The following is a 288,358-nucleotide window of genomic DNA, read 5'->3' as shown; positions in this document are numbered from 1 at the left end:
TGTAGTTTCTGGGATGCTTTGTGTGAATTGGCAATACTAAATCAACTGGTAACTAAGTCAGACTGACTTATTTTCTTTCACATGAATGGATTTTAATTAAACTCCTACTTAGACAGCAAATCAGGAAACAAATACGTTTGCATATTGTAATGACAAAGATATTACTGTTTTCACACTTTGTGAAGAAATAGCTGTAAAAAAAAAAAAGAACAACCAAGTGACCTTGTTTCTTACTTCAGTGCTAGAATTTAGGCCAAGATCAAAATCATTCTTGAAGAGTTTTATTTTTAAATTTAGAGCAATTTGAATGTATAATTTGAAGCAATGCCTTTATTTCATTTACAAGTCTCGATTTCCCCACCCACCCCCCAGCAACTGGCATTATTTACAGCCAAGGATATAGACGCTGCTTATACAGACACTGTCTGATGGAAACAGGACCTCTGGTAGCTACAGAAAGTGTAAAGGTTGGAAGGGTGATGCTGAAGACAATGCAGATTTAATTAAAGCATTCCTGGTTGCTCAGTCAGAGTACCAGTATTTTTCTGCTCTGAAGCGCTCTGTCTCCATTGCTTAAAGGGAGTCATAGTAGGATTGCATGAAACAATTTTTATCTCAAATACCTCTTTTGGGCAGAGAAGCTGTACCAAAGCATATCCTGAACCACCACCAAAACGGACAGTGGCTACAGCAGCTCCAACAACACAGAGCTCTTTGTTCTCACCACTTCAAACCTGTGAGTATTTCTTGTGCTCCTTACTGAGCTCCAGGCTCCAAGCGCTTTGTCACACACATGAAGGAATCAAATCCCATCACTCTGTCAGACACTTCCAGTGATACATTTCAAGATCAGCTTCAAAACCTGCCCTGAAATTATTTCAGTCTGACCCTTAAGTTCTTTGTTACATATATTTCTCTCAGCAGTCCCACTACCATCTAGCAAGGATATCCCTGGTTTCTTGTACAAATTCAGTATTGATTGAAAGAGCCTGCTCCTCTGTATTCTGCCTCCTGCCTCAGTAAGTGTCTCTTCTGATTTCTTACATGCTTTAGAAATCACTTTTGGAAGAAAAACAGGGACCAAAATGAAACTTCCACTAAGTTATTTTTCAGCTCAGATTTCCACTTACAAAATCTGAACTTCATTTTCTGATCCATACAGTAAAAACCTCAGCCTCAGGTGTCCTATTTTAATTGCCTGCTATTTTCATTACTGGCCATGATGGCAGCAAATGCTTTTCAGGAGATACTTGTATTTTAAATTATCTGCAAGCATAAATCACACATTATAGCACTTTTTTCCCTCTAGGTTAATTGAATCAATTCTCTAAATGTCTCTAAGCCTGATCACTTGAAAGAGGCTCACTGTTTGAAATCTCTTAAGAATTATGGCCCTTGATTTGGGTGTTGCATGGCATCAGTCCTTGCTCCAGGCAAAGGTATTTTATACATATAGGATAAAAATATTGTTAGACACATAAATTATATTATCTGTAAAGCAACAATCACAATACTGTATATTCCTATAAAATGTTAGTTTAGACTTTTCTCAAATATCCCAGTGAATTAGTTATCTTAATATTCTAAATCTTTCCAATAATTCTTTAAGAATGAGTCTGGATATAACTTAATTTTTAAAGGAACAAAATTAAATTTACCTTTATTTTCCTTTTTTGTTACATTTTTTAACACTTTGTTCTTACATCTTTCCTACATTACCTTGAATATAAAAATTAAAATAAATGTTAAGATCAACAACTGTCTTTATTACTGATAATTCAAGAATGGCTAATGAAGAAAATTTAACATGATTTTTATTAAAAATTAGTCAAGCAGATCAGTTTTCTCACGTGTGATATTGGCCATTTTATACCCAGCAGAACTGTAAATTGCTGCTGTGATGAATTCAGTCCTAAATTGAAACTCAAGTTTAAGGATTTAAGTCATCCACAAATAATTCAGTGGCAGTGCTGAGGCAGAATGTGCTTGGGTAGAATGTCAGTATTTGACACACAAAGTTTTCCTGTGGAGCACACATGGCAGTGAGCGGCAGCACTGTAAAAACATGTGCCATTAACTGTGAAGGTATAAGAAACGTGCTTTTTGTTATACGGATTCTCTTCTGAATTTAATACATAAAACCCCTTTCTACTTTGAATTTCTCTTCAATTTACCTGTTTGAATTTATTATTTGCAAAACACACCAAGCCTCAAATGGATTCACCTTCTGCTAATGCGTATCACCTAATGAATGAATGCAATTAACTAATTCATACTGGAATATCACACTTTCCAGATCACATTTATCATCACTAAATGTGATATCTAGTCTGCAAGTTTAAATTTTTTATTATTACCCTTTAAACTAAAGAAATAAGTCTTATATTTAATTACCTGAACTTACATATTCAATTAATAGCTTCATTACCTTAATGAACATAGATACCGCACAGAAGTAACAAAAGATTGCTGCCTGGGTCTGCTCCTAAGCACCTCCTATAAAGGGTCTGCTATGAACCTCAGAATAATTTCTTTCGATTAAAAACCTTGACTGGGGAGTTCCAAATGAAATGGAATCCAATATTCTTATACAGTGAACCAAGATAAATTTATCATCTATATTGTTAATATTTAATATGTAAAAGGAATCCCAGAAGCAAAGCTTATGTTTCTGGAAAGACAGGCTTTAAATATCCAAATATGAATCATTATGAATGCAAGGGAATTAAAAGAATAAGATGCAGGCAGATTGGCACTGAACATCCTAAAGGACAAGGAATGACTGGAGCATGGAGGCAAAGCAAACCAATGCTCTTCTTAGAATCATAGAATCATAGAATCACCAGGTTGGAAGAGACCCACCGGATCATCGAGTCCAACCATTCCCACCAATCTCTACACCATGCCCCTCAGTACCTCATCCACCCGCATCTTGAACACCTCCAGGGAAGGTGAGTCAAGCACCTCCCTGGGCAGACTGTTCCATTGCCTAATGACCCTTTCAGTGAAGAATTTTTTCCTTATGTCGAGCCTGAACCTCCTCTGGCGGAGCTTGAGGCCATTCCCTCTTGTCCTGTCCCCTGTCGCTTGGGAGAAGAGGCCAGCACCCTCCTCTCCACAACCTCCTTTCAGGTAGTTGTAGAGAGCAATGAGGTCTCCCCTCAGCCTCCTCTTCTCCAGGCTAAACAACCCCAGCTCTCTCAGCTGTTCCTCATAAGGCCTGTTCTCCAGCCCCTTCACCAGCTTTGTTGCTCTTCTCTGGACTCACTCCAGAGCCTCAACATCCTTCTTGTGGTGAGGGGCCCAGAACCGAACACAGGATTTGAGGAGTGGTCTCCCCAGTGCCGAGTACAGAGGGAGAATAAACTCCCTGGACCTGCTGGTCACGCCATTTCTGATACATGCCCAGATGCCATTGGCCTTCTTGGCCACCTGGGCCACTGCTGGCTCATGTTCAGTCGGCTGTTGACCAACACTCCCAGGTCCTCCTCCTGGCAGCTTTCTAGACAGACTTCTCCTAGTCTGTAGCACTGCATAGGGTTGTTGTGCCCCAAGTGCAGGACGCGGCATTTGGCCTTGTTAAACCTCATGCCATTGGACTCTTCCCAGCAGTCCAGCCTGTTCAGATCCCTTTGCAGAGCCTCCCTACCCTCCAGCAGATCCACACTTCCGCCCAGCTTAGTGTCATCTGCAAACTTGCTAAGGGTGCACTCAGTGCCTTCATCCAGGTCATTGATAAGATCATTCTATTGGAGAGAAGGGACAAAACATGAGGAACAACGGCTCTTACAGAAAATACTTCAAGAAAGAGTCAAAATGTGGCTGGTTGGTATCTTTAGGGGCCACGTTGAGTGTTAGGCTGCTGGAGGTAGGTGGGCTGGCGAGTCAGATGCAGGAAACATTGTCACTTTCCTGATGGTAACTGGGCTTCTAAACCATGGATGAGCTGTCCTGCTTAGCTATTATTGATCTGTTTGTCAAACATGCAAATTGACCCTACTGTTGCAGTGGACTCAAATCTGTCATTATCTTTGGCTTTCGTGTTAAATCTCTTTTATTAATTATGCAGGATCAGATCTGCTCTTCACGACCCTACAGGTGAGCTGTAAGTCTCAGGGTGTCTATTGCTGCAGGGAACCTGTGCCCTGTACAAAGATGAAAGGTTTTGACAATGTATCCCATTCGGATTTAAGAAAACACAGGGCTTAGATAACTGCAAAGCCCATTCTTGGATATGTTTCATGCTGCATGGGTATATTTACCAAGATATCTTTTGCTTTTAATAGCAAAGCTGAATTTAAAAATTTTGTCACCATTTTGAGGGCATAAAGGATTTCTAAAAGGAAAGAGTTATTTTGAAAAGAACATGTTGTCAATAAACTTCCCTTACATTCACTTCTCGTGTATATGAACTGCTTGAGAAAAGGGAATATGCAGGGAGAAAAGAGCAGGGAATTGGCTGCAACAAAGCATTTGTCTACTAAATTGATCTTTTCCTTAAATGCAAAGTTCTTCTTGTACCGAAACAGCCTTTTTCTGAATGATTTCACAAAGTCAGACCTGCCCATACTGTAACCTACCAGATAAGCTTATAGTAGAACTGGATCCAGTACATTCAGAAGGAAGCACAGCCAAGCACACTAGATAACACTGGTGCACATAACCATCTGTACAACATTTCCCAAACACTTTCACAGTTTGCCAGCACGGACAGTCCTGTCACAGAGCCCTTTGGTGTGGAATGTTATCTGTGCTCCACTATGCCAGCGCAGCTATCGTGGAGATTAAACCTGCTTGGAAACTCTCAGAGGCTGTGCTATACACAGACATATCTGTACAACGAATATTAAGATTTACTATCATCAATTATATGACTATGTATAATATATATGTGTTGTAACATCAGCTATGCACCGAGGCATGATGGTGTGCCAGTCAAGAACAAAGATAAGGTTTGGGTCCTGCTTTAGGGAATCATAGAATCATTAGGTTGGAAAAGACCTTAGAGATCATCAAGTCCAACCGTACCTGTCCACTATTAAATCATATCCCTAAGCACTTCATCTCCCCTCCTTTTAAACACCTCCAGGGATGGGGACTCCACTACCTCCCTGGGCAGCCTGTTCCAGTGCTCGAGAACCCTTTCAGTGAAGAAATTTTTCCTAATGTCCAATCTAAACTTCACCTGGTGGAGCTTGAGGCCATTCCCCCTTGTCCTATCACTTGGAGGAAGAGACCAACACCCATCTCTCTGCAACCACCTTATAGGTAGTTGTAGAGAGCAATAAGGTATCCCTTCAGCCTCCTCTTCTCCAGGCTAAACAACCCCAGCACCCTCAGCTGCTCCTCATAAGACTTATTCTCCAGACCCTTCCCCAGTTTCATCGCTCTTCTCTGAACACGCTCCAAGACCTCAATGTCTTTCTTATAGTGAGGGGCTCAAAATTTAACACAGTATTCAAGGTGCGACCTATAGAAAGTCCAATTTAATTTTCCCTGTAATCTGTCACCAACAGTGGACTTCAACAAGCTTTGAATTGGATCTTATAGATTACTGGCAAAGAGCTTCAAACACACCTATGTGGTGTGTTTCTGACCTGCTATTTATGATCTGCGCTGATATGTTTTATCTCAACACTGAGATCATAGAAACAGAGAAGAAAGGACATAGACATTCTCAAGGGGTCACCTCATGCACCCTTCCCCTCCTCCAGGGTGGGTTCAGCTTAACCTGAGCTGCACATCGCAGATGTTTGCCCCTGTGAGCAGTTTTTCACCAGGGAAAACAGCAGAGAGAGAGGTATGATCAGAAAGCACAAGAACTAAATAAATAGATGTTTTAATACACTCAAAAATCTTAGAATGCTAAATTACAGTGTGTTCAGACATCCCTCACCTGAATTTTTTCCTTTGAGGTCCCCAGCAGCAGGGTCAGTCCATAAAATAGAGAATATCCTTTAAGGACTATGCAGAAGTTTCTTTATGAAAACATAAACATAAATTAGGAAAAGGCACTTGACCAGGGAACATGAATTATAGTAGATGTACACATTCAGATTTTGTCTACTTCAACTAAAATCAGCAGATTTAGACTTGAAAATAATTTGGCCCATATTATTACAATACAAAAAAATATATGGTGTATTTATAGCCTTGGTCTCTCCAGCTGTGTTGGTTTAGATTTTATTACATCAGTAATAACAATTTATGTGATACTCTGAATAATGCACTATTAAAAATTCAGTACAGTGTATACTGTTACCCATGGGATTTAAACTGTGGGAGCTATGTGTATTATTCTCTACTTTGCTATTTCTCTAGGAGTGAAGATTACTATAAAAGTGGTTAGGTTATGTGCACCGTGTGAATTCCTGCTCTGCTTAATTCCAGGTGAAGAGAAGAAATAGTTCAGTCCAGACTGCCTTGGGGAACGGGTCCCAGGGCTCTTAGTCTTGCAATTTAAGGTTACATCGATCACACGTTCAGGCATAAACAATAATATCATCGTGCTTTTTGTTGTCTTTAAAGAATGCCAATAGATTTGTGAGGCATAAACTCCCTTAAAAATCCATGTGATGCTACTACAGAGCATCAGCCTTATCTGTGTCTCTATTGATTTTATTCTTTACAAAAGTTCCCCTGTTTTTCCTGGCACAGATGTCATATGGATGGTTTGTAGTTCCTATGATCACTCTATAAGGACACTTTTGAAAGGCCAGAAGATCAGGGATACATTTCCTATATTCTGTTTTGCTGGCATTATATCAGTCAAAACCCGACTTATACTTCACTTATACTTCTGCAGCTGAACAGTTGAAACCCTTGGCAGAAATACTGCACAACTCCAGCAATTAGTTACTGTTTAACTTACCAATTTCTTTTGAAGTCTTTCTGACTGACAATTAATTTTAGGACAGTTCCTCACACTCAGCCCACCTAACATTTGATTCTATAGCAAGGAAAATAATTATTTTAGCTTTTTAGCCATGGAGTTAGCCACTTGGAACATTTCTTCTACAATTTCATCCTCTATAGCTTTATTTACTCTCTTGCAGGACACATCTGCTGATGGAATGTCAAGAAATTTATATTATTGCGTCCATATTCTTGGCAAAATCTTAAAATCTTTTTGGTCATCTCTCTTGTGGCTCTACATTTAATATGATGGGGTTCATACTCTTTCTATCCTCCTTGCTTATATACAACTTCCTTTTTGAAGGATGTCTGCATTTCCTTCCTTCAGATGCCACAGCTGATGATATTTGTGGATGGCACTACCAATATCCTTACCATTGTTGCTCTGGGAGCAGGGCCCATGTGAGGGAGGTCAATAGAAAACAGGAATCACTGTATTTTCTTTCGATTGTTGAACCAGGTGGTCTATTGCATGTGATTAAAAGACGATGACACAGAACAGGAATCACATGAGTAAGTAATTAAGGTCAAAGCTTTCACAGTGTTTATCTCTACATTCCACTTGTCTTTCTTTTTATGCTACCTACATATTGGTTAGATGGGGGAAATCTCTTTAGAACTTCTGAACATAATAAAAGGAGACACTTAATTCAAATTTTCTGTGTTGCCGCCTTTTCTATTTGAAAATGATTCAGAACAGAATCACAGAATAGAACAGTTTAGGTTGGAAGAGGACTTTAAGATCACTGAGTCCAACCATAAACCTCATACTGCCAACTCCACTACTAAACCACACCCCTGAGCACCACATCCACACAGATTTTAAATCCCTCCAGGGATAGCGACTCCACCATTGCCCTGGGTAGCCTCTGCCAGTGTGTGACATCCCTTTCTCTGGAGGAATTTTTCCTGTTATCTGACCCAAATCACCTTTGAGGCCATTTCCCTTCACACCCCAAAAGAGCACACGCCACCCTTGGGTGAAAAAGTCTCACACAAGTACACTGATCTCACTCAGTGTACTTTTGATTCACTCACTTTTTGATTCCAAAGTGCAGCAGTGACTTTAAACTGCCAATTGTCAAAAGCTGGAAGGTTTTACCAAAGGAGTAATCCTCTCCTGTGTACTCTGTTCTACACTTTCTTAGAGCACCCACTTGAATCAGGTTATGGAGCTGAGGCAGACCTTCAGTCTAACTTAGAATCACAGTTCTTATTAATGGAGTTAAATCATGTGAGTTCTATGAAGTATTGAAGAAAATCTGAAGGAAGCAAATGTAAAATATAAATATCAGTGTCAGTTCTCCACCCCATAAAGACAGAAAATTGTTATAAGGAAGGCAAGGTGATCTGCACAAATAAGTAAGGGCTTCTGTCTCTGAGAGATTATTGCTTTATTGTTAGCTGAAAAATAATGTTAATGCCTTCACACTTGTTTGAGATTAAAATAAGAATATCTGCATACTACTTTGAGAGGGAGGCCTGCATCTGCATAACAGAAAAAAACTGTTATGGGCAAACAAATAAATATTGCTTTCATAAATGCATTTATTTATTTCTCATTTTCCTAGAAGAGAGGAAGTGGTTTATCTCATTCCTGCTGTCTGAAAAACTTCTCTCACAGTCATAACAAACATATACTTTAGCATGCTGTGACAATTAAAGTCCTGAATATTATCTTTGTTTTGCAGTGGTGTAGGGTAAGGGTTTTTCAAACAGCTGGACACAGACTGTTTTCAGGGGCTCCCAGAGGCAGCTCCCAGCTGTCTGTGCAGGCGTGGACCTCCACAACAGGCAGGTCGTGGTGGATCTGTAGCCCCCCTGCAACAGAGCATGAGTTCTGCTGCCCTAGTGCTCACCCTGACTCGTGCAGCACCAGCGCACATGCAGTCATCTCATAATTCATCAGCTACTTGGCTTTCCAGAGGCCAGCAATCCCTGAATCTGCTAAAGGCAGAGTGGTGTTTGAACGCAGAGGGAGGCAAAGGTAGACAAGGACACAGAAAGCAGTTAAGGATTGATATTGGGTGCTGGGGGTGAACTGGGTGGTTAAGGGATGAAACTGGTGGTGGTGTGGTGACTACAGCAGCAGAGAACAGGCATCAGGCACTGATGGGATAATGAAGTGGCCCATTTGCCCAGTCCTGTAAAGCTCAGTCCTGGTCACAACAGACAACAGAACTCACAGATCGAAAGATATTTACCACCAAGGTGAAAAAGGTTTAGAAGAGCTGCAAACCAAGGCACTGAGCATCTGCAACGCATGTCAAAATAAGCTACCTGAACTGGGCTAAGGGTTTGTTAAGATACTTGTAAATCAACCAGACAGTTTGTTAGTCAAGTCAGTGTCACATCTTATAAAACCATTCAAAATGCTTAAGAGATTAAAAGCGTAATATTTTTATCTAGGAGGCCTAATTCTTTGAGATATTCAGCAACTTCATGTTGCTGAAAAATAATTCATGTTGCATGGAAAATAATATTATCATGCTTCATATTTTAGCACCTACACACTTTCAAGCTAAACATATCGGAGACATATAGTCACTCAGTGCCTTACTTACCCAGGCTGGATTATAAGGAGCCACTGGGCCGAAGCAGATTTCATTAAATGCTCCTAATTTTTTCTGCCTCGTTGCTCTGTTGTGAACAGGGTGGGTCACTAGAGAGCAAGGCATTTAGTCCAAAAAGAGTACTGTGAGTGAATACAAATTCGACATACGACATCAATGTAAGATTCCTTATTAGCCACTGAAATCCCTCCGAAGTGACGAGATTGGAGCTCTTGATTTACAGGGTAGAGCACAGCATTCTCACAAGCATTCACTCTCTCTAACAACCTTCCCTTAAAAAGTTTTTGGACAGGCAATAGTAGCATGATTTAAATCCCAGTGTAAGTCAGAGAGAAATTTTTAAGCATATTTTGGTTCCTTACTTTCTAGTTTCTCTTTTTGCCTTTCTTTTTGATCAGAGTGACAGGAACATTTTATCCATTTTTACCAGAAAGGGGAAAAAAAAAGGTAACATAGCAGAAAAGGTAATGATTAATCCATTCTGCAAGAAAAAAGAAGAGTTCTGATTGTGAACTTACTGGTATTATCTAACCAGTATAAATAGAAGTGTACTCAGAGAAGGCACAGGATGGAAAACTCATGATGAATTGTTAGGGCATGTTGCGTTGGTTCTGTCAATGCCTGCAGTCAGATGATTTCACTGGCTGTACAAGATGAAATCTCATATTTCAATGTATAAGTAAAAGTGTCAAAGTTCAGCTGAAGCAGGGACGAATACAGAACAAATTTTGTCTGTATTTGAAACTAGGGCACCAGAGCAACAGAGGAAGCCAAAATGAGCCAGAAGAGCAAAAGGAGTTTAAAGGAGAAATTTGCCTTGAAGAACAGCTTGGTTAAAGAAGCCCTCTCAGAATTCCTGGGAACTTTTATATTAATAGTAAGTGTCAGTGAGTGCTTTCCTTTCTTCTAATGTTGGATAGTGCCTGTAAGGAGACACATAGGCTTTTTCTTGTACTATATCAGCAGCGCGGTCGCTGCCTAACAACCACTGTACAGCCTTGAATGCATTGCTTCTATTTATGGTAAGTTTGTAATTCCTTTCTTCACCTGATGTAATTATCACTGGCTATTAAAACCAGATAGCTCTATATATCACAATTGTCTGATAAGCTTTTGATTTCATATCGGAGCAGAATTTCAGTGAATTACCACGTTCTGAAAAATCCAGATATGCACAATCAATGTTAATAATGCCCTTGCTTTTGTTTTTAAAAACTCAGCAGTTTATTCTACTTTCACTTCCATACACAACTTCCTTTTGCTTTGACAAACATACTGTAGTGCATATTAAGAGAATTTTAGCTGAGTTGTTTGCCTGTGCTATATAGAAATATAGCTGTGTGATTTGTTGTGAATTTATTGGGAGTTGCATTGCTGAACCCATCGAGCTTTTGTAAGTTAACTAATTTTTTTGTTTTGTTTTTAACTGTGCTATATCAATTACATGATTGCTTGGTCCTGTAGTGCTGCTTTGATTTAGTTAAGTACCAAAAATCCCCATTTTCCTATCCTCTGATTTTTTTTTTTACTTAATTCCTTGCTCAACTCTTCTGTGCATTTTGCACTGGGACACAGAGCTCTACCCTGTGATTTACCAGGCTAGAGAGCAGGCTCAGTAGCAGAGCTGGAAGTGAAGCAGCTGGAGTATTTATGCCAAATTCTTTCTTCCTCCTTTTGGTCTGAACGAGACAGTCTTACTTATTGCTAAATATTTCATCATAGAGAAAGGACAGACAAAAAAGAAAAAAGAAGCAGGCATAGTACTGAGATATTTTATAACTGTATTAGCTAAATTTCAAGTAAATATTCTAAAACATTCCAGTAGCTCATAAAATATATGAAAATAATGGTCTTTGCTACACTCCAGCCAGCTGAAGTGCAGGGAGCTGGAGTAATATTACTCTCAAATTTAACACCATCTGTAAGACATTATTACAGTAAGGAGAACATTTAGAAGCAAGGAGCATGAAGCACTTTACAAACATTAATGAATTAAATGTCACAACACCCTGGTAAGGAGGGGAAATGTCATTATCTTCATTTTATATATCAGCAAATCTGATTACAGCAGGCTGCACAGGAAGCCTGTGGCAGAAGTCAGATCACCTGACTTTCAGTACTCTGTCCTCACCACAAGATCACCCTCCTTTTTCCATTAATACAATTAAGCAAGTGAAGAAAACATATTAAAGTGCAGATTAGACCGCAAATGCTATTGTTAATGTCCTGCTGCACAAAACTAGAAGGAAATGGAAACCCAGAGCCCATTTTCTAGTATAGTCACCATATGAACATAGCAGAAAATGAAGCTACAAAATTGCTGTTAATAATCTGCCTGAGTTTCTCGGTTCTGTCTCTCAATTCTAGTTTCAACTTTGGCTTAAAGCAGGGAAGAGTCTCATGTGGATTAAACTGCAGCTTTCTCAGTGCTTGGATACCATGATCTGTGTTTATACTGTGCAACTTAGCAGCAGTACGAAGTATTTATTGTGAAGGAACTGACTCTACTTCTGTTATGTATTGCTATTTATTTTGGGCTCTGTCAGCTAGGAAGCAGTTTCTCTTTAAGAGCAGATAAATATTAAACCCTTAAATTAGAGTTAATGACAAGGAAACCTTGGTAAATCAGAGGGCAGAAATCCTTGAAAACCAGATAATCTGTATGCAAAAGAACTAACAGCTTTCTTCCACAATCCTGTTAATGAGTCTTAATCCTTATGCAGTGAAAGTGAGACAAGAGTTCATGGCCTACAGCACAGCTGATTAAGATCTTTGCTGAAAGCCATTTCATGTCACTGTGATGTGTTTCACAGCCCGTGGGGAGCACCTGCACCAAGAGAGCAAGGCAGGCACAAACCTTTCTATTACCCACAGAGCCTCCCTGGAAGTCCGTCCTAACTGGCCATACCTAAATCTGGAACCAAGCTAGCACCTCTGGAAGTTGGATGGGTGAAATTCTGGCCCTCCAAAGCACCTATTTCTATTTTTTTCTGCAGAACATCACAGACCACATACTATTAAGAGCTTAAACTACTGTCTTTGGTAACTCTAAAACCTTGCAACATTTTGGGATGTCTAGAAAGTGAAATCACTCATCAGGCAAAATTCAAGCCTTCACCTGGGAGTGAGAAGGGCTCTGCCTGCAATGTTGGTCAGATTTGAGACAAGCCTTGAGGAACTTACTGGGCATACAGTTTAGACAACATCTCTTAGTCATGCCTATTTAATATGCTATGGTTTGCTCTGCTGCATGGTCTCATGTAAATTGAATTCTTTTAAGATGAAACTGAAGTGGAAGGTGTGCTGACCCTTAATGGATGCTCAGTTCAGTGAATCAGACTGGAGACACTCCTAAATAATCCCTCCTGAGAAGTCCATTGTCAGGTTCTCTGATGCAGCTGCTTGCACTGCATGACTCAATAGTACAGACACAGCCTGTGTGAGCCTCTCTCTGCCTACTAAAGCACCTGATTTTAGCCTCTGAGGTTTCAGAGAGAATATCCTCTAGGAACCTGGAAGCACCCTGCTGGACAGGCAGAACCAATGGTATCCAGAACAGCTGCCATTATTGCCTGTCTGGGTAATCCCACTGCTGCTTAGGCTATTTTCCCCTTTAGACCTATTCTGCTGGGGAAACAAGTATTTCTTTCAGTATCAAGCCTTTTCCCAAGCCACAGCACAGCTTCCTAATTACACTCTGGGACAAGAGTTTGGGGCAGTAAACCCAAAATGTACAGTCCACAGCCAAATGCAATTTGCATTGTGGTTTTCGTTACACTAAGCTTTTGGTTACTGTCTTGAAGTATATTATATTCACTTTATAAGGTTCCATCAAGCTAAGAAAATGTTGTACTTCAACTCTTATGCAATTTCTATAAAAGGAATGGAGTGATGTGATTTTAGATGTAATTAAGTTACATGTGCAATAAAGGCAATGAGGAACATGTATTATGCTGGGAATTTATATTTGCAGATTATTTGTAAACTCCTGTCTCTTTCTTGCATTTACCTTGGTGCTGTCATGTGGTAAAGCCCAGTCTGCAAAGTTTAACTGTGGCATTCATAATTTAGACTAAATATCCACAAAAACCACAATCTACCCATAAAGTTTTCAAAGACTTGAAAAGGATACAACTGTTTTCCAGGAAATGGATACTGAGTAACCTGGGTTTTACACAGCCTGTTTGGAACCAACCTGTGGGGTTAGTCCCTCCAGCCTATAACAGGTCCCTGAGGTGGGAGAACCCCCACCCGCTGGTACCCAGGCCAGCGTGCACACACATTTCCCAGGCTCTGACACAGCCTCAACCTTCCATGGCTGGGGCTGTCCCCAAGGCCTTCCTTGAGAAAGAGTTCTCTGGGAAGCTTTTTGGTCTCCAAGATGTCTCCTGGTTCAGTACTTCACCTCTTGGGGGTCCTGTGGGTTGCTCTGGGGAACAATACCTGAGTGCCAGCACAAAAGAGTCGAGAAGCAACACTGCGTCAGACAGATAGTCTATACAAGTTTTCAGTGAGTCTGTCTGGAACTCACCTACCCAACTGCCTCTCTGCTTTTCATTGTCCCTCTCTCTATATTTGCCCTTTGGAACTTGGCTGCATTGCTCTCAAAGAAAAATGAGATTTACTCTGGCTTACGCCATTAAGTAGATACGAATTGGAATATTTCCAAAAAGAGACGCTAAATGGTCCATGTGTCTTCCTTTACCGGCTGCTGCTGAGCTAACATAGTTGGTACTTCATTTTGACTCGCAAGAGCATCTTACTATACACAGTTTCCCCAAAAGGAGCTGTGCAGGAGCCAATATCTCCTGTATTTGGAGGACTGTACGCTTCCTCGCGGAAACAGAACACAGGCTTCCATTTAGCGCAGAAAGACAAATGGGGAGCCTCTTGCAAAACTCTCACTGAGACTAATGTTTTTCTGTGTGCAGAGGATGCAGTGCACCAGCATGAACTGAATGTGTGACACCCCACACTGCAAACAGTCCAGTTATTAAGGAAGAAGACTATTTTTTGCTCATTAAAATCTCTGTCTTGTTATCATATTTGTTATGTAAGTCATCACTCCTGTTTTGTTATGGAGTTTGGCCTTACCTGAAAATTCTTTGAGTAAGACATTCCATGGATTTGCTCAGTCCAGAAGATTAATTTTTAAACAACTGTATGTATCCTTTCATGGCCCTATATTCCAGAGCACATGAATTACAATCCTGTACAATAATATATACCTATATATCCTGTACAATAATATATATACCTAATATGCATTAGAATCCTCATTACATGATGTAATTACATGAAAGCAAGTGTATCATTAAATAGGTGTTTAGCCTTTAATTAAAAATCACTACTTAGAAATTTTAAACAAATATAAATTCTGTGTTCTAACTTTTTTCTGAAGGGGAGATTCTTTCTTTGTATAGGATGAAATTGCTTACAGTGAGTTTTGTTTAATACAGAAAATGAAACAGCTGTAGCTCCTAACTGCTAACTTGTTTGCCATCAGCAATGAATTTCCTAGAATACAGAATCTTGTACAATTATCTCTTAGACACTGAACTTACGTTCTTCAAAGCTAGATAATAATGTTATTAAAATGTGTTTATAATTGGTATTCTGATATGTCACTCGAGATTTTTAAATATTATATAATGCTGCAAATACCACGGGCCTTAGCAATGTTTGCACTCTGAAAAGTAGCACTTGTGTCTCAGAGGTCAGTATATTAATGTTTCTAGCAGCAATACTATAGCACAAGCAATAAATAATAGGAGTCACTAATGAATCCAATGTTACAGAATCCAATTCTGCATGTCTGGACCCAAACTGCTCCCTTTATGGGAATAAGATGCTTCCTTTCCCTGTGATCACCAACTCAGAGTCCTTTCTGTTTCTGCAACTGTACCAGGTGCATATATTTTGACAGCATGAAATTTTACCAGTGAATCTACTGAAGATGCGGAAACTCTTCCTTTTCTTGTACCTGTATTAAATCAATATTTCAAATGGAAGTCAAAGTGCTAATGAAGACCCTTAGCTGTCTTGAGGATAAGGAGATATTCTTGCTCACAGATACTGCTTCTATAATTTTACTATTACCAAAATGAATTAAGTTATTTTTCCCTTGGATAACACTTGGGTTTCCCTGAAGTCATTCTTTGATTCAGCTGAATAGTTAGCAGCGTGAAAGAACTGAAAGGAAGGTTAACCGATCGTTCTTTTACCTTGAAATATTTATTGCAGCAAATAATTCTGAAAAGTCATAGGAAATCTTTTGTTTTCAGTACAAACTTAAGTTTTCCAGTATATGACATTTTAAACTTTCAGGTGACTCATATGTTCTGTGTTGTATGAAAGTTTTATAAGAGAATTATCTTCATCTCTGCAACATCAACCCCAACACATAGATCAGCTCTCATTTTTAACCAAGAGGTTCCAGTAAGTTGAATATAATTTTTCAAGACCTTTTTCTGTAGATGCATTTGTTTTCCAGAAAATTTGCCTCTAGAGGATGGAAGTGTCAGCGCTCTCCCTGTGCCTCACAGGAGACTTACATCCTTCCAACATTCAACTGCGAGTGCAAAACCTGAATTTGTATTTTTATGGATGGAAATTTATAGGCTGTTTTTTAAAAAGATTTGCCAAATAAAAAAAGCTAATAACTTTTAAAAACTGTCATAAACCGTTGGAGAACAGAATAAAAGCCAATAAATGCAGTTCATGCCATACAATGAGTTTATAACTTTGCGATCTCAAGGCTTCAATGAACCATTCTGGCTAAAAGTGAATTCTAGTGAGCTCTCCAACCCACAGTCTGGTTTGAAGGCAAACTTGACTCAATTCCTCTAGTCCATTACTCAAAGGTTTCTGTACTATTAGAAGTATTCAATTTTTTTTTTCCCAACACAAGACAGCTTAGGAACAGAATATGTAGAGGCTTTAATTATGCATAACCATGCACCTCCAGTCATGAGGGCACAGCAAAGATTCAGCTGCTCTGTTCTTGCACCCGAAGAGAAGAATAAAAGAAAAGATGTGTGTACCCTTGTACTCCTAGGAGAGGACAGAAAACTTCTTTTCTCATAAGCTGCAATGCTCACTCCTGCTCTCTCTGAATGGTACAATTCCCTGAGCACTGTTGTCATGTTAAGAGTTTAGAAAGATTTTAATCTTCTCAGTTCGTGTAGGAGCCAAGTGCACATCTCGGCTCAAGAAAAAATGAGTGACCTGGGAGAGAAGGAGCACTTGAATAGGCTCTTCTTCTCCCCAGGAAGCTACTAGGTAAGATTTTCTTCCCTCACCTAACCTTCTCTTCCTAGCTCCTTTGCAAAGGGGCCATGTTTCATTCCTGGAAGTTTGTATCTGGATATGAAACATTTCTTTTCCTTTCTTCCCTGAATTTCTAAAACTTAGCAAGAAAATAAAAATAATCTTCACCGAAGAACCTGATTCAAGCCAGTTGCCCTACATCATTCAGGAAAGAGAAGCATTTTAGCCTTTCAGGATGAAGACTGCATCACTAATCATAACAAAATATGAGAGAATGTAGACCTTTGCATTCTCTCTAGGTGATTTCAAGCTTTTATTTGTCTCCAATTGCATGTGCAAAAGCAATAACAAAAAATTAAAAGCATCAGTTTATATAACACAGTGTAGCCTGTCTCCCAATATTTTCCCTGTAGTTTTTCCAGAGAGCAATTTGAAACAGAACTTTATATGTTTTAAAAGCTTTATATAGACAATGCATACAAAGCCTTATTAAATTTACATTCATGTCTCCAAGAAGGAATGCTTTCTGTCATTAAAAAATGGTTTTGAAATGGCAATAATTTTAAGGCACATGTCTATACTATTTAATTAACTAAATAATAAGGTTTTTTTTAAAAATCTTATTTTATTAGACAGCAAGTCTGAAAAAATAAAAGGAAATCCATTTGACCTCAAGAGGATATTGGTTGTGTCCCAGGAGATCATCAGGAGAATGGATATAGCTTTTTTTTGTAACTCCAAGTTTGATTAAATTGTAACGTACAGAAATCCTTCCTGACCCAATCAAAATATTTAATTAATGCTAAAATAAGAACCGTGCAGTTTTAAAGTATTTTAAAATTACTCACAACCTGTATTTTTATCTCACCTTAAAAATGTTAAGTACCAACTGATTTAACAAGTTACTAAGTATTAAATATGACATTAAATGAAGATTGCTTTTTCCTAGAAGAACAGGGGTCTCAACTTGAATTATTGTAGAGTTAATGCCCTGAATTTTAGTTGATGTAATATGTCTCTGGTTTTGTTGCTGTTACCATTACCATCCCTATTGAAAAGATCCTTAGCAGCCCAGTCTGAATGAAGGCCCTACCATAATACACAAATGTAGCAAAAACATGTTTCTGTGTGTAAAGTGTTTCTAATCCATTGTAAAACACCTTATTATGGAAGGCAACAGAAAAATGCTTAAGCAGACTTGCTTTGTAAATAAAGCTATTGGAAATGAAACCGAATTTTAAAATACACTCCAGATTAAAGAACTTTAGAACACCAATAATTTAGTAATCAGCTTCTTAACCTGAAAACTTTATTTACGACTTTTATTAGCAATACCCAATGTGACTGTATGTGGAAATATTAACAGAGGGCAGGGGGAAGTGTGCAAGACTACAATAAACCACAAACAACCCTCTAACATTTTCATGGGCAAAAAGATCCCTCCCTGTGATGGAGGGTAAAGGCAACCACTTCTCCCAACTCTCAAAGCACTCTCTGACTCTTCCTACCTGCTTCCAAGGGTCTCAACATGCATTGCTAAGACTGGCTGCTTGGAGAAGCTGTGGAAGTTTCCCTAGGAAGTCAAATACTAGGGCTTGTTTTCATGCCCTTGAGTGTCCCAGAAATATCACTCTGCTCCTACAGGCTTGCAAGGGGGAACTTTAGGATAGCAGGACACTCAGCTCAAGCACCCAGTTTGAGCCTAATGCGTTGCAGTGCCTTGAGAGCCCCTCCCCAGCCCTGTGCAAGAACGTACGCATGTGTGGTGGAACCCAGAGCAGGACGGCAGGTCCGTCCAGTCTGGAAAAGGGGAGCAAACAAGCCACAGGGTTGTAGGAAATGTCTGTCTGGGGAACAGTAGAAGAACATGGTGTGGGAAAGGGACAGGTTTGCTGTCTTCCTTGAATAAGGAGATCCTTACGGAAAATTGTGATTTTGTGGAGGGATCCTTGAAGATTCTTCATAATTAGCTGTGGTTGTTCAGTTGTGTGCTGAAAGCTGACTAAGATAGAAAATCTGTTCTATTTTTCTGTCTTGTCATGACTGCAAGTGTACAGCTTCTAATTAAAATATGATTCTTTTGTAACTGCAGACTCTGTATTCCTCATAGCACACTGAATTCTTGTATTTGTGCAGAGCATCATCAGCTGTGGTGATGCTGGTTATTGTTATTATTATTATTATTATTATAGTAATTATTTTTCCAACCTGGTTATTCTATGATTCTATACCTCATTGTGGGTATGGAAGTCACCACAACTTGGCAACTGGAGGTGTACAAGATGTAACAAAACACACATCATTGTCTCCACACTGCTGGAAAACAGGAGATATAGCTGCTTCTTTAGTGTAAAAGTGAGAGTGAATGGCTATGCATGCACAGTACCACCAGGTCTGTTAGATAAGAAGGAACGGTTCTGCTTCAAGCATTCTACTTTAAGATATCTAAATCTTTCCAGGCTATGTAGAAAAAGAGATTCCCTGAAATTCTGGATTCAGATCTTGCAGGAAGTCTTATTGACACTGAAAAATGCTATTATAAGCATTTGCGAAAGTCCTGAAAATAGCACAGATGGAGGCAAAATGATCTTTAATCTCTCAAATGAGTGGGATACAGATGAAGTTCTGAAAGCTTCCAGGGAACAACTGGACATTATGCTCACTGGAGACCAGTTGTTTTCCTTTCCTAACATTAGCCTTGTTGCCTAAGACAAAGAGAAGGATCTAATATCTATGAAGCAAGGCTTTTTTGGCAGAGAATGTGCAGACAGCTGTTCCACTCCCGAACATGTTATTTATGACAGTAATCAAATTGCTCTGTAAACAACAAGTCAGTACTGAAGCTGCTCCAGTAAATTCAAGCAGATCAGGCTATAGACGACTGCTAAGATGAAAACCTGGTAACATAAGATAAGACAAGATAAGATAAAGAGATCTGGCTATAATCTGCTGCAAACTAAACTCCTATTGACTCCATATGCTTCAGTCAATGGGTTTGTGTGGGTGCAGCTGATGGCTGAGCTTTGCATAGAAACTTAGAATATTTAGTTACAACTTGAAAATCTTGTTGGTCTTAACTCAGCCAAGCAAAGATTCACAGGGTATTAACTTGCTGCTCATGATTAGGTGATAGTTTCCAGTTATGTCAGCCTAGCTATAGTATGTATGAGGATTTTTTTTTCCTCTCCTCCTTAAAATGACAGCATATGGAGAAAATTTTACTGTGACAAGGTTCAGATTCGCAGGTTCAGTTCCCAGTTTCCCCATTCCAGAATGGGCACACATGGACTGTAGTTCATTTCTCATACACGAGCAGGCAGGCATTTACCAACATCCACCAAGCAAGAAGCCGGTGCAGCTGTGTTCGAGTTGGCTTGTATGCCTTCTTGTTTGCAGCCTGAGTTTTCTGGTACTGGTTGGGACAAAAATGGAATGTCTGGAGTAGTGTACTTCCCTATGACGTGTAGGGCTGGTGCTATTATGCAAGAGGACTACCCAGCTGTTTCTGTATGGTTCTCCTCAGTCAGGTAATCAGGGAAAGGAGGCCTGTCTCTGTTACTTCCTTCCCTCTTGTTGTGAATTTGTAGTTGATACACACAGTTGTGGTTATTGTTCCTTATCCTTTTCTATACCAATCTCCCCCACTTCTGTTCTTTGTTTTCCTCATTGCTACAGGAAGGGGCAATATTTTCAAAAGAATGGCCTTTTCTTCCTATCTGCAAAACTTTGTCTATGGTATTTCAGAGCACAAGTACATGCTTGTAGATCTAACTGCCTGTTTAAATGCAAACTGCACCCCATTGCACACAGATCCCCAGACCAGACTACTGAGCTTGTTCACGTCTGAGCCATGTCTTTCACTAAACCTTGCTTGGAGCAATTTCTGAATAATAAATAAGGCCAACGCATGCTAATTCCATCTCATCTAAATTTGCGCCCTAACCTTAAACTTTATAAATTCCAGCATACTAATTCATTCCATATTAATTAAACATATAAAGATGTGATGAGTAGAATTGTCTCGTGAAGTTTTAAGAAAACCCTGTAATTTCAGCTGCGAACAAATGCAACGTATTTTGTTTTGGTTTTCTATCTGTATGTGCATTTATGCTTACCATTTGATTTGCTAGGCATGAGATACTGATAGCAGCAAGAGAATGCCTGGTGTAAGCATGTGTCACTCATTGCGCGGCAGCTGAATCAGCTCGGAATATGTCGTGTAACTCTCAATTATACAGTCCAACAAACAACTGTAATCTAACACCACCCTACCCTTACGTAAGGTGACATCCATAACACTTTGGCATCAGTTTGCTTGCATGATTGTATTCTCAAGGTGAGAACTGTACTGGGGGGATACGACAGTCTAGGGTCACTTTTAGAACAGAAACTTTGTCTGCAGTGCAAAGCTGGTTAAGAGTGGAATTTTATTGAGAGCATTTTGGTTACATTTTGATATTAGTTAAAACCCTCCAGGAAATAATGGAAGAAGAAGGATGATTTTGCCTGTTTAAATTGCACCTATTCTAGTAGGACTTGCTTGTTAAACCTCAGTTGCCAAATCTTTTTGATATAGTCTATTTCTAAGCTAGGAGAAGTTTTTCCCGTTACTTTACAATTCCGGAATGCAGCTGCTTTGCAACTGAAAATAAGCATTTTGAAAAGAACTGAGTTTTATGTATTCAAATATGCATAGTTATGAAGAATATTTGCAATACATTGCAATACATTAGCAATGTATTGCACAGTAATGGCAGAAGACTAAAGCAAAGCAAGGAGTCACCAAAGCAATGCATTGGTAAGATGGAATGATTTTATAGGAAGAAAAAAATCAGATTCCTATGTACCATCAAAGCAGGAGTATATATAATACATATATATATCCAATTTAACATCAAAGTAATTAAGGTTGCTCAAGATAAATGCAGTCACACCCCAGAAATGGTATGAGAGAGAAGTAAAAGTTTTTGAACTGTGGATATTATTTGATACTTTCCATAGTGTGTTGGGTCTTTATTCAGCAAAGCACTTAGACTTCTATTCTAAAAGGAGATTTTCAAAGACACAAATTGATTTCTGGCAGAAATGGATCAGTTAGTCTATCTTAAACTAAGGGCCTTTTGTACCTCTTTCCTACAAGCTTTAATAGGACCTAGACATGTGCTTGAAGCTAAGGAGAAGCTTTAGAACTGAATAAACATGATATTAAGTGTACATTTAAATATGTTGTTGAACATCATGGTGAAGGAAACCAATATACAATGGAAGCTAATTTAAATCCATTGAGAATACTGCAGTGTGAATTATTCAGGTATCCCCACTTCAGTGAACTGTTCAAGCTGCAGAGCCAGTGAAATATTTGATAGAGCAGTATGCGCAATTAAGGCACCATAACAGCAACACACACTGCAACCTCCAGAAAGCTGTCTCGTTCCAGAGTTTCAGCATTAAACATTAAAATATTTTTTAACGATCTTTCATAGCTTTTACTTTTTTTATTGCCTATAAAAACAATCTGGAACCAAAAACTTACTACACAGATTAATTCCCTCTTCACTTTCAGATGCAGAGATTTGTTGTGCATGTTGTGAGACCTTGTTTAGACTCTGAGTTCTGATCCATATCCCGTCACTGTATTTGAAAACTGTTTTCTGAGGAGAGAGGTCCTTGTTAGAACCTGATCACTCTTCCTGATCACAGAACAGAGGAAAACAAATAACAAACATAGAGGCAAAGGCAACAATGGCACACATGCCACTAGTCTCAAATCATAGCATTGTTTCAATATTTAACAGCGTTATCATCCATACCTGGACAGGAGTTGAAAACTAACTAATGACATTTGACAGGCATGCTCATGGTTTAACATTTCTCTTTTGAAATACAGGCACTCGGATGTGGGTGCGTAGGACAGGCTGTCCTGAGCCGAGGAGCCCATGGGGGGCCCATGACTGTATCGGTTGGATTTGCGATGGCAGTCACCATAGCAGTGTATGTGTCAGGGGGTGTTTCTGGTAAGTGATTTTTTTTTTCTTATATAGCTCTCCTTGCCATGGTTTTGAGGCTACCTTATCAAATTACTTCCATTTAATTGTATAAACCGTTATGTATCTAGCAACAGCAGGCACCATCACAGCAGAGTTTGCATCAAAGCTTTGCTAGTAAATCTTATATTCTTCTGGTTTCCTTCTGTTCTTTGTGTTTGATAATATCTCCCACCAAATTCTGACCTGAACTACAGTGTGCAAACCTTGTTACACCTCTGGTCTCTATGGAAAGTGAACTGTGCAAACCAGAAGTCCCCTTACTCTTGCTTTGAAAATTCTGTCAATAGAGATGATCCTGGACAGCACAGGCACTGTGTTTAAGGAAATAACCATGAAAAGCTTAGAGAATCCAGCAGTTGCCAGCTAAAATGATTGCCAGCTAGGCAGAAGGTCGAATGACCCCCTAAGGGGCATAACGAGCAGGGTCCCTTCTGAGTGTGAGTCTGTTCCTCTCCACGTCCTTATTCACAGAAGCAGCAGATCATAGAAAGCAGAAACTGCAAAAATGTTCAGTGCTAGGGATACATTCTGTGAAACTCTGCCCATGGACTGTTATTGCCCCTATTGTTATTTTGGTCAGGAAATGGTCACGCACTGTATTTGATGGGGCTTGGTTTCATATTTCCATCATTCAGTCTGGCCAAATTGATGTTGGAAGCAGTAATCCAACTGCTTTTAACATTTAAATTCTCCCTTTAAAATAGGAAATGATGAGTTGTAATAATAGACAGTGTTGTGTATTATAATGCACAATACTCTGTGTTGTATTTGGAGTTTATATTGCCCTCTTAAAGCAAACGGTGCCATTGTACTCCAGTTCTCATAAAGGCATTTCATACCCTTCTTAAAGAGGGTAAAGCAAATCTGGGCAAATATCTCCAGGTATAACAAGGTCTTTATAAGTTGCTACAGCAGAAATTACTGCGGCCATTTCTCTTTGGTTTTGTAATTTTTTTACAGACACACCATGCACAAGGAGTTTCTAAGTTGACTTCAGAAAGTATTCGAGGTACTGCAAAACAGGCAGTCATGTTACTGCCACAGAAACAGAGCAGAATGGTTCCTTAATACCACACAAAGTGAATTCAGCAGTACATTCCTATTATCTGAACAGCTTTAAACTACAGCTTTTTCTTTACATGTAGGCAGATAAACTCACCTAATGCAGTATCGTGAAAATAAACCTGTGAAGGCACTGAACGGTCCTACGTTATAATACATTATATCCATCTCTACCATATAGAAAATTAGAGTTCAATCCCAGCAGGGCAGAGCAGTTGTAGATGCTGCATTATTGTGCTTCCTGTGTTCTCCCTCAATGTCTAGAAAATTTCCCACCATTTTTCCAACTTAACATTTCAAACAAACACACGGCTGTTATCACCGCAACTACAAAAGAATGGGGAACGCATTGTCCAAAGCAGACTTTTCTTTTTAAACCAGGTAACTACCACATGGCAGGGGAGCTAAGAATCCTTTAACTCCCCTATGTCACCATAAAACCCTTAAACTAGACTTTTCCTTTCCAGTTTTAATGTTAATTAGACATTTCTAATATTATTATGACTTGTCCTGGCCATCATAACCACCCTGTATTATTCATTCCAGCCAGAGTAAAGAACAAAAGACAACAATTTATCAAAATTCACAAGAAAGCCTGCTAAATAATGTACCATCTATCTATTTTCTCTGTGCTGAAGAATTTGAAACACAAAATTAATTCAAGACTGGTGCTACTAGGTCAGAGTTTTGGAAATGATACAAAGAAGCTCCTTTCCAGCTTGTTATCTGTGTTTGTCAATTCATTGTGTATCAAAGGTGCCTGGATTTCATAAGATAATGATTCACTGACCTGAAGTACAAACAAACACAGCAACTGTACATAGAAGGCCTTTCTCCATCACTAGCCTTTGATATACAAAGGTCATACTCTTTTAGATATTTTTATTAAAGACAAAGACCTTTTTTTTTTCTGATAACCATCCGGGCTGAAATGAGACTTTACCTGGTAGGAAAGCAATGGATCTGCCATGTCCTTGCAAAACTTGGGGTTTACTGTATTTTTACTGTGGAGTAGTTTTTCAACTGTCCATTTATTTGGCAAGTTGTATTTCTTAATTATCAACTATAGATTTGTAAAATAATAAGTTTTCCAAAAGCATTCAACACTTCTTTTTTTTTCATGTTGATAAAAGACATTGAGGGAAGTGAGTAGCCTGTGACATACTAATAAATATATTTTAAAAACTAAAATTGTGACAAAGAATTCCAATTTTGCTGAAATCTTTGGCATGTGTGGGTTTAGGTGTAGCTACTCGTATATACAAAGGAAGTAAATTCCACAGGAAGCAGAACTCTGTTTCAGCATAGCTACTTTATCAGTTTCCTTATCATGGACCTTTCTGGAGAGTGTAAGGGCCCGGTGAAAATGTGTGATGAAGAACCACGCGCTGCTGTCCACAGATCTCCTCTAGGCATAGCTCACCAACAGTCAGCATGAAGCTGGACAGCCCTAACGTCATTTTATTTTACGTTTATGAAAACTGAGTTCCTAAGGAACCCCCGGCTGACAATGGGGAGGTAAATGTAACTTAAAGCCAGAGTTGTCTAGGTTTGCCTCAAGACACATATTAAGTGAATAAAAGTCCTTAATCCTAATAACATGCTTGCTAAACTGAATGGATGTTCTTCTGCCCCAATCCTTCCTTAAAAATTAAAAGCCAAGGCCTTTGAGGAGGGAGAATATGTGCGGAATGATGCCCCTCTCATCACAACTGATAGGGTAGACTCAGACTTTTCCTAGAAGTCTGATAAATAGCACAGTCTGCAAGCATCAAGAGGGAAGCTGCATCTTGTTTGCTTTGCCCCTACATCCTCTAGTTTCATTGAACATGTTTCAGTTCAATTGCACGCAGCATTTAATTGCAAAATAACGTCTAGAAAAGCATATATTAGTCTCGTGCTCAGTAGAGCCCACGCTTTTACAAATCCTATTCTCATGTATCCAAGTCATCCATATGAGTTATTTCATGATTTATTTTTCAGGTGGTCACGTAAACCCAGCAGTTTCATTAGCCATGTGCGTGACTGGAAGATTAAAATGGACCAAATTACCAATTTACATTCTAGCACAACTCCTGGGAGCATTTGTTGGAGCAGCGGCTGTCTTTGGGATTTATTATGGTGAGTACACCTTAGACATGCTCACAGGACACACTAGAGGTCAGGCAGTCTCTAAGGCCCCAATTTTTCAATGAATGCCAAGCAGGCAGAGCACTGTTCACACAGGGCTACTGGCAGGACTGAAGCTAAAGCTGTTAAGAAAGGAAGAAGCATAAAGAGTTTGAATGAGAAAAAAATGCTCAACCATTCCAAGTATCCTACAACTTATCTGAAACACTAATACTCCAGGAAATGCTCAAAAATTTAGAAAAATTATTCATGGGAAATCAGATACTCTGAGATCATGTATTTCTCAGTAAGGATTTTAAACTGCTTAATAGCCAGGATATAGGGCTATTCATCTTTCAAGCAAATTAGAACCATTAAAGACCTGATCCAAGTGCCTGTAGGCAAATATCACCGACGTCGTTCATTGAGGTTACAGGATATGAGATCGAGTCTCTCCTGACTAAACTTCAGACCACCTTAGAGAGGTAGCTCTCCAAGGCAATGAACTCCACGTAGAGTGATAAAGGGGTCACATATTAGAAGAGAAAAAAGGAAGACAAAATTACCCCTCTCCCTAAGGCACATTTCTTTTACACAGTGTGCCACCAAGGGAAAAAACAGAGTCCCTCACTTGATGAATCCACTCAGTTGGATCAGTTGCTTCCATAACCTACATCTACTCTGCTTTTAGTAACCCAGCCCATCTCCTCCAAAGCTTCTCTCCTATGGGTATTATGTCTTCAGACAATGCTGGGTCTAGGTGCAACAGAGAAAAAATGGAAATGGCTCAGTACCTGTAGCAATCATGAACAGAAAAGTCTCTAGGAACTGTGGTAAATGTTTTGGTCTCAGTGGGGTCTTTTTGTTTCTTTGTTTAGGTTTTGGGGTGCTGTGGGGGGAATTGTTTGGGTTTTTTAAGGTTGTGTTAGAATTTCAAAACTGTGGGATTCCACAACACAATTTCCAACTGAATCAAAGTCCTCCTCAAACCAGACACCCAGGATTAGGATTATGGCCAAAATGCAGCAATTCGTCAACATGCTCATGGGGCTGGGGGTGGATTCACTGTGCTCTACCAAAGGTAGCAGTAGGACAGGGAACCAAAACAGGGAACTTGGGGTTAGAGACTTCTTCCTGTTATTCAGGAGGGCAGGATTTTCTCATATCCTTATCTCTGCTCAAGTACTTTGCCTTCCTTTTATTTTTGTTAATTCCTAGACCTCTTTTGTACTTTTTCCTTCCTGGAACTTGCAGGAGTGTCATGTTCTCATTGAGGTCCACTGAAAACTCACTGGTAGAAAAGCAGACATAGGAGCTCAATACGTCTATCTTCCCCATACCCATATTTGAACTAGGTGCTTTGATTTTCAACCATGTCCCTGAAAGAAGGATATATGAGCTAGGCTGCTGAATGTGAGGCATTTCTAAAGGCATGCAAAGTAATTCTCAGCTGAGAAATCTTCTTTACCTTATCCTTTTTTTTTTTTCCCTAAAAGTTAGGTGCAACAAAATAATCTGACACCGCAAATGAGAGAGCTTGACTAAAGTAAACAACTAAATGTTCTCTGCACTCATGTCACAGCCTTAAGCAAAGCTAGGAAAATACAGGGGCAAGGAGAAAAAGATTTGCCTGCTAGCTTCAGGAGAAGCCAACTGTCCAGACCATGACCTCCATGGGACATGGAACTGCTGCTTTAATCACAAATATCACTTCATCACTGGATCAACTAGTGAAATAAAGGCACAGCATTTGTTATTCATGTCTATCTATACAGATTTTTTCTTAGCATCTTACTATTTCTAACAACTCAAGGCTTGCCAAGGCAGCAAATTATTCCAACAAAGAAGTCATATTACACTATCTAAAATAAGCTTAAAATACACCAATATAAACATACATGTATTTACAATAGACATAAATCTTTACAACGTGTATAAAAATACACTGAGTTAAATATACTAACAACTGAAGTTTTGGGGCTAGCCTCTCCCCTCACAACTTGGATGACCAGCATAGCCATTGGGTGTAAAGCCCATGCAGAGTGCAAAATCCAAACTCTTTTAGAAGAGGAGGACTTTTGCGCCAGTTTATTCCCAGAAGAAGTCATTGCACAACAATCAAAATAGAATAGCAGTAACTCATAGTGGCTGGGAATCCACAACAGTACAATCAGGACTCTATGCATTTTCCAGGGCAAAATATAGCACCTCTTATAGGATAATGCAACTGTGTTCAGAATCAGAAAGTGCTCCCTGGCACTGTGTTTGGACCAATGGCCACTGATCAGGAGAAAAACCAGCACCATTTTGAAAGCTGTGATATGTAAACCAAGTATTTCAAGGTGCAAGAGGAGAGGTGATTAGTCCAGCACCTCAAATTCCTTAACTATCTTCCCAGAAAAAAACAACCACTTTCAATTGAGAATGTGAGTGCACAGACCCATCACATATATTCTAGTCCTAGAAAACCCAGTGTTCATGGAGAGGTTCAACCAAGTCACGGCTGTTTTCTCTAGATGCTTTCATGGAATTCAGCAATGGAACACTTGAAGTCACAGGACCTAATGCAACAGCGCATATATTTGCAACATATCCAGCTCCATATCTGTCCTTCATAAATGGATTTGCAGATCAGGTAAGTCATTTTACGAGTTAAACATACTGAAATCTATAAAACTATTCAGTAAAAACAACACATAGATCACTAATGGGTATGATGAATCTCAGTGTTTTGGTCATATTCCACTGTGTACACCATGAACGAGAATGCAATGCTGTTTGCACAGGGGAGAGTTTAGTTGTATTTTGCATGCAAAGTAATTTCAAGTTGGTTTTTTCACATCCATCACATCAAATGTTGCATTCTACATGTCATTACTGCAATGTATGTAAGAGGTTTTCCCAGCGTGTATTAATGTTTCTCCATATACTTCAGCAGAGCTATCTGTTTACATCAAAATCCAACCCATTTGTGGAGCTATTATTCCTAAAGTAAGGCTTAAGCAGACAGTTTAACATACCTTGCATAACTTTCTTTGCTACCACAAGCCACTTTTCCAGCCTTCTCTTGGCAAATAAATTTGTATTATTCGTTACTTTTCAAATAACAGAACTGCAAAAAAAAAAATCTCCATTTCAAATCCGTATCCTTCAATCCCACTTATCTAACAGTGAAAATTGAAGTTTTATGTCTTTTATCCACTTCTAATTAATTTACCAGTCTTTCTCAGGCATACATGAAATAAAAACTGCGTAAGTTAGCTATGAAAACTGGGGATTGCTGGAGCACACAAATCCTTATGTAAAGGACTTGCAGATTGTGAAATCTGTCTTTAAAAAAAAATCTAAACATAAGTTTGAAATTTTGTTAAAAAGAGAATTCTGATCTTTAGATCAGCATTGAGTGCACCCTTTGCAGACGACACTAAGCTGGGTGGAAGTGTCGATCTGCTGGAGGGCAGGGAGGCTCCAAAGGGATCTCAACAGGCTGGACCACTGGGCTGAGTCCAATGGCATGAGGTTTAACAAGGCCAAATGCCGGGTCCTGCACTTGGGGCACAACAACCCTATGCAGAGCTACAGACTAGGAGAAGTCTGGCTGCAAAGCTGCCTGGAGGAGAAAGACCTGGGAGTGTTGGTTGACAGTGACTGAACATGAGCCAGCAGTGGCCCAGGTGGCCAAGAAGGCCAATGGCATCTTGGCTTGGATCAGAAACAGAGTGGCCAGCAGGTCCAGGGAGGTTATTCTCCCTCTGTACTCGGCACTGGTGAGACCGCTCCTCGAATACTGTGTTCAGTTCTGGGCCCCTCACCACAAGAAGGATGTTGAAGCTGGTGAAGGGTCTGGAGAACAGGCCTTATGAGGAACAGCTGAGAGAGCTGGGGTTGTTTAGCCTGGAGAAGAGGAGGCTGAGGGGAGACCTCATTGCTCTCTATAACTACCTGAAAGGAGGTTGTGGAGAGGAGGGTGCTGGCCTCTTCTCCCAAGTGACAGGGGACAGGACAAGAGGCAATGGCCTCAAGCTCCACCAGGGGAGGTTTAGGCTGGATATTAGGAAAAAAATTTTGATGGAAAGGGTCATTGGGCACTGGAAAAGGCTGCCCAGGGAGGTGGTTGAGTCACCTGCCCTGGAGTTGTTTAAGGGACAGGTAGATGAGGTGTTGAGGGGCATGGTTTAGTGTTTGATAGGAATGGTTGGAGTTGATGATCCAGTGGGTGTCTTCCAACCTGCTGATTCTATGATTCTATGAACAGACTTCCATAAGAAACTTTTACCCATCAATGTTTTGAATCAAAACTAAAAAGAAATGAAATAAAAATAATTTATAAACCCGTCTGAACTTTAACTTCTGTAAATCATATAGAAGTATATAGAAGTATAGAAATTGAATGTTTTGACGTTGCTGAAACTTTTGTCTTTTTTTCCCCCTGAAGTTAATTATTAGCAAAATCAACATTTACAAAACATTTCATTTCAGCAGAGCAGCACTTCCAGCAAAGCAATACCAAGAAAATCTCCTCTGTCAACTCAATATGCAATACAGAGTTCATATTACAATTACACATGCAACCTTAATTTAGGTATTTCCTAATTTTTCAGCTGTTCTAGTTTTGACTTTGTAGACTTCACTTCTTTTCTCTACCGTATGCAATGCCTGAGTAAAGAGGTGCGTATTTAGTCTAATTTATCAGCATAACTTACAGTCACATAAAATACTTTCGTAACAATGGAACTACTAAAACTAGAGAAAATGGAACTGGGAAATTGGTAGGAACAAATGTGGAAACAAAGCATCAGACCTCACACAGGAGATGCCTTTTAAATCCTCTATTCTTTCCACACCAGGCTTTTGCCCCTGAAGGGGCTACAAGAAAGCTGGGGAGGGACTTTTCACAAAGGCTTGGAGTGATAGGACAAAGGGGAATGACTATAAACTGGAGAGGAGCAGATTCAGACTAGATATAAGGAGGAATTTCTTCACAATGAGAGTGGGGAAGCTCTGACCCAGGTTGCCCTGGGAAGCTGTGGCTGCCCCATCCCTGGAGGTGTTCAAGGCCAGGTTGGATGGGGCTCTGAGCCCCTGATCCAGTGGGAGGTGTCCCTGCCCATGGCAGGGGGTGTTGAAACTGGATGATCTTTAAGGTCCCTTCCAACCCAAACCATTCCATGATCCTATATTTTTTTTCAAATGTTGTCAGCACATTTCTTGTCTTTTTCTTTTAGCACAGATCAAAACTCCTCATTACTGTGAAGTAAAGAGGCACTGGGTTCCAAACTTTGTTACTCTGTATAGTGGGATAAATCTAAATACCAGCTCTAAGCCAACACAACCCACAGAGTTGCCATAGCCTCTCTTTTCATTATGGGAAGGAATCAACACTTATTTATTCAATCTTCTTTTCTTTGCATTGGCCAGGTGATGTCAACAGCTGTTCTTCTTCTGGCTATATTTGCTATTTTTGACACAAGAAATAACAGCGTGCCAAAGGGACTGGAGCCAGTCGTAGTAGGACTTCTTATAATTGTTCTTACTTGCTCTTTGGGAATGAACAGTGGCTGTGCCATGAATCCAGCCAGGGATCTGGGCCCAAGGCTCTTCACAGCCATTGCAGGATGGGGGATGGAAGTATTCACGTAAGTATGCCTGGATATGAAATAAAATGCTCTCGGCTAGAATTGCTTCCTAGCAAAGTAAGATCCTAATTCAACATGGTACCGAGTCATGCTTTCTATGCATATAGGTAATTATTTGCATACCAGAAGAAGCCATTCATGCACTTTAAGCTAGACGTGCTGTAGGAACTGGGCTTTAAAAAGGATTTCCTGCTCCTAGGGCAAATCAAACATGCATTATCTCTAATATCAATCATTTTCTCAAGCAGACCCTTCCCAAAATATTAGATTATTAGAGGTCACTGAAAATATGAGAGTGCTTACTTCTCTCGCCCCGCAGCTTTCAGGAAAAAAAATGAAATAGTGAGAGAGTTAGGTGGGAATATTTATTGAGTTCTGTAAAAACCACAGATATATCAGATTGATTTAGCTTATTATTACTTTTGAGTTATTGCAGAAATATACAACAATCTAAAAGCCTGACTTCCTGCCTGGAAGTGAAGGAGTGAATGAAAACAAACTCCCTTCATTTTCCCACATTTTGGAGCACTCTCTCAAATCCCTGTGCATGCGTGTGTGCACGCACACACATGCTCTTTGACTGCCAAATGCACAGCTAATTAGTTGCACATATCCACAGCTTACGCATATCCAGTGCAAGAGGCACTCTAGAACATCCAAGTAAGAGTAACCTGTCATCAGGAGGTAGACTTTTTCGTTTATTTTTGTATAGTTTGTTTTTCCAGTACTTACAAGTACAGTAGACCACCCGAGAGCTCTGCTTAATAGAGATTTCTCTTTCTTTTTTTTCACTTTTTGCCAAAACAGCAGCACACAAATGACATCCCACACTTAGGATGCTCCTCTTGCATCTATTTAGTTATAAGTTGTTGTTGATTATGATAGCGTTGTGCTATAACCTGTAATATATTATGAAGCTGGCTAGTACATTGCTGAAAATCTTTGGAAGCCTGTTTGTACTGTAGCCTAGTCACAGAATACTTGTGAACTCCCCTTCTCTTCAAAAGTAAGATCTTACCCATTTACACTTAAGAAATCGTAAGAAAACTGCATCTGTACCAATATGAGCTCTTCCCTAATTTAGTTTTAGGATTTACATACAGAAAAAGAAAGGCAGCCTCAGCGTACAGACCATATTAAGAAACTTAAAAATGGGAACTTAAGAGAGATATGAGATCTCTAGTCATTGCCAGAATAAACTTACAGCAGTCTCAGGGATGTATAAACTGAGGAAGAAGTCTTCCTCTCTGCTTTCAATTATAAGGCTACAGCTGTAACCGAATTCAGGGGAATGGTAGAACAGAAATACATTCTCACCTATTTACAGGACAGATCCAGGTGGACCTTAGGAAGAACTTGAGCTTGTTAGGTAGCTGGAAGCTTTGGATCAGTTGCAGGCTGAGGGACAAGTCTGAATGACCTGGGATCCTGAACTGCCTGATGCGCTGCTGACATCACATGTGCATGAGAGGCTTCAGTGATGCAGCAACAGTTGGGAGCTAAACCTTGGATGTCTGAACTTAACTGGAATTCACAGCCTTGAGACAGATGCTTAAGGTCTCTAGGAAAAGGCACGCCCAGGAACTGGGACCTAAGCATGAAACCTCCTCGGTGACATGAGGGGACTGTCACACAAACCGAGCAATGGGAAATTCTGAAGAGACATTGAACATGAATTGGGGTGAAAATGAAAGCATTTCACCAGATGTCTCAGTCACTCTTTGTCCGGGACAATGAGTGTTTGAGTGCTGCCTATAGCACAGCCAGAGATTGCCAGGAAAGCCTGACTTTGGAACAGATCAGATACAGAAGGATGAGGCTCTCTACCACCCAACCCAAACCAAATGCTCTAAACATTAAGATAATCAGTTCACAAGGGGAAAATACTCTTCTTCGTGCTTGCAGGTCCAGAGAATTCTGGTTTCATCACTTTCTCAGGCAAGGAAGAGCTCTTTTGCTGGACCATGGAGTTGTCCAGAGAACAGGGAGGCAGTTGAGCAGCAGTTTTTTAACTGTTGCTGTTACTACGTTTTGCACAAAGGCATCTGAAGGAACAATTTCACCGAGAACCAAGCCAGGGGACACAGGCTATGGCATGACTTCCCTAGCCAGTGCAGTCCACGTCATTAGAGACAACTGCTGACTTTAGAGACATAAATGTTTCTAATTACTTGTCCTAAAACCATGGAGATAACCAGAAGTCTTCCTTAAGCACGTGCTTAATACACTAACAAACTTAAGAAAAGTTTTGGGTTGTGCAGTTTTGTCTGTACAGAGAAAACAACCAGAGCTTTGAGCACAAACCCTGGACCGTGGATTTTGACAAGCGTAACGGAGCATCAAATGGCAATGAGAAAGCGAGAAACAGCTCTGCAGAACAGCATTGCACATTAGCATTTGAATCAAGGCACAGACAGGGACACCCTTGGTTTACTATGGGTTCCCCGAGGCTGGGCAGGGCTGGCAGCGGCAGCAGTGGTGATTCTACGTGCCTCGCTCAGTCAGAGGAGGGCTGAGAGAGGCTGAGTGATAACACTGACAGCCCGCGGCTACCGGGCCCCCAAGGAAAGGCAGCTGCCGTGCGAGTGAGGCTTGAGTCGCCCCTCTGGTCTGCACAGGGATGGTGATGCCACAATGGCCTCTGAATCTTTTTTGCATTCTTCCTGGAGTGTAGAACAGTGGCCAGGCACATCCTGCAGTGCTGAATGCTTAAATTAGCCTGATTTTTCTTACAGCAAACAGCATTATCACCCTCCTGCAGCACTTGGCTAGGTGAGAAATGTATTTGCAAGTGCAAAATGGGACAAAGTTCTCCATGTGTGGAGCTAATATGCTGTAGTTTCCTGGACGTGGTTGCAGTTAATCAGTGCTGCTCATCAGGTTGGGCACTGCTTCTTTGCTTCACAGCTGGATCCCTTTCACTCCACCCAGCAGCACATCCACCTGATGTTGACAAAGGCATAGCTGGAGGTTTTCCCACTAACTTGGCAGCGAAGCTGGAAGCAAGGGTAAAGCTAGGGTATAAGGGAACTAATGTTACTTGGGTGAAGCTGTCTGTGCTTGTCACAAAGAGTCTTGCTCCTGTGTCAATGAAGGAGGATCAAGTGTCACGGAAACTTGTAACTCGGCTGTGTCCTGATCTCATTTCAGCTTTGACATCACCCTCAATAAGAGTTCACACTCATCTTCCTAGCCTCTCTCAAGCGCAGCTGCTGTGTAAATAGATGGTTTGGAGAAGGTCATGCAGGAGCCAGCGAGGCACATGTCAGTTCATGGAACAAACAGAGAGAAACCTGCCAAGAAACACCTTCATTATATGCCTGTCTACACAGGCACACACGGAGATGTACATGCAAGTACTTGATAGACATTGTGTTGTGAGGATTAATTCAATAAAACCTTAGTCCATGCTTGTTCCAGAAACTCAGGGGATCAACAGGCATTCATAACTCAACAACAAACAATCTATGAACTCAGTAGGAACAATATCAGGAGTTATTTTATATTCTCAGGGCAAAACATGAATAATTCCAAATGCAAAACATACACATCCAAGGCATTTATGAACAAGGAATAAAATTACCATCCATACGACACTGAGATTGGCCCTGTTCTGTTCTCGAGTTGAGACTCAGCCACAAGTTCACTTCTTCATAAATCCATGTGAGTGAATACTGAATAATTATCCTTACAGTTTAAATATTCCCCTGGCAGCTTCCTGTAAAGTTCCTCTCACTGATGCATTTGTCCCTTTGTATACAGAGAAAAATAAGTGTTATTTCTTCGCTTTCAATATGCACGAAATTGAGGTGCCTCGGTTTTCATTGAAGATTCACATATTCAATTAATACAGCACATTATTGATTCAGAACACCTTCATGCACCGGTACAGCTAAGGAAGCCTGTGCTCTAAAACCAGTATTCAGTAATTTACTGTCTGAATGTGTACCTCCACACAATTCTACAGGCTCAAGTCTCCTACCTAAAGAGTTTGTTATTCATTTTTTCTATACTGCTTAAGGGTGGATTGTTTCTTTAAAAATGTCCATAAATCTGCACATTTAAAATTAAATCCCAGTAACTGTGCAAAGTGAATGTAAACATTTCACTGGAGTCAATATTAAGATTTTCTTAATGAACACAGCAATTCTGAAAAGGGTCAAGTTGTAGGTGTATTAAAACACTTATTTGCCTCTAACTGAAATAAAACACATTTTAAACACAGAGATAAGACACTACATCATGAAATCTGAATCTCGACCACTCTAGTCAAGCATAATCCACTTTTTTACATGTGTTTTGTTACATCGCTTAAGGCAAATATACTCAAAATCAAGTACAATCTACTGTGCTTGTCAAGAGTAACACAGAATACACTATTGCAAATCTCCATGCAGATGAGATAACCCATTTCTGCAATATACATTTGCATTAATCACTCCTGAAAACCTGTTCATAGGCATCTGACAACAGCATCAATCAAGATTGCTGTGCAATAAATATGTCCCTGCTGATTTCATTGTATGTCATCGAAATCCATCTTCCGCCAGGGAGATATTATCCTGTCCACAAGCCAGACATGCAGTAAAGACGCTTTATTTTCTAAGGTGCAAATACAGCACACAGATAACATGCCTGGTAGTTGTTACTTAGCATTTCAGTCACAATATGGACAGGACAGACAGTGGTATCATCCATTCACAGAATTGTGAGACAAAATAGAAAGGTTTATGGCACACTGAGCATCACACCACTGCCACATATGAGGTAGGGTGTTCGCTAAAGTAAGAAATAATGATATTTCTCGTTCTTTGCTTTTTGTCTTACAGGGCTGGAAATAATTGGTGGTGGGTCCCTATAGTTGCACCTATGCTGGGAGGTGTACTTGGAGCAATGATCTATGTTGTTTTTATTGAAATTCATCACTCAGATACTCAGCCAGGAGAAGAAAATGACATGTACGATAAATATGAACTGACCAATATGGAGTAAAAAGTAAAGAATTTTTGTCATGCATTTTTTATGCAAATGATTGTTTGGACCATTTTATAAAACCTGTATGCCTCAATTAGTTTTTCTGCTTTGAAATGTGGATTTCTATATAGAAGACAAGTTCAAACTGACCTCTCATCATGAAAGATCAGTCTGATCAGATTTGCAATTGGGAACTTGGGGGTGGGAAGGGTAAATTGTTGTTTTCATATGGTTTTCACATCAAGTTATCTTCTAGATGAAATTGCAATGAGATGATGACCTGACCTGTTAATTTAATACATATGATCTTAATCATGTTGCCTAATTAACTGAAAATAGATGAGATATAGTTATGAAAATACATGTATAGGCAGTTATTTGGTTCAGTGCTGAATTAATGTGCAAGAGCATTACTCACTTCTTATAGCTATTATTTAAGAATGGCTTGACTGAAAATTAAAAATGATACCTGAACTGCCTAAATGTCAATTGAAGTTCGAAATAACTTACTCAATTGTTATGGAGCCACTAATTGAACAGTAAGGAATCAATTAATCAGTGATGAGGTTTAGTAATTCATACTATGATCACAAAATGCAAGAACTGTGTGTTGTAAGATCAACACCACAAAGACAAAGCTGTACTTCTGCACGGGTTCTTCATAGCAATGATGTTCAGTTATTTTTGAACTATTTACTGGACCTTTATGCTGCCCAATATCAAAAGCCTAACCCAGAATATTAATCTGAACTTCTTCTGCTGTGCTTTCTGGATAAAATTCATTCCTGCGGAGAAGGGCCAGCAACAGAGGCTTGTGCTGTGCAGAGACCAGCAGAAGGCCTATGTCTGTATAAGCTTTAAAGAGGCCTTCTGCTGATGATCTGCATAGGGGATCTGATCTGCTTTGTGGGAGTAATTTTTATTTTGGTAGCAATATTAAAAAAAAAAGGAATTGGTCTCAGATCTAGTCCTAGATCTGAACTCCCCAGGGAGGGCCAGCTCCGTGTCAGGGTTTTTTCTCTCACTGAAGAGAAGTGGTGGTACCTACACCATTTCCTAAAAATCCAGCCTTGAAAAATGAAATCATTTCTGCTTAATCACTGTGAATTGAATGTATCCAATAAAGTTCTTTTCTAATATGTATAAATATATATGATTGTTGGTGGTGGTCATGAATAAATAGATACCTTGTTCAGTGATGCTCCTGAGCTATTTTCATGGCAAAATTTCAGAGCACCTGTTTGATGCACTTTAGCATGCTCTTCCCCTTGGATGCCCACAGTTCTGCTCCCTAGAATCCCACACTACTTTGTGTTTTCACTCCTGAAGGGAGGAACCCTTCCCATTGCCAGCAGAGCCTGTGAACATTGCTGGGGCATCCACAAAAGTGGTCTGGAAAATATTGTGGTCAGAATCTGCCTTGGCATTTAGGCAGATCAAGCCTGTGTCACTGCATGTCTGTGGCACGCTCCCTGGAATGCCACACCGAATTCACGGCAGGAAAGGGATAGAACTAACAGGCCAAGCAAAGCTTTGTCTGCTGCAGCTGTTAAGTCAGAGGATGCTGTATACTTAAGGGAGTACAATTCTGATTTTTATTACATTTTTGAAGAAAACTTACAGAACTATAACGAACTCGGGTTGCCCAGAGACCGTATCAACCCTGGGCAAGATGATATTTGCATCAGCATTTCTCTGCTGTGGGTTAAAAATTGACATAGCTGTACTCATCCACATTTGACTGTGTTGTTCTGTTACCTAGAGAGCTTCAAAAACCAGGAGGAAGTGTTTACAGAATCAGTCCTCAATCTGACCAGAGACAGATACAGGAGAAGCAAGAGTATGACGTGAAATTTATTCCTAATGGTAGCCCTTCTATTGGCAGCACAGACAAGGCAGTTCACCTGTCCTGTGTATTGATAAATTGCACTGCATAAAACAAGATGGTGCGTAAAAGCAATTACAGACTGAGCCACTTCTCCCTGCAAGGATTGCTCTGTCTTGCCCCTTGGTGATACCTGGCAGGAGCACTCGTAGTTGGCTGCCAACCATCTGTGTCTTGAGAGGGATTACATAGTTAGGAACTGTTCATGTCTGAAGGGCACTCAAGCCAACATCTAACATGAAATATCTGTGCAGAAAATAAAATTAGACAGCTAGTTGAAAAGAAGTGACTGATTTTGTCCAAAACGGTAGCGGCAAGTTATTGCATATTGTACTAGAATTTTACATAGTCAATATGCTTCACGTGCCTCACAATATTGCTTCCTTTGACACACCATGGAAAACGGAGGAAAGCAGAATAGAGGTAGGAATGAGAAAAGCACAGTTTAGTTACACAACCTACTGAGTGACCAGCCCACACTTGCTGTGTGCAGCGGCCAAGGTATGTGAAGTTGTACATTTTCTCAAAATCCTTCTGATCACAACAGATTCTGCCTGTAAATCAACATGAAATCTCCTTATGCCATTCCTACACACTGTATTTCTGTATAAGTCATATTCACTTGCCTGAAGTTATCAATATGCAAATTGTAAGCAGCGACACTGCAGTGTGATAGCAGAACATTATCTAAAATAAACAGTTGCAGTCAATTCTGTATCTGCTTGAAGAATTTATTTTCCACCTTCAATTAATCATTAAATATGTTTGTAAATTCTTTGGAGAAACATGGTATTAATATCACAGTTCACACTAACTTTACCAAAACCAGTATTTCATTCAGGAATGCAGACCTGTCTCGGATTTGGCATGATTTACATGGTTAGGAATAACAAATTCCTGCTTTAGGGGCACAACTCAGTTGAGTCTTAACTACAGAACCATGACCAGTACCTCCATAATATATGGGAACAATAATAATCATCCCATGCCACAAGCTTACACAGACACGATCTGTATTGTGCAAAACAAAAATAAGTATTTTTACTTGGCATAAACTATGCAGTTTTCTTATATAAGTTGATATTCAGTGGTCACACTCCCATTAATTTAATATAATACAGTTGGTAGCCAGAAAGCTTTTTCCAGCTGTTAGACATTTTGATCATGAATTAATAGTAAACAGGCTTGATCATTTTAATATCAGGACAAAAAAAATCAGTTTCATAGCATTGTTCAACTTTCAGTCCAGGTTTGTTCTTTTTCTTTTTTTAAGGCAATTTGTTTGCTCTTTAGAGCTAAACTTAGTACTGAATTAATTTGGAAAGTGATCCTGAAAATAGTACTGGGTTAAAGGTTGGCTACTGCATTTTATTTCAAAGGAGTCAGTGGAATTATTCACAGCGGAAAGCAAGTCAGGCAAGGATAAGAGCTCAGAGAATCAGCCTCAGAGTATAGTGGAAACTAGACTTTCTTGTAGTTTGACTGTGGATCTGAATGAATGCATTGTGGTTCAAAATAAATACAGTCAATCCCTAATAAATGCATTCCAGTGCTATTTTTATTTTTATAAAAAAAACAAAACAAAACTCTCCTCTGGCACCTAAGAACATATTAAGAAATAAATAGCTGCCTATTATGACCTACAATGTTTTACAGCCTTGTGCTGGAAGAACACGTTGACTAACAAGCAGTATTCCCAGGGCACAGACCTCGTGGCAGATTTCATGGGTCAGAAGCGGTGCCAAAGCACAGAAACGCTCCCACATGAGTAACGGCCACTGCCACGTCAGGAGGCACCATGCAACAGTGAGAGAGCCAAGCCCCTTGCCTCTGGACCTTCTCCTATTCCTGTCCACAACTCGCCTAGGGATGCTTTGTGCCATGACTTTCCCACCCCTCTAATGATAGCCAGAACTGAACTGGAATATTTTGCATAAGTCCCTCTGCATAGATTGCTTTTAGGGCATGTAGTATCACATCAGATTTGGCTCACGGTGCTTGCAAAACACCCCAAGCTGATTTATCTGTCTTCTACAGTTTTGTAACAGGGACATGCTTTATTCGTTTCTTTTTAAAAGCACGTGAAAACCTATTTTGTGGGGGCAGGAGAAGAGGGTAAGAGTAGGACCTTCCAATTTACTCAGGAAGCCACAAAAGAAAAAAACACCCAAACAGTTTGAAGTGGGAGCAGGCATTTTATCCTCCATCCATCCAAATGACCTTCACCTCCCCATCAGTCTTCTGATTTTCTGTTCTTCTTTCTTTCTCCTGACAACACTGTGTACTGTGCTTTCTCTATACAGTGCAAGACATCTCCAGAGATTTAAATACAGCATGCTTTTCTCAGTTACTAATGAATCTTAGAATGTTCTCATGAGAACAAATACAAGTTTCACCTAATGCTCGTTTTTTGGCAGTTGCTTGCATATTTTCCTCACTGTTCCCACCAAACAACCTTGCGCTGGAAAATACAACAATTAACTATAACTTCCAGTAACAGCTGTTCTTTTTCTGTTTGGTACAATTGCTATTGCATAACGGATTACTTCTTTCAAAAATGTAAAATTTTTAATGCCTTTCTTTTTCAAACGACTATTAAAAATAATTCAAGGTCATCTAGAAAAAAAATATTCTGTGCACATCTGTGTACAGAAATATTGTACCCAGAAATATTCTGTGTACAAACTGTACATCAGTTTGTAGTTTGGATTGTTATCTTCTATTTTGCACTTAAAACTTGGTAAAAACACATAGAATCATAGAATGGGTTGAGTTGGAAGGGACCTTAAAGATCATTTAATTCCAGCCCCCCTGCCATGGGCAGGGACACCTCCCACTGGATCAGGCTGCTATACTTATTGTACTATGAGTATTAGTGTCTTTCTGCTTATCTGCACACTCTAATGGCATAGTTTAAAAGGTAAATGTTTTTAGCCACTGGTGTTTCTTTGTATATTAGAATCAAACAGTAGAAATCCAGACAGTGTGAAGCCAGACATGACACACACATAATTTCTCTCTCTTTGCTGACCACAACTTCTTTCAAAAGATATTACTAAGATAGGGATTACGAATATTGCAACACCTTAAATCAGTTACGATCAGGCTTTCTGGCCAGATAACTCAGCTCCTTTTCCATGATGGAGGAGGACAGACTAATACAGTCCTTCTCTGACCTGCTGAGGATCTGAGCAGTTTGAATTATTAGAAACCAAGGTTCTCTTGCATGCTCCAAACATTGCTCCAGCCCTCCAGAAATTGAGAGTAAGGATACTACTGCAGGCTACACTGACAAATAAAGTGATAATAAAGAAGAGAAAACTTCAAAAACTGTTAAAACAAAGCAAGGACCTTTGGACCAGAGGTCAGCCAAAAGGCAGATTGATAAATGCAAATTCAATTATTCTCAGTATCACCAAGAGGACCCGTTCAGACATATTAATACCATCATTTCCTCAGCATTAGGCACATAATAGGTATAATAGGTGAAGAATACTTTTCACGCCCTCAGAAATCACAGTACTTTCACTGCACAACTCATCTCGAGAAACCTTGCCTACCTTCCAGTTATTAACAGGGCTGTGAATGAAAAAGCAACAAAGCAAACGATATGTTAAGACTTGAAAAGTTCATGCCTGAATAGAAGGAAATGAACAATCACAACCAGAACTGAACAGATGCAACACTATTGTAACAAATGTGAAGCCAAAGAAACAGTGCTAAATTGCAGTGGTGTTGTTTTCCATAATAAAGGAGAAAAAATTGAGGATCTGAAAAGTTCAGATTGTTGGAACAAAGTAAAACAAAGAAAGGGGGAGCGGGGAAGGGGGAAATGCAAATCTTGGTGGGAAAAGGGGAAAGCACAGTAGTAACTTTCTTGAATTAACTTCCAGCCCTATGAACCCTGATGCAGTCCCTCACAAGAGGCAGTAAGGACCTTTTCATTAAAAATGCACAGTACCAAATACCAGAATTGTTTTATCTCCATTTCCATCTCAGATGTTCAAGACATCAGCAACTGATGGCTACACACTACAACCAGTCTGCCGTCTAAGGAAGAAAGTCTGTTTGGCTTCCGTACAGAGAGAATTTCATCTCATACACGTGTAATCCCCAGTGGATTTGTGTCTTTCAGGCTATAGAAACAACACATGTGTTGACGATGCTAACACTGAAGAACAGCTATCAGATACACAAAGACAGACGTGAATCCAGCTGCCAGATTACCATGGAATCCCAAGGCATAAAGCAAGTGCAAAGGCAAGTCTTGGGGGAGTAAATCAAGACGAGACAAACCTTGTCTCAAAACCACATTGTCTGCGCACCTACGAGTAGTCTCCACAGAGGAATACTCCAAAGACTGGACATTTGCAAACGTAATATATATGCAAACACTACTAGCACTTCTGAGGCTTCTGATCCAAGAAAATATGATGGCTGAATAGAATATGAATATAAACACACACAGTCCAACCTGCTCTGTCACAATAAGATAAAGTACTAAAAGCTGTAGTATTCTGCAGAATACTGGAAGCCATTAAAAGCCCCATTTGCTGTCAACGGGTGGTTCTTTGAAATTAGAGAATCACAAGAAACAACAGTACAGCTTTAAAACAAAGGGCAAAAATCTACCTAAAATCTACATACCAAGTGGATCTTATCCTTTTACCTGGTTCTCTCTCAGGCTCCTATCTTGACAGTGCGACACTAATCTTTCATATCCATTGAGCACCAGGCCCCATCCAAAATATTCCATTTCTTTGAGGTGAAAAAAGCAATGCCATGACATATTTCAAAAGAATTCCATAGGAAAGAGTTTCATAGAATTTCCAAATGTAAGCTGGACTTCCAAGAATTCATCTGGCAATTACACTCCTTGCTTTTCATTAGATGTGTTGCTTACAGCAACCTAGCAGGACAATAATTATCTCACTAAGGGAGATCTACATTGCATGGAATTTAGATTTCCCTTGGGGAACAAAATACAAAGCTCAGGCATTGGTGGATTTTATTTGTTATACAAGACAAGCCCTGAGAAATTGGGTAGTCAGCTATTCTCTGTTATGGGATATGATGCAGAAATCAGTAAGAGTCAGCCTGTTTCCGTGATTCTGGATGGGAAGTGCTTAAGGTTAACAGAGTTTTTATTTGTACATCTGGTTTCAGGTAATTTCATTAGAAATTATAAAGAAACAAACATATATCTCTAGGAAATATTAAGTAAATACTAAGTGAATTTCAGAGCACAGCTATCCTTAAAAATACCAGAAAAAACCCTATTCAGATGTAGAAAACTCACTTCATTCCCAAATATAAAAATGAAAATTGTAAAAGAATTCCCGCGATCTGTATTTTTTTATTTTTTAGTGTTATCATGTCTGAGATAACCATGCTCAAAAATAATTAATTTGCTTTACTTTCAAAGATTTTTTTCTTAATAGATTTGTAAGTTCATAGGCTCTGGCTATTGTGCTTAGCTGCTATTATTGTTTTTCCTCATGCTCCTGAAGATGTTTTGCTCTTTTCAAATTCTTCCAAACTTCTTAATATTTGTTGAGGGGCTTCTTCTTTGTTTTTTTTTTAAACAGAAATGTAGTCCTTTCTTGTGTGCTTTTATCTGGTCTAAAAATAAATGTGTTCTCCTTTGTGATCATTGCACTCAGTTTTAGTAGACATAGTGAAACTCTCTGACTCCACACACATGGAGTGTCTGACTGTAGAAGAACAATGCGTTACTTTTAACGTGCTTCCCAAAATCTGCATCTGTTCAGTCAGTCCTCCATCCCATGAACATTGTGAGAACCTTGTGAGGTTCAACAAGGCCAGGTGCAAGGTCCTACACCTGCGTATGCCCGACATATGCCAGCAGTGTGTGCTCACAGCCCAGAAGGCCAATCATGTCCTGGGCTGCATCAAAAGAAGTCTGGCCAGGAGGGTAAGAGAGGGGATTCTGCCCCTCTGTTCCACTCTTGTGAGACCTCATCTGGAGTACAGTGTCCATTTCTGGAATCCTCAACATAAGAAGGAGATGGAGCTGTTGGAATGGGTCCAGAGGAGGCTACAAAGTTGATCTGGGGGGAGGTGTCCCTGCCCATGGCAGGTGGTTTGGAACGAGATGATCTTTAAAGTCCCTTCCAGCCCAAACTATTCTATGATTCTATGATTTCTCCTACCCCGTCTTTGAGAGGATTTTCACTGTTAGATGAGTCTTTCATTCTGTAGGAGAGCTTTGTCTAAAGCAACCTCTAGCACAAAGGCCACAGTGCTCAGCTTCACCTTTACAAGATGAAGAGGATGCCAGCCTAGCTCAGAGGGGCACAGTGCTGACTAAAGATGTCCAGGTGTTATGCAATAAGGGTCAGAGAAAAGCTTAGACAGAAAGGAAAATCCATTGTAGCAAATGCAGCACTGAAGCATAAGGAGGTTCTTCATGTACGCGATTCCTCTAGGCATCTTTGACCAAGGGGTGTTACAACTACATACAGAAGAGGTGAACATAAATTGATGTGGCTGCTTTACCTGGCAAAGAGATCCTGGCAGAAGGTGACGCTTTAAAGAACACATTATTTTCAGAACATTAACACTGCAATCCCACCTTGAATGCTTTGTCAGTTATGTATCAAAAGCCATAGAACTTGTCAGTTTCAATAATCAGCCCTAAACTTACCAGCAGGTTTTGTGTTTTCTTATTTTTTTTTTAAAAAAAGTCTATTTTTTTAAGTTTCCTTGGGGCAGAATGCTGTTTATCACCATTACTTACTACATTCTTGTTTGACGATTGTGATGCAGCGATACAAATGCTACAGAAACATCTTATTTTGATGTAAAGTATACATAGTAAATGTGATCGGTAAGGCAAGATAACATTAATTAAAAAAGAATTTTTCATTCACAGTCTCAAAAGACTATGTCTGTACTTTATTACGCAGTTTGCTCATTTAGATGTCTTAATTAGAACATTTTTAGCACCTTGTTCAAATTTAATTTGTAAGAGCAAGGTCTTTTGATCTTAATGTTTTTACAGAAGTGGCCTCTGTAGTCAGCAGCATCATAAGGCTGTGGAGTGAGCAACTGTCATGAAGATAGGAGATGCCATACTTTGGTAACTCAGGTCCTCTGTGCCCAGATGGGAAGACACTTTAAGGTCTGAGTGCAGACAGTTTTTTTTACACATTTGTATGATGCTAAGCGCAATGATTAGATGCTGTAGTATCAGAGAGGATATGATATGCATGTTCTCTGTGCCATCCCCCAATAATCCTTGACCCTGCACTCAGCCCCTTATTGTAGGGGAGATATATTAGCCGTACACCATTTGTGCAGTCCTTGACCTCTGCTGAGATGGCTAATAACAGTTTCCAATAAGGACTGAGAATGATGGCTATTTTTTATGACTGGAGAGGTTTCCAGTAAGCTGAGAGCCATGCACAGAGTTTCAAAGGCAGATTCTGGTTCCCTGCTACCCAGAGAAGCATTTAGCATAAGCTTACCAAGAAAAGAAATTGATTCTTCATATTTAACAATGAAAGCACAAAACTTACTTAGATCCAGAGATATAAAACTCTTGTGATAATTGCACCTATAATTGTAAAATTTGACAACTGTAGTATGCTTAGAAAGATGGTTTGAGCAGGATAACTATGTTCATATCCCATTATGAGGCTCAGAGTGCCCTTACTGATATTGTTCCTATGAGACAACTGATTTATGTTGCTTTTGGACAGTATGACTAGCATCTCCTGGGAGTATCTTAAAAGGTCAAGTGTATCTCACAAGACTATCCAAAATCCCAAGATTTTTAATAAAGACATTAATCCATGCTAAGTAGCTCACATTCCAGTTACAGTTCTATTTTTAGGTTATTTGTTGTGCATATATATATATATACACAAACAATTAAAAAAAAAAGGGTGCTGCCAGTTTTGAAGTACTTTTAAAGAAAGAAAAAAACAGCTACCTTTGCTGTTGGGATAATGGACTGCATCCACTACATCACTGGCTACCAGGTAATGGAGCTGCAGGGAAGGAACCAGAATGTGGTAAAGTGATCCACACAAAAAACATGAACTCTATGCTCTGGCGCGAGCTGGAGAGCTCATCATGAAGCCAATTAGTTGGTTTGGCCTCCTGGGAACCTTAATAAAAATCATGAAAGTAAACCAAGTGCTCATTATTGAAACAGAACATTGGAATATCTCATGCCAGCAACAATCTGATCTAATGGTTTACTCCTTAGTCAATATCTGAGATTTCCTAAGGGATAACTACTCTTTCCAGTGTTGAAGGGCCAAAGAATAAGAGAGAGATTCGCCCATGAAAAACAGAATAGCACCTTAAAATGATATTCATGTTCTCAATATTGCAAAAGTAAGCTCTCTGCAGAAGGGTGGAGAAAGGCACCAGCCATAGCTATGACAGACAGGGCTGTGCAATCTGGAAACAACTTTAGACAAATTGCAAAAGCATTCTGAACTTACCATCCAAGTCACAGAAACCTATACACGACCCTATTCCTCAAGATCTGTACCAGAGAAAAGCATCTTCCTATGAACCCTGAGTGCTGCTGCTCCGTGTACCCACATTCAGAACAGACTATCTATAAAACAGCAATAGACCTTTGCAGGTACGAAGCAGGATTCTGGCATTGATTATGCTTCCATATACTTCACTATTTAAATGCCAGCTAAGCCAAAATGTAGGGGTCTGCTAAATGTGCATGAAAATTCAGTCTTTACCCAAAATTATTAGAAAGCTCCAAAACGTTTTCTTGTTCAACTTTTCAAAGAGAGAATATTTTAACTGTAATAAATTTCACTTTTCCTCTTTTCAGCCTCTGAAAATAACAGAATTAAAGGCACACATCAGGATATTTTAAGCTTTCCCCCTATTAATTTTATTTTTACTCCTTTGCAAATTCTGTATCTTCTCAGCATTGAAGAAGGTTTAAAACAGCAGAGAAAAACAGCATAAGAAGGATATGGAGCTGCTGGAATGGGTCCAGAGGAGGCTACAAGCATTATCAGAGGGCTGGAACACCTCCCATATGAGGACAGGTTGAGAGAGTTGGTCTTGTTCAGCCTCGAGAAGAGAAGGATCCAAGGAGACCTTAGAGTAGCTTCCAGCACCTGAAGGGGCTGCAAGAAAGCTGTGGAGGGACTGTTCAGAAAGGCATGGAGTGATAGGACAAGGAGGAGAGGAGAGGATTTAGACTAGACATAAGGAGGAAATTCTTCATGGTGAGGGTGGTGAGGCCCTGGCCCAGGTTTCCCAGGGAAGCTGTGGCTGCCCCATCCCAGGAGGTGTTCAAGGCCAGGTTGGATGGGCCTTGGACAGCCCAATCCAGTGGGAGGTGTCCCTGCCCATGGCAGAGGGGGTTGGAAGTAGATGATCTTTAAGGTCCCTTCCAACTCAAACTATTCTATGATTCTAGGATTCTGTATAAAAATAACACTACATCACAGAGGACAAAAAGTTTTAAAGATGTCGATGTATTGAAATTTTCCAGTTTATAGACAGTTATCGGTGTTACAACAAGCAAATTTGGGAGGCCAGGAACTGAAACTCTAGTCCAGATGAAAGTCACTGGATTAAACAATAACATGTGTCCAGAAAAAAAATATTGCAGAGACCAAATAGAAGAAAAATTATGTAAAGCAAGCAATGAGATCACTTGGTCTGTATGTTCTTCACCCTTGCCAAATTAGGAGCACTATGAAAGTGAAATGTTATCAAAAGATTTGATTATACTACAAGAAATGAGAAGCGAACTGTGTGAGCTAATATTGGAAAGCAATGTGTAGCACATAGTCTTCGTACATTGCCCAGTGTTGATATGAAATAGCATTTGATCTTGTGGGACCACAAATTTCTTGTCTCTCTAATTTCCTTCTTATCAACTTATTGTTTTTTAATCAGAGCAATGTTTCCACAGTATCATTTACAATAGAGAATTATATATACTTAGGCATATTATTATGAGAAACAGGATAGCAAGTTCATTACTTAATTACTTAATAGAAAATTACATTTAGACCAAAGATATGAGAAGCTAATGAGTCCCCAGGATAGCTGAAAACAAAGTTCCAATGCAACCTGCATATTTATGTTCCAGAAGTTCTTTTTGTTTTGCATAATGTTCAGAGAAAGACTTAAAACCCAAATGAAATTATCTTCTCACAAATTTGCCTCAGCTTTAATAACAGTGATTAAAAGGAAACTTATTCATGGTTTGAAGCACACATAAAAGTATGAAAACATACTCCAAAATTCTGAAAGTTCTGTAAATAATTAAACCTCTCCATGGTTTGAAGTTCACATAAGAAAATGAAAACATAGTTCAATATGCTCTAAAACCCGAGTCATACCAAATGGACTGAGCATATCTCCAAATCCGAGACATGCATTAGAATTCTGAGTTCCTGAAAAATCTCCCTGACCATTTGGAGCTCACTGGAGTTGTCATGGTTTTGAACCACAGTCATAATTAATTGAGTAGGGCTGTATTTGCTATAGGGGTTATGCAGTCCATTAAATTAGGACTTCATTCCCACTGAATGCAAGCCCACTGATTTTCGCTAGTTTCGAATCAGGTTCTCCATAGGCACGTTTAAATTTTCTGCTTTATCTCAATACTTTTCAGGATAAAACTGCATTTTCTGATGGATTCACACATTTCATGGATAATTCATCACTCCTTTCATACTAGATTCTTTTGATCTAGACTTACAAGATATTCTTGCACACTTTAGTAGTTGCGTACTTACAATCACAGCAACTAAAATTATGTAGGCGATATTTAACCTGTTTATCTCATAATAATAATCAGAACTGTTAGCAGTAAATAGAATCACAGAATAGTTTGGACTTTCATTTGAACTAGATTTTTTATTCCCAGGCTCCTGAATTTGCTGGTTATAACACCTATATATAAACTGTCTGGAAACAAGAAAATTTCAATATATCGACATCTTTAAAACTTTTTGTCCTCTGTGATGTAGTGTTATTTTTTATATAGAATCATAGAACAGTTAGGGATTAAAGGACCTTAAAGATCATCTACTTCCAACCCCCTCTGCCATGGACAGGGACACCTCCCACTAGATCAGGCTGCCCAAGCCCCACACAACCTGGCCTTGAACACCCCCAGGGATGGGGCAGCCACAACTTCCCTGGGTAACCTGGGCCTCACCACCCTCACCATGAAGAAATTCCTCCTTATGTCTGGTCAAAAAATTTGCCCCTCTCTAGTTTATACCCGTTCCCCCTTGTCCTATCACTCCATGCCTTTCTGAACAGTCCCTCCACAGCTTTCTTGTAGCCCCTTTCAAGTACTGTAACGTCGCTCTGAGATCTCCTGAATCTTTCTCTTCTCGAGGCTGAACAAGCCCAACTCTCTCAGCCTGTCCTCATATGGGAGGTGTTCCAGCCCTCTGATCATCCTTGTAGCCTCCTCTGGACCCGTTCCAACAGTTCCACATCCTTCTTAATTTGAGGATTCCAGAACTGGACACAATGCTTCAGTTGAGGTCTTGGCCTCCATTAGGGTAGTGTTCTTCAGTCAAACTCTTTGGAAATGTGTAATATTTAAAGGAGTTGTCTGCACTTCCATTAACAATCCAGATTTAGGAAACAGAGAGTAAATATTTGATGTTAAAACAGAGAGGTAAAAATTTTATGTTAAATAAAAAGAGAGGTAAATATTTTTAACAGCTAACCTTCAGCAGATGGCCTCATTTGAAAGTCAGTTATACTTTCTATCAATGTTAGCCCATAAAGGCCTGATGACATGTTATATTTAGTCTCAGTGAAACACGATGCAAAAAATCTTGACAGTTCACTTAATCCCTCTTACATATGTACACCGTATTTGACCTTCTCCAAGACATTTTCAAATATCATATTCATCTTCCCCATCTGGAAAAAAAACCCAGTACTCTCAGGATTGTAATTAAATGATAATGTTCAGGTTCTTATGAGTACAAAACCAGAAGATGCACATACCTCAGCAAATTTAGTCTATTCAGTTCTGAAATGTAAGTGCTACAAATTTTTATCTCCTCTCACAGTCTGAACTTGATTTTTAAAAAACAGCCAGTAGTTCACTCTCAAATTCCTCCAAAGTCCAGGCCACCAAACAACCTCTCCCTGTTCTATGTGAAATGAAAAACTTATCAAAAGCTGGGACTGAGTCATTAGATAACAATGAAATTCTCCAAGCACTGAGTACTTTTTAAAAGGCATACCTCTTACCTGAGAAGAAAACATAGATACATCTCCTTGATATTGTGGCTGCATATATTAGTCATGGAATCATAGAATGGTTTGGGTTGCAATGGACCTTAAAGATCATCCAGTTCCAGCTCCCCTGCCATTGGCAGGGGCACCTCAACCAGCCCCATCCAAGCCTGGCCCTGGGAGAAAACAATATGACTTGGAACAAAAATTCTCAAAAGCAGAAGCACTAAAGTCTTTGCCTGAACACACAAACCTGTGTTCGGGGGTAGCTGAGCAGGGTTTGTTATCCAAAAAAGCTGCAGTTTTGCAAAGACAGTACCACACTTTTTGCATGCCTGGCTGAAGATACTAGCCTGGGTCCCAGGAGCTACATAGGTTTCAGCTGAGGCTAATTAGCCCAAGTGTTCCTGAGGTTAATTGGCCAACATGGAATGTGCTGCTGACACCATCATTTTGTCTCATGATGGGAGCAGTGAGGCACTGGAATGGATTGCCCAGGGAAGTTGTGGCTGCCCCATCATCCCTGGAGGTGTTCAAGGCCAGGTTGGATGGGGCTTTGAGCAACCTGATCCAGTGTGAGGCATTCGTGCCCATGGCAGGGGGTTGGATCTAGGTGATATTTAAGGTCCCTTCCAACCTAAACTACCCTATGATTCTATTAAGCAACTGAGGGCTGAACCCTGATCACCCTGCTTTGGCATGTGGCACTTCTCAGCCCTTCACTGGTTTCAAAAGCAATATTGCAGAACAAAAGCCCCTCTCTGTAAATACACCTGATTTCCATGAAAGCTCTTCCTGACATCTGCGAACTGCCATGACAATGCCTGCAATCAAAGAATGAGCTTCTCCCCGCGCTGTCATCACTGTGGCCTACTTAAGGGAAACTTTATGATACAAACACTCACTTTCGATCTCAGGTTTGGCTATCATAGATAATCTTGTGATTCTTAAGCATTTCTGCTGGTTTAGTGGCACGTGACATGTGGTGATCTCAGTCCCTATGGTATGTTCTTCTGCCTGAACTTCAATTGATTAAAATATCATGCTAAGTATCACAGTCTCACAGAATCACCGAATCACTAGGTTGGAAAAGACTCCCAGGATCATTGAGTCCAACCATTCCTATCAACCACTAAACCATACCCCTCATCACCTCATCCCCCCATCTTTTAAACACCTACAGGGAAGGTGACTCAACCACCTCCCTGGGCAGCCTCCTGCCAGTGCCGAATGACCCTTTCTGTGAAAAATTTTTTCCTGATGTCAAGCCTGAACCTCCCCTGGTGGAGCTTGAGGCCATTCCCTCTAGTCCTGTCCCCTTGTCCGTCTCACCATGGAGTTGGATAACTTTCTGTTTGAGGTGCACATACATTAGGTTTTGCTGGCCTGACTATGCTGGTAGGTAATGTGTGGTTTGTTAAACTTAATAGAATGAGGCTGGCAAGAGAATTTCAGTGTAGAATAACCCTTCATTCAAAGAGACTGAGGAGGGAAAACCACAGCTGAGTGACAGTTCCTAAATTCTCTGTATCCTCAGCCATGGTTACTTTCTGCTGATGCTGCTGTGCTGTTTCCTAGGCAAACACGATGGGCTGCAGTTTGCTGAAAGAAAGTGTTTCAGCCAGGCAGAGAAACATTTTGTCAAAACTATGCAAATCTGCGGGGGGGGGGGTGTGGAAATAGTCTCATGGAACAGAGATCTGTTCTATTACAGAACCTGGGAGCAGTCTACAAAGCCTTATTTCAGTATAAAATGCCACTGAAACATCACAGAGAGGCAGCAGATCTGCTCACTGGGCTGTCATTCCTTCAGAGAGTCACATTCCTTTAGAGAGTCGTGTTCCACATGCCGTAGACAAGTGAGTCGGCACAGCATCTGTGGCCTTAGACGTGGACTCTGACCTCTGAATCTCCCCAAGCCTTGCAAACGCAGGCCAAAGCCCTCAGTCAACAGAGCAGATATTTAGCTTTACATCCACCTGACTTACAATGTTTACCTAAAATGATTTGCTGAATAGGAATATCCTTCAGAAAAGTGATGAGATTTGGTATAAAAAACAGTGCCTTCACCTGGCATCTGAAGGCTTCACAGTGTGGAAATCTGGAGAATATCTTAGAAGAATAATAAATATTAGCTGTTCAGCATCAGACACAGGACAATCTGCTGGGGCTGTGCACACATCTGTTGCTCTGTGTTTCCAATTAACTTGATTTTGGAGCAATGCATGCTGTCTGAAGTTTTACATACATAACAAATACAGTGAAAAGTACAGGTTTCCTAGCGTGTTTTAATTTAACATTAACCAGATGCATTTGCAATAAAGTCTGAATTAAAAGTATGGTGCCGTAAAGCAGGGAAAATATTTACAATGGGGAACTTCCTATCTAGAAGCAATATGCCCCAAGAGATAACTATGTTGGCTTGTAACTATTCAGCATGGCCAATATTTTAAGTGCCTTTAGCCAGGTTAGGCCCTATGGTGCATTCATAAGTCACTGGTATGCAAATCTGGTTACTAGGTTCCCCAAAGAATGTGTATTTATTAAATGTGCACATATTAGTGTAACCTGAGGGGCCTGCTCAGTCACCAAGAACACCACAATGAACAGAATTCTTCCTGAAGAAGGTATCTTCTATTCGGTTAGCCACCAAGTACTCTGATTCTTTTAGCATCACAAATATCACAGTGCTCCACAGTACCTGGGGAGCTCAGTTTAAATGGGAAAGTAGACACAGAGAGAAACTAAGCTAGTGAAATTCATGCTTGGAATGAATTTTTATACAATAGGTGCAAATAGTTGGGCCTAGGCAAGTACTGCTTTGGAGATTCATCTTTCCTGTCACATCTCTACATGTGATTATTGCTTTGACACCCTCCTAAATAAATTCAAACCAGACTAGCTCATGTATTTTGCACAGAAAGCTGGGATATTATATGGTGAAAAAGGCACAGTATATTTTAATATATTCACCAGTCATTAAGAACCAGCAACTCTCAACCTCACTGAGTCTACTGAGTGTCTATATTCTTTTTTCCTGCTTACAACAGCAAGTTTCACTTCCTTGAAGCTCATCAGTTCCAATTCCTTCTCCGTCATCTGAAAAAAACAGCTGCTGACTGTGAAATAGCAATTCCTCACGATGAAAGAGAGGATATTAGCAATAAAATACTTGAAGGGAAGAATGTCTTAGGCCAGAAATAAAGCATCAAGTTTACAAACAAAACAAGATAGGTATAAAATTTTTATTTTCTGAAGATTTATAAAGATAACAGGATCTTTAACCAATTCTGGTATTTTCTAGCACTTCCAAGGATTTTTCTGCAGCTTACTGGGAAATCCTTACTCTGGAAATTTTCAAGAGATCTCTTAGATACTGCTTTCTAGGAATTACCCTAGTCCATTTCAGCCATCTTGCTGATGCTTCCTAGGAATTAATCTTCTGCTTTCTAGCAATTCATTCACTGCTTTCTAGGAATTACCCCACCGCTTTTAGGGTTTCCTATTTACACTCTAGAAATCCTGGTACTTTCTAGGAACTGTTTTCTAGGATTTTTTTCATATGCTTTCTTTGAATTTTGACAGTGTTCTAGGAATTCACATGGTTTGAACAGGGCTTGAAGCAGGCAGACCTACTCAATGAAACTCACCCAGGCACATTAAGGATTAGAAAGCACTCTCATTGAATAATTTCTGCATTCAAAGCTTTGTAAAATAACCGAATTAGAAGCTCTATATTCTCTGTCAAATTATGAATTGCCATGAATTTAACACGAGAAATTCTGAAATACTAATTTCAGAATTTTCCATTTATAATCCATTATAGAATTTCTTTAATAATTGGATAGAGGAAAACTGTTTCTTCTCCCCTCTGGAAATGCATGAGAAATTATTCTGATACAAAATTATTTCATCACAAACTTAATTTAAGGGTATATTTTCTCAGCCTGTACTTTCCTCTGTTTAGTACATTACCTACATATCTTACCGGTCCTACAATAGCTGAACCATGCACTGCAACTTATTTTCATCATTCTTTTGTAGTCCATGTGGTAGAAAACAATTACTAAAGGTTACACTACAGGATTCTCATACTTGCTGAGGTTTAAAGTTGGTTAGTACAAATATTTGATAGGGTTTTTCATTTCTACTGATACGTTATTCAGATTCTTTGCTAACTATAGACAGTTGGTCAGCTAATGTTCATCAAAATGTTTGAGTGACCTTGGATTCACACAAAATCCAAGTTAATGTCTAGTGTGGGAGTGAAGATTAAATTTTAAGTCCTGACTTGACATTTTTGGTGTATGCTCATTGCATAATGAAATATGAGACATATATTACATAAAAGCACATTTTTTTCTAAGAGCTTTTACTACTTGAAATTTCATTATTTAGTATTTTATGTTTAAAGGCGGGGACCAGTAGGTATTTAGTATGTACACAGACAAGAGAACGAGCCTTCTTCCTACACATAATTTACCAGCTGTTACACAAGCTGTTGAAATACTCGTGCAGATAATTTTCATTGCTCTGTGTTGGATACTAAAGGTTGGACATTCCTTACCATAAAATCAATACCAAAGGAATGTAGAGATATTCTGCCATGAACAACAGAATTATTAACTGCCTCTCTGTATGAAATACACTGCAAATATTGGTGAAAGCAGAAACTGGGACTGCAGAAACTTACTGTTCCCTTCATCTGTGTTAGTTGTAATACTTTATGCACTAACTCCATCTTAAAAGGGTACTTCTCAGCATTTTTAGCCTTCAGACTCTGTGAACCAGCTAACCTACATCTGAGGTCCCCTAAACAATACTAAGATGTGAAATGTAAGCATTCTAATGAAGGATTTTTTCCTGCAGTTTTTCACTGATTGCAAAGAAACCGTAAGTTATTACCTTCAGCCTTCAACATGATATGAATTTGGGGGTTCTTTTCAGGGTATGTCATACATGTAAGAACATAAAAATGAGAAGTAATACATGCAAAGTGCTGATACTTAAAAAATACCCGTTCTAATAATTTTAATGTCATGTTCCTGGAGACACTTTTTCATGCAATGTATGAGAAGGTATATAAAGCTGTTTAATTAGACATGGCTTCCAAGTTATTCACACTAAGGTTTGCTAGAGGTGCTCTAGGAGAGAAAATATCCAAGAGACAAAAGACTTTTGACTCAGCATATGTTTACAGCCAGCTAGAAAACTACGGCATGGCTCAGTTTTACTATTGCAAGGTTCTTGGTGTATTTGCAAAGGTTTTGATAATGATCATTTGATTAGTATTCTTCTGAGATTATGGCTCTCCAACTAAATAGGCAACCTACCAACCACCAGTGAAAGTCTACAAAAGCATGTAGACCTGATTCTGTTTGCATTCATGATGTAGCAAACCAGAAATAAGCCCAATGAAGCATTAAGATTGCACGAATATAAAACTCATCTAGTGAGTGGAAAATACAGGCAATATGTCTACAGAACTGAGAATTTTTCTCTTCAGAATGCATACTGAGAAAACTTAAATTTCTGACATGTACTTGTGAAATAACTATGATACCAAATTTTTCAATCCTCAGATTTTATGTTCACATGGTGAACCTATGTTCTCCCAATAGAATAAACGTCCACAAATATATGTGTGGCTGTTTTCTAATGTCTACAGAACTCAGAAAAGTTAAAAGTAGACAAAACAGCCTTTTTTGGCATATGAGCATGCTTGCCAGGATTTAGAACAAAACATTTCCTTGCCAAGCTCTCCTCCTTCCCCCAGTCAGAAACAAATATAATATAAAATAGGTTACATAATTGCCAGCCAGATTTTCTTTTAAAATATAATTCAATGTTTGTGTTATAGTAACCACCTTTCTGTTTAACATGTATCTTCTCATCATCTCTCCATGTTTGATTACACAACAAGCTGCTAATTTTAAGACCATTGAGATCAATGGAAATATTCATGTTCATTACAAATGAAATGTTTATGATTTGAAATACAGAGATGGAGTAAGAAAATCTGTGTAGCCTTCTGTGGATTATCAGTGCACCCAGTGACAAAGCTGTGAAGGATTCAGAGCTACTTACGTCTCCCTAGGTGACACAGAATCATAGAAAGGTTTGAATTGGAAGGGACCTTGAAGAACATCAAATTCCAACCCTTCTGCCATGGGCAGGGACACCTCCCACTGGATCAGGCTGCCCAAGGCCCATCCAACCTGGCCTTGAACACCTCAAGGGATGGGGCAGCCACCACTTCCCTTGGCAACCTGGGCCAGGGCCTCACCGCTCTCACTGTGAAGAATTTCCTCCTTATGCCTAGTCTAAACCTGCCCCTCTCCCCCCTACACTTATCACTCCAAGCCTTTATAAAAAGTCCCTCCCCAGCTTTCTTGTAGCTCCTTCAGGTACTGGAACCTCGCTATAGGTTCTCCTTGGAGCCCTCTCCTCTCCAGGCTGAACAACCCCAACTCTCTCAGCCTGTCCTCGTATGAGAGGTGCTCCAGCCCTCGGATCATCCTTGTAGCCTCCTCTGGACCCATTCCAACAGCTCCATATCCTTCTTATACTGAGGATTCCAGAACTGGATACAATACTCCATATGAGGTCTCACACAAGAGGAATAGAGGGGCAGAATCCACTCCCTCGCCCTGCTGGCCACGTTTCTTTTGTTGCAGCCCAGGGTGAAGTTGGCCTTCTGGGCTACGAGTTTGCATTGCCGGCTGGCTGTCTCCTATTGCAACAAGTACTGCATATATTTAAAGAGTCAAAGGTACTTGTTATTTGTGCTTTCTGTTTGTTCTGTAACACACATAGAGGATGGAAGATGGAGAAGTTTCTGTTGGCATTGCGAAATAACATGAGCTACAGTAGTCTAAGTGCTCGCTTCCTGCACAGAATTCCATTCACTTCAATAAAATCGCACATTCCTAACGGTGCACAAACTGAGCCTTCAGCTGCACCTTTCTAAATTAAACCCTTCTTCCCACACAGTATCAACCAGCTGTATAGTCATGCAAAGAACTTTCCAGGAGAGCTTAGTTTAAAAGAATAACTGTTCCCTCTGGCTTGCTTTTTTTTCCTTTACAGAATGAAGTATTTGAAATTCTGCCCACTGAAATGCATTCTGCTGTTCCTAAATATTAAGACAGTTGTGTAATCATTTTACTACAATAAATGGATTTCTCAACAGCCAGCTAGGAAACCTCACAGTCCATTATTCATTTGCAAGAAAGTATCTTATGTAGAACCTTAATTATCTGGAGCATCAGGTACTGATTTAAAAAATAAAACCATCATAGTACTTATTATTTCAAATTTTGCAAGGCAGAGTTATAGCTCCAAAACTGTCAGAGCCACTTTTCAAAGGTAGTCTCAAAGAGGCAACCCTGCTCACCAGAATGGGAAATACATGCCCTGTATTTCAGAGGAAGTGCGTACCTTGTGTGCTGAAAAGACGAGATTAAAAAAAAAGTGTTCAAAAAGAACTTTTTATAAAGAGGTTAAGACAAGCGTATGGCTGGCAGTGGGGCTTTGGCCAATTCCACTTTACAGAGCAGGCTCTGATCTGCGCTTCACAGAACAAAGGTATAAGTGAAAAAAATTACCTCACTGAAATTACCTCTGATGGTTATAAAGCCCTGACAAATCAAACAAGATGGAGTTTTTTATTTTAAAAAACCTAAACTTCTCCACAAGAGCCATTAAACCACTGTGATCAGTAATGAGGCCTTTTACGGTTGAATTTGCCTCATAAGAATTGTTCAGCTATCTAGAAATTCTCATTTCTTTCTTTTTTTGAAAGGAAACAAGACAGCTTTACACACTTAAAGATAATTCAAGGGCAAGGGAAAGAATTATGAGACAGACATTACATAGAAAGGACAGCGCACTTTAAAATTATGGTCAATTTGCTAGACCTCCTGTCCCTGTCTCCCAGAGATTCCTAAAAAGCAGGCTGTGATGCAGCACTAACACTTAGGAAGGGTAGGTGCTCCTTCTGGGTTCCTCTGCAGTGCCAACAAGACGTGTGATCAGCAGATGAAATCTGGGTTTTATATCAGCTCTTAGGGAAACTACTACAAGTGGTTAACCTGCATAAAAGCCTCTGGCCTCCTGAGTTTGCTATACTGAAAGCTTGTGTGAGCTGCAGTTAAAGCTCCTGCCTGCAACATAACTCATCATTTGTGCTGCACGTTACCTTGATCCCGGCGCAGAATGAGTCTGGGAGGACCCCTGAGAGCTCCTAAATTTATCTCTTCCTTGGGCTCAACTTCCATGTAAGTGAGCTGGTGCCACTAAAAATTAAGAAAACAACTTGAACATTGACTGTCAGTATCAGTTAACATAAACTGAAACATATACAGCTTACCTGCATATCTAAAATTTAATCCCTTCCAGTGAGTTTGTGACTGATGTGACAACCTGAATAACACACGGGACAATTTCTGCCTGAAGAGTATTTGCAGCTGGGCCAACTAGTGTCTTGAACCTTTTATTACACAGAGCTTTTCTCTCTATGAAAGTCATAGAATCATAGAATTATAGAATAGTTTGGGTTAGAAGGGACTGTAAAGAACATCAAATTCCACCCCCCCTGCCATGGGCAGGGACACCTCCCAATGCATCAGGCTTCCCAAGGCCCATCCAACCTGGCTTTGAACACCCCCAGGGATGGGGCAGCCACAGATTCCCTGGGAAACCTGGGCCAGGGCCTCACCACCCTCACCATGAAGAAATTCCTCCTTATGTCTGGTCTAAAAATTTGCCCCTCTCTAGTTTATACCCATTGCTCCTCGTCCAATCACTCCAAGCCTTTGTAAAATGTCCCTCCCCAGCTTTCTTGCAGCCCCTTTCAAGTACTGGAAGGACACTCTAACGCCTCCTAGGAGCCTATTCTTCTCGAGGCTGAACAACCCAAACTCTCTCAGCCTCTCCTCATATGGGAGGTGCTCCAGCCCTCGGATCATCCTTGTAGCCTCCTCTGGACCTGTTCCAACAGTTCCACATCCTTCTTAATTTGAGGATTCCAGAACTGGACATAATACTCCATATGAGGTCTAACAATAGAGGAATAGAGGGGCAGATTCCCCTCCCTTGACCTGCTGGCCATGCTTCTTTTGATGCAGCCCAGGACACAGTTGGCCTTTTGGGCTGCGAGCACACATTGCCGGCTCGTGTTGAGCTTCTCCTCAATGAGCACCCAAGTCCTCCACAGGGCTGCTCTCAATCACATCATCCCCCATTCTTTATCAAGTCACTGGATAATACTTACCCCTTGGTGAAGCATGTTCTAGCGTACCATTTTGCCAGTGAATGGAGAAGTGTTTTGTCCTGCCTCACTTGTTCTGAAGAAAAAACACTCCAACAGAAACCAGGAGCACATTCTCCTGAGAACAGTAACTTTCTGACAATTGCATTAATTATACTGACAGTGAAGGTTATGCTTTCTACTGATTCATAATTGGTATCAATAATTTAATTAGTATCCTATGCAAAATCCAGGAAATTCACTCTCACAGGAGACAGCAGAAATGAAAAAGCCTTTTAATGGGATGGCAAACACTCTGTAAAGTCAGACTATGTTTATCTATTTGCCTTAAACATTTTGTCTGAGGCCTCCAGATCGCCACACAGACAAACAAATCCACTTTCCCCCCCCCGTCAGGGCTGGACATGAGCATGCTCGTGGGTCCAGGTTGTGACATTTTTGGTGCAGTTGGCAAGATCTGTCTGTTTGTAACAGCAATCCGGAGGCCAATAAGGTCACTCCCAGGGTGAATATCAAAACAGGATCTATTTCTGGCTCTGGGAAGCATAAACACAGCAAGATACTGGGGTGCACAACAAAGACACAGGAGGTGCAACCACCCAAAGTTACAGAAATGAATCCCCGAAAACAACCCAGGTCCCTCGCGTCCGAGTCATCACACACACCATAAGGTAATGGGGGAGAGAGAGAAAGAGAGAGAAGGAAAGAAATCACCACATTGAAGGCAGCAGATGATCTCGGGAACACGTGGTCCAGGCCGCATGGTCCAGGCTGGTCTGATCGAACTGTGTGAGTGAGAGTGAGCATGGAGGTGAGAGCGCGACTCCACCTCTGCTTCCTTGAGAGTCCTTTATAAAGCCAGCTCTGGGGCCCGACTTCACCCCAGCAAGGGAGAGCAGGGCCTGCGCGTGCACTGCCCCCCCTGAACCTCAGCACCACAGACAAGCTGGTGCCACAAGTGGGGAGTCCTCAGACAAAATGTTTAAGGCAAATAGATAAACATAGCCTGACCTTACATTCCACTCCGTGACTTAAACATTTGTCACAGAAGTCAGATCGAAAACTCAGGTCCATGCTGTCCATAGTGGTGAAACTTGAGGGTGCAACTTGCTCAGTCGAACCCGCCACTGCATTACCCCCACCCAACCGCAGCCAGCTCTGGGTCCAGAGTCCAGCCAAGCAAGAGACAGCGGTGCCCACTCCTATGTTGTCCTTCAGTTGAGCCTGACACACAAGCAGGCAGTCTTCAGGCAAAATGGTTAAGGCAAAGAGAGCTGACTTCACACACTCTTTCTGCCCTAATGAATGAGATGCAGTTAAAAAAGAACAGAAGCAACAGAAAAGTAAAGAGATAGCGGAAGAGTCATTGTCCTCAGAGAAAGTTTTAAAAACAGAGTGGTTTCTGCAAAAGAAGGTCTGGAAGCATAAACAAGGCATCTGCCTACTGTGTTGAGGGGAACTGTGTTTTGCGTACAATTTTTTGGTAAATAAAAAGGGTTTAACCAATTAACTATCTGGCTTCAGCATCAATGTCTTCCTGTAATGGAAACAGCTTGTAAAACACTGAGCATATGGAGAGTGCAGGCTGATGTCTACAAGTTTCAATAAAATATTCAGTACTGTTACATCTGAGAACTGAATATTTGTCTGATGACAGAATGCAATTAATTACTTCTCCCTCTTGATTGAGAAGGATTGTGAAGACTGGATTGTGATATGTCCTTATTTGCCCCGTAAGGCAATTTGCCAATATTCGAGCAAATACTTCAAGTCCTTAACACAGTAGTCATTGGCTTTCTGCTTCATAGAAACATGTAAAAGACTTGGTGAATTAGGAAGTAACTTCTCTGTGTTTCCCACCATTAGGTAATTCTCTGGCCACCACTAGAAAATATTCTCTAGGTAGTCCTTACAAACTGATCCCACTGCTCTGTTTTTATAACACTAGTTAGAAGTGAATGACTCGCCTAGGACCCCAACATATCAAGCACTAGGCCAGAATCAAGAAGTAAACTCCTGACCCAGACTTCTTGAAGAACTAGAACTGAAGCATTTGCTTAGACCCAGCATGAAGCTTTTGTTTCCATTTATAATCTGATATTGGATGAAGAGGGAGAAGGAGGAGGAGCTGGGGAGGGATGGGGGCATGAAAACTGATGTCTCTCTTGGACTTACCCTTGAAGACAAAACTCCACACAGGTTGGATTCTCATTTCTGTAAAGTGGGTGATTCCAGCCTTTCTAAATTTCCTGATTCCTACAATCTTACCTCTAAAACCCTATGGATTCACAGTTGCAGAAAACACTTCAATCTCACTCAACATCTGAATTTAATTATGTGGTTCAACATAGATTAATTCTGAGTAAACACAACCCCATCTGTCAGTTTTAAAGTGTCATCAGATGGTTTTTGCCTATCAGGAAATCAGTTGTCTGTCCATGTGAAGTTACATTTCTATTTTCTGTCATTAAAACCTACTTACTGTCAAATGTTATGGATTATCATTGAAACTTACTACAGAAATAACAATGTCTTAAAATAAGAGATGTACCACATAAATCACCGGAAATTATGATCCAGTCCTTAGTGTGTAAGGTTGTTTAACAATATTCTTGCTTTCTAGGAAGAGATGCATATGATTTCTTCTAGAAACTATCTCCAAGACAAAAATTGCTATGTTACACGTGAACACCAAATTTAGTAATATATAATCATATTTTTAGTTGTTTATATTTGAGAGCCTGGGTATATCCATTGTCTTTGTAAAACTGCTCTTGGCAACGTTAAAAACTTCAGTGCTACTGGCAAATGTGGCTTATTAATATTAATTTGCCATTCTTGAAGAGACTTAGAGCTGATCAATGTGCATGGAATGAAATAAAATCTAATAAAGATACTATATATTTGAACTAAAGAGCATCAGACATTTCAGATATTGCTGAAGATTGTAATATTTCAGCACTTCATGCCACCAAGTTCTACTCTTCTTACATTCCCTCAAGCTGGAATTATATTCAAAAAACTGTTAACTTTCAAGAAAATATAAAACACAAAATAAAGAGAGTAGGGAAACTTTTGATACACACAGAAAATGCCAAGAGCAGCTCGCATAAAATAGCCTTTGGCCATAGTCACTGTCCGAAACACAGGACAGCTCTGTCGCACTGGTACCCAGTGCATTAAATATTTTCACTCCTGCATGCTGGTGTCCTTTAGTGAAGCTATGGAGAAAGACATTTGGTTATGCTGATTTAGCATGCCCATGTCAGCTTTTGAAAGGCAAAACACATTGGCTAATATCGTTTGTGCACATGAGGCAGTGGTGAAATCAGAGTTGTCTTCTCCATAGTCTTCCAAAAGCACCATGTCTGAGAGAGAAAGACTAAATTTAGCAATATTTGTCTTCACCTTCTCTCCCTTTAGTCTGAGCGGCGCATCAGCTTCTCCATTGCCTGTGCATGATCAGTTCAACTACCTGTCATTAGAAGGCTGTCTTTAGAACTCCTCACAATATCAAGCCCTTTACTGGCATTTTCCCTCTATAAATGGCAAACATTTTGTAAGAACTGACCTAATATAGCACTGCTGGGAAGTCATGCTGAAACAAAAGTTTTCCCTGCGTTGTCTCATATTTGAAGATAGAGCAACTCAAGACAAGAGGAATTATGTTCACAGGGCTGGTCAGTATTAAACATTGAATTAAAATTTAGGATCAGAAATACAGAATAGAGGATGATGTGATTGGGAGCAGTCCTGCGGAGAAGGACTTGGGGGTGCTGGTTGATAAGAAGCTCAACATGAGCCAGCAATGCGTGCTCGCAGCCCAGAAGGCCAACCATGTCCTCGGCTGCATCAAAAGAAGCATGGCCAGCAGAGAAGGGATGGGATTCTGCCCCTCTGTTCCTCTCTGTTGAGATCTCACCTAGAGGATTGTGTCCAGTTCTGGAATCCTCAACATAAGAAGGATATGCAGCTGTTGGAATGGGTCCAGAGGAGGCTACAAGGATGATCTGAGGGCTGGAGCAGCTCCCATATGAGAACGGGATGAAAGAGTTGGGATCATTCAGCCTGGAGAAGAGAAGGCTCTGAGGAGACCCTATAGCGATGCTCCAGTACCTGAAGGAGCTACAAGAAACCTGGAGAGAGACTGTTCACAATGGCACGGGGTGATTGGTTGAGGGGCAATGGGTGTAAACTGGAGGGGGGCAGATTTAGACTGGACGTAAGGAGGAATTTCTTCATGGTGAGGGTGGTGAGGCCCTGGCCCAGGTTGCCCAGGGAAGTTGCCCAGGTTGGATGGAGCTTGGGCAGTCTGATCTATTGGGAGCTGTCCCTGCCCATGGCAGAGGGAATAGGATTAGATGATCTTTAAGGTCCCTTCCAACCCAAATTATTCTATGATTCTATGGTTCTACACTTGGCCCACCAAAGTAAACTGTAATGTTTCCCATACTGCAGTGGGGTTCCCTTCTCATGGTAGAACATGACTTATCCTGTGTTCCAGGGATGCGCTGTGCTCCGAGAGTCAAGTGCCAGCTAACAGCAGAGTTTCTAAAAAAGCCATATTTTCCCTTGAAAAATTACATAATGTTTGCTTTTATTGCTGCACCTGTGTTGACTCGAACTTCACAGGCTGCACACAGTCTTCCTCTGAGATCACCTTCTCTCAGAGTTCCAGTCATATCTCTGTGTAGCCGCCAGATGTCACTTCATTAAGATCTTTTTCCTAGTCTGTGAGTTTGTTCCTGTCAGCAGGAAACTTCTTGATTTTGTTCTCGTGTTAAATCATTTTAAATGAGAACTGGTGATGCTGATGAATATTTTATTTAAATTAATGGTGATGATTACTCCATACTCCAAAATCTGAGCTGTTAAAACATCGTGGCAAAGATTAAATCAGACCTTTTATTCAGAGAGTGTAAATGACATCTAAATCTACCATATCTGTAATTTCGGATCCGAATTTTAACTTCACAAAATCACTCTTTTCTTTGCTTTGTCATTCGGTTGCAACTTATGGAACTAAAGGACTGGGAAGCACTTGGCCCTTGGTGCTCAGGGGCAGCATGGCTGATGAAGGAGAGCGCATGGTGAGTTTGGAAGAAAAACCTGATGCCTCGGCCACCACTTCCCATTGTTCTTTTGGTCAGTTCATACAATGAGTCAGAAATGAGGCACAGGAGAAAGAAAAGCAGAGAAATTAATACACTGAGAAGAAAAGCAGTGCCACTTGCAGAGCAAGCAGTGTCGTTCTGTAAGTTGACAGGGATCTTGTCAAGCACAGTCTTTATGGTTTAAAAGCTCCCTATATTTTATCCTCAAGGTGATAACTCTGAACTTTCTGATGCTTTTCACTTTGTACTCAGACTAAAATTTCTCTCTTGAAGAGGGTGACCCAGTCTGAAAAGCATTCTTAACTACAGACAGACAGAAAGATGAAACCAAACTACAATTCTAATTCAATATAAATCAAACTAATTGAGGGAAAAGTGAGTCCGTCTTACAAAAGGAGATTCTAACAGCTTCTTTGTTTATCCTAATAGTACAAAGAGTAGACTTGTTTTCTTTAACTACGTCAGGCCAAGGAGTATAAACCAGAGCAGAGAAGAAGCTATAAATAATTTCCCCAACCAGAAGTCAGGAACAGTTGGGAAAAGGTTTCTGCCTGGTAGGCCAGTGAAATGCTCCCCAGGAGAGTGCAAGATGCAAGAAACTTTACTCATTATTAAGCAGATGTAGGTAGTTGTAGATAGGAGAGGGATAACATAGCGCAAACGCCTGCAGTGATCCAGGGGTACCATCTAGTCTGTAATTCCACCGCTATGGAGAAGAGCAGGCACGGAGATTTATTACTGCGCCCTGGGGCTGGCACACAACAGAAACATGAAATATTGAGAGAAATTCTAAGGGCTGTAGAATATTCAAAAGACATGCAGAACGAAGAGATCTTATGTTGCTTTTATGGTCTATTCTCAAACATTGTCTACTTCAAAGTAGTGGCTATGCCAGCTCTCTTAGGATGTTAGTTCCACCCTAGCAGCTGTAAACTCCTTTCTAAAGAGTTAATTGCCTTGTCTGCCTCAGTTCAGCTGATTATTATAGTTTCCAGTAATCAAGATTGCATTTCATGATTCTCAGCCTTACTGAATTAATGTTTACAGTTCTGTATGCTACAAAAATAATACTTGTCATTACTTTAATTAAATTATGCATAAATGGCATTGGTTCTGCTTCAGATGTATATATAAGGAGAACAGGACCAAGCAAACATACCATTCATCATGAATTTTGATGTATTTTGTCTGTTAATTGGAGATACATGGAACCATTCACATTAGATGCAAATCTTTCTGGTTTATCTTTCTGCTTTTTGAATAAAAAATCAACAACATTCTTCTTCAAGCTAAAACAATGAATTCCTTCTTTATTCATTTTACACCTCATCTCAGGCAATTTTTTCCAGCCCTGCCACGGTTCTAAAAGTCTCCTTGCCCAAGTGCCTTGGTGTGCTGCAAAATGCACTGAGAATAATGAGGAGGCTGCTTTTTTTCTCCAGTGCTGCCACACATCCGTTGTCAGCACTGTAGTACAAAACAAGATTAAGTCTGATATTCTATCCCACTATAATGTTATCCAGAGCACCTCCCAACATATGTGAATTTAAATTTTTTTATATTATTCATTGCAGCTAGAAGATTGACTGTTTTAATAACACAGTTGTAAAGCAATTGTCCAAATTCAGTCACCCCACTGAGGCCAATAGGACTTATCCAATTTATGTTGTTGTAACTGAGCCATTTCTGACCGGCACCAGGGAAATCAAGCAAAATTTGGCCCACGGGCCAAAAGGTAAAATGTTTTGGGAAATTTTCTGTCCTGCAAATTCATCATCTTACTGGTGGAGAATAAGTTAGTGAGATCCTGTGCTTGGCTGCACAAATATCCACCCCACAACAGAGTGCTCTGAGGGACTGGAAATGAATCATAGAGTCACCAGGTTGGAAGAGACCCACCAAACCTGCAGCTAAGTGAGTTTGTGCCCCCGCTCATTGATTAGTTGTAGGACTGAGACAGAGCATCAGAAAAGTTTCCCCCTCACACAGTCAGAATGTGATGTGGTCATTTACTGTTCCATTAAAAGTAGGGGTTGGACTGCCCTAGAAATACAATGAGGTATAATCCAAATTTAAAATAACATGGAAAGCTACATCTTGAAAGGCTGGATTTAAAATTGTTCCCTTTTCTTCCTGAGCACACAATAAAATGCCTTCTGTTAAAGAGAGCTTTGTTGTGGATATAGCCAAAAGCTTTACCGTCAGTGTTCTTAGAGCACAAAATACAGTGTCCAGATCCAATAAAGATGAGCTTTAGCATGATGTCAATATGCACAGGGGAATTTAACTTGCCAGTGTATCTGAGGTGCCATCTAAAATTAACACTTGGTAGTTGAATTCTTTCATTAGAGTCGATCATTTTCATTGATGGTGTCTTGTGGGAAGGAGGAGAGGGGCAAGAATAATGGCCACCTCTAAGCAATAAAGGTACATACACATTTACATGCATCATCTATGAAATTGCAACATAAAGCAAACCCAATCCAGAATTATCTATAAATTCTAGGTAAGACCAAAATGTATGGCAGACTCTTCATCTTCCTGCTTCCAGATCATTTCCACAAGCGATGACTGAAATGCACCTGCTATAATGATAACTTATTCATTGCATAGTGTAGCTGCAGAACCCCATGCAGCTGTTCATACATCTTTGACTGAGCAGGGCAGCTATCCTGCTACCAGCTCTCTCCATGTTTCTGCGTTCAGTTAATTGTTAACCTTTGAAAACCCACTTTTGCATTTCTTGATAATCACTCTGATCAAGATGCTAGAAGTACCTGTGGCAATCTGCATGTAATTTAGCATAGAAGGAGACAATAAGGAACATCTGAGAACACTGGTGGGAAAGCGGACACGGACCAACAGTGAGGAACACTGGTTTGAACATGGGAAATCTGCAGATATCAGGGAGAAAAAAATAGAAGAGCTGTAAAATTTCTGTCTTCACAGCCGTGTATTTCAGATGCCTTCATTTCTGATACAATTGGGAAGTACAGACCATTGCTATTTGCAAATCACATTCTCTCCAGGTCGGAATTCTCTTTGGAGGGGGTTGCCAAAATCCAGCTGTCTTTCCACAAACTGATCATTATCAGATCACCTTCAAATAATCCTAACTTCATTTTTATGACTGTTGAAATGTTTCCTCAGTGATCGAATACATACTGACAATCAGGGCATGCTGGGTAGTACTTAATTCTCTAATGGAAGCACTGTTGAGAAGTCATGACTCGTAACTGAAAAGGTTTTTTTTTTCACATTCTGTTACTAATTTCTAAGGGTTCTCATATATTCAACCAGCACCCTTTGCCTTCTTTTACATGTGGAAGTCAGAGCATGGGCTATGATGACACAAAACCACAATGCCTTTTCCCGCTTGTAAAGCTGTAAGAACTCTGCCTACCAGCTGAGGCGTTAGCCATTGTGTTCCAAGAGTTGCTACAGCCTGTTAAAGATCAGACTGTGGTTTCTCATGGAAAAGTTGCTCTGCTCTTTCTGCTTTCTTTGTTGTCTCCCTTAGACCTGCTATTTGTTTGCCCAAACAGAAGAGTGCCTGAACCGAAGGAAAGGGGCATTCACTAACAAGCAGAAAAGGATTCAAGGAGACAGACAAGGTCATGTAGCCCAACAGGCCTCAACATATTCAGTGTCACAATTCTTTCTTTTATTCATGTCTTCTCATGAGGTTTTCCTTCAAACAACACAGAAATGAACTTCCCCTAGTTCACCACTCCTAGGAGGGGTTGGTGTCAAATGGTTGCTAAGACCTGGTCTTGTCTAGATCTGTTCTCTCCTGTTCTGTTTTGATGGTGGGACAAAAGCCTTCAGTTAGATTTGACATGAGCAGTTTTTGTAGTCCTTGCTCTGCTGCAGCTGCTGGTTAAATTATTTCTTCAGACAGGCTTATGGCAATTTGATGACATACGAGTGCGTGAAAAGGTCAAAATTTGGTTCCCCAAGGTCTACAGTAATAACAGTTAATTCTTACATTGTGGGTTGTAGCCATGTAAGCACTTTACAAGGGAATTTCAGTATTACTATTCCCATCTGACAGCAAAATAGTTGGAGTGAGTCCATGGCCGAGCTAGGAAGAGAACCCAGAGCTCTGGCTGAGTGCCCTCTCTGTGCTGCATTTTAGTACCAGTTAGGCAGCAGTTGAAGTAAAACACCGCCCAGCAAATCACTGGTGTAGAAATATTCACAGGCCACAACGCAGCTTAAGCCAGTGCATTGCCACTGGCTTTATTAGTGTTACAGTTGCCTGTACTGCAGACGGTGTGAGCCCTTGATCCTTGGAGAACGTCAATCTTACTTCAGTAGCCGCTGGGTGCAGTGCAGTAAAGAGCAGGTGACTTTGAGAGTCAAGCAATTCTATCTTTTTAAGACATGAAAATAACCTGCAATGCTACATGCAGCCAGTTGGCTCCAACTGGTTCTGTTCAGACATTGCTGGAGGTGAAAGTGAACACAAAATCACCCTTTAGTGAGTGATGGGCTATAGAATCAGAATCATAGAATCACTAGGTTGGAAAGGACCCACTGGATCATCGAGTCCAATCATTCCTATCAAATTCCTACTGAAGCCATGCTGCAATAAACAGTCGCCACTGGCCAGTCTCATGGAATTTCCTTTATGCTTCTAGACAGTTTAGAGTCATGAAAGGACATGAGCGTTAGGGACCCAAACTCTTCTGTAGATCAGTGAACCGTTTCATCACATGCAAGAGTTAAGGGGGTTTTTAACTTCATTAACTAAAAACTCAGGTGTACGAGTCACGTCTGAGAGAAAGCAGCACAGCCCCACTACCCCTAAAGCCTTCACCTCTCTGCTTCAGAGACCTTGATTGTGCTAATCATGTAGTTTGCTTGGAGATAGTGATTTCATGACTTAACCCATCATCTGCGTCTGGGACTGGACCCACCAACTCATTTCACACAAGCTGTACAAAAGCAGCCAGGAGACATAAACCCAGTGGCTAAAACAGGGCAAGGAACTGGCCTCCTCTCAGAGCACAGGGGCTAACAATCAGATTAAGAACCATTGTTCTAATCAGATGACAACAGATTCTAATCTTCACTGTGAGATTTAAGCCCAGAACAAAAGGAACGGTTAAAATATCCTGAATTAAGCACCAGAATCAGGTCCAAACTCTGACGCAACTGGCTCCACACTACTCCAAAAGCCCAAGTGTCATTTTCTGTGCTTCTAGCATATTTTTTTTTGTGCTGTAACTACGACCACACGAGGGCAGTGTAGGGGGGGAGTAAAATGCGAAGATACAATTTAAACCATGAACCAAGTTTCCTGCCACTTCATGAAATCTGGAGAGGAAGAGCTGTGTCTACTGAGTAGAGTGGACTCTATTTATCCCACAAACTAGAGATGAAAGTTTAATGCTGCTGTTCAGCCTCCTCTTTCATCTGTCTTTTCTCCCTCCTCACATTTTATTTCTTTCTCACCTGTTGTGAATATTCTCTTCGCTAGAGACTTGTGGCTCTGATGTGCCTCAGAGATTGAAACTTCGGTGCACGTTGCTCTGCAAACATGCAGTGATGAGGCTCCTAACAGGAGGGAAACTGTAAGAGGAAGCCATGTGCCAGGCCTGCAGTTTGGAGAGGTGAACATTTTGTGCTGGAGCAAAGTCTCCAGAATGATGGTTAAACACCCATGGATTCCCTTCTCTAAACCCAAAGGCAAATTCCCCAGGAAAGCAACAACGTCCTTGTCTTAGCCAAACATCATTTTCATATTATTTCCCTAGGCTAGGAAATATATTCTTCAGAATCTCTCAGCTAAGCTCCTTTTCCCCTCAAACCCTTTGCAGGGTTCATCTCGCTAACTCACTGGGACAGCTGTTCAAATGGTTTTTTTTCAAGATGAAAGCAGCCCGAATTCTTTAAAAATCCTCAAGCTCAGTTTTACCGCTCTTAGTACAGGCAGTATCTACTTTTGTAAACTTCAGAGCATCAATTTAAGTCTGCATTGTACCGGACTGATCATTTAGCTCTGTTATAATCTTAAACAGATTATCTTCTAGGACATAGTTGCACTGTTCTGCAATTTCTTTACCTTCAGTTTTGGTTTCTTAAGCAATAAATTCTTAAAAAAAAATTGATATTGCCATTATGTAGTTAGATGCAGTAATAAGAGGTCTCTCGCAAGTCGTTAAAGAAACTTACAATTTTCTAATAATCACACTCGCTATTCCATTCGAAGATGGATTTTTAACTATTACATGCTTTTTCTCCTGCTCTGCAATTCTCACTAAAGCACAGAATCATCTTCTGTTTCAACATAGACTGCATTACATCCCCCCTATCATCCACGCCAGCCACAGCTGTGACGCTGTATCCTTGAAGAAAGCAAGAAAATCAATGAGGCAGAACCTCTCTCTCTCAAACCCAGGTTGATTGGCTTCCACAAAGTCATGCTTTTCGGAGTATTCCTTCATGAAATCTGACAAAATAGATTTAAAATATTCTCAGTCACAACTGATGGTAAGCTAACAAGCTCACTAACTGCTTCTGTGTATCATATAAATCTTTCCTTGGACAGCGGTTTTGTATGTGTCCCTGCATCCGATCAATTAAATCCCATGCTAGGGCTTCATTTTTATTTCTATTTCTTTCATACTCACATCTCATTACATGGACATGCTTTCCTTTATGAGATCCAGCACACAGAAGATTACTGTGCACATTTTTATCTGCACACCAGCTTATGCATCCTTGGCCCTAGCAGGAAATCTGATCTCTCTAATCCATAAATCTTTCGTCTTTCATTCAGCCATAAAGCCAGCTTCAAAATAACAGTTCATTATAGGCAAAATACTGGATTTTGTTAGGAAATGACAGATCAGCCCTTGACTTACAAATGGCCAGGATCTGTCTTTCTGTCTTTCTCTTCTGTCTCTGACAGTTTGCTATAAATTGAGAGAAGCGGTTCTGCTGAGTTTGGGTAGATAAATGTTATGGTTGTCTCTCAGAGAGAATAGTATTTAGCTCACAATAGAGGCTTGTTATTTTATGGTTACAGAATCACAGAATAACCAGGTTGGAAGAGACCCACCGGATCATCGAGTCCAACCGTTCCCATCAAACACTAAACCATATCACTCAGCACCTCATCCACCCGTGCCTTAAACACCTCCAGGGAAGGTGACTCAACCACCTCCCTGGGCAGCCTGTTCCAGTGCCCAATGACCCTTTCTGTAAAGAATTTTTTCCTAACGTCTAGCCTAAACCTCCCCTGGCGGAGCTTGAGGCCATTCCCTCTTGTCCTGTCCCCTGTCACTTGGGAGAAGAGGCCAGCACCCTCCTCTCTACAACCTCCTTTCAGGTAGTTGTAGAGAGCAATGAGGTCTCCCCTCTGCCTCCTCTTCTCCAGGCTAAACAACCCCAGCTCTCTCAGCCGCTCCTCATAAGACCTGTTCTCCAGCCCTTTCACCAGCTTTGTTGCTCTTCTCTTGACTCTCTCCAGAGCCTCAACATCCTTCTTATGGTGAGGGGCCCAGAACTGAACACAGGATTCGAGGAGCGGTCTCACCAGTGCCGAGTACAGAGGGAGAATAACCTCCCTGGACCTGCTGCTCATGCCGTTTCTGATACAAGCCAAGATGCCATTGGCCTTCTTGGCCACCTGGGCACACTGCTGGCTCATATTCAGTCGGCTGTCAACCAACACCCCCAGGTCCCTCTCCTCCAGGCAGCTTTCTAGACAGACTTCTCCTAGTCTGTAGCACTGCATAGGGTTGTTGTGCCCCAAGTGCAGGACCCGGCATTTGGCCTTGTTAAACCTCATGCCATTGGACTCAGCCCAGCGGTCCAGCCTGTTCAGATCCCTTTGCAGAGCCTCCCGACCCTCCAGCAGATCGACACTTCCACCCAGCTTAGTGTCATCCGCAAACTTGCTCAGGGTGCACTCGATGCCTTCATCCAGATCATTGATGAAGACACTGAACAGGGCTGGACCCAGCACTGAGCCCTGGGGAACCCCACTTGTCACTGGCCTCCAGCTGGATTTCACACCATTTCCCACCACTCTCTGGGCCCGGCCATCCAACCAGTTTTCCACCCAGGAGAGTGTGCGCCTGTCCAGGCCAGAGGCTGACAGTTTCTCAAGCAGAATGCTGTGAGAAACTGTGTCAAAGGCTTTGCTGAAGTCCAGGAAGACCACATCCACAGCCTTTCCCTCATCCAGCAGCCGAGTCACTTTGTCATAGAAGGCGATCAGGTTAGTCTGGCAAGACCTGCCTTTTGTGAACCCATGTTGACTGGGCCTGATCACCCGGTTCTCTTGCATGTGCTTCATGATAGCACTCAAGATCACCTGCTCCATGACTTTCCCTGGCACTGAGGTCAGACTGACAGGCCTGTAGTTTCCTGGGTCCTCCCTGCGGCACTTTTTGTAGATGGGCACAACATCAGCCAGCCTCCCGTCCAGTGGGACTTCCCCAGTCTTCCAGGACTGTTGGAAGATGATGGAAAGGGGTTTGGCCAGCACATCCACCGGCTCCTTCAGTACCCTAGGGTGAATCCCGTCCGGCCCCATAGACTTGTAGCTGTCCAGTCGGGCTAGCAAGGCTCTGACCACCTCCTCTTGGATCACGGGAGCCTTATTATGCTCCTCTAGTTCCTGGGTTAGTACACAGACGGAACGACCATCCTTACGACTAAAGACTGAGGCAAAGAAGGCATTAAGTACCTCAGCCTTTTCCTCATCCCCTGTTACTGTTGTTCCTTCTGTGTCCAATAGGGACTGTATGGTCTCCCTAGTCCGCCTTTTATTATTTATATATTTGTAGAAAGATTTTTTGTTATCTTTCACTGACTTGGCCAATCCAATTTCTAGCTGAGCCTTAGCCCTTCTGATTTTTTCCCTACACAATCTCACTTCCCTCCTGTAGTCCACACAAGAGGCCTGTCCCTTCTTCCAGAGCCCATAAACATTTCTCTTCTTCTTGATATCCCTCAAGATCTCTCTATTCAACCAAGCTGGCTTTCTCCCCTGCCGGCTTTTTTTCCGGACCACGGGGATGGCTTTCTCCTGAGCTGCTAGGACCACCCTTTTGAAGAGCTCCCTGCCCTCCTGGGCTCCCTTGCCCTTGAGTACTGTCTCCCATGAGACTTCACCAACCAGCCTTCTGAAGAGATCAAAGTCTGCCCTCTGGAAATTTAATGCTACAGTCTTGCTAACCACCCTCTTCACTTCACCTAGAACAGAAAATTTTATCATCTCATGGTCGCTTAGTCCTAGGCGTCCACCTACCGCCACATCCCCTACAAGGCCTTCTCTGTTCACCAACAGCAGGTCAAGGAGGGCACCCTCCCTTGTTGGTTCATTCACCAGCTGTGCGAGGAAGTTGTCTCCCACGCACTCCAGGAACCTCCTAGACTGCTTCCTTTCTGCTGTGTTGTACACCCAGCAGATATCAGGCAGATTGAAGTCTCCCACCAGAACGAGAGGCATCGATCTAGAGATTGACCGCAGCTGTTCATGGAAGAGCTCATCAGCTGCTTCTCCTTGGTTGGGTGGTCTGTAACAGACTCCCATCACAAAATCTACCTTCTGGTGGGCTCCTCTGATTTTGACCCACAGGCACTCAACCGCCTGATGGTCACAATCCATCTCAATGGAGTCCAAGTCCTCCCTTACAAAGAGGACTACCCCTCCTCCTCTCCTACCCTTCCTGTCCCGCCTGAAAAGCTTATACCCCACCATAGCCGTACTCCAGTTATATGAGTCATCCCACCACGTTTCCGTGATGGCAACGACATCATAGGCCCCTTGCCCTATGACAGCTTCCAGCTCTTCCTTCTTATTTCCCATGCTGCGTGCATTGGTGTAAATGCACTTCAGCTGAGCTGCCGAGCCTTCAGCCCTCCTAGAGGGAACACGGTTCATTCCCAACTGCCTGGTAACTGGAGTAGTTGACACCAGAGTGCCTGCATCTCCCTTAGCACCCCGAGGTGTGTTCTCCCCCACTTTTTGTGCGGTGAGGTACTGGTGGTCCTCACCCGCGCACCCTCTCCCAATCACCAATTCCCCACGTCCAGGCTCGTTCCTGTCTAGCCTGGGCTCAACCCCTTCCCCCTTCACATCTAGTTTAAAGCTCGATTTATGAGCTTGGCTAGGTTTCTAGCAAGGGCTTTAGCCCCCCTAGGAGACCCATGTTTCCCGCCCTTAGCGAGAAAGCCTGGGGGTGCGTGAGCCCCCCATGATCAAAAAAGCCAAAGCCCCTCTCCTCGCACCAGGCTCGGAGCCAGGTATTAATCGAATTCTTCATCCTGGCTTCCCGCTCCTCTCTATTTAGCATTGGGATGGAGCAGAATACTACTTGTGCCCCAGAGCCCTCCATCATTCTCCCAATTGCCCTGAAGCCATTCTTGATGGCTTTGGCCTTTTTGTTTGTTAGGTCGTCATTACCAGTTTGGACTACTATCAGAGGATAGTAGTCTGTCTCGTGGACCAGGGAAGGAAGTTTTCTAGCTACCTCCTTCCCTGATGCACCCGGCAAGCAGCAGACCTCTCTGTGGAGCGGGTCCGGTCTGCAAATGGGTCCCTCTGTTCCTTTTAGGAGGGAGTCCCCTACAACAATCACCCTCCTCTTCTTCTTGATGGAGGATGTTTTTATCTTTCTCTGAGAATGGTGCAGCCTAGGGAAGGATTCTAGGCTGTGGGAGGCACCATCCTCATCCTCAGGGCTGGATTCCACCTGCAGCACCTGGTACTTGTTCGCCAGGGGGATCTGGGGCTTTGCTGTCTGGGTGAGGGGAGCAGGTTTCCTTCCTCTGGCAGGAACTTGCTGCCACTTCCCATCTCTTGTTCCCCCAACCGTGCAGTTTGCAGGTGGATGATGTTCGGACACACTAGCTCGAGCAGGCTGCTGAGTTAGTGAGAGGGCCCTGCTCCACTGGTCAATCTCCCTCTCACACTCCCTGATGGTCCTCAGCCTCTTCACCTCCTCTCTTAGGTCCTTCACCATGTGAAGGAGTTCCCCCACTCGAGCGCAGCTTTCACAAGTGGGGCCAGTACCAGAGGCACGAGCCGGTGTGGGAGGGGGGCACTGCCTGCAGCCCAGGGTCTGGGTATCTGCCTGCACCCACTGTGGCTCCGTCTGGGTGGCAGCATCCACCCTGCCTACTGCAGCACACGGAGCAGCTTTAACCTTCTGCCGGGTGGCCACCATGGTCTTCGGTGTCTTCTGTCTAGTCCCTAGGTCCTCTCTGCGCCCTGCCCACTCAAACTGCCACGCTCCTCTTTGCCACGCTCCAGGTCGCGGTGCTCCCAGGGGCGTAGTTTAAATCTCCCGCGGTAGCTGCCGGGACCGCCCCCTCCCGTCAGGCACCGCGCGGGACCGGCGTGTTGGGGCTGTCAGGACCCCTGCCTGGGTTTTTTTTTTCTGGGATTTTCCCGGCTCCGGGAAGCTCCCACCGCCTCAAAAAGTCCACCCCACCACAGAACTCACCGTCCTGCTGCAAGTGCTGCCGAAAGAAGCCAAAAAAAAAAAAGTCAATTCTGAGATCCTGTCCTGGATGCCTAAATGCATGTGTGAGTTACTTATATAGTGTATTCTGTGTATTTTGGCACAAGAATGTGGTACACAATGATCTTATTTAGCAATATATCAAAGCACGTGCCAATTTTGAAAAACCATCCATTCAAATACGTAGCAGAGTTGTGCCTTCTGTTGAAGAGGATATAAAATTGAGATATTTTTGCTTGTGATATTTATCCGTGGTTTCTAGGGAGAGAATCTTCATTAATGTCTTTTTCAATTTTCATTTTATAAAATAGTTTGTGCCAAACTGGAACATATCATCAAGGGAGGCGAAGCTGGGTAAGCACATGTTTTTTGTATATAATAAGAAGTGCATTGTGGTCCAAATTCTGTTCAGACTGAAGTCATTTTACTAAGCTGTTTTTTTAGAGAGATGTTAAAAGGAAGGCTTAAAAGCAGCATAAGATCACTTGTCTCTTATGAATGAGGATATTAGTGAAAAGACTAATTGGTTCATGTAAGAATTTTAAGAATCTACTACTATTCCTAATGTCCACTGCTGGTCCTTCAAGTCAAAATGAATTGACTGATCCTGGGACCTAAATATTGCAGTGTAAAGTCTCCATTATTTGCCACATCAGAATGGGAATAGCTGACATGGCAAATTCACTTAGGTTTTAAGAGGCTTTCCAATATAATTTAACATCAGTGAATTGAACTGGTACTGAAAGGAAGGAAAAGGCTGTGGATTTTTCTGTTTGGATTAAAAACATTCTGATTTTCCAAAGTGATAGAGATGTCTATATTCTACTGAAATCCAAATAGGAATCTGTATTTCTGCTGAAATTGTTAATGATGTACTTGTTGTGTTTCCCTTTTTCCTTTTACTAATGCATTTCTTGTAAAATTCTCTACATGATAAAAAAAATGCAAAATGAGAGAGAGCTAAATGATATTCAGGCACCAACCTAAAGCTGGTTTGTAATTTGAAATATTTAATGTTATAACATCAGTGAACGGATACTTGGCAAGATTGACTAAAACAGATGTTGAAAGAGGAAAGCTACTAACAGTTTAACAGTGCAAAAGGACATAATTCAGAACCTGTGGGAAATGTAATATGGTTGGTTATTGTTGTGTCTGCCAATTAAATAAACTCATCAAATTATTCATAGCAAATAAAGTCAAAATGCAAGTCAAAATGAACCCATTTTACTTGTAGCAGACTGTTCAAAGATGCTCTAAATGCATTTTTCTTGGTCTGGTAGAGATTAGGAGACCATTCACAATGGTCAGCAGTCCCTGTGACTGGTAATGTACACAAAACCATCTGATTTGGTTTTGCCCTTCACAACAAAATTTGACATTTTTCAGGAAACTGATTCCTTCCTATTTGTAAAGAACACTGTATTTTCAGTAGTTTCATAAGAGAGAAAACAAAAAAGAAAGAGCACCAATCCAGCTTCCAGTGGATCAGGAGCTCCAAGCCCCATCCAACCTGGCCTTGAACACCTTTAGGGATGGTGGCTCCACAATTTCCCTGAGTAACCTGTTCCAGGGCCTCACCACTCTCACAGTGAAGAAAATCCTCCTTATGTCTAGTCTAAATCTGCCCCTCCCCAGTTTATAGCCATTGTCATACAACAATTGACAGATACTGAAGAGTCATAGCCATGAACACCTCTGCAGAGCACACCAAACATAGCATCTTTATTCCAAAGCATGTGATACTTTAAAATCCCAGTTTTGTTTTTCTTTGGATACTGCACATCCCCACAGGCTTATGCTATGCTTTACAAATCCACAGCTGAAGGCTAACGCTCAAACCAGTAGCTGCAGTTTGGAGATGGCAGCCTCCTTTACTGAGGGAGAAAAACTGGAGAGCTCAAACCACCACAGTACAACTGCTGATACACATTTGCATGCACCTGGGTCTTGAATAAGTCAGCAGTTCTCCTCAGAACAGACATCCCACAGCCACTCGCTCAGAGCATCCGGTGCCCAGATTGTGCCACTGGACAACATCACTGAGTCAAGGCTGCATCAGCTCTCTGTAGAAGGTTGCATCTTCTTGGTTTTGCCAACTACTGATCTGAATTCTAAGCACTTAAAAATATATTTTAGTAATAACTTCGGTGCTGGAAATAAATTTCTGATTTTTCCTGAATATGAATATGCTAACCAGTGAAGGAGAAAGAAGCTGCTTACACTTAGGAGAATGAGAAAACGGGAGCGTAGGTCTGCTTTGTACTTGCTAAACCCAAGTTCTCTACAGAAAGAAAATTCCCTAGGTCTACAATGTAGTCTGCTTTCAGACCGTATGATAAGATCAGACAGTGCTTCTACACACCACACAGAGACAAAGGTTAATGAAAGCCAAGGCCTTTGGGTCAGAATCTGCTCCTTGCTGCCACTGTAACTGTTCTGGAGATTAGGTAAGAGTGCTTTCCTGCCACATGGCTCTCCCACAATTAGAATAAGTTCACATAAATAACTAATTTCACTATTTTAGAATATTTTGGGGCTTTTTAGAAACACCTGTGCAGCTTTAAGTTTAAAAACACTCCAGGCAACTAGTTGAGGTGCTATACAATGACCTGAGCACTGGAAACCAAGGATGGTGCTGTAGCTAAACAGCACAGTAGAAAGATAAAGCCTGCAAAAGCCTCATATCTTACACTGTTTCAGGCTTCCCCTCACCTTTCAGGCAGAGTATGGACCATTTCTAAATGGAGCTATAACGTAATTAGAACAACATATAGAATCCTAAGAAACCATGCGAAGAATTTCTGGAATAGTTTATCAGACTGCTCAACAATTTTATCTCATTAACTTCTGAAAAAAAACCCAAGTGCATCCTGCTGGCTAGCCTCATACAGTAACAGGGACCCTCAAAGCACTGAGCCTCCTATTACTTCTAAATCTCCACTCTCCCTTTGCTTCCCGTTTTGCTCCGTAATTTTGTAATGCTTCACAGTGAAAGTACCTTTTCCATAATAATCAGCAGCCACCAGCTTCTCAACCCATGAGCATATACCCTTTATTCCCAAATAGGCTCTGTCTTTCATCCAGCTACATCACCAAATGCCTACCGTTTCCCCTGTTCAGAGAGCAGACTTCAATGCCCGCACATTGGGGGTCAAAAATGATTTCTATGATATCATTTATACATACAGCACCTTTTGTCCTAAAGCCTTTTAAACAAGCTGAAGATATATATGCTTTGTCCAGAGGTCATTTAATCCACCATGGAAATGCAGCCAGCCACGATTGGAAATGCAGCAACCGTTAATAGTGCGTAGCAACATAAGAGCACTTTAGGTCAGCAAACTAAGAATGCACTTGTTCCCAATGAATCTATCACTGTAATATTGGAAAGGAGTAAGCAGAATAATTATTCAGTTTCGAGTTTGGCCAAGAGACCAAAATTAACAGCATTCTGACTTCAGTAAAAACATTCAAGTGTTTAAAACAGCCACAAATGATGTAGACCTAAGTTTTACATTTCATTTGAAGGATGGATGAGCAGGTTATTTTGCTATCAGTGAGTCTCTAACTGGTTTGCCTCAGACCATTTTTTGATCAATACTTTCTACTTCTTCATGTCACAAAGGTTCTGCATTCATCATCTCTCAAGCCTTCTACATTCAATGCCTTGCAATCCCCTAGTTATAAACCCTGGGCTCTAGTAGGGCAAAAATTAAGAAACTGGAATATTGTAGTATGTACACTGAAAAGCTTTAATTTTTATTAAACTTATAATTCTGTCTTATATCCATGAGGAAGACCAAGAACTTTCCATCCAATGGTTATAGGGCAAATTAGGTTTCTGCTAGGAGTTACTTTTTCTACTTGTTTACCAAAATGAATATCAGAAAGAAAAGTGGACTTAGCAATTTTAATTTGATGACTGACTGGGGATTTGGATGCCCTAGGACTATTTGGAGTTGTCCCACTTGAGTAATTGCTTATGTTCCTGCCCTGTGTGGCACAGAGAATCTTATGGATGCTCAGCCCCTTCACCTTGGCACAGAGCAGGGCTCAGCTTAGCCCTGTTAGTCGTTTATGGTTTCTGTGACTGTGACTCAGAACTGGCAAATACTCTTGACATGAACATGGAGCAAATTGACATGGGACTGTTTGCATAATCAAAAGCCATGGAGCAGAGACAGTTATATGGACAACATTTGTTTGAGGGAGCATCCATCCCTCATAGCTATCTGGACTATGCTGCATCCACATTATAAAGATGCTCTTTGCTAGGGTAGCGCATCAAGACTGCCACACCAGCAAAGCTGCACGAGTGCAGATTTAGTGAGACCTGTAATCTACTTTTGATCTTGGCAGTAGCCTCCCACTGACATAATTGATAGGTCTGGTTTTAGTTGTGGAGTTCGCAGAGCCTCACATTTATGCTCTGACCCATAATTATGTTGAGAATATACACACATTTCTTCCTGCACAGAGAATAAAAAGCTGCACAGTACGTCCTTCAGGAAGATCATAAAGGTTCCGCTCATCCATCCCTGAAGACAAAATTCCTTTTCAAAGCGTTCCCTCACACTGTGCAGCCCTTGCTAATATATTGCCAACCTCCTATATGCATCATACAACAAAGACCAGGGAAAGAACTAGGATATCATTTCATCATCCAGGTAAAAAATATCCTTCCTTACAACAATCCAGTTGAGGAAGTACTATGCATTATGAGATATGATCAAGATATTTCTTTCAACAAACATAATGAAGCTGGAGCAAGCAATGTGAGACTTAATATCTTTGTGACTTTCTACCGCAGGAGGCCAACACAAAGCAGAAGTTATTTTATTACAAAAGGGAGTGAGTGATATGCATGCTTAAAACATGCACCAAGGGAATGAGAGGCTGCAAACACATTAGCATAGCTTTGATTTGCAAGAACTGTACTGGCAATAAACTTTAGCTTTGTACTGATTTTTTTAAACTTCACCATAGTTTCTTGTAATATCCTTTGTTATGTCAAATGTTAACTTCAAATTCAGCATGCAAATTGCCCCATGTGTTTGATCTGGTCCTGATTTATACAAGAAAACACATTCCATTTCTTCAAAGGTTGACTGAACAAAGTCCAAGAGCTGTAGTCAAAGGATGCTTTTTTGGTTTCAAGTTAGCAGTTGAAGTTAAAAAATGTGAGGCTTATGTTGCCTATACTTCAAACTGTTTTACCATAGTAATCCAGAAAGCTCACTGAAAAAAAAAAATCTAACAGCTCTGTAATAAAGATATTATTTGAGGGTAATTTTTAAAGACTATCTGATTTGTGATCACCAGAGGAGGAGGATCAGTATTCCTTCAGCTGACCAGGGTGCTCGACCAGGGGAAAGAACATACTTTTGAAATGTACTGTTTTCTATAGATCCAAGTTTCTGTCACTCAAAACGGTACAACGTTTCTTAAAAGAAATGGAAAAATGAAACCTATTTCCAGAAGGCATCACAGTAACCACTGCAGCTCATGCACTTTTAATATATTTATGGCTGATATGTATTGTAGCAGTTCCTCCTTTGGAAACCCAGGTTTGTGAGGAAATTTGTTCTCTTTCTTCTGGTACTGAAAGTTATTCTCCTCATGAATCTGTCTGTTCCAGAGGATGGTCACAATGGCATTTTGCTGTTGCTTGGAACGGAGGTGGCCAGAGCTCCACAGCCCTGACTAACTTGGAAAGTTAGGCATGAAAGTCATGCTAGTCCAAATATTTAAGAACTGTTCTTAGAGTGGCAGTATTTCTTTAAATGTTTGGGATTTTTGCGACTGTGAAATTCTCTAAGATTAAGTCATAACAAGAGTTATCATCACCTCTCTGGGATCCCAAGGGACACTCCTAAAAGCTTTTCTGTAGGCTTTCCTCTTCTTTTCATTAAGAAGTATTATGGAAAATTCCTGAACCTATCTCAAAATTTGCATTGCTATGTGATCTATAAAAATATAACTGCATCCTGAGTTCTTGATTTGAATTTCTTATTACTGCAGCAAAAAGGAGTGGGAAAATGTGACATTAAATGTTCTGTTCAATACTCAGCCATAAATTTTGAGTAAATGACTCATTCCAATTTTTATGTTAACGTTAACTTATCTCTTGACGAATACCATACAGAATGGACAGGCAAAATAGAGGTAGCATTCTGAGGCATTTGTTTGCTGCCATTTGGAGACTGTAATTTAAAAGCAAATGGAATTTCTCTTTTGCATTAACAAAACCTGATGTATTTAAAGTGTAATAACTGTTGTAGACTTTCACATGGTAATTTCACTAACCTGGAACAAACAGACTGGAAGACATTTCTTTAAGAATCAATATGGCATGTGGTTGTCAGAAAGAAAATAACTGCTTTTTCTAAAAAAAATTAAGAGGATTAAACTGGTCCTGTAGGTAAAGAAAGAAAATTCCAAATTTCCAGTTACAAATTACATTTAAAATGTGTTTCAGATATATAATTCATCGTAAATATGCACAAAGGTGCATATTTATTAGGCTTTCTGTAGCAAGGCGAAATTACTGTAGTCATAATAAATTATGCATTTGTGCAATACACAAGTAACATAAAAAATCCTCTTTTCACAATGAGAGTTCCTAAAATTAATTACAAGAAACATATATATGTAATTTAGTGATATTTTAGAAGTAGTACATCAGAGTAAGGTGATTTAACCAGACAGAGTGCAGAATTTGACAAAACAAATAGACAGTATAAATCATTTATCCAGTGTTTCATTGAGTGCTATGTTTTTCAACCTTTTGACTCCGACTTTCCTTTCTTGTTTCCTAGGGAAGGTGAAAGTCCATGAATAGCAAATTTTGACCTACCATGAATGGGCTTGCTTTTCTCAGTCCCCTTATGTAACTCTGTAGGAAATTGCCCTGAGCCACTGGTGCAAGTCTGAAAGTATCGTGTTAGCGAACTGCAACAAACCAAACATTTCTAGTTACATATAGATGTTAGACAATTGTCTTTACAATGTACCTTAGCTGAAAACCACTAATCTTTACTGGGTGATCAGGCCCAGTCAACATGGGTTCACAAAAGGCAGGTCTTGCCAAACTAACCTGATCGCCTTCTATGATAAAGTGACTCGACTGCTGGATGACGGAAGGGCTGTGGATGTATCTTCCTGGACTTCAGTAAAGCCTTTGACACAGTTTCTCACAGCATTCTGCTTGAGAAACTGTCACCTCTGGCCTGGACAGGCGCACACTCTCCTGGGTGGAAAACTGGTTGGATGGCCGGGCCCAGAGAGTGGTGGGAAATGGTGTGAAATCCAGCTGGAGGCCAGTGACAAGTGGGGTTCCCCAGGGCTCAGTGCTGGGTCCAGCCCTGTTCAATGTCTTTATCAATGAACAATGTGGATGACACTAAGCTGGGTGAAAGTGTCGATCTGCTGGAGGGTAGGGAGGCTCCAAAGGGATCTGAACAGGCTGGACTGCTGGGCTGAGACCAATGGCATGAGGTTCAACAAGGCCAAATGCCGGGTCCTGCACTTGGGGCACAACAACCCTATGCAGTGCAACAGACTAGGAGAAGTCTGTCTAGAAAGCTGTCTGGAGGAGAGGGACCTGGGGGTGTTGACTGATAGCTGACTGAAGTGAGCCCAAGCAGCCAAGAAGGCCAATGGCATCTGGGCTTCTATCAGAAACAGCATGACCAGCAGGTTCAGGGAGGTTCTTCTCCCTCTGTACTCGGCACTGGTGAGACCGCTCCTCGAATCCTGTGTTCGGTTCTGGGCGCCTTGCTACGAGAAGGATGTTGAGGCTCTGGAGTGTGTCCAGAGAAGAGCAGCAAAGCTGGTGAGGGGGCTGGAGAACAGGCCTTATGAGGAACGGCTGAGAGAGCTGGGGGTGTTTAGCCTGGAGAAGAGGAGGCTGAGGGGAGACCTTATTGCTCTCCACAACTACCTGAAAGGAGGTTGTAGAGAGGAGGGAGCTGGCCTCTTCTCCCAAGTGACAGGGGACAGAGCAAGAGGGATTAGCCTCAAGCTACGCTAAGGGAGGTTCAGACCTCTAGATCTTTCTGATCTCTACATCAGAAAGAAATTTTTCACGGAAAGGGTCATTGGGCACTGGAACAGGCTGCGCAGGGAGGTGGTGGACTCACCATCCCTGGAGGTATTTAAAATATGGGTAATCAAGCTGCTCTGGGATGTGGTTTAGTGTTTGATAGGAATGGTTGGACTCGATGATCCAAGAGGTCTTTTCCAACCTGGTGATTCTATGATTCTATGGTTCACATTTTTAAGAGGGACAGGAACTGAATTCTTCAGTGTCTCCAAGAAGCAAAAATACAAATTACAAGAGAGAAAGGGGAAGCCAAGAACAGTTTGATGACATTGACTAGAAAAAGTATGAAATCCTAAGGGCTTATCCAACCACTTTCATGTAAAAAAATGGGGAATTGATATTGACAGTTAATCATTGCTCATATATAGGTGACTCCTAGAGGGTCTGATCCACCATGCTAGACACTACACAAATATATTGTAAAAATGGTCCTTTTGTCCAAAAACGTTTTTAGTTAATACCAAGTTAAAACATAAGCTTCTAAACTGTATCTTTAAAGGGGCACCATGACAGACCAGGTTGGGATCTATAAGACTTCTAGTCACCTTTCAGCTGATTTGGATACAAGTTCTGACACCAAACTGCCAACCCGGCAGGCCTCACTCCAAGCTGGATTCCTGGATTAAACAATGAGCAATAACACTGCCAAAAATTTCACAGCACTGAATGAATGTGACCGAACCCTGTGTATTTCCCTCCAGTCCTCAAAGCCTCTTACCTGAGGCTGTATTCACAGTGGGATGCACAGGAGGACTTTGTGAACATTTAGGACTGCACCCCTTTTATGCTGCTTATTGCTTTTATCCCGAGATGGAAGAAGATGAGATGTAGCTGGAGTCCCACACACTCAGTGGCGAGGCCGTCTCTCTTCAGACACCTGACTTCTTTGGAAAACATCTCCCTGGAGCCAGGTGGGGTGGTTAGACTCTAAAGGCAAACCTGGACCAGCACAGCTAATTCTGTAGGGCTCTCCAATGCCTTGATCTGGGCTACACAGCCCAGGCTACTGCAGATAAGACAACTGATTGTGGCAATCTACCTTAACACTAGATGAGGTGCAGCTATGCTCTATTTCTGTGTAAACCACCACCCACTAAATTGTTCCCCTCCCATGAACAAAGGAAATCAAATCTTCTCTGTTGATTTGAAGCAATAAAATAAACCAAAACACTGACTAATACATTTTCCTTATCCACTGTGTTTAGAAGAGAATGCAATGCGTCTGTCTTAATTAATTGGGACTGCCATGGCCAAACTTCGCAGATACCTTAGCTTGAAAAAGCAGACACTTCACACGTGTCTTTGCATACGTACCTCTTTCCAAAAGAACAAGTAAGTGACAGTAGCAGGATCTTTGTGTCACTGCAAACCCACAAATCCAGGGTACAGAATACAGTTGAGGTGCTTACCTGAGGCTGATCCAGAACTTGCGTTTTTAAGTGTCTGTTCCTGCACTGCCAGATTAACTAGCTGTCAGGTGTGAACTACAAAGCAGATTGGACCATCTGTGAGGGAATGAGACAGGAAGGGTTCCATCCAACAGTCTGAATTCATTCTCTGCGGGAAATTTTGGTACGAGACGCTAAATGGAATTTGGAAAAATCTAAAAAATATATTCAATTCCAAAGTTATAATTAGAACACAGAAGAGAAAAGAATACATAGCATGACGCTGAGCCCTGCTTGAATCAAGCTAATAAAAATGCCAGGGGAAAGGGTAGCTACCTGGATTTGTGCTCTTTGAAAGGTTGGTGGGAGGGCATTGCAGGCCAGCAGTGGCTGCCCTGGATCTTATGCCACAGCATAGAGTGAGGAGACACACAGACCTGAAGTCTGTGGTGCCACAGCAAGTAAGGGCTTAGAAAGATTTGCATCCCGTAGATGAGACCTTTGCAATGGGCATCTTCTCCACAGTAAATGCATTTATAGACTGCTTACTTATTCTCTGATCATCATAAACCTTCTAGCTTGAAAATCACAAGATCAAGCACCTGTGCATAACCCTCCAAGTTATTCAACAAATAATGTGTCACCTCTTAAGGTTTTGGGAAAGACAACTATCAGGCTTCTCAGTAGTCAGAAGCCCTAGAAAAAGAAGCACAGGTGGAAACTGTTGGAACAGGTCCAGAGGAGGCTACAAAGATGATCAGAGGACTGGAGCACCTTCCACATGAGGACAGGCTGAGAGAGTTGGGGTTGTTCAGCCTGGAGAAGAGAAGGCTCCGAGGAGAATTTATAGCAACCTTCCAGTACCTGAAGGAACTACAAGAAATCTGGGGAGGGACTGTTTATAAAGTATTGTAGTGATAGGATGAGGGGGAAAGGCTATAAACTGGAGAGGGGCAGTTTTAGCCTAGACATAAGGAGGAATTTCTTCACCATGAGAGTGGTGAGACACTGGAACACGCTGCCCAGAGAGGCTGTGGCTGCCCCATCCCTGGAGGTGTTCAAGGCCAGGTTGGATGGGCCCTTGGGCAGCCTGATCCAGTGGGAGGTGTCCCTGCCCATGGCAGGGGGGGTGGTACTAGATGATCTTTAAGGTCACTTCCAACCCAAACCATTCTATGACTGTATGATTCTAAACTGCTATCGAGGCCAGGGTAGAAGCAAGAACTCAAGCAAATGCGGGAACTGGAGCAGAAGCAGGGAGCCTGTGTGCGAGGAAATCCAATTCTGTTGTTGGCTGTAGCAGCAAAAAGCCTGAAGTTATCTACTGCAGCAGCTGATGGGGAGACAACCCTCCTTGGTGGGTGTCACTGTCTTGCTGTGAATGGAGCCTTGGCAGACCACACCCTTTGCCAAACCAACATTTACTCAAAACTCACAGAAAGTTGACAAGCCCATGCAAATATAACAAAAAAAAATAGGGCAGCCAGCAACTTTTTGGAGCTGTTACTTTCATTAGAAAGAAAATATCTACCCCGCTGCATGTGCAGGATCCTGATAGGTGTGGGCAGCTGGTGGGAGGAAGCAGTGCCCCACTGCAGAGGAGCAAAGCTGAGCTGTAGCCAAACGTCACATGGAACGGCTTTTTGCCTCCCTGCATTTACAGTCTGCCCTGGTAATGAGTGTGGTCTGAAAACAATAAATATGAAGTTCAAGTTTTTGATGTGGGGTGTTTTGATGTTATAACTGCGTGAGGGAAAATGTATTCTGTTAACATTTGTGTTCGTTTAGCAGGCGTTCATTTCAAAGTGAGTTCTGAGATGTAAAAATAGGAAAAATTTGCAAGGGGAAGAAAATTCAACATTTTTCTTAAGCTTTGCTTCCATCTGTTAGATTGAAGTATTCAATTTTATACAAAACTATTACTCTGACTTATACAGCACCTTTCCTCCAGAAAATACAATGTCATTTACAGAGGATTCATTCAGCCTCACCACACTCCAGAAAAGTAAGTACTATTAAACTCCCTGTAGCAAATGGGACATCTGAGCCACGGGGAAGTTGAGTGAATTACAAATGACCTAACAGGAAGCTAGGGATGCAGAAAGAAACAAAACCCAAGCACCTGGTTCCTCACGTGATATTTTAAATACTAGGTACTATCACAGAATCACAGAATAACCAGGTTGGAAGAGACCCACCGGATCATCGAGTCCTGCTTACGCTTTTAAGCTGAATGTTGTGGAATTGTTTAAGAAGTTTCTAAACAGACAACGAAACTGCTCAGAAAAAAAACAGTTTGAGAAAGAAAAAGTTCACTTTTCCTCACATTTTAGCTTTCTAGTCTGTAAACGTTATTAATGCTGGCATTAAATATACCAGCTTTGGGTTTATTTTTTACCAATTTTGCCTGATGCTGCACAGGACTTGGTACATTATTTTTCTAAGCAAACTCCTTTTAACAGTAACCAATCCTATGGTTAATGGCAAACACATTGAGATTTCTTGAAAACCTCACAGTCAATTGAGTTAGAACCTCAGCTTACCAGAGTCAGGGTGGAAGTAAAGAATAAGGGAGAGAATTGCCAATAGATAAAAACACTGAAAGGCAGACAGAATTAATTCTCAGCAGCATGGAGTATTGGAGACAGAACAAAAGCAAAGACAAACCAGCTGTAAACTACAATACTCACTGCCATGATATTAGAATTAGTTATTAATACCTTTTAAAAAAATGCATAGCAACAGTCCTTGATGACCTACTGTAGCTGGGCTGAATTTTTAAGCCATGTTTCTATAGAACAGGTGAAATTTGTCTTTCCTTTTGCTATTTACAAGAAAGGCAATGGCAGCAGAATCTTACCGTACCTTGCAGCAATGACTTTGCTCCAGAATAGAATCATCCCATACCAGGAAAGTTTGTCCATCACTAGCCACAACAGCTTTCTGACAACATTGTGCAAGCTGACCAGATGGAAGGAGATGAAGGGAATCCTCTCGGTATTAGATCATAGTCTGGGACAACCTCAGCATTGTGAATACAAATCCAACTACCATGGTGAAAGAGATCTGAGTTGCACCACTCTACCTGACTGCAGAATCTATGTCTCAAAAATGGACCTAAATAATTTAGAAATCCCAAACTAGCAGGTTTTAAGCATGCACCTACTCTTGAGAAAAAAAAAAAAATCATTGAACTTTTTAGAATGGATATATTAAATCCCTGAAGATCAAAAATAGGACTGCAAGCTAAATGTCTCTATCCTTATCCTTCTTCCAGCATCAGCCACAGTGATACGGCCATGGACATAACCAGGAATGCTTTCTAGTGTTCAGAAAAGAAACATCTAGATGACACTCTAGTAGAAAAACAAACCCTTCAAAATAAAAATAAAATAGTAATTTTCCAATTAAATCATGTCCTAGAACTTTTTAAGTACCTCTCAGCCTTCAAGAATACAAAATGAATTGTATGAATGCACTTTAACAATTCAAAGACTGAAAGGATAGGTGAACTGCAGCTTGCATTAGGGATACACGTTGTGACTACATCCTGCTCTGTCTCTGAAAGATGGTTGACTTGCTCAGGATGGGATGAACTGTTACCACAGCCCATACGAATCCTGTATAAGCTCTTAGCACTTGAGCCAACAAGGAGGTACTTGAGGGTAGCAAGGCCATTACCACAGCAGATGACAGAATCCTGCTATTCCTCATGTAAAAGTGTGCAATTGTAGCTTCAGAAATATACTCTTAGCATGATACTTGTAATTCTTGATCAGGGCTTTACAATTCTTTTCAGTATCTCTGTAGGCCAAATTCTTAAGTATCTCTCTTACCTTAAAGAAAGTTTCTGAGCTCTCAAGTCACTTTTACAGGACACCGTATCCCTGTCTTTTAATATTGTACTGGATATCATTGTTCTGTCTCAGAAGGCATTGGGGATTTCTGCAAACAGAATTTCCTTTTCTGGTGCAAATTCATATTGGATATAGAAGAAAATAAAAGAAAATAAAAATTGAAGTGATCCCCAAATTGCAGGTCTTTAATGTCATATATCCAATACCTGTATGTATGTGAGTGAGAAATGAAGGCTGACATTCAACCCTGAATAAATAGACATGAAGGAAATGTGAGAGGTTGCTTTACACAGCAAACTGCATACGCGTTTGCAATGTGTATCATGGTCAGAGTCACTGTTACACTTGCTTCCTTCTCGTCTGTTATCTCCCAACAAAGTTACTGGAAGAAAAGCTTTCCCATCATTTTATTTGAGTGGGTCTGTGGCAAATCTCTTGGTTATCAACCTTATTTCTCCTGCAGTGCTTGCCCAGTCGCTCAGTTTCAGCCCTTTGCTCAGCTTCCTTGGGTGCTGCATTGAACCAGAGCTACTTAAAATCCACAAGCACAAAATGGTCATTTGGCAAAGAATATTATTGTTATGCGTCAGACTTTCTCAATTACCACTTGTGTATGTAGCATATGCTCAAGAGTTTGTTTGCAATGCACTTGGCTGCAATAAGTGTGACTATGGAGAAATAGCTTTGTTTAATCCATGTTGCCCCTCCTAAAATGTTTCCACATACAAATGAAGGGACACAGTGCAAAAAAAATAAAAGAAAGTGGAGCTAGAGAAAACACCCTGTTGGGGGTTCTTTTTAATTATGTGCCTGGTCTTTTGGCCTATTGCATGATGGTAAAAAGGAATACCACATATAGAGGGTGAGTGTTAAAGGCCCATTGAATACTGGACTTTTACTCATCTGTTATAACCAGAAACATTTGTGCTAAATTCTGTGTGTAATAGCTCTTCTCATTTCTTTTTTCAGAACAACAGCATTTACAGGACATCACCAAGAAATTCTTTGAATTCTTGGTCACAGTCACTTCAAGCCTAATACAGATTTTGTTACAGTGAATAATATCAATAACTGTTGATTTTGGAATGTCAATATATTTTATCACTTATCCCATTTAATCCAGAAATCAAAGATTTGCAGTTCCAGAACTAACAGAGAAATAAGTATTTCAATTATTTCTAGTAGACTGCATTAATTTCTATTTATGTGAACAAAGTCAACTATTCTACCATTCTGTGGCAACACAGCTCAACTTCCCCATTGCTTGAATTATCTCCTGACGAAGCTGATTTCCAATATCTAATTCTCATGAAATAAACAATGGATCATTCAGCACCGAATTTTATGTGGTACAACATACAGGGGAATTCCTCTAAGAGGAATAGCCTTCTCTAAGAAACCTGTCTCTCAAATGAGCTCAGTTAAATATCTACCATACCTTTCCAAAGAACCCCTTCTGACCTTCTTCTGCCCATCCAAGAACAACAATGAGGTGTGTATTTTCCATATGTAGTCCTCTCTTTTATTAGATGAAATCTGATTTTGGTAATAAAGAAAATCGTGGGACTGAAGGGAACAGCATCCCCCCAGTAGCCAGGAGGGAGGGAATGGGAGTGCAAAAGGCAATTTGACTGCACAAACTAGCTAGAAACTCTTCCTTTGGAAGAGTCTTCCAATGGAAGCATCTTCCATTGCCTGAGGGGGTTCTGCCAAAGTCTTGGTCCAAGGACTTCTCTGCCTTTTGTGCTGGTTTTTTGTGAATTGAATTGGGATTATCCAGTCAGGGAATACACAGGAGATACTGCCAGGCCATCCTCCTCCAGCTTAATTTGTGACATTATACTCGCCATTTGAGCATATGCATTACTCAGCCAGCCATGCAAAAATGTAGTTAATCATTCCTACCTACAGGCACATTTGGTCTTTTAATTTTAAGATATCAACTTGTATTTTAAGTGCCTGGGTGGTACAACATTTACAATTTGAAATAAGTTTGGTGCTCGTGAAGGAGTCCAAGACTCTTCAATGTCAAGGAATGACAAGTGATCCATAGCTTACACCTGGCAAAAGCTTTTCCTACACATTCCCTCAGGGGCCTAAAACATAATCTGCAGATAAAACACTGCTTATTACAAACTATAATCCAATAGTCATATTCTTTAATGGTGTCAATTTGCAGAACACTTTCAGTCACTTGGGATAAAAAGTAATTCCATGCTAGTCCTATAGCCCTACCCTCAGAAATAAACCAGAAAATTTTAGATTTGTTCATCCTAGCATGGTAAGTACACATAAGTTTGTGCATTTTCCAGAAAAACTTGCAACCAGCATAATCCTGATAAAATCCAATCCCAAGGACCACATCTCCCATCACTGCAGCAGGAAGGCTAAGAAGCTACACTGAACTTTGAAATGCTCTTGTTGCACCTGCAGAATTGCCAAGGAATAAAAGGAGGCAGCTGATTACAAAATCTGCTGATATAAATCCTATTAAAAAGATCACATTGCTTGTCACAAATCCATTAAGATTAGTCAAACTGATTCAAATCTATATGTCAAACAGAATATGAACCTAAGTTGAAATGTTAAGGTTCAAAAAGGTTAAACACTTGCAATATTGTTTTACTGCTCCTTTCTTCTGCCTATCTCCAGGCATTTTTGAAAGGCAAAGCTCCTCAAAACAATTTCAGGCAGTTTTTCAGACCAGATTTTCAGAAAGTTTGGAGAAGGTTTTAAATGTATGTTTACCCTAACTGATGCTCAAAGTATTTAAGGCTTCTTCATCCCTCAAGTAAGCCAATTTTCTACCCTATAATCGTCTCTAATCTTGTAGAAATGTAGGAACCGCCACAATACATCAGATCTAAAGGTCTACCCAAGCCAGTATCTAAGTTCTACTAAGACTAGCAAGAGCTGTTTCAGGCCCTGGAACAAACAAAGCATTTGGGGTCGATAATTAACCACTTCAAGCAGCCTGCTTCCCCCACCATACTCGCGCATATTCCCATTCTTTACACTCACTAATACTAACTACAATATTGCAATGCAGAAAGCCAGGATGTGCTAGCTCCCAAGTCAGAGCAAGAAGACACCAGGGTGAGGTGATGCCTTTTTTTGGGTGAGTTTGGGTTTTTTGAGCCTAGATCTTCAGTCTTGCTCCTGAAAGTGCCTCCTGGCTCTGGTGGCCAGAACCGCTTGTTTCAAACTCAGGTATTGAAAATCATGCAGTCATTGGGTACATAAGAAATGATTTTACTCCTGATGAGTCTGGCTGTGCTGTGAAGACTTTTGTCTATTCAGATAATGGGTTTGTGCTTCTAATTTATTTTCCTTATTATCAAAGAGATTTTTGTTTCATTGTTCAGAGCTATTTGTTTGTATCTACTCTGTGTATTTTAATCCTATTCTTCTTCCTTCAGCTTTCTTGTCTGTTTTTCCTTCCCTTTTCATAGAGACTCAATTTCAGTGACAGCAGCTCCACAGAGATTCAGGTTTTGCTCTGGGGAGCATGTTAACTCGTAAGAGTCATCATCAATCAGCACTTGAATGTTTAGTGTCTTTCAAGTTTCTTTACTTTGGCATGGTTCTTTGCCTTTTGTTGTAAGTGCTTTCAAGCATATCCTCTTCAAATACATTGCCTACAATAAGCCTTAGTTGTCTTGTTCTTGCTGTCTTCTTTATCCATAAGAACCATCAATCAATATTTGAAGAAAGCATGTTTTCTATTTGTTGTTAAGAAGTCTCCCCTCCTAAGTACAGTAGGGAAGGGGAAGGGAGAGAGCCTTGTTTGGTTTACAATGTATTCACCTCTTTCAGATGTGCTTCTGTTTGATGTGAGGGAGGTGAACAAGCAAGGCAGCTTCAAAAGGCATTGCATTTGTGTTGTTTTTGTTAAACAAGCTCAGTCGCTAGGGGGAGGGAAGGAGAAGGAGCTTGTATTGGGTCCCAGCCTTCCAATGAGGTTCATTGCACGTGTTTAGCTGTTTCTTACACAGCCACAGGAAGGAAAGGCACTCTGGTTTCCAAAAGCACATCTATTCTTTATAGTATTGACACCGCAGTGCCGATTCACAGAAGCTTTCTTACTTGTTATAATCACAGCTCTGTGAATGAAATTGCTTTAATGATGATAAATCCAACGCAAAATTTTACAGGTCACACAATCACCCCTGAAATAGGGCACTGACAACAGTCAAAATCCAAACCAATACAGAACACTGGTGGAAAAAACTCTGCAGTTGTACTACCCTTTCCAGTCGTGTATAACCATGCAGAAATTCAGCCCGGTCTATTGAAGAATAGAACTAATTTTTATGAAAGTCAGGGAGCAGACCAGCCCCACACCTATTTAAAGGCAGAAGTAATGTGCAAACACACAATTTTCTGCACATAATGCAAGTGCACAGGCAGCCCAGATTTGTTGGGATTTATTCTTTCCTTTTATTTGTTTCACCTATTCTGCACTTTTCTGATTTGTCAAGCTTTCAGACATATCCCAGATGAACACAGTGTACCCATAAGGAAGACAGACAGACACATAAGCCGAGAAAAATGAGAAATTTAGGAGATGGAGGGGAATAGCAGCAGGTTCCTACCCAGCGCAGCAGGTGTGCCTCCCCTGTTTAACCTCAGCCTCACAGGTTCCCTTGTAGAATAAAATGGAATGGAATGGACTGGAATAGACTAGACTAGACTAGAACAGAATAGAATAGAATAGCTTGCTTGGTTGGAAAAGACCTTTGAGTCCAACCATACCTGTCCACTACTAGATCATGTCCCTGAGCGCTTCATCTCCCTGTGCGCTTCTTCTCCCTGTCTTTTAGATACCTTCAGGGATGGGACCTCAACCACCTCCCTGGGCAGCTGCTTCAGTGCTTGATAACTGGGCAGTTCCAATGTCTCTTCTCCCAAGTGATGGGTGACAGGACAAGAGGGAAATGGCCTCAAGTTGCACCAGGGGAGGTTCAGATTGGACATTAGGAAAAAATTCTTCACCAAAAGGGTTCTCAGGCACTGGAACTGGCTGCCCAGGGAGGTGGTGGAGTCACCAGCCCTGGAGGTGTTTAAAGGATTGGTAGATGAAATGCTCAGGGATATGGTTTAGTAGAGGACAGGTACAGTTGCACTCGATGATCTCAAAGGTCTTTTCCAACCAAGTGATTCTATGAAGAAATAGCATTCCTTTAAGGCAACTTAACAAAACTTAAGTAATGCATTGCTACAAAAAGCAATAAGCTAACATTGAAGGAAACAAGCTAAAAAAAAGCCTTTTTAAAAAAGTTGGAAGTAGAAGTAGATGACCCACTTATTGTACAATTATATTTATGCTTGGCAGTTGTATTTGGCCTCTCTTCTTTATTTACAGCTGTGTATAATACAAATTATTCAGTGGAGTGTATTTTTAAAATTATTAAAAGGCACACATATACAGAATCCATTACACTTGGAAGTAAATTTAAAATTGCAAGAATGCAATGCATAGTAAAAACTGCACATCCAAGGAAAGCCAGATGACATTCTGGATGATGAGTCCAGGAACAAGACTTACTGCATCAGGGGCTACAGGGTATGAAATGCATCTTGCAGATGAAACTCGTATTTCACAAGCCTATGCTTATGCAAATACATGGTTTTCTTTCATATCACAAAATAAAGTTTTCTGGTGAAATATTTAATTGTGAATTTAATGCTGAAAAGTCTGATGGTTCTATACCCGTTTCTAAAAGGAAGTTTCAGTTTCAGTTGCAGCTGCTGTATGTTCGACACAGTCCATGAATCCACACACAAATGTCCATCTAAAAATGTCTCCTCAGAGTTATTTGATACTAAAAAAAATCCTAGGAAAGAGTAAACGAGCAGAATAAACTCTGGATTAAAAAAAAAACATTAAAAATTCAACCACATAAAAATTTTATTGTTCTATAATCTCAGATGTGTTAGCATATCTATCATGTGAATCTTTTTTTCAGATGCCAGTGGGTAATCATAGGAGCACAGGGTGGATCCTCAGCTAGTGAAAATCATTATAGCTGCACAGAAGCCAATTTATGCCAGCTGAAGCTCTGGCCCATAAAATCACTTCTAAACCTGAAAGAACATCTTGTACTACAGTATTATTGGTCTTCAGGTGATTGAAACCATCTTGATGTGCAGTATGGTCTCAGGAAAAAGAAAAAGACTGTATGCCTGACAGATTTCTGCTCTGTGTTCCTTTATTTAACTTGAGTAGAACTATGCATTGAAGCAAAAGCTTGTGTGGTACAATGCACCATTAGTCACATGCTGCCTCTCAGTAGTGAAACCATTGATTTTATTACAGATGTGAATATGTGCAAGAGGTCTAACTATAATTGGAACATTAGCCAAGAAGCAGATGGAGTTTCTGATTAAGAGTATACCTCCTGGATATATGGTGTACAAGTAGTATCTCTAGCAGAAGAGACAAGGTTATCAAGCTCTTTTACCGTATATGCAAACTAGATATAAACACAGCAACATAAGCTAGAAGTTCGGGTTCAGACACTTTGTATTTAAGATTCTATTTCATGCAAAGTATGAAACATTAGGCAAAGCACCAGTTTCCATGCAATACAAAATATGTGTTCTGTCTGTTCCACGGAAGAGCAGTTTGGATTATCTATTTTTTAATGTAATATTAAAAATAAAATCCGTATCAGTACAGTAGGTGATTTCAATGTGGGAAACGAGGTAATATGCAAATACCAGGTGTTACAGAAAAGAGCGATCAGATCTACTTACTTGGTAGAAGAAAAAGTTCTTTTTAATGGATCCTTTAAATTTTATGGTTAATATATTTAAATCTTAAATTTAAGAAGCTAATTTCAGACTTCTATTAAGAATCAATGTTTTTCCAAATACCAAACTATCCATCTGCATTATCCAGAGCACAAGTAACAAACATACCAAACTCTGAACATTCCACTTACTCTTGAAAGTTGCATCAGCACACCATGTAGTTTCCATATTCCAGGTTTCATTTTCCTACATCAATTAACCAGCTTTCTTTATAGTCCCCGAGGTTTCTGGCCCCTGATTTTCCAGTTGCCTTCAGGTCCTGGAAATTTGGTCATTGCTAGTGGTCCAGAACAGTAGCAGAGCAGTCTCAGAGTTCACATTGACCTGGGGAAGCAGCATATATCTCTCAGTATCTCTGAAATAACCAGTTTAACTCAGCATTCTCTGTGATCAACCAGGAGACTAATATGAAGCCTCAGTGCATCCTCTTCTTTTTTCCAGAGGATCCTTTTATTTCTACAGTGATTTTCACCCAGAATATTTCAGCTTCCCCTCACTTCACCTCATACAGATTTAAATGTGGCTAAAAAAAAGCCCTTTCAGTACATGATGCAACCTGCAGCAGGTAACTCTGAGTAGCTACTGCACAGTCCCTTCTGACAAATACCTTTCTCCATTCTTTCCCTTCCTATAGTGTACCAGACTCTTTCTTGTATACTTTTTATGTAAGGAATTAATTCCTAAACCAATTTAGGTTATATAGTCACAAACTGTATATGCTAAACAAACTTAACGATTAAACAAGCTGAGAGAGAGCTGCTGAAGCAAAATAGGTAACTTCAGCTTGCAGCTGGTGAAGGGGCTGGAGAACAAGTCCTACGAGGAGCAGGTGAGGGAGCTGGGGTTGTTTAACCTGGAGAAGAGGAGAGTGAGGGGAGACCTCGTCACTGTCTACAGCTCCCTGAAAAGCGGTTGTAATGAGGGGGGTGTTGGTCTCTTCTCCCAAGTGAGAGGATGAGGGGGAATGGCCTCAAGTTGTGCCAGAGGAGGTTGAGATTGGACATTAGGAGAGATTCCTTCACTTGAAAGGGTTATCAAGCACTGGAACAGGCTGCCCAGGGAGGTGATTGAGATAATGGAGATATTTAACAGATGGGGAGATGAAGTGCTTAGGGATATGATCTCAAAAGTGTTTTCCAACCTAGGGATTCTATGATTCTATCATCATATGATCAGATAAACATGTTGAAGATGGCAAAGGTTATGATTTCAATATTTGGATTCACACAAAAATTATTTATCAGGAGTCTTCTAACTCTAATATCCATTAGATTGCAGGAGAGCCATTCTTTTCTTTACGAGTAGATAATAAAAGTAATTGGAGTTACTCAAGTAAATGAAATGGAGAAGAGACCTAGGGACCCAAACCCACACACTGAAAACACATTGTGTCCCAATGCTCTAGAGACCACTGCGAGCAGACCCTCCCTCCAGAACACAATCTGCTCTCTGTGGACTAATGTGCCATAGCATGCAATTTTGTGCTACATAAACTCATCTTGAATACACACTGTGGAATCACTTATTTGCATGCTGTACAATTATTCCCACAACATTGCTCAGTGCTCTCACCATTATTGCCAATGTTCTGTCAACATTGAAAAAACAAATTAATAATAGCAATGACTGATGCAGGATTGTCAAATGAAGTCATGTAGATAGCAGGGAGGAAGGCAGGTTCCTCCTCGTTTTGCAACTCCTTTTCCCAGTTTTCCTTTCACCACTTTAAGCAATTCTTCATAAGATGCTTATAATGCCATTCTGGTTTACTACATGTGTTCTCTAGTGAGAAGTAAATCCACAGACTGATCCCTGTAGTCTTTATTTCCAAACAATCTCCTTACAAAGACCTAACAGTCTGTTCTGTACATACCACCCTGTTCCAGAACAATTCCTGTCTGCAGAAAACAGGCCTTATACTCTTTCTCCCTTAAATGCTCTCTACTTTCTTGATGACCGTGGCTAGCACCGTCATTCAACCTGTCAGTCAGTTCCGTAATCTTTACATTGTCATCAACTTACATTTTTCTAAGCTCACAGCAAGGCTATGCTAAATCACACCAGTTTCCACTAGTGTTAACTTCGCTAAAATACAGCATTTCCTGTTCACCACCACAGTCTGAATTATTGTCCACCTTCTGTCTCCTGTCTCAATTACTGCAAATCCTTTTCTTGCTCACATCCATAAAAAATACTGCTGTGAAGGGTATTTATCATCACCATTATGATGGTATCACCTCAGTTTCTGTGTTCCCTCTTTATTAATATACCTTCACACACAGACACACTGATCAGTCTTGAAAACGCTTTAGATGTTGGTGTGCCAATATCACTGCCAACTGTGGTGACTGGTATGAACTTACAGATTGCTTATGGAGTGTTCTAGCTACCTGCTGTATCCTAAACTTGAGGCTCTTTGGAGTGAGCATGGAAAGGAGATGTTCTATGCTTTTCTCCTTTATTTGTGCAACATCCGACACCATGGCCCATTCTCCACCAAGCATGCTCTTGTATGCCAAAACAATGCATTGAGCACAACAGCAGAGTTTCCTTGCTGAGAATACCTTTTTTTGTAGTCTAACATACCAGTCCTGCTATGGCTTATGGATCCCACGAGACTTACTGTCCTCTAAAAGAGAGAAAAAACTTTTAGCTGGGACACTTTAAAATAGCTTTTAATTATAAAGACAATAGAACAATGAAAAATTCCTCAGGCTGGAATGGTATGGCTACCACTTCACACAGTCTAGATTTAGTAAGTATGATGATAGACTTTAAAAAAAATGTAGGGGTCACTGAATATTCACAATATGTTTTTTCAAGTTTACAAGCTCTGTTTCGGTCATTTTGTCTTACACAGATAGTTCTAGAGTTCTTAAAATATCGTCTCCATCTGATATTACCTACAGCAAATCCTTAACAAACTAAGCTAACCAAAGAATTTACACTATTACCCACTTTTGAGCACTGGAGGTTGTCTTAATCATTCAGAACCTGGGAGAAAGTTTACTGTGCCAGAGACCTACGACTAAGGAAAATGCGGCAACGCTGTCAAAGCACACAAGTGACACATAGTATAGACCCATCTGGCTAATTATACACTAGCTCAGGTATGCAGGTAGAGAAGGAGGTTGGCAACTTTAACCCACATAAGCTGACAATCCAATGATTAGTGGAATGCAGGTCCATTTGCAGCCTGTGCTGCCACGGCTACATCATAATTGGCACTTAATTCCTTTTAAATGAGCTAGAATGTGTCTCAAGAACATCGACTGATGTGAGAAAACGATCATGCTCCAAACTAATGCTAATAAGGCCTAGAGGACAGCATTGCTCCTACATTTATTACATACTCTTCCTTATGATTGTTTTACCAGAAGTGGAGAAAAATCTTGGTCAATTGGGCTTCATTAATGAATTTCTTATGTGATAAAAACTGTTCAGTCAATATCAAAGGAAGCATTTTGCTGTTATCCAAAATCTGGTACCAATTTTATCGCTGAAATAAGAGAAATGTTTATTATGTAGAGAATTTTGATGTTTCCCTTACTGGGATTTGTCTGTGTTAATGAAATATTTAGACTGAGCTTCAGTGCTTAAGGTTATTTTGCAATGTGTTCAGACTGAGCTGCTGACCAACGAAACCCAAGCTGGCTGCCCATGGCCCTTAGCAGAGAACAAATGCCATCAATTCCGCTGTGTTCAGAGCTGAGCACTGTTGAGCAAGGTAGGGGGATCCAGTTCTAAATCATTTCTGCCACAAGTGACATCAAATAAAACTGAAGAGGTTGGAACCAGGCAAATTCTCTTTTCACTCCATAAAAGGAAAGACCGGAGCTGTGGACAGGAGAATTCAAGGTTAATGATTAATAGGCAAAGAATTTCTTGCAAAGCACTGATAACTCTTTCTTTTCCCATCTCTTGGCAGAATTTAGCAGTGCATTCCCCAACTCTCATTCAGAGAAAGAAGAAATGAAAAGTTTGCAACTTCTCTTATTTTTGTTGCTTTCTTTTATTGCCACCCCAGGAAATGCATATGGAGGAAAGGAAAAAGGTAATATATTCTCAAACATAAATAGTGATCATGAACATTTAAAAAAAATGCTTATGCTAAAAAAATTAAGTAACATTAACTGTCTGATCATCAACATGTTGGGGTTTGAGGGTTTTTTGTGTGTTATATTCCTTTAAAATATGGCATTAATAACTGCCTATTTATCGGAAAATGTAGTTGTTTGTAATTACAACAAACACTTCTCACTAGAAATCTATATGTTCTTAGAACACGGACTTAAAGTTACCTGACCTTTAACAAATCTTCTGCTGAAGCTAAAAATGGATTAGTCTGAAAATATACACTAGATTGATACCAGTTATAATCTTCTTGGGCTAGAGGTATTCTATAAAATAGATTAAATCTACTATGAGCAAAAATTTCTAGCTATCTGACAGTGTTTAAGCTTTTGTTTTCTGAGTTCTCTAACATAGCCTGCCTTTCTCCTCAAGCGTGATGAATGTCTTTTAGTGAAAAAGATACATCTGCAGTGTGTTTTGGAGAGTACTGTGGAAGACCTGTATTTTTACACGGTTGTACAGTCATTTCCTATGCCTTTGTGACACTGTTTATTATGTCAGAATCCTTGTGACTATGAAGTAAGACAGTGCATCACACACCTGCATTTCTTAAATTCTCCCTAATGTGACTGACAATTTTTTGTCTGCTATCATTGTTGAGCCACGCATAGCAAGCATCAGTTTTCCTTCTTATCAATATTGCCTTTGCAATATCATAAGTCTGGAGGGGATAAATGTAGTTTTCTCCTTAGCTTGAAATAAAGGAAGTTGTGCACATTCACAGAAGTCTGGCTGCTTTCAGTAGCTGTGGTTTGTATTTATGTTAATTTGTATTACAGTTTTAGAAACCATTTGCTGTGAAAATGCTTTGTATGTAATAGGCACAGTGATACCAATTTGCAGGTGGGAGGACCACCTTTCTTTGATTCTGCACGTTAAACTTCTCCTTGGGTTCCATTCTGAACAACATAAAATCCTTGAATTAAAACACATTGAGAACTGTAAATTTCTATGAATGCCATAACTTGGCCTGACTTTACAGGCAAGGCTTGCACACCCTTAAGAGTAGCTGAACCTTAGCAAGCTGTTTAGAAACCTTGATAAAATTCTGTACGTTTGAAAGAACCAAAACCCAAGCTCTAACTTTAGTTTGAAGCATCTTGCATCATCTTTGCCTGGAGCTATTGAGACTCCACTATGTGCTTAGAGTTTAGTTCACCTTAGATGCAAACACAGCAGAAGAAGTCACTGCACTCCCGTTCTTTTACAGTCATGGGTCTTGCCTTATGCCAGCTCACATCCTCCTGCCCTGACTGGCTGTGGCACCATTTATAGCAAGGTCAGTTTCTTCACTTTCTCCATCCCCCTTTCCCCTCATGACCTAGTACTCCTGTGTCAATGGACTTCACTTGTTTGCTCATTGCTTCTGCAGCTTAAAACCTTGCTTGTGGGCCAGTAAAGACAGGTCATATGTCATATTAGTACTAGCAGATATGCCTAGTTCATTGTATGGGGAAGAGAGCAGAGCAGTGTCTCTAAAAAGCTGACAATTTAGTGTTTCTAAAAATGAAAAAAATCTACAGTGTTTTCTTCTAGAGGCTATTCTCAGCCTAACTAGAATCATAGAATCATTAGGTTGGAAAAGACCTTAGAGGTCATCAGCTCCAATCATACCTGTCCACTACTAAATCATGTCCCCAAGCACGTACTCTACCCATCTTTTAAATACCTCCAGGGATGGGCACTCCACCACTTCCCAGGGCAGCCTCTGCCAGTGCCTGAAAACCCTGTCTGTGAAGGAATTTTTCCTAATGTCCAATCTAAACTTCCCCTGACACTGCTTGAGGCCATTCCATCTTGTCCTATCATCTGTCACTTGGGAGAAGAGACCAACACCCCCCTCTCTGCAGCCTCCTTTCAGGTAGTTGTAGAGAGCAATAAGGTCTCCCCTCAGCCTCCTCTTCTCCAGGCTAAACAACCCCAGCTCCCTCAACTGCTCCTTGTAAGACCTATTCACCTGTTCACCATTTTCATTGCTCTTCTCTGGACGCGCTCCAGGACCTCAAGGGCTTTCTTATAGCGAGGGGCCCAAAACTAAACATAATACTCAAGGTGCTCCCTCACCAGTGCAGAGTATGGGGGGAGAATCGCTTCCCTGGTCCTGCTGGCCACACTGTTTTTAACCCAAGCCAAGATGCTGTTGACCTTCTTGACCACCTGCGCACACTGTTGGCTAGATCTGCTGCAGAGTAGTTACAAGGTCAAATGCCTTCCTATATGCTGAACTCAGCCCCTCATGTCCTATCAGTCTTTTATCTGTGCAACTTTAATTCCAGTTCTCCATTCACATTAACATGTATTTCTGCACCTTTTGCTCCCTTGTTCTCCTTCCCCAATCCAACCTCAGCCACAGCAACTTTGTCCAGAAGATAACATAATTCCTTGTTCTTGAAACTTTGCCTTATTTCTTTTACTTCATTTGATTCAGTATTGCTCAGCTAGTTCTCTCCTTCCCCAAACCAGCTCCAGTGTGTTGGCCACACCTAGTGACATCACGGAGTCTTTCTCCTCATTTCACTTCTCGATGATACAAATGTTTGCTGCAATAATGTATGCAAATGGCAATAAAGCATTAATTCTCACAAACTGAATTTAAGCTTTTAGTCCTGCATGAGAGACACTGCCAAGTGGAGACAGCTTTCAGTAAGCATAGAATATATTTTACTTATGCCTTGGAGCTTGTTTGTTCTTGCTTTAGCAGGAACCGCGGCAATCAATAGTGCAACTATAAGGAGCTACAAAGCCTTCTCAAAGGTTGCAGCAGATGAAGGAGATGCAGACCTTGCAGTATTCTTTAACTATATTCCTTTAAACAGCACGGCATATGGAAGTCAACTTAGGAAAGTCTTACTATTGCTTCTACTACTACTGGCTTCTCTCATTCAGCAGATTTTTATATAGTTCCTCGGTTTTCCAACCTTCAGACAAACAGGATGATTTTGGTTTTGTCTATTCTCTCATGACTGTTCTCAGCCATATCTCCAATTCACTTATTCCCGGCCTGGCCTTCTCACACATTCAAGATTCGTCATCCTGTGTGCCAAGCTTGGAACAACCTGTCTTTTTAACAATTTTTATTCTAATATGCTTGATACAAGCTTCTTGCATTATCTTAGTCCCAATTAATCTTCCATACACTTGGTGTTGCTCCCACAAAGTTAGGTGGCTGGCACATAATTTTAGCACAAGGAATTACCTGTAAGGCAACCATCCTCTAAAAGAGCAATTGCTGTGTAAAAGTCCTTCCCTTTTATTTGTACCTGGCAAATAAAAAACCCCTTCTGCTTCAATTTTCCCTGTATCATTCTATCAATCTACATAGTAAAAGAAATCACATCACAAAAAAAAATAATTTCTCAGAATTAGACTGCAAGTAACTCACTGCAGTCAGGTATATGTAAATTCTTTTTTTCAAGCTATGTAGATAAATATATTTTATAGATTCTTATTTTATACTTAATTACATAGAATAAGTAGGACTGCAATACTAGGCAAATACATCATCACATTTAAAACACACACAGAGGTTATTCTTAAAAAGCCACAGGGTGTTTCTGAAATGCCACGGTTTTCTCGTATTTTTATATACCAGGAAGGCATTTTTTGGCAGAAGTTCATTATCTAAAAGCAGCATCTCAGAAAAAGACCAGAAATAAGCACCTAAAAATAAAGCCCCTGAAGCTGAGCCAAGATGATTCTTTCTAAAAACATGTGAAAAATATTTTAACAGAATCTCTTATTTATTTTGATTCTTCTCCTGGAAATACAAAACTAGGTGGGAATATATTTCATAATTCCACTACATTGTGTACAGCAGATTTATACAGTAGTTGCTAGAACACATGCTGTTGAGCTAGCACGTTTTATTTGACAGTCTCACAGCTGGCAGTTGAGTGGGACTTTTTTTGCCCAAAAGGGAAGGTGGCATCTTAGTTGTTGCCCAACTCTGCTATATTTTAAGTCTTAGAGTGTTAACACTTTAAGATTATAACATAGACCAATGAATCATACAGAAACTTGAATAGCTGTTACGGGTTGTTTCTTCCCCGGTCATCTTATGGAGACATAAATGATATGTTTGGTATACCAAATCCTCCCAAGCCTGGATAAAAGGCAGTGTACGTAGAGTATACTATGTCAGATATGAATAACTACAAAAATAATAATTCCTACCTGAAGCTGAAAAACTATTGCAAATGAAAGAAACATGGAAGATTTAAAAGCCATTTAAACTGCAGCGAGAGAACTGAAGTCTGATGAGATGGTTATCTTTGACATTGAAGGTGAATATCACTTCTACTAACTAATTATTTAAAATCTACAATAAATACTAAAAATGTAGGGAACACCTTCCTTTTAATTCCTGAAGCATATTCAGTGGAATAATGACCTGTGCCTTAACTTTCCATTAGTTCTGTGTGAATTTGGTTTATAATAAACGACTGAAAAACAGGGACTAAAGCCAATAAGCTCACAGGATACCTCTAGTCTTGCTTCTAGTTTGTGAGAAAATTATAATTTTCCAGCAAAGGCAAAAAGCTAAGATAGCAAACACAATTCTTTTCATGGGACAGAATGTCACAGTAACCTGTTCCTCTCACTGAAACTCCGTGGCTAAAATGTCCAGCTACAAGTTCCAACTCAACTAGAATGCACTAAGCCTTCCACTCTCCTCAGGTAGACAAATTAATTATCTGATAAGTTGTGCACTATGGACAAACCATGGTTTGAATTTAAGATGAGCATTTCCATGAGAAGTAGCACTAAGTAAGCTTGGATTCCAGATCCTGTGTATCCTAAACTCCTCATGTCCTAAACTTCAGCTGTGTTTCCATGACATTCCTGTCCCAAGATCCTTCTTCCTATCTCTACAATATGTCTATATTCCTGAATTACTCCATGACTTAGCGCCCCCATGGTACCCACGGGTGTTCCAGCACGCTCAGGCTTCCTCATGGACCTTACGTAAACCTTGCTAGCACCGTCCTCAGTCTGAGATCCACTCCATGGTTTCTCTCCCCAGCCCTGCACTACTGTCACCACCTCCCATCTGCTACCTAGCCTTTTTTTGCCTTGCTCCTCACACACGCTGTGACTGTTTGGGGGGTGTGCTTGTGTCCATGGACTAGCTAGGCTCATGGATCAGGTAGTGACTGGCCCAAGGCTGCTCTCTGCGCCATGTAGGAAGCTGGTATTCTCCTGTGTTTGGCATCAGTGCTCAAACAAGATCAAATTTCAGGGAAAAAGTGTTCCAATTGCATCCAAAAGGCCTGCATGTGTTGAACAAGCCAGTCGCCTCCGAGTCTCCCTGTCTGGTTAGCAGTTGGCTGTCTCCAAATGACACAGCTAAGCTTTATGGATCAGCGAGATGCTGGAGTTAAACATTTACTTGAACCTACGCTAATGCAATATCAAAGGGTCTCCTCTATGCAGCTGCTGATTTGCAGAAAACATGGGAATTTAATATTTTATACCTCTTTCTCTATAAAGCTGGATTTAAATTGGGTCAAAAAATTACTGAAGAGAATGATTCTCTTTCTCTCACTCTTCTTTGTATGCACAAACATACCACGATTAAAACAGCCTATGGAAACAAGACTAAAAAACATTAACAGTTCTAATTTACTAGAATACAGTTTGTGCATCACCACTGACTTTGAAATTCACCTCACTTCTAGTTAGATCATTTAAACAGGGACTCAGGAGCTATATTTTATGACTCAGTAAAACATTGGTCCAAGAAGTCCTGACAGCTGAAAGTTCAGGTGTTAGGGTACCAACCAGTTACACTAGTGATCTACATTATGCCATTATTAGGAAAAGTTCTACCAACATATTTGCTGCCATTTTCTGAGTGGATATGTCTCATAAATACAGTATGTGTACACAGCATTTGCAATGATCTCGAGACTTAGAATTCCACCAGAATTTCCATCATCTAAACCAGCTATTCATCCTTTCAGCACCTGGAAAAATCTACAAATAAAATTTCAGACAAATTTTCATCACAGAGTACAAAACAGAACTGAAGTCTAACCAACTAAAGACCTTTACTTTTTCCCATGAAAAGAGACAATAATGGGAACTCAATCAACAAAGGAGCTATCCATGCATGAAACAAGTTTCAACATTTCTACTAATGCAAATGACTGAACATGTTTATGAGGAGCTTAAGTTCATCAGAGGATTGTAATTCACTTGACTCCCACATTACATTCTTCCAACTACTATTGCATGAATAGCAGTTGGACTCATAGACACTTGAGAAATTTGAACATACAGAACATTTCTTGATAAGCAACTAGACTGCACTGTCACATTAACTGATTTTCTTCCTTTTTCTGTCAAACTAGAGAAGGTTATAGTTGTTTTCTTAAAATCTATATAGTTTTAACAGAAAACAGCTATCAATAACATTCATTAATAAAGAGAATATTTTTCTTTTCTGCTTATTTTGTAGTTTACTCTAGGTTTATATTGCACATTTCATTTTGGAAAACATAGTTATGCCCAATACATGTGGAGCTCCAGGGTTAGTATTAGGGTTGCATCAACAGCAGTGCAATATTGATGATGCAGCTTGTAACACCATATGGTCCTCTAGGGTGGCCTTAGCACAGTGACCTTTTCTCCTCTATGTTAGCTAGAGCTAAGAGACTGTTTTCTGAAGCTAAGTTGGATTCCTTTTTCAGTGGAATAGCTTGGCAGCAGGTGGATGGGCCAGCAGACACTTCCAAGCAGCATGATTAAGATTTCCTAGCAATATAAGCTATAAATGGCAAAAGAGACAGAAGGGGCCATCTATCTGCACATGCCAAGAGTGGGTGATAAAGTTCACTACTTTGGCAACAGGCCAAATGCAAATTACAGTTCTTGCAAAAAAAAAAAAAAATTAACATCAATGTTAATAAAAAGTTAATCCAAGTATAAAAATTACCATTTTCACACTTTGTAGCCTTTCTTCCAGAAAAGTGTAGTGGTTTTTAAGTAATATTATTATGATATCTTACTTGCTTGCTCCTCTAATTTTTAAAAAATTATTACAGGCGCTAATATTCCCCAGAAGCATTAACTGTGCAGGACTGCACTCTTTCACACATACCCAGGATAATCAGCCAACAAAAGTTTTTGCTGGTGCTGAAATGCTTCTAAGTCAACATGGTTGCTTTCTGGATGTGGAAATAGGAAGTGTTGCCTAAAAATCATCTAACAGTTTGGGCTGGAAGGGACCTCAAAGCCCATCCAGTTCCAACCCCCCTGCCATGGGCAGGGACACCTCCCGTTGGATCAGGGGCTCCAAGCCCCATCCAACTTGGCCTGGAACACCTCCAGGGATGGGGCAGCCACCACTGCTCTGGGCAACCTGGGACAGGGCCTTCCCACCCTCACAGGAAAACATTTCTTCTTAATATTTAATCTAATTCCCTCTTACAGATTAAAACTCTTGCCCCATGTCCTACCCTTGCACTCCCTGATCAAGAGCCCCTTCCCAGCTTTCCCGTAGGCCCCCTTTAAGTAGTGGAAGCTGCTCTAAGGTCTCCCCAGAGCCTTCTCTTCTCCACGGTGAACAGCCTCGACTCTCCCAGCCTATCCTTGAATGGGGGATGCTCCAGCCCTTGGATAATCTTCATGGATTTCTCGGGACCCACTCCAACAGGTCCATGTCTTTCCTGTGCTCAGGACTCCAGAACTGAACACAGAATTGACCTTTCAATGGAATTTCAGGATTGTTATAAAAATACTAATAATTAAATTCTAAAATTTTTTGTCTGAAAGCACATAAGAAATTACATTTATGATTTAATAGTGTAGCATTTTGATTAGTTATATTTCCAGATGATTATTTTCTTTGTTTTGGTGATGTAGAATAGCTAGTTTTCATATTTATGTCACTTTGTAATTTTAACTTCAAATGATAGTGCTAATGCCTCCAAAGTTTCCTTTTTTAGGATCTGGTAATATGAAGAGAAGGAACAAGGGAGAAACTCTGATCTTATTTTTCAAGGGGGATTTGTTTGGACAATTTTTATTCACTACAGACAAAATACTTTTTTTATGCTTTCACTCCAGTGAGAGGAACTTCTTCATGATGAGGACAGTGAGGCCCTGGCCCAGGTTGCCCAGAGCAGTGGTGGCTGCCCCATCCCTGGAGGTGTTCAAGGCCAGGTTGGATGGGGCTTGGAGCTCCCGATCCAATGGGAGGTGTCCCTGATCCAATGGGAGGTGTCCCTGCCCATGGCAGGGAGGTTGGAACTGGATGATCTTTAAGGTCCTTTCCAACCCAAACCATTAGAGGATTTTTAGGCAACACTTCCTGTTTCCACATGCAGACAGCAACCATGCTTTTTTTTTTATCTTCTTAAGTCATAGCTCAGATTAAGTGGCAATGGGAAGGTCTGCTGGCTACTCAGTATTCTTCTGCGTTTAATTTTAGGTAGCAGAAACCAAAATAATTACTGCAGAGGTTCATAGAGAATACAATAAAAGCAGGAGTATGATGTATTATTCTATCCAAGAGGGTTCTTTGCACCTCCTTCCTTCCAAACCCACTTCTATAAATTTAGTAAATCCATAGAATTTGCACTTTGGTTTTGGTTTTGCTTTTATGATTCTGCACCCTTTTCTATCTTTCTAGTCCAGTTTATAAAGATTGTCTATACCCATAAAAAAATCTTCACCTTTACAAAACATTAAGTGCTAGTCAGTGAATTCCATTTAGGACACATACATGGCCTTAAGATCTATCTAGCCATTCATTAAAATGAAATGTTACTTCCCTGAATACCATCAAATAGCTGATATTTATGGATCTACCAGAATTACTTAAGGTAGTAGTTAATTTCCATCCATGAAGTATCAATGTCAGTTCTTAAGCTGGGTCAAAACAAAAAAAATCACTTCTAGCTTTGGATGCTTTGAATATGATCATCCTGATTTACAGAAAGGAATTGAATTCCCAGACATCTGAGGGTTACACTGCAACCACTCAGGAACCCGGTACTCTGAGCTCAGGACCTCTCAGTACATAGGCATCAGATCAGCGCTTAGCACTCCACAACCCCAGCACATCGTTGCTTCTGATATCCTCTTTAGACATTCTGGACCAAGCCCAGAGTAAACTGAACAAATGAGTCTTTAACAAGGGATTGAAGATTTCTTTTATGGTTACTCAGTAATCTCATTTAAGTAACAATTCAGCTACTGTCTACCTGTATTTTTGTTTTTCACAGTAAACACAGCCACACAACTTAACTGTTGTACTACAGAAATCTCAGGAGTCCTGAAATTTCTAAATAGAAGACTGCGTGTTTCAGATATTCCTTTTTTACATTAGAATACTCTTTGATTTTAGGTTAAGTAAAATAAATCATGATTGAAATTATTCTAAGTAAAATTAATTTTTATTTAGGCTGGCAGTAGAAATCCCCTTGGATTTTCTGTGAGCTGCCACTGCCTGGAAATTTATACATTGATTGTATATCATATGGTTTTGGATTGTGTAGGTAGTTGGAAAACACAGTAACCAACATTTTGCCTCTTGCTGTGCAGCAAATACCAGTCCATAACTGTGTTCCTGAGAAAGTTTAATAGACTGGAATAAGGCAATCAAATGAGAGATCCTGCCTGGAGTACTGTGTCCAGTTCTGGAATCCTCAACATAAGAAGGAGATGGAGCTGTTGGAATGGGTTCAGAGGAGGCTATAAGGATGATCACAGGGCTGGAGCACCTGCCATGCAAGGACAAGCTGAGAGAGTTGGGGTTGTTCAGCCTGGAGAAGAGAAGGCTCCAAGGAGACCTTAGAGCAGCTTCCAATGCCTGAAAGGGCTGCAGTAAAGCTGGAGAGGGACTGTTTACAAAGGCTTGTGGTGACAGGACAAAGTGGCAATGGGTATAAACTGGAGAGGGGAAGATTTAGAGTACACATTAGGAGGAATTTCTTCATGGTGAGGGTGGTGAGATGCAGGAACAAGTTGCCCAGGGAAATTGTGACTGCCCCATCCCTAGAAGTGTTGAAGCCCAGGTTGGATGGGTCTTGGGCAGCCTGATCTGGTGGAAGGTGTCCCTGGACACCTCAAACCAGTCTATAATTCTATGAATAGTCTTTCCTATTTAATTTTTAGAATGTCCTTTGACAGTATTACCAGAATGAGAATTAAGAATTGAACAGAAAATCAAATATTTGTATTATCACAACAGAAGGGATGACATTCCACATCTGTCCAGCTCTGGGGAAAGTCAAGGCCTCAAGTATTTGATTTTCTTATTTTGTACTTAACCAATGTTCAGTGATGACAGATGTTTTAAAGATAAAGGAAAAGGTCGTATCTCATTACATACTTAGTGACATTAACAGCTGGAGCTGACTATTCTCACGTTCAGCCTAGGTGTATTAAAATACCGATTTCTCTAAAGATTCCTCTCAAATCCTAAAGGCTACAATAATAAGTTTGTGATGTCATTCACATCATTACAACTTTGGGTAATGCTAGTGGTTTCTGTGAAGCATTCTCCACTGATCCTTGTGTAAGAGAAAACAGAATTTAATCTTTGCTTTTCTGTGTATGGCTACAGAGATTTTATTTATAAGCCCTAGCTCTATTAGTATTTTAATGACCCTTCCCCTCCTCTAATTGTTTAATTTCAAAAAATCACTTTAGCAAAAGAAAGATAAGTCAGAATAAAAACCTAATTTATCATTCTGAAAACAGCTCTTTAAAGACTGTATTATTTTTTTCTGGCTGCTGTTAATAATATTTACATTAGAAAGGTCTAGGGAAATCTCCTTGCAAATACAATTGTTTTCTGCTCCACCAGCAACCTTTAGCCAGCTAAAATAAAAGTCTACCTCAAAGATTTTTGGCTACTTGCTCAAATTGAAGCTTTCCTTTTCCTTAGCCCCGTTGTATGTATTGCAGCAAACTAATCGTGGAAAAAGTCCCAAAATTTGAGAGAAATGGATAAATTATGTATAATCTGATTCCTATTCTAATAGCTTTTTTTTTATTTTTTCTGTTTTTAACATTGCTATTTAGCCCACAAAAGAATTCCCTCTAATAATGGAATTCTGGTATTGCATTTTTGAGAGATCTCTTTGCCTTTTCTCCTCTTGATTCTCCAACACCACTCACATCTCTTTCATCCACACACAAAAATTCACTTCATTAATTGCGTGTGATCACTAAACACAGAAACACAGAGGCATAAGCTCTCTAATCAGACACAGGAACAAAATCCCTATCCTTCAAGGACAGGGTAATTTCTGTCAGGCGTTTTAAAGCCAAGGCAGGTCACTGAAGTTATTATTAGCTCTAATTAGCACTCCTGCAAGCTGTTGAATTCTTTACCTGCAGCCAAAGGGCGCTCAATATGGTGCAGAATTTGCTAACATCTTTGAAAGAATTAGAGAAATAGCTGCTCTTTAGAAGCCCAGGTCTATCACCCGTGAATAGGCTTTTGGGGAAATTATGTCTGATCCATGTACCGAATGATGTCTAGAAGCAGAGACATGATGAAAACTGTTCAAAAAAAAGGAGTTCTACAAATGCCTAAACAGAATCTTAATAAGACGAGGACACCTGGCCTTATTTATTAGAGTGGTGCTGTATTTTAGACTTTTTAGCAGGTTACAGGCAAATAATTCACACCCCACCTCAGTTACAACATTGCTCTTTTAAGTTAGTATTTTACGTAGGAGTTTGAAGATAAGTCTGTATGAAAATGGAATTTTTCCCCCTGTGAGCAGTGCCCCCCCCTTGAGAATTAGAGACATCTGAACAGAACCACAAAGCTGCAAATAAAATGCTGCCCGTAATTTTGAAATTGGTGAAGGACTGATGAAAGCCCAGTCAGCCAACACTTTTGTATGTTAGGTACATTTCTAACAAGGTGCTGTAACAAGGAAGCCTAGCAATAGCTCTCATTAATGAATAGCACTATTACAGAGGAGTAGAAGGATTTATATGAAAGAGAGGAGAAAGAAGTTGTATTAAAACAAGCTATTTTGGGTCTACAAAATAACCCACAGTATAACCACAGTCTAGGGATAAATTTTCTACAAAAGTAGCAAAATTGTACCAGGAGTTGTGAAGTAGCGTATTCGAAGAAGTAAAATATTTATTGTGGAACCTAATATGTGGGAACTGGCACCTAAAGGATTCACCTCCAAAACCAAGCTGCTATCCTTTACAGTGAGAATCTGGAAACAATGGGAAGTCTTAAAACATACAGGCAAAATGTGTCTTCAGCTACCATTCCTTGCAAAAGTGAAAAGCAGAGCATGAGAGACAAGGAATAAACCCTGCTATGATTACAAAAATTCAAGGTCAAGTTCAGGGCAGCTCTTTATTAGCCAGGCGCGTGACCCACCAGTTGAACGCTAACGCTGGTAGCGTCCAGATGGGCTCACTAAAGTCGCTCTGGGAAACACTCAGGTTTGTGTCTGCCACTGAGAGGCTGCAACTTCACCATGAGCTCCGCTTGGCAACGTGTCCTCATCTTATAGGCATTTTTATGCAGGAACTTGTCAAACCACAGAGCCTGGAATAAGTCCCTTCCACATGATGCAACACATCGCACTTAGTGACTGCAATGATCAGCCAGACCCTTTGGACTTTATGGCAACCTTGAAGTAATGCTCAAAAGTCTAAAGAACAACTCCATAACTCCAAAGCACCAGTAATGTTAATAGTTACAGTTTTAGCATGATCAGTATTACTACCTCTGCTTTAAATTAGACACCAAAAACCACCAGGGTTCTGGGTACTATTAGACGGCATTTAGTGTCAAGACTGGAATCTGCATCTTTAGTCTCCTGGTCCCGTTCTTGAAGCAATTTTCTCTGTTACACTGCAGACAACAATATATTTCCTCTAAAAGTAATATACAAATAGCATCCAAGTTCTGGCCTTCGCTCTCTATCAGTAACAGATAAATCAAGGTCACTGCTTTTTCACTTGTGAAATCTCTTTTCACATATCTTTTCGTTCTCTTTTTGAAAAGCAAGTGCCCCAAACTGAGATGTGACACCAGCTGTCGATGAAGTCTGTCATTTTCCACAACTTGGAACAATGCACACTGGTAGTGTTTTCATTATTTAAGATACTTGATTTTCTGACACCAGGGCACAGCTACGAGGTACCTATGCAAAAATCACATTATCTATTTCCTTTAGTATCGTGCCACCAACTGAAGGGTGAAATACTTGCCTGGAAGTGCACTGGGCTGTGTCATTCTGATAAACTAATTAAGATAATGGGAATTCTGGAACTAGTCCCTTAGCCATCAAACTAAAATCAAGCCTTTTAAACAGTATGATAGAAATTAATGTCAAATGTATCAGGAACACTTCCCTTCACAGTTGCAATAAGACAAACACTTCTACAGGAACAGGCATTGCTGACCCATATAAACTCTCGGAAAGCAAAAAAAAATTTCTAACCGATTCTGATGATTCTAACACAATTGGCTCACTGACAAGTCATTTATGAGGTTGCAAAGTTAAGTAAAAGTTGCCAAGCACAGATACTATAATAGGACCTTGGGATGCCTTGGATGTGTGTTTAGAGGCTTCATTTACCAAACAAACAGGAGCTGGACAGATTCAAAGAATGAACATGATGTGTATTTTGAGAGACATTATGTATCGTTTCCAGCTAGTGTTTCAACAAAAAAAAACCCAAAACCACAAAACTGAGTAAAATTTGAGAACTGAAAACAAAAATACATACAAAAATCTCTTTGTTAATGTGACATGAGAGGTCATGATTCTGGTATCTTGAGACTAGAAGGCATGTGTACTACTCTGTTCACTGAACAACTTTAAAATCAAAATAGCAAAATGCATTACATTTTTATAAGCCAACAAAACTCAGCAAATATGAGCATTGATAAGTTCCACTCACCATTTAACTCATTAAGGATTATTCATATTATCTCCAAGTCACTGTCACTAAATTAAGAGAGACATAAGTTGCTGTAAAATCTTTGAACTTTCTCTGCGGTTTTTAGAATATATCAATCCAAATGTTTAAGGCATTGAATATACTTCAGTGCAACAGCTGTTATCTTGGAGGAGGAATCTGACCCTAGGAAAAACTGCTTGGGCACATTCTGATATTTATCTGACATTTTCAGTCAGCCAGTACGTCTCTTGGTGAACCTGGAGGGCCAACATTGTAAACACAGCAGGAAAATCCAGGGGATTATTAAGTACATCAAGAACAAACACAGAATTCCAGACTTTGCTTTTCACACTAAATCTCTAATGTCAAGCTATCCAACGATCTCGTCTTTATAATTTTTGAAAAAATGAGGAAAACAATGCTGAGGTAGCTATGTTTTAAAAGAATACTTTAAAATTAGTCTTTATTAAAACTATTTTGCATCTGAAGAACATAATCTTTACTGCTTTTAGGAAAGTTCTCTATCAGAAAAATCACTTTTCCCCTCTTTCATCAGTAACATATCACGCATCACTCCATAAGGGCTGCCACACAAAGTGATTGCACTGATCATTGTCCACTCATCACAGAATCAGATGGTAAGAAGAATTCTAAAGGGCAAGAGCTGTTCATAGTTGCCACTTTTACTAAACCAAAAAATTCCAGTCCTTAAGTATTTAAAAAAAACCCTGTTCGCTTTCAGTTTATCTGTTAGGAACCACACACACAAAATGCTTGATGGAATAGGCCAAGATTTTTTTTAACAAGGTTTTTTTTACAGTCAGGAGAAGAGTGTTCAAGAGCAGCAGATGAAATGTTGCATAAAAGCCTAAATGCATAATTCTTACATGATCACTTGGGTTCCCTTGATCTGTTCAAGTCCAATGATTCTTGGCAGTTTGCTCCATTCCATAAAAATCCCATGTAATCCAAATTTCAATGACGTCCCCATTTCTATCAAGCTTCTTCTTGTTAAGAATATAATCCAGTCAGAGGAAGGAGACAAGAAGAGACTTGTCTCCAGACCTGACGAGTAAGAAAACAGAAAGGCAATTCCTGAACACATGATGTGAAGATTAAGCTTGTGGAACAAGGCTATGCTCTTGACATCCCAGCCAAGTTCTTAAATAAGAGAAACTATGCAATTCTCTGAAAAGCTTCTTGCATTTTAAAGTACTCAGATAAAATATGCATGCTCTTAACTAGAACTTCTAATAAAAAAAGTTCTCCTTTATTATTGTAGAGGCTGGTTGTCAGTGCTGTTCGCAATACAGTAGCGAAAGGGGTGAAAAAGACAGCAAAGGCTCATTTTATTTAATCTGTTATTCCTTCTTTTAAAGATATTTTTTACTACTTCTTCACTAGCAGCTATTCATCTTGTTATAGAGCCTCATAACTCCATCGTTGATCAGATATAGATTATGCCTACTGTGAGAAGTACTACCGTGCAATATGAGCAGGTCTGTACAGTAAGACATTTGGTGTTAAACAACAAAGTGACCCCACTACAGGCCTCTGTATGAGAGGAATGGTGGGAATTACTTTGGGTTGGTTCTAGTTTAGTTCTGTGGATGAATGGCCATCAGGAGCAGGAGCAGGAATACTCCTGGAATGCTGTTTTTGGTATGGATTAATCTGTAAGGAATCTGCTTTATGAGCTCCCAGATCACCTCACAGTATGAGCCTAAGCACGTTAAAATCAGCAGATTTGCTTCAAAAATGCATGCCCAGCCAACTGATTTCCATGACATATCCCCTCTGAAGTATGCATTTTTCTTTCTAGGAAGGCTACATTTGACAATCCTGATTTTAAAAAAAAACCCAAAGGAGAGGAGGGGGAGACAGAAAAACTGCACAATAACATTGGGTGAATGAGGCCCTTTGATCCCTGCCAGGAGACAGCTCTGTGTCTGCTTTCTACCATACATGCTTTCTCATCTCATTCCCTTTTATTGCAGCGCTCTGGAGAATAGCTGGTACTCTAGAAAGAACGAGACAAAGTCTCCACAGTCAGGATTTAGGCTCATTTAAAATAATTTTGCAATGCAGCCATATATCTAAAAATCCATCTTTGATTTATTTTATAATGAGCTCAATTCTTCCTAAACCTATTTATAAACTCTTCCACCTTATGCACACTGAATATCTTGCTAACAATATTGTATTTTTAGAAGATTCCTTTCCCTGACAATTCTACAGACTCTACTCAACCAGCCTCCTGATAAATTCAAATTAAAAACATGATAATTAAATACTGAGTATTTCATCCTGTCATAATTTTTGGCTCTCTGAAACATCAGAAGCTTTTATAACTGATTTGACTCCATAGTAAAAAGAGGCTCATTTGCATTAATTAATCTTTTGCAAAGGAGCTTGTAGAGGAAGGCCCAACCACCTAGGCAAATTTTAGGCATCTTCCATAAGGTTTGGTGTTTGAAGATGTATTTTTTCTCTCATTTTGGCTCTACCACTGGCTGAGATACCAGTTCAGTTGTTTCTTTGGCCAAAGCACTAAATTCCTCCAAGATGTTGCAGCGATGATTGGCCTCAGTTAATGGTTCTTGGGATGCATGTCAAATCATCCCTTATACGAATATGTTTTACTCACAATGTGTAGAATTTGCGATTAGATTAGATGACAAACATAAAAATGCAAGTAGAGTTCTCAAAACAAACTCCTTACTTTGCTAAGCAATAGTTTTATCAGAGATCTCATAAGTAACTTGAAGCTTAGAACCATAGAATCATAGAATAGGAAGGGAGTTTAAAGCCCATCCAGTCCCACCCCCTGCCCAATCCAACCTGGCCTTGAACACCTCCAGGGATGGAGCAGCCACAGCCTCCCCAGGCAACCTGGGCCAGGGCCTCACCACTCTCACAGTGAAGAAATTCATCCTTATGTCTAGTCCAAACCTGCCCCTCTCCAGTTTATACCCATTCCCCTTTGTCCTATCACTCCATGCCTTTGTAAACAGTCCCTCTCCATCTTTCTTGTAGCCCCTTCAAGTACTGGAAGGTCACTCGAATTCTCCTTGGAGCCTTCTCTTCTCCAGGCTGAACAACCCCAACTCTCTCAGCCTATCCTCATATGGGAGGTGCTTGTCTGTGTCTCCAGACTTCAAAGCTCCATATTTCTTTCTCCACAAGACCCTCTGCCTTCCTTTCCAGTAAATACATTCAGTCTGCACAGCCCTGCTGAAAGTTAGCTTTGTGTTCAAGTTGGCAACCGGGTCAGCTATTGTGCTCTTTCTGAATACTGCTTTTATCAATCAGATCTATGAGCAAGCAATATCTTCCTTAAATTCTCACTTCCAGTATCACATGTGCGGCCACTACAGCATTGTTTTCGAACCAAAGATGTTCAGCAAACATGATTCAGGCATGTCTGGTCCAAAACTAATACAGCAGCAAGAGGATTTAAGCTTATAAAAGATTTTATGTGTATCTCAAGGCTACGCTGACTTTCAATTTATGCCTCTAGAGAGAGTTATCTTTCAAAGTGCACAGAGTGAAGCACATCATTAGTTAAGTCAAAAACCTCGTAGGTGTGGAAGGAAGGGAGGTGGCCCAGAACGGCTTCTGTAAGGGATGTGCATACGGGAGTTTTCACACCTACAACACGTATATCACATATGTATCTATGCTGGATTGTCCAAGCATGTTCCCTGCATGCTGGCCAAACTCTTCACTTGCTGACACATTCACACCTTGCAGAGCCAAGGACGAGATTAGGAAAACTGACTCAACCGTAATCTGTTGCCTGGGAGGTTTAGGACATCTCAGTGCCAGCAAACAGCTCTCTTGCTCTAGGCTGAAATGCTACACTGAATTTGCCTATATGTTTTACTGCCAAACTACGTTCGACAGAATATAACAGTGACTCCTTCAACTGAAGGAATAAAGGAATTGAATTAGTAGAAGCTCATTTGGGCTGTGGCTGCTGCTCACTGGACGTATGTCCCACACCTAGTCCTAGGCAGCCTCTGCCCTTCGGGGTGATTTTGTGCTGCAGACACACTGTGTGATATGGTTCCTGGCCAAAGGAACGGTCCAAACAGAACTGACTATAGCAAGATTATTACTTAGACAGTTTTTATGTTTCATCAAAAAAACCATTGGAGAAAGGGAATGGGCAATCTGTAAAGCTTTTTCATTGTTTCCTCCATTTTATGTTCATTCCAGACCCAACAAAACTGGCCTGGGAACTCTTCTTCATTACAGCAGATAATAATAGCCCTTCAAAGGATTATGAACCAGGCACGGACTACTCTTTCCACATGGACTCTAGGATAGCAGAAATATTAATAAGTTGTCAAATCTTAGCTGAGAACTTCTGGCCTGATACAAGACGAGCTTCTTACACCTGTGTGCCAGGGGCAAGAGTGAACGTGGACAAGAACTTAATTTCTTAATGGCATGTTTACAGTCCTTCTATTCTCCAGCTCTCATATAATAAGAAAGAATATTTCAATTCTATGTAAAATATTGAGGAAAATATTTAAACTATATCTTGTCTTATCCCCAAATATTTCAGACATATATTTCAGATAAATAACATTCCATTATCCGAAAGGCACCACTAAAATCTGAGCTGGGAGAACTGTATTAGGCACATAGGAATTATTTTACATACCTGAAAGAAACAGATGAATCTAATTAATCAGACACCATCTTGCAGATGCCAGAAAAGAAACAGGTAAAATGCATTTAAAATTGGATTGGAAGGTTAAGAAGTTTGGACAAATCTGTTATTTAGTTTCCACTTGATACTAGCTAGAACAGAAAACTTACTGAAGCATCAGGAGAAATGCTGGCCTGCAATTGTGACCTCTCTTGAGATTTCTGGGAAGCTTCCACTGTGCTTGGAAGCTCACAGTCTCATATACCAGGAAAAACATAAAAAATGAAGGGGAAATGATGATGAAAGTTTGGCTGGCAAGGATGGGTGAGCAGCTCCCAGAACAGTTTTTTAAAATGAATCACTATAGCAGAGGTTGTATAAATAATTGCGAAGTCTGGGACAGGGGTCGCATAAACAATTGCAAAGCTTTGATGTTAACCAGTTATTTTAAATTGTCCTGAAAACGTCTGCCCGGCTATGGTGGCAGATACAAAATGCACATGGGGCAGTCTGTCACCATAAATAAGCCCCTGACTGTGTAAGAGTAAAAGCACTAGGTTTGTTAATAAAAGCTAAAATAATCCCTACTTCAACCTCCAAAAAGCCCTCGTCCAGGACTAAGTAAATTGCTAATAAAAGAAGCAATAAAACTGGAAGATTGCAAAGGACGTATGCTTATGCCAACACACCAGAAAGATGCAAAGTCATCCAGAGGGAGCTGGACAAGCTGGAGAAGTGGGCATGTGTGAATCTCATGAGGTTCAACAAGGCCAAGTGCAAGGTCCTACACCTCGGCTGGGACAATCCGCGGTTTCAATACAGGATGGGGGACGATGTGATTGAGAGCTGCCCTGCAGAGAAGGACTTGGGAGGCTGGTTGATGAGAAGCTTGACATGAGCCAGCTATGTGCGCTCGCAGCCCAGAAGGCCAGCTGTGTCCTGGGCTGCATCAAATGAAGTGCAGCCAGCAGGGAGGGAGAGGATTCTGCCCCTCTATTCCTACTTTGTGGACCTCACCTGGAGTATTTTATCCAGTTCTGAAATCCCCAACATAAGAAGGAGATGAAGCTGTTGGAATGGGTCCAGAGGAGGCTACAAGGATGATCTGAGTGTTGGAGCAGCTCCCATACAAAGAGAGAGTTGAGAGAGCTGAGAGAGTTGAGGCTGTTCAGCCTGGAGAAGGCTCTGATGAGACCTTAGAGTGACATTTCCAGTACCTGAAGTGGCTGCAAGAAAGATGGGGAGGGACTTTTTACAAAGGCATGGAATGACAGGATGAGGGGGGAATGGGTTAAACTGGAGAGGGGCAGCTTTAGACTACACATAAGGAGGAATTTCTTCACAATGAGGGTGGGGAGGCCCTGGCCCAGGTTGCCCAGAGCAGTGGTGGCTGCCCCATCCCTGGAGGTGTTCAAGGCCAGGTTGGATGGGGCTTTGAGCAGCCTGATCCAATGGGAGGTGTCCCTGCCCATGGCAGGGGGGATGGAACTGGGTGATCTTTAAGGTCCCTTCCAACCCAAGCCATTCTATGATTCTATGAAAACAAACATTCATTTTAAGGAATATTTTTCAACAAATGAGCCCCAAGAGGTGGCTGCAAGACAGAGAACTACCTCCAGACTGCACAGCACCAAAATGTCTTCCAATGAAAAGCTAGAATAAGCTGCATGAAGTTAGAATTCAAAATACTTAGAATGTAAACACTATAATTACATAGTAGCATAATTACTTGAAAGCTTAGAAAAGAAATTGTGCTAAATAAAGGAAACTCTTCCTTCAGGTGATGTAGCATTTTGCTAATAGATTTCTCAGGTCCAGGTAGAAGAAAATTTATTTCTCTTAAAAAATAACATGCCCTTTATGTGAATCCATAGTGGAAAATTATGGGAGTTATTATGGGGTAATAGATGGCTCTAATTCAAAATTAACTGAGTAGAGAGTGACTTCTGCTGCTTGCAATGCCTATTGTTTTGTCTAGGCAGTCTCCCATAAATCTGAAACAAAATCCATGACACTGCTGCAAAACCAAATGAAAAAGAAAGAGAACAAATAGCTTCACTTTCATGTCTAACAACTGACTCGTCCCCCATGGAAAATGGGTGATAAATCTCCAGCTGAAAGCTACAGGAGCCTTAGAAGTAAGCAAGAGTCACAAGCACTCAATGCAGTTGTGTATGGACTAGCTATTTTCTGAAATCCACTCTCCCAAAAAGAAGAACACCACAATACAAACAAAAATATATCTTCCAATATAGAAGTCTGAAATGTCAAGCCTGACATGTCAGGTCAAGCCTGAAATGTCAATCTAATCATTAAATGCAATCACAAAAATGTACCATCTGCAATATCAGATGCAGTGCAAAAAAATGGGTCAGTAGTAAATACCTGTAAAGACTAGAACAGATGTAGCTGCTGTTTCCGTCAACGACAGCAGCCAATGTGTTCTCCACACACAACTTGATTATAAATTCTTATATTGTCCGTGTTGTCCAGATTGCATTAGAAACACTTAAAATGTGCAGGACAACAATCATAGCACTGAACTAAGTCTGGGGGGAAGGAAGAATGGAGTGGTGTTTGCATTACATTAGGTTTTTTTGTTTAAAGCTTTCTTTGGCTTTCTTTTCTTCAGTTAACTCAGTATAAGTTGAGGTTCTTTCCCTATAGTTAAATTATCATAAACCATCTTCTGTTTCTTTCCTTCTTTCCTTCTTTCCTTCTTTCCTTCCTTCCTTCCTTCCTTCCTTCCTTCCTTCCTTCCTTCCTTCCTTGTCACCTAAATTCCAAAGACTTCATAGAATAAAGATTTAAAGAAATAGCTGGTTTAGTACCTCCCCAATATTTTGTTGCATAAATACAGTCAGCATTTTCATATGTAGGAAAAGAAATACAACTTCTCACATCTATTGGGAAATAGTTCTATACATTCCTAAAAACATGATAATTCTAAAACCAGAAGAAAACAATAGAACCTACTGCACAATGACTTCACTCACTTCACTTCTTCTTCTAAAATCTACATTTCTTAAATATGCCAAGTCAATTCAATTTAGAGCTTTTTATTAACCTGAACTTCTTGCTGGGAAGTAACTAGTCTCATTAGCAAGTGAGAGTTACTAATTGAGAGTCTATCTAGAAAATTTTATGTCCCTACTGCCTGTTTCAGGCTTACCTTCCTTGTTTTCTTCACCCACTTATTCTATCAAAATCAACATGGTTATGAGCGTACACATCACTCATCTCCTGCTAAAGCTTACTACATCCATAGCTCTCAGAATACTCTAGTACCAAAAAGTTGGGAGAGGTTGGTTGGGGTGTTTGTTGTCTGCTTTTTTTCATTTCCAAAACCACTAAAGAACTCCTCCTTGCCAACACCAGCCCTGAGAATTTTTGTAAAAACGTACTCAATTACAATTCAAATTGCAAGTTATTATTTGGGGAAAAGTGAACAGAGCAGCGGCCTTCAAAAGCTAGATCATGTGTCTGCTGTGAACCATGGCCAAAATCTGCTCCTTTAATACAAAATGACTCACTAACCAAGATTTCCCCCTAGAACCCTCCAAATCTATTGCCCAATAGTTTCAATCTAGTAAGAACTACTTCTGTGGTGAAGTAGGTTCAAGTATATCCTTTTTCCCCCCATAGACTCCCTACAGAGAAAATAATTTTTTCAAATGTCTGGTCACACAGTAAAAAAATCATTGCTAGCAACATTTTTTCCTTTTTTTTTTTTTAAAATAGCATTTTACTGATCTTGAATAACAGTTTTCCCAGTAATTTTAGAACCTGTTATCTTAGCTTTTAAAGAAAACAAAAGAGCACCCATAACTGTGTGGCTAAAACCCATCCTGTGTTTGTTTATTCAGAAAACAGAAAGACAATGGTTACTGCAACCAAGATGCATGGTGTGTACTGTAGAAAGAACAAAAAAACCCAGCAGCACAAAGAAGAGCCTGACATGCTGAGCTAGGGAACACAGAAGCCCCTTGCTTCTCTGTTACCACATCATTAATTCCCATGGCGTCCCAGATATCACTGTGAATGCACTTTATATCTGTTCTCCTCGTGGCGATATGAAAATCACTAGAAGAGGGAATGACTGTTACAGAATGTTTCTGCTGCCATTATTCCCTGCCAGTAAAGGGCAGAAAAGGGTCTTTGCAGATTTCCTTAGCTAAAAGTTATGTGTCCAAGCTGACATCATTGAATTTATGAGCCTCTGATAGACCCAAGACAACTGCCACACTATTGGAATAGACTGGGGTTTTCCTAAGAACTTTTTCCTGTGTTTTTCAATGGAGATCTCCAAAGAGAACCTGAGAACTGGAAGGTGAAAAGGTCTCAGTAGGTGCCCCCTGGTCACAGCACTGTGGGGTTTCTTCAGTGGCATTCACTGGTCCACCACCAGCTGAGAGGAAATTTGGGTTCCATTAGTATGCTGGTGATGTTCAGCTTATTTTCTACTTTTTACCAGATCAGAAATGCCATTCTTCAGCCAAGATGCACAAATGAATGAGAACAAACTTGGCTGAAGCTTGCTGTGCAGTGGACAAAGGCATTGCTGGCAGCTGGCATCGAAACATTCACATTCTTCTAGCCTAAAAAGCAGTCTCCACTCTGAGCTCCCTTCTCTTATCATGCACAATCATAATGGCCAAGCTAGCGGAGGTGCTAATGATTTTATTTTTATTTATTTATTTACAGTGTCAATTCATGGAGACATTCAGAAGGACTAGAAAGCCCATGTGAAACAACACAATACAATGGGAGGTTACAACACTTCCTAAAGCAAATATTAAATGCCATGTGTTTTTTTAAAATTATGGAACCAATATGAGTATTTACTGGATATTATCAAAGCTCTGAAGAGATAGACTAGAGGGGAAAGGAAATTATGCACTGAATTGGAGAGAGGAGATGCTGAAAACAAAATGTTCTGGCAGTGTATACTATAACATAAAATAACATAAAATATGATATATTATAACTCTCATTTTATGTAAAACTTTAGCTCTGAGGATTCCAGGCTGAAATTAAATGTAGTGATAAATAACAAAGTGGATAAATTTACAAAGTGTGGTGTTCCAGACGTGGCACACAGGCAAATCATAGAATCATGGGTTTGGGTTGGAAGGGATCTTAAAGATCATCCAGTTCCAACCCCTCTGTAACAGGCAGGGACATCTCCCACTAGATCAGGCTGCCCAAGGCCCCATCCAACCTGGCCTTGAACACCTCCAGGGATGGAGCAGCCACAGCTTGCCTTGGCAACCTTGGCCAGGGCCTCACTACCCTCATTGTGAAGAAATTCTTCCTTATGTCTAGTCTAAATCTGCCTCTCTCCAGTTTATACCCATTGCCCCTCATCCTATCACCACAACCCTTTGTAAACACTACCTCCTCAGCTTTCTTGTAGCTCCTTCAGGTACTGGAAGGTCACTGTAAGGTCTCCTTGGACCCTTCTCTTCTACAGGCTGAACAACCCCAACTTTCTCTGCCTGTCCGTGTATGGAAGGTGCTCCAGCCCTAGGATCATCCTTTTAGCCTCCTCTGGACTCGTTCGAACAGCTCCATATCCGTTGTGTGTTGAGGATTCCAGAACTGGACACAATCCTCCAGGTGACATCTCACAAGGGAGGAACAGAGGGACAGATTCCTTTCCCTCGCCCTGCTGGCCATGCTGCTTTTGATGCAGCCCAGGATACTTTTGGCCTTCTGGGCTGAAAGTGCACATTACCGGCTCACGTCGAGCTTCTCATCACCAGCACCCCCAAGTCCTTCTCTGCAGGGCAGCTCTCAATCATGTCATCCCCCATCCTGTATTGAAACCACGGATTGTCCCCGACCCAGATGTAGGACCTTGCACTTGGCCTTGTTGAACCTTGTAAGGTTCTCACAGCCCCACTTCTCCAACCTGTCCAGGTCCCTCTGGGTTACATGCCATCCTTCTGGTGTGGCAACTGCCCCACTCAGCTTGGTGTCATCTGAAAACTTGCTGAAGGTGCCCTTGATCTTGCTGTTCTATATCATTGATGAAGATACTAAATAGCACTGGTCCCAGTATGGACCCCTGAGGGACACTTGTCACAGAATAATTCTGTTCATCTGTATAATCTTTTGACTATGCTACCAGGTTGGTCATAGAATCATCAAGCTGGAAAAGACCTCTGAGATGATTGAGTCCAACCATACCTACCTGCCACTAAACCATGTCCTTAAGTACTTCGTCTACGAGTCTTTTAAACACCTCCAGGGACGGTGACTCAACGACCTCCCTGGCAGCTGTTCCAGGGTCTGGTGACCCTTTTGATCAAAGATTTTTTCCTAATGTCCAGTCTGAACCTCCCCTGGCACATCTTGAGGCCATTCCCCCTTGTCCTATCACCTGTCTCTTGTGAGAAGAGACCAGCACGCACCTCTCTGCAACCTCCTTTCAGGGAGCTGTAGGCAGCGAGACAAACCAGAGATGAACCAAATGATGGTTTGCAGGGACAAAAAAAAGGGCTTTGGGATCATTATAGAGCTTTCTATAGTTTAATAAAAGGGAAAAATTGATATTATTTCTGCCTACAGAGATCTGGTAAATTGATATTACTGCTTGCTGAGACGACGACAATAAAACACGTAGGTTCTGTTGACCTATAGCTAATTTCTGCGTCTTTATAGTATAGTCAAAAGATTATAATGACCACAGTGAGACTGAGTGAGCCTTGCACACAAGCCAACACACCTGACCTCCATTTCAAAATCCTAAGGAATTATGAAAATATCAGTAAGGGAGTCTCTTCAAGAAGTGACTGAATCCTTGCATGTGTGTGTCTCAGTCTGTGAACAAACATTCTTTTTCTAGTTAAGGGTACCCGCCAGTAGCATTCCCCCAGCCTTCACAGTTTCTTGAAAGCCACCACTTTCATCCAACTCATGCAACAGATTGGTTTGTGTAAGCACGCTCTAATTTGTTTCAAGCAATATAAAACAGGCTGTTTCACAGTTAAAATAGATGATCCGATGTAGCCTTGCTGATTTTCCTCACAGCAAATAGGCAGAGGTCCAACGTTGGAGCACTGGCAACAGAACAACAATAGTGGGCAACAAGAATAGTCAGGGTAGTAATCTCTGGTTGGTGGGAGGTGATAAAAAGCTGGAAGTGGTAATCTCTTTGCTGATACAGACAGATGCAGACAAGGACGCCTTTCCACAAGCGCATGATGCTCCTCTGTATTGAGTGTTATAGTATAGTTTTCTTACAGAAGAGTTATACGCTGAAGCACATTCAGGATCTTAGATACAAAGGAAATACTGCATGCAAATAGCTTTGTTCCTACTGTTAAATAAAGTTAATGGAAAGAAAAAAAAGATATTATTAAACTGCAAAGAGAATTTATAATTAACGAAAAGAAAGAAGCCCTCTGGAAGCATTTTAACTACTGTTTTATAAAAGATTTCATCCTTTTTAATGCTTTCTATATGAATAGCACTTCCACCTTCTTTACTCTATGAAATATGATAGATTCTAAATAAACCATGCCAACCGAAGTTGGAAACATGAATTATGGCGTTACATGCACCACTTATGCACAATATGGGAAAACAGCTTTTGACAAACTTGAGTAGTTAAGAGGACAATACGGAATCGAATTCCTAGGCAGAAATGCAGTTATGCACAGAAAGGTAATCTCCACGTTTGCACACTCAGGTTTACTTCTCTCCAGTTATTGTTGTCTCCTCACATTCATAGAGAACAACGCTTAGGAGCCTCTGAACTGCAGTGGCACCTGCCTGTTGCTCTACCCTGTGGAGTGACCCTGCCTGGAGCATCACAGGCTCAAGCCCATGGTTCAGCCTCCTCCTTTTCTACTGCCTGCCCTAACACAGCTACCTGGGCAAGAGGACAACCGTTTGGGTTTCGCTTACACCACTGTTCTCAGAAAAAAACTGCACAATAACTTTGATTATGCCTCTCCTGATGCCACATCTATACTTTGCACAGAAGGGTGTTCTGAGATTGTTCTGGTGCTTTTTGTAGTCTTGCCGTGTTCAGCAAGGGCAGCTGCTCGCCAGGCAGCAGAAACAGCTAGCTGGTTGCTCAGCTGAGCCACTGATCTCTATTCTGGCCTTGTGAACATAAGAGATGGCAATTTCTGTGTTGATAACAGACTGTTCCTTTCTCCCACATTGCATTTTTGGCTCTGCTGTGTCCCTTCTCAAGCCTTAAGCAGGAATGTGCTTCTAGCTGTCCTTTGAGAGTTTCATTAGTTTTTCCCAGCCACTTCTATGAAATTTCACATTGTTGCCCAAATACAATTGGTCTCTAACTATTCAGAGAATTTTTAACTTCTGAGCCTACATATATTGTGCTAGTTAAATGAACACAGAGATTATAATATCAGCTTTCCAGGTGTTTTCAAAGATACTTTTTCTGATGCTAAGAGGAAAATAAGAGACGATTTGAGCAGGCTATGTTGATATTTTTCACAGAGTGATCTTGAGCAAATTAAAATGTAAATATTTCTACAATCACTGCTTTTGGATGACAAGCTTCTTGCTCAAGCCTTTAGATGTGTCCCGCCTCTGTTTTGAGTTTCACATTTGGATTTTTTGGGAGCACTTGACTGATCAGTTCTGCAATCTCATTTCTTTCTTACTCCTTACACCAACTTATCTGATTTCTGCAGGAGTTCTTTTAGCTTGCTAAGCCAACAGCAAACAAACCCAGTAGAGAGAAAAGTGAATTTTCATATGCTGGCTCAGTGAATGGAATCAGATGATTCTAAGAGTCCCGGCTGCACTGTTGAGTAACTGGGGAGCAGGAGCTCCAAGTTCTTTGTTATCACCTTCATGGAGGCACACCTTTAAGGACCAGGCATGGGAACTGCCTGGGAGCAGGGCATTCCACCCTCACACATCTCGGTAAAGTCTTCACGGGTCTTATTTCTCTCCAGAGCAAACTACAACAGGCAGCATAGCATCCTTGCCCAGCAGACCTCAGACAGGGATCCTCACCAGCAGAAAAGCATTAGTGCAAACATCACCTAGTACTTCTAGAAGCACTGGTTTCTAATTCCGAATGTCTGCACTCTCAGTCAGGTATGCCTTCTCCCGCTGTTTCTGGCACATCCAAAAATATCTTTTTTGAACTTAGCTCCAATGTGGCAGCTGAGCTCCTAAGACAATCTCAAGGCCATATAACATTGATTTACAGGGACTTAAGGACATTAAAAGGACATGAACCAAGCTCATGAAAAATTCTGATAAATCGATATATTGAATAAAATCTGGTCCTCTAATCTTCTTGGATGATGGTAGCACCTGCCACAATGGGGTTTCCATTCTGAATAGGCTTCTGAATATGACTAGAATGCAAATAATAATTCTCAGAGTTATTTCATTCAGGGAAATTACTCTGCTGTACTAATATGTATATCATCTGTTATTTATATAAGAGTCCAAAAAGACTAGTTTAATGAACGTATTAATGAAAGTAGAATGTAGATAGGCTCAATCCAATCATTTACACTTGGGAAGAATGACACAGCACGAACACCAGTTTGTTTTACGCTGAATACAATATTTTAAATTAAAATAATCTTTTCTGTCCATATTCCTTTCTTCCTAAGCCACTGTGAAACAGTTGTACAAGACTATCAGCGCTTTCCTTAGAGATACTGCTCCTAGCTTTTTACCAGTCAGCTAACACATTCCACGCACTGATGGGTAGCTGACTCTTTCTAGACAATAAATTGATGGAATCACTCGGAAGCCCTGAAGACTACAGAATCTGGATATTAGACACAAGCTCTCTTTCCTCATGTAATAAAGTCTCAAAAAATGCATTTTTTTCAAAGCCAAAAATCTTCTAGAAGCCTATATTTTTTACCAGCAGATTTCTTCTTTGCCACCATATCAGTTAAGCTGAGTAAGCAGCTAAAACGACTACCAAACATTTTCAAATATACCTTAGAATTAATTTTACCTTTATGTTATCTGAGCGATTCCCAAAGGTAACTAGTCTGTAACACTGAAGCGGCAGAAGGCAATACAGAGGCTATACAGAGTTTAACCTTGATTTCAGAGAGGCTGCTGAGCATGCCTGTGACAGCTAGGGAAATTAAATTTATAACTTAATCGATCAACAAATACTTCATCCACAAAGCATACCCCACTGCTTACTTCCCAAGTATTATTAATTACTTGTGTGCAAAGTATCCAGGTTGAGATGGTCAGAATTTGGTGCTTTTAGGGGTGTCCTTTCTGAAGGCTGTGTGCTAACTGTACTCAGATGCTGATTTACTGAGTCCTTTCTCTTCTAAGCTATAACTGGACTACTTGGAAATCGGGCAAATTGGTTTACTTATCAGGGAACCAAATCTGACATAATCAAACTCAACCTTTATCACTGAAGTCTGCTATGAACTTCTCATGTTAACCTTGCAGGAAAGCACTCTTGCATTGAAGCCCATTACCAAAAGAGCTGATTGTCATCTTTCTTTCACCAAAGCAGCTGTAATTCAGTAACATCCTGTGCATGCATACTGCACAGTTCACACTTACTTCCTGGGCATAATAGAAACTCAGAAATCTAAAATCTGACAACAGCAAAGCTGTCAGAAACCACGTCACTGATCAGTAAGCAAAGCTAAGTGGACAAATATTTCTACTGCACTAAGCACTACAACAGCAGAGGAAACTCTCCAAGTGAAAGTCCACAAACTGGTCTGCACCCATGAAGGCTACCAAGTGCACCCAGCTTCCCTTCAAAAGGAAATTCACAGGTCTTTGTTACCCTTGCTGTTGCATGATCAACTCTGAACAACTTCCTTTTCACCATCTGGCAAGTGAGCTCCTGATTCTTTGTTTGCGCTTTCCAGTCTGTCAGACTTAATAGAGCCATTATTTAAAGATCCCACCCTCGCCTTTAGATTACGTAGGATTTTTCTGTTCTAGTCGCAGCAAATATCACAGTCAAAATCTCTATATTTCTGCTCCTGTAAGATGAGACGTCATTTAGCAAAAGCAACACTCCTTTTGGAAAGATTTCATACTTCCATCTTATAAACCCCACAAATTTATAGTAGAACTTAATATTGTCCCTGTTTTTCTTTGTTTTTTCTTTTAATTTTCTCCACTAAAGCATATCATAGAATCATAGAATAGGTTGAGTTGGAAGGGACCTTAAAGATCATCTAGTTCCAAGTCCCCTGTGATGGGCAGGGCCACCTCCCACTGGATCAGGCTGCTCAAAGCCCCATCCAACCTGGCCTTGAACTCCGCCAGGGATGGGGCAGCCACTGGCTCACACTGAGCTTCTTGCCAACCAGCACCCCTAAGTCCTTCTCCGCAGGGCTGCTCTCAATCACATCATCCCCCATCCTGTATTAAAACTGCGAATTGCCCCATCCCAGGTGTAGGACCTTGCACTTGGCCTTGTTGAACCTTGTAAGGTTCTCACAGCCCCACTTCTCCAACCTGTCCAGGTCCCTCTGGGTTACATGCCATCCTTCTGGTGTGGCAACTGCCCCACTCAGCTTGGTGTCATCTGCAGACTTGCTGAGGGTGCCCTTGATCTTGCTGTCTATATTACTGATGAAGATGCAATTTTGCTTAGCAAAGCTTCTGGTGACAAAACACAAGGCTGTTTCATTAACTATCCACCAGCAAAACTAATAACGTGAATGATTTCAACAGTTCATTTATGGTTCAGTTACTTTATGATAAATTTCTCCCCAGTGAGATACCACAAGCAGAGATAAAGAAACTCCAGAGAATTATTCCTCTTCCTGTTTTCATACATTTGTGAAGCTGGAAGAAGTCTAGAGAAAATGAGCAAGGGCAGCTGATGAATTAAGATAGTTTGCACTTCCAACATGCAAAATATTCATAAAACAAAGTCCAAGTAGGGAAACAAGTGTAAAGGGGGGGACGAGGAAGTATTTTTGCTTAAAATATAGTTTTTATCATGAGGAACATATTGTTCACAAAAAAGGCTTTGCTTGACTAGGAGACTGAAACTCTGTGTTCACAGACCAAAACCATCGTGGGCACCATAAGCACCCCTGGGTTGTTCTGTTGCTGCAGACCCCTTTGTCTGTCCCTGGCTTTCAGTTTGTTCTGCTGACAATACATACTTTGTGCAAATTATTAGGACAAACATTTTGGATTTGGAATTCCAAACTTTGCAATAACACTTGCAGTCCATATTGGTTTTTTTCATTTTCTCGATTGTTTTGCAATATGTTTCAGCAATCTATAATTAAAACATATTTACTGGAAAGAATGTGTGTGCTTTCCGGTATCCTAGCAAATAAGTACATAACAATCATAGTATGATTCACCTTGTAAAACAGTGGTTTTGTTCATCAGCTTCTCTGTATTCAAAATATGAAAAGCACCTTTATTCTCCACAGTGTGGTTCATGTCATTCTGCAACTGATAAACAAACGTGTAAATAAAAAACAATCCAACTTAACCTGAACGTTTAAACCCTTCAATCAGATGTGCTGTTGTCAAAGCCCAGATACCTAGGTCTACAGGAACAGATATCAAACAGATCAAACCACAGACACTCTAAAAAATCTGGTCAGAGAGAAATCAATACTGAACAATCCAGGGAAAAAAAGTTATCTAGGAAACAAGTGGTTAATGCCCTGAAGAATGGGGCTTCGTAGTCCTTATGCTTTTACCCCCTAATTTAAATTTGGATTTTCTCCTTCCTCCCAGCTGCCTTCGGTAAGCAGGTTTTGGTCAACCTGTAAAACTGGGCGAAAACCACATTTGCATCATAAAACTTGATCACAGAATTTTCAGGAACCAGTTCTTGCTTTATCTTAAGCAAAGTTTCAAGTGAGCAGACAGTATTTAAAAACTTCAGGCTCAGAAGGAAGGAGGAGAGGAGGAGAATGGATTTCAAAAGAGCCAGATGAAAGGATTAAAGAATAGGCTAGCAAGAAACACAGAAATCCAAAGAAAGCAAATAGTCTAGTCCTACTAAGGTGCTGGGTACTTGCAACACTCGTTAAAATGAAACGCAGTTGACAGAAAATTTCCTGCAATCTCGTCCAAAGGAACAGTCTCTGCCTTTCCGTGATGAAAATACACAGGAAAGGGTCCACTGTTTTAGTCACTGCTGGTCAACAAACTTTTTATCTACCTACACCCCCTTCTTAAAAACAAACGAAGTACAAAAAGCCCACATTTCTCTCTTGCTTTCTGTGCTTGGGTATCTGGATTCCTATATTTCTCTTTTCATACACTAATGCCTACAAAACAACTAAAGAAAGATGATCAACAAATTATGTTTATGGAACAACCACATCCTCCTGCTTTATGCAGAGTAGCCTCACTGGGATGAACTGGGAAACATGCCAGCAGACCCAAAATATCCTCCCAGTCCTCACATCTCCTTTGCCTTCTGCCTCCTCCGTCCCTATGAAGCCAGCACGTCCCTTTGATCCCTTTGGATGAAAAACATTATTGTGTTAAGGGGCATAAGCTGGCAAGGGCTAGCAAAGCTCAGCCCTCGCCACTCCTTTTTTTTTTACTGGATGCTCAAGATAGCACAGTGTTAAAAAGACAATATTTTTCCCTTCTTGTGTTTGAGCACTGTGTTGAAGGGCGTCAGTTATTAAGCTTAAAGTGGATCATGCATTCACTTGTGTCTCCAGACCAATGTTTACATTAACAAAACACACTTTTCAAGCAGGCAATGTCTCTTAAACTAAGTATACACATATAGACATCGGGTCTACAAAAAGAAAGATGTGGATACTCAAGAAAGTGCAAGAGCTTCTTAAATGAAAGATCCTGACTCATGGGTAGATTACACTGCTCTAAATAATTACATATTCCTCTGCTAAATGTGCTGAACAGACATCCTTTTGCAGTTCAAATCTGCAGCCTTGTACTGTAAGAAAGAGTCAGAAAGAAACCAGCTTAATCAGACTGTAGGTATTTTCAAGGTTATCCAAGCTGCTGCAGCTGTTCTGTTAGCTTGTCCTTCACCTGCACCAAGAACCATGTTTCGAGCCTGTAAAAAGCATTCAGCAAAGCATGAGTGCGCTGCCAAGATTTAGAAACATTCACAGACATTTTGTGTGTATTGTCTCTGAATATTAAACACTTGAACCTTCTAATACAAGTGCCCAAATTGATGTTTCATCCACATTAAATGTGGTAATAACGAGGGGAATATCATATACTTTATCAAGTACTTATAAAGATTGCATGTAAGCACTGCAATATTTGTACATAACATTTAACTACTGTTTATTGATTATTGATGAATATATGTATATTTCTCTGTGTATATGCACTTCACACAACACTACACAGGATAGTTATACAAATTACATAGCCATAATGGATAATTATGAACCAGATTATACTCTAATATATCATTAGGTCCTACTTTAATGCTCTCTAATATTTACTGCTACTGGTTTCTGGATTTTTGGACTCAGAACAGCTTTAAAACCTATAATTTTTTAAGTCACTAGGTAAAAAAAGCTAGCATTCCTTTCTCTCCCCATCCCAAATTCAGAATTTTACACAAAAAAACCCCAAATGCTGCCAGAAGCCCATAAAGAGAATTCCCACCATCACTGTAGTACCAGGTTAAAATTCCAGGGCTGCGTGCCCTTGCAGTGCTGCCAAGAGACAGCTTTATCTTGCTTGAAATTGAGATTTAAGGCTTTGAATGGGACACAAATCATCTGCCTGGCCACCTAACTTACTGGAGCTTAGCATCATGACTTTTAAAATATTTTTTTTTGATCATTTTATATATATTGCCTCTCTGACTGGAATCACAGTGTACAAAGGTGTCTGTCTTTTCAAGTAAAAATGGTTAAAACTCCTAAGAAGACCTTTATATACTGCTACTATTTTTAATTACTTTTTTCATTGTACAATGCATACAGTATTAAGTATTCCACGAAATAATATCCTGCGTAATAGTTTCTACAGGACCCCTGGAAAGGCCTATGGAGCTCAGCGACAGCTTTGCCTGTTTTTATAATGGCTTACCCCAAACTTACGCTAACAAATCTTTGTAGGATACCGTTGTGTGACTACTTTTACTAAAATAAAGAGTTCTACTAGAGTACCAGACAAATGTACTCAGGAAATTTTTGCTAACTGTGGCTCAAGCGACCGCAATTGTTATAATACGGGCTCAGTTCATCTATACAAGGAAAGTCATAATAAAAATTGTATGACAGCAATAACAAAAACTCCAACACTGGTTCAGTATACTAAATCTACTTTAAAATACATCCACAGTAAATTCCCCTTCCTCTTAAAATAGTCTAAAAAAACAAATTAAATGATGTTTGATAAGGAGTCTCATTTCTAGATGTAATTGCCTGGATATAACTTTTGTAAACAGTGTGCACTGCAAAGGTTTTAGAAGAAATAACTACACGTATCCCTTAAAAGACGAGTTTGGAGAAATTCAGGATGCACTTAAAATGGTCAAAGCCTTTTGATACTGTATCAGGGAAACCATCAAACTCTTGCTTAGCTGAACCTAGTGATTGTCAAAGCAAACAGTCCAGAGGCACTGCAAAAAACAGGATTTCCCCTCAGCTACTTTGGTTTAACTAAGGCTTTAAGGCAAAACCAATAAAAATAAAATAACTCTAATAACAAAAAACAGGACACAGTGGAAAAAACAGGATCATATCTGAGAGGGAACAGAAAAGAGAACAAAAAACGGGAGAGGGCAGATAAAGAAAAACACAGTTCCCAAGAACACATCCTTAAAAATTTTCCCAATTATTTCCTCTAAAATATAGATTTCTTGGAAGTATGAAAATTTTAAGGAATCAATTGGCAAATCTCCAACTGAGACCTTTGGACAATTATTTGTATTTCTTGAATTGAACAATGTCCACTTTGGTAGAATGGGATTTAATTATTCTCAAGCCAGGCCGATTTGCTCACTTAACCAAGGGGCTGCCTCGTGCTGGAGAGCTGTCTCATCTCTTAGTAATTGTTACTTGACTCTTAAGGCTAAAACTCATTAAAATTCTCCCTTTCCCACCCAACCCCTTTTTTCATTTCTTTCCTTTCCACTACAACTCAACTGTCTCCCCGGCACCACCAACCTCTTCGTGTCCTTTCTGCAAACTCTGAGACAGGCACTTTTCCAAATACGAGAACAGTGCCAGGCATAAATACTCACAAAAGGAGTTTGAGAGAATAGCTGGTACCAAAAATTCATAGCTAAACCTACAATTCACTAACTTCCCTGCACAGACAAGGCTGGTTATGCAAATAAATCCCATTCCAGTACCTATACCCACCACCTCTCAGCTCAGCTCCGCCTTCCAGGGAATACAGTGATTATGCAGAAGTCTGGCCAGAAGGCTTGTCCCACAGCCCAGTAACCGAGTTGCACTCAATAATGCCTTCCTCTGATAATAATCTGAGGATTCCAAGGTTTCTCTCTTCTCATTCTTGTAAATTCCCTATTATTTTTTTTTCTGAGCTTCAAACAAACATTCTTGCTGCATATATTTCATTTTCCTCATCTGATGGGATGCTATGATCCAGAAGTTACACTGAATTTCTGACGCAGCAAGTTGGCACCAGACAAGTGAGAAACTGCACTGGTGAGACTGCACCTCAAATCCTGTGTTCAGTTCTGGGCCCCTCACCACAAGAAGAATGTTGAGGCTCTGGAGCGAGTCCAGAGAAGAGCAACAAAGCTGGTGAAGGGGCTGGAGAACAGGCCTTATGAGGAACGGCTGAGAGAGCTGGGGGTGTTTAGGCTGGAGAAGAGGAGGCTGAGGGGAGACCTCATTGCTCTCTACAACTACCTGAAAGGAGGTTGTGGAGAGGAGGGAGCTGGCCTCTTCTTCCAAGTGACAGGGGACAGGACAAGAGGCAATGGCCTCAAGCTCCACCAGGGGAAGTTCAGGCTAACCTCATGTTTCCAATCTTCACCCATAATCTTTAGATTGGATACATTTTTAAATAGCAGGTTTGTGCCAGCTATTGTAACAAGACATTTTGCCTGAACAGATGTAAAAAGCTTAGGTAAACACAGAGCGACTGAAACATATCATTTATTTATGTTTTACACACTATTGTTTAAATTTTGCTGGACTTTCAGATTCAGGAGACCTTTACCATGTTTGTTCTAGTAGTCTATTATTTCTTTGTTTCATTTTGTGTCAGTTGCAAATGGCTTTCCCTGGACAGTACCTGGTCGGGAGGTTCTGACGGGCACTGCTGAGTGGAGTAAAAGGGGTTAGGTGAAGAGGAATTTCCTTATCCAACACTGACAACTACAGTTCTAGTAAGAACGGCTCTAAATGAAAAGCCAAACCAAGCCCTCTCAGTGCTTCCATATCATTAGGTCAGCTTTTACGTGATAAAAACCCCATCTGGCTACTGGAAATGAGGGGATTTGTGATATGTTTGAGCCATGGAAAATGGAATAAAGTCATTAACACGCTATTGCCTCTGCTCAATTTCACAAGAGAATTCTCTAATTCTGGGAACCACAATAGTTCCATCATTTGTTTATTAAACATCTTGGATATTGGTCACACTAGAATTACATCATAATACATAAGCACTCTCTTGAAAACATTCCTATGTAAGGAAAAGTAGTAAAACCCATCCAAAAGATACAGGAGATTTAGTAAAACTCAGACGAATCCACTCATGAACATGAAGGAAGGCTGCAGTGAGAGTCAGGAGGCAATCAGAAAAAAATATGTTGGTCCTAAGTAGGGAGAGTGGATGTGTGCTTACGTGTATGATTTCTAAGTATCCTTAACAGCCCAAAGTTCTGCTTCCGTTCAGGTTTATTTAATTCATTTTTCAATTGCCTATGGATTAGGTGAGTGCCACTGAAAGACCCTCTTCAGTAAGACCTTGTTGAGAAACTCTTCCTGTCAAGTTCCATGACAGGAAGAAGGATGATGAACTTTATTTTTCTTATCCAGAAAAGCCACTTTCCTTAATTGGGAACACTAATTTTAATAAAAGGTTTTTATGGTGTACCATAAAATGAATTTAAAATGTACAACTTGGTAAATATCAAAATTCTGCTCTTATCGTTATAGAGTCCTTCCATACTTTCTCCTCATTCCTGACACATCTTTAGGCAAATTTTGTGGTTTGAAGCACATATTTCGTACTTGTATTATTATGCCAAATCACACATTATATAAAAAGAAATATATTTAGATTCTGATCTCTCCCTCCCCCTAAAAGCATATGCTATTTCATTGTTTCCAACACTGGCCATTGCCCAGACCTTTTTCTAGTTTTGAGTAAAGTTTTTATTTATAAGTCTTAATTCATTGCCATCAGAGCTGTAAATTTCAGAAGAGACTCCTAAAATTCCCTAGTTAAGAAAACCATATGCCTTCCCATCTTTTGGAGTGATTCAATCCATGTCAATCTCCCGGATTTACCTGCTTCTACAGGTAAATAGAAGATTTAGTTCAAATAATCCAAGTGTACTCATATAGAGTTATCATTATTATCACTATCTGCAAGACCTCTTTTTACAGAAATAAAAATGTCTTCCTATTTACTAGCTTTCTCCTTATTTTTCATATCCTCCTTTCATCATAGTTTGGAGCTTGCATTATTAGAAACAGGATGGGCACCACCTTAAACAATAACCACTAATAATGTGAATAATAATTAAATGCTAATAGTGAGTCTTATCTCGCACATCCCAATGTGCATTGCATTCAGATGGCTGTTAGAACTGCTCCCAGCTATGCAGGTGTTCCTCCTTTCTTAATTTTTAATTTAAAAATAAAAATCACAATTAAAAAATATATTTTGTTCAACTGGGAACCACTCTTGGTTTTACTTTTCAGTAAGAAAACACAAATAAGTCAAATTTAAGTGTCTTTTGGTTTGTCTGCCAAATTCTATTGTAGGTCTTAATTTTTGACAGTCATGTAGAAGTTCAAACTGCACCTTTAATCCCCTCCCTGAGACTTACTGGCAAAAGCCCACCCATTAAAGCACCAAGAGTGCTTTCACAGTCTGTGTATAAAGAAAGCAGCTATTTGTTGGCCCTGTTTTCTGTAGTACATATAAACAATGTGGAGAGTGACAAAAAGCCTTTGCGTTGCACAAACACTGAGAAAGCAAAAAGAAAATGAAAACAAGGCATAAAACAAAGAAAGGATGTGTACAGTGGAACAGGCACAAGTTTTTTTTTTTCTTGTTTTTCTTTTCGAGCTAAAAATAGAAGACAATACTGATCTTTGTGTTGAGACTACTCACCAAAGCCTGAATAAAGCAAAAGTTGAGAATATCAACATCATTAAAACATTTTCACTTCTTTATCTAGATGCACTTTCTCATCATATTACTTTCTTAAAAAACCGAGTCCTCCAGAAAAATCCAACAGAAATGCTCTTAAGTAGACACTGTACCAGAGAAATGATCAGACTTAGTTCTAGGTTGTTATCTCACTCAAAAGTGCCATTAAAGAAAAATGTGGGACAGTGAGGCTAAGAATATGTTGACAACCAAAACTTCACCAGCTTTGAAGCTCTGTAAATTGCAGCTCTCATAAAAGGCCAAACAACTTTCTAAAATTATATTTCCTAGCTATGAAATGCAACACTGCCTGGAGCTACTTGGAATGTACAATAATTAGCGACAAATAGCAAACAGCGCACAGCCAGTGCAGTTCAGTTTGGAAGTGTTCTTGAACTGCCATTCACTTAACCAAGTTAAATACGCTGTTTGCATTACATCTTATCATTCTGTTAAAATAAAACCTTAAATAAAGTTTGTAACCAAAGTGGCATGTGGCAAAAATACACTCTGGTCTAAACTCGGTATGCTTTCACCTCAGAGTTCTTTGTACTGGGCAGTGTAAGATGCTGCTCTTGCAAATAAATAAAAATGGGACTTTCCTACCACTAAGTATGCTTGCAGAACAAAGACTTATCTGTAAACATATCAGAAGTTCTTTGTAAATGATCAAAATCTTATCAGGACAACAATGTTGTAGAACAACAGGATAAATTTGTAGGTATAATACAGAAATTAATACACTATCATTTTAGATGTTTTCTAAAAACATCTACAGACAGAAGAGTTGTGATGTACAAAAGAAAAATCCTATGTGCCAACTTAGAAGATAAAATACAATAAAATATTTCTAATATTAATATCATACTAAGGAACTTTTACACAAGAAAAATAAGAACTGAAATGGAACTAATGTGAGATCTGTTCCAACGCAGATCATTTAAACTTCTTTCTCAGTGTATATTTGGTTTTTGTCCTCTGAGAATATCCCATGATTTGTTAGATCTAATTAAACAAAAGCCTCCTCCCTGACCATCTTAGTGGTGCTGCTGAGTACCTGTTGCAGCTTGAGTTGGTATCACCTGAAGCTGGTAACACAAGCAACACACACTGTTCCTAAGGTGGTTAATAACTGCCTTAACTTACTGGCACGAACATTCTCTCCTACCTAAACCATCTTGGAATTATATTTTCCTTTCTCACAGCCAAATCACAGCAGTGACTCATAGTTTTGTTATTGATGACTACAGTCAAGTCTTTTTACCCTCATTTCACTTCCAATTTATGAGCCTCTTCTATAAAGAAATTCCTATCAACTCTAGGACCTTGCACATCATAGCACAAGATTTCTACGTGTTTCTGTAGCTGTATTTTCAAGGTCATCTAGCACTTAGCGTTTAACATTTCAGTCTCCTCAGTATTAGCAAGTGCCTCCTAAATTTTGTAAGTTTTCTACCTTTCCTGCCTGCTTCTTTAATAAAAATATTAAAAGAAGATAGCCAAGTCCCCAGCAGTCCCCTAGGAGTTCCATTAGTAAACTCTTTCCACTCTAATTTTCTTTTCCAGCACAAAGAACTGTAACCACTCATCTGCCTAGTTCAACACATTCTAACTTTTCTTCTACTAATCCCCATTTGTTTTAGCTTAAGGAATAATTTATTATACAGATTATTTTCAGATAAATAAGACAAGCAGTCCGAAGCCTTATTAGAAAGAAACATCAAGCTTGTATGTCACAGCATGCTTTTTGTAAGCTTCTGCTTTATTTTACTCTGTTTTTCAGCAATTTCTCTATATTCATATTTTTCCTTCTAAACTCATAACATTGATAAGACCACAATTCACTCTGTCCCTGCTTCCTGAAGTACAGATACCATCCCAGGCACTCAGGAGATATTTATGAAAATGCTGTCCTATATGTACTGAGTTATTTTATATAAGAAATTGAACCATCAAATGCATGATAATTAGAACAAGAACATTTCGCCTTGTCTTTTTAGGGAAAAATAATAATTTACAACACGGTCTTATGGTTTTAAGCAGTTACCTAAGTCTCTAAGCAGAGTTATAAAAAAAAAGGTTATTTTAGTGTCATGACACTTGCTCAGCAATCACTAGCAAATGCACATTAGTAAAATGTGCCCTGCAGAGTTAATATATGTGCACGCACTAACAATGTGAATTCACAACACCTTTACTCTGTCTTTAAAACACTTACACATTCTACAAGGGCCAGTGAGATCAATATTTCCTGTGTAATTGTTATTATTCAAATAGACAGACTCAGAGGCACATCTAGACTACCTCAGACTCTGAAAGAGATCACTTCTTTGACCCAGCTCAGGCCCACCTGGAGTAGGCAATGAATATACACAGCTAAAGTTTAAATCTTACTAGCTTACTTGGTTTTACAAACTGTGTCTTGCTAGTAACTTCTTCAGGTTTTAGATTCCATCCTATTACGATTGCTGTTATGAATTTCATTTCAGGGGCCCTGGGATCACAAAATCAGCACACTAGAACAAAGAAAGATCAGCAAAACTTAGAAACCAAATTTCAACTCTATACAGACATGACCGAAGAAGGCTGTCAGATTTTTTTAAATCAGTTGGAGACTCTTGAAAAATGCAGTTTCAACGCCTCCCTTCCTCTGGTGATGATAGTCCATGGCTGGTCGGTATGAACTCATTTTATTTTTAATTCAAAGTACATCTGATTCGATATACTTTCCTTCCCACTGTGGCAGTGCCAAAAGTAACTTCAGAAGAAAGGTTGTGATGGGAAAGACAGAGGATTTCCCTAGTAGCAGTCATGGCTAGAAATTCACAAAGTGAATATTGCCCACTGAGATCCTGAAGGAGCAGCCTACAAGCCATTTTTCATATGGGAGTCCTATGCCAAGGATTAGATTCAGCCCTAGTTTAAAGCCAGTAGAATTTGGACAAGTAGCTGAATTAATGTGCTGTGCCTCTAGAAGACTGAACACCAGTTTCATTTCTCCGATACGTTCACTGGCAGATATTTACAGACTTACTGAAAAGAAGTGCAAACAATCTCCCCATATCTCTCTACAACTACTTGAAAAGAGGTTGTGGAGAAGAGGGAGCTGGGCTCTTCTCCCAAGTGACAGGGGACAGGACAAGAGGGAATGGCCTCAAGCTCCACCAGGGGAGGCTCAGGCTTGACATCAGGAAAAAATTTTTCACAGAAAGGGTCACTGGGTACTGGAACAGGCCATCCAGGGAGGTGGTTGAGTCACCTCCCCTGGAGGTGTTTAAGGGATGTGTGGACAAGGTGCTGAGGGACATGGTTTAGTGTTTGATGGGAATGGTTGGACTCCATGATCCAGTGGGTCCTTTCCAACCTAGTGATTCTGTGATTCTACCTTCCTCACAGATGCACATTTAAAGAGAACTTGCCTATAAGCCCCTTCAGCTGAAAATGAAGCTTTCAGCATCCATGAATTATCATCCAGTTAAACTGTATAAAAAACCCCACCATGAAACCTTTCTTCAAAGTGTCACAGTACTGAGAGTGACTTTTGATCATATTCTCAGTCGACAAAGAAACAAAAGAAAAAACAGGAAATAATGTCAATTTAACAGATCCTTGATTTTAACAGAACAAATGTTATCGCATAAGGTGGCAAAATGGATCTTCCTTGCAATCTGAAAATATGCAGAGAAACTCTGAACAACACACTTGATGCGTCTAACACTCAGATAACAGCAGAGGTGACTTTGGATCAAATACTGCCCTAGTTTACTTTAGCCAAGCCTTTCAACATAAGAATCTGTTCAAAATCTATACTGTCCTTGGAGACAAACCAGGGACCTAAAACCACTGTGACTTAAGTTTATCATTCACGTTAACTCAGTTTGCAGAAGTGTTGGGCTCTTTGAGAAATATGCATGGTAACCCAGAGCTGGGACTCCCAAATCGTGTTAAAACACCTGAAGAGATAAGGAGGAAAAGGATAAGGAGGAAAAGGATAAGGAGATAAGGAGTAAAGGAAATACAAGAGCAAAAATTAAATCTAACAGATTAAACAACAATCCTGGCCCATCAAATCAGAAGCAGTCTTTGTTGCTCAAAATGGAATGGCTGTAGAAGGTAAATGCCCACTCCATCCTCCAGCTTCCCTTTCTCTGCAGCCCTTTCAGCTTGAATTAACAGGGACAGCTGCTCTTGAATGAAATCAGAAATTCTCCGGGCATTTCTGAAAATATTCAGGGACATAATTTCACTGATGAGACTGCATATTGCAAAACATGAATTATACAGTTCTTGTATTGATTCTTATTTGTTTTGCCCACCAAACCCCAAAGACACTCAGCATTGAGGTGTGCTAAAGACCCTAAAGTCTAGTTATTAGCACTAAGTCCTCTTTGCTTATGTTGTATTTTTTGTTTCCATGACCTTCACAAGAAATAGAAGGCAGAGACTTCCCTTAAGGATGTTTTTTTAAATTTTCCTTCGTTTTGTTGTGTTCTTTTTTTTTAATCAAACAGGTGGATGGGATATTAGAAGGTTGGATTTGGAAAATGGCAGCAGCTCTTAAGTCCCAGAACAAACAAATTAACGTGATCATTGCAGACTGGCTTACCTTTGCCCACCAGCACTATCCCATCGCTGTACAGAACACACGCTACATAGGGCAGGAAATAGCAGACTTCCTGGAATGGCTGGAGGTAAGAGCTGCCAAATCAACACATGCTTCTCTGGAAACGACTGACTTACTTGTTCTGCTTCTACCACCTCTCTGAAATCCTTGGCTGGTTAACACTGCTCATTTCAATCACTTATACTTCTTTCATACTTTGAAAATTTTTCTTCCATAAACTTTTAAAGGGCATCATAAAACTTCCATCTTGCAAGAGAAAAAAAGCAAGTGGTCTTGTTTATTAAAACATTTTGATATATCTTTATAGGTGAGATAATTTCATCCTACTTTAGCTTTCCACTTTGCAACTGTGCAGATGGCTGAGAGAGTCCCACACTTTAAAAGCATTATCATTCACAAGTGGTTCATTCAGTTAAGCGGATTTACATTATCTGCACTTAATTTCTGCTATTAACATACAAATCGAGGATAGCATCATGTCTGACTTTCGCCTCAGTCCCCCAAAGGTGGCTTAAAAGAGTGGCTTAAGAGATTCAGAGTATAAAGGGAGACCTGTTCAGAGGACAGACACAGCAGGTGATGTGGAGGCAGTCATGAATAGAGAGCCACATGAAAATATCAGCCACACTGCTTCCCAAAACTCCTACCAAATAGGGAGCAATTATCATGGCCAGATTGAAAAGGCTACAAGGGACCACTGGTCTCCAGCAATATCTAAGAAAAGGCAGAAAGCAAACACTAGAATGAGAATATATATACAAACCAGACACCCTAAGCAACTTATTAGTCCATCTATCTCTAATACTAATTCAAACTACGTCATTTGAAATGAAATTATACTTCTGTATCTCACAAGGAATTCTTGAATATATTAATTTAAATACAGTGAAGCCTAAGGTGGGCACACATGGCAAAGCTGAAGGATTTGTAGTAAATGCCTTTTGAAGGGCTAAGCTGCTTTCAGCAGGAACGGCAGGGTAGAAGAGGTCAGATACCATGCCCAGTTAGGGACAACAGGCACAAAAAAGAAGGCGGAGGAGCCAGAGACACATTTGTTGTAACCTTACAAGAAACCTTAGCTTTTGGTCAAATGTAGTTTAAGTTGGTGGACCCTAAAGTCGTATTTTGAAGCTGTTTAATTATTGAATGAATCAGACTGGACTTTGTTCGGTTCCCAGGAGGACACATCACATAGTCAACAAAGACAGTCTGTGATTTCTCCCATGTCAGCAAAAAAACTGAGGCTTGAATAAGTGACTCCTTGCTCCAGCATTGTAGGTATCTCCTCTTGTACCACAATATGTTATGTTCCAAGATTCAAATATGCAATCAATTTTCACAGCATTTAATTGAGCGCGTTCAAGCAGTAAACCTTCCTTCTGTTAAGAAGCACCATTCCTGAGCCTACCAGCTTAAAACCCCTTTATTCCAACTCCCACAACTATCTTCCCACTATCCTTTTGGGCAGGTAAGCATCTGAAATATTCTCAACAGAGGCAACAAAACCTGCGGTGCTGTGCAACATTTTAATAAAGAATAAAATCAATGTAAATCTTAGTGCTTTTAGTCCAAGAGTTAATCGGGCATGACCAATAACAACCTCAACAGCACCCATCTCAATAAAACCAGCCAAGAAAACTGGTCAGATCATGTGGTTTTTAAGAACTGCCTCTCTCGAAAGCTCAACAAGTTTCACCTTATCTTCACAAAAGACAAGTATTGAGACTGCAAAGCCACTCCACTGGGACAGGCAATATCCACACTGAAATGAAAACTGAGGTTTGCCTTTCCTGCAAGAAACATACACCACATTTTATTTTACAAGTCAGAAAAGCTTTGAGCCCTGCACCTCAGGTGAAATGCTTAGGATTTTCTAGATAGCACTGATTAGGTAGAAAGAAGAGCCAGAGGCAAACTCTGCTTCAATAGGCTTCTTTCAGACCAGGTACCCAGTTTTGTACAAATCAGTCCAAGAAAATGTCTTTGCCATATCACTTAGCATGTCTGAACAATGTCTTGATACTTGGGCTTCTAATTTGGCTTGTGCTAGTACATCAGGCAAAAAAAAAAAAAAAAAAGCAGAAGACTTTCTGTAAAGGATTGTTTTACACTGAAGTTAAAGGACAGATATCCAGTTAATATTCATAGGAAAGGCAAATGCTGCAGATGAAAGGCAATGCACATCTGCATTACTTGCAATAAACAGCAACAAAACCCCTTTTATCTGTGTCAATAGTTTTTCTGAGCGGAGCACAAAACTAGCAGTGCCCAAATAGGTGACTTGTTCCTGCTCTGTGAAGAGGAGCCAAGGAATAACATTTAAGCCAATGAACAAATTTAGTGCATGATCTGTGCATCTCATTTGACCTCCCTCAACACACAAATTTCTTGTGTGCTGTTTCATGGCATTCCTAGGTTGTTGTAAATATTTCACTTTGTACGTTTCCCATTTTCTGCATCTAAATCAAGCTGCTGTTGTCTTCCAGGAATCCATTCAATTTTCCAGAAGTAATGCTCATCTAATTGGGTACAGCCTAGGAGCTCACGTTGCAGGATTTGCTGGAAGTTATATCAGTGGTATGAAGAAGATTGGAAGGATTACAGGTAAAAGACTTGCAACTTCAAGAAAATGTACCACTCAACTGATTTAAGTTACATAGATATTTAACATATGTCTTATCAATATTTAGCTGTTGAACAGCAGTATTTGCCACAATTACAGGTTTAATCCCACCAGCTTAAAAATTAGATTTAGAAAAATCAATGAAAACACTTTTAAAAATGAAATAGGATTTCTGGCTTTGGCCTTTCCCACCCGAGTCAAAATTATGACATACAGAACATACAAGTGTGGGGACCACAAATCATAAAGGTTGCATGAATTTATCTTGCATCCATCCCCAGTAACACAGAAAGGTAAATGTTACCCACTAACCTTGGATCTTTGGTCGCTATATTGACCCAGAGCCAGGCAAATACACCGATCATAGTTAGCAACTAATTTTGAAAAGACAATTACATTAAGGAAATTGTCAAACTGTGCAAGAGCTTTCAGTCGTGGCATGTTGCTCATACAGTGTATTTCAGTCAGTTCTCCTGTGACAAAAATAATAGTCCTGGGTTATATTTTACAAGCAGCCTATCATTAAAGTATCCCTTACAGATAATTAAAGCAAACAAAGCTAAATGTAATGCTCCTTTGTTTTGACCAATGGCATTTGGAGCCTTCTGTAATGTTTTTTAACTGTACGAATGATGAATGTAGTGAAAATACATTTATAATGCTACTGATATGCTGCCCGCAGCACCACATTGAATGCACGGTGACTGCGTTAAAAACAAATTAAACCAGAGGTGCATTGCCCAGAAGGCACAACACAGACAAGCGGATTCTACACAACCTGTTGTGATATTACGCCCGTGCAAACACTGAAGGACTTCATTCAGCAGCACTGCTTGCTCAAACCATATTAGCAAATCAAACCTCAATAACAGATAAATAAAAAACATTAAAATACATGATTTATTGCACCAGCTGTACGCATTCTTCAGCAAGCTATTCAGACTTTTAACAAAAAGTTCCAAAATTCACAGTGGTAAAAGCTACTACAAATACAAGGAAATGTGTGCCTTCAGGGTAACAGCTCTGCTTGTAGCCTGTGTTATTTATTAGTCTTGTCCAGTTACATCTATGCAACTGTGTTAGTCCTTATTACCGACTGAAGAGCCCGAAATTTGAGAAACTTGGCCTCAAAACTGAAGGCAGCTTTAAACTATGCAGGCAGTCCTTGTCCAGAATCCAATCAAAAAGAGCACCATACAAAAATATCAAGCAAACTAAACATCAGCAAGACTCCCTAAGTGGAATGCTATTTTTCTGAATGCCACAATAATTTGCCCTGAAGGCTTTTAAAGTTAAAAAATTATTATGAAGTACCTCTAGCAGACCTATAGCTCTTGAAGTAACAAGTGGAGCTTGATAAAGTTTCAGGTCCCAAATGTGGGCTAGAAGTCAACCTAGCTGTGGGACTGGTGTCTTCAAAAGGGCCTCAGAAACGCGTGACCTCTAGAGTATGAAAGAACAAAAGTAAGTAAACAACCCTCAAGTGACAAAGCAGTAGCAAGTATGGTTTGCCTATAACAAACATTTCTATCTCTGGCCCTTGTCCTCATCCATGCAGCAGTTAGCGTTTATTACAGCTCCTCTGTTTACTTGACCCTTTGGTGTAACCACATACCCTCCGCAGGACAAACGTTCCCAGCATTGTTTCTACCGGTGAAAAAACTTAGAAGTACCTACACAGCCTGTTTTAAAATATTTATCACAGACTTTCTCATCACAGTGAAAGAACAGCCCCATCCACACTATATCACAACTGGAATGTTTGTATTTATTGCAGGCCTTGACCCCGCCGGCCCCTTGTTTGAAGGGATGTCACCGACAGATCGTTTATCTCCAGATGATGCAAACTTCGTGGATGCGATTCATACATTCACTAAACAGCACATGGGTCTCAGTGTTGGCATCAAGCAGCCTGTGGCTCATTTTGATTTTTATCCCAACGGAGGCACCTTTCAGCCCGGATGTCACATCCTGCACATGTACAACCACATCGCGCAATACGGAATCACAGGTAAGAACCAACGGCATGGGGCACAAGACAGACTAGGGCAGACATGGGGCAGCAACAGACTAGAAGAAGTCTGGCTAGAAAGCTGCCTGGAGGAGAGGGACCTGGGGGTGTTGGTTGACAGTGACTGAACATGAGCCAGCAGTGTGCCCAGGTGGCCAAGAAGGCCAATGGCATCTGGGCTTGGATCAGAAATGGCATGACCAGCAGGTCCAGGGAGGTTATTCTCCCTCTGTACTTGGCACTAGTGAGACCACTCCTTGAATCCTGTGTTCAGTTCTGGGCCCCTCACCACAAGAAGGATGTTGAGGCTCTGGAGCGAGTCCAGAGAAGAGCAACAAAGCTGGTGAAGGGGCTGGAGAACATGCCTTATGAGGAACGGCTGAGAGAGCTGGGGTTGTTTAGCCTGGAGAAGAGGAGGCTGAGGGGAGATCTCATTGCTCTCTACAACTACCTGAAAGGAGGTTGTGGAGAGGAGGGATCTGGCCTCTTCTCCCAAGTGACAGGGGACAGGACAAGAGGGAATGGCCTCAAGCTCCACCAGGGAGGTTTAGGCTGGACATCAGGAAAAAATATTTCATGGAAAGGGTCATTGGGCACTTGAACAGGCTGCCCAGGGAGGTGGTGGAGTCACCTTCCCTGGAGGGGTTTAAATTGTGGATGAGGGGCATGGTTTAATGATTGATAGGAATGGTCAGACTGGATGATCCTGGAGGTCTTTTCCAACCTAGTGAGTCTGTGATTATATGCAAGGAAGTTTCTTTTCTAGAAACCGGTTAACTGATTTTTACATGTATTGAGTTCAAACTGTTCCTAGTGACACCAGTAAGTAATTCTGGCTGCCTAGCACCTCTGTAAATGAGGCCATGAGCATCCTGCTGTTAAGCACTTCTGAATCATTTCAAAGCCACTTCTTCTAGCAGTAGAGGAAATGAGAAAACTTATTCTAATTAAGCCCAGCTTCATCTAGTGTGCAATTATTTCAAATTAAATAAAATGCAGGACTGTACTACTCACCACCTTAGCTCACCTTTTCCCAATTCCCCATCCTTCAGCTGCACAGATGATGGTCTCCAGGATGCCACTGCTAGTGTTCCAGACTACAATCATTGCTCTCTACAACTACCTGAAAGGAGGTTGTAGAGAGGAGGGAGCTGGCCTCTTCTCCCAAGTGACAGGGGACAGGACAAGAGGGAATGGCCTCAAGCTCCGCCAGGGGAGGTTCAGGCTGGACATTAGGAAAAAATTCTTCACAGAAAGGGTCATTGGGCACTGGAACAGGCTGCCCAGGGAGGTGGTTGAGTCACCTTCCCTGGAGGTGTTTAAGGGACAGGTGGACGAGGTGCTAAGGGGCACGGTTTAGTGTTTGATAGGAATGGTTGGACTCGATGATCCAGTGGGTCTCTTCCAACCTGGTTATTCTATGATTCTATAAACATAACAGGTATAAATCGGGGAGGGGCAGATTTAGACTAGACGTAAGGAAGAATTTCTTCACCATGAGAGTGCTGAGGCCCTGGCACAGGTTGCCAGGTTCCATCCCTGGAGGTGTTCAAGGCCAGGTTGAATGGGGCTCTGAGCCCCTGGTCCAGTGGGAGGTGTCCCTGCCCATGGCAGGGAGTTGGAGCTGGAAGATCTTTAAGGTCCTTCCAACTCAAACCACTCTATGATTCTATAACCATATAGAGAAACTGAGGCAAGGTACTGAAAAAAGACAAGATACTGATACAGAGTGACAACCAGAAACGTTCACGGAAAAGCCCCAAAAGAGCGCTGTTCACCTAGCAAACTGCACCACAAAAATCTTTCTCAACTACCACTAGGCTACCTAAAAGCAGGCCTTACTTGTTAGCGGGTAATTCGTGACAAATGTGAAACTGAATGAGCTCATCATAAAAGACACAAAACCAAACCATCATGATATATCCTGATTACACAGTAGAAAATAACTTTTGTAATTTGATGATGCTTCAGGAAGGAAAAGATACTTATTTCTTCTAAATACAGATCTATGTATTTAATAATTTTTAATGTATTTAATACATTTTAATGTATTTAAGATTTTTGTCACACTGATAGGAACTAAATATGACTTTATCACATAAGCATCCAAAAGTCAAGTGTTCAACCATTCAGAATGAGATTCCTGGCTTTAGCTGCTTATAGACTGCTTACAAGGTCGTACTGCATTTCAGATTGACCAAACCAGCCAGGACAATGAAATCAAGGTTTATATTTACAGCTGCAAACAGTCAGGCTTGAGAATTTTAAGCAGCAAATTATTCAATTTTATTATCATGTGCATTCAGTCAAAATATTTTTGGATGATCCTAAAAGTAAAGTTGCATTGATCCTTGATCTCTGAGGCAAAATCAGAAATGTTTTAGTAGCAAAGGGAGTGGGAAGGAAACAATAAAATATGTTTATAGTTGGTTACTGTACTCTGCAGGTGAAAGAGTAAAGGGGAAAAAGGGCATGCAACATTTTGTTGTTTGCATTTTTTCAGGCATCACTCAAACTGTGAAATGCGCCCATGAGAGGTCGGTTCATTTGTTCATCGACTCTCTGCTTCACAGTGATAAGCAAAGCACGGCATACTGGTGCAACGACATCAACACCTTCAACAAAGGCATGTGCCTCAGCTGTAGGAAGAACCGGTGCAACACACTGGGCTACAACATCAGGGAGGAAAGGCTCCCAAAAAGCAGACGACTCTTCTTGAAAACGAGAGCACATATGCCTTTCAAAGGTTTGTGGGAATATTTGTCACACTCTCCAAACTGATCACAAAGCGTGAGAATGAGCCTAAGCTTTGGGATTCTGTTTACTCGCTTATTAAAGCTCAGAAAATCTATGGGAATAATCAATTTGCTGAGACGAGAGAGAACCCTGGTAGACTGCCTGGATGCCCTTTGATCAAGATCCTGACTCTTAATGGGAAAAAGCATGCTGCTTGCTTGCCACAGGCTAACTGAGGCCTCAGAGATGCTGAGGGTACTGATCTACGAGGTTTTCCTACAAGTGGCCTGTGCAAGTTTGTTATAACACACGTGGGCATGCAGCCAAGCCAAGAAAGCAGCATAATTGCTCTGGGAGGCTGGTAAAACCTCCTGTTCCTAGTTTGCCCAAATTTTATCTGCAATTAGTCTACAAGATGATATGTAAATTATTACTTTTCAAACAATGGACAAGCAACAAAATAGTACAGGCTCTTGCAGAGCAGAATGGCAGCACTAAAATAAAGTGACTGGCACTCTAGCTTTATCTCCATTAAATTACTTGGGGAGCATAAAAGAACAGTTTTCTGGAGAGACAAGCACTGTGGTTTCTCGCATGTATTATGGGGGAGAAGAGAAGCAGTCTGGCATGGAAACAGGGCTGATGTGCCAGTTGCCCTTACAGAATAGCCAGGGCAGGTGACAGCTCGGCTGTCAGAATGTCGAGCGGTGTCAGCGGCAAGGTTTATGTATGTTTTATAGCAAGAACAAGCTATGGGACAAATGGCAGGAACACGCTTCTTCCAAGGGATTCTTGTTGCAGGGAAGTTTGGTGCAAGGCATTCCTCCTCATCACCTCCTTCCCCAGCCTCACCACCTCCTTCCCGCTCGCTGGACCGTTCTGCCTGTTCCTCCCTCTATTCCTCTCTTGTGAGACCTTATCTGGAGTATTGCATCCTTTTCTGGAATCCTCAATAGAAGAAGGAGATGGAGCTCTTGGAACGGGTCCAGAGGAGGCTACAAGGATGACCACAGGGTTGGAGCACCTCCCTTACGAGGACAGGTTGAGTTGTTCAGCCTGGAGAAGAGAAGGCTCTGAGGAGACCTTAGAGCAGCTTCCAGTACTTGAAGGGGCTACAGGAAAGCTGGGAAGGGACTGTTTACAAAGGCATAGAGTGACAGGACGAGGGGCAATGGGTATAAACTGGAGAAGGGAAGATTTGGACTGGACATAAGGAAGAATTTCTTCACCATAAGAGTGGTGAGGCACTGGAATAGGTTGCCCAGAGCAGTGGCGGCTGCCCCATCCCTGGAGGGGTTCAAGGCCAGGTTGGATGGGGCTTGGGCAGCCTGATCTACTGGTAGGTATGCCTGCCCATGGCAGAAGGGTTGGAATTTGATCATGTTTAAGGTTCCTTCCAATCCAAACTATTCTATGACTCTATGATTCTGCTCATCCCCTGCCCAAGACACTGCAGCTGAGGAAGCATTTTGAATGTGAATAGTGCACCCTGAGCATGGGCACTCAAGGGCTCTTCCAGTTCAGAGGAGAAACACTTCAAAATGCTGCTTGCATTACACATCTTGTTTCCCCACAGTGCCCAGTACTCAACCACAATATCACAGATTAAAAACTAAACGAAAAATCCAGGTACTTTTAGAATGATTTTGGAAGTCTTCAGTAATGCAGCTGTGAAGTACATGCTGGTGACTCCAGAGGGGCTTGCTTGGTGCTGACACTCAGAGCAGCTAAATCTGCTGAATCTTTTTTTATACTTTTTGAAATGCCTCAGGAAACTACCTGAAGTATATGTAAAAATTCCAGAGAGTGTGTCTAGTCCCCGATTTCATTTTGCCGTGGTACAACCAGGTCACTCAGAACCAGGAAAGCCAGCTGCTCTGGGGATGTGGAGTCTGTTACCACCACGCCTGGGCACAGAAACATGACCTCTGCATTGTGGTTCTGCTCTAGGCACTCAGATAGTCCCAGCTTGTGGTAAAATACCTGTGTCCCATCAGCTGTTGCATTTTTATGCTTGGAACTGGTTTTACTACAAAAAAAATAAAAAAAAAGGTCCTCGGCGCATACGCAGATGGCAGTGCCCCAGACAATGGTTTTCTTTCACAAAATCTTCCAAACAAGGAGGCAACTGTGGGAGGCTGTGTACAAAATCATCTTTGTAATGCTTCTAAAAAAAATGTTTGATAATCATGTGAGAAGCCCAACCAGAAGAAATCTGAGAAACTCAGCATTACACTTCCAAATCCTCTGCACCTTCACGAAATCTGACATTTCGTTACAGATGTTAGTATCATCATGTTCTGGACCACATGTTAATCCAGCAGAAACAAAAAATAGTTGTTTCAAAGAAGTTAACTTTTATAATAAAGCTGCAGTGAGACCCTGAGTCAGCATTTATATATAAATACCCTCACCTTTTCCCTTAAAGTGAGCACTATAACCACAGAAAAAGTCTGGGCTTTATCAGAACACATACTAGAACAATTAACTTGTATGTGGAGAGACAACTCAGAGCAAGACAGGACAGTAACAGAAGTGATCTGTAAACAAGCCTCTCCGCCTACTTTGTACTCAGCAGGTTTGCACCAGAGTCAGCCGTTTGTCCCTACCAAGCGATGCCTTTTCAAAAGAAGACATATTGTCCACTACATGCAATAAAAATGAGACAACAACAAAAAGATATAGCTTTTCTAGAAAATACCCTCCATCGTGAACACTGAGAGCCTCACAGGAGAAAAAAAAAAGAAATCTATCTGTGTATACACATAAAACGATGACTCCCTTCACGGTATGGTGGAGCCATTCTCAGACATAGCGAAGCCTGAAATGCACGAGGAGGGGAACTGTGGAAAGATCAAGAGCATCTTTCTACTCAAAAACTAGTGTGAAGTAACATTTACCGGAACAGCTTCCCATGTATAATTTGACCAGATTGCAAGAATAAATACTGAATACCTCTAATTCTTCCAAATACTCTGTGGTCTTTCTTAATAGAAATTACATTTTTCTTCCTTAACAGCTAAATCAGTTTTGTCAAGAAGGTGGCTGGCAGAATCACCAGAGAGAATTTCGGACCTTCCAATCTAGCTGATTGTGTGCACACAGCCTCTTATCTGTATGTTGGGTGGGGTTTTCATAATTTACTAAATGTAATATACACTGATGATTTCTTAGGCATTCTTCATTCTGACAATATTCGGTTCAAAGTCTTTCTTAAACACCGTTTTTCCAGAAACCCATCAAATCTCCAAGTATTAATGACATCTTTCTTATAGTAATGAACAAAGTCATACTGTTAACGGCTGCATGCTAAGCACAAGGCATCATTATGCAGTCAAGGAAAGCATGTGAGTCATCTCTTTTGCAGGGCAATTTTCTAGCCGACCGGAGAAAAAGCCCAACTACATTGCGTAAGGTCTTAAATCTGTATCATCCACCTCTAATCATGTCCAGACATAAGGATCCATCTGCTGATTAGATAGAAGGCTTGCCAGAAATTCTAACAATTAAACTTCAGTGAAGCTGTAATATTTCCCAGGGAGAAACATTTTACCCTGCAAAGGGAACTCAGCCCTAGTTACCTTTTTCCCCCATCCTTTAAAATAGAGCAACAGGGCCCAAAGAGATTACGCAGCACAGAAACAATCAGAAAAAATATTATGTCTTAATTGCAACAAATTTATTTAAAAAATAAAATGGAAATCTCAATCAAGTTACTGCTCTGAAAAACAAAATCCTTTGCCTGAGAAATCTATTGCTTCTTTGACCATTAATTTCACCACCTGGTAAATTCTTCCTTTCTACAGTCTATCATTATCAGTTCAAGATTCACTTCATCAATGAAATCCAAGGCAAGCAGATAGACCCAACGTTTACCATCTCCCTGACTGGCACAAAGGAGGATGCTAAAAACCTGCGCATTGCACTGTGAGTATTGATATTACATGTCCTTGTACAAGTGAGAAGCAAGAAGGCACTTTATAACACGATATGAAACGTAATCATGCTACGAGTCAAACTGTTTAGTACAAATAAGTGAAGATGAACTGGACATTCTCCCATAGCCCCTAAAAGTCAGAACATTTTACAATGTTCATACCCTTTTTGCATGAAAAATCTCTATGAAACAACCTTAGCAACCCTGGAAGTTTCACTGAGCATTAAGTATCCTGTGCGCTTCTCTTTGGTCCATCCCACAGCTAACAGAATGAGAGCTAATCAATTAAAACACAAATAAACACACAGCTGTGATTAAGGTAAAGAATTTTGGATATTTCTGATAATAGAGTATCTGTATTAACAAAAACAGAGGCGAGAGAGAGTGGGTCAGCCTTTGCTCTGGCAGATAAAGGATGTAACACGGATGCTATTATGGGATCTTTTCCTGTCAGAAACCACTACTGCTTCACCCGCTTTCAAGCTTCTCCCCACTTCTGCTTCTTTTCTAGCATGTTGTTGTATTTCACCGCTTTATGCACTTGGAAGAAGTAGTCTCAAGACAGTTATGTTCCTCCCTGAAGAAGGAAGAGGAAATATAGTCCTTCCTTTGGTTTTAAAGAGGAAAGAAATGCTTTTTTCCCGCCCTTTGCTTTAATCCACAATAATTACGAAGGCATTATTCTGGTTTTGCTTTGTGCAGAGTTGAAGGCATTAATGGGAATAAAACTTACTCTTTTCTCATCACCCTGGACACCGATATTGGTGAGCTAATAATGATCAAGCTTAAATGGGAAGCAAATGCCGTTTGGGAAAATATCTGGGACACAGTTCAAACCATAATACCATGGACAAAAAGCACCCGTCGACCAGGACTTATAGTGAAGACAATAAGAGTGAAAGCAGGGGAAACACAGCAAAAGTAAGTGTAATGAAAACACTATTTTATTAAAACTCCACCATGAATGTTTGGCGCACAGGTTTTCCTAGTTCAAATGCAAGTGTCTGAGTCCCAGCACTCACACCAACGGTGAATTTATCCTTGTACAACTTCTGTCTTTCCCTCCTCCCCCTCAGATCACATGGCATGATTTTTAAGTGACTTGGAGAATATCTTTGTTCTTGGGTCAGAAATGATGAGGGGGAAATGTTCTGGCTCACCACGGCTGCTAATCTGAATTTAAGGCACAATAACGTTAGGTGAACTTGGGAACAGAGGATAGAGGAGATTGCACACAGATCCAGGGAAGAATTTCAGCAAGCTCTGCAGCGCAATTTTTTACACAATGAAAATAACCAATGATAATTTTGTACTTGTTTTTAGAATGTAATGATCTCACTCTAAAAACCATCCCTCCATGACAGGGGAGGTTGAACCAGATGATCTTTGAGGTCCCTTCCAACCCTAACTATTCTATGATTCTAAAAACCATTTCAAAGAAACGAGATATGCAAGATAAAGTTGACTCCAATGTTAAGTCTATAAGAAAAAAAAAATCAAATTCCTATTTACAAAAAAATATGCCAAATCTTAATTATTTGACTTTCAATATCTACTTCCTAGAGAACTCTAGAGAAACATCACCATTCTTGAAAGTCCTCATTAGAAGGATCACATGCAGAAGTACATAATCATCTGATTATTAATTGAAACCAAAGGTTTTAACATAAAATTCCCTTATTTTTACCTTGTTCTTGACAGTTGATAACGTATTACTATAGTGTGTGAGCTGGATCAGAGGTTCCTGGAATGATAACTATGAAAATGAAGTTTTAACTACAGACACTTTGAAACTTCTATAGTGAGCAAAAAGAATGTGAGCAGTGATGGAAAACTTTTAAAAAGACTACCTATACCTCTACATACCACACTTCCTCTGGTATTTGGCAGTAATTTTTGCACTCTGCACGTGCTTTGTTCTATAGTATGGATTCAGTAATGTGAATTTTGTTAACAGAACTCTGAAATGCAATCAGAGAGGAGTTTTCTGAAGAAAAAAGTGTTATGCAAACTGAAGTCTGCAAGTCTGGGGTTTTTTTTATTTTTATTTTTTATATCTGCTTGTGGTTTTAGAGGGGGGAGTGTGTGTTCTTTTTTCTTCTTCCCCTTCTGATTGAAGCTGAATCACCAAGTCTGACTGGTCTTGTTCTCCACATACAGCAATGATGGTGGCACTCCTGAAACATCTTATTCTCACAGAGACATTTCAGCCAGAAGACACAATAACAAAACTTATAGCAATTCCCATTGCTTTAACCCTCTGAGAAATTTAACTGAGCAGTTTAATTAACGTTAACAAGAAAACCATGTCTTACCTTGTAACTGCGGTTCAGTCTTACAAGGTGATTTTTTCCCCGCTTCAGTCTTTTTCTTACTAGCATGAGGACAACTCTTGCAGACTTTCTGTGGAACCATTCTTATTGGCAGCATCTCCTTGACACTGACACAAAAGACAAATTAGACAATTTAAAGAGACATTTTCATAAGAGAAGCTGGGCGTACTGGAGGGATCATATTTTCTTGGGTTTTGTCCCCCTGAAAGTGTATGTTGTAGGTATTTTCCTCTCCTAACACTGCACTTGGCATATGCTGCCATAAAAAAAAGATTCATTCCTGTAACACCTTCTGCTGTTTTAAAATCAATAATTCCAAATCAGTACTGACCTAGATGTCAAAGCAAATTAAAGCATGGTGTACACTGCAAATTAGAAAGCTCTGCTTAATACTTTTGCATCGTGAGAAAGGAGTATGAAGGATTATGAATATGAAAGCTGTGACAGGATTGTATCAGGTAAACTCATTTTTCTAATGAGAAAGCTCCCATCCAATGCTCTGTGTCAAGAACCCTGCACAAGCCAATTACTAATGATGTACTACTTAAGAAATCCTAAGAAATAGGTAACCAAGGTGGGTAGTTACGAACAAAAAATTATGCTGGTATCTTCAGGCACCTAATGCTCCTCAGAAGTTTTTTGGCTGCAAGCAGAAATGGGAGTTTGTGTCAAGATTTTAATAGTTACTGATTAGATGCTGGTTTTATTTTCTGCTATCTGGGCTCATCGTGGGAATGGAAATGATACGTTACTGTTGAACTATTGTATTAATGCTTGAGGGGTAAATGAAAGGTTATTAGTTGATTCTAAAATGAGGATCAAAGGATACTCGAAGGGAAACATTTTCTTCAAAGAAGAGAATGCGCAGATTTTGGTCTTCTTGGAACAACCAAACATCACAGATGTAAGCATCAGCCATTTTGGAAATTGAATATTAAAAAAAAAGGTGGTGAACACAAGACGCATTCTGAGCTGTCTTGTGCTTTCTTGAGCATTTGAACAAACTGTTGCCAGTATTTTATCTCCATGTACCTTTAACTCCCAACATTTGTGATATTTATATGCATGATGACTTTTCCTGCTAGATTATCTAATGATAAACACTTAGACACGACGTAGCAGCACGCTTTTAAAAAGTAGCTAATAGACTATTATGAGCAATAAAACACCAGATTCAAATATATTTGAGTTCCAAAACATTTCCATAGCAATGGGCAGGTTTAGACTAGATGTAAAGAAGAATTTCTTCACCATGAGGGTAGGGAGGCCCTGTCCCAGGTTGCCAGAGCAGTGGTGGCTGCCCCATCCCTGGAGGTGTTCAAGGCCAGGCTGGATGGGGCTTTGGGCAGCCTGATCCAGTGGGAGGTGTCCCTGCCCATGGCAGGGGGTTGGAACTGGATGATCTTAAGGCCCTTTCCAATCCAAACTATTCTATGATTCTAGAACTCACTTTTTATATTTTATTTTGTATAACTTACACGGGAGCTTCCCACTCTTTTTTGTCTGCACCTACTATCTGGCAGCCAGGTACATCCCTTTCTTCACAACTGTAAAAGCCATCAGATACTTTCCTGTAAAAGAGAATTAAAAAAAGATCGATTGAGTGTATCTAGAGAACACACTTTTATACTAAAAAGTAACGTTATGCTTACATGCTGTGTTTTTTTTCTAGAATGGCATTTTGTTCTCAAAGCATTGACAACCTTCACCTTCATCCAGCCCAAGAGAAAACATTTGTGAGGTGTGAAGATCGCTTTCAGAGACAAAACTGAAAATGAGCAAGAACACAAAACACAGCTACTCACCAAAATACAAAGTGCCATGCACCTTGTAAAAAGATTTAAAAATATCTAGCTACATTTAAAAATACCTAGCTACATTAGAATTAAATATCCGTGATTAAATAAAATAAATATCCTATATTAAATACCCCACACTATCCCACACATAAACACATTAAATACAGTTTCACAGGTGGTGAAGAAATTCTGTTAAAAGAACATAGATTTTATGATGCAACGGTAAGCTGAAATACGTGCTTTGCTCATCTGAGTCTCATCTCAAAGTGATTAATGAGCAATTTCATCAATGGTAACTACCAATTCAAAGCTGCTTTAAGTTTAAAAAAATCGCAACAAAAATAAGATCAATATTTGAAAGAATCAGTGCCATAAGCCTTTGAAAAAATTCATTTTATCGGACTGAAGGGAAAAGAAAGCGCCTCATTTCCCATTAAACACTTTGAACACTAATAGCGCCTGCTATCATCTAAGCCTTTCAAAATAATTTCCTAATAAGGGAGTTTAAGTCATTGAAGAAAATATTCCCAAATAGATAACGTCGTTGACAAAGAGTCTGAACTTTCTACTTTAAAATCATAGAGTCATAGAATCATAGAATAACCAGGTTGGAAGAGACCCACCAGATCATCGAGTCCAACCATTCCTATCAAACATTAAACCATGCCCCTCAGCGCCTCGTCCATCCGTCCCTTAAACCCCTCCAGGGAAGGTGACTCAATCACCTCCCTGGGCAGCCTGTTCCAGTGCCCAATGACCCTTTCTGTGAAAAATTTTTTCCTAATGTCCAGCCTGAACCTCCCCTGGTGGAGCTTGAGGCCATTCCCTCTCATCCTGTCAAAACTAAAACGTTTATCTCAACATCAAGAATAAGCTTGAGCTGTCAGTCACAACCACATGACAAGCCAAATAACTACGTCACCTCAAAAAGCTAAATCTTTATCCTATGGAAAATGCTTTGCTGTTTAACTATTTTAATTAAAGTACTGATTACAATTCCCAGTAATTTAATTATTTGAATGATGCTTAGTGCGCTACACGCAACTTGAGCACAACTAAGTTCAGGAAAAACTTTTGCATTAAATCCTATCTACCTGCTTGTGTAAGGCCTGAGATAGTTTGATTTTTTAAATCACTGTAGAAAAGATTTTAGCTAATTTGAAACTGCATGAATAAATGAAAATAGTAAAACTCTTAAACATCTTCAGTGCATATAAGCAACTTTATAAATTCAAACATACAGGACTCCCTTGTTTCCTCTGTCAGAAGATACACGAAGAAACATTACTGACTGAGATTGTTATTTCATGGTTACTGTATAAAGAAATTTAAATCAATTCTATGCCAGAGTCTTTCATTTGTCACTTGGCAATGCTAAGCACAAGATTCATTAAAAATTACATTTCTACAAGTCTGTATTCTGAGTGTAATTTGTTTTAAATGTTGTCTAAATAAAAAAAAATTGCACAAGATAGTCCCAAAACCTGGAGCAAAGCATATTTTCCATACCAAGACACTGCAAGGAATTTTGAATCAAAATATACCAATGTCACTAGGATTAAAGTTAGATTCAATTAAAAAGCACAACAAATGATTAAGTTGAGCAGAACTAGCAGTTCTGCAAGCAATGAATGGTGATCAAACATTGAATGGGGTCATCTCTGCCACCCATTCAGAATATTAAACTTTTCAAAGCAGATCCCAATAACTACCATTGCTTTAAACAAAACGGAACAGTCAATACATAAACACAAAAGCTGACTAAATATGATGGAAACACGCATATTTACTTTTCAAAAGTGAATGCTTGTCCTTCCTGAGGTGCAAGTTTCAGACCTGATCTGATACTCAAAATGGCCCATTAGAGTAGCATCTTGATTAGGAGAAAGATTTATAGATTTAGACAGAAACTTCATGTAAAAGAATTTACATCTTCACTGAAAACAAGGTTTATGCTTTAAAATATTTTTCTCAACAAAGTAAACCAATTTTTTCAAACATGAAAAGTATCTCAACGTCTGTCAAAAATTACAGCTTAAGTAATTTCATAGTTCAGCTCACTTTCCCCAACACTTAAATTCCCTAACACAGTCGTTTTATTAGAACTGTTTATATAAACACAGAACATGTTATAATCACCCAAGTACAAGAAGGAGCACGCGCAGAGGAGGGAGATTTCGGTAATAAGCCTCCCTGAAAGAATTAGCTAAGCATCACTGATCCTTTTGGCTAGAGAGTGCTAACAGCATTTTTAGGTCTACAAAGCTAAAAAGGACCATGACTTCTTACATTTGGAACTTATAAAATACCTGCTTATTTACAGAAGAATTGAAATATTGCCATTAGAATTGTATCTACAACATTGGTTATCACCGACTTTCTAAGCTATGAAGTTTGCAAGCTTCCTGAAACAAATCCTCTCCCAAATCCTCAAGGAAGGCTTTGTTCAGAAGATATTGAAGGATCGCAGAGCAAGAGACAAAGGTTAGAAAGAACCAGCTTGTGCTGCTTCTTTGGTGCAGAAATTACAATGTTGGTGCTTCACTATACCTGAAAAAAACCCAAACCACCAGGGAGTTGGCGAGACAACTTTTAATGAGATTTGTATGATGTAAAAGATATTCATGGAGTCTTCAAGCAATGATTTTCCTGTAGTTACACATTCTAACATGATTAGAAATATTTCAGACATTAAAGTTGGCATTTCTTTCACATAACTATTGTTTACTTGGTAAGAACGCCAATAAAGGCATCTAAAATTTAGGAGGAAAAAAGCTTGAAAACATTAGTTCAGGAAAAGCAGGTGCAAAACCAGTCTGAAATGCTTTCAGTGTGCTGAAACTCAATAACAGGGATCCTGCAGTCTGGGGATTCAGTTTTGAGTTCAACCAAAACAGGCACCCCTCTTATCTCCAGATAAGAAAATTTGAAAACTTCTAGAAAGTCAAGCAGGAAAATTAAAAGAATATCAAATATTTGAACTCTTATAGGTATGGAGGTATTTCTTCTGATGTCTCTTTTCATAAATCATACATCCAAATAAATCCTGACCCTTGTTTTGACAGCTGTTATACTAGTTTATGGTATAAAAATGAAATAAAGCCCAAATTGCAGCAAACTTAAAGTCTGCCTGAACATAACACTCAAGTCACACCCATAGCAGTGCTTTACTTAGTGCTCATTACAATTATTCCTATCTCACCCCAAACAACTGAAACAAGACTTAAAGCTACGAGGAACACGGTCCAGTCAGAGCGAGCGCAGCTTAGAACAACATAACGACTGCTGTCCTTTTAATCATTTCTTAGAATAACTAGCCTCCAATATTCAGAAGTAAAAGTCTCTTCCTTTTTGTGCGGTTTCCCTGAAAAATATATCAGAACATTAATTAAAAAGCAAACTATAATTGACTTGTAGTCTGGGTGGTGTAAGTAGAGTGTCATGGCTTAAGAAGCGTTTGATGCCCTTCTCACTCTCACACCATTCTGACAATCCAGGCTTCTACACCAGAGGTGGAGGTATACACTTAATGACTAAAACATTAAAAGGTGAGTAAACGAGTATCTACAACTAATGATTATTTGGTCAAATATTAGTTAGAAAAAATACTGCTATTTATGTACTCACTTGTTTTGCCCAAACACATTTAAAAACATACACAAAATATTAATTTTTGATATTTGGGCATGTTTTCCACCTTTCTGGTTTGCATTCCTAAGGCGGATACAACCACCACCAAACATATCGAGCACCTACGATGCCGATTTGCAGAAGGGCTCTGCTCCAACTGATCTTTTCATATCTTTTGCCCTTGCAGAGCTGCTCAGCTACAAGGGGAAATACTTCTGTAAAAAACAAGTCATGGGAAAAAAAATAAGAAGCCCTGTGAGGAAGGAACTCTGAATATGCTTTGATTACATCAGAGTGTGTGCTGCTTTGTTAGGGAAACAGATGTTTAAGCCGGCCATTTCCAACAAACAGCCCCAAGAAGAAAAGACAAGCTGGCAGGACCTGGGTTTTAAAAGCAGTCTTATCACTTCAATCAACTACAAAACACACAAAGACACAGACCCAGCTGAGCAGTTTTCAAACATGTTGCAAAAAGCATATTTGCTCCTTCAAGCTGGATTAGAATCCAGCAGTTGTGCAGAGTATTGCACAGGAATCCCTCTTTGAAAGTGTATTTATATTAGATGGCTTCATTCAGTAGCTATGGTGTGAGCCTTGAACACCTAGCCAGTAACTCGCTTCCCTTTTGAAGATGAGAACAGAGAAAGCTTGTGATTATACAGGTAATTTTAGGGCTTTCACTTAACACGGTTACACAAAACCCTTTAGTCTTATCTTTAACTGTATATGTTAAAACCAGGAGGTGCATTTTGACAGTGCACAACTACTTTTTGACACGACAGCCCCTTTCCAGCGAAAGCCAAAAATGAAGTGGAAGCAGTATCTGTGTATTCCTCTTTGCTTTCAGGGTTCAAAAACTAAAAGGATCTTCAGAAGATGATTTCATCAAGTCTATTTATTAATGCATTTCAAGTTTCAAAAAACCTTACATATCTTTGCACAATACTTTATTTTTTGCATTTTTAGTAAAAATTTCCAAAGTGAACAAAAAAGATACTGTATAAAACACAGTGGACATGAAGTCGACAGTAGTATTCCATTTAATTGTCTTCACCTTTCTTTCGGTTTTTACCACATCTTGACTTGCAGTGGAGAATTCAGTGCAGATTTCTGTTTTCAGAAAACATTTAACTTAGACTCAAAATAAAATAGGGCAGTGTTTGTCTGCCAAAATCCTACCACAGGATAACATTACAGGCAAAAAATTTACATGTTCCAAAGTCTACCACACTCAAGAAGTTACTAAGAATTCTTGCTGAATAAAAGTCACCATTTTAGAAATGCAAACCCACTTCCAATCTTTGCACAGTCTTAAATGACTCAAAAGCAACTACGTACACTCCTAACTAGTTAAGATCATTTAGAATTATTTATGTAGTCTATTGGACTTGGGGTTTCATGTACAAAATTTGTCTCTAAACCATGTACAAAAAGCTGTATTTTGAAAAAGTTACCACATACTGTACAAGTTTACAAGAAAGATATCCCATTATATTCTGTAACATTTTTGGCCTTGCTGGCTTGCGTCACATTATGCGAATGATTGTGTAAACCTTATACTCTTAAAAAAAAAACAAATCCAAGAAAAAACAAACAAAGAAAGCCTGTCCAACCCTTAGTAAATTTTCTCCTAAGCAAAGCCAAGAAAATTATAGCCGTTTGTGTCTCTAATTAGCTTGGTGCTTTTGGAAAACAAGCAATAAATACATCACGAGCTTACACATTTTGTAACGCCCCCTTTCATCTCCTGCATAGCAGTAAGTATCTTAAGACATCTTTTGTTTCCTCTTTCAAAAACGCCAATTATTTACATTCGTAATAAAAACTTTGGAATGGGACATTGTGCTGTTGAACTTCACTACTGTTATAAAGTGTTGGAAACCTGGTAGTCCTAACTACAATTTTAACTCTGCCGCAGTAGCTGGGCAAATCACTCTACTTTAGTGGTTATCGATCAACAGTATCACACTGAAAAGTTATCCAAGTATCTGACAAATTAAAAAAGAAAAGTAAAAACCTACAGCTTTTCTTTCTTTCCACACCCCTTGGAACATAAGCTTAGTTATCACACTGTACGAATATCTGAACAGCCCAAAGAAACTGGTCTTAATAAACAAGTTGAGTAACAGGCAGAATTTTTCTAATAAAGCATGGAAATATCTCATCTAACTGTTCATTATTTAACTGAATAATCAGACAAATTAAAAATATTTATGCTGAGCTACAAGAATATAAAACATTTTGGAAACATTCTGGCATTTGCCAAGTTTGCAGAACACCTGTTTTATCTCTAAAAGACGATTCGATCTTGTATGCTATGTCTTAGCAGCTGTTTGATAAAGATGAAATGAGTGCTTGAAACAACTTTGATCATGATAAAAAAAGTTTGACTCGATTCAAAATTGCTGTGTAAAGCATCACAGGATCCTTGACCATTACACAACATCATCCTCTCTTATCCTGAGTATGTCAATTAAACAGTAATTTCTTCATTAATAGCGGAAAAGTTTTATAATACAAAGAAACATCCATATTGCAATTCTCTTGTTTACAATTGCACACAAGTACGGGTGTACGTTAGAAATACATGTCTGCATATAACAATGTATATACACGGACAAGTACTGTCTTCAATGCTGAGGTGGTCTAGCTTCCTAGCCTTGTCTGGCAGCTGAAAAATAGATATTTTCTCCAATTCTTGAGTAAAAGTTTTACTACAGCCATATTTGCCTGCAAGTGAAGAAAATGCAGCAATGAAGACCACGGAAAGGGGAAAGAATCATGATACTTTGTGACTTTGTGCCACAAAATTAAAAATATGGAAGAAAACCACTTTTCTTCTTTTTGAGCTGGAAGATTCCCCCATTACAAATTAACCATTTCCACTTGTGTTGAGGGTATATCATGCTTTTAATTTCCTCTTCAATTTTTGAGAGTTAGACCGGGAAAAAAGCCTTATTAGGTTTTCTTTGGAGTGAGTTTTCCCATTGTAGGCACTAGGAAGAACCAAGGCAAAAAGCTGCAGTCAGCGTCTCATATGTCCCATCTGATAACTCTCTCGGGGCCTTTGCCGCTGTGGTGGCTGAGTGGTTTGTGGTGGTCTCCTCCTTTTTAAAGTGCCTGTTTCAAAGCAAGGTACCCATTATTAAAATGAATATAAAAAGAAAGAAATTTCTAGAAATGTTGCATATGAAATATAACCTTTTCTGGAAGGCTTCAGATTTAGACCTGCAAGGTTTTAAAGAGACGATTAACTGCCTGGAGCGTTTACAGAATACGTTTTATTATCTCAACAGTGGTTCCTTAAACAGGCCGATTCTTAGGAAATAAAAGAAACTCTGACTTAGAGTCTTCAAAGCTTTCTTTTGATATGCATGTTATGTTATCTGAAAATAAGGCAAAAGTTACATTTTTATGAATTGTTTCACTGGCATAAATTCCATTTGCAGTTTCGCAGAGCCAGGCTAAGGACTGTAGGTTGGGACACCCGAAGTGTCCCTTTAGAACTAAACAGTTGAGGATAAAACATTTCTCTCTAAACATAATTACCTGGTGTACTCACCTGGAAGTGGTTTATGAGGAGGCAACTTTGGATTACTGCTTGGAGTATGAACACTGCATATCTTAATGAAACCAGCCATTAACATGATCAAGGCAATTCCCATAAGCAGCACTGCCCACCAATATGCCTGAAAACACAAAAACGATTTTGGGGGTGGTGCTGGCCCACACGCACAAGAGACAATCATTTAATATGGCTTTCCTTTACCTTTTAAAAGTCATCAAAAAGCTGCTCTGAAACACCACTTAAAAAAGACTGTAAAATTTTAAAGAAAAATGTCCCCAAAGTTCTTGCACAAAAAAAATTGAATACATCAGGTTCATTCTATTACCAGAAGAGTATTTCAGCAAAGATACACTACAACAGAGCTACAGGAGCCTAAAATGATCAACAGCTTATATCAAACTGACTATGCAGCTCTAAAGCGGAGCTTCATTACAGCTCTTCTCCCAGCCCTTTATTAGGCAAATGCCCACTAGTACAGTGAAAAATAGAAATCCTAGAGACCAATAGTTCCCTAGAAGAAATCAGAACATTCAAGTATGAGGAGTTAAAAAGGGAAAACCCAATGAATTAAAAATGCTAAAATTAACACCAAAACAGACAATGGAGTGAAGAGAGGCATTAACACACAATATTTACTTGTTATTTGTTTCCATTCACTTAAATACATCAAACTCATTTTGTGTTCAAGGTGCTTCTGGAAAGACTAGCAAACCAAGGACTGATTAGACTTTGAAGAATGCTGAAGTATATGCAGCAACACCTAGCAACTGTGAACACTGATTAACAAGAAATATTAAACTGGCAAGATAAAAAAAAATACGTACCACGATCCATTCTGCAATATTTTCATATAGTTGCGGATTAAAAATTGCTTTCTTTAATCTAGCTAGAGGGCCATCAGCATCCACTAGCCGACACCTCATAAATACATCACAGTAGCCTTTGAAATCATTACAAGGAGATCCAGGCTGCAAAGTGATAGTTTCACGATGGAAGTGTTCTTCCCACTGTCTAGAGCCCGTACTCGCACAAGTACTTGGGTCCACTGAAAAGTGAATACAAATGAGATTAATCAAACCGTTACTGTATTTAAATATACGTGCATGAATACCTCGGTGTTCAATTGTTCAAAACAGTTTTAAAAAAGTCAAGTTTCTGTTGATCGGTAAACCCTCCAGATATAGCTTTTCCTACAAATTCAACGTAACGCTCATCTGAAATGAAGTATGCGCACAATCGCAGTGTGCTCTCAACTTAAAGAACAGAAATATAAACACCAGGAGAAGATTCCTCAGATACTTACTGCTGGAATTAAGCTTACAATTCAGACAAATCTTACTTTTTCTCATGCAGCAGACGTGGCACAGCTCTCTATCGTCCTTGCCATCTGAACTAGCACATGTACATTCCTCCAAGTCGTACTTCTCACAGATGGAGCCAGCACATTGCTGTTGGAGACAAAAGTCCAATACCACAAAAATCAATTGCACTTTTAAGCACACCAACACTAGGAAAGTTATTAGTTTTTAATAGGTCAGAGCATAACCGTAGGTCTGAAGATGCTTATCAATAAAAATATTAACTCGAATTTCTTCTAAACTTTACAAACCAAAATACAGAATCACAGAATCACAGAATAACCAGGTTGGAAGAGACCCACCGGATCATCGAGTCCAACCGTTCCCATCAAACACTAAACCATATCCCTCAGCACCTCATCCACCCGTGCCTTAAACACCTCCAGGGAAGGTGACTCAACCACCTCCCTGGGCAGCCTGTTCCAGTGCCCAATGACCCTTTCTGTAAAGAATTTTTTCCTAACGTCTAGCCTAAACCTCCCCTGGCGGAGCTTGAGGCCATTCCCTCTTGTGCTGTCCCCTGTCACTTGGAAGAAGAGGCCAGCACCCTCCTCTCTACAACGTCCTTTACTTATTGCAGTTGCTCAATTGCAGTGTTTAGCCTTATTTGGCAATGTTTTGGAAGGTGATTTACCCTACTAGATTTTTTAACATATTTTAGGGCCCTAGAGTACCCTGCAGAACACTCACAGCACTGCAGTTCATGCTGAAACATGATTACACAAAACCGAGGTTAGGAAAATAAATCAAAAGCATGTCTTCTGCAATATTTTCTCTTGGATAATGATTAATAGCACGAGAAATTTTGTATTTTATTCCACTGAGGGAGGAGGACCCAAATGAAAATTCAAAAAAATTAATAATACCAGTGTATTTATCATCTTGTTTCAAAAATCCAAGTAACTACATGAAGACAGGCTGAGAGAATTGAGGTTGTTCAGCCTGGAGAAGAGAAGGCTCCAAGGAGACCTTACAGTGACCTTCCAGTACCTGAAGGGGTGACAAGAAGGCTGAGGAGGGCCTATTTACGAAGGTATGGAGTGATAGGACAAGGAGCAATGGCTTTAAACTGGAGAGGGGCAGGTTTAGACTAGACATAAGGAGGAATTTCTTCACTATGAGGGTCGGGAGGCCCTGGCCTAAGTTGCCCAGAGAAGTGGCTGCCCCATCCCTGGAGGTGTTCAAGGCCAGGTTGGATGGGGCCTTGGGCAGCCAGATCCAGTGGGAGGTGTCCCTGCCCATGGCAGAGAGTTGAAACTGGGTGATATTTAAGGTCCCTTTCAACTAAAACTACTCTATGATTCTATGATATAAAGACAATTCCTCTATCTTTATGATGACTCCAAAAACTATGCCAAGTAATACCATTTGTTTAAAAACCTGGACCGCAGGCAACAGAGCTACACAAGTTACAGCTCTAAGACAACTTTTGCTTGTTGCTGCTTTCAAGTAAACACAAGTCGATTTACAAAAGACTTCCCATCAATATTCATCAATATTCCATAGCAACCACTATGGCCTCTTTTACCCAGGAAACTAATGGCACTTCAGAAGAATTTGATACATCTGTATTATACACACACTGGTGGAGGAAACTGTACACTTCAATTAAATCAAATTCAACATGTACTGATAGCATTTCTAATTTTCCAAGGCAACAACATACCTTGACCAAGACTGAAGAAAAACAAAAAGATGGAACTAGGAAGTAACACCCTGATATTCCTGATTTTTTACAAATAGCTTTAATTGGAACTTTCTCAAACAGTACAACTAGCATGACATTTGTTACTTGCTTCTTACTATCTGGTGTTCCTACAGAGTTATTTTGATTGAAATAAATAAATCAAACATTTATATTGAAAAACAGATGAATCTTATACTCTTCTTAAAGTACTGAAACTATTGAAACCGTATTGCTCCATCACACAGTGCCTTGCAATAAACTGTGGTTGTGCATGACTTAAAAAACATACCCCAAATAGGCAAACTTGTGTGTTCCTGTTGCAAACTGTGAAATTTTGTTTAGGCTGAGACGGTGGACAGAGGGCACTGACACCATTACACATTCCTTCTTTTGCACAGTCAGAATCGTTTCGACATTTATCAGTCTTCAGTTTGAAATTACACTGTGCAGTACAGCAGGGGCCTTGACTAGGGCTAGAGACAGACCGAAAACATGGTTGTAAGGGAAATGCACAAACAATTCCACAACTATTCATCCTGAAATCTACTCAGACATTCAACATTTCTGATTTGTGCCAAGTAAAATTGTGAACTGAAAGTCCTTTTTTCCATCCCTTATGGTAACAAAATGGATTTCTTAGCCATTTTAGTAACAAACTAAACTATTAGCATTGCATTAGAAAAACCGCATAAGCCCATTTAAAATTAAAATATACAGAAAACAACAGCATTTCAAAGTATCTATACATAAAACACTAAGTTAGCAAGTCGGTAAAATTAATCCAGTAATAACAGATTAGTTTGATACCACCAGTTTCAGTATAATACATCAAGATTTATCTGTCACTGATTAACACTTGTAAGAAATGTTTCTCTACTCCCTGCAGCCATACCACTTACACCGTTTAAATCAAGAAGAAAAGGCAAGGAGACAGGTCAGATCTTGGATCAGAAATCACAGTCCACATACAAACACATTTTTCGAGAAGAAAAGATTTCTCAAAGAAGCCACAGAGCTTCACTGGTTCCCCCACAACACTTAGGCTCCTTTCTGTCACAGTCATCAAAGCCCCGGAGCCCTCTGTGCTGTGCAGACCACGGTATCTGCTGAAACAGCAGGAAACAAGCATTTCTCTTTTGAGGCTGCATTCCAGTACACGTGCCATTACAAGCAGCAGAACAGTGAAGGTTATAAAACATACATAACTACTTGCTTAAGCCTAAGCCTCCTGAGTTCTCATCTCAAATTTTTCTGCATCTCAACACTACTCACTGTGTACTCCTTAGCATTCAGCGGATATGAGAAGACAGCACAGACCTTCTGCAGGTCAGGATCTATTTTAAAACTACTGTATGCTAAGAAAAAATCACCCTCACATCACACGTGATAAAGACTAAAATACATGTGAAGCAGCTGGATGGAAACCATAATTTTAAAAAAATACATTTAAAGATGTTGTTTGTGATTTTTACTCTTGGATTTGCTTTACATGTCTTTGGAGACTTCTTTGTACAGCGATATTATCAATCGTAACAGAACTAGAAAAAAGGGAATCCTAAACCAAAAATGATGCAATTCATATTTACAACCATTCCAGCAAGGCAAAAAGCTAGACTACAGTCAGCTGAACACAAGAGAGCAATGAATGGAGGTGGTGTTGGCACCAGCCTTACTCAGAAGAAAAGAGCTCCTTACCGTAAGTGCAACATAAAAGATGAAAACTCAGTAACCAGTAACAAAAGAAAAGACAATGTAAAGCCTTTATTTTGGCAGAAATAAGAAGTTTCAAGGTGTGGGGGAGACAGTAGAAGTAGCTGCAACTATGAATTCACAATAGATGGCCCTTCTACCACATTAACTCTACCAAATATATTTTAACAGTAGACACTACTTTTACTTTCACTTTCACGATGACAAAGATCATTTTTAAGGCAGGAAAGTTTAATTAGAACAAAATTATATATGTTGTATTAAAAAAGTTGAGCTGGTTTAAAAACCATTAATTTTTCTCTTCACTTTTGGCTAACAGTCTAACCAGACATTAGATTTACATCTGTGCCTAGAGGGGAAAAGTGTGAAAAAAAAATCTACTTCAGTTTTCAGATGAGGTAGATGCTTAACATGTATCTAAAGTCATGGAACTAAAAATTAGAAGTTGTCTCACTTCACTAAGTCTTATGATCTTTAAATGTTCCTCTCACAAATCTTTGTGTGCGCAACACTGCCAAGATACAAGGCGACTCGGAAACAGTTTATTTTAATTTATAAAACAAGCATTAAAGAAAAAGCCCATCAAGCAACCTTCCAGTTCAGCAATGCTGTAGAAATGACACTAGGATGGGATCGTTCTCCATTATCCTTTGGGCAATTAATATTTTCCTGTACCAAATGTAGAAGAGCATCCTGGTTGTGTTTTTCTAAATCATACAGTTTTTCAAAGACTTCTGCACAACACATTTCTGATAAAGGTAACAGAATTTCAACAGCACTAAGTTTTATGATGTTAGCATTGATACAATCCAGTGTCACATTATGCTTTTTCAAAAGCTAGAGAACAGTCACCGAAGGGGAAGCAAGCTACAATTTGCACCAAGAACAACACAGCATACTTACGGTTATGAACTTCTCACTCAATGTATAAAGCATTTTAAATACAGTAAATACTTTAAGAATAATGCAGGTAAACCGATTAAGATTCCAAAATACAATGAGAGCTAACAAGAAACTCCTAAAATCAAAGCATACTGTAACAGACATGCACAATACCTGCAGAATTTGCCTGGTTTTAACTTGCACTTTTTATCTTCGGGTTGGTTTGCATCATAACAGCATTCATCTTTACACTGGTCACTGTATCCACAATCACACTGCTCTCCTTGTTCGACCAGTCCATTACCACAGATGGGCTGACCAGACTCTGAAAAATGCCAGTATATTAACGTACAAAGAATATGCAAATAGACTTATAAATGTTAACATTGACTCGCAACAGCATCCAGCTAATTGTGACTGAAAATGCCTGGTCAGGATGGGCTTCAGACTAGGGCTTATGTCAACTCGCATTATTTGCTTGCTATCCAGTCTAAGCATTCATACAATTCATAGACTTTTAAGTCTCTGACTAAAAGGCTTCTGCTGATAACAGTGGAAGTGGATAAGAAATCAGCAGTGATAAGAGGAAGTTGTCTGCTAAGCCTCCAGCAGAGCAGCATCTTTTCTCGCACTTGTCCTCCTTCAAAACCTAAGGCCCTTAAGGCAAAAGCTGACGGTGCTGGGGTGAACAACTACTACTCCTCCAAACCCCAAAGCTACAATCTCATCAAATTTGAGAGAGCTCACACACCACATACTGCAGAAATAAAATTCCTTCAAACCCCTTTCTAAAAAAAACCCATTTAAATAGAACTTCCTGCATTTTAATTTGTGCTCTTAACCTCTTGTCCTTTCATTGTGCATGACTGAAAGGACTCTGGCCCTGTTTTCTTTACTCCCTCCCTCCAGGAAGCTATAAAGAGAGACAAGTGCCTCCCCCACCACCCCCCTGCCCCGCCTTCTTTTCTCCAGGCTAAAGAGCCTCAACTCTCCTAGTCCCTACTCATGTCAGATGCTCCAATCCCTTAATAATCTTTGTGGCTCTTTGCTGGACTCACTCCAGCATGTCCATCTTTCCTGTACTGGGGAGCCCAGAACTTGACACAGTTCTCCAGGTCTCCAGTTCTTTACTCACGGAATATTTCAGTAAACTAAACAAAAAAATAAGATAAACCAAAGAATTAAAATATACAATAAATTTCTAATTAAGCGTAATAGCAATAGCTTAGCCATTCTGCTTACAGGATGTCTAAATACATACCAACAAAACAATTATTTCTCTTTTTCTCAAGAACTTGGCTGATGTTTCTAATGCTACAGATAGAGAACTTGTTGTTGTTAAGTTTGTCCCCAGATGTAGCTCTTGCATACATGATGTAATTGCCATTTTCTTTCTGTCCCAAGTTCTTAGACTCTCCTGGAGTGCACTCCATTCCAGAATCATGCTGCAAAACAAATATTTTAAAACTATTTCTATCTCTTAACTTCTTGCTATCTTTACAGATGTGCAAAAGTAACCTGTTCTAATAACCTCGACACAGTAAGAATAAAAGGTTCATAAAACCTAACTACCATCTTATACCCTAAGGTTTCTTAGAATATGAAAGTATACAGAAAATGAAGGTTTGTTTGGGGCTTCCCTCAAAAAAGCTGCCACCTCCTAAAAAGACTGGCTTTACGATCAGAAAAGAGTAATAAGCGTTCAAAACAGCAGTCCATTCCTTTTGCTTGTTTTGAGGGAGGAGCAAGAAGATCTTTAGAACAGAGAAATTTGTTTCTGTCAGGCAGTGATTACATCTACCCAGTATCCAGCATGAGGAATGAAATGCATTACAGACTGGCATACTAGCCATTAGCAGATAACACACTAAGTCGTTAAGCGTAAAAGGAACTCTAATGCTGATCTGATGCATCCAGCTTCCCAGAAACACAACCTGTCTCCAAAAGAATTAGGCAAAATTTAAAGTTTCGCCACAGCTGTGAAAACTAGATAATTTATTATAGTTTGGTAGGACACATATTTTCATATATTTCCACTGGACCAAATGCAACTTAGAGTAAAATTAAAAGAACCATCTTCCAGGCTGATCCAACAGATGTTTCACTCAGTGGGACTGGTTTTTCAGTTTCATGGGCTTGTATTTTCAGTTATACTCAAAAGGCTCGTTCCCACTCAGAGCAGTGTATCAGGGATTTTCTCAAGGCACATGAAGAAAGCGTTCACGTGTGAACATCCATTTTGAAAGAACTCATCATTCCTGTCATATCTTGATTATATTTTACTTCCAAGAACAGAAAGCTTAGATTCTTGAGTTTAAAAAAGCAAAAACTCAAAACCAAAGCCAAACCTGAAAACTTTGTTCCCATTTCCAGCAAAACCAAAAGCCTTTTGCTTTCAGCATGTAACAAATCAAGTCCTTAACTGACTGTGAGACAATTTTGCTCTAAAATATTATTCCTGGTATCTTAACGCTCTCCACAATTTTCTTTGACAAATTTGCAAGTACAAATAATTAACTATTAAAAAAAGCCAGTTCTGTCTTCCGTTGAATAAGGCGTCATCTTAATTTTGCATTGATACTTCCTCCTCTCCAGGATAAATTAAAATACATTTAAAAGATGTGTGACCCTCACTTTCAATAAAAAACAGGGAAGCTCTTAGGGAATAATAATATAGTCCCTTTATAATATATTGAACTAACAGAAATAAACAACTCACAAAATCTACTGTTGCACCAGTGTTGTCAAATAGTCGTCAAAGGGACTTAGTTTGGCCATCTGTTTTTTGTTTGCATACAATGCACACGCACACTTTCCTTGTTTATAAGAAGGAAGAGCTCCATTTGCAAATCATGCACTTGAAAATGCTTGAGAGTTAACAGATCAATAGTAATACTCACAGGGGAACCAAAGTTATGCCCAACCTCATGAGCAAAAGTGATGTGAGAAACCTTGGGAGGAACATGAGAGCCATAGTTCTGAACAGTGATGATTCCAGTGTTCAAAGACTTCTTCTTACCATCAGAATACAGTTTGCTCTTTTCACATATTCCACCAGAGCTCCCTATGTTTAGGCAAAAGTACAACAGTTAGGCATTTAAGAAGTACCGTGTTACTTTTCTAGTGACATTTAGAACAAGAAACATACACCCCCTCAGTGGACGCTTACAGATTAAGTTCTTCTGCGTACTTAATATTAACCCAACTTTGAAAGTAGATTACATTTATCCACACTAATGCTCTCAGCACTGAATGGATACGTTCACACAGGAAGTTAGTTGTTTTAGAATAGCTATTAAGTAAAAGCTATTTGGGGCTTTCACTGCACAGACAAGCCCCGATTTCATCGTATTGTAGCACAAGACTAGCAGGTTGCAATGGCCAATACAGGTAGCTTCCATCTACACCCCATTTGTATTTCACTAAGTAAAAAAATCCTCAGTAAAATCACAGGAGACCCTCTTTCGCAGCAAGAGAGTATATACTCTCATACAAAGAGAGTACACTCTTATATGAGAGTATATACTCTCAAGTGCATAGGATTAGCTACATATCCTTGACAGCAAATGTGACTCATTTTTCCACAGTACAAGCTAAAGCTGAAAATGCTTTGGATGTGTGGGTTAATCAGACCCATAGTTAGAAGGTCAACAATCAAGAGCATCACACTTAATTGTTTGGAAAAGTCTCAAAATTATGACTCCTATTTCAACATCGGGCACTATCAGTGTTGGAAAATTCAGCTAATCTATTGCTAACATAAATGGCTTCTAAAAAAGTTTCCTTATCCCATTTAAGCTATGTCAGTATGTGCATTAGGGATGAAAATCTCTCAAAGCAATTTAATTGTTTTCAATTAAATTTAGTTTTGGAAGCAGTGTTTATGGAATGCATATTCCAATTCATCCTGTGCATTCTCAGTCTCTACACTTGACTGGTCAGAGAACCAGTTTCTTATTTACATAGTCCACCAGGGTATTATTTTTCCTGGGGTTCTTCCACAGTCATTAAGTTTAGTCTGCATAGGACCCTCTAATACCTACACTCATGGGCCCAATTATCTCTCTGAACACTCCACTAATACTTACTTGAGTTTTTTAACCTCCTGAAATCAAAATCTGAGTGACTGTCACACCATGACCGCTTTCCACACAGCTCCAGTACTCTACAACCAACATACGCTTTAGAGGGTCGTAATGGATAGCTACACCTCATGAACAGCTTGATGTTTTGGACACAATTACTTGAATTCCATTAAAGCTCTTGATAACGTTCTCATAAAAGCACAAGGCTCTTGCAAAGTCTCACAGAACCCATCGCTCTTCAGCCTAATTCCTTACTGCAAAGAAATCACTCAAGTAGAAACAAGGGAAGACTGTTCCTTCTGAAATTCTGACTCAATTCTGTGAAAGTTCTCACAATTTGGAATTCATGCTGATCTATAATTAAAGAATTTCTATTTACTCAAATTTAAAGACTAACAACTTCCAAATATATAATTTTATACAACTAAGGCGTCCTATAAAACTAATACATGCAGGACAAACGTCTCAAGATGCTGCACACATGAAGAACTTCTTTTCTTCTTTTGTTAATACATTCAGACACATATTTCAGACCCAAAATACAAAACTGGATTGAAACCAATGAGAAGCAGGTCAAGAAGAGTCACACAGTAATTTTTCTCATATCTCCCAGAAAAAGATCTCACTGAATTAACTTTAAATAAATAAAATATCCTACCAATACTACCTAGAAAACCTAAACATTCTGCAGTGTAGTTGTACTACAGAGCGTGAACAAATAATTTTTAAGCTCTGTTTATATACAGCAGAAATAAATTGTTCCTTCTTTCACTTCACTAGTCACTCTAACCTGTCATAAATAAAAAGCCATCCAAATAATACCAATTTTGTCTAACAAAAGAAACAATTTTTTTTTTTTGTCTATATGCTGTCAATTTAAATGACATGGCTTCTACATTTCTTCTTTGTACCTAGAATACTTCATCTCATGGTGCTGAAGGTGTGGATATAATTACCTGAAGGGGCTCCAACCCAAGCAAGACCAAGGACTCCATCATCAAAATCACGGTCTGTAAACACATAGGCCAAGCAATAATCATCATGATTCTGTTCTGAGTTCAGTTCCAGAAACTTTTCCACACCAATGTTTGGAAATCTGAAGGGATTGGAAGAGTCCTTCTCATCTACAGTTGTGTTGATCTAGAAGTAAACAGAAACGAACTGTAGGGCATGATTCATTTTCACTTAACTTGCAATTACCAGCTAAGAGCCTTTCTGTTGTCAATAACTTAATGTTAAACAGTTGAAGATGTTGCTAAAGGTTTACAGGCCTTGATGAATTACTGCCCCAATATTTGGAAAACAAAGTTCTACAACAATTAATTGCATTTGTGTGGTAAATCCCCATTCTCTTATTCCTTTCTTTTTCCTTTCCATCAGTTGCCAAAAGTTTATATTTAGCCTCTTAAACCATCACTTCTAGAAGGAACTTTCAACCTGGATAACCATTATCTATTCTGGTATTAAACTTCCTGGAGAGCAATACAGCCTATTCACTGCACAGTCAACACTACTGAAACATGAGTCGATTCCTATGAAAACTGACTACAACTTAATAACACAATTGCAGGATTTTGGCAATAAACATTAAAACCAAAGAAATGGGTTACGGAACCATTTACTACAGAGACCAAAATCACTGACAACAGATGGTTACAAGTGAATAGCAACAGGACTTCTGAAAAATAAAACCTCCAAGCAATAAGAGTGAAGCTATAAGTACTCCCAAATCAACTTACTCTTATTCGTTTCACCATGAAGCTGATGTTACGGATTCCTGAGAAATCTGTTGACTGGTAAATTGTGTCAATCGCTTTAACGTGGCTGGATATCTGTCAAAAATAGAAGCATCTGCAGTTCAAAAATCTATGCACTATGCCAAGTCAATCTTAAGTAGCAACAACTACAACTATACTTATTTATACAGATTTGAACTCTAAAAGACCTCTTTAATCATATGCTGATGAAAAACAATGGAAATAAATCACTTCATAGCTTTGTTTTTTCCCCCACACGCACAATTCTATCAGCTCTTCAGATACCTATTTGTGATGCCCATTCAATTCCTCGCCATCATGAGGTAGTACTGCAGCTAAAATTGTATTCAAATCACTATATTGCTTTTTTTGAGAAAAATTTACTTGTTACAGCATTGGTAAGAAAAAAATCGCTAATATATCTTTTCCAAGAGCACACAGAAATGCTAACTCACTGAAAATCTGATTTTGGAAGTGACTTCAAAGCTTTGGAAAATATGACTTGAATTGCACACATACACTGTGATGATGAGTAAAAGTCAGATTTGCAAGTGGCACTGAAACTTCAGCCTTCAGGAGAAGTCTATTTATGTGCTAGTTATATTTTTAGCAAACAATCAGCAAAAATGAGAAGTTTTCCAGTTAACAGTATATTGCCAAACGTGAAGCATCTGCCTTTAGCTGCCACTGCCTTTTTAACCTTCCACTACATCAGACACTCCAGGAACAGTTCAGAGACTTCTGAAGGAAAATTTCAAATGGAAGGAGACTACGCAAGAGCTAACACAGAGGCTTGGCAGGCTGTCAAACACAACAGAACTCTTCAGGAAGTATTATTTTCCTAACTAAGAATACAGGAAAGTCAGACTGCGAGTCTCGCTCGGAGATGCTACACAAACCACAGTTGCCATTAACTGAAGAGAGCACAAGTGCCCAGGACTTTCATCACAGATACATAACATCTTATTAGTGAAATAAAAAAAGCTGTTTTAATAGCGTCAAGATCACTGTAACAAATTAAACAAGACATATTGAAGTAAGTAAGCAAAAATACACACAAATCACATTAAATTTATCAGAAATACACATATACAGTAAACTGCTAAAACAAAATGATTGGAAATACCTGTGCAATTACTGCTTCTCTTGTTCCATAATGCTTGTAGAACAGATGATCGGTCTGAATATACAACTGACACGTATTTTTTTCAGCCTGAGTGGCACGCTTTTTTCTTAAAACCTGTGGGCCATTGCTCTTAGGCTCTTCAAAAGGCTTCTACGTATACACAGGAAATTAATATATTAATTTTGTAGATATACATGCTGCACTAATTACCTAAAAATAGCAATGGATTTTTCTAAACATACTCCACTAACACAAACAGATCTTCATTCTTTTCCTTTAATCCACAAATTTTCATGAATTTTCAATAAACTAAGTATGTTATAGCCAGTTGTCAAGCATGCCATCTATTTTTAACGATGTCTCAGTAAAACTCTTCTGTGCTTTTCATTTTTTATTACAAAAGGCAGTCAATGTAAAACAGATTTTTTCATTCATGTGATCTTTGAAGATTTTATTTCTCATTACCCTTTTCTAAAATGAACAAACAGCATAGATTAGGGAAAAAAAGTGCTGTGGGACTTCAACACACCCTCCCTAACGCAGGTTATTTCACACTGTAATTAACTTAGTCAGCTATCTTGGCAAACAGAAATATCTAAACACTTCAGCACAGAACAAATAGCGCACTAAACACAAAGTTGAAATAAAGCTCATTAGTCAGAGCAGTATCTGCTAACACATTTGCCACACAGGTGTTCACTGGTTGATGGCCCACTCTCTCCATGAAGTTTTCCAAGTAAATTTCAGGGAAAGCATGTTATTGTTATCAATACTGAATTGTGTAATACTGTTGAAAAGTCCTAGAGTCACAATGCAAATAAATGCTAGGCTGCTGATGCTATTTAACAAGCCAGATTGCATAGTTTTGTTGGCATACACTTAACTGACACCAAAAAAGGATGCCAAAAGTTGAAACAGCTCAGAACACAGCTAACAGTAAGAGTAATCAATGATTTACTGTTGGAAAGTGTTGAAAATCATCTGGATTCCTGGCAAATGCTGCAAATATGAAGGTAAAGCAACAATTGCAGGACTCTAAACATGTGCCCAAGTCCCTCTGTAGACCACTTACCTCCTATTACAGGCAATCTCCAGCACACTAACCTCTTCAATCTTTCAGTATTGCTACTAAGATCCTCCACACTCATATTACTTCATTTACCACTGAACGCACATGTGTTACATTAGCTTAACTTGAAAATCTAAAAGTTATTACCCTTTAAGGACCAATAGATTACTTGGAGATTAAGGGATCTCAAAAGTCTTCCTTCTTGACTGCAGTAAGTTAAATCCCTCGTCTCAAGCTTGATTTTCTCCCCTATTTAAAATTCCAATTGTTGAAGAATTTGAGATAATATAAGATTAAAAGTATGAACTAGCACATCTATGCTGTAGAAGCAATGAGAAAAAGTACTTATAAGAACATTAGTAAGAAACCTCTAGCAATAATCCCTCACAATGTGGACGGATGATGCTTTTAAAAGTAAGAGGCAGCATACAAGAAACAGGAAGTTTATACTCATTTCTAATCAACAAAACCCATTTGCCTGTGTTATACCTCTGTTGTCGGTTCTTCTATACCAGTCATCTGGTACTTCTGCATTCTTTCAAATACTGAATGATCTGCACAACCTCCTTGTGGTCCATATTTATGTGGATATTCTAAAAAGAGGAAGGCCAGATTGAGTTTTCAAATTCTAAGTACAAGTGCAAAATACGGCTGTATCACTGCCATTTATTCAGTTTGCATTCAACATTGCTCATGTGGTTTTAAGGAAGCATTCTAGCTTTATAGAGTTGTAATTTTTTCATTAAATACTTCTAAGATACATTCTTAGTTTTACAAAGTAAATTGACAACTGCTTCTTAACATCATATGTTTACAGACAGCACACAAAACTTAATGAGTAACCTCTAACATCAGGAGAGCTAGGATTTACATGGGTACTTATTAAAGCTGCTCTTAGTTTGAACTAAAGAAAATTAAACAGAAGTTATCAGAGATAAACTTTAAATCAGCTCCTGCAGGAATCCGTGGAAATTAACTGGAAACATGACTGCCCAGCATATTTTACATCAGCACAAAGTGCCATTATCTGCTGTTACACTTCTATTCAGACTCAGTGGCATTATGACAATTGACAGAACATCGCTAGAAAGAAATGCTCTTGGTGTGCTACACAAAAATTAGCAGCATTTCTTATGCCTTGTTTCACAAAGAGGTTAGGAAATCCCATAAAACATTTTTAATCCTGACTGCCTGCAATCTGAACAAATATTTCTCATGTTTAAAGTGGTTATCTGCTAAGAAACACTTTAAAGCACAACAGTTAAAATTATGAGGAACTGAACACAACACAGTCTGCAACAGCAATTGCCAGAGTTTTCCATGTGCTGGAGAAGACAAATCCCTCACGGAGAGATTTGAATCCATCCTGCTGCACACAGGGGGCAGGTTAGACAGGATAGTTCACTTTGGAGCCACATCTAGCTTACAGAGCAAGTTGCATATAACGCTCTCTTCATAAACGCCCCAAACCATGAAGGCACTGTTCCCGCTTCATCTTTTGAGGTTTCCTCAATCCCCTGCAGCAGTTCAGTTTCTGGAGCTAAGCACCAGCCACGTGGTGCCAGATGACTTGGCCAGTTTTGACCCACACCACAGAAGTCAAGCCCATATTCTTGTGATGCTTTTAAATGGTTTGAGAAGTACAGCTTTCTGCCAGCAACGTGAGATCAAAAGTTTCTTAGCCTATTCTACCACAACCCCATAAACTCATCAAGAGAAAGCACATGCCTTTATGAAATGTTTCTTTACATTGAATGCAGAGTTGTAGGCTTCTAGTTTTACTCCTTTCCATCAGATCTATAAAACAAGAGTTTAACTACAGAATTGATTATCTAATTAAAGAAAATCCACAGGCAAAACCAAATACTTCATTTTTCCCCATTTCCCATTTTCCACTTTCAATTTGTGTACATCTGCCAGAATGTTAAAAAACAGTAAACGATTATAATAGTAATAATAATAAACCTAAAAAAAATAATATAAAGCCTTGTCATTTTGTATTTTCTGATAACCATATCTTATTCTAACTAAATGGCAGATCACTATTAATTATAACTACAGATGCTCAAAACCAATAATTTTTATCCTTTGAAAAAAGGCACTACCTACCAAAAGGGCTCCTGATAACATGATATATTTTCTTCTGCTTGTCAGTAAATAGCATGATCTATTAAGCTTCTAGGTTAACTACTTAACGGGTACTGGTTTTAGGCATCGGGGGCAAGGACAGGACATAAGATTTCCATTAAAAGCTATGAAAATTCAGTACTTCAACAGCCATAGATTTGTCCAATACCAGCAAAAGCAAGAGTCAAATTTTAATTTAAGCAGATATAAAACAATTCCTATCACTGATTTCATTCTAAGCAGTCTGTCACACTGTGCTCCCATGACAACTGCCAAGTAGACCTTCGTTATTAGACAATCACAACAGGAAAAAAGAAAAGAAACCAAGTTCTCAGTAATAATTTGCAATGGTCAGTTCATTCAGCAGATGGGCTTTTCCAAAATTACAAAATACTTTACTTCCTGTTCTCAGTTGTATAGTTGTTCTAAGACCATAGAGATAATTAAACGACCACAATCATTTTCCAGAAGGTCTGAACAGGATTTTTCTATCTACTCTTGATCTGAGGAAACACTGACTTTGGATGTTCCAGTATGAACTCAAGGATACATTTGATACATATGATTTAAATAACAAATATAGTTCCAATGAAAGTTGCAAAAATATTTTAAAAGGAGGAACTGACATCTTTTCAGCAGTAAATTATAAACACTTCAATCAAGAGCAGTTTAGGAACAGAAATAATTCAACTTGTGCTTTGAGTCATGAATAGAAAGCTGTCTTCCACTGGTCACCACATCCACTGTAACAGACAAAAGCTGCCTTATAATGTTGACAATATAATCCCCATTTATAAAAAAATCTTTTGTTTAACTACTGAATAAGAACTCATTGAGATGCTAATCATATGTTGCATTGTGATTTCTGAATAGCACTAAAAAGCATATTGTTTCAAAAGTCTGAAACACGGGTGATGAAAAAATATCCCAAATTAAAGGAAAGACAACATCTTCCCCAGTCTCTCTTGAGTTAGAAACATCAGCATTTCTGTTGCTTTTGTCCTGTGTAAAATACTAGAGGTTTGACCATTTCACAAGAGTTAGCTTTAGATTAGAGCAACATCAACGGATTTGCATGCTTGGTTTTATTTTTCAAGCTACTGTAAAGCTTAGCTTTTTTCAGTTGTTGTTGGGGTTTTTTGGAGCTGCAGTTCAATGAAAACATAGCTCTCACAAAAGGCAAAAACCTTTTAGCATCTAAAGCACTACTCAGAAGGTGACAAGCAGCTGTATACTTCAGATATTTCAGACCACAGAAATCCTACAGGCATATAGGAAAGCAATAAAAAAAGTTCAACTATACAATGAGAATGCATGCCCATCAGACTCTGCATTGACAGCAACCAACAGAAGTGGTGCTTTCTGATAGTGCTGCTTAGAGTTAGCTCCAGCATGGGCTAGTATCAACCATGCTGGGCAAGCAGCAACATTGACTCACCTGGGGAACTGGGAGCCATATAGTACTGCTGCTTTAATGTGGCTCTCTGGAATAGATTTAGAGAATCACCTCTGATAATCTGATTTGGTTACTAACTGATGGTTTTGACGCACTAAATGCACCATCTGAATAATTAAGAAATACATATCCCACTCCCATTCACTTTAGTAAGACGTTACTATGAGCCAATTTAGTCATTAGCTTTTTCCAGCTCTCAAGCAATCCATTTACTCCTCCATCACTTCTACAAAACAACATTAACATTCATAAAATCAAACTATCTGCTTCTTTAAGGTACAGTTCCATTTCTGTCATTTGTTGATAACAGTAAAGAGAGTATTTTTAGTCACCCACTATTTACAGCATAAGGAACTGGGACATGAGAATCTTCCTGCTTGTCTTGCCCCTTGCAAACTGGGCAAATCACTTGACTGCCTTGTGTCCCTTTACATTCCTCCTCCCCCTCTTTTCTACAACAGGCTTAGTAAAACCCTTTGTGAAGCAGACAGTGCCTTATTTACAAAGTGCCATATAAGTGGCAGTCCAGCATTCCCACTATTGAGCAGTGAATTGAACTGTTCGGCAAGAATGAACCAAAGAGCTTAGAAACACGTGCAAATTATTTAGAGAAAAACTGTTATAAAAGACATATCTTACGGTTTCACGCCAGGCTACTGTAATTTTTTTACTACTTTTCCCCACTACTCTCCTGCTACAGCAGCAAACCCTGTAATACTCCAACAGCAGCTAGCAAAGAAAACTGCCTTCTCAGATTGTCACCTACAATGCTCTGTAGAGCTGAAAATTAAACAGATGCTGCAAGTTCTCTTTAAGAATCAAAAGCACTGTATGGAACGCTATCCTATAAAAATATTTTATTCTCAAATATGGGTCTTGTAAGCCCCAGGAAGATAAACATTTAGTCAGTCAGAAAACAAGCAGAGCTCACACTGTACAACTAGATTTCTGGGGCTATATTCTTCAAATTCAGGTGGTATTCCCTGCATACTTCCTCCAGGTGGCTGTGTAAAATAGGACATACTGGATGCCACCACAACTTCTAAAGAGCTCTCTGAAGGCACCTATGACCTACACATGCAAGGGAAGCTTTACTTTCCACAAGTACCATCTTCACTTGATGTATGGAAATGCTTAGTGCCTTAAACTTTAATTTTCTTTTATTCTGCATGTTACAGGAAATCAGTATAAAGCATTTTAAGAATGCATTTTTCAAAAGAAACATGTATCCATTCAGTAGAAAATACACACTTACACTCTTAAACCTGACCACTACAGATTTTTTCAAACGGGGAAATAAGGAAGACTCACTTTGGCTTGCCATAAATTTCTTTCACACCATAACTGTATATGAATCCCTTCAGGACAGCATCATATGCAAACTGAAGTCTCATTTGATGCTTAAAAATGGCTTACAGTTTTTGAAATGAAAAAAAGAAATAATATCATCTGTAGCACTACAAGGAAGTACTCACTGATATCATCTTCATGATAAATGACAGAGTGGAACGGTAGAGTTCTGTCCTTAATATATCTCTCTGCTGGCTCAATATAAAAGGTCCCACTGTAAGTTTGGATGAATCCTTCAAATTTTCCATCAATAACAGACCCATGGGTAAGGCTTCCTTGCTCACCTGTTACAGGAAAAAGTGCATTTGTTTTTGTAAAACTTTCTAAGTTTTTGGTCCCATGAAAACTTCAAGCATAGACTCCACCCAAGGTATTAAGCAGACAATGCCAAAGCACGATACCTGCATAATTATTGTTATGGCATACCAGTTCTTAACTGCTAAAAACCTATATGAACTATGAGTTAATAAGATTCTGGTTAACAGTTGTAAGACACTCTTCCAGAGAGTCTGTGTTTGAATTTTTAAGACTAAGATTATTCAATAGAAACATTTAAAAATACCAAGAGTGTATACTGAACTTCGAAGGCTTTCAAAGAAACGTTTCCCTATACTCAAGATACCCATTCTTCCTATTCAAACATATGCCTCTTAAAATTGTACACTGGTCTAAATGTGGGATGGAGTGCATTTGTATTTGAAACAACTGCAGTCTGGAGAAGTACAACTGTCAAAGTTTAAACAGCTACAATATGCAACATACCCAAGGAACCTTCTCTTTATACAAAAGGATAAAAGACTACTAAAAATATGTTTACATACTCCTCCACTGAGGATGGTTCAGAATTGCACTATCAAACTACAAGAACTGTATTCACTATTATCATTAATTACCACTTATTTCTAATTCATGATTATCATAGATTTTATAAAGCTCGTACACAGTGCCAAAATTTGGAAAAAAGTATCTTGAAGATAAGACATACAACTCGAGAGAGAGTAAAAAGCAGAAAAAGGCTTTAAAGAACACTAATTTTAAGACATTTTTACGTGACATCAGACTCTAGATCTATTAGAACGTGCTCCAGTATCCTCAATTTATAAACTTGGAAATTTCAGAGTACTTGGAAGGCAGACTCTTGATCTGAATGGATATCAAGAATCAACAAGAAAATGGTTTAGTTACTTAACTTTAACTTTGCTCATGATCTTCACAACAAGTACAAAGTTGGTTTGAATGAGATGCATAACAAGGAGCATTAAAAATGAAATGTAGAGTACACCCAGTGAGGAAATCCATGTGGATCCTCTAATCTCATCCCTCAGTAATAAGAGCCAAAAGACTTTGCTGCATTATTTCAGAAAATAAGAAAAAAAAATGCAACAGAAGACCCACACACACCTTAAAAGCCCTTTGACCTACTTAGGTTAAGAGGTAAGTGGATCTACCTGCACATGAAGTACAAAGCACATACTTTTTGCAGTTTAAAACAGTCACTTCAAGACCACAGGACATTACTAACAGAGAACTTCAGGGAGCAGCCCGATTCCTTTCAGAACCAAACAGACTGTATAAACAGGGACAGAGTGAATCTTAACCCTTCTCTTCTTTTAACTCCTTTTAACTCCTTAATTCTCCCCTCTTTTCATTCAATTTTATCTTTTGCATTTACTGAAATTGGGTGTTACCTAAGTACCTGATTTATTTTTTTTAATGCAGACAGCTTTTTCTTTACTTTTTTTTTTAAATGCACCAGACTTCTATGAAGAGTTTGTTCAAAAACAGAGCTGACCTTCAAGTTCCATGGATATGAAAATTATAAGGCAAAATACTCATTTAAGTGACTTACAATGAGAATAAAAGCAGACAGACTTTAAATACATTTAGATGCACTACCAAAGTTTAAGAATGAAGATAACCTAATCATACAGATATTCATTTATTGCACATATTAAAAACTCCTGTTTAAACTGCCTGCATTTCAATCCATTTTAAAGTTTTACTTACCGTAAATGTGTCCAGTGTAAATATGGGACGTATCATAATCAATTACTTGGTTTGATATTTCTACTTTAAAGTCATCACTAAAAAGAGATGTATCTCTCTTCATTCGAAGGTTGAACTGCCTGAAGTGAAGAAAATGAGATGTTAAATGGGCTTTGAGGTTCAATAACGAAGCGCACTAAGCAAAGCACTTCTGATCAACACTTTTGTGCAAATGATTTGCAGACCCTGTAAAATTTATCTATAGAAAATGTTTATAGTGTACAAGAATTAAGACTACATCTTAGGATGCTTTTCTTAAGCAAGATATTTAGATGCTTTTGATTCAAGTAACTGACTTTACAAGACTTAAACCAGAAAACAGGGTTAGACTTAAATGCACAGATCTGAAATGCTATAAATGACTATACACTTGTTCCCATTCCTCTGTCTTCAGGGAAAAAGCAACTATTTCACTTCACAGCACTACAAAGCAGAAGAGACAAGAACAACTATCAGCTTATTTTACTTTCACTGCCAACATTTAAGTAATATAAATGAAATGTGGGTAAGCTAGTTACTCCTTCAACTGAAACTCAAAAAAATAAACAACATTTAATTAAAAAATACTTAAACTGGTATAGTTACATGCACAACTCTAACGAACTTCCCTCGTGGAATGATCTTTTTCAAATTACTACACTACGTTCTTTGATAGAAATCCTATCACTGCTCATCTTTATCTGAAAGATACTATGCTTTCTTGGTACAAAAACGAGGTTGGTTTATTTAAGTCAATCAACGTAACTGAAGTGTTTGAAAATGCCTGAAGTTACATGAATTAATACCCATAACAACCATTACCTTGCTTCAGCATTTCATTTGGTATCCTCTTAAATTTTGTGTAAACACATTGTGCAAATACAGATCAGGCAAGTTGTTAGAACTTCAGTCATTCCAATTTTACTCTTAATTTTCTTTCTATATTCTTCTCTTTCTGCACAATCACGAAACTGAAAGAATATTAGTTATGTCACCTATGTGTTGCACAAAAAGTAACTGATGAGTTGACTATATCTGTGTCAGTCTTCATCTACAAAAACGTGACCAGGCTCTCAGTATACACAGTATATTAATGACAGAGCTGACTTTTCACAGTTAAAACTAGTTTCCATTTGTGCTAACAGAAAAATAACCAAGACAAATAAGCACCCCACTGTAAAATCGATTAAATCTAATTCATTTTTAGAACAGATGAAGCATACACAGAATATTTCAGACTTCACTTGCATGTTAAATAATGTGACACTACAGTAATAAATATTTTGAAACAACTGCACATTAAGATACAAAATTCAAGATCAAAGAAAAAAGCCATGCCTACACTTAAAACCTGGTAAGGGCTCTAGTGACTCATGCCAAGTATTCTGTAAAGCAAGCAGTATTTTGCAATCCAACTATCTTTGGTTTTGTTGCCACAGTATTAATAAAGCTTCAAAGCAGGTGTTCTCCTCTGGTGATGCATTACAGATATCTACTACAAGGTTATGAAACTCTGAGACATGGCTGGTGGATGCAGAAGATTAAACTTCAGCAACTCCCTGTGACTGCTGGGCTTAGCACCAAGCCAACCAGTTTCAGTATGGATGTATGTAATGAGGAAAGATCCTCCTGTTAAGAATGAAGAAACAGTTCACTACAGATGTGCCCAAGTATTGAAGTCACCGAAGAACACACACCAACTAAGTTAGTAGTTCTCCATACGCAGATGAAGGTATGGTTTATGATAGATAGCTATTATTTATGACATTCAACATGGCATTTCTGGACTGCCACTGCTGCCCATCATCTAATCACTCTTCAGGGTCAGTTCCAAGTTGTGCTTAGACAGCTCACACTACAGGTCAGTGCTTCTGGAGGGGCAAAGGGAAGCTTAGCAAAATACCGAATCTCAGAATGGTTCTTCCTTCTGGGCAGGATAACCTTCCACCAACATTACCCTGTAACTTCAAAATGGACTACTACAAGTTATACGCACCAAATAAAGTATCACTACTTCTAAAATTAACAAGCCTCTATGAAGTCTTCCTTTATTTTTCACCTCTTCTTACTTTCTGCATTGGTACATAACTAACACTACAAATTCTAACCCTGTTAATCATCTATCTATTACTCAGAGGGAGATAGACCAGTGGAGCAGTGCCCTCTCACTAACTCAGCGGCTGCTGGAGCTGGTGTGTCTGAACACCACCCACTTGCAAACTGTAAGGTTGGGGCAACAAGAGATGGGGAACTGCAGCAAGTTCCTGCCCCATGAAGGAAACCTGCTCCCCCAACCCAGACAACAAAACTCCAGATCCCCCTGATGAACAAATACGAAGCGCTGCAGGTGGAATCCAACCCTGAGGATGATGGCTCCCACAGCCTAGAATCTTTCCCCAGGCTGCGCCATCCTCAGAAAAACATAAAAACATCCTCCATTAAGAAGAAGAAGAGAGTGATTGTTGTAGGGGACTCCCTCCTAAAAGGAATGGAAGGATCCATCTGCAGACCAGAACTGCTCCACAGAGAGGTCTGCTGCTTACTAGGGGCTTTAGTGAAGGAGTTAGCTAGAAAACTTCCTTCCCTGGTCCAAGAGATGGACTACTGTCCTCTGATAGTATTCCAAATTGGTAGTGATGATATAGAGAACGGAAAACCCAAAGCTATCAAGAGAGACTTCAGGGCTCTTGAGAAAATGATGGAGGGCTCTGGGACTCAAATAGCATTTTGCTCCATTCCAAGGCTAAATACAGAAGAGCAGGAAGTCAAGAAGAAGAATTTGATTAACGCCTGGCACTGAGCCTAGCGCGAGGAGAGGAGCTTTGGTTTCTCTGATCATGGGGTGGCTCACGCACCCCCAGGCTTTCTTCTTAGGGATGGGACACATGTGGTCTCCTAGGGGGGCTAATGCCCTTGCTAAAAATCTAGCTAGGCTCATTAATCGAGTTCCAAATTAGATGTGAAGGGGGAGGGGGATGAGACCAAGCTAGACAGGAGCGAGCCTGAAAGTGGGGCACTGGTGACTCAAAGATGGTGTGCTGGTGAGGACCACCACACAGCACGTGGGGTCGATTATAGCTGGGGATAGTAAGGAAGATACTGGCACTCTGGCGCTAGCTACTCCAACGACCGGGCAATTGGGAATAAACACTATGCCCTCTATGAGGGCTGAAGGTTCGCCAGCCCAGCTGAAGTGCATTTACACCAATGCACGCAGCATGGGCAATAAGCAGGAGGAGTTGGAAGCTGTTGTAGGGCAAGGAGGCTATGATGTCACTGCCATCACGGAAACGTGGTGGGATGACTCATATAACTGGAGTGCAGCTATGGTGGGGTATAAACTCTTCAGGCGGGACAGGAAGGGTAGGAGAGGAGGCGGGGTAGCCCTCTATGTAAGAGAGGGCTTGGATACCGTTGAGATGGATTGTGGTGATGAGGAGATGAAGTGCCTGTGGGTTAAAATCAGAGGAGCCCAAAGGAAGGCAGATTTTGTGATGGGAGTCTGTTACAGACCACCCAGCCAAGAATAAGCAGCTGCTGAGCTCTTCTATAAACAGCTGGGGTTAGTCTCTAGATCGAGGCCTCTTGTTCTCGTGGGAGACTTCAGTCTTCCAGATATCTGCTGGAAGTACAATACAGTAGAAAGGAAGCAGTCCAGGAGGTTCCTGGAGTGTGTGGAAGACAACTTCCTCACACAGCTGTTGAGCAAACCGACAAGGGAAGGTGCCCTCCTGGACCTGCTGTTTGTGAACAGAGAAGGCCTTGTGGGGGATGTGGCAGTAGGAGGATGCCTAGGACAAAGTGATCATGAGATGATAGGGTTTTCTGTTCTAGGTGAGGTGAAGAGGGTGGTTAGCAGGACAGTCACACTAAACTTCCAGAGGGCAGACTCTGGACTGTTCAGAAGGCTGATTGGCAAAGTCCCATGGGAGACAGTACTTAAAGGCAAGGGAGCCCATGAGGGCTGGGAGCTCTTCAAAAAGGAAATCCTAGCAGCTCAGGAGAAAGCCATCCCCATGTTCTGGAAAAAGAGCCGGCAGGGGAAAAAATCAGCTTGGTTGAGCAGGGAGATCTTGAAAGATATCAAAAAGAAGAGAAATGTTTATGGGCTTTGGAAGAAGGGACAGGCCTCTTGGGTGGACTACAGGAGGGAAGTGAGACTGTGTAGAAAAATCAGAAGGGCAAAGGCCCAACAAGAAATCAGATTGGCCAAGTCTGTGAAAGATAACAAAAAAATCTTTCTATAATAAAAGGAGGACTAGGGAGAATATACAGTCCCTATTGGATGCAGAAGGAACAACAGGGACAGGGGATGAGGAAAAGGCTGAGGTACTTAATGCCTTCTTTGCCTCAGTCTTTAGTTGTAAAGAAAGTTGTTCCCTGTGTGTACAAACCAGGAGCTAGAGGAGCAGAATAAGGCTCCCATGATCCAAGAGGAGGTGGTCAGAGCTTTGCTTGCCCAACAAGACACCCACAAGTCTATGGGGCCAGATGGGATCCACTTAAGGGTATTAAAGATGCTGGCAGATGTGCTGGCCAAACCCCTTTCCATCATCTTCCAACAGTCCTGGAAAACTGGGGAAGTTCCACTGGACGGGAGGCTGGCTGATGTTGTGCCCATCTACAAGAAGGGTTGCAGGGAGGATCCAGGGAACTACAGGCCTGTCAGTCTGACCTCAGTGTCAGGGAAAGTCATGGAACAGGTGATCTTGAGTGCTATCATGAAGCACATGCAAGAGAACCGGGTGATCAGGCCCAGTCAACATGGGTTCACAAAAGGCAGGTCTTGCCAGACTAACCTGATCGCCCTCTATGACAAAGTGACTCGGCTGCTGGATGAGGGAAAGGCTGTGGATGTGGTCTTCCTGGACTTCAGCAAAGCCTTTGACACAGTTTCTCACAGCATTCTGCTTGAGAAACTGTCAGCCTCTGGCCTGGACAGGCGCACACTCTCCTGGGTGGAAAACTGGTTGGATGGCCGGGCCCAGAGAGTGGTGGGAAATGGTGTGAAATCCAGCTGGAGGCCAGTGACAAGTGGGGTTCCCCAGGGCTCAGTACTGGGACCAGCCCTGTTCAATGTCTTCATCAATGATCTGGATGAAGGCATCGAGTGCACCCTTAGCAAGTTTGCGGATGACACTAAGCTGGGTAGAAGTGTCGATCTGCTGGAGGGTCGGGAGGCTCTGCAAAGGGATCTGAACAGGCTGGACCGCTGGGCTGAGTCCAATGGCATGAGGTTTAACAAGGCCAAATGCCGGGTCCTGCACTTGGGGCACAACAACCCTATGCAGTACTACAGACTAGGAGAAGTCTGTCTAGAAAGCTGCCTGGAGGAGAGGGACCTGGGGGTGTTGGTTGACAGCCGACTGAACATGAGCCAGCAGTGGCCCAGGTGGCCAAGAAGGCCAATGGCATCTTGGCTTGGATCAGAAACGGCGTGACCAGCAGGTCCAGGGGGGGTTATTCTCCCTCTGTACTCGGAACTGGTGAGACCGCTCCTCGAGTACTGTGTTCAGTTCTGGGCCCCTCACCACAAGAAGGATGTTGAGGCTCTGGAGAGAGTCCAGAGAAGAGCAACAAAGCTGGTGAAAGGGCTGGAGAACAGGCCTTATGAGGAGCGGCTGAGAGAGCTGGGGCTGTTTAGCCTGGAGAAGAGGAGGCAGAGGGGAGACCTCATTGCTCTCTACAACTACCTGAAAGGACGTTGTAGAGAGGAGGGTGCTGACCTCTTCTCCCAAGTGACAGGGGACAGGACAAGAGGGAATGGCCTCAAGCTCCGCCAGGGGAGGTTCAGGCTAGACGTTAGGAAAAAATTCTTTACAGAAAGGGTCATTGGGCACTGGAACAGGCTGCCCAGGGAGGTGGTTGAGTCACCTTCCCTGGAGGTGTTTAAGGCACGGGTGGATGAGGTGCTGAGGGATATGGTTTAGTGTTTGATGGGAACGGTTGGACTCGATGATCCGGTGGGTCTCTTCCAACCTGGTTATTCTGTGATTCTGTGAAAGGCTCTTCTCTGAAAATATGGAAAGGGGTCTATAGTTGAAAACCTAAACTTGGTTTCTACAGACTGTCAGACTCATTCCAACCCTGACCACACTAAATAGAAGGCAGCTTAGCACTCAATGGCAAGCTTAAACTAGTTACCAACTAAATCTACAGAATATCACACTTACAGGCATCATTTTTTTACACTGTCTTCACTTCCTATTAAACTCACACACCATATGCCATCATCATTTAACTGATAATTCTCATGGTCCTGCTACTGACACTAAAGAAAACATTCCTGAAACAGCCCACAATAGGGATTCCAGGTTTATCATTCTGTTATCCATCAAGATGCAGATCATCATCCTCTAGCAAGTATTTATCTAAAAACCAGTCTCTACAGCATGGCAATGCCCAGCAATCCCAGCTGGAATGCTTGCAGCTCATGTTTGTTTTCCATCGACACCTCTAGGGTGGTTCTTGTCATTGTTCAGAGATTGCTTTCACGACCTTCAGAAGTCAGACCTGCTAAGCTTGTTATTCTAGAACATAAAACTGAGGATACAGCCTTAATCCTGTACAATTTGCCACTGATTATTCTTGATATACATGGCTACAAACACATACGCCAGCTCAGACAACAGAAACCATACAAGTAGGATTACAAGTGGCTACACGTTGGCTAATTAACATTCTAAGTCAGTCAGATATCTCTTTCCTGAAGAGTATGGGTCTTTACCCAGGGCTGATTTTTTTTTCTCCTTTGAGTAAATCTTCTTCAGGAAGTTCAGTGTAGATTCTGTCACTTGTTTTCCTGTTTATCCAAAAGAACCTTCCTATTTGTATTTACATGATGTTAAATATATACAGTACCATGACCTAACATAATTGAAAAATGCACGATCCAAAAAAGAAAACAGGTAAAGATGTACTGAAATAAAATCACAAGGCAAAGATACACAAATTCAAACTACTGCTTAGAAAGAAGTTTTCTTATCAAAGGAAATAAAGACATAGAAAGAAACCTGCTAGCTGAGTACCTATGAAGCACACAGCTCTGCTTTCATTTAAGTCTACTGCTTTTTGTTTTGAGAACATTGCTTTTTCAGCACACTGCTATGTCTACTCAAGTTTGTCAGCCAAGAAGCAAAGTTCTGAAGCATAAATATCAACTTTAGTGGTACAGCTGGGAAACCCTGTCCCTCTGCTGGGTAGTCTCACCAGTTCAACACCACTGCACCAGGCATTCCCTAGATAAACCTGAGTGAAACATTAAATGCCCTTTTTCCTGAGGGTTAAAGGTATTCCACCTCACTGTATTTAAAGCTATAAGCTGCAAGACATTTAACCCACAGGTCCAGCCTCTAAAATATTTTTATATATTAATTTCAGTTAAAAAGTTAGTAAGAACTTTTGTCCCTGCTTCCTAATTCTCTGCAAGATAAAATCACTTTACATACAAGCACCAACATAGGGTTTGGGGTTTTTTTGACAAAATGGGTGTGGAAAGCGAGGCCTGATTCATAAATCTCCTGGCTGGCAAGTTATTTGTCGAGGTATATAACTTAAAAGGTAAAATAGATAGGGGATGGCTGAAGAACAGTCACAGAGCGCTGTATAAGCTGAGAAGACTAAAGAGTTTGGTGGGGTTTTTTTCTTTTTTAACTTCAAGACAGTCCAAAATGAGTTGTTGTAAGTGAACCTAGCAAAAAACTCACTTCATCAAATTCATGGAAATAATTAAGTCTCACAGAAGTCAAACAGTCAGGCCTACGTGATGACCACTAAACGAGCATATTTAAGAATTTAGTCTGTTTAGGAGAGAGTTTAACTGCACAAGGAACTGAAACAGACAAATTTTCAGATTGATCCAGTAACAGTGAATCTGCTTTATGTTCTGACACATAGAGAACATAAAAGACAAAGCCAGTTTGTTAACTGAGTACTATGCTGTATGCACAATTACAGAATGCCATAACAAACATCTAGCATTCAATTATAAAAGAAGGTGATAATATAAAGCCCTCTTTAATCTGTGAGTAACTAGCTCAGTTACTTCAGTCCATCTCAGACAGCACGGCAGAAAGCTCAGAACGTCACCTTTGAAATTCAAAGTTATCAAATATGATTTTTGTACAGGTAGACGCCATTTTCATAGCCTAGTCAAACACAGTGAGCAGCTCTCTAAACACAAACATTTAACAGCTCTGAATAATGAAGGCAATAAAAAGGATTAGAGATTAATATAGAACCAAGAATTAAAAAACAGGATTAAGAACTCCAAAATGTTGTGGCCCATTCTGGCTATTCAAGACCGTACAGAAAGCTCAAGTAATGCACATCTGACTGCTGCTCAAAATAATTATGAAAGAGATACCTGCACAGAAAATCAATATTAAAGCCAATCAGGACACAGTGCTTCACAAATGTGCCTAGCCCAAAGGAGCAGTGAGAACAAATTAACACCCAAAGCCACACAATTTCACAACATACATTATCTCATTGTTATAAAAGTTCCTCAGCTTGATGCAAAACATTGGAGAAGGTAGCAGAATATTTAAGAATTAATAATTTACTGAACTTTATTCCAAACTGGGTGACAATTAAACCATTGTTACATAAATGCAGAAAACTCACTTGTTAAGTACAGGAAAAAAAATAGTTACATGTAGTAACGTGCAGTATCCCACTAGCAGCAGGGAGACCCATGCAGATTTATCCAGCTGCTTACTAAGCTAACTGCTACTCTCAGCAATTCTGTGTAATCAGGAAAACAACCTTAAGTGCAAGCTTCCCCCACAGCATCTTCCTGACTCCTGGCACCCAGTATCATTTCTGAAGGCACTGACAGGCTGTCAAGTTTGAAGTACTAATGAGCAAATCTTGCTGCCCACTGGACTCCCCACATGAGGCACACGCATTCCATTAGCCTTTTAATAAAGAACCACGGAGAGTAGATGGACACATGCTCTTCTGGATATATAGGGTTATGCCCTTATAGTGACACAGAACAACAGAAGAACATCCTGGTGAACAGGAAAACAAGAAAAGAAAAATCTCTAACGGTCACCAAGGATCACTACAAAATGTCAGCATTGCTGATTTTTAATGTACATGAAGCATACCTTGTGCTTTATCATTAGTTAAGAGGTATTCAAATTTCTGCCTATCATAACACAAACTTCTACAAGCATTGATGCAGACTGATCTGAAGATACAACTGTCTATTATATCTTGAAGCACAGTAGAAGAAAGTAAGTACTTTTGAGTCTGCATGAACCGTACAAGGTGACGGAGGCTGAAGAACAGGTTACTCCAGTTGCATCAACTGACAAATACCTAATATTTACATAATTTTAACCCTATATTGAGCTAGTTTTTAGGATTTGCATAACCTGGCCTAAAAGAGCGTAGACTCAGCAGCTATGACTTATAAGCACAAATTAAAACACAGAGAAGCATTTTTATAAGTGGAGTCCATATTTTTAAACTACCTCAGGTTTTATAGAGCAACCTAACAATATTCAAGAAGTGAATGCTTTAACATTCACAAGCATAACCATATAAAAGGTCTTTTTATTTGTATGGCTTACAAACAAGTGACGTTGCAAGCATTTTCAGAAAGTTTTCCTATTATAAGGATCACATATTGGCAAGATATTCCAACAAGCATATCTGGACTTAACAACTTAGTGTATTTTTTTAAAAAAATAAAATTTCAGGTAAAAATCTAAGAAAAATTGTAGCCAAATGGCAAAACATCTGAAAGAAGCTCTCAACACATCTTTAGATTAGTAATAAGCAGGCGTTATCGTGTGTTCAAGTACCACTTGAAAATTCAACTGTTCGCTCAAGTTGCACAGGCAACTTCCCCAAGTGAGAGCCATTGACTAATGCAGGAGAAAGGGTGGAAGTGGGTGTGAACAGGTCATTAGGAAGACAAATTAAGAAAAAATTAGAAAGCATAAGTTATTACGAATGCATTAAGTAAAAAGCTGACTGACAGTAGAGTTAAACACCACATAGATCTAGTTCCTTTATTCTTCTGAATGCATCAGTCTCAGAAATCCTCAGTTTTGTCATTAGAAAAAAAGGTAAAGTTCAAAGGAATTAGATGTCAGGCAAATTTTTCAAGCTCTGTCCTCAAAACAAAACCACCATGAATGAAGTATCCAGCGTATTTCTGACAATCTACATGTGACTGGAATTCAGTTCAATAGATTCTACAACTAATAAACTGAAAATGCCTATACTGAAAAAGGGAAGAAAACAACTTTCCAACTTCTCTGGATGGGAAGAATTGTGTTCAGTAAATGAGCGAGTGCAAGTACACATTGTGACTACGTCAAAACAGGGTATGAAATACAGTATCAGTTTCAGTGATGTCCCAGCTTCATTTTCCAAACTACTGTCATTACCTTGACAGCAGAAGAAAGTTGTGCCATATGAAATAAGTACGCTGCATCTTGAGCTGAAGCCAAAGGCGTGGCTCTTCTACGAATCATTCCATGTATTTTTGGGGGTTTTGCTTGCTGGGGTTTCTTTTTGGGGCATGAGAGGTGGGGGAGTCATGTGTGGAATGGGTTCAGAAGCTACTTTATACCAGGAACTTGGTTTCTTAATATTAACACTGTGCATTCATTAACTTTGTATGAACCTTTCCCGGCCTCAGAGGGCACCTTAAATTAGCTCACACTGAAACACTCAACACAAACTGGCAGGTGGAAGAGCTATGATACATAGATTGTTTTAAAACTTCACAGTCCTTCCAATTTGAAGCATTTTAGAAATGAGCACATTTTGCACCGCTGGTGAAGCAATAACGTCAACTCATCTAAGCTACAAGGTTAATAATTCAAAAGAATCAATAGGTATCCATAATTCAGATTCGGCAATTTTAAATCCCTATTAAGCTAGTATTTTAGCACTGAATAGTGGCTGGTTTAATCAAGACACTACATCTGACATAAGCTGTATTTTAGATCATCCAACAAAAACTTCGAAAAACTGCTGTTCTTAACAGTATAAAGCGTAGCATTCAACTTCCAGATGAAGGATAAGGCAGGGTTTCCCAAAGATGGTGTTACACAGCCATTTGTAGAACTACTGAGTCAGTGTGAAAAAAGGTAGATTTTAATTTTATTCCATCATTACAGTATGTATTTCACTATCAAATTGTTACTAGTCCATGGTTAATAGTCACTTCAGCTTGGTATCTATATAGAATATTTCAATATTTCAAGTTTTTTCCCTTTTTAACAAAAAACACAGTGAAACACAGATCTTAAATCCAAACTGGATTTTGAGTCTGCATGAACTGTACAAGGTGACGGTTCCCCAGGGCTCAGTGCTGGGTCCAGCCCTGTTCAATGTCTTTATTAATGACCTGGATGAAGGCATTGAGGGCACCCTTAGCAAGTTTGCAGACGACACTAAGCTGGGTGGAAATGTCGATCTGCTGGAGGGTCGGGAGGCTCTGCAAAGGGATCTGAACAGGCTGGACCACTGGGCAGAGTCCAATGGCATGAGGTTTAACAAGGCCAAATGCCGGGTCCTGCACTTGGGGCACAACAACCCTATGCAGTACTACAGACTAGGAGAAGTCTGGCTGGAAAGCTGCCTGGAGAAAAAAGACCTGGGGGTGTTGGTTGACAGTGACTGAACATGAGCCAGCAGCGGCCCAGGTGGCCAAGAAGGCCAATGGCACCTTGGCTTGGATCAGAAACAGCATAACCAGCAGGTCCAGGGAGGTTATTCTCCCTCTGTACTCGGCACTGGTGAGACCGCACCTTGAATCCTGGGTTCAGTTCTGGGCCCCTCACCACAAGAAGGATGTTGAGGCTCTGGAGCGAGTCCAGAGAAGAGCAACAAAGCTGGTGAAGGGGCTGGAGAACAGGCCTTATGAGGAACAGCTGAGAGAGCTGGGGTTGTTTAGCCTGGAGAAGAGGAGGCTGAGGGGAGACCTCATTGCTCTCTACAACTACCTGAAAGGAGGTTGTGGAGAGGAGGGATCTGGCCTCTTCTCCCAAGTGACAGGGGACAGGACAAGAGGCAATGGCCTCAAGCTCCACCAGGGGAGATTTAGGCTGGACATTAGGAATAAGTTTTTCACAGAAAGGGTCATTGGGCACCGGAACAGGCTACCCAGGGAGGTGGTTGAGTCACCTTCCCTGGAGGTGTTTAAGGCATGGGTGGACGAGGTGCCAAGGGGCATGGTTTAGTGATTGATAGGAATGGTTGGACTCGATGATCCGGTGGGTCTCTTCCAACCTGGTTATTCTATGATTCTCCAATTCTATGAAACAGTCAACTGAAAAGAACAGATGCTACTTGGACAATCATAAAACACTTGTAGCTGCCAGCTGTTTACTGGACAATGGACTTGTGAGTTTGAGGAATGCTAATCCAGCATCTGTCAGCATCACCACTGAAAGAGGCATCTTCTGTCTCACTACTTCTGCACCCTTTCTTCTTACGGCAAGTTTGAGTATGTACTGAAGAGAATGAGGAATTAATCTGATTGAAAAATAACCAGCCAAACCGTTGTCCCATTCCGACTGGCCACGGGATCAACAGCTGCTTCCTCTGGCACTAACAGAAAGATAAAGGTTATAAAGTTCAGACCGGTACAAGAGATAAGAACTGTTGTAGCCCAGCTAGCTTCATTTGCCATTTCCAGTAGTGCTTTTCCACCATTTCCTGGCTACAGAAGACAGCTGTTTCATCAGAAGCTAACTCAAAACAATGAGGTTATCATCGCAGCTACTCACGAGCAGCAGCATTTGTTTAGCACCTTTATTAAGTCAAGGAGATGCAAGCTGGACAGCTGTATGCCAATAAACCCTTGGGTAGGGTTTTCCTACCCTTGGTAGTTTTTGCTAACCATTTGGTGTAAGGCCATTCCGAAATATCCACTTCCAACAGCACTTTAAGAGTCCATAGGCTAAATCTAAATGGTTTAAGTATTTTACAACAGCTTTATTTCCTACCTTAGCACAAAGTAATTAAAACATTTGATAAAAAGGTTTTTAACGTGTCATTTTCAGTGATGACATACATCACTTCTATTCACAATAAACAACCTGCAGCTACAAAAAGGCAATAATCTTCTGTATGCAGTTTTTCAAACTGCCGCACACCTTCAAAGCCATTAAACAGACTTCAAGAAGTAAAACACAATTCACTTGATCCTTCCTAATTCATATTTAAAGAAAAATGAAAATACTTTCTAAAAGCACACTCAGAACGATTAACAGGAACTTGTGGACTAAATTCACAGCCTGTCTACCACCCTCTCTTTGGCAGGAAGTGTTACATGTGTCACAGGAAATGACCAAAATCCTAAATTGACTGGTTTGAACTTGTCTCCGTTCGGCCTCCTTGGTTAATGATAGGTTTGTGACTCAGACCATAGGGATTCAGAATCAATTCCACATATAAACACCAACTCCCTCCTTTATGAGTAATAGTGTCTGCTATCAAAATCTTTATAAACTCATTTGTTTAAGGTTTGGTGTGACTAAGGTCAATGAAGAGAGGAAATATTTTTTTAGACCTCATTATCGTAGGTGTGGTTAACATTTTTACATAAGGATTTTCAGCACACCTTACTAACACAGAATGCACAGGTGAAGCCAAAAACTCTATTTTACTAAAGAGTATTATGGGATCTTTATCAATGACAAGATGAACCTGCTCAAGTGGACTGAAATGTGGACGAACAGTCTTGTCCCTCCCTCTATCACCCCTTCAAGTCATAATGATTATCTTTTTTTCCCCAAAATAGTTTTCAGCTGGATCGGTTCCCAGACCCTATTCTTTGCATGCTTTTAAAGACAACTAGCAGAAAAGCTGATGCTGGGGATGCAGTCAGACCTGTTCCTTTCTGCAGCAGTACACACTCTGGTAAGCCTAAATTAACCATCAGCCAGCAGCTTAAGAGTGGCAGCAACCAACTGTAACTGAACTTCACTGTCTTCCAGCCTTCCTCTAGATTTAATTCAAAAGCAGAGAAGTTCACAACATGAGAAACCTCTGAAACATTGTCCTCTGCAGTCTTGTTTATTAGAACAATTTAATGGTGAAGAGTAGAGAATTCCTGCAAAGCTACAGCAGAGACAGCAGCAATATGACTCATGTAAACAATAAAATTCCCTGGACTAAATATCACACCCAAAAATGTGGTTTTAAGGACAGGACCTCTAATTCAGGATTTGAGTTGGAGGTACGAATACAGCCCTAATCCTAACCTTTTGGGAGTATGCCCTGAAATTCATTCATCACTCCATACACCTCCAGCAGCAACACTCCATTCTCTGAAGAAATTAAAGCTGACACAGAAGCAGACTGCTTACTTGTAAAACAGTATTCCAAACACAGATTCCAAAGACCTGGTTTTACCTCTGCTCTGTCAAAATTCCTATGCTTATATATGTATGACTGGCAATTATTTATCAAGTTCTAATTACTTAAATCATAACTGAAATAGAAAAACAAGGGCATTACATATCCCTAAAACACATTAAGACAGTGGTGTTGCAAAGGAAGGAGTCAAAGAAGCCAAGACAGACAAGTATTTTAACTTTCTTCCTGTCTCTCCTGGGTTATACTAAAATTCTGAAGTACAAAGAGATCTTAAAGTGAAACCCAGAGATTATACTTCATTTGCTCACACTGAGTATCTATGACATACTAAATGCAAGGCAAATCAAGTCTCGTAACAGCAATTATGCCTTCCCCATGTCAAATAACTGCTAGATTCTACTATAGCACAGAAAAGATGACACCATTACACACAAAACAGAACACTTTTCCAGCCTATTTCATAGTTTCAAATGCAATTTTAAATTTTATATTTCCTCAATTAAATCTCCTCAGGCAGTCTGGCATAATTTTTGTAAAAACAAAAAAATGCAAAGCTGCGTTATGAACTCAGAATCAACTACCACTCTGTTCCCAATATGATTCCTCTGTTTAAGCTTCTAAGTGCATTAGGAGTTACCACCAGGAGTTTGAATGAGTGATTACAAACAACAGCTTCACATTTAAGAGTGGACATCAGAGCAAACAAAGTACAAGCACCACATTTTAGTGTATTCCAGCTCACATCAGTCTGATGGCTGTATTTCACCATCTACATTTCACTATATAATTAAAATACATACGAACAAAATAGTTAAATACCTTTTAAAATACCACTAACCTTCCATGAGCATGAAAATCTAGGTGCAAGAACTGATCTTCATGCGATACTGCTCTTTTGGCACGCTGGTGTTTTTGGTGTAACAAATCCACATCGTAAGACAATCCTTCATAATGCCTAATGTACTTATTCAGAGGATTCCCATACTGGCCTAAGGAGAGAAAAAAAAGCAAGGTTTATCGTAGCTAAGAAATTACTAAGGTTACAATCAGGCTACCAGGTATAGCAGGTATGCAGAGCGAGACAGTTGGTGATGAGGATCCCTCTTATACATGAGATGCATTTTAGGTTTCTTCTTTCTCCCTTGTACACTTCAGATTCATTCTAGTCTAGTCCCACAGACTGAAAGCACACCTGCAGTCAGAGCCCTTTAGGCCCTTGGAAGGCACCTTTCACTTCAATGGAAACGAGTACAGTCCTTTTACCCCAAACTACTCCAGAACGCAAACTACATCACTGTAAACAGGAATGCCTGAGAGATGTGAGAGATGCACTCCACATGCAAACACAAAAAGTGCAACATCTGTGCTCAACATCTTTCTTCTGGTTCCCTAGGACTGTACTTCCAGATTCACTCTGCACTCCTGACACCAAGTATCTGCTCAGAATGTTTATATTCCATATGCCAAATACCCAGAAAAATTAAGAGTGAATCACGCCACCTAGTAACACCACATTCTCTATCATATGGAATGTTCCATCACATCTTTAATAAAACTTTTCCACGTATCTCCAAAGGCATAAATTAAGTTCAGTCTATTTTGGACACTCCTTTATAAGGTAATATTTGACTCATGAGGAGTGTGTGACAGAAAAAGGGATGAGATTTTGTCCTCCCATCCTGATGAAGGAAGAGACATGTGGGGTGGACTAGAGGGATCAGCATTTGAGAGCTCTTTCCAGACCTAGAATAAACAGAAGACCGCTGTACAGGCCCTGCATTTACACTACGCATTAGACATTTCACTATAACACACCTTTTCACTCCAATGCTAGCACCAGCAGGTCAGTAACAGGACAGAAAACTCCTCATGCTGCCCAGACACCTGTCAAATATACTGATTTTGCCTAACAGACAGCCAACAGGCTGTCATCAATCATAAGAATAAAAACAATCATAAGAACCAAAACAGAGAATAAGTTAACATAGCATTATTTTCTTCCAGAGCAGGCGCCACTATAGGCATTACAGACATGTGGTTAATTCCGATCTTGGTCACTCCATCCGAATAAGCACATACTAAGAAATCATACAAAAGTTTGCAGAATAAATGGATGGTACAGCACCTATTTCACAAGAAGTGGGTTTTCCTACCGTGACCACTGCCAAGGTCTCCATCCTCCACACATTCTACACTGATACTCTTAGCAAGTCTTAAACTTTGATATCAAACACCAGTACTAGCAGACATAACCATTTCATCTACCTGCCAAAAGTAAACACAGATGTTGTGGAAGGAATTATTACGAGAAAGTTATTCAGTATCTGCCAGAGACCAAACAAAGATAGTTGGAAGTTCCAAGAGCAGAAAATAATGTGGAGACATAGAGGGGAAAAAAGCTCCATCACACAAGTTGTGGGGCAAACCATTGTACCTTTGGGATGGAGGTAGTGCACACTGAATGTTTTACATACACAGTGAAAACTACTTTGTCAACAGTTTCTATTTCAAGTATCCAATCATAAGCAATTAATTTATATTATCTATATCTAGAATCTAGAGGCAAGACTGAGATAATTTCAGCAGTTATGGTTTCAAAGCCAGATTATGTATGACCTGAATCATGTCATGTTTCTTGATGTACTAAATATAAAAGCCAGGAAAAGATTAAAGATATTAAGTGATGTATAATGTTTCAAAACACCAAGGAGCAATTGCATGTTTTGATACATAACTTTCATCAGGAGCTAGCACGCAAAGATTTACCCTGTTTGAAACAAAGCCCTGCAGTATTCTACCATACACTTTCCCAAAAAAACTTGAGTCAATTATTTTCTCTTGTAACTTCAACTCCTCCTGAAGAATAAACTACTCATTACAGAAACTACTTTGTGTATCAAATCATTCAAAGCTAAGCACCACCTCTCACAGTTGTATGCAAGAAGTCCAGCTTTCTTTTAGGCAGCCTGTGACAGCAATATATCGCCAAATGTATTTGTAGAAGGAATATTTTAACATCATCAATGTTTAGTACATTTTCCATACAAGTTATTCCCTACATTATCCCTTCGATAAAGCATATTCCACAAAGCGTTTCAGGGAACTATCTGTTTTTTGCTGAAACAAGTCGGCCCTATCTTTAGTTCACAGAGATGCAATCTGGTGATACAAAGATAAACTGAGTGCAGTAAATGTACCATCATCATTTTTACCAGCTGTAATGCAGCATCTTTCACAAAAATGTCACAGAAATTCAACTGCCAACCACGTCATTTATCAAGAGACAGACCTGACATAAAACCTGAAATGTCTATTGAAAGCTGTGGTACACAAACACAATCTTATCTACGTTAACAATATGAAATTAGAGTACAGAACATGCAATTTGCTGGTTTTCCAGTTCTGAGCTGAATCGATAATCTTTAAACATATTACGGAATCCTACAAACATGGAATGGTTTGGGTTGGAAGGCACCTTAAAGATCACTGTTATTGTACTCCAAACACAACTTCATAAAGAGAAATATAAATTTCCTTTTCCCTGTATTTATTGTCATTGGGTCTTCTTTAATACCACAAATTTCTCAGTGCTTGTTTCTTTCCAAGAGATTAGAATGTCTGGTCACCAATGAGCAACATGAAAGATGACCAAGTAAATTAAAACCTCCAAACGCATCACTTGCATTTAGTAGCAATGCACCCAAGATGGTATTTTTTTAAGATACGGCAGTATCAAGTCATTATATACTGCACTCAAATTTCCTCACAGTACTCTAGGCTTCTGCAAATGCTGACTCTTTATCTTTGACTGCAAACAGTCCAATAACAAAGGTTCATCCTAATTTCCTGTTACTCAGTCTCAAAATACAAGTCCATTTTCTCATCCAGCTTCCTGGAAGCCTTTTAGGTGTTAAACAACTATAAAAATCTGTGATTTAAGCAAGTCCACATGAATTCTAATCCAAATACTACACAGGACAAATCTGAAGTTTCAGCAGGCAGCATGAGGAATTTTGGGAACAAAGGATGTTGTCTCTGTCTGATGTTTCTCTAATCGCTTCCATCATAACCCCACAGAATGAAGCAGAAACAACCACTATGGCCCAGGAACTTCCATAAATCAAACAAGATTAGTCTGAGTCCATTTGTTATATCAAAGTGATGCAGAATATACATTAGCCTGACTACAGGTACATGCTTTCCAATTCCAAGGTAACCAGACAGCTAGAAGTGTCAACATTAAAGAAAAAAAGCTTCAAAATCAACTGATATAAGCTAAAACTTAGCTAAGCTCTAATTTTAAAATAAACCTAAATCTAGAATACAATACTAACAACTCACTTTAGAAACTTTATCAAAACTAAGAAGTTACTGTATCAACTTCTGTGCTCCACAACCCCAAGACTATTTAACAAGTTAAAGTATCTTCAGCTTTTCTATGGTAGCAGGCTTCCAATAAAGGATTCCTTAAATTGTTACAGGCTATTTTTTTTTCTCAGTATTGCAAGGTACTCTCTAAACAGCTTCTGGCACCTAGAAAGAAAGTTTTAAAGCATGACAACTCACTAAAGACCCAATAACACCTTGCATCTGATCCAGATCGCACGACCAAGTGGAACACTGCACTCGACTGAGTCACAAAGACTAGCTTTTAAGTGCTAACTACAGTGACAAGACAGCAAAATATTATTGATATTAAAAAGCCTTATAACTGCTATCTCTGCTAAGAGAAAGCAGAGAGGGTTTTAAGCAAAACCCCTTTTATTTAACCAGAATGTGCACAGTATCTCTCACCACACTGGGAAACAACACTGCTACTTTTCCTTTTCTCCAAAACGGAAGAACTCCTCATGTTTGAAGTACTCTCACAGTGAACACTTAACACAAACACTCTTGCTGCTCTCTTCTTACTAAACCAAAGCAGCTCCATAGCACCTAAAGCACAGCTATTTCTAAATACATAGAAATACATTTATGTAGAATACATTTCTACATAGCTTTTCTAAAAAGGGACTTCAGGCGGGGTTGAAATCAAAGCTTCAAAACAATTGTTTACTTTAATTTTCAAAGTCTCAAACTAATATGCAATCTCCTTCTAATAAAACCAGCTACAGATAAAAGTGATTACGATCTTCACAAAGGTAGCTTAACAAGTAACTCACACTTGGTAACAGTTTATAGGACCGCATGAAGTTTGTTAAACGGGAAAGATGACTCCACTGAGAGGCATGAGGCAGGTACAACTGTGGGCTCCCATTTTTGTAATTTCTGCATCAAAAAGGAAGAAACCTATCACAGAATCCAACTGCAGTGCACCCAAACAAATTGTCACAACTGCATGCACACAGATCTCAACGTCTGTGACATACTACTGTGATGATTCTGTTATCATTGAAAAAACAGTGTTTTTTAATAGAGACTGCGATACAAAGACCTTTTCAAATACGGACACAATCACAAAGCCTGCAGTAAAGAACACTGAACCATGAGCATCTTGATACAGTTTAAGGGAGCTGCTCTAGAAATTCCATTTATCATGTCGTCAACCAAACATCAAAGAAAGTACGATGCCTTTCCAGGCAACCTAGTAGAATAAGACAGCACCATACTTCATATAAACACCTCAGCTAGCGGACTCTTTTGGATAGGATACAGATGTCGAGGAGAGACAACAGGATGGCTTTTGAAGCCTACAGGATTGTCTTCTGAAGACTTGCTAAACTATATGTGGCATTTCTTACAACAAAAGCCCTCCAGGAATGAAGCTGTATTCTCACAGGCTTAGAACTAAACGCAGGGTAGGACAAATCAAAACGGGCAAAACACTTAAGCAAAATGTCTCAAGGTGGCAATTCCTGTGGAAGAATTTTGTGTGTGAGGATCTACAGCTCTTCACCATCCCTGGAGAGCTGTAAAAGAAGTACCTACAGTTGCTGTTCTGCACAGGCACAAATCCCGCTGGACATTCAGGAGGTCCAAGGCATACATTCTCTCTTTGTAGATGGGCTTGTGCACAAAATAAAATGTATGACCCATGGGATTTTAGCTATAAGCCTCTTGGCACACCTTGAGCAGCTGTATGTAACAATTGTTTGGTGACCTATGCTAAATTATTTGTGGCTCTGTTCCTGTGTTATAGTTATTTCCCCGCCCCTTCCAGACAAAACGTTCCCATTCGGAGGGAGTGAAGCAACACTCACAGCAGACTAAGTGAGCTACAGAACGCTCAAGCCAACTGGATACAGAGAAGGCCATGGGATCAGAAAGGATGCATCCCAGAGTGCTGAGGGACCTGGTTAATGCCATTTCAAGGGTTTCCTATCACATTTTTGAAAGGTTGTGGTGACAGAAAGGGGTCTCCTGACATCTGGAAAGCAAACGTAATCCCTGTCTTCACAAAAGAAGGTGCAGAGATCTACAGGCTGGTCAGACTAACCTCAGTACCTGGGAAGATTATGGAGAAAATCCTTATAGAAGCTAACTTCACACACACAAGGAAGACTCATATTAAACAGTACTGAAAGTTTACCAATGTAAACAAATTTCTGTTAACTTTATATATATCGTGGTAAAAGATGACAACATTTAACTTCCCATAAAAGGATAAATCAAGCATGCAGTGTTCTAAAAGGTGGCGTTTATATTACACCACTCAGACTAAGACTAGCATGACAAAGGCCAATATTTCAAATACAACTCAAGTTCGTTGGAGGAAAACAAAAAAGCACAAAATACCACTTGTTAAGACTACCAGTAATTGTTCAGCAGCCAGGCTAACTTACTGCAAGTGTCGTCACTGATTGGCAGATCTGAAATGCCAGCATACAATAAATATCTTAAAAGAAGTATTATATTCTTAATTAAGTTAAAGCAAGTAGTAGCTATTCAAGTTGTTTTCGAAGTAGATTTTATTTCTCTTAAAAAATGGTCTCTTTAAGTGGGACGTTAAAGAATGCACATAGTGTTCAGATTTAGCACTTCAGTGCTTAAGTATATTGAAAGCCAGTAATCCTACCAGATGCCTCCTGACTTCAATGTCACTGAAGAATTTATTCAGGCAATAGTTTCATAACCGCCAGCAGAAGAGCAAGTTCTGCTGGCCTTTTTCACCCACTCCATTTCTCTTCTTTCCTTGCGCTGGCACAAAAACTGATTCAGCTGAAAAATATACTTTAACTTCTGGTCAAGTCAGTTACTGGGGAAAGAAAAATGTCTAACCAGAAAGTTTTAATTCAGGCTCATTTCCCTTCACTGAAAAACTCACACTTACGGCACATCTAGACAACACAGGAGCACCGCCAGTGTAAGCAGTACACAGACGTCTGTTTTGGTGGGGTTTTTGGTGCTGGGTTGCCCTTTTTACCCTCTTCCTCCTGACTGGGCTTGGGTCTGCACAATAAATTAATGGAAGTTACATGTTTGGCAGGAAAGCATTAATTTCTTTTGTGTAACGTAGCAGGTGGAATTGGCTTGCCTTGCCATAGAACACGAGGCAGCGAAGGAGGAGAGGGAGGGAAAGCATCACCAGGGCAGGACCACCAGAGAGCAGCAAGTCATTACTGTGGCTTTGTCTTACAGCATAACTGAACCTTTAGATCCTTCTAAAATCAAAAATAAACTGCAATCTTCGGCCTCTGGGCAATGGTATTTCAAAATTACTACCAAAACACCTGATTTTCATTTTGATGAGCGTTTCTGAAACAACCATCCAACAGCTGCCTTTCCAGACACTGTCTCATCCAGCCATATAAAATTCATCAAGTTATTATTTTAAACCCCAGACAAATTCTGTGGAGGCCAAGTGCCATGTTAATGAAGGCTGGCATTCATCTCAATTTATAGCAAGGATGCAAAATAAATCACTGATGCCAACAGCTCATAAATGCCTTCCCACAACTCCCCCATGTGTCCAGAAAAAAACAGAAGTTCTCCCATCCTCACTGGGAAATAGGTAGTTTAATATCCAGCAGCAAAAAAAAAGCAAGATACCAGTTGGAAGTCCTAGCAACACAGAAGAGCACGTTGTACTAATGAAAACAAACAATTTATCACGGATTTGCAATGACGTTCAGCACCTGATCAGCCTGGCCAAAGCACGATCACTTGTTAAATCCAGGCTTTTTGGGCATCTCATTAGTTTTCTTTTTCGTATTTTCTATCCACCTCTCCATTTTACTTTTTTTAAATGACTCTCAGGTAAAAAGAAAGGTTCTACCCTATTTCCACTCCTTAAAGCACATCATTATGTATGGATAATTAAGTACTGTTCAATATGCCTGCATGCACCATGCAACAAAGCATGACGCTAAAACCTGCAAATAATATTGCCTAAACAAAATACTTCTTTATACACGTCAAAGTTATTAACAGCATCAGCGAGTGAACAGATCCCTTAAACCAAGCAATTCTTAAAGTTCAAGGTACACATCTTACCTTCTAGCGTATAGGATCTACTTGAGATAAATTTTATCTTTCTCCAGCTACTAACAAAAAAAATATCAGCATTGTTTTTCTTTCTCGCAGTATTGAAACCTTACTCAGACTCACTTGCCGGACCATGTGGTTTATGCATTTATTCGGAACGAAGAAGTTCTAAGAGAGCCCTAAAAGTGATCTAATACTAAAACCTGATCAAGCACGTGTTCCAGAGCCTATTAAACCTGATAGCTTGTCTGTTTTATCCCTAAATCATACAGATATCGCAGTACACTTCATTAGTGCAGCAGTGCTAGCAATTGCTTTTGATTGTACTCCTTCTATGCCAGTTTAAGAATAATATAAACTACAACAGAAAGTAAATTTTTCAAATTAAAGATTTCACTGAGGGACTGAATCCCTCTAATCCCTCTCCTCAGGTAAACCACTGAGTTGTGATGTATCTTAACATTTTAACATGTTGGGTTCATGATTCATAATTAACCGTGAACTAAAGTTATAACTGGGTCTGTTAACCCATAACAGGTTTATATATAAAGTATCTAAAGACAACACTCTATACACCAGAGTATAAATACAGTGTACAGACACAAAGCCTTGCACAACTCTGTAAGAAGAGTTCAAACTCAGGTATCCTCTAAAAATATTCCAATCTTAAAACTCCACACAATTAAAAAAAAAGTGCACATTGATGGAATTTTCAAAATTATTCCTATTTAATACCTATATGGCTTAAAACTAGACAACTCTATAGATAAGTAGAACTTAGCTTTAAGATCTGTGTGAAATTAATGAATGCAAGATGTGTTGTACACAAAAAACCCACAAATGTTGGAGTTCTTTCCAAGTTGTTCCCAGTTTGCACTCCTCTCACAGCAACATCATTAAGAATCATGAACTTGTCCTTTTTTGGACAGACACTGGCGTCAGCCTAAAAAAGCACACAAAGGAAGGACTCTGTCTTCCAGCTAATAAAAACATTTGCAACACTTAAACCCTAGAAACATGAATGCAGTTAACATCAAGAAACCTAATATGGAAAAGTCATTTTAGTTCAACATAGAGTTATGATAAATCTTTTATATTTGTTGAGACATTTACCAACAAGTTACATCAGATATTTTGGAGATGCGTACTGGCCATCATTCCTAGATTTATATTCAGCATTATTAAGCATTCTTTGAAGATTTACCTGCACTGCTAAACACAAAGACACATGCTTCTGCTACCTGCTGGAGAGGTGTGCTTGAAATGTTGAATGCACCCATTCTCCTCACAAAGAATAAGTTAACACGGACTTCTAAAACCAAATAAACCTCATGAACTTGCTTCTCTACGTCCATGGGATCGTACGTTATGTGCTTACTGTGATTTCTAACTTCAAGGCATATTTGCCTGCCTAGAATCAGGAAACAACCCTCACAAGTGGTTAATAAATCACTTTAGATTAATTCTGTGCCAGCACAGTTTAGTTCAGAAAACAAAAAGGCCTTAAAAAGCATGCCAGTAATTATGTCTCAAAACTCTTGATAGTTTACAAGAATTTATGAGGGAAAAGCCACTGAAGTCTTTTGCATGCACCACTCCTGATCATAGAAAGAACAGCACGACTTCTGACCGCTGCAAACCAGCTCACCCCTCGCCTCACAGCACAACCGCCACGAGCACAACCTCCTGATGTATTTTGATTTGACTTTTTGAGAAGCCGCAGAAGAGCAGGATTGGGAGCCAGAGTTTCGCTCCCAGACACAGCATCCAGATAAATACGAAAGCTGCTAAGCAGTGCAGGGGGAGTGAGACTTTATCAGCTGCTCCACCCAGCCTTCTCCAGAAACACCCTTTTCTCACAGTGTAGCTTTGTAAAAAACATGAAACTACTTCCCTACTATGACTTTATGATTAACCACAGCGAAACTCCCCTCCTAATGCCGAAAAGCGATGCCTAAGGGAAGCCGTCCCTAAGCTACGCATCCCCCCAGACTCGGGGGGGTTTTCCTCCAGCCTGGGACAGACTCGAGACCCTCCTGGAAGCGCTTCAGAGAAAAACTAACGGGCTCAGTTTTGATCTTCTGAACTTTCTGCCACCGGTTTGGGCTGGGGAGGGTGAGGGCCTGCGATCCCCGGGAGGACCGGGCATAGGGATGGGGAAGGGGAAAGAGAAAGAATGGGGAAAGGGAGGGGTGGGGAGAAAGCACCGGGAAGGGCGGAGAAGAGAGAAAGCAACGGGAAGGGGGCGGGGGAGAGAGAGAAAGCACCGGAAAGGATGGGGGGGAGAGAAAGCACCGGGAAGGAGGGGGGGGAGAGAAAGCACCGGGAAGGAGGGGGGGGAGAGAAAGCACCGGGAAGGAGGGGGGGGAGAGAAAGCACCGGGAAAGGGGGGGGGGGAGAGAAAGCACCGGGAAAGGGGGGGGGGGAGAGAAAGCACCGGGAAAGGGGGGGGGGGGAGAGAAAGCACCGGGAAGGGGGGGGGGGGAGAGAAAGCACCGGGAAGGGGGGGGGGGGAGAGAAAGCACCGGGAAGGGGGGGGGGAGAGAAAGCACCGGGAAAGGGGGGGGGGGGGGGGAGAGAAAGCACCGGGAAGGGGGGTGGGGGGGGAGAGAAAGCACCGGGAGGGGGGGGGGGGGAGAGAAAGCACCGGGAAGGGGGGGGGGGAGAGAAAGCACCGGGAAGGGGGGGGGGGGGGAGAGAAAGCACCGGGAAAGGGGGGGGGGGGGAGAGAAAGCACCGGGAAAGGGGGGGGGGGGGGGAGAGAGAAAGCACCGGGAAGGGGTGGGGGTGGGGAGAGAAAGCACCGGGAAAGGGGGGGGGGGGGAAGAAAGCACCGGGAAAGTGGGGGGGGAGAGAGAAAGCACCGGGAAAGGGGGGGGGGGAGAGAGAAAGCACCGGGAAAAGGGGGGGGGGGAGAGAAAGCACCGGGAAGGGGCGGGGGGGAGAAAGCCAAGGGCACCGGGAAGGGAGCCTCGGGATGGGGAAAAAGACCGGGCACCGGGATGGGGAAGAAGGATCGGGCACCAGGATAGGAGAACCGGGATGGAGGAGAGAGGAACCGGTCACTGGGATGGGAGAAGCGAGCAGAGACCGGGCACCAGGATAAGGGCGGAGAAAGAACTGGGCTCTGGGAAAGGGGGGAGAAAGGAGGGACCCGGGGGTGTCGGGGCCGGGGCCTCGGAGCGCCCCGAGCAGGGCCGCGGGCCTCTTACCTCCGGCGCTCGCCGCCCAGGAGCACAGCAGCAGGATGGTCCCCGCCAGGTCCATGTTGGCCGGGTACAGGCCCCGCCGCCGCAGCCTCGCCCGCGTCCGCCCGCCCGGCGGCGGGATGAGGAGGGGCGAGCGCCGAGCCCGCCTCCGCTTTGTGCCCGACACCCACCGCCCCGGAGCGGCGGCGCCCTCAGCCCCAGCTCCTGCAGCCTTAGCTCCTCCAGCGCCGGCGCCCTCAACCTCGGCTCCCCCAGCCCCAGACTCCGCGGCCGCCGCCGCCCACCGCGCCACCCCGACCGCGCGACGCGACCGGCGGGTGGTGCCGGGGCACGGGTGCGAGGGGCGGGGCCGCGTGCGGAGACAGCGTAAGGGCAGGGGAACAGAGCATAAGGGGCGGGGCAGGGAAAGGAAATAGCGTAAGTTCTGGGGGAGATAGTGTAAAGGTGGAGAGAGACAGCCTAAGGGGCTGGGCCGGGTATTGAGACAGCGTAAGGGGCGGGGCGGGGCAGGGCACGGAGACAGCGTAAGAGCAGAGGGGAGACAGCGTAAAAGGCGGGGCAAGGTACGGAGACAGCATAAGGGGTGGGGCAGGGAACGGGAGCGAGGGGCGGGGCCAAGCGTGTACAGAAACAGCGTAAGGGGTGGGTCCGCGCCGTCGCCGGGAAGGAGCTGCAGGATTGGTCTCCCTCGTGCCGGTCGAAGTCCCTCGGGGGCGCAGCCCCAGGTTCGCTTATTGTAACGGAGAGTAGGGAAGGCGTAAATGCGTTCCATCGGCCGGGTCCCCTTACCCGTTTCCTTGCAGAAACTGTTTTACTCGTTTATCGAGTTCTGATTTAGGTCACCCCATGCCGTGGAGCTGCCCCCACCGAACAGCGCCGGCCCCAGCAACAAGCGCCACCAGCCGACGACGGTAAAAATGGGAGCCTTTCAAGCAAAAAAATTACTCCTTTCTTGTCTGTCAGAGCGGCTGGTCACATGTGCAGCTGTGCAAGTCTGAGGATTCACCCAGAAGGCCAACTCATAGAACCATAGAATGGTTTGGGTTGGAAGGGAAGATGATCAAATTCCAACCCCTGCCATGGGCAGAGACATCTCCCCCTGGATCAGAGGGATAAGAGCCCCATCCAACCTGGCCTTGAACACCTCCGGGGATGGGGCAGCCACCACTGCTCTGGGCAACCTGTTCCAGTGCCTTACCACCCTCATTGTGAAGAAATTCCTCCTTATGTCTAGTCTAAATCTGCCCCTCTCCAGTTCATACTCATTCCCCTCATCCCATCGCAGTCCCTCCCCAGCTTTTTTGTAGCCCCTTCAGGCACCAGAAGGTTGCTATAAGGTCTTGCAGCCTTCCTTTTTCCAGGATTAACCCCAACTCTCTCTGCCTATCCTCGTATGGGAGGTGCTCCAGCCCTCAGATCATCCTTGTAGCCTCCTCTGGACCTGTTCCAGCAGCTCCATCTTCTTATGGTGCAGATTCCAGAACTGGACACAATACTCCAGATGAGGTCTCACAAGAGAGGATTAGAGGGGCAGAATCCCCTCCCTCGCCCTGCTGGCCACGCTGCTTTTGATGCAGCCCAGGACACAGTTGGCCTTCTAGGCCGTGAATGCACGTTGTTAGCTCATGTCGAGCTTCTCATCAACCAGTCCCCCAAGTCCTTCTGTGCAGGGCAGCTCTCAATCACATCATCCCCCATCCTGTATTGAAAATGGGGATTGCACTGACCCAGGTGTAGGATCTTGCAGTTGGCCTTGTTGAACTTAAGGAGGTTGAAAAGAAAGCTGAGGAGAGACTGTTTACAAAGGCTTGTAGCAATAGGTTAAGGGGCAGATTTAGACTAGACATAAGGAGGAGTTTCTTCACCATGAGGGTAGGGAGGCACTGGCACAGGTTGCCCAGGGAAGTTGTGGCTGCCCCATCCCTGGAGGCACAAACAGCAAGGAGTGAGAGGGAAGTACCACAGACCCTGCTGTGAATAAGGAATCATAAAATAGTTTGGGTTGGAAGGGACCATCCTTTGTCCATCATCCATCCCTGGAGATGTTCAATGCCAGGTTAGATGGTGCCTTGGGCAGCCAGATCCGGTGGGAGGTGTCTCTGCCTATGGCAGGGAGGGTGGAACTGAGTAGGTTTTGAGATCTCTTCCAACCTGAAGTATTCTAGGAGCCTATAAGCCTGTGATCGCTGCTACCCCTTCAGGTACTGAAGACTGCCCTAAGCTCCCGCAGCCTGTTTATGAGGCTCCTCACCTGGGAGGGGCCGCCATTCCCCACCCCCGGGGGCGTGGCCGCTTTTCCCCTCCCTCCCCTGGGGGCGTGGTCTCCATTTCCCTCCCTCCTATGGGGGCGTGGTAGCAATCCCTAGGGGGCGTGGCCTCCATTTCCCGCCCCCCGGGCGTGGCCTCCATTTCCCTCCCCGGGGGCGGGGCCGCCCTTTTCTCCGCCTCCTCGGGGCGTGGCATCTATTTCCCCACTCAGGGCGGGGCTGCGCCATCCGTGATGGCGTCGGAGGCGGCGGGGCCGCAGCTCTTGCGGCGCCGCTGAGCGCCATGGCGAGCCCGGCGCGGCCCCCGCTGACGCCGCCCCCGGGCGCCCCGCCGACCCCCCCGGAGGCCGCGCCGGGCAGCCCCGCCGAGTCGCGCAGCCCGGACTCGCTGGAATCCTTCTCCAACCTGCACTCGGGATGCCCCAGCGGCTCCGAGCTCAACAGCGACGCCGAGGAGGCGGCGGGGGGTGTCGGCGGCGGGGAGCGGCCTGGCGGCCCGCGGGAGCGCTTTCCCGGGCAGTCCGTATACCACATCAAATGGGTGCGCTGGAAGGAGGAGAACACGCCCGTCATCACCCAGAACGAAAACGGCCCCTGCCCGCTGCTGGCCATCATGAACGTGCTGCTGCTGGCCTGGAAGGTGCCGGGGGAAAGGGGCTGGGGACAAAGAGAAGCTCTGATCCCTCCCTGCAGTCCCCCGAGGGCAGCTTGTGGGGAGGTGGGTGCTGGGGCTCCTCTCCCAGGTGGTGGAATGAGAGGGAATGGCCTCAGGCTGCCTCAGGGGAAGTTCAGGGTGAACATAGGAAAAAATTCCGTCGCACACAGCGCTGGAACAGCTGCCTAGGGAGGTGGTGGAGTCGCCATCCCTGGAGGGGTTTAAAAGACACATAGATGAGGTGATTAGGGACGTGGTTTAGTGGTGGACAGGTATGGTTGGGCTTCATGTTCTCTAAGGTCTTTTCTAGCCTAACAATTTTATGATTTGTTCTGTGATTCTGCCTTTCAGGCCTCTTCCTTTTATAAAGAACTTTAAAAAAAGGAGAGAACCACAGCTGGGCTCCAGGACATGCCCTAACAGTGAGCATCTGCTTGCTTTCCTGAGAGGAACTCAATTTGAGTCTTAGAATCATAGAATGGTTTGGGTTGGAAGGGACCTTAAAGATCGTACAGTTCCAACCCCCCTGCTAGGGGCAGGGATACCTGATCAGGCTTCCCAAGCCCCAACCAACCTGGCCTTGAACACCTCCAGGGATGGGGCAGCCACAGCTTCCTTGGGCAACCTGGGCCAGGGCTTCCCCACCCTCCCAATGAAGAAGTTTCTCCTTATGTCTAGTCTAAATCTGCCCCTTCCAGTTTATACGTGTCTTATGAGGAGCAGCTGAGGGAGCTGGGGTTATTTAGCCTGGAGAAGAGGAGGCTGAGGGGAGACCTTATAGCTGTCTACAACTGCCTAAAAGGAGTTTGCAGGGAGGTGGTTGCTGGTCTCTTCTCCCAAGTGACAGGGCAAGAGGGAATGGCCTCAAATTGTGCCGGGGGAAGTTTAGATGGGACATTAGGAAAAATTCCTTCACAGACAGGGTTCTCGAGCACTGGCAGAGGCTTCCCGGGGAGGTGGTTGAGTCACCATCCTGTCTTTATAAGACAAGTAGGTGGGGTCCTTGGGGACATGATTTAGTAGTGGGCAGGTACAGTTGGACTCGGTGATCTCAAAGGTCTTTTCCAACCTAAGGATTCTATGGTGCTCTACTAAACTGAGCAATGGTTTGCAGGTGTGTTCAGGTTTCTAATAAGTAAACATTGCTATTTATAGCACTAAAATCATAGGCAGTGTTTCGGGAAAATAGGTTGCTTTTGTATAATGAAGTGTCTGCAGAGTTGTACAGAACACAGCTTTGTACAATAACTGCCTGAATAGCAGGCATAACATACAGTTAAGCAGCTTAAGTACAAGGACATCAGAGTAATGTATGGTTATGCAGCATAGATTGTGTTTAAATTAGTGGGTAAATTGGGTTGTTATCCAGTATGGCATTGGTAGCTGGAAGTTCTCCTTCCAGCCCAGCCACTGTTGCGGATACAGACTTCCTGTACTCTTAAAATAACTCTTTTAAGCTATTGAAATGTAATGCGTAGTGTAATTATTAACATTTTAATGTGAAAGGAGTCTGTTGGAGAAGGGTTATGAGGTTGATGCCAAACAAGGAGGAGGGGTTACTTCTCGAGAAATGCTGGCAGTTGGACCCCGAAAGATTGATAAGCAGAGTCGTAGAACAGAAAAGCTTTATGGAATAGTTTCAGTTAGTACTGAAGAATGTAAGAAGGCTGTTCATGGGTGTTACAGGTGAAATAGGAAAAGGTCGAAATGGAAATAATATTATAAAAGTGAATTTGTTTAGAGGAAGGTAACTTTCCAGAAGATTTTTTTTTTTACTTTTTAGTTGTATTTTCAGTACATTTTCCTATGCTCGTATGTCAGGAGGGAAGCTGTGGGTGCAGCGATGCAGGTATTCGGGCATCAGTGAAAACAGCACGGGGAAGTTGTCTGTGACTTCAAGGTACTGCCTTACATAGGCTTAGCTGTTCTCAAGAGGCTGTGAAGGTGTTCATAGACTGAAGTATTAACACTTGCTTTCTGTGCCCCTTCTTTAGCATCTGGAGGTGAATGGAGGGCCTTGGAGAACTTCTCATGCCTCGTCATTTTGTATGGTAGTATTTTAAAAGAAATTACATGTTACAGGGTTTTGGGTTTTAACTTCACTTAATGAAAGCACATAAATAGGACAGCACAGCTCTTGTTGCTTGCATTTAAGTTTTTGGAGGTTTTGAACCTTACCATTCTTCCTTTGCCTTTTTAAATGTAAGATCACTTTCTTCTGCTGTTGTCCATCCAGAATTTGAAGTGATGTTCTGCTTTGATGAAATATTATGTAGCAAGAATTAAGATGATATTCAGTTTTATAAGCCGATGAAAATCAAAATGCCTCTTGGGAGTGCCCCACTGTTTCTTACTGCTAGGATTACCGTAGGGGTTTTCTATAATTCTATTTATATAAAACCTCAGCAGAATTTACATGAGTTGCAGACAGGCAGCTAAATTGGTGAAACTGCCATCGTATGACCTTATTATTTACATGCTTGAGGAAATACCTGTTTGTCAGTTTTATGTTGCCCCTGCTTATAGTTGGTTTTCCTAATTAGTCTCTCTCCAAATTAGCCTTTTCTTCCCCTAGTTCATAGTAAAGAACCATGTCAGCATTGTTTGGATTGGCAAGCTTATTGGCAGCTCACCTGTACATTGCCGACAGTAGCTAGGTATGTACTGAGGCTGAAGTTGAGCACCCACCTTCTCATGTCTCTTGAGCCACGTGAATGCTAGATTAGTTTAGGTGAATACAATTAGGGAACAAGGAGGCAGAACAAGAGATGAAAATAGGTGAAAGCAGAGTGAGAATGCCATCGTGTGTGTTAGGAGAAAAGAATGCTTGTGGCAGGGGTAAAAAAAATGGAGTAAGAAGGAGATGAGGTGGGGAAATAAAATCACAACAAAGCATAAGAAGGTAAACAGTTAAGCTTTGGGCTCTCTTCCCTCTGTCAGTAACCAACTTTACTTCTTGGGACTCTGTCCTGGCAGGGCTGAGAGTTTTGGTTTCCCTGTAGGTAGGTAAGATCTCAGATAACTTCAGAATACATGTTAGTGCTCAAAGTTGAGAAATACTAATTACAATGCTATTTTTCAAGTTTTCACAGACTTCCCTTTGCATGGCAAATCACGTGCTTCTGTTATTCCAGAATGGGAGTGGTGACTTTGAGATCCAACAGCTGTGCTTTCACAGCAGTGAAAGCTGAATTCACGTAATTGATTGTGACAAGTAGCACATGATCAATTTGCTTAGAACTAAAATCTTTATTTACAACTTATTATTAAGTGGGAAGCCTTCCAAGGGTACGTAGGCCATAATCACGGAAACATTTATGCCTAAAAGCTCAGATTAACACTTGGATTTTTTAAGGAGAGCTCACTTCAGGTATTTCAGCTCCTCAGAATGCAAGCTCCTTGCCCCCAAAGAGCATTGTGATCTTCTGTTTGTGTGTCCCAGCTGTCCTTGTTCAAACACTAAGTAAAGAGAGACTGCATGTAGTTTGTTAATTTGCTTAAAGGATTGCAATAGCAGGAGGACTTAAAGTACTTGCACCTTAGGTACGTATGCCACACACTCAAAAATTTTCTTCCTACTGGTTATGAATATCTTGTTCATTAACAGAGCAAGATTATTCTCTGTTCCTAGTCGTTATTCAGTTTTTATTTTGACCTTTGGAGGTATTTGATTAGGTGTTAAGATCATTATCTAAGGATACAGGTATAAAGACTACTTAAAAATAATTGATTCTTTGAGAGTGCTGTATCTGTATGTTCTCATCTCTGAGATGCTGGTTTGGCAACGCTTTAGTTTTTTGAAATTCTGAAATTGTAGTATCCATTGGGACTGATCAGATTCCTTTTTGATAGTACCAGATTTTGGAACTCAACTTGCAGTACAATTGTTACCTCTGTTTTATCCACTGCTTTCAAAGGAGCCTGAACATAGGACTTCAAGGCGGCTTGTTGTAGAAGCTTTACTTCTAAATGTGAATAATGAAATCATTGCTTTACTTCTGTGGATCGCTTGTATAAGCTGAACTTATGGTTCAGCCTTTAGGAGGGAAAGCCAAGGAGTTGTGCTTGCAGAAGTGTTACAGCAATGTTCTTCTAAGTAAAAAGAAAACCAAAGCAGTATGATACTAACTTGAGAAAGTAACGGTTGTGCCAAACAGTTTAGGCTTCTGTGATGGCGAGCATGAGTATTGAAAAACATTTAAAACGGTATACGCAAGCATGGGTTGTCTCTTCTGATGCAGAGTAGTGTAGGATGCTGTCTCTTGACTTCTTTAAATCTGAAGACCACTCGGTTTTTCCTCAGGATTGCAGCTCACTGTAGTTAAGCTTAGCCATGCAAAGCTTGCTTTTCTAAGTACTTCTGTTGTCGTTGTTAGGTGTAGTCCCTGCACAGCTTTCTGATAACTTCTGGCATTGCATTATGTAGTAAGCTGGGGGAGGATCAGGGGAGGAGCCTTTCTCAGGACTTTCTCTATGACCGTCATCAGATGCTAAAAGCATAGTAAGGGTGCTGTGTAATTCTGCTCTGTTTCTCAGGTGGGATGTGATGTCATGTAGTCAAAGAACTCTATGAACCTTAACACAGAAATTATATCCAGGGAAGAGAGACAAATTGTTTTGGTACGTAAAATAATCTGAAAGGGAAACATAATGTAATAAAAATATAAATAGTACTGTCTTGAAAAGTGAGTTCATATGGAATATCTTGTCCTTGCAGCTTTTTACATAGAAGTATAATCCCAGTAGCATATTTGACAGTGTCTTTAAAATTTTTTTTTCTATCACAGTCCTCTCAGTGAATGGAAGGTTTTGAGAGCAGTGTTCCCTGCATGCCTAGTAGTACTAACATTTTGGTAACTTAAACTGTGTATGAATTGCCTATTTAGGTGACTGTGACAATTCTGTGTTATAACCCTTTATGCGCAGATGTTTCCAAACTGAGAGCAAAGAAGAGTAACCTTCTAGTTGGAAATTTTTAGATTTAGGTTCTTGTAAAAGCAGCCAGTTGTTCAGAGGAGCCAAGTGTAGTGTGCTTCTGCTGATACCTGTTTGTTTTGTCAGTCTGCAGCCATAGTGCCTGGTCTGAGGTCTGGCATCGGCCCTTTACACGTGATCTCCTTTACTTGCTGTTGAGCTAAACCTCCTTATGGCCGGAATTTGCACAGATTACTTGGGCGAACTCACTCAGCCTCCAAAGGAGAGGCGCTGGTGAGCTCCTGATGGGTGCTCAGTGGAGGCCCTGGCAGCCTTCCTCCCTGCATCTGTGGGATGAGCTGAGCTTACAGATCAGCAGGCCTGGAGCTGTGTGTTTTCCACAAAAGGAATCGTGCTCTGGGGGTGTTAGAAGGAAACCTTCTGGTCGAGTGGGGAGCTGTTAAGGTTATTGGGCAACAGCATGTACCATCAGGCTGTCATGTGATGAGCTTATGAAGCTGTTCCTTTGAGACAAGTGGTACGTATTTGCAGGGAGTATTTAATTGGGCTTTTTTGTCAAGGCAGGTTGAAGCTACCCTTACCTCTTACGGAACACTGAATTCAATGGAGCGCATTGTTTACATAAACATGTTCTGAGACTATAAATTACAAGCTGTTGGAAATTTGTGTTGTCCTGCTGTGCAGGACTGTATCACTTGTTTCAACCCCTTCTGAAAGACGGGAGGATTCAGTGGAAAGTATTTAAAATCAGTATTATGTAGTTTTCCAGTTTGTAGTCTAATGCATCAAGACTTTAAGTTGTGTTAGACATACAAATGAAATTTTTTTTAACCAGTCTTGTCTTTTGATGACAAAGATAGCTGAAATGTACCTCATGCTGTTGTTGGGTGAGAAAGATTTAGTTTCCCGCTCTAGAGAATGGAAAGGAAAACAGTGAAAAGTAGCTGGAGTTAGGAAGGCAGATCAGGGCAAAAGGCCAGGACACTGCAGTAGAGGGATGCAGGAAGTGGGTGGGAGTTGAGGAAGTGCAGCTTTGCTAAAATATGAAGCTTATGTAAAATCCAGCAACTAAGCACTGAAACCTCTTGAGAAAATTTTTCCCACTAAATAATCACAGAATCACAGAATCACAGAATAACCAGGTTGGAAGAGACCCACCGGATCACCGAGTCCAACCGTTCCTACCAAACACTAAACCATATCCCTCAGCACCTCGTCCACCCGTGCCTTAAACACCTCCAGGGAAGGTGACTCAACCACCTCCCTGGGCAGCCTGTTCCAGTGCCCAATGACCCTTTCTGTAAAGAATTTTTTCCTAACGTCTAGCCTAAACCTCCCCTGTCGGAGCTTGAGGCCATTCCCTCTTGTCCTGTCCCCTGTCACTTGGGAGAAGAGGCCAGCACCCTCCTCTCTACAACGTCCTTTCAGGTAGTTGTAGAGAGCAATGAGGTCACCCCTCAGCCTCCTCTTCTCCAGGCTAAACAACCCCAGCTCTCTCAGCCGCTCCTCATAAGGCCTGTTCTCCAGCCCTTTCACCAGCTTTGTTGCTCTTCTCTGTACTCTCTCCAGAGAGATTATAATGGACAACAAATGGATTATAATTATAATGGACAACAGCTTTCACTGCTATTGCTTACATTGTTTTCTTCCATTAATTTATGTGGAGATCGACTGTGGTTCTGCATGATTTTTCTCTCCCTCTTAAGTTTTAAAGTGTTTTTCCCATTTCCTCTTAGTTGTATGTTTCCTGTAGATTAAGCATTTGCAATGAAGCTCTGAACAGTTAGGAAACATCATATTCTCTATAGCCATCTCTGTTCAGAAGTATTTATATCTGGACTGGACCCCCATTAGCCTGTTGTAGAGATATGATGAAGGTCCCACAAAACATGCCAGTCCTAAAATTGTGCTGTCAAATAATCCATTAATGTTGTTTCACATTTAATTAGGTTAATTTTGAGATTTAGTTTGTTAAAATACCTGACTAGGAGAGATCCTGCAGGTAGAAGTAAAACTGCCTTGGTTCTGCAGTAAAAAAAAAAAAAAAAGGCTTAGCATTTCAGTTGGGAGGGAAAATTCAGACTGTTAACCAATGATACAAATACCTCCTTTAGCCTCTAAAGCCTGGCGCATTAATAGGTTTATACCATGAGTATGTAGAGCTTATATGTAGGTAACCCATGTGATTATGCTTCACAGCCGCTGCTTGTAGTGTAGACATACTTCTGGATGCCCCCAAATGAGTGCAGAGTAGAAACCCCCAAGCAATGATGGCTGAGCAACTGTGAATGGTTTTAAATGAAGAATAAAATGAGCTGGCTTCAGTCCTGAAAGAATCATCACAGTAGTCCTGCTAACAGCTGGGGGAACAATGCTAATTTTCCTTTGCATATACTGGCACACCTGCACTGCTGGTAGTCTCAGAACCGTTGATGCATGGCTGAGTAAGCAGTGCTGTTCTGTGCCGTTGCACCGACGTGCCTTAGGAGCCCTAATGAACCAGACCCAGTTCAGGAGTGTGTGCAGCTAAGGGTTGGATGCTGCTGTTTCAGAACTGGAAGTTTAAGAATCAGCTTTTTGAACCTGTAGTCCTCAAATTTATTTTATGTGAATCTTCAGTATGAATATTATGAGCAGGATCAAAGATTGCGAAAGCCTTTAGCCTGTGGAGTATTAGTGAAACTTAGAGAAGTTTTACAAAGTTAAGAACATTGAAAGGATGTTTTCAAAAATTCACATGCCTAGGCATCCATGACTGATTTTTCTTCTTGTTTAGTTCATATCATTTGCAGTTTTTTTACAAGCAGACCTAATTAAGCCTTCTTTCATAAAAATTTATGCTTCACTAATTTCCTGCTTTACTAACAACTTATACTTTCATTCCTTTCCTTCCCCAGATCCCTAACAATGCTGTCAGCTTTTCTGCGCCCACTGTCTGCGGGTTGACGAGCATGTGGCATGAGCCGTCTGGCCAGTTCCTACTTAAGCATGGGTCTATTAAAATGGATCCTTTTTTTCTTCCAGGTTTAATGAAACCTCTTGTAAATCCATATTTGCCTTTTGTCAAATGTGAATATAATTGGCAGCAAGATAGACTTAGTCTGATCACACCTTATTGTCTCTGCAAAGTTATTAACACAGTTTAGCTTTCAGACTGGGAAGGAAAGCCTCTATCGCAACGTGAGCAGTGTAGTGTCGTGTGTTGCTGTACTGTGGTTTTGAGTCTGGAATGCTGCATGAAAGGCTTTGTGTATTGTTCTTCCATCTCGTGGCTTCCTGCTTCCTCTCCACAACCAGTAAGGCTGGAGCCTGTTAAATCTTAAGCATAAGTTAACAATCTTGCATTGTGTCTTTCTGTCTGTGTTGAGTGATCAATAATGAGGAACTTGATTAAAAAAAAATCCTGTAAAATAAATACCAGGTTTTCTAGACTTTCAGTGGTAAGGTGTTGGAGAGAGATAGGAAGAGAAGATTAAAAACTGAAAAGAGAACTTTAAAAACAACGACAGGAAAACCCTACTGAACCTTGGAAAAATTAATATGAATATTTATGTGGAGAAAAATGGAGTACAGGGTGGTAAAAGATGATATTCTCCAATGCATTCCTTCAGATTGCAGAAGCCTGGCTTTGTCTGTGTTTGTGCTTTGGCTGCTGTTGTGGGGGCATATGTACATGGCAGCACACAACCAAAACATTTACCCAGGATATGGATGGTGGAGAGGAATACCAAAGAAGCTTTTGGCTCTGGCTGCTGCCAAGGTGGTTCATTTAAGGAGGTGACAGTGACAGAAGTAGGTCAGGAGAGAAGAGAACAGAAGTTCCACCACTGAGTTTTGTGTGTCCAGTCTCCTCTGTATGGAGTTAAAGCAAACCCTTGAAATGTGAGCATGGGACAAGAGGCTGGGATGTCATTTTCTCATACCTCTGTGAGTATTGGCTTCTCTGTCCAGGAGCTGCTGCCACCAGATTCTCTGCAGCCTCTTGTCTGTACACAGCAACTTTTGGAATTAAGGCTCAATTAAGAGTTAATGTGGCAGGGAGTCAAAGACTTTGCTGAATAAGGTGAAGTTTTCTTACCTCTGTGTGCCTAGAGTTCCCAGCCTGTTAATCCTGGGTGCCTGCAGCTGATGAAGTGCAGTGAGCAGTGTGAACCCCTCTGAGGTGGATGGGAATGCTGGTGAAAGGTTTTGGTGGGAGTAGGGAGTATTATGTAGAGAGCTGCATGTGAGAGAAAGTGTGTGCACGTGGTTTCTCTGAAAACCAAACTGCCTTTTTAAATCTCTTCTTGTAGCTGTTATTTAATAGAGGTCCTGGGAAAGTGCAGAATAAAAAGTTCTATAGAATTATTAGTTTGGAAAAGACCTCAGAGATAGTCAAGTCCAACTGTACCTGCCCACTACTAAATCATGTCCCCAAGCACCTCGTCTCCTCGCCTTTTAAACACCTCCAGGGATGGGGGCTGCACCACCTCCCTGGGCAACCTCTGCCAGTGCTTGAAAACCCTGTCTGCGAAGGAATTTTTCCTGATGTCCAATCTAAACTTCCCCTGACACACCTTGAGTCCATTCCCCCTTGTCCTATCACCTGCCACTTGGGAGAAGAGACCAACACCCACCTCTCTGCAAACTCCTTTTAAGTGTTTGTAAAGAGCAATAAGGTTTCCCCTCAGCCTCCTCTTCTCCAGGCTAAACAACCCCAGCTCCCTCAGCTGTTCCTCATAAGGCCTGTTCTCCAGACCCTTCACCAGCTTCGTTGCTGTTCTCTGAGCAGAGAAATCAATGAGGCAGATGTGATCAGAAGGCTGCTGTCTGGAAATACCTTGTTGATACTCTAAATTGTATTGTTTCAGCATTTTAAAGAGACTATACTTTTACTTTCACAGATTAAGCTGCCACCAATGATGGAAATCATAACAGCTGAACAGCTGATGGAGTACTTAGGTTGGTAATTACAATAAATGGTTTTCAATTATATATTGTGTTTGAATGAGTCATAGTATAGGAGGACTTTTATTTATTTACTGGTTTATTCAGCTTTACTTGAACGCATGCTTTAAGAAAGCTACTTACATTATTCAGTTACTTGTGCTTGTTGTTAACTGCTTTTAGAACTTTTCTGTACTGCTTTCCAAGGTGGTGAGTTTAGTGCTGTGGCTTTAGTACACCAACACATCAGTAGATTAAAACTTATTCATGTCTCTTGGGATGTTGTTTTGTTGTAGTTGACAGAATGTAGTAAGTCAGGTCTGCCTTTAATTGTCTGCAGTAACTCTAGCTCTTGGTAGTATGGCCCAGTTGAAATAACAGGAATGTTCGCAGTGGTGGGGGCCTCATTTGCAGGCACTACTCCATTGTCACATACACTTGTCAGCAAAACTGCAGCTGTTTTAGTCTGATATGTCTGTAACTTCAAGAGCCCAGCATGATCCAGGTGTTTAAAGTGCTGTTGTGGCAGTACTCGAGCTCTGTGTAACATGGTACTTTCTCTTTGTAGCCTAATAAATATAAATATAAAATATTTGAGCTTAATAAACCGAGAAAAAAAATTACTATATTTTCTTTCTTGTTGCTAGTACAGAATGTAGCTTATTCTTTTCAAAAGCATGTTACTGAATCTCACTGAAAGAGAAAAGTTAATTGCATGATTGAAAAAAAAACTTAAATCTTGCTGCCTGTGTCTAAATATTTCTTTGAATTGTACTGATAAACTAATACTGTCTGAAGTCACTGTATAATCAGAGTTGGCTAAATGTGTGTTTTCTTTTTTGAAGGCATATATTAGCTTCCGGAATTATCTTATTAAATTGAATAGCAAAGTTACCTTCTCAAATTATTTCAGTTCCTATTCAGTCAACCAGATTAGCAGTTGCCAAATGATTCTTCTACAGATAAAAAAAAAAAAAAAAGTCCTTCAACCACTTTGAACAATCTTAACTTACAAGATTATAAATTAGGAAACCTGTCATGATATTTTTCTTCGAGTCGAAACATTTTTTTAGGAATGAAGCAAGAGAATATATACAACAAACATTGAAATAAAAATTATTATGAAAACATATGCCAAAGTATTCATAGTATCAGTCAGGATAAGTGGTTGCATTTTTAAATTGTGTTACGCAGTTACGTATCTTAGTGTGAACGGTTTGACCTTTTTATATTTTTAAGCTGAGGCACAGAGAGAGGAAAACGTCTGAATAACGAAGAGTTTTGTTTGATCCCCCAGGAGGTTATGAAATGCTGCTTTAGTAACAACATGGGCCATTTGAATTCTGTCTCTCAATGTGATCTTACTATGATTTTTTCTATACTCCTGTTTTACCGCGTAGTTCTAATTCAGGTTATAAACCAACGCAATCTCATAATTTGATAGGAAACTCTAGTGGTGATGCTTATGATTAGTCAACGCCAGTCAGAAGTGTTGAAGCTTTGAATGTGGAATTTATTATTGATTTTTTTTTTTTTTGGTAGGAGACTATATTCTTGATGCAAAACCTAAAGAGATTTCTGAAATTCAGCGTCTAAATTATGAGCAGGTAAGGAGATGCTCCTAATGTGCAATTGCATATGTCTGAACCGAACTCAAACACGTAGCAAAGTAGTGGGAAGTGTTGCCTTCCTGGCAGCAGAAACTTTATGCAACACTACAGTTAAAGGAGTACAAGCAGTAAAACTCTCTTGCTCATAGCAGCCACTCTGAAGTGCAGATACTGGATCATAATCATGAGTGTTTTGCAGCTATGCTTTATCAAGTAGTTTTCTGTGTAAGCTTCAATTCTTCAGAGAGCTTTCCGGGTTTAAATCTGCTTAGTAATGAGGAACTGTGTCTTTTTATAAACTTAAGGATTTTTCAGAGGTTGCATCTAAACTGAAATTACTCAATGTAGGAACAAGCTTATTGTCCTACTGTCATTCTCTTAAGAGAAAAGTACATTTAAGCTTGCATACCAGTAAGAGGAAGAACTTAATTCCTTCAGCTAAAATGCTGAGGTTGGTGAATACATAATTATGGTGCCTCAATGAAACCATGCTGTTGCATGGTTAAAATGTTGTGCAAAGATCTGTAGGTGAGACTGTTTTTACGTATATATGCCTGCTAATGTGGTTTTTACATGCAAGTTGTGGTTTAGGATTCTGATGCATGCTAAGAGATGTCTAAAACTTCTTCCAAGATCTACGTAACATTCCTCTTTAACAGATGCAGAACTGCTTGGTATTGGGTCATGAAGTATCTCTGCTTAGCATGTTTGCTTAGTGAGTGTTCTGTGTTTTAATTGGTACGTTCTTTACATTACCAACTACATGAGGCATAGGCTGATTTCTTAAACAGGCCTCTTAAAAATACTAAAATCTCCTGTTATTTTCTAATATACAGTCTTGCGTTGGCATCCTGCTCTATCTGTTAATGAGTGCACTAATGTGTTGCAGAAGTAAATGCCAACTTAATTTATTGGTTATGTTATTGTTTAATGGATCCAGTTATTTGTAATTCTCCCGCATTTCAGCAAGTTGCTTTTTAGTTCAATAAAATTACTCGTCACTATGTATCCCACTTATGCTTTGTTAGCCTACCTAGCTCTTCAATAGTTTTATCATTACTAATCCTTTATAGTCAATCTCCCTTACTTTAGCTTTTTGTCTTCCCTTATTATTTCCACTAATTGTAGTTCTTGCCATTAACTGTATTATCTGTGAAAGAACACGACACAGAGGAAACTGTCTCTAACAATCAGTGGGTTTAGTCTGTGAATCTTTTCTGCCTCCATCTCCTTTCCAATCTGCTTCTGTTTTTTTCTGTCATGCTTCCCCCCCACCAACCCCCGCATTGTGGCAGTCCTGAATTTCTCTTAAGCAACACAGTATTGCAAAGCTAATGAAAAAAACCAGCAAAAAAGGCACTTCAGTTTCCCTGAATATCACAAGTACTTTCTGATGATACTCTTTGTGGACTCTTCTCACTTAGTGGGAAATTCTTTTTCCCTGCATGTCAGGAAACTTATTTATCTGTTGGTTCAAGAGAAGTGTCTCACAAAGCGCTTTCTTTGGCTCATCTGTGCTTTGTGTGATTGGACCTTCATAACTTGATAATTCCACTTAGAATTACATTGGAATTGCTGCTTTACTGCTGCTGTAGGATCTACAGGCTGCTTAAAGCTATGCCCAAAATAAGGTAGCAAAACTTTTTTTGTTAAAATACCTCAGATTCTTTATTGTTGTTCACCACTTTAAGTACTGAACCCCCAAGTTAGAGTTGGCAAGTAGACCTGTGTAGATCTGGGATTTTTTATTAATTCGTGGTGTGGTGGCAAATACTTAAGCCTGACTTGTAAGGCAGGACTTAAAAGAAACCTCAGGAGAGTCCCTTAGAGGTTCCCTTATAATCCAGTTCTTTTTGCACACCTCTGACTTGAAGCTATGGGAAATGGAGCTAAAAAAGTAAGCGCTGCCTAAACACAGCTTGTGAGTGTAGAAGAAGAAACAGGTACAGCTAATTGAAGGTAGAGGTCTCACTTTGCAGATCTCTTCTGCCACAAGAAGAATGAATTATGTCAATATGATGTGAAACGGTTATTTAGCTAATTTCCCTGTTTGTAAGTTTTTGTTTCAAAATGTTGAATTAATGAGTACTAAATGATGAAGGGTTACAAGAGTAACCACTGAGTGTACAAAGCTCTATTTGGTCATCTGTGTTTTTATTTTCTGCTGTCAGAATATGAGTGATGCAATGGCAATTCTGCACAAGTTACAGACAGGTCTGGATGTCAACGTGAAGTTTACGGGTGTACGAGTGTTTGAATACACACCTGAGTGCATAGTGTTTGATCTTCTTGATATTCCCTTGTACCACGGATGGTTAGTGGACCCTCAGGTAACTTATTATTTTCAGTAATTCAAAGAGAATATAAAATACCCTAAATTTTGTTGGGGGAAGGGGAGTTGGTTCAGAATTATGACTGGAGTCAATATAACAATTATGGTAATAGATTTTTTATTTTTATTTTAAATCTAGTCAGAAAAATAGGATTTTCTTCAGAGAGGAATAAATACAGACTTGATATGTTTCTTTGTGTGGTAGCTTTGTAGAGACTAGGTCTCCAGTCAAGCTAAATATCAAAACATTCTGTTCTAAATTAATGACTATGTAAGTGAGAATTGTTGTCCTGAGAGAGGTAGGAAGCCAGCAGATATGGTGTCCCTGTCGTTGTTTTTGGAAGCTTGTGAAAGTACGCTTGGAAGGAATGCAAGGTTACTTTCTTCCTTTCTTTAATTCTGATTTCCTTTTAGTATTCACTGCTTTTAAGAACTGAGGATGTTGGAACCAAACATATAATTTATTTTTAATATTATGTAATAAACAGTAAACTAGTACTGTTTGTTTACTTAGGGAGAAATGGCTTTTGATGTTAAGCAGCAACTTAAGGATTTAAAATGGGATCTGAGGCCACAAACAAACAGTCTGGGCTAAAATTTCTTGGCCTAGTACTTTTAGGGGGATAACATCCTCTGTGTTGAAACTCTTCTTATGAACAGCTGCCATAGGTTTGCAGTTGTTGTGTTGCTCACAAAGGCAAGCTCTCTGTTTTGTGTGCTGTTCCTTCTTGCCCCAGGTTGCTGACATAGTAAAAGCAGTTGGTAACTGCAGTTACAATCAGCTAGTAGAGAAGATCATTTCTTGTAAACAATCAGACAACAGTGAGCTGGTTAGCGAAGGTGAGTAACTTTTTTTTCTATGCTTCATCAAAGCACCTACCCTGTCAAATCTTAGTTACATATTTCATATGTAAGTCTTGGTATGTAGAGATACAAGTGCAAAGAGCTGCGTTCTGCCTGCTGAAGTTCTTTCCCTGGGCAGGCAGACAGCACTGTGCTTGTCTTCTAAACTCCTCTGATGCAGTTCCCAAATGAAAGATCAGCCTCATTCTCTGCATCTATTAAGTATACTTTAGAAAAGCTAGAGAACTTCTTTTTATGAAAAGGTATTATGGGCAATATTCAGATTTCAACTTGGCTACATATTGTCTCCTATAATTAGAACATTAATTATATACTACATGACAAGGAAAAATCAGTATTATTAGAAGTGGATATGGCATTCTGAACATGAGAGAGTTGTTTACAATGCTAAAGTTTTAGACCGTTCAACTCCTTTTTCCCTCTCTGAATGTGTTCTCTTAGATTTATGTTAATAAGGGGGCATCTCAGTAGGGAGGAAATAGGAAATATAGAACCTGGTTACAACAGTAATATATGTTAAGAAGTGTGTGATAATGGTATGTATTGCTTTTGCAGGATTTGTAGCTGAGCAGTTTCTAAATAACACAGCTACGCAGTTAACATACCATGGACTCTGTGAGTTGACTTCAGCTGTTCAGGAGGGAGAGCTTTGTGTGTTCTTCAGGAACAACCATTTTAGCACCATGACCAAATACAAGGTATAGTCAACATTTTTATCTTTACTGTTGTAGTTTGCATTCTTATTTCAAAGTGAATCTTGGTTTCCCACTGTCTTGAATTAGAAATAAATTGCAGTTTGTTATATGTAAGCACAGCTTATAGTGAATGAAAGGTCTGTAGCAAATATTAGTTGTGAATTATTGATTATACCGTTTTAGGTATCAGGATGTGATATCACTTGAAATCTTCTTGTAGCTCTTCCCTCTATGTTCAGTTTGCTCCTTGCATTAACTCTTTTTGTGGTTATGTGTAATGACACAAATTTCTTACGTGGCTTAAATTTACTTGCAGCTTGTGATTGGCAATGATAAGGTTAATGAATTTATTTAATTTTGTTGAAAGTACCAAGCTTTTGGAGAAGTTGAGATAAGGTACAATATTGGTCCCCTTTGTTAGGGAAGAGGCAATTGTTTTTTAATCTGAAACTGGGAAAGCAAAATGGTGAGAATTGTGAAAGAAGTACACCAGGATACAAAAAGCAAGTTAGAACTTGGTGAATGCTTCTGGGACTCCTTCTGGCATGGAGTGGAGAATCTGGCTTAGCAAGTTTACGATCACTTAGGGACTATCTTCGTTGTAACACAACTTTGCTTTTAGTAAGATGATAGTGTGTTTTTATGTATATGACTTGGGTAGAAAGGGACATAATCAAATTGTCTCTTAAGATTTAATAATTCCCTTCTCGTTGGTGATAAATGTGAATATTTTGAAGTAATCGTCATTTGCTTGCAATGTCAAATCACACTTAGATAGTTCTCTCAAACATATGAGTTAGTTTTTACCTTTTTAAAGGACTCTTAAATGATACTGTGGCTATCTGTTATTTAAGAAGACTTCTGTTTCATGTACACTTGCATTTATGACTAAATGCAAAAATGGCCTAGTGAGGCCACATCTGGAGTCCTGCGTTCAGTTTTGGGCTTTCAGGCTTAAGGAAGACAAGGAACTACTGGAGAATGCCCAGTGGAGGGTCATAAAGATGATGAGGAGACTGGAGCATCTCTCATGGGTGGAAAGGCTGAAAGATCTAGGTGGATCTTTCAAGCTGGAGAAGAGAAGACAGAGAGGATCTTATCAATGCTTATAAGTATCTAAAGTATGTAAGTATCTGTCAAGAGGATGGGGCCAGACTTTTTGGTGGTGCCCAGTAACAGGACAAGGGGCAATGGGCACAAAATGGAGAACAGGAAGTTCCACCTGAACATGAGGAAGAAATTCTTTACTGTGAGGGTGACTGACTACTGAACAGGCTGCCCAGGGAGGTTGTGGAACCTCCTTTGGAGATACTCAGAACTTGCCAAGACATGTTCCTGTGCAACCTGCTTGCAGCCTGCTGTAGGTGAACCTGCAGGGGGGGTTGGGCTAGATGATCTCCAGAGGTCCTTTCCTACTCTGACTGTTCTGTGATCTATGAAATCCTTTGCCTATAAAGAAATAAAATGCAGCACTTCAGTGGGTTAAATATCCTTAAACAATGTCAATAACATAGAACAGGTTATGGCAGTGAGTAAAACTCCATGTCTGAATTTTAACTGAGAACTGGATCCAAGCCCTAAGAAATATTGAGTTAAAATATTTGAAGAATAGTATTATTTGTTAGTTGTGTATTTAAGGTTTTTGGCTTCTAAGGCACTACGGTTTTATTCTTGTCCTTTTTGAGAAGTCTTAAACTTCTAAAAGGCTAAGTTTTGGAATATGGGCCTTAACTCTTGTGTTTCATGGTCATTACAGTGACCTCGCTTGCAGCTAGTGCTCCGTTTCCATGTTGTTTGCAGGCTCTTAGTTCTGTGCTTGTCACATTTAGGCAGTATTGTTTGTTTTGCCTTGGATTTCTGGTGAGTTGTACATTCCAGAATTTGAGATGTCAACTTGTAATAAAGACAGAAATTATTAATTCGTTTTTCAAAGTCAACAATAACCTTTCTGTCCATTTCTAGCTTATGTGCCCATTTGCAATAGCCATAGAGCTCGGTATTCTTTTGTATCAAGGAAGTCAGAAATAGACTAGAGCTTTTAGCCAAGATTAGCTATCCAAAAGTCTTTATGCCTCCAGGATACTCATGAGACTCTCATACGTGTTGTTGTCAGAGAGCTGAGGTTTTTTCACCTGCTTTACTCTTTCCTTTTTTTTCCTTTTTTCCTTTTTTTTGTTTAATGACAGCTCTGTAGATTTTTAATGGAGTTTCTTTCACTTCACGGTTTGAGCAGTAGTCAGCACTAGCTGGATGATGGAGAGAAGTCTGTTGATTAATAAAACTGAAGATAACTTATGCCAGAGAAATAAAGGTGTAGTACTTTTAGGGCAAGAACCGTGCAATTTGCTTGTTTTTTGTCTAATATTGCCCTTCCCTCTTCCCCCTCCGAATGAGTATATGGAAACATGAGCAAAACAGTTATGAAGTTAAACAAAAGGGAATAGTAATAATAAGCTATGTACATATTATGGACGTAATAGGTACATTGGGCTGGTTTAACTATTATTCTTATGAAGCCAATACTTAAACTTTTATTTGTAAGCTTTCATGTACAGCTGCTACAGTGATTTGTACACTGGGGATGCTTCTCAAGTTTTCTGAGGCTGATGTTTTAGTGAAAGAAATTGGATTTCAGTTATTTCAGATGTTATATTTCAAAGAAAGTAGAATGTAGGCTGATCTTAACTGCGCTTACTGGAGGGAATTAAAAAGCAGATCATGAAACTTTTTCAAGAAAATGAAAAACTTATTCCAAGTTCCCTTACGTGCCCGACTTTCTGGCATCGGCTTCAGAATTGAAGAGTAGGTGTGAGTAATTTAAGAAAAATTGGTGATATTAAAATAATTCGAAGAGCAAAATTCATAAATGGGAGGCATTTTCAAGTTCAACATGTCAATTTTTCTCATAAAACAGACAAACCCGAATAGCCTTGATTCTGCACTTTGGAAGCGCTGCATAACAATCATGTGATTGTAACTGAGCCATTTTTAATACTTGTGGTTCTTGGTTTATTTTTTTAAGTTGTATTAGAATTCTTTCCACATTCCATCTGGTGAGCTTGTTTTACAGATAATAAGTATTTCCTGGTTTTAAATGTATTGTATGCATTTACTTGTTGTTCCTTAATAAGGGGATAATCTTGTGGATATTTTTGAGCAGAAAGGGAGAGGTGGACCCTGGAACATAGTTTGTGTATATTATTTTAACTTCCTGTTTTTAAGTCTGTATTACAAAGAATTTGCAGTATTTATTGACACACAGTGGCAATTTAAAAATAGATTTACTAGCACTGACAATACTTTCCTCAATTATACTTAGTTTAGAGGGCTGTTTTATGGAAGTGAGTTATATGACAGTGTGAATAAACAGTGCAGTATTCTGAATTCCTAGATCTTTGATTTTTTTTTTTTCCTAGCCTGCTGTTGGGAGATGTTGCAGAGTGGCAGGAACTGCTTAGAAGCATTGAGCATACTGGTGCCAACTGGTTAATCTCCTGTTTCCCATGTCCGGTGTGTCTATTGACTCTTTAAGTTTTTTTTTATTTTTCCTTTTTTATTTCTTCTCTTCATGGACAGTAAAGCAATTTGTAAGGGGGGGAACTGGAGTGACTCCTCACAAAGCTGGCTTTCTTTTTAGTATATTTTGTTACTGAATTAACAATGATAAGTGGTGTTTTCTTGCTCTTGAGTGCTTCTTGCAAGATCAGAAATAGAAAGGTTATGAAGGTACAGCATAGGTGGTGTGGATTAGGGAATTATCAGCGCCGTTATGTACTGTAAGCAAAAGCTTATTGACAGTCACCACTAGCAGATAGTTAAAAAAACATTTCTACACTATTTATGAAGATAATACTCCAGGCTTTGAGCTGGAGTATTTTGCTGAGATTTTTGCTGAGAAGTTGTACGACAACACTTTTAAAAAGTATTTTTTATTTTAAAAAGAGTGTTTGACTTATGACCAAGAGAAAAAGCAAAAGTGGGAAAGCTGGCTTTAGCTCACTGTCACTGTATTGGAAAATATTTGCTTTAGAATAGTCCAATTTAACATATGCACTTTTAGAAAAGGTCGATCTTCAAGTGGGTAGCTATTGTGCCTTTGTAAGTATCTTCAAAATACCTGACTGGGAGTAAGACTGACACAGAAAGGACTTGTTCAATAATAATTTTTCCATTATAGATACAGCATTCACTTTTAAAATTGTGGAAGTCGACAAGTAAAGTTACAAAAGAAGAATGGTGGTAGTTTTTTCAGTAATTACCATGAAAGGTTTTGAAGCAGTTTTCTTCTAAAGATGTCAGGGTTTTTAAAGCTGCTGACTTGCTGTCAATGTAATTGTGAAGATTCACAGATTGTATTTCAGTATAGACCATCAGTTTATATTATTTATGTAGTCTTGAATAATTTTACTAGTTCTGAAAACTGAATGTAATTTGAATAATAAGATGTGTTGTCACTTGTAATATGAAAAAAGTTTAAGTATTAGGATCATGTTTGTTTCTAGAAAAGTTCTGTAATATTTCTTAAAATCCATTAGTGCATATAAAAGAAAAGCAAATATGGCAATTCTATAAGGCATTTGTCAAAGTATGGTGAGTGTTAATTAATAACAGCGGTTCAGTTATCGGAGTCTTAATCTCTTCCACTATTTGTCCATTTGCCCGAGTAGCCATTTATTCTACTTCTGTCCCTTTAATTGCATATTAATAGTCTTGGCTCATGTGATTTTACACTAATCATTTTCAACAGTTAAAGATGTGATTTTTTTTTTTGCCTTTGCTTTTCATTACACAGATAATAAATACATCAAATGATAATTATCTAGAGCAAGGAAAAACAAGACTGTAAAGAGGGGCTCAGTTTGGTAAGAATATCTTAGTTCAGTTGGAATGTTTTTCCCGCTGATGTAACTAATGCAGCCTATTTTCTTTACTGAAGGGTGACAAGGCACCCATTTGTGTTTTTAACTGTGTTGCCATTATGTTCTCTAGTTTATAAATGTTGATTTTCTGTTTCAGAACACGGCACAGACTTTTATTCAAATAGAAAATATATTTCATCATAATAATTGCACGTTTTCCTTGGGTGTTTAAGATGTCAGTTTGCCTAGTAGAGGCAATGTATAAAACTTCTTAAAAACATGATTAAATATTTTTCTGCTTCTTAATAAATCTGTCATCTTTATCCTGAGGGTTACTCTGATGCAAATGGTGTATGCTTTTTTTAAAAAAAAAATCCTTAATTTTCTCTCGAATGTTTTTCAACTAGTAGTTAAAAACAAGTAGTTTTAACTTGTGAGTTGCAATTATGTAATCTGGTTGTGAAATTAACCCAGGAAAGATCTTGTAACCGGTTACATGACTATCAGTCCACACCTGTTTGTATTTTGTTTGTGCAAACCAGAAGACTGAGATCATTCTTCAGAACAATCATGCTTTCTATTTCAAACTTTTTATATGTGAAACTATAAAATCTGGGCATTGGTCTACAATATCTAAATATCGACTCTTAGAATAAATAATTATTCAAAACTTTGTTGTAGGCACAGTTTACCTTAAGTTATACATTTGAGACTTTTGTTTATTTTTTTTATTCCCAATTGACAACAGTAATTAGTAGATTTTATTGCTGTATCTTTTATGTGCTAGTATTGTTGGTGGCAGTGTTACCCCATGAGACTGTGTTAATTTAAAAACTCCACACCTAAAAGCAAACCTGAAAGATAAGCAGATAAACGTAGGAATGTCCAGTTAAGACTTTATGAAGGAAGGCGCACATTTATTTTGTGAGGTATGATATTTTTCTTGGGAAGATGTATTTGAAAAGCATCTTTATGTCCATTTGTTAGCTTATTTGCATGATCTTAGTGTGCTAATCACCCTGCTTTAACTTGAACCTTGACTAGAAAGCAAATGCAGAATCAGGACCATAGAATCCCTAGGTTGGAAAAGACCTTTGACATCATCAAGGCCAACTGTACCTGTTCACTACTAAATCATATTCCCAAGCACTTCATCCCCTCCAGGGATGGGGACTCCACCACCTCCCTGGGCAGCTGGAGAACTCTTTCTGTGAAGAAGTTTCTCCTAATGTCCTATCTGAACCTGCCCTGGGGCAGCTTGAGGCCATTCCGCCTTCTGTCACCTATGAGAAGAGACCAACACCCACCTCTCCACAATCTCCTGTCAAGTACTTGTAGAGAGCAATAAGGTTTCCCCTCAGCCTCCTTTTCTCCAGGCTAAACAACCCCAGCTCCCTCAGCTGTTCCTCGTAGTAAGACTTATTCTCCAGCCCCCTTACCAGCTCCATTCTCTTCTCTGGACGCACTCCAGGACCTCAATGTCTTTCTTGTAGTGTGGAGATCTATTAAGTAGGAAAGACATTTATCCTCTTATCTCTTTTAAAGCTTCCATCCTAATTTTTGTAGTTCAGCATAAATAAATAAATAAATACTTCTTTAGAAATTCTTAACTGATTCTGTCACTGTGCGCCCTCTTTCCCTTTTCCTTCTTGTGTGTTGCACTGAGTGGAGCCAAAGTGCAGAAACTTCATTCAGCAGGCGGCAAATGTGGTGTGAAACTACTGGACACATCAAGTCAGTGTTGTGTATCATTGTTTCTTAGCAGCTAGACTATTCTTGTGATCTGTTGAGTGCTGGAGAATGGTGGCTGGTTCCTGACACCAGGCAAGGTGTTACTCAGCGCAGCTCAAATTCGGAGGCAGTGTGAAGGTCATATGATTAAGATTGTGATATCACAAATCCCCTCAGTGGAATTTGGGTGTGCTGGTGGAGTTGGCCTGTGAGCCTTCATGGTTGGGATGAGAACATGCACAGCATTAAAACAGCACCTATAAGACCAGTCTGTAGATGTGGTCTCTTGGTTTGTTGCAAGTAGAAAAGTAACAAAACCAGTGATGATCTAGGGTATTCTGTAGAGATGAGGAGCCACCTTATGTGTAATGCAAAAAGAGCCAACTCCTAGGTTTTATCTGAAACTGAAAGTTGTCCAATTACTACCAAAAGTTACATAAATATTGGCAGTATTTGGAGGGTTCTTGGGAATGTGAGAAATTCCATCTAATCAATTGATAAAAAACCCAAACAAAAAGAGAAAGACAACTTTGGATCTCTGATCTGTGCTTTTCCACTGTTCTTTCATTCTAATAAAGTGAATAGGCAGTCTGTGTCTTCACAAGTACTGGGAAGCCTATGTGTTGGTTTGCTGGGTTTTGTTAAAGTGAAACAGCATGTTTTTAAATTAATTAGTTAGTATTGGAATTGGAATGGTGTTGTTCAGGTAATATAGTAATACGTCATGCAGTTTATTGCCTTTCATCAGGGAGCTGTATTAAAATCATTGTCTTATTTACTCTAAGATGACTTTTTTTAAAATCAATTTTCAGGTATAGCTCAGCTGAGGAAATTTTAAAAACGGAAAGTGAGATTACGTATTTTATTTCAGTTCGAAACAGTTCTCTATTTCAGAGAAGCATTCGCTTTAAAATATTTTTGAATGACAGATACTAGATTCTAATCCCATAAAGGTAATTATATACTTCAATATTGTGTATGAAAAGTTCAGCTTGCAATAGTTGTGAGGTTATGAAAGCAGTAACATTTTCCTGTTCCAGCATTAAGCTATACTGTTTATGAGCTTTTTAAAAGTAGTTAATGTATGTCACGATAGAGGAAAACTTGACACTCCCCCCCTTTTTATTAGGTGTCATTTGAATTAGTATACTGGTCAAAATAATACTTAAAAGGTTCAAATGCACTTAACCTTAAAGATTCTGTGAATTCTTTTTGATTTGGTTTACATTTTTTAAAGAGTTCTTATAAATTTTTTAAAGCATTCTAGTAAGATGCTGCGAAACAGGTATTCTGTGCAAATGGGAAATGTTGTCAAATTGTTTCGTTTTATTTTCTTTGTGTGATTTTTTAAGCATGAAATGTAGCATTCAGGTTTTTAGGCAGATTTTCTGAGGGAAGTGATGATTCCTTAGATCATATTATGTGATCAGACTTGGTACTGACAGTTGCTGGGGTACCTGCCATTCCAAAGCTGGAATGTATATAGTGTCCTTTGTGGATTTCTTTATCTGTTTGGTTTGGCCTTCTGTATAAGAACATCTCGTGGTGTTGGGCAGTATTAGAACCATCGCTGCATGTGGATCTGCAAGTGTTGCTTTTGGTGTGTTGTTTGACCTACCAGCTGCAGAGGGGATGGCTATAAACTTAGCAGGATGGAGGAGTTGCAGTTTCAGTGTCTCTTATAGACACCACCTATGAGAAATCAGGGAGCCTGTTCTGTACTCATTGAATAGGGGCGATGTTTGAATTTTCTGCCTGTTCTGCCTATAATATCTTTGCAACAGGAACTGCCACTTGTGTTTTGGTGAATCTTCAGCACAGTGGTCATTGAGAATCTTTTCTGTGCTGCTGTAATATAAGTAGCAATTTTTTGTGGATGTCACGCTTCGATTTTTACAGCTAAAGCATTGTAAACAAGTTTTGCATTTAATATCTTGACCTGCTTACCTTCAATAATTTTAATGGCAGCTTCAGTCTAAATGTGCTGCATGGTCAGTAGTAACATTCTAGCTTTGGAGTATAGTTCCAAAGATGCTGTAAAAACGATAGGATAAAATAATCAGATTTAAATTGAAAGCTAAACCTTTTTTTTGTGCTGCTTTGCTGTCCCTCAGACATGCCGCACAGTCTCCTTTTACTCGTGATCCACTTTTGTCATTTTCCTGTGATTTCTGCTCCTCTTCCATTCCTTGAACCTCAATTTGCAATTCTTTCTTGGCGTCTGGACTTGTTAGTATTCTCCTTTGCTCCCAGACCAGCCCATTTTATAATTTCAGAGTTTGAAATTGAGAAATTTGGCCTTGTGGAACTGTAAAAGGACTGAAATCCAACAAAACCAGTTATGGGTAACGAATGATAGCAAGAATCTTAAATTTAGCATTTCTCAATTGAAATTAACCCCAAATTCTATGAAAACCCATTATAAAACGTGAAAGCTGAGATGCATTCATTTTAAGGTAATGCCTTTTGGACTATTTGGAAAGATCGCCTTTGTCTCCAGATCTTGCCTTTGGAATTTAATGTGATTTCTCCTAGGATTTAAAATTCACATTGCCAGTCTTGAGCTATTACAACTTGGGTGAGTTTGCAAGGAGTTATCAAGGTATATATTAATGTTTCATTTAAAATTTTAGTCAGTATGGACTTGAATGAAACATTACAAGTTGGAATACAGATATCAAATGTGGCTGTTAACGTAGCAATTAATACCAGTATCAGGTGTTCCAGTACTGTATACTGATTCATTTTAAAATTTAAACTTGTTACAAAAATCTAAATTAATCTTTTACTGGAATGCGACAGTTTAACTAGCAAAAATGATCAGCTAATAAAGTTGTAGAAAATAATATCTTTTAGTTTTTAGAGGCTTTCTTTTTTTCTTCTGCACAGGGTCAGCTTTACCTACTGGTGACAGACCAGGGCTTTCTTACGGAAGAGAAAGTTGTCTGGGAGAGCTTACACAATGTGGATGGCGATGGAAATTTCTGTGATTCAGAATTCCACCTACGGCCTCCCTCAGACCCTGACACTGTCTACAGAGGGCAGCAGGATCAAATAGATCAAGTACTGGATTTGTGCTTTTCTGTTGTAGTTTTCTGGTTGTTTGTGACTACATATAACAATTACTACTTGTTTTGAGCAGTACATATGTATTCTCATGTAGATGTGTATGTATGTACGTATACTGGGCTGCATCAAAAGAAATGTGGCCAGCAGGGGATGGAAGGGATTCTGTTCCTCTATTCCTTTCTTGTGAGACCCCACCTGCAGTATTGTGTCTAGTTCTGGAATTCTCAACATAAGGAGGAGATGGAGCTGTTGGAATGGGTCCAGAGGAGGGTACAAGGATGATCTGAGGGCTGGAACACCTCCCATATGAGGACAGGCCAAGAGAGTTGGGGTTGTTCAGCCTGGAGAAGAGAAGGCTCAGGGGAGACTTTAGAGCGCCCTTCCAGTACCTGAAGGGACTACAAGAAAGTTGGGAAGGGAAGGAACTGTTTACAGAGGCTTGGAGTGATAGGAAGAGGGGCAATGGGTATAAACTGGAGAGGGGAAGATTTAGACTGGACATAAGGAAGAATTTCTTCACTATGAGAGTGGTGTGAGACACTGGAACAGGTTGTCCATAGCAATGGTGGCTGCCCCATCCCTGGAGGTGTTCAAGGCCGGGTTGGATGGGGCTGTGAACCCTCTGATCCAGTGGGAGGTGTCCCTGCTCATGGCAGAGGGGTTGCAACTGGATGATCTTTAAGGTCCCTTCCAACCCAAACCATTCCATGATTCTATGTGTACTGATGCATATATAAGACTACACAAAATTCTTTAGATACTTGAGTTGGGGTTCTCAAAAGTGCTTCTTTGAAGTACTAGCATGACTGTAAGGGAGGAGGAGTAAGACCAACCATGAAAAGCTGGAAAAACTGATTTTAGTCTCTTGGAATCCACTTCTGCAAAGAACTTATTCAGGTGAAATGTCACACCTGCCTTGTATACGGAAAAAGAAACAGTGCTGCGAAGTTTCTCCCCCTGGAGCAGATTCATTTCAGCTTATTAATATTGACTGAACTTTACCTTCTGATGACCACTTTGCTGAATGTGGGACAAAAACCATAGCAGATTGTCTGTGATGATGGTTATTTTTCATGCTTGCTATATGTAATACTTTCCAGAAGTCATGTCTGATGTGGGACTTAATTTGTACCAGCTAAAGCTTAAGCACATAGCACCACCAGGGTCCTTGAAAATCTTACATTCTGAAGAAGCAAAATAAGTTAATCTTTATAATTGTCACCATTAACCTTTTTTTTAAATAGTAGCAAAACATGAATAAACACATGCTTTTTAATAAATTCCAAGCACTGTATCTCTCTTGTAAAGAATCTGGCAGAGATAATAAGACAAGTTGCATCTTGAGTGGCTGTCTGTTTGGATATATCCAAAACTACCTTTGGATTATTTTCTCATCTGCGTAGGAGCTCAGTGTTCCTTACTGATGAACTCTCTACAGTGCTCGGTAGAGTGGGGACAGATACTCTACTCTGTATAAATCTACGTGTCGATTAAAAATAGCCAGTTACAAAGAGACAGCTTCAAAATCTTCTACCTAGTATTGGTGTGAGCCAACACCATCTGTCTTTTGCTGCTGCCCAGGTAATTGAATTTGAACCTGAAAGTGATTTATTTTATTTTTTTTATGAGCTCTTCTGTTGTGTGCTGCAATGGAGGCACTGTGGAAGGGGAAATGTAAAGTAGCTGTTATCAGCCTTTCTGCCGTTCAGGTTATGAGCAGGTTCTGAAAGAAATTCCCATTTTCCATGAGGATAAATGTATTTAAAGATGAGACTGGGGGAAAAGGGAAGGTACTGCATAGCTGCACATACTGAAAAATTCACTTGATATGACTTTGCTTTTCTCTGTGTGAAAGAGCGTTAATAAACAAGTTTACTGTTTAGGATTATCTGATGGCATTGTCTCTACAACAAGAGCAGCAAAATCAAGAGATCAACTGGGAACAGGTCCCAGAAGGAATCAGTGATCTAGAACTAGCGAAGAAGCTCCAGGAAGAGGAGGACCGGAGAGCTTCTCAGTACTATCAGGAACAAGAACAAGCAGCTGCTCAGGTGCAGGTAAGAAAGGCAATGTTACAGAATATGAACATTTAGAGAGGATTAAGTTAATAGTTACACAGACACATCTGTTTGTACATGTTTCAGACTGAAAGACTGCTGTTTCCATTCTGTACAGCAAGTGAGGAGATAGGAACCTTAAGAAGTGTTATAATTGTTTGCATGTGCATACAGATATGGCAGTTGTGGCAGCTTCCACGCAGGTGGAGGAGGAAGAGCAGGAGCTGGTGTTGCTCTCTGGTGATCAATGGTAGAACCTGAGGAAATGGCAGGATGATATGCTGGGCGGGGGGGGTTAGGTTGGGAATCAGGATGAGGCTCTTCCCCCAGAGGGTGGTGGAGCACTGAAACAGCTCCCCAGGGAAGCAGTCACAGCACCAAGCCTGATGATATTGCAGAAGCATTTGAACAACGCCCTTGGACACAGGGTGTGAATGTTGGGGTTGTCTGGTGCAGGGACAGGAGTTGGTCTCTATGATCCTTGTTGTGTCCCTTCCAACTCAGGACATGCTATGATTATATGGTTCTAACCTTCTAAATTATTCATACTATTTTAGCTGGAATGATACATAAGGTTACAAAGATTTTATTAGCTAATATTTTACATTACTTGCAAAAATAGCAATCAAATAATAGCTTTTTCATAGTAGTCTTTGTTTTGTCTTACAGAAGTTTGTTGCATTTTAGCTGTTTCAGTCTGTAATAGCATGTGATAATCTACTCAGTCCTGTCTGTTCAGTCACTCTCGTCGTGAAGAAATTCCTCCTCATGTCCAGTCTAAATCTGCCTCTCTCCAGTTTGAAGCCATTCCCCCTAGTCCTATCACTACAAGCCTTTGTAAAAGTCTCTCCCCAGCTTTCTTGTAGTCCATTTATACACAGAGCAGTGTATACACTGCCTACAATCACGTTTTTTTTACTCAAGATTTTATTTTCTCTCCATAGCAGGTGCAAGGTGCTGCTTCTCCAGCAAGTGGAAGACAATCTGGGAGCAATGAACGCAAACGTAAAGAGCCTCGTGATAAAGAGAGAGAAAAGGAGAAGAATAGCTGTGTTCTCTTGTAATAGAAAATGGATTTAGTCTGGAGCCAAACGCATGTCCTCAGAAGCAAAAACAAGGAGTGAAAAGGAAGACAAACCCGTTACATGCCACCTGTGCCTGATTACCCCATGGATTTTGTTCACGATTCAAGAGAAGATGGGTGACTTTGTAACAATCATACAGACTTTCTTCAAAGTCATAGTGCGTGCTGCTCAAGATGGAATCCCAAATCACAGTTGGACACAACTGTGCTTTGAGTTAGTCATAAGAAATACTGCACCTTGTAGCTGAACACACAAATCATGGCAAGTTTTGTGTCATAGTGACATCCATTACATCAGTTAGTAAGCTATTTTATCTTCTACTCTAAACAAAGGAGGTAATTCATTTTGTGTAAGGCTTTTTCCTGAAGTCTCTACACTAGCACAACAGAATTCTGTGTTAGTTACATGGTATGAAATTATCTTAGGCTGGGTATAGTCTTAATGACACAAAAGCCCAAATAACAGCTGGGAACTGCCGCCTCAACGTGTCCAGGATTCTTTGCTTCTGGATCTGGTCTGTTCGGTTTTTTCGAACCCAGATTTATACTGTGTTACTGCTAGCGTTGCGCCTCCTGGCCAGCTTTCTTGCCCCAAGAATACATGACTTGATAGGCATCATACAAAAAGTTGTCATTGAAAATGGGGCGTTTATTAATAAGCAAGATGAATATTGTTTGCTTTTCTTGCAATTACAAACTGGGTATGGCAACTCAGATGTTATCAGGGTTAAAGTAATTTTATAGGTAACTCCTTTTTCTTTTAGTATTTTTTCTCATGTAGGTAAACTGGACCAGATAAGTTATTTATTGACCTCTCCATATGGTAGGTGAATCGTGAGAGGAAACTAAGGTCTATAATAATCATTATTTTATGTAAGAATGCAGAGTTAAAATAACTATCTGCCTTTTTTCCAGAAGTACCTTGAACTTTAACACGACGTTAACGTGTCCACTTGTGTATTTAAGCAAGTGTACTGTAGTTAAAAACACACGGTTTTGTTTGTTTTGTAAATCACGTATCCTTAAAAAGCACACTTCAGAAGGGGAAGAGAGGAGCTAGGCTGCTCTCTGAGATTGTTTGGAAAGGTGGTCAGATGTAATATTTTGTTTTTTAAATCACTAATTTAGAGTTTTTGGAAACCAGATTTTTCTAATTTATGGGAACCAAATAAACACGTTGCATCTTGTAGTATTTATAGAACACAGAAACAGAGCTCTGGCTGAATTTTGAGGGAACCACAGATCTTCCTCCACTCCCATTACGTCAATAATAATCACCTTGCCGAAACTTTTTGATAAAAGATTTCTATTTAGCAATTTGTAGCTACTTTTGAAACAGGCTGCTTTTCCTGGCCGAGTTATATATTCCTGCTCTAAGCATGGGTAAGTGCATTAGTGTTCAATAGGCGGGCAAAGCTAAAGCAGCCAGGTGGAAAGACATTCCTGGTTTCAGGTGTTGGGAGGATGTATAAAGCAAGAGTGTGTTTAAACATGAGTCTGCTGGGAAAAAGTTGCTTCTGATTTCTTCACACAGACTTGCTGCGGTGGTGGGAGCCAGTCGTTGTCAAAATCTCTTGCAGACTCAGAATGAAAATTAGATGGGTACGGGAAGAATGTCTTAGTTAACTAAAAGGCCAGTTTCTATCACTTTTTTCTTCCATGCCTTTTTTCCATTCTGTTTTTTTCCACTTTGGTTACAATTTCACTTTTATTATGAAGAAGTAATGAAGGCTAGGAGGTCTCTAATATACAAAGTGTAAATTTTAAAATGTCTCTACAAAATGTCTCTATTCTCTAGAAAAGTCATGCCTAGAAAATGTATGCAGTTCAGATAACTTTCTGTGTCAAAGCAAAGGTTGACATCTTTTTTACATTGCAGCAGCCTAACTTCTTTAACCAAACTAATGCGATGGAGGATCACCAATATAATAACTTACCTACTTTAAGCAGATCAGAAAATATTCCAGTAGTGTCAATAACAAAGACTTTAAGCCAGAATGTTGTTTAAAAACATTCTGTTACTAAGATTTTTTCCAAATTTGTGTATTTACATTTATTTATTGACCTTGAAAAATAAATATGTCAAGCTAAGTGTTTGTTATCTTATTATTTTCAGTGACAGTATTGCTGCTTCAAATGCCTTTTTGAACAAATGGAGCAGAAGCAGGCATCATGGCTGTTGAATGTATCTTTTTGCCTAAGATACTTGCTCATATTAAAAGAATTTGTGTAATATTCCCAGTTTTGGACAGATGCGCCTGAACTCTGACTTTGTACAGTTATGATATTGTCATTTGGTCACAAAGGAGAAAGAGTTAAATGTCAGTGCTCATCACAAAGTCTGAATTCCCACATAATTCTGTTTCTGTTTCAGTAAAAGGAGTAGAGGGTTTCAGGTTAGTTGAGATGGCAGCCACACAAGGTAGAAGTGAAGTGTATGTTCTTCTGTGTGCACTGGCACTGGATTGCCCACCAGTCTCCCAGTGCTCCTTTGAGATCTCACTTTGTCAGATGTTTCTTCAGACTCATACACACAAGTTCTTGAAAAAAAATTCAAGTATGTAATAAAAGGCAATTTGAGTGCTTGAAATTTAATCTTCCGGTGTATTCAGCAGGAAATACTCAACTAAAAGGTGAAGCTGATGTACTTTGAACTGAACCTTTTTTATCTCCTGCTACAATAGATCTGTAGCCACAAGCTTGTTGCTTAGATTGGCTTCCTTACTGTGGGCGTGCTTATGGGAGTCACTGGCTGAAGTAGGTACAAAGCATATCCTTGCATCCAATGTTTGGGATTAAGAACTGCATTTATTTTACATAGAGTAGGGTTTTTTTAAGGCCATAACCTCTTAACAGCAGATGACTTGGGAAATACAAGTTTATTTAAACATTTTTCTCATAGGAAGCTTATTGGAGAAAAGCAATACTGATGAGCCTTAGTTCTGTGAGCATCTAAGCATCTATTGCATCCATTTTTCCATCTGCTAGGATAACAAGACCTTGGTAACAAGACAAATCAAATGCAGAAAAACATTTCTATAGTCCTGTGACGGCAAATGTCACATGCAAGAACTTTGAAAACAGACACGTTTTATCTTGTAGCCAGTACAGTTCTTTTTAAGCCTAACTCACAGTGGACTGGCAGTGTTTCGATTGGGAAGGTTTGGCAACATGAATGATGTTTTCACAGACAAAATCCTTGACACAAGTCTGTTTGATGATTTCCATAGTGTTTCCATGCAACTCGTTCATAGCTTGTTCTTACAGCTGTTTGGTAGAAAAGCTCAATTGCCGTCTGCTCTGATGGAGAAAAAGGGCTACAGGGAAGTGCTGAGGACAAAAGACAGGCTGGGACATAGAAGTCCCTTTGCCCCCTCTTGATATTGCTTGGGGAATTGCCCTTAATTCTGCTATTTTTTTGGACATGACAAGCTGTAGCACAGAATGCGGTGGCCGAATCTCACCCAGGTATAGAACTGAGATGCTTATTTCATAATGGATGCGCAGCGTCTGTCCCCGTATGCGCTGTTCTTTGCTCTCACAATGCTTCTAGGTCAACAGTAGCTGTTCTGAACTGTTAATAGCTCAAAATGTTTTCATTAGATGTCAGTTGTCTGCTGTCATCATGGGCGCTCTCTGCCTGGGGCGTTGGCTCTAGGTAGCCTGTGGAACCCTCAAAGTACTTTCTTGCCTTTACAGTTCTGGTTTGTAGTATAACTTGCCTCACATGTTGAAATGACCTATTCCTTGGGTTTTTGAGGTCAAGAACTTTAACTATTGTCAGAAGTCAAGGTATCTCCTTTACTGGATAGCATAGAAAAATACTGAACATAAACGTTGGGTTTGGAAAACCTGTAGGGAACAAATCAGAGTTTCAAAACTCAAATGAACTGTAAAGTTTGCTGGCTTAGTGTAAATAGTGTGCTGATAAAATAGTTTAGCAATATGATGAAAATAAAGGCATCTGTTTCTCTAAGCATGAGCTAGACACGAGACAAGGCACTGCAGGTGCTTTCACCACCAGTTGAGTTGTACCTTCAAGAAGCAGGGGCTGCTGTGGCCAACAGTCCTGCTGGGGCCAAAAGTGAGCAGAGTCTGAGAGTGAAACACTAACCCAGTGCCTGCACATCCCGGGGTGGACAGGGACACAAAATTTAAGTTTTACTTTTCTTTAATGTCCTGAAGGGTCTGTTAGTGTTTCTTAATTTCAGTTTAGGTCTCACGTAGCTTAAATGAGATCTATTGTGAAGATCATCAATATGGGACTGGATCTGCCAGGCTCTCAAGAGAATGATGCCTTTAGCTCATATCAACTTAGATTATCTGTCTCAGAGCTGGATGAAGTAATGTGATGCTCAGTCTGTCTTGGCCTGAAATTGGTGTTCTTTTCTCTTGTTGAAGCCAGCAGTAAACTTCGCACAGGCCTTTGGAGTTTAAATCTTCAGCTGTGATTTTTCAAACTTAAGATCAGCTGAGCAGTCTGGAAAACTTCACCTGAGGCAGTTTGGCATTTTTCCATTTCTTCTGTGTTTCAGCAAAAACAGAGATAACTCTTATTTTAGTATGAAACCTCCTGCTGACTTTTGTTCTGCTGCACAGGCATTTGCGGAGGAAAGGATCAAATTGCAATGAGACGAAACACCAGTGTGTGAGTAAACTTAAATCAGCTGAGTAACAGGTACATCTTTTGCTTTAGTCTTGTCCTGTTTTGGGGAACTTAACAATAAATAGGGAAACAGTTTTTCTCCTTTGTATGAACCAGTTGTATCCATTAATATTTGCACTGAGTATTGTTAAGGCTTGCTGATGTGGTCCAGTCTTTGAAGCTGATGAGTGTATGCTTATGTTTTCCTTGCCTTGTGGGATGCTTCTAGGAAACAGAATATTCTTAAAAACCTCCACCACCATAACACTCGGTTTCCTAAGAGAAGGTTGTACTCGGCTACCCCTGCTGCAGTCGCCTTGTAAAACTTGAGCCGCTTCATCAGCGCGAAGCCTGCACTGTAAAAATTTCCCTGGAAGGAGTAATAAATATTATGAAAATAATTACTTCTAAACAAAATAATGCAAGGTTTCAGTCTCTCACGATGGTCTCTTGGGAGTTGCTACAGCAAATGATTTAGGACCGTCACAGTCAGTGGTGGCTGAAAGTGTCTTGGAAGCCTCTGAAGCCTCTGGAGCAGCCCTGCAATAGGGAATACATGACCTCACCCTTTTTATTAGTAAAGCCTGTCCAGTCCAGCTCCAGAGGATTGTGATGTCGCAGAGGAGACTTACACAAGCCCATTTAATAATGGATTAACTTTTTCTATAGTTAATTTACCAACGTGGCTTGGCTTTGCCAGCAGAACTGGGAGAAACAGCTGAAATAAAAGCCTCTATTTCCAACTTTACACCTTTTAGAAGCTCCAGCTTAAGGAAGCTAGTGATGAGCACGTTCTTCTAAAAATCTCAGACCAACTACTTAAATTTAATCTATGCTCTTTCTAAGAGGAATCCTGGTGTTAGATTATCTTGCATATTTCTAGGGAAAAAGCAAGTTCAGTTTTGAATTTAACTGCACCTGCAGCTTTGCTGGATTTATCACACGTTCCCTGGTCAGCATTTTGTGATTATTTCCAGTGGAACTTTTTCTCTCCACTATTTTGTTGTCAGGGTGTCAACTGGTCTCTTAATTTTAGGGCTTTTGTTACCGCAAGTTAACCAAAGCCTGCTAGGACCTGGTTTATATTCCTTACTGGGTTTGTTTACAGTTGAGTTTTAGTGAAATCCTTCAGAATGAAAAATTGAAATGGGGTTCTAGGCGAGGCACGTAAGCAGCAGCTTGGGGCTTGGCTGGGCGCAGCCCTGGCATACTGGACAACTGAAATACATTGACTGGAGAAGAAAAGAATTGCTGTGGCAATAAAACCCTTTAGCTTGGAACAGCAGAGCAGCTGCTGCTCTTCAAGCGCACTGCGCACGGACACAGCGAGCCAGGGAAGTTTGCCTGTGAATTTTTAACCTACTTGTAAAATTTGCATTTTTATCACGAATAATTACAAATGGAATTATTGCATTCTGTACGCTTTGTTTCCAGCAGGATACTTGCGTTTGTGGATCACCTACAAGCTTCCTCTTTGAAGCTGGCAGGCAAAAATAACTTTTGAAAACTCGGTAAAAAAGTGATTTCAAGAGGTGAGTCTGGTAGCAAGGGTACCATTCCAGTGCAGTGATTAAATAAGCAGGGCTCTGGTTTTGATAGTTTATACTTGCAGAGTGAAAGCAGTGCGTGCTCCTCCCAGGTTGCTACTGGATTGTAGTGGACAAAGGATGTCACTTGTGAATGTTTTTCCCCTACATTCTTGCACTCTATAACCACTGTTTACCACTACTGGAATCTTTTCAGGCTCGGCCTACACTTCAGGCTATAGAAAGTATCAGATAACCTGTCCCACAGACAGAAATTCTCACTGTGTTCCTACTTGCTCACCTCTAGTTCTTACATATAAAGTCAACACCTTACAGCTACATTCTTATAAGGGAGGGAAAAAGTGCCATTGAGACAGGAGTTAAGGTTTTAAACATTGTGTTTTAAAAATGCCCTGCAGTATCGCTGGCACCAGCGTTTGGGATTGAATTCCTCATGTTACACCGTTAGCCACCACTGTAACGGCAGCTACAAGCTCAACTGCTGAATGTTTTGCATTTTAAAAAGCCTTAATTATTTATATTGTATTTGTGTGTTTTTAAAGACTATGAAGGAAATAACGTTCTCATTGTAAACTGTTAAAATAACTTTGAACGCTTTCATTTCCAGAGAACTCCAGGTCTGTGTCTTAGGGCCCTGTTTTGTTCACGTACCACAACAGGGAAACCGTTCAGTTCTGTATCTTTTGAAATGTGGCTCCAGGGCTCAGCCTCTCCCCAGTTTAAGGTCTTGTCTTGACTGAGATTTACTTTGGTTAAGTCTCCTGAAATTCATTGTATGTAAATAAATTTAAGTGAGTAAACATTTCATTTAAGTTCCTTCCTACTGAGAAAGGTTGAATGAAGTCCTAATAAAAAAGGAAATCTCACTCTGAAAACAGAAAGGACAGGCTACTGGCCATCTAGTTATTTTGTGAATTCAAAGGTTTTGGCAATTTGTTTTCAGTGAGGTTTTTCTTTCCACACAGTCTTTCTGTGGTTCAGTGTTTTAAGTGAAATATCTACAACTCCACAGTCCTCTTTTCAGTTCATTAAGCGTAAGTGAGGGACTATTATTTATACCTTTAACACTGGGAATGCACATCTCGACCTGTCTGCAACAGGCAAGACAGTCGCATCTCAAGCTTTAAAGGCTGTAAACTTCCCTATTTCCCATTTGCTCCATGATCCAGCACACATAATGCTACAGCAAAGTTTTATCGGTATAGGTTGTGTCCCACCTAATGAAGCACAGGCAGCTGGCAAAAGGCCACGGACTTCTAGAAATTTACGGTGTTAACTTGTACCTTGGGAAACTCCTGCACAGAAACCTCAGCACATGAACTACTCAGATTTTTCTCATAAGGATTGAACAACAGAGATGTCTTAAATCCATCGAGATAACTGTCCTGACGCTGCTGCTACAGCAGGGTTATTTTGTTTAATCTTAAACACTTATCAGTTGGGAATATTCACAAAGATTAACTATAGAAAATGCTGTTAAACCTGGTGTCTCTCCTCCTCTCTTTCTTGCTTAACACCTATTTAGATCAACTCATTTTCTGCCACTTAATTCCTGGAGACATTGCTGATATTTCCCAGTGTAACCAAGGGCAGGAAAGATCCATGTGCACCATCAGCACCTTCCTGCTGGCTCTTGCCTTAAAAGCTGTAGCTTGGCTCTTTCTTGAAAAGACAGTCTGGACCATTAAAAGCTTCCAGCTCTCATTCAAATACTACTTCCCAAACTGTTCTGTTTGGTTAGCAGGATCTTCTGCTCATTTCTGGACCCAACCAGGTGGGTGAAGTGGAGCGGAGTACATTTTGCCTTTCCTACTTCCTGAGCAACAGCAAGTCAAGTTTTCTATACCTGCACTATCTCTGTACATATTCTATCTAGAGTTAGAGTTGTAACTCTACAATGCTGCTGACCAGGCAACTGCCTACCTCACATTTCTGACCAGACCTAGTCCAGAAAAAACTAATATAGGCCAGTCAAAGTTAAACAAAATCAGAAACTTCAACCCCTAGAAGCAAAGTTCCCTTGTGGCCACCTGGTTTAAATGCGGCTGCCTCCCTGCTCCTCACCTTCGCTATATATAAAAATCAAACTGATTAAAATTATTTCTTTAGGCCTCCTGAGAGCTCTTCTATATTTTCTTTCTTGTGCTGTCGATCAAAAGTGCGCCTACCATTTTAATTCGGTAATAGTGAAGGAAACTAAAAAACGTTTAGTTGAAAGCTGTAACGACACCACGTTTTGATTTCCTACACCAACCGGTCTCTTGAATTCTGTCTCCCTTCCCCAAGGACTAAGTTCCAAAGACTTACTAGAAGCTATACAGAATATGAAGGTTTATTTCAAAAGAATACATTTGCATGAATACACATAAATGCACTCAATGTAACAGTACCTTCTGCAAAAATAGGTTACATAATACCCAGTAATGAAAGAACAATCTTATTTCTCTACAAATTAAAAAGCAGAGGTAAGAGCCTGGACAACCTTCAAAACGGAGGTTATACTTGCGTGTGTTGTGAGAAGTAGCTACCTTTAAAGCGTGACACCACAGAGCTAAGTTTGTAAATCAAACTACTAGCACGCAGTTGCAAACTGTTCTTTATACAGGATTAACAAATATTTTGGTTCCGATGTGTGGTTTGTTTTGCTTTTTTTTTTTTTTCACACAGCTCTAGTGCCTCAGGGAAAATGCTTATCAAAGATACACAAAAACTATTCAAAATTACAACGTAACTATTAAAATGCCTCCAAAATTGAGAGGAAATAATCATGTTAAATTAAAAAAATTTAACCAGGACTTCCAGACAAGATTTCCTGTTTTTAATCAGAGAAAGTTTACAAGAGATTTCAATAAGTTATCTTGAAACCAAGCAGCTGTAGATCTTAGAATCTTCGTGGAGGTCCACCTTTAAATGGCTTAAATCCTGAGCCACTTCCCCTCTGCATGGAATTGCCTGTGATCTGTACAACTCTATTAATTGGTGAGGAGTTACTGGAAACAAAGGTTTTAGAAAATCATTAAGTTACAGTTGGTATCAAAGCTCTCGGTGTACAGGTAAGAACTGTTCCTTCTTATATCACTTGGCTCTTAAACTCTTAAGTCTCTAAGAGACTTTGCAACAAGTCTCTTTCTGCTGTGTAGCCAACAGCAGTGCTGCAGCAACCCACCCACCCCAAGGAACGCTGCTCGTCCTGACACTGCTCTGCTACCTAAACATCACCAGAGCTTTGAGAACTCAGCAGGGAAGCGAGAGGAGTAGGTTTTGTACCTTGTATGCGGAGACATCATGCCACCTCCTCCACGGCCGTCTCCCATTCTCCTCCCGTCATGATACCCGCTTCCTTGAGAACCAGGTCCGTGCCACTCTTTTCTTGGTCCAGTTTCACGACTGTGGCGCTCAACGACATGTCTGTCTTCGTTATAGTGCTAGTGAGAAAGGGATACGGGGCTTTTCAGAACAAAAGGGGCATTTTCTTACAGGCTGAGAGAGTTGTTCAGCCTGGAGAAGAGGAGGCTCTGAAGAGACCTCAGAGCAGCTTCCAGGGGGGCTGCCTTCCCTGGAGGTGTTTAAAAGTCAGGTGCATGAGGTGCTGAGGGGCATGGTTTAGTGATTGATGGGAACGGTTGGACTCAATGATCCAGTGGGTCCTTTCCAACCTAGTGATTCTATGATTCTAAGAAAGCTGTGGAGGGGCTGTTTACAAAGGCTTGAAGCCATGGGACAAGGGGAATGGGAATAAACTGGAGCAGGGGGGATTTACACTAGACATAAAAAAGAATTTCTTCACGATGAGAGCGGTTAGACACTGGAACAGGTTGCCCAGAGCAGTAGTGGCTGCCCAATCCCTGGAGGGGTTCAAGGCCAGGTTGGATGGGGCTTGGAGCCCCTGATCCAGTGGGAGGTGTCCCTGCCCATGGCAGGGTGTGGAACTGGGTGATCTTTAAGGTCCCTTCCAACCCAAACTACTCTATGATTTTACGATTCTATAAAATATGCAAAGGTGAAGCATCATTGAAAGGGTCAGTCCACAGGCACCTCACCCATCCTTACGAGAGTCCTGGTAAAAGTAACTAGATAACAAAAAGCAAGCAGTCTGCGCTAATGACTGCATGGGTGTGGATGGAGTGACACTCTAAGAATTTGTCCTTCACTCCCAGTTCTGCCCTGATCTCAACCACTGATGAGCACAGGCTGGGCAGCTACACCAAGAGAAAAGCTACTTTTTTTAGGATCTTTGTAGCAGGGAGCAACTTGGTCTGTAGATTAAATTTCAGGAGAAGCCTTAGAGAAGGTTCTTCTCTTAGCAGAACATTACAGGTGACAATGACAAACTGCACTGGAAGCAGCCAGGAGTGTACAGCCAAGACCCTGAAAACACAGGATGATGACAAATGCTCAGAACCCCAATCAGCAATTCATTCAACTATTGTTCTGATCTACCTGAAAGATGCTAGACAAAAAGAACTGGCAATATTTTCCTGCAATTTCTCGGCTTATTAAAAAATCAACAAAAAGAACCTTTAAAATGAGCTTGAAAACAGCCAGACTGCTTGCTAATAATTTTCGTGATGCTATCCAGGGTCATTCTGCCAGCATGATTATCATTTTCCAATTTCTCCCTCATGCCCACAAGCACAAGAAGATGACTCACTTGTCCTCCACCTCTTTCTCCCATCACGCCTCGTTCTCCTTCTCTGCTTCCATATCCAGAAGCACTGCTGCGGCTCCCAGGAGGTGCACCTCTCACGTGTCCAGACACTTCTCTTCCCGATCGATCTGGCCTCTCACCTCTGTAAAAATAGCTTTCATCAAAATTTTGGTTTCAGTAGAATAGAACTTGTAGCAAATCACAGCACACATAGACTTCAAAGATTCCCTTTTGGGTTTCAGGTTCCTAGCAACCTGCAGGCAGCTTCTTAGAAACATTCTTTCTCTATACGTAATTAAAGGTTACCCGTCATTTGTTTTCACCTGCATTCTTGCACAAGCTCTCCTAGGTGTTGTTACACATGATTAAGAACAGACTGCTGGGAGCCAGCATCAAATTTACAGATGAGGTTTAGAAAATGTGACTACTTACACACAATTTTTTTCTAATGCTTTTGGAAAGCAACTTTGCCACTTTATAGGAGGGAGCTGTTCTCTCTTTACACATCAGCTCTTGATGCATCGCTACTCTGGATGAATTCCACAAGAATCGGTACCTTCACTATTTTGTTGTCAGCCGGCACATTTACCTGCCGTCCCGTTTGTCTGTGCTTATGCTCCCCTCGCTCTTCCAATTCGTTTGCCGGGGGGGGTTTGAACCAGTCTCTCTTGGATGTCGACCATGTGGTATTTCAGGTCTGTCATGAATTATCACCGTTCTTCTTTCATCTCTGTCTCCTCGCACTTCTCTCCTGTCTGTATCGCGAAGCTCGCTCCTCGGTTGCGGCGGTTCATTTCTTCTGGACTCACTGAAGTTCTTAGGATACCTCTCAAACCCCGGCTCTTCTCTTCGTGCTGTTGGGCGAGTCTTTTTTGCTTCACCTTGATTTACAAAACGTTCTCGCCTAAGTTGTTAAAGTAGGAAAAGATCATTTGCTCGTCTCCCATTTTCTCCATTTCTCTACTCAAGTAGGTGCATGTGTGAGTACACAGTGATATTCATCTTCACATTACATGTTTATTATCACGTAAGAGGTATCGATCTCAAAGAGCCTTCCCATCTCAAATTCCATTTATTTCTACAATTGTTACTATAAGCTTCTTACAGCCACATTAACATTTCTTTATGCGTTTATCTGTTCACACTTTGCTCGGTATGATTTAAGCAGTTGTAAGGCCTCCTTTATGCCTAGTACGAAGTAGAGGGAATGCCAGATTTCTCAAGTCAGCTAGAAAATAGAAAATTCATTGCAGCCGAAAAGCAGCCGCCCAGAAGCTACAATAATGTGGTCTTGACTTTATAAGTGGTTATTGCAGATGTTTAATGGAAACACCAAGCTGGATCTAGAACCAGTGTTTACTGCACAGTTGCATGGATCCTGACAAACGTGACTCATGCAAGCAATGCTCAAAACTCTCATTAAATAAGTTGCATTTAGCCTTGTTTCTGAACGAGGGTGAGTTACCAAGTACGACAGATCTAATCCATTGGAACCCACTTATAAGTGGATGTGAAACAGGAATAATTGCAAAAATTTTCAAAATGTCATCAAAATAGGCTACCAGGCAGCTAATTTAAAGTCCTCCGAGAGGAGCAGAATAGATTCCATGATATAAACAGTCTGAAAACACGAGAAATTTTGAAACGCTACTACAACACTGCATAAACCCTTTAGCACCATTTTGAATTTTGAACAGTTAAGATCGAAATTCCCAAAGCTGTTGGCAGGCAAAATTACCGTCTAAACTTACCTATCAAAAGAAGATGAGGGGACAGAACCACCTTCTGGATACCGTCCCCGTTCTCTGTGATCAAAATCATTAAACCTGTTCTGTGGGCGACTGTAATCTGAACCATGACCAAACCGCGCATCTGTATCGAGAGCCATCTTCTTATTGTCATTCCAGTAAGGATCGTCTCTCCTTTAGGCAAAACAAATGAACGCTCATCAGTTACGTGTAGCCAACTCAAGGCCTAATATGAAGAAAATGATTGAGAGACAGTTGTCTGTTTCACAGATGCTTATTTGACCATTGGAAAGCCACTAGCAAAGATACTCTTTAAAGAGTAGGGAACAACAGCATTAACTACCAAGCCCCCTGTCTGAAGTGCAAATTAAAGAGAGAAAATATCAATAAAATACATAATAAAATCTAAGCAATAGTACACCGTGCTGGGCAGGTAAAAAAAGCCCTACAAAATAAAACCCCAACAAAATCACCACTGTAGAAAAATTCTGCCTTGAATTTAGCCTTCTAGTTAAAAAGAAAAAACCCAAACCAGAACACCCATCAATCAGAACAGCTTTCTGAATAGCGTAGGAAACATCGCAGCCTTGCTCACTAGAAACATTCTGGCACAGATCTTCTGCAATAAGAACGGGAGAAGTGTATCACTGGTAGCCATGAAAAATGAAGCCGTCTTTATTCCTCCAGTGAAGAAATATTATCACCCTGCTACTGTACCTACCATGACTACTTACACTTCCCTTCCGCTGTATCACCGATATGTTCATTTAATGGGTAAGGTCTCAGTCCTACTCTTATAACCAAATAAAGATCAATGCCAGTTCACTTCATCATGTGGCTCAAACAGTGAATGACAGATGCCACCAGCTTCAGTAAAAATTAAAAGCCATTACACTGACTTCCTGAACCATCCACTCACCAGAAATGTGAATACTTACCAAAGCAGAATCTAAAAATTTTGTCCACTAAGCCAGAACAAGGCTAGGAACTGTTTCTTTCATTAAGCATTGTAAAAACAACAGTTTGAGAACTAGAATACCTGTGATCTACATCCCGTGGACGTTTCAAAGAATTCCTCTTTTCCTGTTCATAACGAAGCTGCTGCTGCTGTCGACGAAGTTCCTCCCTTTCACGAGCAATACGCTCTGCCTCTTTTCGACGTTCCTACCATGAAAGGAAAGGGTGAATAAGCACAATGAACAAAACAGCTCTTTATTAGAGATACCTACAGAACAGCACATGGAATTAATACCTCATAGTTTTCTCTTAGAGGCTACATGGTATGCTTCATCCCTGGAGAGCATCCAAGATTAAGGAGCATAAGAAATACTTCTCCAAAAAAAGCAGACAACAGATCTGGAGAAGCTACTGGCGGTAGCCAGTTCATTGAGTGGTTTGTGTTGGAAGGGACCTTAAAGATCATCCAGTTTCACCCCCCTGCCATGGGCAGGGACACGTCCCACTGGATCAGGCTGCCCAAGGCCCATCCAGCCTGGCACTGGACAGGTAATTTCTTGTATTGCTAGTGTTTCTGGGCAACAAATACAGATCTCATTCAGTTTGCAGTGCCACGGTCTAACAAAAATCTAGTGAAATTATGAGAGACTAATACAGGCAATATGATCTGCTGGACATCAGTTTCAGAGACACGTACAGCCACTACATGAACCAGCAGCAAGAATTTGCCATCAAAATACTCTTGAGTCAAGTAAACAAGATAAAGATTACTGTTGGACACTGCGGGTTATGTAATGTTTGGTTGGTTCTTTTATGGCCTGCACGGAAGAACGAAGGGAAAAATTCACTGCAAGTGCAGACCAGGTTATTCTCCAAAACGATAGCATAATAGAGGCCCAGGTATAAATATACATACCTGTTCAATACGAATACGCTCTCTTTCCAAACGCTCACGTTCCATTCTTTCCCTCTCTAGCTTTTGCCTTTCAATTTCTAAGCGCTCTCTTTCTCTCTGCAAGCATTCTTCTCGCTCATGCATTATTCGTATGCGTTCTCTCTCACGATGCTCCCTCTCAGCAATTTCTCTTCGCCTATGGAAAAAGGTAACAGGGAATATTCTCATCCATCACCTTAAGCACAGACACCAAAAAAACTACTTGACAGTAAGCTCTTGACAGAAGTCCTGCTATTAGAAGTCTACTTTCAGCCCCAAGTAGCCAAAATGGTTTTAGCGTATTCTACAAAACCATTTAAGCAGACAACAGATACTAGGAAAAAATATATCAAGAACCATCATTCTTGATGTATTTTATGCTGGATTCATATTTCTATGTTGTCAACTAGCAGACAGTAACAGCAGCTTAGCAAAGAACATGATTTGTATCTTAAAAATACTTCCTATTTTAGCTCTTGCCTTCTTCAAGTTAACAAAAAAAGCCTTACTTATCATTTTCTGTCCAAAAATAAGACAGAATAACGTAACCACTCTCATTTGCACAGGTTAGGTGTGCTTGTCAACAGCTTCATTCTGCTTTCTTCTTCCCACCTCCTGCAGCTTATCAAGAAGCAGGAAAGGCATTTTCTCCTTTAAGCTTTATGCTTGCTGGGAATTCCTTTGTTTAGGGAAATCCAGCTAACGTCACTGGTCATTTAACTATCCCTTGCAAACTTTTGGCCATATGAAAAGAGAATAGAACAGCATAGCCACTTAGTCCTTTTATTTAAAGGGACAAGATTGTATTATGCTTGATTCATCATTTAGATACACAACAGTTGTCTTTTTAAAAACAAATAAGAAAAAAAAACCCCAAACCACTGGTTTTGGCCACATCTCCTAGTCAACTTCTGATCTTTTCAAAAAGAAGAAAACCCGCATGCAGTGACAGTGATGAGACATAACCCACCCACAACAAACACTAAGCTACATGTGTACATATGTGGCTATTAAAAGATCAAACAAAAATTTATACAAGATACTGTTAGGTAGAGTCCCAGACTTGAACAGTTGACTGAAAAGCTCACAGAATGCATTCTATCTCGATTTCTAAATACAGAATCTAATCACAGAATCACAGAATAACCAGGTTGGAAGAGACCCACCGGATCATCGAGTCCAACCGTTCCCATCAAACACTAAACCATATCCCTCAGCACCTCATCCACCCGTGCCTTAAACACCTCCAGGGAAGGTGAATCAATTAAGTATAAATAATCAATTAAGTATAAAATAGTGTTTAGCAATAAACTGAATTACTACCTTCGGAGTTCAACAGCTCGTCGTATTCTTTCCAATCTAACCATGTGTTCTCGCAATCTCTGTTCCTTCATCTTTTCAAAAGGCAAGATATCCTTTCTACCCCTGTATTCCCTGAACTTCACTTTATCTTGAATAATACGCTCTTTGTTCCTCAGGATCTGTGGCTAGAGATAGAGATTACAATGGTTATTTGAGAAGTCTCATTCATTTAGGGAGATTTCTGGATGCTACATTCACATACAATTAACCACTTTGCTACCCCAAAGCATACGAAGCATCTATCAAAGTTTAATAGTTTGTAATAGTTTACTGACTCTTCAGTCAAAGTATCAGCCATAAGGTATTATCAAATAAGATAAGAATTGCATCAAAGCTATAGATACTTACTTTATCAAATCTCCCCCTTCTAACTGTCCTAGTGTGGCCTTGGTCTCCTTTTGTTTGGTCTAAAACTACAACTTGACCTGGGCTTTTACCACCTAGTGAAGGAGGGAGGGGAAAAAAAAAAAAAAAAAAAGAGAAAAAAGGTTTAAAAAACACACACATTCATATTTGCCTATTACAGATTTTTCTTGGTATAATTTCTAAGTCTCTAAATTGCACCATTACTGGTAGCAGAAGCAAACCAGCACGTCTGTCATTAAGTAGTAATATCAAAGGTGGAAGCTTTAACATCAGCTCTACAGTGACACGTTACTGGAGTCTAAAAAGAATCATGTGTTTAATCGTCCGGTTTCTGGTAAGAGCAAGAACATGCCCCCAAAACAACTCAGACACACAGATTCAACAGGAGGAAACACTGCTATATTGCATACTTATTCTTTTGCTTTCTTCATTTTTTTTTAGTGGATTCTTGATTAGGGCCACTTGCTCCATTATCACGCTTCTCATCTTTACCTTCTGTTTTCTTGGCTTCTTTATTTTCTTTTTTTTCCGATTTTTCCGATTTCTCAGATTTCTTTTCTTCTTTTTTGGTTGATGGAGTTCTTGTTAGGAAAGAAACACAAATGCAGTCAGGAAATTCAAATGAAAGGATTTTTCACAACTTCAGAAGACAGGTGAAATTTCTCACTTGCTGGTTTTATCACTTGAAGCAGTCTTCTTATCTCCCATGCTTCTACCCGAGCCAGATTTCTCATCACTGTCCTTCTTCAACTCCTTTTTGGAGGGATCGCCTTTCACCTATTTTTTTTCCCAAAAGCAAATACGTTAATAGAGACTCATGCTGAAGATGGTCTATTTTGGGAAAGGTTTTTATCTTATTAAACCTACTTTCTCAACAGAAATTTGTTGTCCATGCAGCTCCGTTCGATGAAGGTGTGCGATGCATCTAGTCACTTCTGTACTAGAAGACATCGTTACTATGCCGTAACATTTTGCCCCTGGGCTTCGTGCATTTGTGACCACCTTTGCACCAAGCACCTACATAAACAGGTACAATTTAAGTTTTGAGAGCAGCATTTCTAGTAAGGAAGCAATGGTATTCCTATAATTTTTACCTGAGTATATAAAAGCCACAACAAACAAACCCAACCCAACAACAACAAAAAAACTCTACTGGAAAGACTGACAACCCCAAGTTTTCAAAATCATAGAATTCTACAGGAAGTCACAGCTTTGAGACCTTTATCCCAGCGTTCACACCAAGGCACATTAATGTTTATGTCCTGTTTTGACCACTCAATCTCGTGCAGGTTATCCAAATGCTTCTTTTGACAGTAAGAGTCAAAATTCGCACAGAAACGCAACTGAGCTGAATTTGATGGTTCATCTCTGACAGATGAGCCCCCACAGCAAAGTCAACAGCTGCCAATTACTGGCAGGAAGGTACAAAATATTGTGTAGTAACTTAATAAGGGAGCTGGTTCTTCAAAGGCATCTAGCAAATATGTCAATCAAGTGATTGTAGCTCTTTTGACACCCACTTCTTGAGAAAGCATTAAGCTTTGTGTTCCTGCTCCTTTCTGTAATGACAGGAGCCAGTCTTCTTGATGCAGTCGTGCTCCAACGCAACATTTTTATCTTTCTAGCAGCCTGAAATGGTACAGTCATTTAGAAATTAATTACTTCCCAATTAATTTAAAGCCGGGAAGCTATGTAAATACAGGTACCAAGCATCTTTACAGCAAAAACAGTCGGAGATTTGGAAGTTTTAACAAAATACATTCTCAGGTTTCAACAGTTATGAAAGCATTAAATAAAATCACCTACTCAATTCACTAGAAAAATCAGATATCCAATAATCAGCACACATATTTGATAAGCATAGTGCTAAGGTTCTAACTAGTTCCCAAAATGCACCATCATAACTGCACAGGCTTAGACAAACACTGTAAATTCATGTAGTGATCAGCGACTCTTTTGAGAAAAGGAGAACTGCAACTGTTTTCAAAGACTGCTTAGCTTATATGGATTCTGCATTGTTCTATGGAATCTGTGTTAAATTAACTCAAAAATCCAGGAAAACAGAACTAGTTTAAGCAGTCTGTAAATATAAAAATCTCTAAGTCACTAGAAGAGTCATTAAAAGACCCTAAAGGAACAGATATCAACTGTAACTTTTTTTTAATCTATTTTTTCCATTCGTAAGCCCTGAGAACACATGTTAAAAAGTCTCCCAAAGCAGCAGGTTCTACAAAGACTATACTACAATTTTACCGATTAGCACATTATACACTCATGGGTCTGTACAGTTGCCGCAAAACAAAAAGTAACAATGGCTGTGTTCAAATGGATTTTTTTTTAAAGCCAGTCCTGACCAGCCATATTTGTGACATTTCTTTTGCATTTATCTTACCTCAACTGGAAGAAAAATTTCTTATAAAATTAACATCCGATTCTCCCTGTACACACGCACTCTTGGGCTTTCTTAAACTACACTGGTTAAGACATTTCATCTCAGACTTATTTAAATGAATAATTACTCAGTCTATGTAACTGGATAGAGGAGGAGAAAGAGACACACACAACACATGGTACCGCACCCCATGAAATACCTTTCCATATTTGCCAAAGAGATTTTTCAAGTCGGCAGCTTTTGTGTTGGAAGACAGTCCGCTAACCCACAGGTTTCTAGTTGAGCTTCCACTGCTACCACTAACACTGCTTGCGCTTCCTGAAACAGGTTTTACAAAACAGCCAAAAAATTAAGGAGACAAAGGTACCACGAATACTGAACTAAACTGTTGCTGAAAAGAGAACCTCAGCCTGTTACCTTTAAATAACTGTTTACCCGGTTACCTTTCTTGAAAAGGCTTCTATATAAAAAAAATATACGCCATAAGATTTCAATCATTTACCCATGTATTGAGACCAACAGCTCGGCTAATTCGTACCCAACAACACAGTTAGAAAAACTATACTATTCTTTGTTAAAGGCATGCTTTATCCCTCATCTGGGTGTGTACATTTAGCCTCAACTTCTGGTTCTTATCCATAATTTCCATTCAAGAAATCTTTTTCAACACTCAACATCTGTTCTTCATCAGTGCCCCTTCACAGTAGGCACAATACCAAAGAGGTGGCAGAAAGGTAAAGTTATTGACGAGAATATTATGGTCAATTCCCACTTCTTGAAGTATCTGCTCTCCAGCTTTTTACAAACACTGCTGGGTGTAGAACTTAATGCAACCCATACAAATTATTTCCAGCATACTAAAGAAAAGCCAGAAAAACATTACGTGCCCTAAACACCAACACCCTCCCTCATCCGTTAGCCATTTTTGCAACAACACGGAACTATGAAACGAGGAGATTCATGCGATCTTATTTCAAACATCTTTTAGTCTTGTATTATTTGGTTTAGCTTGTTGTCGCCTGCTGCTAAACGCATCAATGGCTTTTGAGCATGTTAAAATGCAGCCAGTCATACAGGCAAGATCAGAACCAGGCCTCCAGCTACACGGCTGGAAAAAGTGGCAGTACGCAGTTTTAAAAGATAAATTAACCACATTGATGACAAAGGGTAGTTTTCTTTCTTCAACACAACAAGATGAACTAAAAGCAAAAGCCAACAAATCTCTAGTTATCGTCAAACTAGGGTTATTAAACATCATTAAAGAGCCATTAGCCTGGCTTTGGCTATGTGTTTTAGGACAGCCTTATGATATTTACTACTACAGGTACCACATATGCTACACGAATGGAGATTTACTGTATCTTTATTGAATTTCACTGTAAACATATAACTACCATGACAAGACATGTATCTACTGAAGACTGAATTACATCTGTCACTAAAATTTCTCTAAGAAATTCGTTTATCAGGTAAAGTTCTATTAATCCATTAGTGATATGGAAGAACTTCTCTGACGAAAGCTTTTGACAGAGAGCTAGCTAGCAGAAGGAGGAGACACATGAGCTTATACAAATGCATTTGTTCAAATATGAAGCATCAGTATAACTGGTGACATTCACATGCTCTCGAGCTCCACTCTAAATTCATGATCATAATCCAGAGGTTTATGGTAACAGATAAACACCAAGGTAGGTGAATAAGCACTGAGGAGCCATGAGTGCTATTTTGCTGGCTGAGATCTCAGCTGTTAATACTTGGTTGAGAGTTCACTTATAAATAAGCTAGAACTAAAACCAAGACCAATAACCACTAGTGTTATGCTAAGTACTCACAACTATTTTTTGCTTACTCTGGGTATAACATCAACCCAAAGCATTGTATGCAAGTTCCAGTAGGCACATCTGATAATTACACCTTCTCATAAAAAAAAAAAAAGTCTTGGGAAACGTTAAGTGGAATTTGCTGCTAAAGTGTTTTGAAATAGGAGAATATATTTTCACTAAGTCTTTAGAGTAAGTATTTTTGGATCTTACAAGGGTTCTGGCATAAGGAGGAAAACATATATAGACATGTACAGCTAATTACTGCTGTACCTCTAGCACAATTTACTATAGATGGACGAGTTCAAACATATAAGCCATTTTAGCACAGGGCAAGTAGCTTCTCAACCAGGAAAGCACTTGGTTCAAGACAACACTACCCTAATTTGCAATAGTTACCTTTATCATCCTTCGATGTTGTCTTGCTTTCTTTAGATTCCTTAGAAGAGCTAGAGAAGCAAATTAAAAATCAGAAGAAAATTGAAAATGCAGAATTTGGTAAGTGTTGCATTTTATACTACTAATACTAAGAGAAAAGTTAACATTTCAAAAACCAAAAATAAAAAAGGGCTAGACTGCGTATTTGAACAAATGATTCCCTTATGGATTCTTGCACTGATTTTCCCCATGATGCCTGAAGATCTAGATTTTCTGACAACTCTATTCAGTGGATATATGGCAATCTTCTCCAGATTTCAGGACGGGGGCTTGACTTCATTTTGTGTTCTTAGAACTGATAGCTGTTCATTACCATCATCACAAGGACATTTAAAAAAATCGTCAATTTGAAAAAAAAATAAACAAATGCTGACAATTCGACAAAGCAATCAGTAGGACATAGTGTCTATACGAAGATCTTGAATTTTAAAATTCAACATATGGCGGTCAAAAAAATCTATAGGCAGGAGCATAGGACATTAAATATAAGATTCTTGCTGCTACCCCCTTAATGTAGAGTGATCTTATTGAATGCTGGTACTCAGTATCGTAAAGAACTGACATAGAAAAACAAACCTCTTTGCTTGACCAGAGGCCCCAGTAGACGAGGGACCTTTCTTCAAAGTATCCTTTTCTTTGTCTCCAGATTCTGCTTTCTTTGAACTTTCTCTGGCTTCCTTCTTGACAGGATCCCCCTTCACGCAGTCTTCCTTCTTACCATCTTTATGGTTCTCAGCCATCTCATAGTCCTTGCTTTCCTTCTCCAGGCTCTGTGAAATGGTATCCTGCCCATCCTTTGGCTTACTTGCTTCAGAATCTGTAATTTTCACATTTTTACCTGTTTCTAGGAGGTCATCACCATCAAAATCCAGAGTGATGGCATCTTCAGCCTGGATTGTAACCGATATGTTATCATCCTCAGCTTCTTTCACAGAGGTGTTAGCTTCCATCTCTTCATGAGCCGTGTGATCAGCCTCAGCTAGGCTTTCTTCTGAAGGAAGAGGTTTAGATACTTCTTGTGTACCATCACCAGAACCTGCTTTATCTAAGAGGATTTAACAGGAATAAATATGGCAAAACAAGAAGTTTAAACAATTTCATATGCATAAGCTAGAATAGGACCTAGAAAATACAAAGTCAGTTATTAGCACTGATGGAAGGTTAGAAAAAAACACAAGGTGTATTAACACAAATATAAATCCTTTACCCAGGATCACTTATTCTTCATGGCAAAACACATTTTCTAGAGACAAATACCAAAACATTAGGAGGGAGAATACGGTTCCATCCTGGAGATACCCGTTCTTCATAAGAAGTATCCATTTTCCAGTTTAGGATTTAGCATTCCAGAAGAAAATAGTTGCTTTGGGCGCTCACAGTTTGATTCAATCCGTCTTTGAATCTTCCTGCTTCTAAGACTTCTAACCTTCTCAATTCCAGAAGAATCACAGTTTTGGAGAATTTCAGTCAGTCTCCCACGTCGGTGCTCTCCTTTGCACTTCCTTTCCAAGTAGTTGTTTGACAGTCAAGTTAGCAGTAGAAGGCTGGTGCAGAAAATGGAGAAGTGTGCTTTAATCCATAGTTTGTAGACAACCGGTCCTCAGTCTTCATCCACTGGGCGGATTTTCCATCTCAGTCCCACACAGGCATCTCCAATATCCACATTCTTGGATTTGTGCAGATGAGACACTTCAGCCATAAGGTCCCTCGTAAACATGGAGTTTGTAGTTTTATCCTGTAACATGTTTATTCCATCTTATGTAAAGTGATGGCGTTCCATGTCCTTTCTAGTCCACAGTACGTAGAATCCTTAAGACCTCTGTCCAGGAAGTCTGTTTGCCCAAATGCATTACATTCCTTCCATAGTTTCACTAATGAGCACAGCTTTAAAAAAAAGGTAGCCACTTCAGAGGTTTCCAAACTTTTGTTTTACCATCCTATGCACAACTGGTATTTCTCAGGGACACTGAGCCAAGCATATGATGGTCCACACATCTGTTGGGCACTCAGGTTCAGTGTATGGGTGTATCATTTCACTTAAAGATCAGTTACTGCAGTGCAAGTCGGAAGTTTTTGCATCAAGACTTACCGTATTAAAATCAGATTCCTTGAATACTATGTTTTCTCATTAAGAATCATAGTATTACAACTATATCATACATCCACCACAGTAACTGATGAGTACTGTAATCAACTCTTAAGAGTAAGGTAACTCTTACGAGTGAAATAAAGCCACTGACTGCAATGATTCCAGGTGCTGTGCTCAATAAGGAGACAACTGATACTTAGTACTGGAGACAAGCCTACTATTAGTAAAGAGATTGAATATTACAAGAGAAAGTTGCCTGCTCTACCAGACTACAGAGCTCTCAACTCTATTAAATTTTAAACATACCTTTCTCATTTTCTTCATCTTCACCATCCTGCAAGAAAGGGAAGTCAAGACTAAACATCTCCTACTTTAAAACTTTAAGCAGAACAGTTCACATTTCCCACAGAATTTCTACTGCATGGAAGGAAATTAGAAGGCTGAAACTGTTGGGGGAAAAAAAAATGACCTAGAACCCAAGCCTGTGCAGCTCCCTTGCCAAATCACTGAGAATTTTGTATAAACACTTGCAGTTTGCAACTGGTTGAAATGTGCAGCTATTTTCTTCCCACCTTTAACTCAACATGGCATTTCCAAACCATGCCATGTCTTGCTCAAGCCTTCAGAACAGATACCACGTTGCTGATCAGCACTTTCAATGAAATGCAAGCAACCCATCGTGAGCTTTAAAAGCTCAGGACAGAAGTCAGAAACTAGGCAGACTTCCTCCACTAAATACTTCAAAATTAAACCATATTTTAATAGGTGTTTAATTCTTTAACCTCACTGAGCAAGACACCATATGAGATGTCCATTTCCAGACGTCAATTCCATGTAACTCAATGAATTTCTGAAGTTAAAGATGTTAGATGTTAGCATTAAAAACAAAACAAAAAACCAAACCCCAAACACAAACAAGCAATACCACCCAAACATTCTGCAAAGGAAAATTTCTACATTAAGACAGGAGTTGTGAACTCCTGTACAGGCTGCATATACTATATTAGCATTTGGCACAGCCCTCTGAGTTTTTAAGAGTTTGAAAAACATTCCTTGCTAAGACTACGCACTGAATACTCCCCGACCATAGACAGGAATTTGCATTCCAACAGGACACCTTACTTGGAAATCACAATTAGCTGCGTTATAAAAAACATGAATGAAACCTTCCCATACTGTTTACCTTTACTGAATCACCTCACTCTCTCAGAAGCATGCTGGAACAAAAAGCCAGTCTGAAGTGCTCTTTTCCAACTAAACAGGTATGAAAATCAGCTTAACGGAACTGATTTGGAACTTACATGGACAGCTGGAAAGGTGTAATCTTCTATGTCTTGACCTTCATTTTCCTACGAGAACATAAAATGGGGTTGCTCAGCAAACTATTTGTAAGACACTTAAACATGCAGACAGTTGAGACATTCGGTTAACTTGGAAAGCATTAGTCAAGTGGATACACAGCAAGGTGAACATCACAGCAGTTCAACACTTGCATCTTTCAGTTCTGTGTTCAGACTACACGTCACTACTAATAGCAGGGAAAACGACCACTTGGGAACCCTGTATAGACCGTGGCAGAATTTTAACCAATTGATGCCACGTTTGTTTCAGTACTATTCAAACACAAGTCAAGAAAAACAGAAGAAAAAAGTATCAAATTACATTCTAGAGACAAGCAAGGAAGACAAACTGAAGAACTAGTTTTGGCTTCCCAGTAATACAGACACGCTAAAACAAATGTACATTTGCTGATAAAAATGCATGTAAAATACAAAGTACCTGAATTTCCAAATCCTTTTCTGCATCTTTTGTCATTTCTGCTGGCTCCAAGTCGTGGTATTTTTTCTTTTCTGCAGATGGTAGCTCTTTAGAATTCAAGTTCTCATCTTCAACAGATTCCTTGCAGTCCTTTAATTCTTCATTTCCATCTTGATCACTTGCATCTTGAGTCTCCAGTTCACTTTCCTTTTGGTGTGAACAACAAATACTTGGTGTAACTAAGAGCATTAACTATAGTCTGAAAGATTAACTGCTAGAATCGCTGTTTCTGCAAAACACTGTATCATATCCGTAGCAAAAATTCATAGCATGCTTAAAATACCCTCCACCTTCACACTCTCAGGTGCCACAGCTGTGAACACAGTAAAAACAATCCTCCAAACTTCCATGTGCAAAGAAAATAGAAGCGGGTTTTTTTTATAAATAAAGCCAAATATTGAACTTAAATATAAACTGGGGGAAAAAAGCATACATACTTTTATTACCTTGACAAAGGAATCATCTTCAACCGAAGCATCACCAATTAATTCATCAGCTTCCTGCTTTTTACCTGAAATGACAGGACAGGACATGCCAATGACTAGAGCTGCTACATAAAGCAGACTTTCTTTCAATAACGATTATGTGTTGGGGCTCAGTTTATTATCCTCTATATCTGAACTGTTTATCTGAACTGTTAACTATGACAAAATCCTCTCAAAACTGAGTATTTTTAAGATAAGGGGAAAAAAAAGTCACCTTGTTGCATAAACAAGCAGTTACAAACAAGTTAGTGATTTTAATACCAATTCTACTTTGAGTGATAATGGAATTCAGGACATCGAGGTGTACATTTCTTGAATTACTGGAGTTCACTAGACTTCATGACTTAAGACTTTGGAAAGGTCTTACTTTATAGGATAATTGGTATCACTAAACAATTTAGGTTAGAAGGTACCTCTGAAGGCCATCTAGTCCACTCAACCTCCCGCTCAAAAGAAGAGCTAAGTTCCAAGTACGACTGTATTGCCCTGGGTTTTATCAAGCTGGGATTTTGAGTATCTACAAGTATGGCAATTGCACAGACTCTCCAAGCCACCTTTTTCAGTGCTTTTCATCACTAGAGGGAACCATCAGCAGAAAAACTGAGTTTGGTGAAGCACTTGTGCTCTCTGCATGTTCTTTACTGTACTAAAGGCACATCCCATTGAAGAATTCTGTTCTTCCAGTACAAGCACATTTTTCTCTAATAAAATGGCTCTGTGGAGATGATGACTAGACATGGTTCCCTTTGGAACCCACCGCACGTCCTCAGTCTTCTGCAAAAACAAGACCAAAGAACACACAAACACATCCTTTGTAGAGCATTCCATCTCTCTGATTCATTCTATCCAAGATTAGCCTATGCCATGGTTTTCAGTAGCTCAAGGTACAAAAACAGTTCTGTTAGGAAGTGGCTTTACAATCTCCCACAGAAACAGTGTCAATTCGAGATGTAAATGAGATGGCAGTCATGATCAGCACATAACGCTTTATTTTTTTGACATCATATCTTCTCTCATCCTTTCATCCTCTAATAAATGACTACATCAATTCCATAGGTATTCAAAAGTAATACAAAAGAAAAGCATCAGCCAAAGTCTGATACAAAGTCTGATACCTGGAACACCCAATTTTTGTCAGCAATTAATTCCATAGTCAACTGCATATCAAAGCTAGAAACTGCTCAACTACAGGGCAAGACAAGGCACTACCGTTTTGGCTTTACTTAGATTCCACTTTGTTTTACTCCTTTCCCTGGGAAGCAGCACTCTGCCAGTACTCCTATACATAGCAAAGTGTTGTTCCAAGATCAGACACACGCTGGTCTCCAAGAAAAGACACATGGCAGAAGTTATTTCTCCAACTACAAAACATGAGATCTAAACATTCCGACCTAAAGGAACAAAGAGATCCTGTCACTCATTTTAGTTCATTTAAAACAAAACATCTCTGGTTTATATTTGTAATGCAATAGATCTGTGAGATTTTGGTACAAAAAGCCAGCAGCACAGGTATACTTAGGTAAGCCAGCTTTCCTCAGAAAGAGGAGTACACTTACACCAGAAAGGATAAGCTTTCAGCATCAGCTGATGCCTTAAAGCAAGGCTAATCCAAATTCTGTATTACTATTTTAGCACTCTGACAGAATCCACAGCCACAGATATTTTCAACATAATAAGAAGCAGTGAGTCACAGCAAGGATTTCCACACACATTCAACTGTTTTCAGCTTTACCCCTCTCACGTTTCAGTTCTTTGGTTTGTTAAACCTGAAAGTCCAAACTTTTCCTGCCTCCCACATGAAGCCAAGCATACACAGAGACAGGCAAACACACACAGCAGATGCTAGGCATATTTAGCAACTATCTAGCACGTACTAGCACAAAAGCTATTTAAATTCACCCATTTTGCCTGAGGAAATCTGGCAGGTGAACTAGAACCCAGACTTTATAAGGAATAGGAAAAAGAAATGACAAAGCTACCTCAAGTTAGTCCCACCATTCAGCAACAGCAGGTAGAGAACTGTGTTTTATTGACACGACCTCATTAAGAGGAAGTTTTACTTTTCAGTAATGACACTGCCCATATTTTTTGTTTGCTGCTAGATTAAGCCAGACAGGAATACGTGTTTTCATGAGCCTTTCTTTAATCTGTCCATTTTTCTTTGCAAGAAGTCCCATTTACTCAGTACCAGATATATTCCAAAGCATAAGGAGACCTGAACAACGACCTTTACTTTTCAGCTTCAAGCCAGAACATGGTAGGAAGTTTGCCTTCCCTCTCAGTTCTGTGCTTCCAGTTACTTTCACCTGCTTAAGAGTCACATTGCTCAACAGTGGCAGTTCAAGTTTCCCATACAGATTTTCAGATGTTGGCACAGTAACTTGCCAAAAATCCCATGTCTGCAAAAATACCAAGCTTTTCCACACTGCTTCTCATCCACAATGGGCTACGAAAAGGCACACCTGGCTCATAATTTCAGGTAACTGAAGTCAGATTTCAACAAATACCTTTCAGAAACTGTTCCTGTGAACTTACTCAACACTGGTACCGCTTCAAGGAGAATAACTAGGCTTAAAAGGTATGTGAACAATTACAGTCAGAACAGCTGGACCTTCTACAGAGTAGGTCTTAAATCCCACAAATCATCAATGCATGATAAATTTTATCTCCAGGTTTATCGACGTGGCTACTGAAATTGTCACCGGTGTAAGCAGCACTCACCATACGCCTGGGTGCCTAAAACCACAAACACTAATTTACCTTGGAATGATGGCATTCTGGACCATGCTCAATCCTTGCAATCCTAGCAATTGCTGCACACTATAAAACTGCAACAGACTTTTTACATATTGAATGAATATTCTCCTTAGAAGCAAGAAGAAGATTCAAAATATCTTTAAAACATTGGTTTAATATTACGCAAGCTTGTAAATGAGTTTTGATCTTATTTACGAGCCACGTAAGTATAAGCTCGTTCTACTGACCTATAGTCTTCTGCGTGAGAAAAGTGGGCTACCTGAGCATATACAGAATTATAGAAGAGTGTATTTTAGACAAGTCTCAAAGGAACTAGACATCTCCATCCCATGCAGAAGTAGAGTGACACACTCATAAAATTCTGGAAGATTTAGTGTTTGCAGTTCTTCTGGTATTCCTGTGGAACCCCCAAGAGGGTTCTGTCATACCTAATGCTAAGGATTCATCAAAAATGTGCAACAGGAGGCAAAAAGGAAGAAGGGAAAAGAAAATCTTTATAATGCAATAAACTCTTAATAGCATTATTTGTTTAAGAGGGCTACTGCAATTTGAATAGCATCTTTTGCCACAATATTAACAAAAGTAAATTATCACGTTCCATTTCTGTATTCTTAAATGGTACCATTGGGTAACAAGAATATTCAAGTGCTCTACAGCATCTGCAGGATGGTGCCCTTGGTCATTTATAGCTTTTAGAAAGGACATGCTCTGCAAAGTCAGATACTGCCTAGGGAAATGCCAACTTGTTCATAAGATTTGCCATCATTTGTAATCATACAATTAAACATGCATTAACACTTCCTAGTGCAGCTCATTAGAGAGAACACCCCCATCTTCATGAAATAACTTAGGAAGTATTTGGCAAGACAGGGAAGCCTCACCTACAGCTTGCTGTACCTGCTGATAAGGCACAATACCTCATACCTTAAATGATGAAAACAACTTTCCAATATTGGAATCACCTGTGTAAAGTGTTTCCAAGGCTTCTTCTGTGTGTTATTTTATTACAATGCACAACATCTTAAGTTCCTATCATCAATGTTCAGGTGTTTTAGGGTAGTAATTCCCTCCCTCCAGAGAAAGATTTTTTCTGTACATCATCTGCTCATTAACATGCAAGAAGAAAATTTAGTTTAAAAGGAATTTTCTTTTTACTGGTAATTTACACACATCTACCCTCAAAAGAGGAGAATGTAAACACTTAAGAGTAGGGTCTCAACCTTTGGTTTAATCTCAATAGATATTTAAAAGTTTGCAGGGATCTAGAGAGCAATTGTACACCACCACTCAGATACACAGAACTAAATTAACAAAATTACTTTGTAAATAAATTAAGACAGAAATGCCTCATAACATCAAGAGGCCTAATTAGCTGTGCAACAGCACTGAGTGCAAGGGCAACCCCTCCCTGAACACCTAGAGAAGTCACTTCTCAATCTTTACTACTTTATTCAGCAACTGCAAAGTAACTCAACAGAACCAGTCACTAAGAAGACATGACAAAGAAGCTGCCTGCCTGACTTAAAAGGCTCAGAAAAGAGAAATTCCAAACAGGTATTCCAAAAAATGCTCAATTAGAAAAAACTGAAAACTCGGGCTATTGAAGATTAAAATCATGCCGTATCTACCAGTACCCCGCAGATTCTCTCATACATGTAACATGGTCATAAGACATTTCCAGTCCAGCTGAGAGTCCCTGTCTTTCCCCAGTGATGATTCACTGGGCAGGAGAACTCCAATCTACCTCTGTGCAGCACAGCGCTTCAGAAATCAAATCACAGAGCTATAGTAAAAGATCTTAACAACTTGGAAGAAACAAAGAACTGACATTTTGTCAAAATAGTTATTTTAATATTCCTAATGGACAGCTGACATCATGATAGATTATTTCCCGCACTGCACTTTCCTTCTGAAGGCCAGTAACGTACAACTTTGGTGTTTTCTTAAAGTAACTCAAGATTTTTAAGAAGTCCAAACTATTTTGACATAGTATAAGCCACCCACTATCAGATGTCAGCATTTGATCTAAGAAACAGTTTTGTCAAACTGGAAGTTCAGTTGGAAACTAAAAGGGTACTTAAGCCACAAAGTACAAGGTGTGTAACTGGCTTTAGAAACTTGAAGAGCGGCAAATAAACATCTTTGCTCATATTACTACTTTGTGTTTAAAACTGAACACCGTAACACCAAAACTTGGTAGAAAAGTAACTTTCAATCATCAAGTTATAATGTATGAATATGTATAAATATTCCCGTGTTCCAGAAAAAAAGCCTGCAGGGGAGAAAGCCAGCTTGGTTGAATAGAGAGATCTTGAGTGATATCAAGAAGAAGAGAAATGTTTATGGGCTCTGGAAGAGGGGACAGGCCTCTTGGGTGGACTACAGGAGGGAAGTGAGATTGTGTAGAAAAATCAGAAGGGCTAAGGCTCAACTAGAAACCAGATTGGCAAAGTCTGTGAAAGATAACAAAAAAACTTTCTATAAATATATAAATAATAAAAGGAGGACTAGGGAGACCATACAGTCCCTATTGGATGCAGAAGGAACAACAGTGACAAGGGATGAAGCAAAGGCTGAGGTACTTAATGCCTTCTTTGCCTCAGTCTTTAATTGTAAGGAGGGTCGTTCCGTCTGTGTACTAACCCAGGAGCTAGAGGAGCATAATGAGGCTCCTGTGATCCAAGAGGAGGTGGTCAGAGCCTTGCTAGCCCAACTAGACACCCACAAGTCTATGGGGCCGGACGGGATTCACCCTAGGGTACTGAAGGAGCCGGTGGATGTGCTGGCCAAACCCCTTTCCATCATCTTCCAACAGTCCTGGAAGACTGGGGAAGTTCCACTGGACTGGAGGCTGGCTGATGTTGTGCCCATCTACAAAAAGGGTCGCAGGGAGGATCCAGGGAACTACAGGCCTGTCAGTCTGACCTCAGTGCCAGGGAAAGTCACGGAGCAGGTGATCTTGAGTGCTATCATGAAGCACATGCAAGAGAACCAGGTGATCAGGCCCAGTCAACATGGGTTCACAAAAGGCAGGTCTTGCCAAACTAACCTGATCGCCTTCTATGACAAAGTGACTCGACTGCTGGATGAGGGAAAGGCTGTGGATGTGGTCTTCCTGGACTTCAGTAAAGCCTTTGACACAGTTTCTCACAGCATTCTGCTTGAGAAACTGTCAGCCTCTGGCCTGGACAGGCACACACTCTCCTGGGTGGAAAACTGGTTGGATGGCCGGGCCCAGAGATTGGTGGGAAATGGTATTAAATCCAGCTGGAGGCCAGTGACAAGTGGGGTTCCCCAGGGCTCAGTGCTGGGTCCAGCCCTGTTCAATGTCTTCATCAATGACCTGGATGAAGGCATTGAGGGCACCCTTAGCAAGTTCGCGGACGACACTAAGCTGGGTGGAAGTGTCGATCTGCTGGAGGGTCGGGAGGCTCTGCAAAGGGATCTGAACAGGCTGGACCACTGGGCTGAGTCCAATGGCATGAGGTTTAACAAGGCCAAATGCCGGGTCCTGCACTTGGGGCACAACAACCCTATGCAGTGCTACAGACTAGGAGAAGTCTGTCTAGAAAGCTGCCTGGAGGAGAGGGACCTGGGGGTGTTGGTTGACAGCCGACTGAATATGAGCCAGCAGTGTGCCCAAGTGGCCAAGAAGGCCAATGGCATCTTGGCGTGTATCAGAAACAGCATAACCAGCAGGTCCAGGGGGGGTTATTCTCCCTCTGTACTCGGCACTGGTGAGACCGCTCCTCGAGTACTGTGTTCAGTTCTGGGCCCCTCACCACAAGAAGGATGTTGAGGCTCTGGAGCGAGTCCAGAGAAGAGCAACAAAGCTGGTGAGGGGGCTGGAGAGCAGGTCTTACAAGGAGCAGCTGAGAGAGCTGGGGTTGTTTAGCCTGGAGAAGAGGAGGCTGAGGGGAGACCTCATTGCTCTCTACAACTACCTGAAAGGAGGTTGTAGAGAGGAAGGTGCTGGCCTCTTCTCCCAAGTGACAGGGGACAGGACAAGAGGCAATGGCCTCAAGCTCCACCAGGGGAGGTTTAGGCTGGACATTAGGAAAAAATTTTTCACAGAAAGGATCATTAGGCGCTGGAACAGGCTACCCAGGGAGGTGGTTGAGTCACCTTCCCTGGAGGTGTTTAAGGCATGGGTGGACGAGGTGCTAAGGGGCATGGTTTAGTGTTTGATAGCAATGGTTGGACTCGATGATCTGGTGGGTCTCTTCCAACCTGGTTATTCTATGATTCTATGTTAAGAGACTTTCGACTGCAAGTACTTCCAAGGCATGTTCACACCAGAAACACCTGAGAAATATTGCATACTAGCAGCACAGTAACTTCTCTGAGACCCAAGAAGCAGCAGCAGAATGTTCAGACTGGAAAAACGAAAAAGTTGTCCCTGGCTACTAAATTTGAGGGTGGAGAGGTGCAGTTAAAGATGGAACTCTGGTATTCGGTCCATCTTTAAGCTTTCAAACTTCAACTGGCAAAAGCAACTGATCTCACCTGCAGAGCTGTTTTGATCAGCTGCTCTGCAGTTCTTTACCCTGAATATTCAAATCATTTAGCTTCTGGATAAAGCATTAGATTTTTACTAACGTTGCATACAGCACTGATCAAGGATTCTTGTTGGATTACAGAATCCTTCTGCAAGTGTTCTCTAAAGTCACAAAATCCTCCAATTATACATTTTCCCAATTAAGATACTATGGCTCCCTCTGTGTTATCTCAATTTTGGAGAAGTCGGAAAATGACTCGTTTTAAACATGACTTCTTTTTCAGTCGGTATCTTATGCTGCAGAACTTGGTATAGAACACTGGCAAACCGGTGTTTTGAAAGATCTACATTCAAACCAGTTCAATCAGGCCTCTTTCTTCTGCTCAGTGTTTTACAGATGTTTCCTTCCCATCTTATACCAAGTTGGCTTTGTATCATCACTTAAAAAAGTTTGACACAGCTCAGTAAAAATCTGCAGTACGTACTCAGCTGATAAATCAATTTATCAGGCCATTTCAAAATCCTGTTCTATGAAGACAGGTCCCACTTAACTACATTACTCTTCTCCGTTGTTGTCAATATACACACAAAGAGCAAGGAGAGGGCAAACAAACTTATCACTTCACCCCACACACTATTCTCCCTCTAATTCAGCCTGCATTCATATTCCAGATCAAGCTTTTCTAACAGCGAGTGGTAGGGAAGAAGACACCTCACTGTTTCCACAGACCTTAAGAGTTGCAGTAATATTGGCTGCAAAAGACAGTCTAAAACGATCTACAACTGATAACCACCTGATACAGTTCATGATTTTTTGAAAAGGAAACCTCTTTCTTCCCTCCCGTTCACCATTCTGGCTGCTGCGAGGAAGTTTATCCATTATTCCCACACCCTGGCCTTTTCTGGGGCTGCATTTTCTTTGTAACTCCAACAAATACCCACTATTCCTACCTGCCTCTGTACAGCAACAATAGCATGGTCAAAAAAAAAAAATACTATAGGGCTAGTAGTACCATTAATTTTACACTGGACAGCGGTAAAATGATTAAAGACCTGTTAGTATTAGTCTGAAGCTGTGGGGCAGAGGCTGGAAGGAAGCACTAGCAAAAAGCCCAGAGCAATCCAACAGGGAAATCAGTAAAGGAGGCAAGACTATCCCGAGCGAAGAGCGTGTACAAGCAGAAGGAAGATAAAGAGAGTTGAATTTAAACAAAAATACAGTCCAACTGAATCCAGCAGATGGGCACGCAAATGCCTTTGAAAGTTTCCTAGTGACGCATTAAGGCACAGATTTTTTTAAGTGCTAGATCCTCAGATTTTGAGGGAAACTTTTCTGGTTACTAGTAACATATTTCAGTAGAAAGCACTGGGGAGGGAGATAACATCAGAACCAGCAGTCAGCACACGCAAGGAAAAGTTAAAAAGAAAAAACATATCCTTTCTTACAGTTGGAAATAAACCACTAAGACCAAAATAAGTTTTCTCTAGACAAATAAGTGAGTTTTTCTTGTTCAACACCTGAAGATTAAAGCAGAATGAACCTCTCATACTTTTGGCACAAAATTCACTCCAACTTTTTTAATCCAAAAAGTAATGAGGAAAAACACTTGAGCTTGCAAAGCAGACAGATCAGAACTTCATGAAGGTAGTATTTCACTTTGAGATTTACCAAGAAAGTACATGCTTACGCCTTACAACTGCTTTGCACAGGACAGGTGGCAGGGAACAGCTACGGAAGCCCTTCCTCGGGCAGCAGGGCTAGCAGGCAAAGTGCCTTGGCAGAAGCCAAACAGCATGGCTAAACCAGAAAGCCAGTGCAAGAACATTATGCACATCATGATATTAGTCTGGAGAACAGGCAGATGAAAAGCAGCAGATAAGAGAAACTTTCAGGACAGCAGAACAAGAAGCCATTTAGATGTCTACATGAAAAATCATGGAAGCGTTTCCTTATTTAGCTCCCATTGAGTTTTGTTAAGCATCAGATACCACTCCAGAACAGGGAATTAAGTAATGTCACTGAACAGAATAAAACCATGTTGCGAAACAGTTTACTTCCTTTCATTTTTCTAGTGTGTCCGGAGCACAGAGAAGTTACTCAAACTTTCTAAGCAGATTTTATTTTTAAATTCCCCATTCACAACACCAGACAAAAGCACAAATAATCACTTCCATCACAAAACTCAGCCTACGACAAGCGACAGTGGTCTAAGACTGATTATTTCCAAACAAGTATCCACAGCACACGTGTGAACGCTCTTAGCCTGTGCATTCGATGAAGAATGCTATGCATAAAACAGACACTTCCTTTCCCAGTATTATTTCATTAGGGACACTCCCAGAACAACTGAAAACAGAATCACAGAATCACTGGTTTAGAAAGGACCCACTGGATCAAGTCCAACCATTCCTATCTGCCACTAAACCATGCCCCTCAGCATGTGTCTTTTAAACACCTCCAGTGAAGGTGACTCAACCACCTCCCTGGGCAGCCTCTGCCAGTGCCTGATGACCCTTTCTGTGAAAATTTTTTTCCTAATGTCCAGCCTAAACCTCCCCTGGGGATCTTGAGGCCATTCCCCCTTGTCCTGTCCCCTGTCACTTGGGAGAAGAGCCCAGCTCCCTCCTCTCCACAACCTCCTTTCAGGTAGTTGTAGAGAGCAATGAGGTCTCCCCTCAGCCTCCTCTTCTCCAGGCTAAACAACCCCAGGTCTCTCAGCTGCTCCTCATAAGACTTTGAAAACAAAACCCCAACCAAAGTCACAAAATAATAACTTAAACACTTAGGCAAAAGAAAACACAGCCAACACAATCACCGCAAAACAGATGGGTAGAAAAATCCAAGTAATTATTTTTCGCTACAGAAAAACTAAAATCTCTTCATCTCACATTTCACAGTGAGCCTTCGGAGCCCATTCAGGAAATCTGTATTTAGAAATCCTGTTGTAAGTAATGTGCTAACAAACCCACACAGCACAGTCCTCTTCAGGCAGTGATCCTCTACCATATATTAACACACATTATCCACTAACCTAAGTCTAGCAGCTTCTCAAAGCTACATCACCTCTTGGTTCTCCCTTTCTTGTTGCACAGATTCTCTCAGACAGCACAGACACCCCTCCCCCAGCCCCAGGGCTGCACAGTGGTTGCTATACCTGACGTGTCCACATACAGGATCTCTGCTAAGGTTCCAAAACTTTCACAGATCAGCCCCACAGCTGCTGCACACAAAGCACAAGCCCCAGGATCTGCGGGCAGTACAGCCACAACCTTGTAAAACATCTCTTAACCCACCCATTTTCCATATGTATCCAGCATCCCTATCTGTAGGGCAACTGAAAACAGAGGAGCAAGGCAAAAGATGTCTTATGTGACAGAAGTCACGTAAGTCACAGTAAAGTTACAACTGTATTCAGACCACAGGCTGCAGTTCCACACTCCTTCTTTAAGGCGATATATGCAATAAAAGCTGCTTAACAACATAACGTATAACAACAAATCTTCACCTTTGCCTTTAGTTGGTTTCTTGGTGGGTGTGTCGGCCGAAACAGTTATTTCAATATTATCTGGATCGCCCCCTTCCTCTTCAATAGCCTAAATGAGACAAAAAAAAATACAATTTTTAACAGATTTCAGTGGGAAGCTAGAAAATTTGACTTCAGAAGTCAGCGAGCCAAACAATTTTTTTTTTCCACCTCAAGAGCATTTCATAAAACACTTTGGGTTAAACCTTTCACTTAGAGCTGGAGGAGAGAGACACAACGGCAACGCTAACGATAATGGCAAGAGTTTAAGCTGTTAAAATGATATTTTCAAAGAAGCACTCATCAGGGATTGACACGGTGGACGTGCAACCCTCAAAGGCCCCCGTGACACCTAATGACATCAGGGGCAGCATAGATGGGAAGGAGGGGAGCAAGGGAGCCTTGCAGCAACACTCAAAACCAGGGCTGCGGGCTGCTGCTCCACAAGGCTTGGGAGATGATCCAAGGGCTGCAGAACCTCTGCCATGAGGAGAGACTCAGAGAAGGGTTGGACTCAATGTTCCAAGAGATCTTTTCTAACCTAGTGATTCTATGATTTTATAAACTGGGATTTTTCAGCCTGGAGAAGAGAAGGCTCTGAGAAGAGCTTAGAGCAGCTTCCAGTGCTGAAAAGGTCTGCACGAAAGCTGGGCAGGGGCTCTTACAATGTCATGGACTGATGGGATGAGGGGGACTGGAGCATGTCCAGATAAGAGCAATGAAGCTTTGGTGAAGGGGCTGGAGAACAAGTCTTACAAGGAGCAGCTGAGAGAGCTGGGGTTGTTTAGCCCTGAGAAGAGAAGGCTGAGGGGAGACCTCATTGCTCTCTACAACTACCTGAAAGGAGGTTGCAGAGAGGAGGGAGCTGGCCACTTCTCCCAAGTGACAGGTGATAGAACAAGAGGGAATGGCCTCAAGCTGCACCAGGGGAGGGTCAGATGGAATATCAGGATAAATTTTTTTACAGAAAGGGTCATCAGGCACTGGCAGAGGCTGCCCGGGGGGGGCTGAGTCACCATCCCTGGAGGTATTAAAAAGACGGGTGGATGAGGTGCTCAAGGACATGGTTTAGTGGCAGGCAGGAATGGTTGGACTCCACGATCTAAGAGATCTTTTCCAACCTGATGATTCTACAATCCTAAATCGGAGGAGTAAGAGGGGATATTTCCCTGGAGATGTTTAAAGGTGTGGGGACACAATTTAGTAGTGGACAGGTACGGCTGGGCTCGATGATGTCAAACGTCTTCCCCAACCTCACAAATCTACGATTCGGATCAAACATAAGGAGGAAACTCTTCCCTGCGAGGGTGGGAAGGCCCTGGCCCAGGCTGTCCAGAGCAGTGGGGGCTGCCCCATCCCTGGAGGTGTTCAAGGCCGGGTTGGATGGGGCTTGGAGCTCCTGAGCCAGCGTGAGGTGTCCCTACCCATGGCAGGGAGTGGAATTGGATGGACTTTGAGGTCCCCTCCAGCCCGAACCACTCCGTAATCCCACGCCCCAGCAGGGCCCCGGTGCGGCCCGGGCCGCTCTTCCCCCCGCCGCGGCCTTACCTGCTTGAGCCGGGAGATGAGCACGGTCTTCACGCCGGTGATGTCGAGGTTGCGCCGCTTCAGCTCGGACTTGAGGTCGATGACGCGGAGGTCGACAATCCTCTTGCCCTCGGCGGGCGGCAGTGCCGCGGCTGAGGCGGCGGCGGCCATCTTAGAGCGGCGGCCGCGCGCACAATGAGCGCCCGCGCGGGGCCCGGATGGAGGCGCCACCGCGCACGCGCCGTGAGGGCTGCGCGCGCTGAGACCGCCCAGCGCCAAACGGGGTAACGCGGGCAGGGGGTGGGTGGGGCTATTGGGAGGGGGCGGGGCTATCGCGGCGGGGGCGGGGCTATAATGGGGGTTGGCTCTATGGGGCATGGCTATAGCTAGGGCGGGGCTCCATGGAATGCGATTTCAGGGGCGGGGCTACAGAGGGGCGTGGCTATGGAAGGGGCGTGGCTCTTGAATGGAGTGAGGCTGTGTGGGGGCGGGGCCATAGAAGGGGCGGGGCTCTGACGGGACCGGGGCTATGGGGGCGTAGCTTCATGGGGTGGGATCTCATGTGAGGGTGTGGCTATGGAAGGGGCGGGGCTATGGAGATGTGGGCCAATTTCATGCTGGGGCTCTGGCAGGGGGCACGGCCGTGGAAGTGGGGGGGGTCTGGCAGGAGACGGAGCTCTAGCAAGGAGCGAGGCTTCATGGGGCTCTATATGGGACCAGTAGGGGCAGCGCTCTGTCTGGGGGCGGGGCTTTCAGAAAGCTTTGTCTGGGGTCGGGGCTTTCGGGGGTGGGGCTCTCACAGGGGAGGGGTTATAACGGGGCTGGGCTCTATGGGGCGGGGACCTGGCACGAGCAAGCTACTATTGAGGCAGAACTCCCAGGGTGCGGGGCTCTGGCAGGGGGCGGGGCTCTGTTGGTGACGCGTCACTCATGAGCTGTAGCCATGACAAGGAGAGTGGCTATAGCAGGGGGCGTGGCCTTTGACGGGGCCATGGCGGTGGCAGGGGGCGTGGACAAAGGGGCGTGGTCAAGGTATGGAGGACATGGCTTGCACAGGGGGCGTGGCCTTGACAGAGGGCGTCACTATTTACAGGGGCGTGGTCATATGGGGCGTGGCTCCATCAGGGGTGTGGGGTTTGTGGGATGGGGCTCTGAAAGGGGGCGTGGCTATGGGCAGGGGGAGTGCCTATGGGCACGGTTGTGGCTCTGTGGGGGCGTGGCTATGCGTAGGGGCGTGGCTCTTGGGGCACGGCTATAGGCGGGGGTGTGGCTCGGGGGGGCAGAGATCAGGCATTGCTCCTGTGTTGGACGGCTGCGAAGGGAAGCCCCGAGCCCTGTGGACTTATGTGCGTGCTTGAGCTGGTGTTTGAGCTCACTCGCTGTCACCGGCAGCCCGGGATCTGCTGAAGGGTAGGGAGCATCTGCAGAGACATGGGTGAGTTTGGATATTAGGAAATATTTTTTTACTGACAGAGTTGTGAAACGCTGGCAGAGGCTACCCAGGGAAGTTGTTGAGTCTCCATGCCTGGACTGCATGGTCTTAGAGGTCTCTTCCAATCTTAAAGATTGTGTGATTCTATGAATTCTTTGTACACCACTGCCTTAAGAATTCCTACATTTTGCAGACAATCCTTTGGAAGGGTGACCCAAAATGGGCACAATCGCTCACTTGTGGGGATTTTCAGAGCAAACTCGCCTATGTCAATGGAGTGAGAGTGGCCTTGGGAAAAGGACACGGTTGTGCTTGCTGGAAAAAAAACTATGGGATGAGTTGGCAAGAATTGAGTATACGTACCAAAGTGCATAAACCATTGTGACATTGCTTAGATAAGTGTTTTAAATATGTAACTACTAGCTTTTATAATGAGAAAGTTTATTGTGAATCTTGCCCTATCTGCTGGTATTAGTTGGGAAAGTACTGAAATGCTATGTTAACAGTAAATAGGTGTGTGATCAGTGCCATTATCTGTTAGTTGATTGCTTTATAGGTATACGCTGACAATTGTGATTGGACATAAGTTTTATAGTTACTTTATGGAATCATAGAATCATAGAATGGGTTGAGTTGAGCGAGACCATGAAGATCACCTAGTCCAAACCCCCTGTAGTAAGCAGGGTCGTCTTCAACTGGATCATCCAGTGGGTCTCTTCCAACCTGGTTATTCTATGATTCTATGATTCTATGTTGCTCAGAGCCCCATCCAACCTGACCTTGAAGGTTTCCAGGGATGGGGCATCTACTGCCTCTCTGGGCAACCTGGTTCCAGTATTTCACCACCCTCAGTGTAAAAAATTTCTTCCTAATATCTGATTTAAACTTCTTTTAGTTTAGAACCGTTAGTCCCTGTTACTCCTGCAGCCCATCTCCATGTCCCCAGCCAAGCTCCATTTCCCCATCCAACCTCAGCATCTCCAGCCCATCTCCACTCCCCTAGTCCATATCCCCAGACCTTCTGTACATGCCAGGCCATCTCCACTTCCAGCACCCATCTGTAGATCACATTCAATTTCCACTTCCTCAGCCCATCTCTGTATCCCAGCCCTTCTCTGTATCCCAGGCCATCTCCACATCTGCAGCCCACCTCTACATGCCAGCCTATGTCCATGTCCCCATCCCATCTCCACATCTGCAGCCTACCCTCATTTCTACAACCATTCAACATCCCCAGCTCACCCCCACATCCCAAACTCACCTCTACATCCCCAGCCCATGCCCATGTCCCAAACCCATCTCCACATCCCCAGCCGAACTCCACCTGAGAGTACCGAGGGAGCTGGAGGTTGTGCTTGCCAAACTCCTTTCCATCATCTTCCAGCGGTCCTGGCTGACTGGGGAAGTTCCACTGGACTGGAGGCTGGCTGATGTTGTGCCCATCTACAGATCATTGCAGCCTAGGCTGTCTCCAATCCTAATATCACTGATGAGTTTGCTTGTATTGGTGACCACCAGGTCCAACCATGAGCCCAACTCCACCGTGCCTGCAAAACTATGTCCCAAACTGCCCTCCACATCCCCATGTCCTCAGCCCAATGTCCCCATCTCCAAGTCCCCATCCTCACATCCCCAACCCCATCCCGATATCCTCAACCCTATCCCTATGTACCCATCCCACCACCTCCATCCTCACATCCCTAACCCCATCCCAATGCCCATCACCACATCCCCATGTGTCCATGTCCCCATCCCCATGGCCCATCTCCACATCCCCCCTCCCACCAGACATCCCCTCCTCCTCACCTTCCACCGGTGCCTGGGGATCCCAAACTGCCCACAACTGGGCACAGAAGAAGGGGCTCCAGCACCCTATGTAGACCCCCAACACCACCAGTGCCATCCGATAACTCTTGGCCCTTGCCCTTCCCAGTCCTTCCTGACATCCCCGTGGTCCCAATGCTTGTGTCACTGCCACCAGTAACCCCCCCAACAACACTGCTGGGGCCACCAACACCGACAGTGCGACCCAAGTGACGTAGGCATGGGCTCCCCAAGGTTGGATGAAAGTGGCCCAACAATCCTGCTCACCTGCGCCCACATCCTGTTGCCCAAAAATTCCCACCTGGGGCAACGCAAAGAGAAATGCCAGGGTCCAAGCAGTGGCCAACGGTCCCCAGCGACCTTGTACCTGACACACAGTAGAGCATGTCCACTCCACAGCAGACCAAGCCCACCCCATGGTGACCCGTGCCCATCCCATTGCAGCTTGAGCCCACCTCATGATGGCCCATGCCCACCTCATGATAGCCCGTGTCAAACTCATGGTGGCCAAAGACCTCCCCATGATGGCCCATGACCAACCCATAGTGGCCCAAGACCACCTCAGGGTGGCTTGAGCCCACATTATGGTGGCCTGTGAGCACCTCATGGTGGCCTGAGACCCTCCCGTGGTGGCCTGTACCCACTCTGCAGTGGTCAATAACAAGGTCCCGGTGGGCACCTGGTAGGAGGGAGAGAATGATGGGGACATCGAGGGCGTGACATGGGGGTCTGAAGACATAGAGGGAGTGACATGTGGTATTGGGGACATCTGGTTGACATGGGAGGCGGGGGGAATGGGAGTGGCACAGGGGGTTGGGGACATCAGGGATGTGACATGGGGGGCTGGGGACACGGGTGTCCCCAGCGACCCCACAACCCTGTGCCCCATCCCTAGTATCCCCAGTGTCCCCACATCTCCATCCCCAGCATCCAATATGTCCCCATGCACAACCCCTGATGCCCCTACCTCCCCTTGCCCCATCCTTGGTGTCCCCACATTGTCGTGTTCCGTCCTTGCTGTCCCTAATGTTCTCATGTTCTTGTCCCCAACACACAATGGGTCCCTTGGTGTCCCCACGCCCCATTCCCGGTGTCTGTGGGGGAGAGAGGGAGTGAGGGGGTGTTGGGGGGAGTGGGGAGGGGGGGCTGTGGGGGGGAGAGGTGGTGACGGGGTGTCAGAGGGGGAGTGGGGGCTGAGTTAGAGGGGGTGAGGGTGGTCTGCAAGGGAGAGAGGGGGTGAGGTGGTATTGGGGGGTCTATGGGGAGGGGAACTGAGTTAGAGGGGTGAGGGGGTGTCAGGGGGGATTGGAGAGGGGGGGCTGTGGGGGGGGCCAGAGGGCGTGTCAGGGGATCTGTGGGGAGAGGGGGGTGGGGGGAGCTGGGTTAGAGAGTGGGGGAGAGGGGGAGTAGAGGGGCGTAATATTGGGGGGGGCTTTGGGGAGGTGGTTCTGGGTTGGGGACTGGGAGGACTTGAGGGGGGGCCAGGGGGAGGAGAAGGTGGATGTAGGGGGATAATAATGGGGATCTGGGGGGAGAAGAGGGTGGGAAGTGCTGGGAAAATTGGAGAATGGGTGAGGGATGGGTAACAAAAGGGGGGCTGTGGGTGAGGGGGGATTTGGGAGGGAGTGAGGGGGCTGAGGGGACTAGAGGGGATTAAAGGGGGATGGGGGATCTGGGAGGGGGGGCATATGGGAGGGGAGTAGGAGAGTGGGGAGAAGGGGTCTGATTTGGGTGGAGAAGGGAGTAAAGAGGGGGTGTTGGGGTGTGGGGTAAAAATGGAGTTGGGGTTCTGGGGGTCAGGGGGTGTGAGGGAAGTGAGGAGGCTAAGAAGGTGAAGGGGCTGGTGAACAGGCCTTAAGAGGAACGGCTGAGAGAGCTGGGGTTGTTTAGCCTGGAAAGAGGAGGCTGAGGGGAGACCTCATTGCTCTCTACAACTACCTGAAAGGAGGTTGTAGAGAGGAGGGTGCTGGCCTCTTCTCCCAAGTGACAGGGGACAGGACAAGAGGGAATGGCCTCAAGCTCCGCCAGGGGAGGTTTAGGCTGGACATTAGGAAAAAGGTTTTCACAGAAAGGGTCATTGGGCACTGGCAGAGGCTGCCCAGGGAGGTGGTTGAGTCACCTTCCCTGGAGGGGTTTAAGGGACGGGTGGACGAGACACTGAGGGGCATGGTTTAGTGTTTGATAGGAATGGTTGGACTCGATGATCTGGCGGGTCTCTTCCAACCCGGTTATTCTATGATTCTATGATTCTAAGAATGGGAGGGCTGTGAGGAGAGGAGGGTAGAGAGGGTGGGGGTTAAGAATGAGGGGGCTGGGGGGGAGATAGGGGTAGAGAAGGGTTGGAGGGGTGGGAGGGCACAAGGCGGGTGAGGAGAGGGTGGAGGGGGATTGTGGGATCTGGGGGGGTCTGGAGGGGAGAAGGGGTGTGGGGAGGGGGTGGGGGTTCTGGGTTAGAGAAGGGGTGTGGGGAGGGAGGAGAGCGAAACAGGGGTTGGAATGGGGGGACTGGGAGATAGAGGGTGGGGGTGTGTGGGGGAGGGGGTCTGTGGAAGGGAGAGGGGCTGGAAGGATGGGGGGAAGGTCAGGAGGGGTCTGGGGGCAGAGGGGGTGGGGAGCAGGGGAGGTGCAAGGCAGGTGGAGGGGACACAGGGATTGTGCAAGGCAGGGGGTGCAAAGGGAGAACCCCCACACCTACCCCCACCACACACGCCCGGGTCCCTCCCTACCTCCATGTCTGGTTTGGGGAGGCCCTCAGTTGGGGGGCAAGGGAGCTCTCCCTGCACTCCTGGGTCCCCCCTCACGCCAATAAAGCCGATGCAGGTGGAACTGCGAGAGGCCAGGGTGAACTGGGCAGACTGGTCCTCCTCCTCTATTTTACCCCCAGGTGCCCCTCTCCCTCCCACTGCACTTTGACATCATCATGGGAGGGGTATCAATTCCTTCCTCATTCCCGAAAATCTTAATAAGGGAGGGAAAGGAGTCAGGAATCTGGATGGGGCACCAAACCTCCCGAGGACCCAGGCGTTTGTGGTTTTTTTTTTTGGGGGGGGGGGCAGGATTGGGGGCAACCCCTGCCTCAGAGAGAGGGTGACAAAGGCTCCAAGCTCAGCAGACCAAGTGACTTCAGCTGCTCCTGGCACTCTTCCCCTCTAAACCCTTCACCAACTCTGTGCCCTCCTTGGGATGCTCTCCAGGAGCTTCAGATCCCTGTTACCCTGTGGTGCCCAAACTGCCCCTGGCACTCGAGGTGGGGCTGCCCCAGTGTGGAGCAGGGCAGGACAGTCCCCTCCGTTGCCCATGTGCTGATGCTGGGTTCGATGCACCCATAACACGGTTGCTCTCTTGGCTGCTATGCTGCTGGCTCACTCACCTTGCTGTTAGCCACTGCACGCTCTCCTCAGAGGTGCTCTCCAGCCTCGAGCTGCCAATGCTGGGTGCACACGCAGGGTTGCCATGTTCCAGGGGCAAAACCCGGCCTCTTGCCCTTGTTCAGCTCCATGTGGTTGGCAACTGCCCAGCTTTCCAACCTGTCCAAATCCCTCTGCAGGACTTCCCTGCCCTTACAAGTGTCAGCAGCTCCCCCGAGTTTTGTGTTACCAGCAAACCATGTCCCCACATGCCCCCTTGTCACCCATATCCCCATGTCCTCCATGTCCCCCTGTGTCACCCAATGCCCTCCACGTTCCCTCTACTACCCCATTCCTTCATGTCCCCATTGCCTCATGTCCTCATGTTCCCCCCATCATCCCCACGGTTGCCCCCATGTCCCTCCCTTCTCCATCGACCAAATTTCTTCTCATTCCCCCTACATCCCTCCATATCCCCCATGTCCCCACATTCTCATAAC

The 288,358-nt window shown here is 40.8% G+C and overlaps 5 protein-coding genes and 1 long non-coding RNA gene across 12 annotated transcripts in view; 4 read left to right on the top strand and 2 right to left on the bottom strand.

The window, feature by feature from the left end:
* Positions 1–10,008: 10,008 nt before the first annotated feature.
* On the top strand, positions 10,009–37,736 carry AQP9 (aquaporin 9). Of its 2 annotated transcripts, none has more exons than XM_069866799.1 (6): positions 10,009–10,365; positions 22,645–22,771; positions 25,850–25,987; positions 28,492–28,610; positions 31,394–31,611; positions 36,441–37,736. In XM_069866799.1, exons 1-6 carry the CDS (start codon positions 10,264–10,266, stop codon positions 36,601–36,603), a joined length of 867 nt encoding a protein of 288 aa, XP_069722900.1. In that variant the 5' UTR covers positions 10,009–10,263; the 3' UTR covers positions 36,604–37,736. The 2 variants fall into 2 exon arrangements, with proteins under 2 accessions (XP_069722900.1, XP_069722901.1); XM_069866800.1 differs by lacking the exon at positions 10,009–10,365 and adding an exon at positions 10,404–10,510.
* Positions 37,737–100,638: 62,902 nt separating this feature from the next.
* On the top strand, positions 100,639–158,834 carry LIPC (lipase C, hepatic type). The gene is made up of 9 exons (XM_069866420.1): positions 100,639–100,797; positions 141,228–141,415; positions 143,250–143,429; positions 145,849–145,966; positions 147,763–147,996; positions 150,500–150,742; positions 154,539–154,659; positions 155,372–155,590; positions 158,675–158,834. Exons 1-9 carry the CDS (start codon positions 100,716–100,718, stop codon positions 158,772–158,774), a joined length of 1,485 nt encoding a protein of 494 aa, XP_069722521.1. The 5' UTR covers positions 100,639–100,715; the 3' UTR covers positions 158,775–158,834.
* A 4,474-nt stretch (positions 158,835–163,308) lies between these two features.
* ADAM10 (ADAM metallopeptidase domain 10) lies at positions 163,309–212,837 on the bottom strand. The gene is made up of 16 exons (XM_069866899.1): positions 212,620–212,837; positions 201,822–201,972; positions 186,614–186,732; positions 184,732–184,890; positions 180,163–180,266; positions 178,605–178,754; positions 177,461–177,553; positions 176,678–176,861; positions 174,537–174,700; positions 172,898–173,081; positions 171,811–171,961; positions 169,334–169,517; positions 167,339–167,447; positions 166,824–167,044; positions 165,994–166,120; positions 163,309–165,551 (listed from the first exon to the last, which is right to left on the bottom strand). The coding sequence occupies exons 1-16, from the start codon at positions 212,672–212,674 to the stop codon at positions 165,457–165,459; spliced, it is 2,250 nt and encodes a 749-aa protein (XP_069723000.1). The 5' UTR covers positions 212,675–212,837; the 3' UTR covers positions 163,309–165,456.
* Positions 212,838–215,364: 2,527 nt separating this feature from the next.
* On the top strand, positions 215,365–245,791 carry MINDY2 (MINDY lysine 48 deubiquitinase 2). Of its 2 annotated transcripts, none has more exons than XM_069866928.1 (9): positions 215,365–215,523; positions 225,357–225,414; positions 226,942–227,006; positions 229,181–229,339; positions 230,079–230,181; positions 230,761–230,903; positions 240,380–240,553; positions 242,443–242,616; positions 243,564–245,791. In XM_069866928.1, exons 1-9 carry the CDS (start codon positions 215,497–215,499, stop codon positions 243,678–243,680), a joined length of 1,020 nt encoding a protein of 339 aa, XP_069723029.1. In that variant the 5' UTR covers positions 215,365–215,496; the 3' UTR covers positions 243,681–245,791. The 2 variants fall into 2 exon arrangements, with proteins under 2 accessions (XP_069723029.1, XP_069723028.1); XM_069866927.1 differs by having other exon boundaries at positions 243,561–245,791.
* A 6,897-nt stretch (positions 245,792–252,688) lies between these two features.
* Positions 252,689–281,448, bottom strand: SLTM (SAFB like transcription modulator). 5 transcript variants are annotated; one of them, XM_069867222.1, is made up of 21 exons: positions 281,277–281,447; positions 279,711–279,798; positions 268,902–268,975; positions 268,426–268,611; positions 267,948–267,995; positions 266,953–266,980; positions 265,134–265,602; positions 264,519–264,568; positions 262,499–262,617; positions 260,775–260,924; positions 260,575–260,684; positions 260,400–260,488; positions 259,890–259,981; positions 259,503–259,666; positions 258,162–258,336; positions 257,328–257,452; positions 256,292–256,462; positions 255,130–255,444; positions 254,544–254,694; positions 253,160–253,317; positions 252,689–252,882 (listed from the first exon to the last, which is right to left on the bottom strand). In XM_069867222.1, exons 1-21 carry the CDS (start codon positions 281,424–281,426, stop codon positions 252,774–252,776), a joined length of 3,021 nt encoding a protein of 1,006 aa, XP_069723323.1. In that variant the 5' UTR covers positions 281,427–281,447; the 3' UTR covers positions 252,689–252,773. The 5 variants fall into 5 exon arrangements, with proteins under 5 accessions (XP_069723323.1, XP_069723324.1, XP_069723325.1 ...); XM_069867223.1 differs by having other exon boundaries at positions 268,911–268,975; XM_069867224.1 differs by having other exon boundaries at positions 254,544–254,682; positions 281,277–281,446.
* A 1,122-nt stretch (positions 281,449–282,570) lies between these two features.
* LOC138725508 (uncharacterized) overlaps positions 282,571–288,358 on the top strand; it is a 23,663-nt gene continuing 17,875 nt past the window's right edge. The window contains exon 1 of the long non-coding RNA XR_011338249.1: positions 282,571–282,690. This is a non-coding gene — a long non-coding RNA (uncharacterized lncRNA). The remainder of the gene's footprint in view (positions 282,691–288,358) is intronic.

The sequence above is a fragment of the Phaenicophaeus curvirostris genome, chromosome 12, assembly GCF_032191515.1.
Source record: "Phaenicophaeus curvirostris isolate KB17595 chromosome 12, BPBGC_Pcur_1.0, whole genome shotgun sequence".
NCBI classification, from domain to species: Eukaryota; Metazoa; Chordata; class Aves; order Cuculiformes; family Cuculidae; genus Phaenicophaeus; species Phaenicophaeus curvirostris.
Note: the sequence above shows the minus strand (reverse complement) of the source record. Positions and strands in the feature narration are given on the sequence as shown.

Bases quoted from the DNA above. Each gene is read 5' to 3' on its own strand.
- AQP9 (XM_069866799.1), top strand. From the start codon at position 10,264: ATGAGCCAGAAGAGCAAAAGGAGTTTAAAGGAGAAATTTGCCTTGAAG. The intron at 25,988-28,491 runs GTGAGTACACCT...TGTTTTCTCTAG, and splicing joins TGTCTTTGGGATTTATTATG to ATGCTTTCATGGAATTCAGC. The intron at 28,611-31,393 runs GTAAGTCATTTT...TGCATTGGCCAG, and splicing joins TAAATGGATTTGCAGATCAG to GTGATGTCAACAGCTGTTCT.
- LIPC (XM_069866420.1), top strand. From the start codon at position 100,716: ATGAAAAGTTTGCAACTTCTCTTATTTTTGTTGCTTTCTTTTATTGCC. The intron at 150,743-154,538 runs GTTTGTGGGAAT...TCCTTTCTACAG, and splicing joins AGCACATATGCCTTTCAAAG to TCTATCATTATCAGTTCAAG. The intron at 154,660-155,371 runs GTGAGTATTGAT...TGCTTTGTGCAG, and splicing joins AAAAACCTGCGCATTGCACT to AGTTGAAGGCATTAATGGGA.
- ADAM10 (XM_069866899.1), bottom strand. From the start codon at position 212,674: ATGGACCTGGCGGGGACCATCCTGCTGCTGTGCTCCTGGGCGGCGAGC. The intron at 171,962-172,897 runs GTATGTATTTAG...GGCATTTTTCAG, and splicing joins GAGAAATAATTGTTTTGTTG to AGTCTGGTCAGCCCATCTGT. The intron at 165,552-165,993 runs GTGAGTACACCA...GCTTTGAAACAG, and splicing joins TCCTCATAAACCACTTCCAG to GCACTTTAAAAAGGAGGAGA.
- MINDY2 (XM_069866927.1), top strand. From the start codon at position 215,497: ATGAACGTGCTGCTGCTGGCCTGGAAG. The intron at 230,182-230,760 runs GTGAGTAACTTT...TTGCTTTTGCAG, and splicing joins CAGTGAGCTGGTTAGCGAAG to GATTTGTAGCTGAGCAGTTT. The intron at 240,554-242,442 runs GTACTGGATTTG...TTTACTGTTTAG, and splicing joins AGCAGGATCAAATAGATCAA to GATTATCTGATGGCATTGTC.
- SLTM (XM_069867222.1), bottom strand. From the start codon at position 281,426: ATGGCCGCCGCCGCCTCAGCCGCGGCACTGCCGCCCGCCGAGGGCAAG. The intron at 259,982-260,399 runs GTAAAGATGAGA...CTCCTTCACTAG, and splicing joins AGAAGCCAAGAAAACAGAAG to GTGGTAAAAGCCCAGGTCAA. The intron at 254,695-255,129 runs GTAAATGTGCCG...TTTTGATGAAAG, and splicing joins ACAGACAAACGGGACGGCAG to CTATTTTTACAGAGGTGAGA.